The sequence below is a fragment of the Sinohyriopsis cumingii genome, chromosome 3, assembly GCF_028554795.1.
Source record: "Sinohyriopsis cumingii isolate HCF-2022 chromosome 3, ASM2855479v2, whole genome shotgun sequence".
In the NCBI taxonomy this organism is placed as follows: Eukaryota; Metazoa; Mollusca; class Bivalvia; order Unionida; family Unionidae; genus Sinohyriopsis; species Sinohyriopsis cumingii.
The window spans coordinates 33,487,103-33,775,460 of NC_142963.1; the positions used below are offsets into that span (position 1 = coordinate 33,487,103).

General features: G+C 37.5%; 3 protein-coding genes across 6 annotated transcripts; 1 reads left to right on the plus strand and 2 right to left on the minus strand.

The window, feature by feature from the left end:
* The first annotated feature begins 572 nt into the window (after positions 1 to 572).
* On the plus strand, positions 573 to 75,935 carry LOC149802659 (glutathione S-transferase 3-like). 2 transcript variants are annotated; one of them, XM_089952023.1, is made up of 6 exons: positions 573 to 715; positions 12,444 to 12,495; positions 36,369 to 36,501; positions 62,936 to 63,068; positions 71,437 to 71,571; positions 75,752 to 75,935. In XM_089952023.1, the coding sequence occupies exons 1-6, from the start codon at positions 623 to 625 to the stop codon at positions 75,872 to 75,874; spliced, it is 669 nt and encodes a 222-aa protein (XP_089808149.1). In that variant the 5' UTR covers positions 573 to 622; the 3' UTR covers positions 75,875 to 75,935. The 2 variants fall into 2 exon arrangements, with proteins under 2 accessions (XP_089808149.1, XP_089808150.1); XM_089952024.1 differs by lacking the exon at positions 573 to 715 and adding an exon at positions 10,116 to 10,269.
* Positions 75,936 to 96,439: 20,504 nt separating this feature from the next.
* Positions 96,440 to 182,493, minus strand: LOC149802660 (uncharacterized). 3 transcript variants are annotated; one of them, XM_089952028.1, is made up of 4 exons: positions 114,006 to 114,993; positions 107,735 to 109,250; positions 102,247 to 102,273; positions 98,432 to 98,565 (listed from the first exon to the last, which is right to left on the minus strand). In XM_089952028.1, exons 2-3 carry the CDS (start codon positions 109,201 to 109,203, stop codon positions 102,270 to 102,272), a joined length of 1,473 nt encoding a protein of 490 aa, XP_089808154.1. In that variant the 5' UTR covers positions 109,204 to 109,250; positions 114,006 to 114,993; the 3' UTR covers positions 98,432 to 98,565; positions 102,247 to 102,269. The 3 variants fall into 3 exon arrangements, with proteins under 3 accessions (XP_089808153.1, XP_089808152.1, XP_089808154.1); XM_089952027.1 differs by lacking the exons at positions 102,247 to 102,273; positions 114,006 to 114,993 and adding an exon at positions 182,346 to 182,493 and having other exon boundaries at positions 96,440 to 98,565; XM_089952026.1 differs by lacking the exon at positions 102,247 to 102,273 and having other exon boundaries at positions 96,440 to 98,565; positions 114,006 to 114,984.
* LOC149802661 (uncharacterized) lies at positions 142,093 to 239,102 on the minus strand. Its single transcript, XM_089952029.1, has 2 exons — positions 238,639 to 239,102; positions 142,093 to 146,400 (listed from the first exon to the last, which is right to left on the minus strand). The coding sequence occupies exon 2, from the start codon at positions 146,398 to 146,400 to the stop codon at positions 145,219 to 145,221; it is 1,182 nt and encodes a 393-aa protein (XP_089808155.1). The 5' UTR covers positions 238,639 to 239,102; the 3' UTR covers positions 142,093 to 145,218.
* Positions 239,103 to 288,358: the final 49,256 nt, after the last annotated feature.

The following is a 288,358-nucleotide window of genomic DNA, read 5'->3' on the forward strand; positions in this document are numbered from 1 at the left end:
GTTTTGTTTCCAGTTTGATGTCTTTTAAGATTACCCTCATCCTGAGCCTCAGTTTTGTCTTAGGTTTTTATACTGAGGATGATTATAGTATATAATAATTACTCATTCTTATCTCAACATCAGTCATCAGAAATCAATTTTAGTTCTGTTTTATTTAACATTTTAGACGATTTATTATTTAAAGTATTCATTTAAATTACAAAGTGCTTCTTGACTTCAGGACTAGATCAATATGTTTGGATTATTGCGAATTTATTCAAAGACATTTTCGATTATATCATTGTAAAACATTAAGACTGTTGGCACATTAGCATATTCGACCTTAGCAAAATCGGAACTTGATTTTGATTCTTTTTGGCGGGACCTCCTCTGAGCACGGCATTTGGAAATAAACTTTTAAACAAGTTTTATATGATATTGAACTAAAAAAATTCTTCCATCGCTTTAAAATTACTTTCTCTCGTATATAGTTTTAAAAATTACTAACGCGCGGGACGTAAGATACTTATTTGTGAACTAATAGTGTACAGTAACAGTTGATGCCCTGTGACAAAAGGGGAAACAACTCTTAAATGATCATTATTGTGCTTGGTAATCAAAATTTATTTATTGATAACATAAAATGTCGGGCGGCAATGAACCGGTTCTCTATTATTTCAATGGGAGAGGAAGAGGAGAGATAATTCGCCTGCTCCTAGCGACAACCGGGGTTAAGGTAACTAAATTATATAGACCGATTTATTATTGTGATAACATTTAATGTGTATGAACCACAGCATGGCTTTAGACGTACAATACTGTCGGGCATTTCTGCGCACTTAAGGTTTCCTTCCTCCAAGATTGAAACAAAACGCATACCGAATTCGACCGATTAACGAAAATAAAATACAGTAATGGGGAAAAATTACTAAAGAATTTAGAAATACACTTTACGCCGGTGAATTTCTTGAGAAGTTGTTGACACGTTGGGTAGCAGCACATGGGCTCGTCTCGTTGTTTAAAATTGACCCGTCACACATGTACTATATAATAACTTCAAGGGAGGACACTTCTCTCCTTTCTCACGTGACCCATTTAAGAATAAACGCTGTTATTTCAAGCCACATTTCGCGTAGCGTAATAAATGTGGTACCGATGTTTAGCTCAGGCATTCGGCTGTGTATCCCTATCAGAAGTTTGACATACTATCATACCTTTAAGGAATGCCATATCATTTTCCCACGGTACTGCCCGACATACATCTGATCGCGCCCGCTTAATATGCAAGAACAAAGTGCTGATTGGAATAATGTCCTCTCATTGGTTAAAAGAAAATGAAGTCCTGTATTTATTTATAACTTATTTTCAGTTTGCCAATGACAAGGTAGTCATCCATTCGGGACGTTGTTTTTGCATATTATGCGGGCGCGATCAGGTACATGCCGAGCGGTACACTGAGATATACACATCATGTTGACATTTAGAAATCACATTTTCGAGTCGAAATGCCGGATATTTTTGTACACTTTCTGAATATCATATTTCTTAATTAAATTGCGAGCATTCTTCCGTGATACAAAATGGATTTTTGACCCAAAATAACACGTGATCCAATGTTTACAGAAATGACGTATCGTTGCGCAGAATTCCCCGCCGACATAGTGGTACACACTAACGGAAGCTGTTCGTCGAAAACCATTCATTGCCATTGGTGTATGCGTCGCTTATTATTAGTGGCTGATATCGCCAGATTATTCGTATTGCGATATATTGTATTACAGGACTGTGTAGTGTGATAGATATTTTTTAAATATTGGGAAACTATATAGCAAGTGAAAACATTATTGAAAGAATAAAGAAAATATCAAGGTTTTATATAGCTTTACTTTGTTATGAATCTCTTTAAAGTGAACAGCGGAAAACAACCTTATATCTTCAAAAGTCTGAGTAACATGATCTTGGCTAATGTTCAGTTTGCATCGTTTCCACTCTGGCTGCATTGGTGACAGTGGTACGCATAAGATGAGCAAATGCTGGTGTATTGTCTTTTCATCAAAACGTACAATTCCAGTTTTTAAAAAAATACAAAAAAATACAAAACCTTAAATCTTAGGTTTTCTTCAATACAATGATTGCTGTGAGAGATTGTATCAAAAATTAGAAAAATCCAAGCTGTAAAATGACTAGGCACACCCGTTTCACGATACATGTATCAGGGAAAAAAACAAATAACACAGAGAAAAGATGAAGAATAAATTGAGCGGGTAGATATTTATAGATTTGAATCTATATTGGAATTCAGTTTTTAATAAGATGAAAATATTGGGTACTAAATCGTTTCCTGCTACACATATATGAAAACCTTATTTGAACACATCATGAATCGGTTGCAAATATGATATGTAACTGGCTGAATATCAATAATACCACTTATTTTGCACGTTTTTGGGTAATATCGCAGTTAATAACCCTTTTACGTTAATTTTACCCGTCGTTTTGTGAATTCCAGGGTTTCTGATCGATTAGTTAAACGTTATTGTTAGTTAAAAAATACATATTATAAAATTACGGCCTTAATAAAGGATGGGATCGATATCCTCGGCAACGAATGACCACGGAATAAGATACTCTGAACCACTGAGTTATACACGTGTCTTGAACATGTGCTTCAGAAACTTTTTTCACTCGTAATCATCTTTTTCCATGTTCTCTGTCCCTTTCTGTCATATTTGTATTGGAGAAATTGATGTGTTAGACTGCAACAGCATACCAATATTAAGTTATGTTATTGCTTTGAAGCAACCTGATTGAGGAGACGGTCTAAGAGCATTCACTGAAAGCCAAGTGATAATAGTAGATGGTGTAAACAACAATAACAAATATTAATAATAATAATAATAATAATAATAATAATAATACACTTATTTAGGTAGGGTCAGCATACAACACATTTAGTAATACATGGTAATCAAATTACGTTGACACGGCATATACACGAATGCATAAGAAATAGTTGTAATACAAACTTAAAAATACACGATCCGCAAAGCAAAGATGACCCATACATGTTTATAAAATCTTAAGGCCAATGGGGTCTTGAGGAATCAAGATTTTGTGGCGACTTACATTTTGAAAATTAAAATTAAGATAAGTGTTAAAACTTTAAAGACTGAACAGCCGCTTTCAAATGATCTTTATTAGAAATGTTCTTGAATAAAGTGTAATAGATTCCAGTCAGTTATGGTATTATAAAAGAAAGTCGATGTTGTTGTTGTGGGGTTTAACGCCATTTTTCAGCACACGATAGGCTATACATGGCGGCCAGTATTATTGGTGGAGGAAGAAACCGGGAAGACCCGAAAAGAACCACCGACCCACGATAAGCTACTGGCAAGCTTTCTCACATACCCACATTGGCTGAATCCGAGACTCGAACCGGCGCAGACAGAGGTGAGATGGCAGTGATCCGTGACGGAGAGCGCTTTAGACCACACGGCCACTCGGGGCCCCAAAGAAAGTCGTCAAAGCTCCACTACTAACTCATGGTTTAACAATATTACATGTACTGCTTCTAGTAAGAACATGGTCACGATCATTAACTGTATAATAACAAATCTTTGACTAAAGTAAGATGGATATTTCTCATAAAAATTATATGAGCATGATTTTGTCTTTACTGTTTTACTATATATTCCCACACATTCTGGTTCATACTGTCTGATGCTTTCTCTGAGCTGAAGGTTAATCCTAAATCATACAGTATTATTCTGATGTGTGTATATATTTTAGATATAGATTATTACGAATTCCAGGACAGCTCGAAGAATATGAATAATCATATTTGCATTGTATTAGAACAAAACAAAACGCGTTTGTCTTGTTTCCATTTATATACATTGATTTTAACTAAAGAGAAACTTTATACTGTAGTAAATACTGTCTATGCATTCGCCCGAAAGTGAGTATTTTATATGGAAACCTCATATTTAATATAGTTTTGAGAATTGGTTATGTGACCATTATAAGTTAGTTTGAATTTACGGCTCGTTTTCTTTTCATTCTTTACTTTTCTTTCCGAGACAGATAAGATGGATTCTGTCTTACCCAAATGTAATGATGGCTATATGTTTTTATGTCATTGAGCCAGAGATTGCAAGATTCTAGTTCTTTTCCATGTTTTATGTAAACACAATAGTACTGTCATTTACGTATACAATTAGCTCATAGTCAGCGCCTATGCTGGTTACCATATTATTCACATAACTCAAAAAGAACAGGTCCTAAAAATATACTCTGAGGTACACCACATGATACTGTCAAAGGTCTGGATTCAATGTTGTTAACTCCGACCATTTGTTATCTATATCATTGAATCCGTTGATATGATTAAAATCATTCGACAGAGTTAACTCACAGTCCTAAGAGTTTCTTTACATAATATATGTTTTAAAGTCGAGTAAGCGAGCATTCCAGTGAAGTAACATTTGAATGTTTGGAACTTGATAAGATCAAAAAGATGTATTACACATGTATCAGTGGAGTAGATTTCCCGTAAAACCCGACTGTAGTTCATAAAGTAAGTTATTTTCAGTTATGAAACAAAAACAATTCATGTTAAAAGTAAACTGAGAATCTTCGACATATTACTAAGTATACTAAAAAAACCTAATTGTTCGCGTCAGCTTTACCGCCCTTTTGTAGAGATGTCTAACTCTGAACTATTTTCAGTTCATCGGGGACAATACAGCTTGATAGAAACAAGTTAATAATTCAAGAAACTTGAATCTTCAAAACACTGGAACCAGTTTGTAAAAACCTTGCTGGGATACTGTCAAAGCTTGTACTTTTGCAGGAATTAAGATTACTCAGTTCTTTGTAAAGAAAATCCTGACGTACATGTTGAAGTCGGAGTGTATTATCATGAACATATCTTGCCCCATAAAACACTTTAACAATTGTCTAATCTGTTGTAAATGTAATTGAAGACTGGTAATTTCTCCATGGGGGCAGATGCTACATTATTTTCAGAGTATATAAATAATATCGTAACTGATATACAATCACTAAGACTATTTGCAGATGATACTACATTATATATATATATATATATATATATATATATATATATATATATATATATATATATATATATATATATATATATATATATATGTATATGTATATATGTATATATATATATATATGTATATATGTATATATATATATATATATATATATATATATATATATATATATATATATATATATATATATATATATATATATATATATATATATATATATATATATATATATATATATTATCGTTGAAATCCAAATGAGGTAGGACAGCAGATCCTAAATACGGATAATAAAAATTACAGGACTGGTCCCGTCATTTTTGCTAGTGGCTTTTAATCCAGACTAAACAACGTCAGTGCTCATGACATGAAAGCAAAATTCAAATAATCATACTAAAGTGCTGAAGTCCAGCAAATATATTCAAGATGTATTCAATCATAAACACTTAGGCATTATATTGCCGTGTGATGCTCCATAACAACTCATGTCAAGCATTGTAAAGGGTCTCTTCGTAGACTACCTTAGGTTGGGGTGGGGTGCGCCCAGTATTATCTTTAATTATTACAGAAGACCCACCCTGGCTCTTTTGTGTTAGAAATTGAAGTAGTGATAGAGATGCAAAGCTCCGAACCCCCAGTCAGCGATGCCGACAGTTAAATTACTGAATACACAAAGGTGAAGTTCAAATAAACAACAAATTTAATGCCATTCAGTTACAAATAGTCCTTCCCCAAATAAAATTCAATATTCAAAACCCTATCACTCGTCTTTCACTCGACCAAGTGACGGCTTATTTCATCATCTGACTTAGTATGATAGATTTTCCTCCTGTCCTGTGTTTCTACTCATCTGTAGTGTTTCTTGACTGGTACCCAGTACACCTTCAGTCCAACAACCACGTCCTTCACCCTTCCACTTCCCCCACTTCCGTTCTCTCCTTTTCTTGTCTCCCAGAGACTCGGGACCAACTGTACCAGGGTATTTCCCTTCTATGTCTCCTACAGCTCCTCCGGTCCCTAAAAGCTTCCTTTCCGAAGCTCCTTTGTAATTCCCAGAATAACAATGTTTCCCGCCAATTTCGAATGACGTCGGATTAGCTTATAACTTCTTTATGTAATTCTCGCAAGATGGTTTAGCGACTACTGACGTTTTGTTTCAAGACACTAGATTTAAACCTGCGATTCCAATGGTGGCCACGCCTTGCTCAATTCCGAGTGGATGTCGATTCACCCATGGTCTACATAATTAGCAGACATTGCCCCCTCCCCGGTAGTCTGTCAAGGGTGGATTTACGACCCCCACTTGATATTCTTTTGAGCCAACACCGGCAATTCATGCCACTTATCTGTGAATCGCACGCAGCAGAAAAGGCGCCAGTAACAAGTTCCTATGGCCATGTTATATACAACTGGCTTCCCACCCGTCTTTTTAATGTCGGCTTACACTCGCAACATTTATGAAGCGAATAATTAGCCTCAGGGTCTAGCATATATATGTTGCAATCTGGCTATTGTTCCTTACTTATAACGTGACAAGCATTTGTCTGAAAAGATCTGGGAGAAGTAAAAAGTTTTTAATTTTTTTCTTCTGACATACAGATTGGATCGCTTGTCCCTGGAAACAATGTATGCATCTTTTATACATCCCCTGTTTGACTATGCTGATTGTATTAGGGATAGTTGTAATAGTAACGAAAATGAATCACTGGGGGAAAAAGTTGGAGGCTATCAAGAATGTGGCGACGCATTATTATATGAGAAAACCGGGTGGGACGGCCTGAACCATTGACGTTATAAGAATAAATTCAGTTGTTTAAAAATGTAACATGGTTTTGCTCCGAGTTACTTACAAGATATAATTCAGCCTCATGTTAACAATGATACCAACACCACTCCGTCATCAAGTAGTATTCGATCTCCTTTGTGCGAAATGACACTATCAAAAATCATTTCTGCCCTCAACAGTTCATCTGTGGAACATGTTGCCGATTGAAATAATTAGTAACCCATCCCTTCAAAATTTAAAACTTCCCTGAATCGGGCCAAACAAAAAATTAATTCGCATTATTTTATTGGTGATAGGGTATATTAAGTTCAGAATACGCGATCGAGAACCGATAACAATTTCCTCCTAAATCATGTTTCTAACAATAGAGGTACTGCATAAGAGGGCGAGTGGAAACAGCTGAATACTTTCTGCTGGAATGTAAAATTTATACAACTTTTGAGACATGGCGTCCTCATCACATTACCTCGCGACTTACAATTAAGATATTATTCGGAAATCCGATATATTCCGATGAAATTATTATGCAAATATTTATAGCATTGCAAACCTTAATAGATTTATACCATATAATTTTATAGTTGGTACATGAACTGAATCCCAAATAGACTGTAATTTTATTTATGGTACATTAACATTTTTTCTCTCTCTATAATACTGTTTAAACAAGATGGTACATTAGTGAAGAAGGTATTATTTACAATACTGCATGGACTATGGCATTATTATTTACAATACCGCATGGAAAATGACATTATTTACAATACCACATGGAATATGGCATTAATAATTTCAATACCACATGGACTATGGCATTATTATTTACAATACCGCATGGACGATGTCATTATTATTTACAATACCGCATAGAATATGGCATTATTATTTACAATACCGCATGGACTATGGCATTATTGTTTACAATACCACATGTACTATGGCATTATTATTTACAATACCGCATAGGCAATGGCATTATTATTTACAATACCGCATGGACAGTGGCGTTATTATGTACAATACCGCATGGACTATGGCATTATTATTTACAATACCGCATGGCGTTATTATGTACAATACCGCATGGACTACGGCATTATTATTTACAATACCGCATAGACAATGTCATTATTATTTACAATACCGCATGGACAATGCCATTATTTACAATACCGCATGGACAATGGCATTATTATTTACAATACCGCATGGCGTTATTATGTACAATACCGCATGGACTACGGCATTATTATTTACAATACCGCATAGACAATGTCATTATTATTTACAATACCGCATGGACAATGCCATTATTTACAATACCGCATGGACAATGGCATTATTATTTACAATACTGCATAGACAATGTCATTATTATTACAATACCGCATGGACTATGGCATTATTATTTACAATACCGCATGGACTATGGCATTATTTACAATACCGCATGGACTATGACATTATTTACAATACCGCATGGAATATGGCATAATTTACAATACCGCATGGACTAAGGCATTATTTACAATACCGCATAGACAATGGCATTATTATTTACAATACCGCTACAGGGTAGTAAAGGTCAGATTGACGCTTCAGATCAGGGCAGCTAGATCGGTAAGTACAAAAGGTTATCAGGGCATTAAAGCCCCGGTGTTCGCTGGAAGGTGGACTTAACCGCGCCCGCCCCTCAAGTACTCGTTCATAGTTTGACCTTGTAAGAAGTGTCGCGGCCTATGCTTCGTCATGCTGCTGTGTTGATTGTGACCTAGCAAGTCTCGTCCTTAAAGACATGTTTCGCCCCAATAACCCCTCTATTTCCTTATATTTTCCCGCCCTTATCTAAAATGTATATTTTGCATCTTGGGACCCTAATAATTCTTTACATAAATTTTGTATTGAGATATGATGGGATTTTCTCCGTAGTTATCATAATAATTTCTCATATTGTTCGGGGTTGAATTCCTTTGATCGCTCGTGTTCCCATTTTCCTAGGAGATGGAGATTCTAGTGTCACCTTCTTTGTCTGTGTTAGAATCTATGGTAAGATAAATAATTTCATCATTAGCAAAAAAGGTCGAGTTCGGATTTTTGAAGGGTTAGGAAGTATATTAATATTGCCTGAAAATAACAGGCGTTAAACTGATTAAATCATCATTAATGTTTTCCCGGGCTGCTTTTTTTGAACGGGCTGATTTTGTTTCATATTTTTACTGAAATGAACGTCCGACATTCATACTTATTTCATGGAAACACTTCCTGTATTTATACTTATTTCACGGCAAACTTCATATATTTATACTTATTTCATGGAAAACATCCTATATTTATACTTATTGTATGGAAAAATATCTTGATCGGTTCCTAAGTCTGGGTAGGGTTTTGGTATTATGTATTAATGACAGCTAAATAATAAAGAACCACTCTATTTTCGTCTCATTTGGAGGAATTTCATCATTTGTTTTGCCGGTTTAGAGCAGTCATATTTTCAAGCAAGTCTTTATATAAAATGTTGACATTTCACGTACTTTTGATATTCTAAATATTTAGTGAAGCCAGGGAGATCAAAGTTCATTTGATCTAAACGTTACTATTTGACTGATGTTCAGAATTCTAACAGACTGCCTGTGTCTTTTTTAGCGAGGTTTGCAATAACAGATAGGAATTTGATATGCCGTTTATACAGATTTGGGACCAAGATATGTTCTTATCTCTTTTAAAGTTGTTCCCTTGCACCCACCGTTTTGAAAGGGTAATCAAGATGCTCCTATATTGTCCAATTTCTCCACCTTTCCTGCTTTAAAGAACTTATGTTCGTGGAATTCGATTTGTGATGTAAAAATTTCAGGTTTAAGGCAAGTTCAGAGAGAGAGAGAGAGAGAGAGATGAGTTCAAAGGGTATCAAATCGACATCACAATCATCAGAGATAACTGATTACATAATCCACTAGCAATGCAATCACTTAGAAATAAAAGAACCAGATATTGCCCAAGGTGCGGTTTTTAGGGCATTTATCAGTACAACTTACAAAATATAAAAGGAGCGACTTAGATTGGCAGCAAGGTCAAACGGAAATTGTCTCATCCTCAAGTATGAACAGGTTATATAAAAAAAAAATATCGATACTAACAAGATATCTTGCTTTCATTGGCTGTGCGAGTACAGGCAAGTTTGTTTTCATATTTGCACATATTCCAATTGCTATGGACGTTTGGTACCTATTTATGAACCGTTACTTGGCTGCTAACACCCTACGAGAGGAAGGGAAACAACTTTTAAATGAACATTGCTATACCTAACTTGGTATTGCTTGATGATAGTTGAAAATGTCGGATGGCAATGAACCAATTCTGTATTATTTCAATGGAAGAGGAGCAGGAGAGATAATTCGGCTGTTCCTAGCGACAGCCGGGGTTAAGGTAACTAAAATATGTAGACTGATTTATTATTTTCTTGTGAGAAAATTTAATGCGTATCAACCACAGCATGGCTGGCGACATACATACTTTGGGAATTCGTTCGTTGAAAATGTTTCATATGCGTATGCGTCAGTTTATAATTAGGTGTTGGTACTTTCTCCTCAGTTGGGACTTTTTGGACTTCCATTGCATGCATTTAGCACTAGGCAAGTTCCGCCGTAGTGTTATTTTCATTATCAGGTTCCTTCACAACATTATAGTGCGAATTTATTTCATTATTTTTGTTTGGCATTTAAACCTGTCACATGATTTTTATACATGGCAAGCCTTTTAAAATTTATTTGTGTTCTATCTTGTGTTTTATTTTTGTGTCTTGTTTTTTCTTTGTTTCAATTTTTTTCTTTGCTTTTGTTTGTTTTTTAATTATATTTATTTTGTTTATATTTTTTGTTTTTGTTTTAATTAATTTTTATGTGCAAAATATTCTTTAAAGAGCACAAACGGTTTATGAGATCGCTCGGACAAGGTACAGGTACTTTCGCAGTTTTCTATTTGGTTTGTTTGGAATTTAGAGAAAATTAGCGGAACAAAATCCATCCCTATGGTTAAAATGCTACTTACAATATTAGGTAACTCGCGCAAGCATAACCAACCGATTAAGATTAACCTCCCTTTACCATTCCAGATTTTTTACAGTTCACAGTGAGCTTCAAAGTTATTGTTTAAGCAGCTTGAAAGTGGTAGTGTGAGGTCATGTCGTCATCCATGTAAGATGATAGACTATTGTACATTCGCTGTCGGTGCGCAGCGCACACGTTTGCATTGGTTTGTAACAAGAACATTATATTTCTACCCTGTTTTGAATATCATTCTTTTTATTCTGATTTGGAATATATCCATCAATTGCTTTTTTTCATGTTATGTGCGCGTTTATTTTAGCATGCTGATTGAAATATTTATTTAATGGTCCAATCATGAATTTGTAATCATCAAATTATACAAAAATAAAAATACGTATTCGATCTTCCCCAACGATGTTGTTTTTCTTTTGGGGTTTAACGCCATTTCTCAGCTCATGATTAGCTATAAATGGCGACCTGTGTAACCCGGGCAAACCCCAGTAGGAACCACAGACCCACCAACGCCAATTTTCTCACATACCCACATTGGCCGAGCCCGAGACTCGAACCCACACAGACAGAGGTGAGATGGCAGTGATCGGTAAAGGCGAGCGCTTTAAACCACTCGGCCACCCAGGGCCCCGATCTTCCCCAGTGAATCAGTTTTACAAGTTAGCAGTTCATATTACGTTTGTAGAGAGCATTTCTCCGTTCCATTTTCTTGGCGATATTTCAGTACCGCAATTTTAGCGTTTTATAAACTTGATATTTTAGATTTGTACAGGTTCAAGAGCATAATGTGTTTCTGTAGTAAGTAAATTGTTCCGACTGTAAAGTCTATGAACATGATGTTCTTAGTTTATGCAGTGGTTGATAGTTGTATTAAGGTTTAAGCAGATTTTTTGTTTTATAGTATATAGTTCAGCTACGTTCTCGTGTCCAGTAGAGGGCTTAAGATAAGTATGGCATTTGAATTAATTAGTCAAATCATTGTTGTCGTATTGGTTGAGCGTTGGCAATAGCTCATGACAAAAAAATGACTTTACTATTTTATATTTAAGAAGTGTTTCAGAACAATTAATAGCCCGCTGATTAGTACTAATATCGACTCTTCCTTGAAATTTCAAGTTAATCAATAAGATCGAAGAATAATTTTATTTAGAATGACGTTTAACTTAAATGAGTAGAGATGTCTGGTCCAATGTTAAGTCCTCGACTGATAAGGAGGAGTGGTTCCAAGGTCATAATTTTCATAAATATTATGGTTTCTCTAACCTTCATTCCATTTCACAGATTGACGGAGGGGGATCACATTTTGGTGTGATACTTTACAAGGATGATTGATGACAGCGGACGTTTCAAGTCACGAATGCATTGCCTAGAATGTAAATACAATGGGTGGGTCTTTGGAATGTATGTGTTGGTGTTTACATAAAAATAATAAATAGTTGAAATCGTATATCTGTTTTTGCATTCCATCCAAGTTATGTTTATGTACCTCTTCTTTGCAAAAAGTTGAAACTACAAAAATGAATTCATATTTCTTTTCTTCAGTTTTCAGAGACATATCTTGAGGAGCCAGAGCAATTGGACAAACTTAGACGAGGTACATACACTACATAAATCAGTAAGGTATTTTGGTAACACGACTAATGGATATATACTTAATGAGGTATACAGAGGCCACTGCAAGAAACAGGGTACACATATATATCATGGTGTATTCTTGTAGTTAACATTTAGGGGGAAACTTTTCGGAATAAAATATTAATTTTTATGATGATAAAGTTATGGCTTAAGAAACTCTTGAAATAAAGTAGGATCAAATAAGGACATATAGGTAAGTCTGAAAATATGTTAAACACATTCAACGCATTTGAACGATTTTTAAGCGGGAATGTTGAGCAAGTAGTGTAAATCCTGCAAATTCTGCAATCTTGTTCTTAGAATTGTCATTCTCATTATAACAGAACCGATCTTGAAATACCACCTTTTTTGCGAGACAATCATGATCTCTGATAGGTCATAACACTAAGTGATTAACATAACCGTTAATTGAGAATCTGATCAGTTAAAACAGGTGGTCTTTCATAACAGTAGTCGTCCATGAGTGCTTTGCTCTGTTTAGTATTCGATTTACAAATGAAGAGTTTAATATTTAAACTGTATCTCTGTTATTTCATCGAATAATATTTAAAATATCTACTTCGACATCAAACTAATGGCAAAATAATTTATTTTTGCGTTAAAATATTGATGAGTCATTGCCGAATAATATAAATAATCTAGAAAGATCAAAATGGTGGCAGAACCCTAAGTTTACAGTTAAAGTTTCTCTTTTCAAATCAGTACACTGTATCCCACATTGTCTACAATCAGCACTGAGGTAAGAACGTTCTCGACTGTATATGCGTTGACTCTTGATGCTCTAAATCAAATTATAGCTGCTGATTTTATCTTTTGTATCTTTTATCTTTCAATATTTCTTTCCCATTGTTTCACCGATTACGATTCATGCTTTTATCACCTTTGCAAATACACGATATGTGTGATTAAGCTCTTGTTTTCTACGACGTAGTTCGTAGAAAGACAGGAGATGGGAAGGGTAGATTGTTCGTAAATCATCACAAAATCGTCCCAGATTAAGACATTTTTATTAATTGTGCAGAAACAGACTCCAGGACAGGAAGATGTATTTGTTTGATATTAAAAAATTATTAGGTTTGAGCACAAGTACAAATTAATTTTAACTTCTTCCTTGTACGGAGAGGCGTATACTACATTATTATATGTTCCAGAACAGGGCTTCATTATATTCTACTGGCAACATATAGCCATTATGACGTGTCATTCAATCCTCATAAAACACATCTCTCTCTCTCTCTCTCTCTCTCTCTCTCTCTCTCTATATATATATATATATATATATATATATATATATATATATATATATATATATATATATATATATATATATATATAAAGATAGATAGATAGATACAGATATGTATGTATCACAGGTTCAAAAATATAGTGTTCCGAATGGATTCCAATCTTGAAAAGTGTTGATGTGACAGTAGTCTTGAATGTGATAATGTGTTAAGTCTTGATGTTTCGATATATACTCATAATGTCTAAATGACTTCGCAATAATACCAAAAAAGAGATGGTATGCTAAAGTCAATGAACACTGTGTAAGTCCAATGAATAATTCGAATAAATCATCTTAAATAATAATTGAACACAATCAGAAGACTAATTCCAAGATACGTTAAGCTCAGAATAAATAATTCTATCCGTCACTAGCTTTGTATAAAAAAAACAGAAACACCATAAGAAAACCAGATTGAGGGTCATTTTCCCATCAACTTTGTTAACATGATCACTTCTAGAAACTTCCAAGGTCAGAAGGCCACATAAACATATTTACCCAAGTTTTCATAAAGTGAAACCTACAATCATGGAGTTTTATAATGTTATTTACAAAATGACTGCTGCAATCTACAAACATGACCAATAATTAAGCACACAATATAGATATAAATAATTATATAGTAAAAATATATCATTTAGCTTTCTAAAGTATTCCATGTTCTTGCTTCTTGCGATAATAGAGATGATTAATGAACTTAAAAACCTACAAACAGGTGACAGTTAAAATCCACATGAAAACAGGATTGCATGCTATGCTGCTTAGAAATAGCTATGTTCTCCCAAATAATTCCAATTTTTATAAATAGACTGTGTTTTCTACGCTTTGATTGGACATAAACGGTCACGTGATACTGATCTGGAATTTTTTACACTTCGATAAATTCTGCGGACTACTTTTGGTTCCCTATTACCAGATCATTTGATGTGACGTTTTATCTTTAACAACGTTTACACCCTAATAATAATAACAACAAGCTCCCACCCACCCACTCTTGTCATTTCCGGAAAAAAAATGATAAGCCACAGCTTAAAATCGACCATTAGAAGTTAAAACAATGTAATTGCACAGACCTTCCTGCACTCCAACACTGACCCCTTTTGCCGAAGAAGGCATATGGCAGGCTTTAGAGCCAATCTTCGGAAATTATTGCATTTCACCTCGACAACATGTTACAGCAGCGGTTATTAAAGGTCATATGTCAACCAAGGGATATTGCTAAAAATGGATACGATTTTGCTTTTCAAAGATCGAAATGCGTAGAAAGTAACAACGACGTTGCTATAACAACACGTGCCATACGCAAACGTAATTTTCAACAAAAAAAGAAGAAATATTCCTAGTTTAACCGCAATAACCATTTTTAATATATTAAAATATTGATCATAACAGTGTATCACTGGCATGACCCGCAATGACATTCTACCCCGTATCACTGTATAAAAGAATCGAGGAAACTCGGCTATCGAAGATAGGGCTATGTATTCTACCGCAGTTAAGAGGCTAATGAAAGAAAACGTCGATGTACATAAAAGTCAATGTTTTGTTGGTTAAATCTACTGATCTGATGTTAGAAAGGAAGTAAATTGGAATTATAAGGATTAAATGATCATGGTTGGGTATTTATCGATGTGTAAATTTTACCTAATCACTCACAAAGTTTACATAAAGTTCTTCGGACTTTATTTACTTTGTGAGTGATTAGGTAAAATTTACACATCGATAAATACCCAACCATGATCATTTAATCCTATATTATATTCTGTGAGATTTTGTATATATATCATTGACAAAGCCTATATCTGCTTAAGCAAGAGACCCATGTGGGCCTGATATGGTACACCTGGGTAATCAACACAAGTCAGATTGTGGATGCAAATTCACACACATATTGAAAGTCTAGATGAAAACAAAACTTGGAGTAGATCGTTGGTGTTTTGTCTATTAATGTTAGTGCCAATTAATCTTTATATACATATGTATTTCTCAAAATTAAAAGGATAGTCATTTGTCTCCGGACCACTTCCTGTCGCTGGGGACGTAGGCCTACTTTGTACCTTAGAAGCTATTCATGATCCCACCTTTAATGTATACTTACATGTCGTTTCAAGCGGAGTTAATACGACAAGCCATAAAATAATGCACGATCCTTATGATATCATATAAGCAGCACATGTTTCAGACATGGTGGTGCTCTCAACTGGCGAATTTAATGCAATGCTTTCCAAACTTACTTCAGTACATTCAAGAATTACAAATGTAGGAAAGTGTTTATGTATTTTTCATCAAATTAATAATAAACTTGGATACTTTGTACAAGAATTATGTTGTTGTTTTTTTCAAAGACAAAATCGTTGTTGCACTTTTATACGTATGTCAAGAAATTCTGATATTTCAGTATATTTGTTGGTTGTACATAAGAGACGCATTTATTGTCTTTATAAACTTTAATTAAATTCTAGCACGTCTTTTGTCATTAGTAATATCGGTATTGATGATCATTAGGATCGCACAAAACATTTCTGGTCGGACCTAGCCCGTTTTAAGGTACTTTCTTAATGGTTTTCATTCATTTTTGTTGGGAAAGGAGCATGTAGTGTCCTGTATAGATGCATAACACGTTAGCCGACTCAGTCTGTTCTGGGAATTAAACCCAATATGCTAATCAGTTGTCTATTGAAAAGTAGTCGTTCAAAATACAGTTATATATTGCCAAATTATTACCAGCTTAGATTGTTACTTGTTATATCATTATTTTATATTTTTCTTCAGTTTGCACTATAAATCATTTATCATAATCCCTAACGTTTGTTATTTTCTTCAGTCTATAACATTTTCATTTGAATGTATGTATCTTGTATTCAAAAAAAGAGCAAAACAACTTTATGTTCTCAACGTTTTCTGCAAGGGAAGAACTCTAAACCTGTGATTCAAAATAGCTAATTTTCTTGCATTGTTCTAACAAGAAGTCTGTGTCAGTAGGTTTTTTAATAATGAAATATCTTCAAATGCGGGTTGGTTGCATATGCGTCAAAATAGTGGATCCACTCTTCATCCATATTTGATAATAAAGCGGAATCATTTGTCCAATATTGAAATGCCAATGTACCAAGACGCTTTATTTCAATGTTGGTCAAATTGCTGCTCTCTGCTTTCTTTTTGATATAGTTGTGTAACATGATTGTCTTGTTTTACGAAACGGCAGCTACATTTGAGAAAGGAAACAGCATCATTTTATAAGTCTAAAACGCGCTCAGATTAGGATAATTTCAGTCAAATTTAATCAAATTCTCTTAAATGGTGTTGCAGATATTTGTAATATCTTTTCATTAACAACACCCATATTTGATGATAGATTGGCGTTATTTGTGTAAGAATGACAGCCCTTCATATCAGAATTCGTTATATAACATTCAGTCAAGTTTCCTTATTTAATAACATCAGTCATATTTTACTGCGAACGTGCATTGGTTTTAAATACATTTTAAAACTTCCTGTGACCAGAATTAATTGTCTTATTTGGCCAATTTCCGTTTATGATTTTGTCATAAGAAGCAGTTTCAAGTTTGGTCTATTTTTATTATTTATATTATTTCATATTTCTTGGTGGGTTGATATCATCGACACAGTTTTGAAATCCTTTGTCGCCGGCTGCTTTCTGTCACATACTCAAATTTTCTTGAGCGTTGTTTTGGGGAAAAGAATTCGTGTTTACTTGGGGTGACAGGGTGGGGGCGAATCGGCAGCACATGTTTACAATATAACGTATTATATGCTAATATGCTTTCTGTCTGTGTGTATGTGTGATTTAGATTTTTAACGTAGCCTTAATAATTTTCCAGTCACATCGCTACGATGTCTGCAGTGTGACAGTTTCTAGTGATGTCTAGCACTGGTGCATCATGCCGCAGACATGTATCATGATATTCTCCAGTCACATTATCCTGACACCAGGCCGACCAGTCCTAACACTAAACTCTTAATGCTGAGCGCCAAGCGAGGCAGCTGTTCGCACCATTTTTAGAAGTCTTTGGGATGACTCGGCCGGGGTTCGAACCCACGACCTCCAGCATCCGGGGCGGACGCTCTAACCGCTAGGCTACTGCTTTCTGTTAAACTGAATTGAATTCAGTTGTGCGTTGTGTGAGGAAAAAGTCGATTTAAGGTTTCTACTTTCAATTACGTCTTCCAAATTTGATGGCGGACCAGCGTCATTGGAACATGTCTTGAATATAATTGTTCCACGATACTTTCTTTCAGGTCAGGTTAAATTCCTTTGAGCGGTTTTTGATGAGAAGTCGTGTAAAGGTTTTGCTATATTAGGTATAGCCATATTTGATAATTGATCGGCATAACTTGAGCAAAACTTTATGTCAAATTGCTTTCTGTTAGCTATGGTAAAATGCTTTTGATCGGAAAGTTGTTTAAAGGTTTTTTTTTTAAGTAACGGTTGAGAAACGTGACGACTAATTGGCATCATCGCAGTCAGTTAGAAAAAGCCTCATGTTAGGATGCAGCAGCAGAGGGGGCGAATCCTACAAAATACTTTTCCGAGATAACCCTTCCACTGAAACTTTTCCCGATAGAGGGCTTATTTCGACGAAATAACACTTTTATTCAGAAAACGAGACAAAAAAAAAATGTCCCTGAAAATGCTTTGTATTTCCGCTGATATAACGCGAGTTACTTCAATAAATCCGACTCGTATCCGACATAATTTCCACGGTGAGGTATCATCGAAAAATCAGGTGTAGTTTGCCCCCCCCTCTGCTGCTCTACGAAGACGAAGATTTCCAAGAAAACATTTTTATGTCGCAAATAGTGTATCAAGGCCGACGCGGTATCGTGTACGCGGGTCGTGTAAATTTATTGTCACAAATCCGTGCTGGTTTCTTTGAGCGCGACTAAAGAAATTCTTAAACTTATTAATATCCATATCGCCGCTACACCAGGTTTGATGAATATTTCTCAGCGTGTGAACATCAACTCCATTAAACACCGCAAGAAGATTACAGTTATCCCTGATTACTTTTGGAATTTGTGTATAACGCTGAGTAACATAAATCACATCAGTGTTTTTATGACGACCTCGTGAAAATATTCTTGCAGGATTTTTTTGCTTGTCCAGCATCACATCATCATACACTACTAGGTTATTTATTTCCCCGTTAAGGTCTTCCACGGACGGAGCTTCTTCAATATCAGTTATAAATTCAACAACATCCTCGCCGTCTTCACTCAGCGCTTTTGCACTCTCATTAAAATCTTTTATAACATCATAACAACGTTGATCATCCACAGACGGAGCTATCAAGTATAGTTTGTCCCATTTCATCCACTTCATTATCATGTTCAGTAGCAGTTGCGTTTTACCTGATCCTGACGGTCCTATGATGATCATTCTGATAGAATTTGGTAGCGCGGAATTATGCTTGACTGGTTCTTTCCTTCGCGTCGCAGAAAAATCAGTGATCTCCATTTGTATATAAGGAATAATAATTATGGATCTATATTGTGTGAAGTGTAAGGCACAAACCCCTACGAATGATCTAACAACCATTACAACAAAAAATAACAGACAAGCACTTTCTGGTAAGTGTGCGCGATGTGGCACAAAAAAATTTAGATTTCAAAAAAAAAGCCTGACAAAGTCAGCGGAGGTGACATCGCAGCAACCCTCGGACGACTTCCAGGTACCCCTTGGGCTAAATATCCCGGAGAAAAACATCTCCCAGGATACAATTACTGCGGTCCAGGGACACGACTAGATATCAGACTTGATGAACAATCTAAACCAAAACCGGGAGAGTATCCGATAAACGCTATCGACGCAGCGTGTCACATGCATGATGTTGCTTATCGAAGTAAAGATCTGCAAGACAGGCATATCGCGGATGTGAAATTAATTCATGCACTAAGCGCCATAAAAAATAAATCATTTAAGGAGTCACTCGCTAATTGGTTAATAAGATCAGCGATGAAATCTAAATTAGCATTAGGCGCTGGATAATTAATAACAATGGAAGCGATTTATTATTCCCCGGCCGGATACTGGAGAGGTAATGCAGCAATTAATAAACTCGCCAACGCGGCATCAGTAACACGCGAGGTTGCCAAAAAATGGCTGTCAAAACAAGCAATATGGCAAATCTACTTACCACCACCTCGACAAATCAATTTTGCACATTTTGATGTTAGTACCCCCAATGAAGTTCATCAGGCTGACATACTATTCCTGCCTCATGATACTGTCCGTAGAAAAACATACAAATACGCGCTAACAGTAGTTGATGTTGCTAGTAGATACAAAGAAGCAGAACCGTTAGCGACTAAAACAGCCGCTGAAGTTGCTTCTGCGTTTAAACGAATTTATCAGCGAGGACCTCTAAGCTGGCCTCGATTATTACAAGTTGATCCTGGCAAGGAATTTCAGGGCGCGGTATCATCACTGACAAAGCAGCATAACGTTACCATACGACGAGGACATACTGAAATTCATCGGGATCAGGCAATTGTTGAGCGATTTAATAGAACACTCGCTGAGAGATTATTCGGATACCAGTACGCGAGGGAATTCATTTACGATACGAGATCTCGTGAATGGGTTGCAAGACTGCCAAACGTGATAGCCGCACTGAATAATGAAATTACCAGAACAACAAACATGAGACCTGTAAATGCAATCACAAAAAAATATATACCCCGCGTCAGTGAACGTGTTTCAACGCAGCCAACGACGCTAGCGTCCCCGTTGCTGGGTAATGTCACCGTTAGGTATTTATACGAACCAGGCGAACTAGAAGGAGGAAAAAAAAGAGCAACCGATCCCACATGGAGCGTTACAACACATAAGATATCCAGCATAACCAGATCAACTGGGAGAAACGCAATCTACAGATTAGATTCGACTGCTCCTCAGCGTGGATTCACACGCGAGCAACTTCAGGTGATTCCCACGGATACACAATTACCACCTCGATCACTTAAATAACTGCAGCAACACCTCTGCGTCGATTACACTCAAGACAGGTCAGCATTACATTTTCACGCGTATGACCGAGATTGCTGTCTATTCTATCCACGGTAAATTGTCTTGGGTCGTTTTTCGGATACTGCCACAGCAATAAACAATTACAACTCGCACAGTGATTATTCTGACGCTCACGTAACGACAACACAGCGTTGATATCCAGGTTAAACTCTCTATTATTTTTCTTGTCACTTTGTCGGTAACTGTCTAATTTTTTTCTTATTTGATCTTTTTGCGTTAACTCAACAACGGCTGACTTCGTTGACGTATCTAATACAATTCTTCGTAACTGAGCCATCTTTCTTACTCTGGACACGGCTAAATAAACTAAATTTGACCATTCGATGCGGTCATCAACGATCCAAACAGTTGTATCAGAAATAGTTAATCCTTGTGCTGAATGAATCGTCATAGCATATCCTAGTGTCCACGGTGATTTATTTATTGCTAATGCATCTTCGACCGCATCGACGTTAACTGTTACTATATCATTCAATACTAAATTTTGTTTCTCTGGTTTTCCGGGAATATCAACATCAATATTCTGCAATCGTGTATCATCTGGTCTATAACATAACGGCACTTCCAACGTTGGAAATTTCTGCCGCTGTAACTGAAATAGTCGCCGCTGAAGTGTATCTCTGACTGATTTTCTACTTGCAACAATTAAATCATCTGGTTTCCACGCCGTTAAAAAGTTATCAAATGAAGTCTCTGGAATTATTTCACGCATTATTTCACATTGGACTTTATTGGTTTGTAGCCTAATTAGTTTTTTAAACTCCTTTAATGTGTCATCAAGCGCTCTGATGTCATCACGCATTTCCTCGTAATAATCAACAAACCCTCGTAACCATTCGTGGGGAGATTCGCCGACAAATGGTGGTGGTTGACCATGATCGCCGCACATCACAACTGCGGTATTTTTCGTTAACAACCACGTCAGGAACCGTTGTAATGTATCCAGCGGCACAGTGTCTATTTCATCCCAGATGATTTTCTCCGGGATATACTTCGTTCCCATTCGCGTAGGAGTCCATGTACCGCCGCTGTATTTGAAAAAGCCGTGATAAGTGCAGGCCTTTACTCCGCGTTGTATCATTTCTCTGGCAAGTCTGTGTGTTGGTGTTAGCACGACCAAATCAGAACCGCGAAATAGTTCGATTGCACGAGTTGTCTTACCACAGCCTCCAGGTCCGTTCAAATAAACTGTTCTGTGTCTAGCAATTGGATCGTACACAGAAGGCAACGACAAAGTTGTCCACGACAAGGTTGTTGATTTACGATATTCATCTTTAATTTCAACATCAGCTGATTCACAGTACGCGTGCAACTCTTCCTTTTTTACTCGCCATGTTCCCCATTGATCATCCGATGTTGGTAAATCTAACGCTGTTAAATCGTCTTCGTTAATATAAAACGAATCTGTTGCAACCCTTACCGCGAAGGGAACTCTATTCACCATCGACAATAAATTTATAGAAACATAAGCCAGCATAGAGGATCTCAAATGAGTGTACTGAGCTGAATCACCGTCGATATAACTAACAACTGTTCCTAATCGTTTTCCAGGCATCCCCGGCAATGATATTATTATATCCTCGCGGCTACAAAATGTATCTTTCGCAGTAGTATCAGCGATAATGAAATTTAATTCTTCTTCATCCATAATTAATCGACTGTGATGTCGTTTATGATCATATGCTCCACCTTGAGTAAATTTACCTATCAATCTTCGGCCGAGATCTTTACAGTTGCGCTCATCATGTTTATACGCCAGTGTGCGTAATTCTTCTTCAGACGCTGTAGGATAATTTAATTTTAAGTCAGAATAACACGCAGTATCAGTTGGAGTTGGTAACCAAACTGAGGTTTGTTTTGAGTAACAAATAATCCCCTCACTGACAACAACAGATGTTAGTATTGTTTTGTCAACCATAAACCGCAACAACGGAAACGGCACCCACTTCCTTTCGTGGAAATGTCTGCCAAACCAAGCATAATTAATAGGATGTAACCGTGTTGCAAATTCGAACGATTCCACGCGAGCAAATCCAGTCAGGTCAAAATCAGGTAAAGGTCCGTTAATAGCTACTCTTGTCATTAAATTTGTGGGATGTCCAAATCGTTTAAAGTATTCAGCGCATTCGCCATAGCCAAGAAAACTTCCTGGATAGCACGCAATCATATCCACCGATACCATATTATCACTAACAAATACACTATTCCATAAACCGCCGTGTCCGTATTCGATGCAACTCTGCTGAACATTCTCGAGAAAACTCTTCATGGTTGGTTTCCAATTATTTTTTTGTCGTGCTATATGTGCGGCAACACTTGGAACAGTAAAACAATTAGTTAGTAATTGATCAACTTGCTCAGTTGAATATTTTTCTGTGAGCGCTTTCATTTCATTTTGTAACTCCGCAGTTCTATATATTTCTCCGTTCGGGGTCACGAACTGGTCATAATCACCAACTTCAGAACTTCTAAACAACCATACCGATACCGGATCGGTTTTACTCATTTGATAAATACAATCAAACATACCCGCGGAATAATACCTTATAACACGATCGCGTGGAAATATTTTAACTGATTCCGTCCAGGCGTGGCTGTTATGATCAATAATTGTTATTGAAGCTCCACTACGGTTGTATTTCGATTTATACAATTCCTCGCCTGTTAGTGATAATACCGTTATAGGAAATCTTAATAATTTTTCTAGCGCGGCAACATCCTTAATTGTGGCCCCTACATCTTTGACTCGATTAGCCCATGTTGTTATTTTATTTTTTCTGATCTCAGTTAGACCATTTCCACGTGCTGCGTTTTTAAAATGTTCCATTACTCGCTCAGCTACACAATTTAACACCACTGATGTTTTCATTGGCGTGAGTTTATCTACACTTGGTTTCTTTATCGGATATATTCCGTAAACGACTGCAGTTACTGGATACGATCTGGCGTAATACGGTATATCAACCCCCGTCAACATTCCTGGTCTAGAATTATTGCTCAACAAAATAGTTTTCCTTTTAATGTCAAGGATAGGATCATTTTTATCACGGATAATCCACGTGTCATCGTCGTTTTCGTTGACCACTTTGACAATAAATTTTATCTGTATGAAATATCTTCTATCGTCGAGATACCCAATTATGTTACGCGCGATTGTATCGTTCATGGTAGCATCAATGATAACGCTCGCGTCGGGGATAATTTTATATGTCGACCACACATGTGCGGCACCATCACGACGAAACTCTTCCTTGGCATTCTTGATAACACCAAGCAGTTCCTTTAACTCTCTTCGTCGACGATCAGTGGTTAACCGGTCAAGATCGAATCGACCGCCTGCGGGTTTTATTCTGGATAGTCTTTCAAAACTCATTATTATAATTAAGACAAGTATTTAAATAGACAAAAATATTATATATAATGAACGGAAACTCAAAGAGTTTCTCCGGCGATGCTAGCATCGCTCATGCAAAACATTTCTCATGCAAGTGGATCAAACTAAATTCATCAGAGCCGTGTAACAGACGTTGCAGAGGCGAATACTGTGGACAACATGCTCAACAGGTCCGCGGTGGGAGTCTAGGACCGATACCGTGTATCAGATGCGGCATTGGAGTACGAGGAAAAACGCAATTATGTTCAGCGTGTGGGGGAAAACGCTATCGAGAACTAAAACGGTATTATGATAAAAAAAATCCAGCCTCGAACACTCTCTCGGAGCGTGATTACATAAATAAGTTTTCAGGCAAATTATGAATTAGACAAATGATTTGCTTATAGTATAATGAATCAAGAATTCGTCCCCGAACAAGAATTTGTTCCACATCCAACTATTCCAAATTATGAGGCAAACCGAGATGGCATAGTGAGAAACTACAGGCTGAGGAAACAAGTTGGTACAGTTGATAATTCTGGTTATTTAAGATTTACTGCCACGTGCTCAAAGAGGTATTTATGTCATCGTTTTATTTACGAATGTTTCTTTGGAGTGATCCCTAAGGGTTTTGTCATTGATCACATTAACGGTAACATACTTGATAACTCTATAAACAATCTTCGCGTGGTCACTCAGAGCAAGAACTGCCTACTGGGTAACACAGGGCGTTGTAAAACAGTTGCAAGAAGAGCTATTAAATCTATAAACGCAATTACAGGTGAAGAAATTGTATTCCAGTCAATAAACGCCGCCGGTAGGTATTTCGGTATTTGTTCACCTGTTGTACAGCGTGTCGCAGATGGGATCTACAAAACAGCATTTTCAAAGAAGCTCAAACAGAAGATTTCATTCTGTTATATAACTCTTATCGCTGACACAAACGACGATAACTCCTCCGAGAGTGTGTAACGCTTTGCAGAGTTGTCGTTGGGTCAGAGGATTTGCTCCCCCTAAGAAAGCCACCTTGATAAAATATTTTATCGAGTTCATAACATGTAATCATTTATTTACCGTAGAATATATATTTTTTTACAAACAATATCCTCGTTTTACTGAATATATCCGACTGTTTTGCTCTTCTGTGCTTGTTATATGACCGCGCTTAAGAAAACATACAATTAAAATATTTTAAACAAGTCCCGCCCACTGCTAGAGCGAATTTCCAACTCGCAAGTAACAGTTGGGTTATATACGAAATCGCTCCCTAAGACCTTTGGGTCGATCGAAAGTCAGCAGCGCAAGCAAAACCATAAATTAAATCCGCCAATGGCGGGTGTCTTTTGTGCACCATCCAATGGTCGATTCAATGGATGGTTTTGCTCTGCTGCTGATCGTAGAAAATGACCCACCTGTGTATGTTTGTGTCGTCATAGGATAAGGTCTTAGGATAAGATTACATGTTCATTGTGCCTTTGCCTGCTATGACACTCGAATCAGAGGTTAAAGGTTGTTCTGTGTTGTATCGTCCCCCCCGAGCTTCTAGACCGTTATTTGACGATCTAGAAGTTCCTCATGGGGTGAGTGACCCCCAAAAATAAACAGATAGATGGATGCATAAAGCTCTACGTCACCTGGGTGCCCACCAATAGAAACATTCAGAAAGAGTGTTGGCCAAAAATAAACGGTAACATGAGGTGCCTAAGGGAAAAATCACAACACGAAGGTCTAATATAAGACAAAGAAAAAAAAATCCTAACAAAGGACTCATGAAAGAACCGTAGGCCGGTGAAGAGTACCCAGTAAGTGATAACCGCTCATCATCTATCTGTTTATTTTTGTTTTTGGTGATGCTAGCACGAGAAACTCTTCGAGTTTCCACGCTCATGCAAAGCATTTTTCATGCATTTAAAAATATAAAAATATATAATAATATGAATCACGAAAATATAAATACCATACTTGTTGAAATTAAAGAATTACAACAGCGAGGTTTTAATATTTTACTAGACACTGAAACAATTATGTCAGATTTTGAATCCTTGAATGAGCTATCACAATCGGGGAAGAACAATCTCCCTGCCAGATATAGGTTCATTAAGGGTTTGCAAGATCGCATTTACAGATCACTTGCCGGGATAACTGAAAATCAGGTATCTGAATTTATTCCACTGTGCCGTGCAGTTGAGAAGATTCGTCTTGTATTGTCAAGCGAGTATGAGACTCGAAAATTAATTAGCACCAGGGTGAGACGGTTAAAAGGTTATATAAAGAATCTAGACACGGAAATGCCTTGCATTTCTGACGAAAATACTAGTATTTGTGACTACGAGGCCGACAAGGAAGTATAAACCGCATAGCGTGTGACTCACAGCACAAAGTGAAAGTAGAACCTGAGAAACGCTAGCCCCCCGCTTGGAGTGTAAAGCACATTTCCACGGTAAAAAAAAAGTGTATTATTTTTTTTTGCCCGAGCGTGGAAACTCGAAGAGTTTCTCATGCTAGCATCGCCAGAAACTCAAAGCATTTCTCTGGAAGTCCAAAGGACTTCTCAAGGGCGTTTTCAGAGTGTGTGAAACGCATAGCGTTTTCCACACAAAGAGTTTTCGAAATGTTTTACATGAGAAGTCCTTAGACTTCCAGGATTTGCTTAAGCGTTTCAACATCAATACAACAATGAGAATAGTTCATAATCTGTTCTCGTTGACACCAAGCTGTGATCATATGATTTTGCTGTAGCTGTGTTAATTGTGACGACGTTAACAAGAAGTCTTCGTCACCATACACGTCAACGATTATTTTAACGGGGAAATACTGTCCCGAGAAACTCCTTGAGTTTCCAGAAACGCTAGCGTTTCCAAATGCGGTTTTTATTGCCTCGTGAAGAATTTGCTTATCATGAATATGAACTCGTGCGTGAATGTATTCACACATTATATACAACTGTTTTTTTTTAAATGCGTGAGCGATGCTAGCATCGCCAGAGAAACGCTATGCGTGGAAACTCTTCCAGAAATGCTTTGCATTTCCAATTTGGAAACTCGAAGAGTTTCAGGACTTCACCAGTAAGTTCACGGAGACAGTCTCGCCACGCAGGTCCAACAAATGCCCCCGTTGGTCGGTGAGTTTAAAATTTATCGTTGACAACCACGGATTATTACACCGCAGATAGACCACATTGATTGGTTCTTGCACAATCAGAAAACCGGGGGGGTCTTTTGGTGTGAACGTATACAGAATAAACCCCTGCGTCGCCGTCGTAGTATCTGATGCGCTGTAGCTACCGTCGATGACGTCACATACAAGATTGACCGCAATAACATCTGTGATATTTACGATCCCGGGTGAGATGTGTCTGCCATCGGATGCTGTACTGTTGTCGTGTCTTAAAATAACAGGTTGTGGTTTTGTTCGCGTGTACGTGGCAGAAATATCTTCGAAAGATTCCGCGATGAGATCCTGGACTGATTTTCGTAGCGCAGGTGCGTTATACCCAGGAAATTTAAAACTAGGAATATCCTTCACGGGAATACCATATCGGGTTGCAAATTCTAATCTAGTTTGCTGTCCATATTCCCCCAAGACATTCCGAGGATCCTCCTTAAACGCATCCGGATCCCCGAGATCCAACAACAACTGAATTATTTTTAGATTTATGATTTCCATCGCGGATGCGAGTTTGTTTAGTTTTTCTATGGTTGTGATAATTTTATCGCGAGAACTGCTTGCAGTTCCAGGACTTGTCGTATCGGAAATATAATCTTGAAAATATCCCCGCAACAATTGTAGCTGTTGCTGATGTTCGGTCTTGATCGGAATAAAAAATTTAGATTCTATATCATCAAATTTGTAATTATCTGCAATGGGAGTTCCATCATCACGTGAAACCGTGATCATCCAAAAATTAAATATATCATCTGGCGGCCTAAGAATTCCTTTTCTTTTTGATAGTAATCTATCTGCAAGGGAAAAATAATTGCTGTACGCGAGGTCGTGTATTTCTTCCTTGGTGGTCATAAAATCCGATTTTTTAGGTTTTGGTGGACCCGGTTCGACCTCGGGTCGTTTTTGTGGCCATCCTAATACGGTCCGAATTGAGCTGTTATAAATATCCACGGCGTATCCCGGTGTTGAGATTTCAATGACCGCAGACAGCGTTGGTTCATGAGCTGTTATAGATATTTTGGCGTCCTTGCCGGTGATTCGTTTTATTTGGCGTTGTATCTCATTGTTGATTTCTTCGATCTGATAACTCCCAGTGGGTAGCGTAATTGTATCCCAGTCGAATTCGTCAGAGTCGGCTTTGCTTTTCCACGAAAACACAAACGAATTATTTGGCTGCTGACCGCCAAATGATTCCGCTCTGACATTAGGCCAGCTGTGATACGCACTGAGCTTCGACAACGCGATTTCGTTCACGGCAATTGGAGTTCGAAAATTAATGCTGAATTCTGGTGTCGTCGAGGACACTGAGATCATTGTGGTCCTTACCGGTGTTGTGTTTGTGACTATTTGCTGAAGCAGTTCTTGTGGCGTTGCCATCAGTGATATTATTTATTTGTTTAGTTTTCAAATAGTCATTGTACGCATCTGACATTAGTTTGAATTCAGAATCTGATATCAACGCGGCGTCGCTGGATTGCGCGTCTAACGATGATGATATCAGCGATGATAATTTCTGATATGCGGTCGTGGCTGTATTTAATTTTGTCGTGTAATCGTGTAATTTTGTGACCGCGCACGAGGATATTTTTTTTGCTATGATGCCGAAAACTCCTGCCGTGGTTGTGGTCGCACAAACAGAGATCGTGGCGGCGACTGCAATTACCGGAGTGACCGCTGATAGTATTACTCCCGCGGATGCAACAACGGCAGATACTGAATAAACCGCGATGTCTAACACTGTTATGCGGCGCTTGTATTTTTTTACTTTTTGACTGGTTACTTCGATGACAGTTTTTAACTCAGATTGCCACTCACGGACTTGATTGTATCGATATTGTTGAGCATCTGGCGTCGTTGACATTTATTTAAAAATCGCTGCCGATTTTCAATTACGCGGTAACCAATTGAGGTGTTGAAGCGACGAATTCCAAACACCACCAGTAAGATGTTGCTGTTAAACTATCGTCCTCGGCTTCAAGCATAAATGTTTCCTCGGTTCCGCTGTTTAGTATTACGGTTACAACCCCGGAATACTTATCGGTGGAATGTCTCCAAGGATATGTTGTGAAGATTTCAAATTTAGCGGCTGAAAACACAGACAACCTGTAAACACCGGTGGCTGTTGCTGTATATTTGATAGTGCTATTTTGTCGTGACCATGTTGCGAATCCCGATGATACCGTGAATACGATGTTGGTGATATGCCCGGGAGTAACTCCAGTGGGGACTTTAATCAGACTGGTTTTGTTAACGATCTCAGGAATACCCGATACGATATTCTGCTGTGTTTGTTTGATCGTGTCAATGTTGGTTTTGATTTCAGAAAGCTTCATATCGACGACTGGAGGAGGCCCAAAGAACTTATCCACGGTTTCACTACTTTTTTGAAGGTTTCTTTGGAGTCTTTTAAACCCGTTCACGTGAACATCATACTCTGACCGCAACGTGGCTAGTTTATCATCAACGGTGTCTACGTATTGTTTATTTGCGGCATCTTCGAGACCTTCCGGATTTTTTAGAACGGTTATTTTGTTTCCATTCATGCTAAGTTCGCCTGTCATCGTGTCACCGGCTTTTTTCACACATTTATCAACACCTTTATCAATACTGTCTTTGATGCTTGCGATTGATATGTTCGAGTCCTTGATCCGGCCGCCATCACTAAATGCAACGAAGTTATCCTTGGTAGCTCCAAGAACTTTGCGAATTATATCATTCCACTTAATGTTGCTCGTTCTTAGTTTTCCCTGCTTGTCCTGAAAAATAGCAACTTCATCTGGGTCAACTCCAGCTATATTCAAAAGATTATCGACTTCATCTCGGGTCGCATATTTTGAGAGATCAGCATCTGTGCTTGGTTTGACTTTTCTTGTGAAAGGTCTTCCGTAAATATCCACCATTATTCTTATTGCTGTTTTTCAAATGCGAGCATGAAAATGCTAAGCATTTCTCGATGCGGTATATTCATACACTACTCGATGCGGAGACGTTGCTGGATTTCTTGAGATTGCATCAAGAACATTTAAAACCTCGTTTCCACAAATGGGCGGATCAACTAATGTTTGTGTTGGTAGCGTCGACTGCCACACTGGAATATTAAAAAATCTGCTGTTGAGAGTGCGAGGCACTCCGCGGACATACCTGAGAAACTCAGTTGGCGGTGCTAAACCGTACGAATCGAAATAGATAATTCCACGTGGATCGATCGCGTAAGCAACCCAGTGAGTTCCAGGACCATCTTTGTTGTCGAGATTGATAATGCCAGTTTCTGGATTATTCGGCCGCGTCGGTAATTGATCTCGCATAAATACTCCTCTGAAATGTTTTATACGCAATTTTTTAACAGCATCGAGTAAATCAAAATTGCTCAACGGCGTTAGAATTTTTTTGGATACCATGATGGTGGAGTTCCTGGTAGTCTTAGCCCTGATCCGCGAGCGGATCTCCCCTTTTTTTTCTTATACCCGTTTCCGGTTGCCTTCTTTAGTGCCATTCCAGCTGCGGTTCCAACTGCACCTAACGCTGCAGCTTTTGCCGCTGCGCCAAGTAATCCTGGAATTGCAGCAGCTAGTATTGGGATGAGGGGAAATATTCCACCGGTTTTAGTCATGTCCTTGATAGCTGCAGCAGAGAAATCAAGGCGGATACCGGTTTTTGCTGTTAGTGCCTTATTAAAATGTTTAATCTGAGTATTAGTCAACGACAGCTTGTTTGGACCACCAGTAATCTGATCTCGTTTTAGTGTTATTGATGTCCCGCACGTGCTTGCGTTCTTTGATTGCAATTTCTTCGTTTGACCGGAAGTCAAGGTGACATTAACATGACTGTATGACATTATATCCTAAGTTTGATTTTAATTGCGTTACATATTCTCGATTGGAGCGTCGATGACCCTCATTCGTCCGCCAACACCTTCAAGCAGCATTGCTTTATCGGAGAGTATGACAGCGATCGCTCTAAAACCAGCAGGCGGGCCGAGGGGAAACTCACCTACACGAGCTTTGAAGTGTATATCAACGACAGATTGTTTTGTTAGATCCAAATGTTCCAGCGAAAAGTAATAAATCGGATACAGCGTTGTAAAATCCAGTTGTGATATCTGCAACCCGGTATCAATATTTTGATCACGTCCCATAAATGTCATCAAACGATGATACGCCCGTGCAACTTCATTTCGCTCATAATCTATCAGTATATCCTCGGATGGTTCCTGATGCCCGTTTATTCGCAGCGAAACCTCAGAGACACCAAGTTTGTCAAATATCATATTACTCTGTAGTTGGGAAGACAACCTCGCATTTTGCTGGAGTGCAACAAAAATATGTCGCGGCGCTGATATTCCCTGTTGTGATGCTATGTGCCACGTGAACTGCCCAGCACCGGCACCTTGAATGGAATCTGTTGATGTTGTTAACCACGATATCAGTGATTTACCACCTGTGTCCATGAAAGAGAGTAATCGTTGCTCTTCAGTGATCGATGGGGACATCACTGGCATCCACAAAGCAAGCTTGAATAATATTACTTTACCGCCAGCAACACCGTCTTCTCGCCAGATAGCGTCAACGTCATCACTTTTTCGGTTAAGTACAACTGTATGATTGGCTCCAAAAATAACCTTTCTGACATGTCTGCAAAATCCAAAGATGTGAGACAGTGGAATTGCGCATGAAAATCTCCTACGTTCACCTTTTAACATTAATTTACGTGTAGCAAAACCTAAATTGTAATCTGGACTAGGCCTTAATATTGGAAATGCAGCACCTGGTCTGGCCGGAAATCCAGCCGGTTGCGGGTCCATAGCAGTGCCTTGTGCTGTTTGTACTTGAATAGTAGATCTGTGTTCAGGATGATCAGAATTATCCTTAGCGAACATCATAGTCGGACCAGCTGATCTAGTGTAATCATCTGAGTATCTCGCTAATCCCAGGATTGTTGTAGCAACGTCGACATTATCCTGAATTATTTCAATTTCTCTTCCGTCAATGCTGTATGAAGCACTTTTGAACAGCGCCATGATACCGTTATTAACAAAACCAACTCGAACATTAGCTCCGTATTCTGTATTAGCGTCAACATTTGTTACAAGTTCACCCGTGACTTCAAGAAATGCTTCAGCGGGCAGGAAATATCTACTTGTATCCTGGACTCGTAATTCAATTCGTCCGCGTTGATTAGGTACTGTTGCCTCATAAGAATAATACTGATAATCGCGCACGGACTCATCTTTTAGTGTTGGTGCATCCATGTCGAACGCTGGATCAGATATAGGTTTGAACATTATATAAAATTATTGTCTTCTAAAACGAAATCCGCTTCCTGATATCAGGCTTGTATTTATTTGTTCGGGTGTTTGGGTTACAAGCTCTGCAAGTTTTTGATTGGCAGCCTGATTTATTACTTTACTGACGTCCGCGGGCATAAGTTCAGTACTGGCCAGTTTCACCGGTGGCGGTTTTTTTGATCTACGAGTTAACCGTAACAGTCTATCCTTGATTGACGCGAATGCCTTCCCGGCGAGATCACCAACAGATCCAAGGGCTTTATCCTTGACAACATCAATAGCTTTCATCGACAATTGTTTTGCAATCGGTAACACCTTAGGGGCTATTCTTGAAAACAAACCAGTAACTGTATCACCGAGACCATCTCCGTAGGTTGCTCTGTAGACTGGTAATCGCGAGTTCACTACGCGGACTGGTAACACGCTAGTGTGTCTAGGTTGAGAATTGTGCACGATCATTTTATTTAATTATTGTTTCTCTAACTAAATTTGCTAGTCGCTGTGGTAACCGTCTGCGAGTTCATCAATGAGTCCCCGGTAAACGCCAATATCCATGATGCCACGCTGAAATAGTCTCTGACAGATATCTGCGGCTTCATTTATAATTTCCGGAGAGTTGTTTCCGGCGCGTCTTCCTCCTATGAGAACTTCTAACCGTGATACGTCATTGACGATATTGTCAGGACAGATGTGGTTGTTATATCCGCGACCGGTGTATCCTTTTCCCATTTTTTTCTTTAGTTTTGCTGATGTTTTAACAATTTCATCAGTTACAGATCTTTCCCTCTTTTCTATCTTTTCTACCTTAGAGTAGGTACCCTTTTTCGGTATTCCTTTTTGTAATTTTTCTTTTTCCTCCATTAAATTTTTTAATTCATTTTTTAATTCTTTTAGTTTCTCTTTCAGTATTTCCTCTTCTGATATATCGGGGGGGATGGGCGACGAAACAGGAGTGGTAAAATCATCATCAGGAGCGCTAGCCCCCATTTGTTCAGGTGATGAAATTTCAGGCACTGGATCAGGCAGTGTTATTGCGGGGTCTATTTTTAGAGCTGGTGGTTTCTTCTCCTGTAGTCTCGACTGTTTTTTCATTTCCTTTTCCTGTATTTTTTTCTTCTTTTCTTCCTCCCTTTCCTGCCTTTTCATTTCCATTTCCTGTATTTTTGCCTGCCTTTCCCTTTCCTTTGCCTTCATTTGTTGGTCTCTTAGTTCCTTATTAACCCCAATTACGCCAGTTTTTATAAAATTATAGGTATCATCAGTGCTAGATATTCGAGAAATACCTCGGTTTACTTTGTAAACATAATCCCTCCAATCAGCCTGGGTCATACCCGAGGCAGCTCCTGGTTTTAGAAAATCTTGCCGGTTAGGATAATTTAAGACAATCCAAGCAGAAAACTCCTTAAGTTCATCCACGCTAGTAAGCGGAATATTTTTTATTTCAGTAATACCATCTTCGGTAAATTTATTAATAAATGTTTCCTTAGCAACTGTCACTACTCCGGCGGAACCTGGATCAACTACAGCACCTTCATCTGCCTGTTGCTGTTTAAGTTCTTCTATTGCTTGAAGTAACCCTCGTTTTGTTTTGGTAGGGTCAGCAGGATCAGGTTTTCCTACAATTGCAGTTTTAACTTCACCAGTAGCTGCTGTAATAGGCTTAAATAATTCCTCCGCAGATGTTGCAAACTCAACTCGCGCTTCTTGTCTTGCTCGTAATTTTTCTTTAACGGAATCATGGACCGGAATAAATTTTTTAATCGCGGCTAGTCGTTGTCGTGCCAATCTAGTTGTGAGTGCTTCTCCGATATTTGCCATTATTTATTTATCAATGATTTAATTCCGTTAACATAAAAATGTTTCCTTGGAAATCTTCGTCTTCGTAGAGCAGCAGAGGGGGGGCAAACTACACCTGATTTTTCGATGATACCTCACCGTGGAAATTATGTCGGATACGAGTCGGATTTATTGAAGTAACTCGCGTTATATCAGCGGAAATACAAAGCATTTTCAGGGACATTTTTTTTTTGTCTCGTTTTCTGAATAAAAGTGTTATTTCGTCGAAATAAGCCCTCTATCGGGAAAAGTTTCAGTGGAAGGGTTATCTCGGAAAAGTATTTTGTAGGATTCGCCCCCTCTGCTGCTGATGCCTTCTGTTAAATTTTATAAATTATGCTGAGCTGTTTTGAAAAGTTTAAATGTTCTGTTTTTAGCGACGATGGCCAAATCTGATGGTGGATAGACTTCATTCGGACCGTTTGAAAGACCATCGTGTCAGAATGATATCCACCAGATTTCGTCAAATTCTAAATAACAGTTCTTGAGAAGTTATTTAAATTCTTTTCTATTTCAAGTAACGGTGACCATATTTTATAGTGGATAGGCATCAGTTGAACTCATTTTAAAGTTCGTGTTTTGGGTGCTTTCTGTCTAAATTTGAATAAGATCTGTTGAGCGGTTTTTTGAGATGTCGTTTAAAGGCCTTTCGCCCACCTACTAGCCCCTGGAATGTGAGATATTCAGTGGACAAATAGTGGTTGAGATAATGCATGATGTTTTATTGTTTTGTTGATTTTTGACAGATCTTAGATATGTGGTTCCTACAATTTAGTTAGGAATTAATATCTACTCCAATGAGTTTCACAGAGTTGTCACTTTCATGATTTTCTCAAGTGATACAGGTTACATTCTGCGCCTTATTTTGCAAACAATAATAGCTTGGAATTTCTGATGGTTTGCTTGCATATGTTTTGCTGCGAACCAGTCAGTCAATATCTTGCTTTCATTTTGTAAAACAGCTATAGGGATCTTTATGGATGTATGATATTGTGTTGTCATCAGCATAACTATACAGTGTTGTTGGTTTTGTGAAGTAGAATATGTTATTTATAAAGACATTAAATATCAGATGTCCTAGAATTGGGCCTTGCAGTATGCCTTTGGAGAGTATATCCCAGTTACTGTATGGGGATCCCAATTTAACACGTTGTTTTCCTTTATACAAATAGTTTTCAGTTAGTTTGATTGAATTTAGGTCAATTCTTTAGGCTTTAATTTTTTCGATGACGAGGCTGTGCAGAAGACTATTATAGGTCTTGGATAGGTCCATTAGTATTGTACCCACATTGGAGCCATTGCCCAATGCACCCAGTCCTCCACCAGTTTCAATTGTGTTGTTTGATATTCATACCTTTCTAAAGACAGATAGGAAGTAGAAAGCAGTGAAAAATATTATTGAGATGCAGTTGTATTTGATTACATAAAAGCCTTCCATAAATGTCGGAGGTGCAAAGTAAAATGTTTACTTGTCTGTAGTTGACCTTATCCATAGGATCTGATTGTTTGTAAATTGGAGTAACCTATGCGTCTTTGAGACAATCATGAAATGTCCCTTTGGCAGTACAGGTATTAAAAACCTTAGAAATCAATGGCAGATTGCTAGACATTTATTTCAAATGAGTCGAGACTATGCCACTTCATTTTCTTAAATGTTAAAGTTAGGGGGTTTGCTGCAACAACAAAAAAAAAAAACAATCATAAATTATAAGCACTACCCTTCCTGCTTGTATTATGGACAAGGGCTAGTTTCCACAATTGTCAGCTGGAAATATATAAACTATATCGACTTATATAATGATTATAATATTGACACATGTCTTCTTATTTTTCCACAGCCGGTGACTTGGTGTTCAACCAAGTCCCTATGTTGGACATTGATGGTCGCAAGCTTGTTCAGGGTGGGGCGATACTCCGTTACATAGCCAGAAAGTATGGTTTCTATGGCAAAACCAATGAAGAAAGTACAATGTGAGAAAAACAGAACTTTTATCTGTCTGTCTTTTACTCTTTTTCAACTGCACTTACATGTACCCATTTCACATATTTGTTACATTAGTACCATATATATATATATATATATATATATATATATATATATATATATATATATATATATATATATATATATATATATATATATATACATACATACATACATACATACATACATACAGCACTAATAAACAACATCAGTAGTAAATAGGGGCGATCTAGGGACAATGGGACTTACCATTAAAAACAGGGTCCCGGCACTCTGGGGACTATGTAAATTTAACATGGGAAATATTGTCGCGGCACTCTAGGGGCAAGGGGAATTTAACATGGGAATAGAGTGTGGGTCTGTCTAGGGACAAGGGGAATGGAACATGGAACTATAGTTTGGGTCTGTCTAGGGACAAGGGGAATTTAACATGGAATTTTTTTTTTTAAAAAATAAAAAAATAAAATAAAGGGTAGGCAATTGAAAGTCAATCTCTTTTCGAGACCTATGAGTGGCCCTGAAAAGGGCCTTTGGGTTTATGTTAATGTATCCATTAACATAAAGGGCACCGCATTGGTCTTCTTCTTGTCCTTAGGCTACGTCTCACTGTAGGACCGTAAATCAGGACTCTTTTGAGGCATCCTTGTCTTTCTACGTAGATCCTACGTATCCACAGACTGGTGTCTGTCCTGTTGACAACTGTCCACTTTGACCGGACATACATGGGTATGTCCGTCCGTAACATCATTGAAGACACAAGCGTAGAAGATTGCACATCGGTCCACATCTTGAGGTGCCGAGAACAGGTGAATCAATGCAGTGAACTGCGCTTATTTATAGGTAGAGGAAGGATTGAAACGGATTGAGTTCATTGACCAGTCCAAACACGCGTTACAAAATTCAGTCAGCCCACGTCCAATCGGAAGAGAGCAGTCTGTGACGTCACGTGGTCTATATAGATTCGCTAGCGCCTGTGTGTGGTCAATTCATGCGACAGTTTTTCAACATGACGGAAACTCAGAAAGCGATCCATTGGGGTGCACCAGTAGTGGAGACCACCCAAGGGAACCCGGACTTACTTTCAGAAGAGGTAAACTGGGATTTTGTGGATTTTCTTACCTCGCAAGAATTTGTTCCGGAACCTTCGTCTCCTTCTTCATTACCGCAAGTGGAGAATTTTAGACAGAGACAGAAAGAAGAATTGGAGAAATTTATACAACGACAAAAGGAAGCGGAACAAGCTTTTCTCCTACAGCAACAGCAGCAAGAAGAAGAGGTAAGAAAAAAACAACAACAAGAAGAAGTAGCAGCAAAGAAACAAGAGGGTGAAAGTCAAACCGTCACGGTACTGTTGGACATTTTAGCGGAGTTAAGAAGTCTGAAACAAATGTATCAGACTTCTTTATCACGACCGAAGAGAATACGACCTTCCCGAGCTAAACACGCCAACCCTGTGACTAAGCCTACCGTACCACCTTAGTGATTTCAACCAAATCATCATCATCAGAAGTAGGCCTCGGCCGTGGCAAAGGATTAAGACAGTTAAAGTTGATTGCTTAAACTCACCCCTACACCAAAAAAGACCCTTTTCAGGGCCACTCACGTCTCTCGAAAAGAGATACACTTTCAATTGCCAATAACTCAAAAAAAAAACATTTTACCCCTATATTACGTGTATATGAGTGCGTGAGTGTACGTTCTTATTTTAAAATCAAAACCCAAAGACACTTACCTTTTTTATACCTAATTTATTCTTTTCTCAATAGTTACAATCCAATTCACAATTCACAACAGAGCACTTTAAAAAGTACATTCACTTCTTCTGTTTCTTTTTTTTACTCTCTCTGTTTTTTAAATTTCTTCACCGTCACAGTCTGTTCCTCCTCCTCTTTCTCCTCACTTTCTTCCCTTCTTCGTTTCTTCTCCTGTTTCTTTTTCTTCACCTGGCTGCTTTCTTCATCTGAAGAATCCCTCTCTTCTTCTGAAGAATCCCTCTTTTCTTCTGACTCCTCTTGTTTCTTTTTTGGGCAATCTGGAGACCAATGTCCTTTTTCTTGACAATAATAACAGGTATCTTGACTTTTGTCTCTTTTAACCCCTGTTTTTCTTTTTTGACGGTCTGGACACTCTGAAGACCAATGCCCTTTCTTCTGACAGATATAGCAAGTATCTTGACTTTTATCTCGAAAGGAAGGAGAGTAGTCCGTCGGCTGGTCTGAAGAGAATTTTCTAATGACCCCTCGCAAAGCTCTGATGAAACGTTCGATCTGGGTAGTCTCTTCCATCGTTGTGCTCGCTTAGAGAGTGAAATGAATAGTGAAAGGACAAGACACACACCCTTTTATATACGCTGGTTTGCCATGACTATAAATTAGTCCATGCTGTTTAACCTTGAGTCATTTGACGTTTTTCACTCAAGATGAAACGATCCAATTCATTTGAGAAGAAAGAAGAAGAAAGTAAGAGGCAGAAACGTGATCTATCGCCTCGTACCAGGGCTGAAGTCTTGGCACAAATTCATGCCAGTGATTTTGAAGAGGACATGAGTGAATCAGAATCCGAACCCTCTAAACAAAGTTCACTACCCTTAGTCAACCCTGAAAAGTACTATTCCATTCGAGAGACGGAAAAGCGCTCCTCTAGAAAATTTAGAACCACGGCTTACAAGTACACGGTGAAGTTTAAAGATTTCAAGTCCGAAGTACCGTTAGAGAAAGCAGAAGAGTTCATCACTGGGGTGTGGGATTCTTTGCTCACCACACTCAAGCGACAATGTCAACCCAAAGAAGACGATCGCTTGAGACTCTCCATACAACACGACGGTTTGAAATCCCCTGTTTGGATCGAGTTTAGCAGACCCACAGAATTGACCACTTCCAAAGTCATGGACAAGATTCAACACGTGCAACAATCCAATGACCAGTTTGACATCACCGATGGAAAAGCCACACTCGACATGACCCACGTCTCTCCTCCTCAAGGGACCGGACAACGCAATAAGGTGTTATTGGTGAACGACCTTCGCAACACCAAAACGAGTCTCGTCCAAATTCACAATTCTCAAGACCAGATGTGTTTATCCCGAGCCATCGTGGTGGGACGAGCCTATGCCAAGAACGACACGGCAGAATGGAAAAGAGACTGGGAGAACATTTGAAAATCGAACCGAGCCAAACAACGAAGTGAAGCAGAACTCCTGTTGCAACAAGCCGGCCTGTCCAAAGACACACCCTGCGGCATTCCTGAATTGCAAAAATTGCAAGATGTCCTAGCTCCATTCTACACCTTGAAAGTGCACCCTCAAGAAGTGCGCGGACCTCAGTTGTTTCGAGGGAAAGACTTTAAGGACGGAAAATACATTCATGTCTATCATCACGATGACCATTTCGATACCATTACCACTATCACTGGGTTCCTGGGTTACAGTTATTACTGTGAGAAATGTCACTATGGCTATAACAATCGAGAGCAACACAAGCATTGCGGATGGAAATGCTCAGGATGTTTAGCCTCTCCACCCTGTCAGAGCGAAGGACAAAAACCAGTGCATTGTTTCACTTGTCTGCGCACGTTTGTCAGCCCTGCCTGTTACCAACAGCATTTGAAGACGCAAGGTTCACAGAAGAAATGCGCTTGTCAAATGCTGAGATTATGCCCCACGTGTGGACAAGGCTTATGTACCAATAGTGCCAAGGGACACGTATGTTCAGGAAAGAAAAAATGTCACATTTGTCACCACATCGTGGACTTGGAACACGAATGCTACGTGCAAAAATACCAACCCCCACCAGAGAAAGAGGATGGACACAAGAAGAAAGGCAATTTCATCTTATTCGATTTCGAATGCATGCAAGAGACCGGCATTCACATTCCTAATTTCTGCGTGGCTCATCGAGCGTGCGAGAAGTGCATTCAGGAACCTATCTTCAGTCATTGCCCTCACTGCAGCAAGATTCCTGGAGGGCGTGAAAAAATTTTTCGAGGACCGAACACGCTAGCCGATTTCGCCCAATGGGTCTTAGACCCCATCGACAAGACGTGGAGCCAAGAGGACATCGAACGTTACGGAGATTGTCATCGTTATGCCACGGTGATGGCTCACAATTTCTCCGGATACGATGGACAGTTTCTTTTGAGGTACTATACGGAACATGGCACCGAGCGTCCTAAAGTCACTTTGAACGGAGCCAAAATCATTTTCATGCAAGTGGGACAAGTACAGTTTAAAGATTCGATGAGTTACTTGGCCACGCCTTTGAGCCGAATGCCTAAAACGTTTGGAATGACAGAAATGGCTAAAGGGTACTTTCCACACTTTTTCAGTACGGAAGCCAATCAACACGCCGTTCTACCCCATTTACCTGAGGCTCACTATTACGACCCCGACAACATGCGTACCGAACAACGAGAAGCTTTCTACGATTGGTACCAGGCTCACGCCTCCGACCCTTTCGACTTTCAGGAAGAAATGTTAAAGTATTGTCGTTCCGACGTGGACATTTTACGGCGATGCTGTGGAAAATTTCGAGAACTGTTCATGGAACACGGAGGGGTCGATCCTTTGAAAGAAGCTTGCACCATTGCCAAAGCGTGTTCCTTAGTGTACAGGCAACGATTCATGCATGAAAACACCGTGGCTGTCATCAGTCCTCAAACGACCAACTATGTCAAACGTCAGTACTCGGTCAAAGCCCTACGCTGGTTACATTACTTGTGCGACAAGGAAGACAAGTGGATTCAGCATGCCCGCAACGGAGGAGGTGAAAAGACCATCGGAACGCATTCGGTCGATGGCTGGGACTTAGAAACCCCAAGATCGTGTACGAGTTTAACGGTTGCTTATTTCACGGATGTCCCGTCTGTTACCCTGACCGCGACACTAAAAATCAGTTTTTACAACGAACCATGGAAAACTTGTACCAGGCCACTTGTCAGCGACACCTAAAGTTAGAACAGGAAGGATACCAAGTGGTGGAAATGTGAGAACATGAGTACGATCACCGTTTGAAAACCGATCCCGAGTTTAAACGCCTCGTGGAAAGTTACCAGTTCATGGACCCGCTGAACCCGAGGGATAGTTTGTACGGAGGAAGAACCAATGCCACCTGTTTGCTGTACCAAGCCGACGAAGGGAAAGGAGAAGAAATGAAATACTTGGACGTGTGTTCGCTGTATCCCTACGTGTGCAAATATTGCCGCTTTCCTGTAGGGCACCCACAATTGTTGACGGAACACATCGACCTGAAAAACATTCGACAATACGAAGGTCTGATCAAGTGTAAAGTTTTGCCTCCCACGGACTTGTACCATCCCGTGTTACCTCACCATTGCCAAGGCAAACTGATGTTTCCATTGTACCGTACTTGTGCCGAAACGTGCAACCAAGACCAACCTTGTTAGCACACCCAGGAAGAACGGGCCTTGACGGGAACCTGGGTCAGCGTAGAATTATTCAAAGCTCTGGACATGGGATACCAACTGTTAGAAGTGTACGAAATTTGTCACTTTCCCAAGACACAACAATACCACAAGGGTGACCCAACGCAGAAAGGCATTTTCGCCGACTACGTGGATGCCTTTTTGAAACTGAAGCAAGAAGCCAGCGGCTATCCTTCCTGGTGTCACTCTCCCGAAGACGAAAAGACATTCAAAGAGAAATACTATGAACAAGAAGACATCACTTTAGATCACATCGAGAAAAACGAAGGCAGGCGATCGTTTGCCAAAGTGATGTTAAATTGCTTGTGGGGTAAAATGGCACAACGACCGTGTTTACCCAAGACGGAATATTTGACAGAACCTTCCCGCTACTTCCAGATGATTCACGACAAAACCAAATACATGAAACACGTGGACGTTGTTCGCGAGGATTTGATCTTGGTCAATTACGAAGAAGATCTGGACTTTGTACAAGACGACCCCTTTGGAAATGTCATCATTGCGGCTTACGTGACAGCCCATGCTCGCTTAAAATTGTACGAAGCTTTAGAACTGTTAGGGGAACGCGTCCTGTACTTTGACACGGACAGTTGCATTTACATCCATCACCTGAGTCAACAGCACCCTGACATCGAAGGAGACCGTTTAGGAGCCTGGACAGACGAGCATCCCTACGACAAGATTCTAAGTTTCGTCAGTGGTGGTCCTAAAAATTCCGGTTACGAATACCGGGACAAACAAGGAGAAGTGCACACGCAGTGCAAAGTGAAAGGATTGACTCTGAATTATCGTACCAGTCGAGTGGTCAACTTTGGGGTACTGAAAGAAGCCTTGCAGTCTGGAAAAAATCAACACTTTAAAGTGACCACCTATCAACCGAACAAGATTGTACGTTTACCCACTCACCACATCGTCAGTCGACCCTTGGAAAAAGTCTATCAAATCGTGTACCAGAAGCGAGTGCGACTTCCCAATCATTTCACCTTACCGTATGGACACGTCGGTATTGGTCTGTATATAAAAAGGAACCCTAGGCAAGATCGATAGTTCATTGTGACTACCAAGACCAAGCGAACAAGATGAATACTTTCAGAGAAACACAAAACAAGTTTAGAAAGGCACAATTCAAGTGTGGGGCTTCTGAAGTGGAATGCGATTGTGAGCCTTGCGATGGGTACGATGCTGTACGTTGTGACCTTAGCGATGCCGTAAAGCATCATGGGAACTTTGTTCTCACTACCCCTATCATGGAAAGTGATGCTGTGCGTGCCAAACCTGAAGGATGCGAAAGTGATGCCGCTCGTCCTCTTGGACATTTTACTGGGTTTCGTTTTAAAGGTGGATGTTCACCTTCACGTCTACCTCCCTACGGATGTCCTCCAGCCCTGAGCAAACTCCTGTCCATGTCACCCAACCCTCATCGAAACGAACCTGTGAAAGACGAATATTCGTTTCCTGTGCGTTTGTCGGAATACTGCGACTTTGAAAATCGTCTTCAATCGTTCAAAGGAAAATGGCCTAAGTATCTGGGAGGACCGACCCCCGAAGTATTAGCCAGAGCCGGATTGTTCTACTTGGGCGAAGGAGATAAAGTCAAGTGCTTCAGTTGCGGTGTGTCACTTCACCACTGGGAACCGCAAGATTCGGCCTACCTAGAACATGCTCGTTGGTCACCGAATTGTCATTACTTACCCTTAGTGGGATCGAGACATTGAAGTAACTTACCATGTCGTTGACGAAGAAGTAGAAACCAGATTGGCTAGGAGTCAAATGTTGGACATCACCGAGACCAGTATTTAAACTTCATTTCAAAAACGATATTGAATCATTACCTAAAGAACTGCAAGAGAAGATTTACAAAGAAGTTTGGCAGGGACTTGCCAGAGTGAAATCTCAATGGGTCACTGTAGAACTTTTGTGCCGAGAAATTCACAAGAGGAAAGTGAAAAAAGTCAACCAGTGTGTTCGATTTCTTTGGGTCAAGTGTGCATTCGTCCTATTATATTACTCTAGATCGTTTACATTAAAAGAGTTCAGTGGCATTCTTGGACGTTACCCTGAATGGCAGTGGTCAGAAATTACTCACTATGTGGATTACTTTATGCTCTAGGAGAAGATTGTGAATTGTACGGACTGACCTATTCATGGATACTTTACAAGAGAACATTCGTGCTTTGCCTGTGGAGTTGAGAGAACGCATTTACCGAGAGCTGGTCAAAATACAAGTCAAACGTAAGGAACAGTTGCATCCGTTACGTCACCGGTGTTTGAACCACTGGTACCTGAATGGTATAAGAGAACTGATTCGTCAGAAATTGTTTCAGTGGTCAGACCTTGTTCAATACTTCCAGGGCCCCGATGATCCACGTGTTGATCATTTTGGTTACTTCGAGATTCACCTAGTGCAACGCATTGAGGAAGACAAGTTAAAGGATTACCAACATATTTTACGTGGAATCTACTTAGTGGAAGAGGAAACTCCTAAACAAACTCAGAAGTTTAGGTTACAGTATGCAAGATTTAGATTCCCCACTGGAGAACGAAGATCTCTGGCTAGAAAGTACGTGTATTGTTTCCGAAACAAAGAGACTATAAAAACAGGCTGCCATGCCACGACTTATGTCGCATGTAATTGAACAGATTCCGTGGAAGGAACTCAATGACCATATTCAAACTGTGGATCATTACCATCGATTATTACAAGAACTGTATCCATTCAATTTGGGTCGACAAGTGGTGTGTGTCTTAGTGACTTGTTTTCTGGGATTTCGTTTACCAGCCGATTCCTTGTGGACTCTTTACGAACAGTATTTACGACCCCATTCAACATGAAAGTGGTGCCTTTAAATGTTCACGAGAGACTCCTTTTGCTCAAAGCCTTACGTTTTCATCTGGATACTTCTCGACCTCTACGGGAAAAAAAGATTCGTCAACTTTTAGCTACCGAAGACGTGTATGACGATGTGTGTGTAGCTTGTGACTTCCACCCCCATTGGACAGATGTCCGTGCCTGGAAAAAATGAAATTTTGAGACTTGGACCCAAGAAGTGGCCCAGTATGCACGAGTGTTGTTCAAGGAAAAAAGTCACGTTTCAACCTGTGTTAGTGACGGTGCCAGAAGAACCCGTCACCCAGGACAGGACTGTCCTAGACAGGCCTAAAAGACCCTTTCGGGAGGACACTTGTGTGACCTTACGCCCTATAGAACTGGTCAGAACATTACCCAAAACATGTTATACAGACACTTGTGCTTATTCCACGTTTATGATTTTCATGTGCCTTTTATTGTTGTACTTAGGCTTTTGGCTTTTATGTATTTTTGTCTTTCGTATTCATGTTTAAAACATTCAATAAACGTGTTCTGAAAAAAGTATATAAACTCTCGTCTTGTTTGTTTTCGTGTCACAAGTGACATTCCTGACACTATGGCTACTTCTGCTGTCTCTGCTCCCTCTTCCTCCACTGTCAAAGTCATCGACGAACACTTAGATCGTGCCAGTTGGGAGGCTTCGTATCTTCGCCATCCCTTTAACATGCTCATTGCTGGACCTAGCGGTTCAGGCAAAACCGAATTCGTCAAACGTTTGATCGAACATAAACATCATTTGATCGATCGACCACCTCAGCGGATCGTGCGGTGTTACAAAGAGTGGCAATCGGCGTACAGCCTCTTGCGAGAAAGTCAGGGCGATTCCATCGTGTTTGTGGAAGGCATTCCTAAAGAAGACGACGGCATCGTCTCAGACTCCCGTCAAACCCATTTGGTCATTTTTGACGACATGTTAGGAGAAGACGAAGAAGAAATTAAACTGTGGTTCACGCGCAAAGGGCATCACCGTAATGCCAGTGTCGTTTACATCACCCAAAATTTGTTTCAACAAAGTAAAGCCCATCGCACCATCAGTCTCAATGCGCATTACGTGGTCTTGTTTAAAAGCCCTCGAGATAAATCGCAAGTGCAAGTCTTAGCCAAACAGTTAGGAACGCCTTGGCTGACTCAGGCGTACGACGATGCCACTCAAACTCCACACGCCTATTTACTCGTCGATTTGAAACCTACGACCCCCGATGATTTGCGATTTCGTACCCACTTGTTTCATGACTGGTGCCAAGACGGAGGGCCTGTCCTGTACACGTCTCCGTCCTCGACTTAATTTCACTCCACAAAAAAATCTATAAAAACCTCAGACCCTTTTCGTCTGTCTCACACAACGTCAACATGACGTCCCTTCAGTCGCATCTTCCTGTCAAATTGATTCGTGCCTTGTATGGCATCAGTCGAGAAAAAAATCCACAAACACGAGCTCGTGTCTTAGAAGCTAGTCTCAAAGAAGTCTTACGATGGTTCACGGTGACAGCACGTCAATTACTCCAAGGGATCATTCAGATTCCTCATCAAACCAAACGCTTTTTTGATCGAAACAAAGTCGCTTTGACCCAACTGGCCGATCCCCGCATCGACACTCAAACCAAAAAACAAATCATTTTGAAACCTGGAGGGAGCGGTACTGTAGGAGGGATCATCATTCGCTCTCTCTTAAGATTGGATCCTAATGCCCCCAAACTTCTCCCCAAGAAAAAAGTCAAACGAAGCTCCAAGAAGAAGAAAAAGACCAGGTCCCCAAGGAGAACTTCTCCAGTGGCGGGACCCTCCTCTTACCAGACACCACCCCGGAAAAAGAAAAGAAGCACCCAGAAAAAGAAACAGAGAAAAAGTCCCCAGAAAAAGAAAAGTCCACAGAAGAAAACTAGTCGCAAGAGAGGCACTTCGGCCAGGACGCAACCTTACACTCGCAAACCACGACCTGCCACGAAGGTGACTGCGTTTCCGGCAGCCTCACGTTCATCCACTTCTCCGTTGATGACACCAAGAACTGAAGAGTACTTGGAGACGTTGATCACACCAAGAACTTCTCCGTTGATGACCCCAAGAACTTCCCCAGTGGCAGGACCCTCCAATTTAGTGGCAGTGGCTGCTGCTCACAAAGTACCTTCTCCCAAAATCAAAGTCCAAGAAAGATCGGGCATGTTACAAAGTTTACTGGATTTGTCCAAGCAAGAACTGGCTCGATTTGGTCCGTTGCGTACCCCTGCACGACGTGTCATGCCTGTCCTGAAGTTGATACGACGTAAAGACAATCAGTGGCGACGCGTTCCAGTATAAAAAAGGTCTGTGACCAAGTCGGGGTATCAGTGTTTTTGGTGCTGAAGACTCAAAGATGTCACCCTCCAGAAAACATCCCTCTTCTAAACAGCCCCAAGGAAAGAAAAGGAAAGGACTGCCTCCTCGTTTAGTCAAACATGGAGACATGTTATCTGTCATGTCCAAAGCTTCTCCACCTCTACGAAAAAAACTCATTCAATCAGCCTCCAAAGAGGTTATCGATACCGTGTGCGAATGTTGTTTGAACGTCTTGAAAGGCACGATCCCTTTGTCCAAACACCAGAAACAACGCTTAGGCAAACATCGTCACGTTCTTCGCCAAATGGTTCAAAAGAAAATTCCCATTCGTCAAAAGAAGAAGATGTTGGTCCAACGTGGAGGCATTTTACCCCTCTTGTTAGGCCCCTTACTGAAAGAAGTCTTGGGAACCATGTTGGGAGGACTGGTGGGAGCAAGATAGAAAGGCCCTCGAAAGTCCCAAGATCTCAGAATCGACCCCTGACAACCCCATGGAAGGACGAAAACTAGCTTTAGTGCCTTACAAACGATGGATGGAATACCATCGTTGGCAAGAACAACGCACCCAGCATTTACCTCCTAATCCCCATTTGAGCGAGATGTCCCAGTTACAACACGAATTGCAGTTCTTGATGGATCGCCAAGATTTGTCCGAAACAGAAAAATCGCAAAAGTACGGTCAACTCTTGCAACGACTGCAACTCTTTCACCAGAAAGCTCTACCCACTCTGAAAGATTTTAAGACCTTGATGAAAAGTCCAGCACCATCATCACTACCACCACCACCACTACTACCATCCCCAGGGGTCACCAGAGATGCTACCCCACGAAGACCTGAGGAAGAAGAGATACGAGAAGTGTTTCAAACACCGTCAGCAGCTCCCATTTCGAGTAAGATTGCAGCATCCTTGTTGACCCCGTCCCCCACACCCCAACGAGAAGAAATGAAAGCTTGGGTTAAAAAGATGATGTCCACTCCTCCTTCGACAGAAGTGAAAAAGAAAGAAGGGAAACCAGAAGTGAAAAAAGAAAAGAAGACCAAAGCCATTCCATTGCCACCTCCACCACCACTACCTTCGACTTCTACTCCCGTAGCCCATCGGACACGTAAATCCGTTTCTAAACCACCCTTTCGACCCACCCAAAGTAGCATCACCGAAGAGTGGGTGACTTATTAACACACAAACAAACACAAAAAAAATGGAAAAAGTCTTAGCCAGCATTTACTACGATCCCTCCCATCCTGCAGGTTACGCAGGAGTTCAAAAATTGTATCGTGCTGCCAAAACTCGACTGAAAAGTCTCCGTTTACCTCAAGTGCAACGATGGTTACAAGAACAAGCTACCTACACTTTACACAAACCCATTCGACGCAAGTTTTCCAGAAGTCACACCCGAGTGGAAGACATCGATCATCAATGGCAAGCCGATTTAGCCGATGTCTCTCATTTGGCCAGCTACAATCGTGGCTACAAATATTTGTTTTGTGTCATCGACGTCTTTTCCAAATTTGCCTGGATAGTGCCCTTGACTTCCAAATCCAGCAACGAATTAGTGCGAGCCCTGCAACGAGTGTTGAAACAAAGCGGTCGTCACCCTCTTCGATGGCAAACGGACAAAGGTACCGAATTTCTGAACCAAGCTTTCCAAAAAGAATTAAAGAAACGTGACATTCATTTTTTTACCACCGAGAATCCCGAAACCAAAGCTAGCATCGTGGAACGTTTTCAACGCACTTTGAAAGAACGCATGTGGAAATATTTTACGCATCACCACACTCTGAAGTACATCGACATCTTACCGCACCTGGTGCAAGCGTACAACCAATCTTACCATCGAAGCATTGGACGTGCCCCGCAAGAAGTGACTCCCGACAACGAAGTGCTGGTGTTTGAGCACCAGTTTGGTACGTCCCCGACGAGGGCTGTCCCCAAGAAAAGTGGAGAGTTGACCGTAGGAGATTGGGTGCGCATTAGCAAAACCAAACGCACTTTCGACAAAGGTTACTTACCTAACTGGACGACCGAATTGTTTCGTGTCACTGGACGAGTGCATGGCCGTCATCCTGCCGTCTATAAATTGGAAGACATGAACGGAGAAGTGCTCAAAGGAACGTTTTATTTGCCCGAGTTACAACGAGTCACCAAAAAAGAAGACGACGTGTACGACATCGAAAGCATTCTCGAACGCAGAACCCGTAAAGTGGGCAAACGACGTGTCAAAGAAGTCAAAGTACGTTGGAAAGGATATCCACCCAGTTTTGATTCTTGGATCGATGCTTCGCAAGTCATCGACTATAAAAAGAAGTGACCATCATGCCCTTTCACACAGATGCAGCTACGTCGACCACTCCTTCACCCAGTTCTTCTCTGCAAGATTTACAAAAACAACCTTTGTGGGTGTGGTGCGGAGAACGTGTGCCTAAAATGCAAATCGTCTTTTTCTGCCAAATCTTCGTGGTGTATTGTGTCATCGGGGCAGCAATTGCCAATTTGAGTTTGCAACAAGGAGACAAACAATTGTGGACCATTTTATTGAGCAGTTGCATCGGTTACCAGTTTCCTAATCCCTCCCTGAAATTCACCTCTAACGGGAACAACGGGAACCTTGTGTCCAGTGCCAGTGCCAGTCACCACTCCAACAACAACAACCCTATTTTGGGCGGAGACACGCCTCTGACGTCCAGCAACCCCTCAGACAGCCACAGAACTCTGGAATTATGAGTCACCAAAACCAATTTTACTTAACCTTACCCAGTGACAGTTCCATGGAGGTGTTTCCCAACAACACGTTGTGCTGTTACACGGCCAAATTACCTCAGGCCATCCCATTAGATCACGAAGCCCATTGGGAGGTGGCTTTAGTAGAAATCATTCACCCAACCCAAGTCCTCAATGTCCTTCCCAATCAAAATTTTTTTACGGTGGAAGTTCATGACGATTCATTGCAACAGTACTTGGATACCCATGTCAAATATGACAAGAAAACCCCTAGCACAAAAAATCAAAAGTGGACCACCTATCACTTGTTCATTCCCCCAGGCTATTATTTTAGTGGTCAACATTTGGTGAGCACCATAGCCTCCAGATTTAATGTCGTGTTTCTGAAAGCTTTGGAGAGTGTCAAAAAAAGTGTCACCCTGGAGTACCATAAAGTAGCTCGTCGCTTCCTCATGAAATTTCCTGAAGAGGGTAAAATCATGTCCATTTTATTTTGTCCTGAATTGTTTGCCATGTTGGGCGGGGACATGGAGCTGAGGAAGATAGTAGAACAAAAACCCGAATCAGCAGTCATTTACGACAACGATTCTTTTGCCAAGTTTTTTCATGCCCCGGTAGAACTGAACCAAGGACTGAATTTGATGTTTGTGTACTCCGATGTGGTAGAGTACAACGTGGTGGGATACACCTCCGTACCGTTACTGCGTGTCATTCCTTTCAAAGTGGATTCTGCCACGGTCGCTGACGAGGAAGGTGGAAACACTTACCACATCCACCGCGAATTTGTACATCCTCACTATTTGCCTGTCAGCAAGTCGTGTTTTGACACGGTCAACATTGCTATAAAAGGAGATCTGGGACAAAATATTCCATTCACCAAAGGAAAAGTCACGGTGAAACTCCATTTTCGAAAACGGTTCTCTCACGACTCGTAAGTCATGAATCCAGTGTACCGAGGCGTTGCTCGACAGCGAGGACACGGTTTAGGAGATATGCTAAAATCGGCTTTTCGTTCGGTGGCCCTGGTGTTGAAACCGATGGTGACACGCGGATTGCACGCCTTGAAAGATGCGGCATTGACACAAGGCAAAGAATTTCTCCAAAATGTCATCATCGACAAACAAAACCCCAAAGAAGCTTTCTTGAGGGCAGGCAAAAATGTCTTGCTGCAAACGGGCAAAGACCTTTTGGGTCGACGAGACACACCTATAAATGCCCTGCACGCTACCGAGTCAGGCATTCAGCAAGGACAAGGCAGAAAGAGACGACGAAGAAAACACCCTTTCACCAGACTTCACACGTCTAAAGCTAGAAAGACACAGAAAAGAAGAACCGTTCGAGACTTAGACGTTTTCGATTATTGAAAAACAGAAAAAAATGATGCACCGAGAGTCCTGTGCTTGTTCCAAGTCAGAACTGGAACTGTTTGCCATGCCCCTCACCATGATGACCATGCAAGAATCCCAGTGGGTGGAATTTCATCCCGTCTCCTCTTTGACGGATTCCGCTCCCATCGAGTTTGAAATCAAAGGACAGCCCGAAGATTACATCGATCTGAATAGCAGTTACCTGTACTTGAAAGTCAAAGTAACCGAAGCGAACAACGGTGCCATAGACAATGATGATGTAGTAGCTCCCGTCAACAATTTCATGCATTCCTTGTTTAGCGAAGTGGACTTGTACTTGAATAACAAACTTGTCAGCAGCAGCATGGATACTTACCCTTATCGGGCCTACCTGGAAAATCTCTTGACGTACGGAAAAGAAGCCAAGAACACTCATCTGGATGCTTGCGTGGTATGGAAACCTGACAAAGCGACTAAGTTCAACAGCCTTACAATTGCTGGGGATGCTCAAAATACAACGGGATTTGTAGAACGACGAACGAAAATTGCACAAAGTCGTAGTTTAGAACTGATGGATCGCTTGCATCTAGACATGTGGTTACAAGAAAAATATTTGTTGAAAGGGGTGGATATCCGCCTGAGACTGAATCGTAGCAGTGCCTCTTTCCATTTAATGGCTGCTGCTGATGCCACTTACAAAACTATCATTCAAGAAGCCAGACTCTACGTGCGTCGTGTGGAAGTGTTGCCTAAAGTGGGAAACGACATCAGTCAGACGTTGAGCAGAACGACCGCCAAGTATCCGATCCGACGAGTGGAAGTGAAAACGTTCACGATTCCCACTGGACAACGATCCATGGTCAAAGATCATCTGTTCCAAGGACAGTTACCCAAGCGTTTAATCGTTGGTATCGTCAAGAATTCAGCCTTCAACGGAGCCTATAACGAAAACCCTTTTGAGTTTCAACCCCACAATGTGTCCAAAATTGAAGTCAGTCGCGATGGCAAAACCTTGTGTACCCGACCTTTCGAACCTAACTTTGGTGCCGCGAAGAATTACTTGAGGTCGTACTTGTCTCTGTACGAAGCTACCGGTCAGTTAGGAACCAACACCAGTCACGGCATTACGTACGAGGATTACGCAGGAGGCTACGCTTTGTGGGCTTTCGATTTCACTCCAGACCAAGGCAGCGACGAGGGACATTTCCACCCTATAAAATCTGGCCAGATTCGTGTGGAAATTCAGTTTACTACAAATCTACCAGAGACGGTGAACGTCCTCCTGTATGCAGAATTCGATAATACCATAGAAATCAACAGTTTGAGAGAAGTCATTCTAGACTATTAGAAGCCATGGAAGACTGTTATCCCTCTTTACCTAGTGGAGAAACTTTGGAAATGGAATGTGAGGAGACCGTGGAAGAAGAAGAATCCCAAGACGAAGAAGTTATCATGATGAAGTCAAGATGGCCAGAACAAGAAGCCCATTTAGTCTCCTGTTTTGCTACATTCCTGACAGATGTAATGAAAGAATTGATCAAGGAAGAGTGCTATGGATGTCACAACGATCATCCCAGTCAAATTCAACACGACAAATGTCTGATGTTGAGCCAAGAAGAAAAATTGGACGAATATCTGGACAAAGCTTGGGGTGTCATCGAGATGGAATTCGTGTTGAACGAGTGGTATAAAGGCTTGGATAAACATTCTTCTCCTCCATTAACGTCTCTGGAGCGCCGTCGCATCGAATCTCTCTTTGACCAGAATAAGAAGTCGGAGCCAAACGCCTTTTACTTGTCAGACATTTTCAAGCAAAAGGTCAGGATCGAATTGATGACTTATCATTACCTGTGAAGAAGAAAAAAACATGGATACCTGGGAACTTTATTACCTTTTGAACCACAGTTCGTATACGGCTTCTTGGAATCCTGTCGTCTGTGCTAAAGATGAACTCCCTCATCGCAAACCTCAAGACCATCTAGCTTATGTGATCAACACGGACGACAGTCATCTCCCAGGAACCCACTGGGTAGCCGTCTACTTTCCTCAAGAAGGATGTGTGGAATATTTCGATTCGTACGGATTGCCCCCTTTGGAAGACCATATCATTGACTTTATGAGAAGAAATGCTCAGACCACCCGATTCAATAATGTGAAATTACAAGGCACAGATTCCTTGGTGTGTGGACAGTACTGTGTGTATTTTCTGCATCATCGCAGCCTGGGCTATTCCTTAGAACATTTAGTGACTCATTTTGATCCTCGTTCTTCTTCAAGAAACGATGTGAAAGTAGATCGATGGTTCTGTGACCATTATGTTTATCTTATGTCTCAAGCTAGGAAACGTAGTGTCCATTAATGGCCTAATGACTTCCAACAGTGGAAATCACAATTTCATTCACAACGTTGTCAGCCCTGTCCAAAAAAATGTGTAAATTGAAAAAAAAATGTTTGTGATTTGAAAAAAAAATGTTTGATGTTATATTGTTGGATTATTGTTAAAAATGTTAGAGTTGTTTGTTAGTGTTAAGTGATTTTGAATAAAAAAATGTTATGTTTTGAAAAAAATGCCTTTGTCTTTTGTTTGGCTATAAGAATGTTGATTCATGCTCTTTGACTTCTCTCTATCCCTCTCATGACACTCATTGAACGTTGCGGCTCGAAAACCGTAGAGGGATGTTTTCCTTCACGTCCGCGCTTTGACTTTAAGAACCGGGTTAGTTTCCAGTCTAACCATCCATTGTCGATTCATCCTACTACGAAGATGTGCTCCAAACTAGCTACGCTAAACGAAGCCTACGTGAATTTGCATAGGGTCAGACACAGTCTGATACCGAAGCTAGAAGAGATAGAGAATGTGAGAATGTTAAAAGTCACTGAAGACCTGATAGAAGAGCTCTTCAGAGAAGAAGTGAACAGGGAGAAAGAAGAATGGACAGAGAAGTACAGACTTCAGAGACAGCAGCAACAGCAACAACAACAGCAGCAGCAGCAGCAACCTGAACCTGACAGAGGTTTTGTCGATTGTCGTATCGACACCAAAGAGTTCTTCTTCTCTTTCCGAAGAAGCAGACCTATCGTCAGAAAGTCTATCCTCAGAAAACGTCGCATTCTTAGAAACTAAAAGATTGCCATAGCAAACAAAGAGGGAAGAGGAGGAAAAGAAAATAGGAGAGAGGATGGCTTACAAGATACCAGAGACAGAGGATTGGGGTGCTGAAGCCAATCATCCTCCCTCTGCGCTTTCAAGAAAAAAAGTAAAAGGAGACTGGGGAAGAAGATGTGTGTGTGGTGCCAGGCCTGGAAGGTGCCATCATTAACCAGGTGTCACTGGAGTTCAAAAACAAACAGCCCTTTTCAGGGCTACCCAATACTCTAGAAAAGAAATAGTAATCGATTTGCCAATGTGTGTATGTAGAGTAGTGTAAATATAAACACCGACTCTTTTTCCTAGTGTGAGTGTATAAGTTTATGTATATGATTGTGTGCTAATAAGCGCTAGCATAGGTTAGTGTGGATAGTAGATTATTGGGATTTGATTTTAATGATTTGGGTGTGTGGATGGTAGATTTTGGGTTAGTTTATTGTTGGTTAGCGTATGTGAATAGCAGATGATATGAAATGAGAAAAGTAGGGGATGTTTTCCTTCACGTCCGCGCGTTTTAAGTAATGATCTAGGTAAGATCAATTTTGTTTTAGGGGAATGTTTCCGTCACGTCCGCGCTTTCACTATAAGAACCCACAGTATTCGTCGTTCGCACCATTCTAAGGAATAAAAAAGAAGATGGAAGTGTCCCAACTGTTCAATGATTTAAGGCATGTTTATTTTTGGATGGTGGATGGTGAATATGAGTTGAAAGGATTGAAAGAGATTGGAGGTTAAGAACCAGTGTGCACTATGTGAACGAACTAAAATTAGCCAGGGAGATGATAGAAGGATTAATTGAAGAAGAAGTGAAGAGACTGAGAGGGCTAATAAATCCCCCTTATGTCAGAGTGGGGACATTAAAAGAGGCCCTGGAGAAGGTAGAAGAAGTAAGAAGGTTTTTGGAAGAGATAGAAAAAAGGTCAGAGTGGCCCTTTGTCAAAAGGAGTGTTCAAAGATTGAAAAAAGGGGAAGAAAAGATGAGAAAGGTGATAGATGAAGAAGTGGAGAAAATAAAGGACAGGTGGGCAAAAGATAGAAAAGAAGAAGAAAATAGAAAGAAAAAGGAAGAACTAGAGAAACTGAACGCTAACTGGATAAAAATCCAACAGAAGTTCCGAGCCATGGGTCACCCGGACTGGATACCGGAAAATGAAAAGAAGAAGAAGAAAGGAATGATGGAAAAAATAAGGGGATGGATAAAGAAGTGGAGGAGTTAGAAGAAGAAGAAGAAGAAGAAGAAGAAACCCAAAGGCCCTTTTCAGGGCCACCCACATTTCTCGAAAAGAGATTGACTTTCAATTGCCTACCCTTTTTTTATTTTTTTATTTTTTAAAATAAAATTCCTCGTTAAATTCCCCTTGTCCCTAGACAGACCCAAACTATAGTTCCATGTTCCATTCCCCTTGTCCCTAGACAGACCCACACTCTATTCCCATGTTAAATTCCCCTTGTCCCTAGAGTGCCGCGACAATATTTCCCATGTTAAATTCCCCTTGTCCCTAGAGTGCCGCGACAATATTTCCCATGTTAAATTTACATAGTCCCCAGAGTGCCGGGACCCTGTTTTTAATGGTAAGTCCCATTGTCCCTAGATCGCCCCTATTTACTACTAACATCACTAATAACAAGTCATCGCATGAAGCAGAAACGACGAAGATCATTTTCCTTTGGCCTTCCAAGACTATGACTGTTACCAAAGGTAACAACAATTGGTTCACATATATTGGCTTAGCTGCAGCCAAAAGCTAAACTGCTAAATGAAAAATCCTGATTATTTCATATGCACTGGAGAGAGAACTTAAGTGTATGATTTGTCCGTGCTGAAGATACAGCAGTGGATAACATTACTTTATCACCTTTTCTGTCCCGAGCGCAATTCCCGAAGCCGACATAAGCAATCGCCTGATGTTGCCAGTCCATTCTCTCTCTTTGGTTTCCCTAGGGTTTTCTCATCAGCTTCACCTGATAGACCACCACAAGCACCTGTCACAAAACTACTGGATAAAATTTGTTACAAGTTCTTGCCTAATTATAAAACTGTGGATTCATTTATTCTCAGTGGGCTGCAATTTTCGTAGTTCTGTGAAAAAATGACATTTTCATCACTATTTAAATTCAAGGGTTGGGAAAGAATCCTACTGTTTCTACATGGGAATCATTGTTCCATGTTTCTACAGCTTCCTGGTTTGTAACAGCACCCACTCCCATCCCCAATGATGCACCATGAAAAGTAGTGAATTCACAGTGAATAAAGTTTTATAATAATTGTATTTTCAGTCAGGTGTAATGGTAAAGGTTCAGAAATACAATACATGCCGCGAGGGAATGTAAATTAATATAACTCTTGACTCTTTTCCAAACCATGAAAGGAACTAACAACGTGTAAAAGAAACATACTTTAAAAGAACCAGGTGTGCCTCACTTGGCTTAGATTGAAATAGCAGTCTTAGAAAAAGGTCTGCATGTTAAATATGGTTAGAGATTTATCTTCTAGTTGCATTAAACTCATGGACTTACCATTTACTCTATTGAGGGGAGTGGCTGTAATATCTTAATACCAAAACTACAGATTTTTCAGACTTCTAGTAGCTTTTAAAAAGACCCATGCTAATTTGTGGAAAAAAGAACATATTATATCCAATTCTATTTTTTGAAAAGAAATAACTATCTTTAGGTATTTGAGTAAGAAAATTTATAACTTGAAAATAAATCCAATGTGTGCCCTCCCCTTATCCAAATATAATTGGTTGGTCCCTGAACAGATGGTTTCTTGTTGTCCATACATATAGCAAATGTAACAAATGTAAAAACAATATTTATTATATTTGTAAACTTGGACTTTAATTGTCATAATAGTTTTAAACTATTAAAGCAAGATTATACCTGGCTGATGTCAAAGATGCTGGGTTGCTGTGGGTGCTAAACAAAACAACATTAACTAAACATTGAACATTTCTTGAAGTGGTTTTGAAGAAGATGGGAAAATTATGTTATTCACCAGTCTGTCATTGAGACCAAGATACACACTATTTTTTAGATTATGAGTTTATGAAATAAAAAATATTTCCTCAAATACTTTGTTAAAATTCTACCAGAGTATTTTCTGGGAGATGACCAATAATCTTGGCCTTTGAACCTGACAGCTGTAACATAAAGTGTGGAACCAGATAAGATTTCATCAAAATTTATGAAGTTGTACAAAAATGACAGCTTAGATAAGGAAGCAGGCCATTGACTTCCTTTGTTTTTTACTTTACCTATTGGGCCCGATTATATGACTATGCCATGTGACAACATCAAATCATGATGTATAGTTATACCAAGTTTTATATGCGTATTACCTTATTTAAAAGTATGCCCCAAACAAAATATAGCAATGTCCACCTCTGACCTTCAAATGGGAACCATGAACATGGCAAATTTTGCACCCATGTCTTAGATATATATGAAAGCAATTTTCGTACCATTGCTTACATCAAATTAATAGTTACAAACAGCGCACTATATGTAAACGTTTCCTGTGACCTTAACCTTCAAGAACACACTCTCATAACCCAACACTCTTGTAACAGGATTTGACCTGAATGTATGCTTGGATTAAATGACAACACAACACAGCGTGATGAAAAACGGAAGTTTATGAAAGGAATTAATAAAAAAAATATGTATATACTCTACAAATACAGTGCTATAAATACAGTGTGATTCTTTCAAGCTCTAAACACATGACTCATTCAGTTACTTTACACAAACATTCACAAATTGGAAAATAAAAATGTGATTCATATATTGTCACGTAAAGAAAGTAAGATTCATATACGTTCATATAAAGAAAGTAAGATTCATATAATTTCATGTAAAGAAAGTAAGATTCATATATTGTCACGTAAAGAAAGTAAGATTCATATAATTTCGTGTAAAGAAAGTAAGATTCATATAATTTCATGTAAAGAAAGTAAGATTCATATAATTTCATGTAAAGAAAGTAAGATTCATATATTGTCACGTAAAGAAAGTAAGATTCATATAATTTCGTGTAAAGAAAGTAAGATTCATATAATTTCATGTAAAGAAAGTAAGATTCACATAATTTCGTGTAAAGAAAGTAAGATTCATATAATTTCATGTAAAGAAAGTAAGATTCATATAATTTCATGTAAAGAAAGTAAGATTCATGTAATTTCATGTAAAGAAAGTAAGATTCATATATTGTCACGTAAAGAAAGTAAGATTCACATAATTTCGTGTAAAGAAAGTAAGATTCATATAATTTCATGTAAAGAAAGTAAGATTCATATAATTTCATGTAAAGAAAGTAAGATTCATGTAATTTCACGTAAAGAAAGTAAGATTCATGTAATTTCACGTAAAGAAAGTAAGATTCATATATAATCTCATGTAATGAAGGTACCACAATTGTACTCAGTTGAAACAAACCATATGTTCCATGTACTCAACTGAAATAACATAAACAAATGAAACAAACATGATCAATTGTAATGGACAGAATAATTGTACCAAACATGTGACTCGTGACTCATAGTCATTCGTACAGACCGTAGGCTTCATAACAACGTACGACTCGTATGACATTTTGACCTGGTTCATATATTCAGTGTCAAACCACACAGTTTTCCTGAATTCTTGGGTTGGCTCACACTTGTTTTGGCCACACACACCCTTCATGGATCCACCATGTGCACAAGTTTAAAAATCAGCACTTTGTCCTTGTATGGCCATGATTATGTCAGTTAAAGGTATATATATATTTCTAGTACGTAGATTTTAACAATTTCCATTTCCATTTTATGAGCTATGGTCAGGTTCCCAAACACAGGGGGCACAACATCCTAGGGTCTGTACTGGACATATGTCTAATTTTGTTTACTCATGCCCTTCAAAGTTATATACAGTTATAGGCAAGGGACATCAACAGTTTCCAAGTGATGACCCAAGAGCAAATCACCTTCCTCAGGGTCTGTACTCGAAATTTGTATGTTTATGTCATGTCTTCAACCAATAGAAGGTGTAGATCTCAACTGTTTCCAAGTTATGACTCATGGGCAAGACCACAACCCAAAAGCCATGACCCACGGTCTATATTAGATATACCGGTATGTTAAATTCTGTCTCCTTCCATTCAGACCCATATATAGTTATTGACTGAAAATCTCAACAGTTGCCAAGCTGTGAGTATTATAAAGCATATCCCATATCCCAGGGAAATACCTGAGAGTGTAACCCAAAAACTCATTGCATATGTCATAGCCCTGGCCTTGTAGATGACACAAGCCAACTTACAGATTTCCATCTACAATACTTAAAATATTTAGATTGTAAAATAAATTCAACCGTCCATTTGAAATCACTGCGTACAACTAAAGACTACTCCAAGTCATATTCCAAGATTTAGTTCTTTGTCTTTCATGATATGGTAGATACACTACATTACTAACAGAAGACAGACATACAGACAGGAGGACATATTACCCAACTTTCTATAAGATGCCAAGGGATAAAAGTGACTGGTTTAACATTATTAGTCTCAGTGATAACTATGGAAAGATTTCAAACAATATCGAAACTTCGAGAAAAAACTCTGATTGTTTGACAAAATACACCTTTTATAAAACGGCTTTTCATAAATGAGAAACAAAATTCAAAAGTTGCATACATTTATATTTGACAATAATGATATAAATAAAAACCACACGCATTGCTAGAAGATAAAAACATTGTTTAAAGAGTTTAATGCTAAGTATACTTTTGTAACGACTTTAAATAACAAGCTCTAGCTAAAACATTATTTTCATTATCCCTTATTAAACATGACATTCCAATTGGCTTCCAATTTTTCATAAAATGTACATTTTCCACCAGTTGTCATATCTGTTGAAAGAACGATTATGTGGTATGTAAGTAGTGAATGAGACCAAGTATACCATGTGTAATTACCTATGCTCATTTCAGTTCAATATTGTTATTGTTATTATTATTATTATTAGTAGTAGTAGTAGTAGTAGTAGTATTTCCTCCATTGTTTTAAATTGAAAAGAAAGCTTTTAAAGTTTGTGGTTTTTGTGTGAAACAGTGATTAATGGTATTTGTGATTGCCGAGTTTCACGGATTACTAGGTTTTCAAAGTCTACCGATGTTTGCAAACAAGAAAATTTTGTTTCCTCCCTTCAGATGATAATTTTAAGATGCAAAATTATTATCTGTTTTATGGTATTGGACAGCAACACTGTTTTACATATAAATATTCATACAAAACATCATCTTCCTCTTTCCAAGAACACAAATTCAAATTTATTTTGTGAACAGAAACTTAACTCATTCATTATAAACATTGTCGGTAATGTAGAGATCTGACCAGGATAAAACTATACCATAACAGTTACACTTCTGTCAGTGTAAATTGGGTTCACAAAGGGAATAAACATACAAAATGGTTTTAGATTCTAATATACGAGAATCACTACCAGGCCTCTGCTAACCTGGATTGAATAATGCCTCTTACAATCTAGCTTCAATAATTCTGTTAATGATTTTGAAGGTCCTTTGTGTGATGTGATGCCTCAAAAAGATGATGAATAAGCAATATAAGCAAAAACAAATTCGTGACGGATGATGCCCTGCTGAATGCATCTACAGTCCATGAAATACATAGAAAAGAAATATTGAGTAAAGCAACTGACTTGTCGTTTGACAGTAGCAGTTCTCTAAATTGAGCAGTATTAATGACAGTAGTGTTACGACTATATGGTCTTGAGCTAAGTAAGCGAACACTAACAGGTTTCTAAGCTTCAAAAAATAGTTTATTTCCAAAGAATACAAAGTGAAATTTTAACAGGAACATACGGTATTGTGAATTAAATTCCAGATAGTCCTAAAACTTATATCTCAAGTCCAAAAGTATGGAGTATTCCGAATGAATTCCAGCGGCGTTCCGAATGAATTAGACATTTGTATGTGCTGAAGTGTCATTAGGCTCGAATGTGTTAATATACCAACTCTCTTGATGTATCATAATGATAAAGTCCAAAATATTCTTGAATGAACTCACAATGATCCCAAAATAGTAATTCAGTTAGAAAAGTCAAAGAGCACTTTGTAATTCAAGTAAATAATTTAAATAAATAAATCTTCACAAATATGAACTGAAATACAACTACAATTTATTCCCATAAAGATTGATGCTAAGATAAGAATGAGCACTTCTTAAGTAATTAATATTTATATAAAACGTTAAGACAAAATAACAGACACAGGATGAGGGTCATTTTCCCATCAAATTCGTAAACAGCTTGCTATTAGAACATTCTTAATTTCTAAATAAAGCTAGACCTTGAACTCAACATCTGTAAACATGTTTACTTTCAGGTAATAATGGTCTTAAAATATAATCTAAATCATTGACAAATATTAGCCATGTATTATGTTGTTTGCCTATGATAACCCCAAAAGATGTGAGTTGTTGGGTATGCGTCAACCCTCAATAACTGGTAAAGGTCAGCACGCAATAGAAATTAAATATACAAAAGATTTTTTAAAAAGTTTATATTTACGCTTTCACTCTCCGTGTTAATTTCCAGTACCGATATCTTTGTTCATTGTATTGAATGCAGATATATTCTTCCATCGTTAGTATAAAACATTTTGATTTAAATTTGCTAGAAACATCGACTGAAAATTATGCTGCCATCTATATCATTAATAATCCAGCGTTTGTATAATGGTTTTGGGACGCCCCTCGTTCTCTCATATCAACTTAAATTAAGTCATTCACTATATAGGTTGGATGCATCTAACTCCATTTTATCATTTGTACTGTCTTATATTTCTTCTTTCTTCACCTTCTTTATCAAACTAATCCTATTTGTACATGCGGATTTTCCACAAAATACATTCCTTCTGGGATGCGCTTTTCTTGAATCTAAAAGTTTACACTAAATCATCAGCTTCAATAGTAACAGCCGCAGTTCTAATATGTAACAATTATTCGTGTGTGCTTTTTATAGAACTCAAAGCCGTGATCGGGGCCTTTTTCAAATTTGAAAGTTTCACAAGTTATGTATGCAAATCCAAATGGTTAACATGTACTTTATCGGGCAGAAAGTTGTGTTTTTACAAGGACTCTTTTGGGGTTTACTGAAATTTTATATTTTGTGTATATTATGCAGTGGTGCTCTAATAATACTTATTATTCAATCCATAACTTCATCTTTTACATCTAGGCTAAAACTGCTTAAATGTTTTCAATGACGTCCGCGCGCTGACATACTTCAATGTACTGAATCACACTGTCATAAACTCCATCTTACTTTAATTGCAATTCACGCTGTGTAGGTAATGCTGTTTGGAAAGTGTTAAAAAATGGAAATGTAATGACTAAGAAACCGTAATCGTGTTTTGTTCCGTGTCGGGTGAAAGAACCAATGCTGGAAAAACAACTTGTACGATATGACGTGTGAAAACGTTTCGGCCAGACGGCCTTGGGGTAGCTCTATTCAATACGAAACAAGTTCTTTTCTTTTATACACGTGTATAAACAATCTTATGATGTTTAACTTTGTATTTCCCCAGGATTGATCTTTATTTTGAGGGGTCACGTGACTTCCAGAATGCTTTCATGCCAATCGGCTTCAATGACAAAGAAGTGGTTTTAAAGGCGGTAAAAGAAACTACACTTCCGAGATACCTTCCGATCTACGAAAAGGTAAAGAGTATCTTGCATATTCATCTTTCTTTGTGTGTTTCATATGCCTCTATTTAAATTCATGGAACAATGCAGATATCTGACTTTGTATGTGCAGCTTAGACTGGTTCTTTTCTTTAAATTGAAACTATATTATTTAACTGATCCAATTCTGACTATTTTCTTTAGGCTGTTACTACGAACTAGATTTGAGCCCTCACACACACATACATGAATAGTTGTACACACACACACACACACACACACACACACACACACACACACACACACTGATGGTTTTTTCCCGACCGTGAAAATGCCTTGAATTTTGCCAATATTGATAAATGTCTGGAAATGCCCGGGAATCTTTCGCCACAACTTGACAACATAAACAATTACGTAATTGAGCTGAGTAACTGAACTAACTGATCGTGAGTTAAATTTATTGAGTTCTGACCAGAATATATTAAAGGTTGGAGAACGGGTCATTTAGGTGCTTGCTACAAACATATTTTTATAGTCAATCCAAACTCGGTGACTCATCTAATAGACTGCTGATTTCACAGAGAGCTCGAGGGGCCCCGAGTGGCCGAGTGGTCTAAAGCGCTCTCCGTTACGGATCACTGCCATCTCACCTCTGTCTGCGTGGGTTCTAGTCTCGGATTCGGGCAATGTGGGTATGTGAGAAAGCTTGCCAGTAGCTTCTCGTGGGTCGGTGGTTCTTCCCGGGGTTTTCCCGGGTTCTTCCTCCACCATTAATACTGGCGGCCATACATAGCCTATCGTGTGCTGAAAAATGGCGTTAAACCCCACAACAACAACAACAAGAGAGCTCGACATCGGTATTGTTATTTAAGGTACTAGTATAAGGACCAGTCTTGCATCACACTAAGCCATCATGATGGGGGCATAGGTAGCCACTTACCAGATGGTCTAGCAAGCTTAAACGCAGTTACATTACATCAAGTCATACTTGCATGAAATCGATAAGAAAATTATTTGTTTTCTCAGAAATTGCAAGTGTTACGATCATTATATTCTTAATCCGCTGAAACTACAGCGTTAATGCAATTTGACCTGGTACTCGTCAGTTGTATTGTTAGTCATACAAATCTCGTAATTTGTATGTTCATGACATCATAGGTCCTGTAGTCACGCGGTATCAACAATAACCCGCTTAAAATGAAGAGAAAATATTAAATGAAAGTCGAATACCGTTTGCAATAATAATAACGAAAGAACACCTACCTGTGTAAGATTCATGAAACATTGAGCACGTGTCAAAAATGGTTTTGTTGGATCACGTGACTACCATGTTAACATATGCTCTCTTTTTGACGGTTCTGTCTAGGTTGCTGCGACAGCTACAGGTTTCTGGTCATTGTTCTTGGAATAAATATGTTTAGAATTATGTCATTTCGGGGTTTTGCAAAAGGTACATAACTTTCATCTCATATTTTTGAATTTTTGTACAACAACATTCACGTTACCTATATTAGCCATGATATTTAGGTAATGACCGAAAAAGATTTGGAACTACTGTCCCAATGAATGAATGAAGATACTTGGGTTATACTTGGCATACTCTAGAAGGAAACTTTACAACGTATCTCATAAACTTTTACATTTTACACATTATCAAGATTTTACTCTATGAAATTTAAACAATTTGACCTTAATTCGCTGTTAATGATATATTCTACGTTATAATATATGCTTATTACATTGTTTACCATTTGTTTGGTTTCACGACCATTTTACCTGATATAAAAGTGAGCGGGAATACCCATTTTTAGGTGTTGCTCTTGCTCGAGTCATACAGCTTGATAAGTAGAGCGTCTTTCTGTTACTATAACACGGTTTGATCCAAAACAAGATCAATCAGAAGGTACATCATAGCCTATACAGCAAGCCCTTTCTGTCCAGTGGAATGCGTCGTAGGGATAAATATGTTTATTCAAGGGAAATCGTTCCATATTAATCATTTTACATGGTATGGTGCGATAGATTTCCCTGAAAAACAATCGTGTATTCTGCAAGTGAATGCGTATAGGAATTAGAAGAGCTAAGTGAGAATTCATTTTAAAAATTCAGGATATGCAGTTAGCATTCAATTAAGGATACGCAGTTAGCATTCAATGAGGATATGTAGTTAGAATTCATTTAAGGATATGCAGTTAGCATTCAATTAAGGATATGCAGTTAGCATTCAATTAAGGATATGCAGTTATCAATCAATTAAGGATATACAGTTAGCATTCAATTAAGGATATGCAGTTAGCATTCAATTATGGATATGCAGTTAGAATCCAATTAAGGATATGCAGTTAGAATTCAATTAAGGATATGCAGTTAGCATTCAATTAAAGATATGCAGTTAGCATTCAATTAAGGATATGCAGTTAGCATTCAATTAAGGATAAGCAGTTAGCATTCAATTAAGGATATGCAGTTAGAATTCAATTAAGGATATGCAGTTAGATTCAATTAAGGATATGCAGTTAGCTTTCAATTAAAGATATGCAGTTAGCATTCAATTATGGATATGCAGTTAGCATTCAATTCAGGATATGCAGTTAGCATTCAATCAAGGATATGCAGTTAGCATTCAATTAAGGATATGCAGTTAGCATACATACACCTTATATTTTAATTTGTTTCTTTCTTTCCTTATGATTAATGTCTACAAGGGTCAGTTGAGATTAGCGTTTGTCCACAACAGGTCCTTACAAAATATTGCCACTCACAAAGATGATGATCGCGTTTCATATTCCTCCTATTTCATTGAGACAATCGCGTTTTCTTTCAAACAGTTTTTTTCTTTCTTATGCCTTATTTATTCCACATTGGTTATTGTATTTTCTGCATTACAGAATTGCTAGAAAATCCCAGTTTCTCGCAGCAAACGCCATTTAGTTTTCTTTAACCGTATTCTCATGTAATCGTTACGAAGTCAAACAGCCATTGAAAGTAGCATTAAGGAAATAATTTACGGTGTTTAACTAATGGCATTATCAAATTCTAAGGGTAATTACAAAAATAATTTAATTTTGTTCAGTCCAACTTTCTTGTCTGGTTGTTTCGAGCCGGTCGAGTTGTCTTAGAGATGGGACCGGGAGCATAACACCTAGCTATGAATTTATCGTCTGGCACCGTTTTTTATTTTTATTTTTCTTTAGATTTTAGGAGGTTTTTTTTCTCTGGCAGGACTATGAATGTCCAATAACAGCACTAGCGCGACTGTTATATTATTATTCAATAACAGCTCACTAAGGTGTTATATTCATTTTCAATAACAGCTAATTCGACTGTTATATTAAAATCCAAAAACAGCTAACTCGGGTGTTATATTAATTTTCAGCTGGCTCGATCGTTATATTAATATCCACAATCGTTGTCTTTAGTGTACACACATTAGCCACACTCCACAAGCCATCCTTTCCATAAGCAAGTGAATCCGATAATCCATCTTACCTTTCATTATTGGCGATCGTGAAATTCGTCTGTTATTTAGTGATGCGTAAACTGAGCTTCTAAAAGTGGTATTCGGTGCAAAGTTACTCAAAGCCTGTCATTAACACCTTGTAAAATCTGGCTTCTTACGAATGACAATGTTAATTAGTTCTAAAGCAGATTTTAAAAACTTAATAAAGAATAAAGAACCTTCTCTGGGTTTTATGTCTACTGGTCTTAGACTAGAAGAGTGTATAGGATGTCCCATACAAGTTTTTCTATCGCTTCTCCGCCTTAACTACTTTGAGGATTACCATGAGACTTTATACACATAATGATCTCAGGGTCTAGTTGGTAATTAATGAATATCGTTCCACTTGTATTTACAATATGGCAACCTCGATGGCCATTTTGAAAATCTTGTATCAGTACTTCTCCTGAACGGATGGTCACATAGAAATTGGATTTTCACTAAATGACTTCATATGATGTCTAATTGGCCTAAACGAAAATGGTACCGATCTAATATCCATCATGGCACCACGGTAGACACTTTGTAAGTATTAATATCTCTAATTCTCCAGATGGGGCCCAGGGTAGCAAAGTGGTTTAAGGCGCTGGCCTATACAGATTACTCACGCACCTTACCTCTGTCCTCGTGGGTTCGAGTCTTGGATTGGCCAACGTAACTATGTGAGAAATCTTGCTAGTAGCTTCCCGTGCGTCGGTGATTCTTCCCGGGTTTTTCTTCAGGTTTTTCCTACATCAAATATACTAGCCGCCACGTATAGCCTATCAAGAGCTGAAAAATGACGTTGAACAAAAAAACAAAACAAGCTTCTCCTGAATGGAAAATTATATTAACGTGGGTTTTCATAAGAAGATTTATTATGATGTTGAAGTAGTCCTAAATGAAAATGGTGATGAGCTGGAATGCAATATGGCCGCCACTGTGGTCATCTTAATACTTGTTATCGCTACGTCTCAGGGATGAAAGGTCATATCAAAATGAGGTTTTCACCGAAAGACTTATAATGATGTCTAGTTGGTTGTAACTGTAAATAGTTCCTCTCTTAGTGCCATCTTGAAAATCTTGTTATCGCTACTCCTGAATGGATGGTCAGATCGACATTACGATTTTACAAAAAGATTTAGTGCAGATCTTGCATCAAACATGGTTTTACGATGTTCATCTTGAAAATCTTGTCTAGTGCACATGAATATTAATATAGTTTCGATGTTTAGCAGATAAAAACGATCTCATCTTGGATTCCTGGAAATTCTTTTTGGCCACTACAGCGTCAGTACCTTTGAGGGACTCTTGTTATCAATTCTTTATTGTACTTTACATGTATATCATAACAAATAAATGTCATATACCGGCATGTGGTTTATGTTATATAGATGGAAATCTTGTTGCAATACGGTTAATGAGATTCATAGAGTTGCATAATAATGCGAATCGGAAAACACACTGACACATACATATACCCCCACCCCACCGCCCACACACATAAAATCACACCAACGCTAACTAATTATAGGTAAACTTGAACTATTTAAGTCACGTGGCAACATTCGTTTGACAAATATTACAATTTTGACTTGGTAGAACACAAAGGAATCTTATCTCGATCGGTCTCATGTTTATTAATTCATAATGGTAAACGTCAGTATTCTGACACAGTATGATTATTTCTGAATATCGACGGTAGAAATCGTCAGTATTTTGACACAGTATGATTATTTCTGAATATCGACGGTAGAAATCGTCAGCATTTTGACACAGTATGATTATTTCTGAATATCGACGGTAGAAATCCACGAATTAAATTCATCAGGATATCCATTCCATTTGACCAAAGATCGCTTATCGCGCTGTCGGATTACCCGCTCGATTCTGTAAACGTCCTGAGTGGTCTTTGCCAATTATTGTTCGTTAAACGATCTTAGTATAGGTTTTCCGCGCGAATCCATTTTTGAATAAGTCACCGGAATGGTATTCATTACTTTACTGACCAGAAAATATTCTTAGGTCCAGTTCAGGGTGTATCCTTTTTCAAATAATCGCTTTACTTTAGAAATTCTGACCTGATCATCAACTCGACATTTACTTTGATAATAAAGCGCATCATCCACCGCGCCATTGTTATTTTGTTCTCGTGCTTGAGTCGGTGTCATTTTAACGCTGTCGTGCTTGGTATTATTGTAATTCGATACGAGCTCGGGTAACGCGTCTGTGTATCTTGTTGTGCCACTCGCTGTAAAACCCTTCCACATTTAGTCTTTTCTTAACGTTCTGTTGAATCATTTGCCGACATAGGATGTACCCTTGTTATGCACATAATATTTTTATATTCCTATGGCGGATAACTAATCATTGAAAGTTTCATTACAAAATTCTCCACCATTATCAATCCAGAGTTTGCTCGATTTAACGATTTATCGCTTGCCGGTACTCGAGGAACCTTTTCTTCAAATCAGTTCGATCTTAGGTTGAAGTGACTTTGACAAACGGCATGATAAATTATACTACTATATCTTTACTTGACGTTAGTTCAAATTCATTATAGATCGGAAATGCAAAATTCATCAAAACTACGTCGGGACACCTCCACAGTCTCCTCAGCATCCCAATGAAAAACGAGAACATTCTGTATGGTCGAAGTCGCTTCGTAATAAGCCCGTTTAAATTCCGCAGCTGTTACTGATCTACAATGATCACGCGCGAAGGAATTTGTGTCGCGGAAGTCAAGCCCGGAGAAGAGTATGAAACAAGCCGTGTTTCGCCTGGTGTACTTGGGAACATAATGATACGACTGAGCGAGATAAGTTGCATTGCATGTTTTGTTGCTTGAGAGTGAAAAATACTCGCTCTTCCTATTCTTTTTTTAATGATCAATTTTAATATCATCACTAACCACACCTTGCTGAACCATCTTCTAGTCAGCTTACCTGAATGATCTCACCAGGCATTGTTATCGTAATTACATCCAGATCTGTATGAGATCTCCCGTATTTAAGAGCTTCGTTGAAATCTGATAACGTTCTGCATTTATCCTGGCCCTGGTTGAGAGTGTAAACCATGACCTTGTCGTATTTTAGACCATTGTTCATCAGCATGTTCATTAGCAGGTTCGTCTTTCCAAGCCCTGTTGGCCTTATCTTCATGTAATGTTAATCCGGTAACAAAAAAACTGTGTCGTGGTTTAGTCACGTTCTCCGAGTCAAAGTTCACGATACAAATATTAACCGGTTCATATTGTTGACCAAAGAAGGAGACTTATGTAGCGTTAAACTATATTGAGTTACGCAGCGTTTGGCTCACTCATTGGTGGAGAAAGCATTATCGAATCAAGTAAGCGGGGATGCCAGTAACAAAGTCGATAAAACCGGCGATACCATGACAGATCAACTTAACATGAGTGGACAACAAATCATTAACGTGTCAACGTCTGACAGCGTCGATGAAACATGCGACCACTCTAAGCCACGTTAATTAAGGTTATTTTTATCTGGTGGAACCATGGCGGGTGACATAACATGTCTGGTAAAAACATTATAAACCTCGGAAACGACAACATAGCTGATAACTCGGACCCATTTTGGTCCTGGGTAAAAACGTACGCCGACACCAAACTGAGCAATTGAATAGGAACATTGATAGAAAATATCTTACTTAGTGGAAATATCGTGTATGGATTGCCTATAACCCCGTTGGTTAATGGGATAATAGAATTTCAGGCGGTGAGTCATGGTCATGTTGATAACGCAGTGACCCTGAAATGCAACACCAGTGGTGGAACGAAAAGAAAAACGTCAGCATGTGTGAAAATTTGCCCGCCATTGATAATTTAACCACCATCGGCATTTTAATCCTGGATAGTACTTTAACCACTAGAACAAGTGCGTCGCCATCCATAAGACAAATCCGTGCTGCGTCGCATCTAGATCCGGACAGCATTCTCGTATTTGGATCGGCTATGATTCACCGTAATATTTCAATACACCGAGAAACGGTACCGGAAAACGACGTCAAGTATGAACTCATCACGGTCAATGTTCCAGAATGATTTCGGGTCAGTCTGCTAGAATCCGGAAAAGCCCATGGTGTTGATAAATATAACCTCAAGATGACGCAGCCATTGTACATGGAAAATAAAAAGATACGCTAACTCAACCAGGTTAATGATCCTATCGAGGATTATCAAGTGGTTAATTACAAACAGGTAAAATCCAGGGATGACATGGAGGGTAATCTCAATATGGACGGCCATTTGTTAGTCGGAGTCGGTAACAAGTTGGCGCTGATAAACGATTGAATCCCGACTTACAAGCACGTTACAGACTACGCGTTAAAAATGAGGAGGAGATACATTTTGAAGTGGACTATTCTGCATCTTTCGATGGTGAAGTCGACATGAAAAATATTTCTTTTCTCGGCCGGAGGACCTACAAGAACCTCGAATTGGTACCATATACTCATGTGATAAACTTTTTAAAACATAAAGGACTACGCGTTAGTAAAATCTGGTGCGGTGATGACAGGGGTGATCTGCATGGACTGCTACCAGATATGCATGGGCTGATACCATATAATGAGCCAGCAGTTCAGTGTGTATGTAGTTTGCTTGAAATTATTATTGAACAGTTTAAACTCACTGTTTTTTTTTTACGTACTGCACCAGCAATGACATTTGAATGAACAGTATGAACCCAAAGTTTTCTTCACGCACTGTACCAGCAACAAAATTATACGTGAACAGCATAAACCAAAGTTTCTATTAATAATATGCCATCAGATATGTGTCTGTGTGTCAGCTTGAAACTATGAGTGAACAATTTAGACCATGAGATTCTATGGAATGTTGCTACATCAGATCACGTGCATTATGAATGCGCAAGTTTCAGTGCTATTTTTCTCTCTATCTTGAAGGTTCTGAGCTGCAGCAACAGCGGATTTGTGTTTGGATCGTCCATGAGTCTTGCTGATGTGGGTCTTTTGGAAGCACTTCTTTCCACGGTGGAATACTTCCAGATAGATGTATTGAAGGATTATCCGCATCTTCAGGTAATAACGTATCAGCATCTTAATGAAACTAAAGATTCTGGTTAATCCAGAGATGTGTACTTACTAAATAAAAATATTTCAATTCTTGGTAAATAGTGCAAGTAACATTAACTTTGGGAGCAAAAAGGTACTAGGTACAAATGTGTTCAACAACCTAAGGAAGTCATTTCGTTTGTTAACACGAAACTAAATATTTAATATTTTAATGCTTTATGCCAATGTATATAAAAATCATTGTGCGGTTATCTTCATTTACCTTCAAAAATTTTAATCCTCATTGTCTCAAAATACAATGTTTGCGGAGAGAATCTTTATACGGTCAACCCTCTTCGTTATACGGTGCGACAATCTCTTTAGTGGTGACTACTTCCCAATATACCGTAGTACTCGCTTATAAGCCGAGTCCAGTTGCTAACTGCACACACTCGTATCTGACGTCACATTATGCAGACTTTTAAGATTAGGTTGTACAATAAACAATGATGACATCGATCGGTCGGTGCATTATAGCTCAGCGTATTTGTTGTTTGCAGTCGGAATCGACTTATAAACAATTAAAGACAGTACTGAAAAAGTTTTAAACTCTCATACTTCATGAGCTAGAGTAGAAATTAAAATGGATCAATGAAGATTTGGCAATATTGCAGTCCCTCGTTGAATTTAATTTGACTGTTGATCTTTCGGAAATGCAGTGGATTACCGATGCGTTTATTTACAAACACTCTAGGATGTTGCTGGGGATACAATACCAAGAACGTTCTTGACTCCTAGACGTGTCAACAACACATGATTTTACCATCAGGGAGCGGTCCAAAAAGTCCGTTAAAAAATTCAATGCAGATTTAAAATCAGACGTTTCTGAAAAAAATAGCATATAAAACTAACATTTAAAATACATTTGCTGAAAAATTCTTCGAAAAAGTCTTACAAAAGAACTATTACAAAAACGTAAGTAGTTTCAAAAACCTGGACGAAAAGGTTCCTTTAATTTAAAATCTACTAACGCTGACGATTACATTAAACCTTTCACTCTCAATGATGCATTGATGAAGCCAATAAAGCTTAAACAGGATTAGATAATATCACCTTTCGGCTTCTGAAACACTTACCTGATAAAGTTCTCAATACAGTACTAAAATTTTTAGAAACTGTCGACTTCCCCACGATCATTGCGAGAAGCAACAGTGTTACAAATGGCTAAGCCTAGAAGCGCCCTAAGGCACCTTCCATCTATCGTCTGATATCAGTAAGAAGCTGTTTCTGCAAAATCTAAGAACAATTCGCAAAACCATCAATCGAACCAAACATAATATGCTTATCTGTTCCAATCAACTACTATCAAACTTTCAGTATGGATTCCAACAACAGAGCAGTGTAAGCGACCATCTGGTCAGACTTTCAGTATGGATTCCAACAACAGAGCAGTGTAAGTGACCATCTGGTCAGACTTTTAGTATGGATTCCAACAACAGAGCAGTGTAAGTGACCATCTGGTCAGACTTTCAGTATGGATTCCAACAACAGAGTATTATAAGTGACCATCTGGTCAGACTTTCAGTATTGATTCCAACAATAGAGTAGTGTAAGCGACCATCTGGTCAGACTTTCAGTATGGATTCCAACAACAGAGCAGTGTAAGTGACCATCTGGTCAGACTTTTAGTATGGATTCCAACAACAGAGTATTATAAGTGACCATCTGGTCAGGCTTTAGATATTTATCAAAGAAGATTTCATAAAGAAAGAACATATAGTTGTCATTTTAGACTTCGACAAAGCTTATTACGCAAAATGGAAGTACAGCATAGGAGTTATTAACTCAACCTCAAAGGTCGCCTTACCATCTTTATATTTTTTGATAGACAGACATTTTATGGCTAATGTAGGTTCCACCTTTCTGAAAGGTGGCCTCAGGATTTTGGGTATATCTCAGAATAGCATACTGTCAATATAATGAAGTTCACCTAACTTCATTATATTGACAGTATGCTATTCTGCTCAGATCATTATATGTCGACCACTGTTTGATCTGCTGGAGGTGAAAGTGTTTGTATACTGCTGTTGGTCAAAGTGTATCTGTACTGCTGTAGGCAAAACCGTATCTATACTGTGTAGGTCAACGTGCATTTATACTGCTGTTGGTCAAAGTGTATCTATACTGCTGTGAGACAAAGTGTATCTGTACTGCTACAGGTCAAAGTGTATTCATGCTGCTGTAGGTGAAAATGTATCTATACTGCTGTATGTTAAATTGTATTTATACTGTTGTGGGTCAAAGTTTACCATTACTGATGTATGTCAAAGTGTATCTTTACAGCTGTAGGTCAAACTGTATCTGTACTGCTGTAGGCGAAAGTGTACATATACTGCTATAGGTCAGAGTTTATCTATACTGATGTAGGTCAGAGTGTATATATACTGCTGTAGGTCAAAGTGTATCTATACTGCTGTAGGTCAAAATTTATCAGTGATGCTGTATGTCAAAGTGTATCTATACAGCTGTAGGTCAAAGTGTATCTTACTGCTGTAAGTTAACTTTATCTATACTGCTATAGATCAAAGTGTATATATACAGCTGTAGATCAGAATGTATCTATACTGCTGTAGGTCGAAGTGTATCTATGCTGCTTTAAGTCAGAATGTATCAGTACTGCTTGTAGGCGAAAGTGTATCTTACTGCAGTAAGTCAAAGTTTATCTATACTGCTGTAGGTCAAAGTGTGTCTATACTGCTGTAGGTCAAAATTTATCTTTCCTACTGTAGGTCAAAGTGTATTTATACTGCTGTAGGTCAAAGATTATATATATATATATATATATATATATATATATATATATATATATATATATATATATATATATATATATATATATATATACTGATGTAGGTCAAAATGTATATGTACTACTTGTAGGAAAACGTGTGCCTATACTGATGCAAGTCAAAGTTTATCTCTACTGCCGTAGGTCAGAGTGTATCTATACTGGTGTAGGTCAAAGTGTATCTGTACTGCTGTAGGTCAAAGTGTATACAGCTGTTGGACAATGTGTATATATACTGATGTAGAGCAAAGTCTATCTGTACTGCTTGTAGGTGAAAGTGTACCTATACTGATGCAGGTCAAAGTTTATCTCTACTGCTGTAGGTCAGAGTGTATCCATACTGCTGTAGGTCAAAGTGTCTCTGTACTGCTGTAGGTCAAAGTGTATACAGCTGTTGGTCAATGTGCATCTATAATGATGTAGATCAAAGTCTGTCTGTACTGCTTGTAGGTGAAGGTGTACCTATACTGATGCAAGTCAAAGTTTATCTCTACTGCTCTAGGTCAGAGTGTATCTATACTGCTGTAGGTCAAAGTGTATCTATACTGCTGTTGGTCAAAGTTTATCTCTACTGCTATTGGTCAGAGTGTATCTATACTGCTGTAGGTCAAAGTGTATCTGTACTGCTGTAGGTCAAAGTGTATCTATACTGCTGTAGGTCAAAGTGTATCTCTACTGCTATTGGTCAGAGTTTATCTCTACTGCTGTAGGTCAAAGTGTATATATACTGCTGAAGGTCAAAGTGTATTTATACAATTGAACATTATCTTTAGATATGCTGAAACAAAGTTCAGATATGTCCAGATGAAAACAGGTTCAAAATAAAAACTGTCTGTATGCACTTCTCTTGATTACATAGAATATACGATTCCCCAAAACTTGTGGGCTGGTGGTTTTTTTGCCAAGTTGAAAATGTTTAACGTTTTATTTTAATTTTTTAATTTTGTCATAAACAAAGTATCCTTCCTCTTATAATTTTAGAGACAACTGTAAACACGCCATGTATTTAGTATGATCCATAATTAAACAGATTCTGATGTTAATCCAAAGGTTATGCTGGACTTTTTAAAGATCTCAACTGAAATCCTAAGAGAACATTTTTGTCAAAGCTTTTTCGTGCAAGCAATTTAGCTACTTACTATCACGTGCATTTTTAGATCTGTTTTATCTTTTTGAAAACAAAATTATAAAGGCACCTCTATTTTTTGCAGTAGAAAATGGCGGTATGCCACGCACTAATCTGCCCCCACATCATAATGTACTAGAAATCAATGAGCAGATAACAAAGAAAGAATTAAGTTTCTTCAAAGCCTTTTTACATGAAGATAGTCATTGGTATGGTTGTAAATTTTATTTCAGAAGTTTTACAACATGATGACAGAAACTCCAAATATAGCAGCTTTTTTGAGCGGACCTCAACGAAAACATCCCAACGATGAAACCTACGTCAAAACCGTCAGCAGAGTACTTTGGAATAAATAGCTTAAGAACGGACACAATACACTTCTTTTTATTAACTGAATAAAAGGAAAAGAACCACGGAGACAGCTACACGTTTTTATGATTTTTAAACTATGTTATTAAAGACACATGTTTGGTTGATATTAAAACTATCAGACACACTGAACATGTCATTACATACTTGTTCACACATAATCCCAGACAAGACTGATCGGAGGTTCATTCGAATTTCGAATAAACAACAAAACTGACTGACAGCAGATGGTAGGCAGATATAATTTTGGATTCATCAGTTCGGAGCAAAAAGTAATACATTTTGTCAATGTGTATTTTTTTCGCTTGTGTCTGAGGTATTGTTCCACTCCTTTCGATTTACCAAAATAAAAAATATTGCAACATGTATAACAACAGTTCATCGTTTGGGCTAGTTTACAAAATTATCCAACAGAGACCCCTGATCTGCCAATTCATTTCAAGGAGGAAACGGCTGGAGGCAATTATGAGAATTAAAAAATGAAAAGGTTCGAGACGTAATCAAGTTGTTGTTTTGGTATAACGCCATTTCTCAGCACAAGATACAGTATGGCGGACAGTATAACTGGTGGAGGAAGAACCCGAGAAATCCCCGGAAAGAACCACCGACCCACGTAAAGATACTGCCAAGCTTTTTCGCATTTGCATACTGGCAGAGCCCAAGCAGCAGAGGGGGTGAACAGACCACTTAACGCGTCACGTACGTTTTTTGGACAAAAAAAAAATAGTGACCCTTCACAGAGGTCAATACCACGTCTACGATTATTGTTTGTCCCAAACAGAATTGTAGATGAGCCCTCTCTGCTGCTCAATAATCCTGGGAATCTTCATCTGAATCCTGGGAATTTGTTCTATGTTTCAAGTAATATTCAAGTTCTGATGGTGGTTTTGGATTTATGTTCTTTCTTTTTCTGTAATATATCATTAAACTTCGATATCGATCTCCACCGCAATTTTTACAAATCTGATATAATCCTCATGCCGTTGTTTTCAACACAACTTCGTGAACCAGCATGAGGATTTTTCTTTAAAATATAATTATGTCTCCTGCAATATTCTCCACGGCACCTTTTGTTGCATTTATCTGTTGTTCCTTGAATTAACCACGCACAGTTGTTCATTATATTAGTGATATCTGTTTAATTAAATTTATTAATTTATCCAAATATTTTATCAAGACCCACACGATATCTTGTTCTAGGATCGTGCAAATTTATTGTTATAAATCCATGCGGAGTAGCTTGCGCTCGTGAGAAGAAATTTCTGAATTTAATTATATCCATGTCACCGCTGCACCAGGTTTGATGAATATTTCGCAGCGTGTGTGTGTGTCTACGCCATTAAACACAACTAAAATATTACAATTGTCCCTGATTACTTTTGGTATTTGTGTATATCGTTGAGTAACATAGATAACATCTGTATTTTTATGTCTGCCGCGAGAAAATATTCTGGCTGGATTTGATTGTTTATCCAGCATCACATCATCATACACAACAAAATTATGAATAAATCCGTCTAAAACATCAACGGACGGTGCTTCATCAATATCTGTTATAAACTCTATAACATCATTATCTTCGTCCAGTAATCTTGCATTTTCGTTAAAATCTTTTAATACTTCATAACATCGTTGATCATCAACGGATGGTGCTACTAAATATAATTTATCAAATTTCAACCATCTCATTATCAGATTAAGTAATAATTGCGTCTTACCCGATCCAGATGGTCCTATGATAATCATTCTGATGGAATTCGGTAGAACAGGATGATGTTTAACAGGTTCTCGCTGCCGAGTTGCTGAGAAATCAATTATATCCATATATATTATAACATGAATTTATATTGTTTACGCTGTAGAGTTAAAACTCCGACTACTGATTTAGCTACAGTTATAACAAAAAATAAAAAAAATAGCGTATGGTGGAAAATGTTCTGTGTGCGGTAGAAAGAAATTTTCATTTTTACCAAATAAGCGCGGTGGTGATGTTGCTAATTTGATGTCAAAGTTTCCAGGTGCTCCATGGGCTAAATACCCAGGAGAAAAACATCTACCAGGATATAATTATTGCGGTCCTGGTACCAGACTTGATATCAGGCTCGATAATCAGGATCAACCAAAACCAGGCGAGGAACCAGTAAACGCTATTGATCGAGCTTGTCATATTCATGATGTAGCTTATAAGAGTAAAAATCTACAGGATAGGCATATTGCAGATGTGAAATTAATTCATGCATTAAATTCTATAAAAAATAAAAATATTAGAGAATCATTAGCTAATTGGTTAGTAAGATCTGCGATGAAAGGTAAATTAGCATTTGAATCTGGTAATATATAACGGAATTAATTTATTATTCACCAAGAGGATATTGGAGAGGCAAAGCAGCAATTGGTAAACTCGCTGATGCAGCAGCGGTTAAACATTCTACTGCTAAAACGTGGTTATCCAAACAGGCAATATGGCAAATTTATCTACTACCACCGAAACGCATTCAGTATGCGTATTTCGATGTTAGTGTTCCTAATGAAGTTCATCAAGCAGATATTCTGTTTTTACCACATGATACTGTGCGTGGAAAAACGTACAAGTACGCGTTAACTGTAGTTGATGTTGCAAGTAGATATAAAGATGCAGAACCGCTATCAGCGAAAACAGCATCTGAAGTAGCCGATGCGTTTGAACGAATTTATCAACGAGGTGGTCTGCGATGGCCACAGCTGCTACAGGTTGATCCTTGTAAGGAATGTCTTGGTCCAGTATCATCGTTGATGAAACGACATAATACCAAAATACGACGAGGTCATACTGCGATTCACCGTGATCAGGCAATTGTTGAGCGATTTAATCGAACACTTGCTGAGCGGTTATTTGGATATCAATACGCGAGGGAATTTATTCAAGATAAAAGATCTCGCGAATGGGTTGCAAGATTACCAAGCGTGATAGCTGCATTAAATAATGAGATTACACGAACAACCAACATGAAACCCATTAGAGCAATTACAAAAAAAATATACCAACACAACGAAAAGATATTGAAAAACAAAAAATATTGGGTGATATTACAGTTAGATATTTATATGAACCGGGTGAACTTGAAGGTGGTAACGCGAGAGCGACTGATCCTATTTGGAGTGTTACCACACACAAAATATCCACCGTGACAAGATCCTCAGGTAGACCTGCAATCTACAGATTAGATTCGGCTGCTCCTCAACGTGGATTTGCACGTGAGCAACTACAAATAATTCCCACGGATACACAACTACCACCGCGATCACTTAACTAGCACCCCGACGTCGATTACACTCAAGGCAGGTCAACATTGTATTTTCTCGTGTATGACCGCGACTATTATCTTTTCTGTCTACGTTAAATTGTCTTGAATCATTACTCGAATACCTCCACAGCATTATACAATTGTAACTTGTGCAATGATTATTCTGCTGCTGTTTTAACTCAATAATAAATTCAGCATCAAGATCAAAGTCGCGTTTATTTTTTTTATCAGATTGTTTGTATCCGATTAATTTTTTTCTTATTATATCATCATCAATGACGTTAAGTTTATTAACGATTTCAGGAATTATAATTCTACGTAATTGAGATATTTTTCTGACCCTCGATACCGCTAAATAGACTAAATTTGACCACTCGATGTGATCGTCTACAATCCAGACTCGTGTGTCAGAAATAGTTAATCCCTGAGACGAGTGGATCGTCATAGCGTATCCCAACACCCATGGAGATTTGTCAGCGCATAATGCATCTTCGACCACACTGATATCAACAGCGACAATATCATTTAATACGAGATTTTGATTCTCAGTCTGTCCTGGAATATCAACATTAATATTCTGTTTTCTTGTATCTGATGGTCTATAACACAACGGTACAGGTAATTCTGAGTATTTTTCTTTATGCAGCTGAAATAATTGCTGTTGTAAATCGTCTCTGATTATTTTTCTGCTTGCTACTTTCAAATCGGTGGGTCTCCATAAATTTAAAAAATCACTCATTGAGGTCTCTGAGATCACTCCACGTATTATTTCACACTGAATTTTGTTTGATTGTAATCTGATTAATTTTTTAAATTCCTTTAAATTTTCATCGAGAGCTGTATGATCTTCATCTATTTCTTCGTAATAATCGACGAAATTTTTTAACCAATCATGTGGAGATGGTCCAACAAAAGGCGGCGGTTGACCATGATCGCCACACATTATTATAGCGGTATTTTTCGTCAACAACCAATCAAGAAACGTTTTTAATGTATCCAATGACACCGTATATATCTCGTCCCAAATAATTATTTTAGGTATATATTTTTCTCCCATTTGTTCAGGAGTCCATGTATCCCCGCGCCACCGAAAGAAACTATGATACGTGCACGATTGTACTTGCCGTTGTTTCGTCTCCCGTGCAAGTCTATGTGTGGGTGTCAGCACGATCATATCTGAATTTCTAAAAACATTAATCGCTCGAGTCGTTTTGCCGCATCCACCAGGTCCATTGAGATATACTGTCTTATATCTAGTTATTGGATCACTCAACGACGGCGCTTTCGACATTTCTGATATTTTATTACCCTTACGATAAAAATGTCTCATCGGAACATCTGCTGATTCTGTATAATTGTGTAATATTTCCTTTTTTATTCTCCACGAACTCCATCGTTCATCATTACTTGTAAATTTCATAACAGACTCTAAATATTTACTCGAAATATAAAACGAATCTGTTACGACTCTGACTGCGGTCTCAGGAAATCTATTAATCATCGATAATAAATTTATAGAAACATAAGCCAACATGGAAGATCTTAGATGAGTATACTGTGGGGAGATATCATTTATGTAACTAACGATCGTACCCAATTTTGTTCCGTCGGATAAATAAACACTTTCTCGATTTACAAATATATTTCTCGCTGTTGTATCAGCGATTATAAAATCGTACTCGGCATCATCTAAAATTAATCGTGCGTGATGTCTTTTATTATCATATGCACCACCCTGAGTAAATTTACCTATAATTTTTCTACCGAGATCTTTTGCGGTTTTAAGTTTAATCTCGAGAATTTTAGGAGCTTCTTTGATAATATCATCTTCGGAAACATCAGGACATTTTTCCTTAAATTCCTTAATAACTTCATCAAAACTGATAGAATCTGGCATGGGCAACCAAACTTCGGTCTGTGCGTGATATGATATAATTGCCTCACTGACAACCAACGATGTCAGTACAGCACAATCTAGCAAATATCGTAATAAAACTATAGGTGCCCAACGTTTGTCACAAAAATGTCTGCCAAACCAAACATAACAAATCTTGTGAAGATTTTCGTTAAACTCGAATGATTCAACACAAGCGAATCCAGTCAGATCAAAATCAGGTAATGATCCATTAATTGCCACTCGCGTCATCTCGTTTGTAGGGTGACCGAATCTTTTAAAGTATACAGAACAATCTCCGTATCCTAGAAAACTTCCCGGAATACATGCAACCATATCAACCGAAATAACATCATTGTAATTATATTTGGTATTCCACAATCCGCCGTGTCCGTATTCGACGCAACTTGCGCGTACGTCCTCGAGTAAATCAAATCGTGTTGGTTTCCATGAATTTCTTTCTCTAGCGAAATGAGCCGCAACAGATGGAACGGTAAAGCAATTAGTTAGTAATTTGTCAGTATTTTCCGCGTGTTTGCACTCTAAAAACTTCTCCGCAAAATTTTTCATCTCGTCATGGAGAGATTCTGTTCGATATATTTCACCGTTTGGTCTAACAAACTGATCAAATTCACCTTCCTCATTACTTTTAAATAACCATACCGATACAGGATCGTTTTTACTTATTTCGTTGATAAAATCAAACATATCTGCCCCCATATCTGGGGGGTAAAATCTAATAATTCGGTCACGTGGAAATATTGTTGCTACGCTGGTCCATGCGTGCGCGTTATGATCAATAATATTTATTGAAGCTCCTTTCGATTTATATTTCGATTCCCACAGTATTTCTCCCGTTATTGTCGCTACGGTTATTGGAAATTTTAATAGTTTTCCTAACTCAGCAACATCTTTTATTGTAGCACCGGTATCCTTAACTGAATCAGCCCACGAGTTTATTTTTTCACGTCTTAAATCAGTTAATCCGTTTCCACGCATCGCGTTTGTAAAGTGTTCTATTACTCTTTCGGCTACACAATTTAACCTTCAAAATTTCATGGGTGTCAGTTTATTAACGTTGGGTTTTTTATTTATCTCATAGATTCCATAAATAACCGCTGTTACAGGATACGCTCGCTCATAATACGGTTTGTCAATACCCGTCAATAGACCCGGTCTGGAATTTTTACTTAATATGACAGTTTTATTATTACCAAGGACAGGATCATATTTGTCACGGATAATCCAACTACCTGTTTCTGTTAATACAATAAATTTTACTCTGAAGAAATATTTTTGATTGCCATATACTCAGCGATGTAGTTAATGATAGTTTCCGCTCGTTTGTCATTCATTGTGGCGTCCTTGACAGTATTGCGTATAATCTTGAACGTTGACCATGTATGAGATGCACCATCCGTGTAAAATTCTTTCTTGGCGTCGTGAATTTTATTGATCAAACTTTTATTTTTCGGATCAACCAAATCTCGTACTGGTAAATCAGAAGATAGTCTGTCGAGGTTGAATTTATATTTAACAGGCCTAGTTTGGGATAATCTCTCAAACTCATTCATATAATTAAAACAAATATTTAAATAAAGAATATTATATATATATATATATATATATATATATATATATATATATATATATATATATATATATATATATATATATATATATATATATATATATATATATATATATATATACAATGTCTCAATGCAGATGGCTCATGATCGGGTTCAGTAAATCGATGCAACAAATCCTGCAGAAAGGAATTTTGTTGGATGCACTTACAAAATATACGGCGAGGAAGTCTAGGACCTATACCTTGTCTGCGATGTGGTGTTGGGGTGCGAGGAAAAACAGGATTATGTGGAAAGTGCGGTGGAAAACGGTTCAGAGAACTTAAAAGATATTATGACAAAAAAAATAATAATGGTGAAAACGCTATAAAATCCGTGGAGGATTATATATCAAGATTTCAGACAGACAATGATTTAAACAAATAATATTATTGCATATATGGAGCAAAATATATTTGTCCCACATCCCACAATAACAAACTATGAATCAGATCGTAATGGTGTCACCAGACACTGTAGGTTGAGGAGACCGGTTGGTTATTTTACTAATGCTGGTTATCTAATGTTTACTGCTGGAGGAAAGAAACATTATCATTGTCATCGTTTCATCTACGAATGTTTCTTCGGAGTGATCAAAGATGATCTTGTTATTGATCATATTGACGGGGATCCTCAGAACAACTCCTTATCCAACCTTCATGTTGTCACACAAAGCGAGAACTTAACACGTGGTAATACTGGAAGATGTAAGACAGTTTCTAGAAGGGCGGTAAATTCCACAAACACAGAAACTGACGAAGAAATTATATTTCGTTCGATATGTTCTGCTGCGAAATACTTTGATATTAATCCGTCTTCAGTACAAAAAGTAACAGAAAATATATATAAAACCGGTTTCTCAAAAAAATATAAGCAGAAAATCACCTTTCAGTACTGTTAACTATCATCACCACCTCGAATTAGATTTATTTTTATTTTGGTCAGAAATTGTCATTATTATACTACTTATTTTTTGACTCATGAAAGGGAGGTAATTTATGGTCATAATCATATACAACATCCAAGGTCTGTGATGCCTGGTGGAGCAAGTTGAACAGTATGCGTCACAGAATGGATTTATGATTTCTAACTTACAAAAATATACAGTTCGTGTATTTTTCTGCCCTATTCGTGAAACATTTAGAACAGCGCAACACATAAAATACATGCATATTTCATCTAACCTACAGAAAACCGAGCGCAGCATGACATGTATATTCCAGCCTACTGAGTGCAGAATCCAGCGTCTAGTCTGTATCGATCGTGGCGGGTTAATTTTAGATCCAATGCACAGCACATGGATCCTGCATGTACTGACTCGATTACAGAAATAGGTCCATGATAGTGTTTGGAATTAAAAATCAGTTGCATTTTCCTTGTTCAGTGCAGAAATATAATGCGAGATTGTGTATGTATGTGTGATTATTTATTTATCGAGTAAACTCCCTTTGACCAGTCATAGAGAGGATGGAAAAATCTAGCAGTTAGATGATCTTGACCGGATGTTCTATCATAGATGGCGTGGTATAGTAAATAGGAAATTCCTCAATTCAGCTTTGTTTGGTGAAAATATATTGTATAAACGTATTTCTTGAATTCAGAATTGTATTTTGAGCAAATATATTCGAAATTAGTTCCTTTTCAATGATTATTAGCTATATATTAACTTCCGAAACATATATCTGTAATAAGATTTGATAGCTCAATCGGTATCGTATTGGTCTGTGACGCTCGCGGTCCAGGATCGAATCCCATGGCTGACAACATGTCGGTGGTTTACGCATAATTGCGATTTTTATAATAATTGGGGGCTCCGCCAAACCCCCTCCCCCGCTCAGCAAAACTCAACCACCATATCAACCGGTGGTTGATACATATTTTCGTATCACCCACGGGCTTGATTATTGTGGGTGGGGTTTTGCTGAGCGTATATGTTTGCGCCGTCCTTTATTCAATTATTCATTGTATATATTTCATTTCATACTTAATGAACTTGCTAAAAAAAACTCGAATAGAAGTTCATTTCATAATATATGTGTGTGCCGTCCTTCATTCATAATCTAAGCTCGCTAAAGACTCGATAGGGGCTCTTCATTGAAACATCCCGACGAACTCGCTAAAGACTCGATAGGGATAAATTTTTTTATTTTAAAGATTTATATTATATAATGAACCATGAAAATATCAAAGACATTATTTCTGCTATTAAAAAACTAGAAGAAAACGGAATTAATATATCTGATGAACTAAATCCTGAAAAAATAATATCTGATTTTGAAACGTTAGAAGAACTTAAAAATGAAAATAAGTATGTTCTATCATCTCAATATAAGTTCATAAAGCGGATCCAGGCAGCTATGTTTCAGTCACTGGCTATGGTGAACGATGATCAAGTAAATGAATTTATTCCTCTTTCTGTTGCAGTAGAAAAGATCAGGTCGGGATTATCCAGCGAATACGAAACAAAAAAAAAACAATCAGTACCCGCATAAGATACTTAAGAAAAATTATGTCAGAGGGTAACGACCAAAGCAACCCTGAGTAGTAGTATAATTTCCCTCACTGTATATCACATCAGAATTAATTTACATAAAAAAATGAAATATTTCAGAATAATAATAAAATATATATTGGAAAACTGATTGATTTCTATACTTTTAAGTACCAACCACCCCATCAGAATTAGCAAACTGATTAATTTGTATAATTTTCAGTACCAATTACCCCATCAGAATTAATAAACTGATTAATTTGTATAATTTTCAGTACCAATTACCCCATCAGATTGATTCACAAAAAAATAAAATATTTCAGAATAATAATAAAAATATTTCAGAATAATAATACAATATTTTTTTTGTAGTATTTTTTGGAAAACTGATTAATTTGTATAATTTTCAGTACCAATTACCCCATCAGAATTAGCAAATGATTGATTTGTATAATTTTCAGTACCAATTACCCCATCAGAATTAGCAAACTGATTGATTTCTCTACTTTTAAGTACCAACCACCCCATCAGATTGATTCATTTCAGAATTATTTCAGATTGTACAAAATTGATTAATTTGTGTAATTTATCCCATCAGTGATTATATTTATTTATTCTGAAATATTTTATTTTTTTTAAGTTGATCGAGTTTAATACAGAAGTGTGTATAATTTAGAATTTGATCTCTGTTACAGATGATCTCAATAATATGTTCTCGGCGGAGCTCATCTAACTGTTGTTGTGTTAATAAGAAATCCTCGCTTCCGTATTCATCAATAACTAAATTAACGCTAAATTGCTCTGTGTCTTGTGAAAACACTGTTCTGATGGCGTTTTCAAGTGCTTCTTTGTCATGTATAAAAACAATCACGTGCTGGTACATTATATAACATTTACTGGATTAATTCAGATTTCACATACAGATTTATCACAAGCTCTTCTCCACACATGTCAATTAAGCGATTAAGGTGGTCTGTGAGCTTAAAATTTATTCGTGTTAACATATTGTGACACCGCAGATACACAGGATTTGTTGGTTCTTGCACGATTAAACTTCCAGGGGGAACTTGTGGTGTAAATGTATATAAAATATATCCCTGTTGAGCCTGATTTGATTTTCCGAGATCTATTTGATAGCTGCCATCGACTACGTCACAAACCAGATTGACCACAATCGTGCTGGTTATATTAACGATTCCCGGAGAAACGTGCCTGCCGCCGCCATGTCGATCATTATTATGTCTGAGAACAGTTGGAGGTGGTGTTAGTTTTTTCCACGCATCGAGTATTTTAGGAAAATATTCATCAATGACATCATTGACAGATTTTCTCCGAGCGTCCGGGTCATAATCGGGAAATTTGAGCGTCGGTATATCAGATTCCTTGATTTTATATTTATCAATTAAAAACTTTTTTGCAGCGGGAGATGATTTTAAAATTAGATCTATAATTTTGTTGTGATTGCGTTCTATAGCTTCGGCGATATATTTCAGAATTTCTATTTGTTTGATAATTTCCCCTCGTGTCTTGTGGGATGTTATATCGAAAAGATACTCAGTGAGGCGTTCACGCAGTTTATTTAGTTGATCTTTATGATCAAGATTGGAACTGTCAATAATTCTTTTAATTTCGTGTTCATAAATATCGCCACGGAGTTTATCTTCTGGTAAAGCTGAAACTATGTCACCACCATAACCAATTAAATCATCCAAACTAGCATCCCAAGTTCGAGGTCCACGCCACCAAAACCAAAGATCTGTCATTGTAACTTCGTGACGAGATCTATTTGTTGACGTAAAATCAGATTTTTTCGGTTCTGGTGGTCCTTCATACACCGGGGGAACATCCGGCCAACCTAGTACGGATCTTATCGTGGATTGATAGATATCAACGGCATAATCAGGAGAATGTATCTCAACCGTCGAGGACAGCGTCGGTTCATGAACGTTAATTGATATTTTTGCTTCTTTTCCGGTTATTGATTTTATTCTACGTTGAAATTCCTCATTGATTTGTTCGATCTCATAACTACCAGTGGGTATTCCAACATCTATCCAGTCAGGAGTACCATCTGGTTTGTTCTTGTTAGCAAATACAAGCAAATTATTTGCTGGTGTACCATTAAATGATTTTGATCTGATATTTGGCCAGCTGTAATATACCCGTAATTGAGCTAATGCTATTTCTTTTACTGGAATTGCAGTAGGAAAGTTAATACTAAATTCAGGATTAGTTGAACTTACCGAGATCATCGTTATCTTTGACGTAGTTGTATTTGTCACGATCTGCTGGAGTGATTCTGTCATTATTAGTATTTATGCCTTTAATACCGATACCTTCGTCATATATTTTAGTCATTATTGAAAACTCGAAATCAGATATAATTCCATCACTGAGACTCACTGAAAACAACGAGGACAATTTCGAGTATGCGACCGTCGCTGTATGTAATCTTATCATGTAATCGGATAATTTTTCATTCATGCATGTGCATATTTTTTTGTGATGATATTGAGCACACCTGCAATCGTTGTTGCTGCTGAAATACAAATAGTTACGGCTGCTGGTGCCATCATTGTCACCGCTGATAATATAACACCGGTTCCAGCAACAACAGCGGATACTGAATAAACAATCACATCAACGATAACTAATCGTCGTCGATATTTATTTACTTTTACTGTATATTGTTCGACTTGATCTTTTAACGCCGCCTGCCATTCACGCGCTTGATTGTATCTGTATTGTGCACCGTCCATATATTTTTATGCAGTAACCAATTCAGGTGTTTCAGCTACAAATTCCAAACACCACCAGTAAGATGTTGCGGTTAATTTCTTATCATCTGCTTCCAGGATAAATATTTCTTCGGTTCCGCTATTTAATATAACAGATACAACTCCGGAAAACCTATCCGTTGAATGACGCCATAGATACGTTGTAAATATTTCAAATTTTGCACCACTGAACATAGACAACCTGTACACACCAGTGACTGTTTCGGTATATTTGATGGTTTTATTTTGCTGCGACCATGTTGCGAATCCCGATGATACAGTGCATACGATGTTTGTGATATGCCCAGGAGTTATTCCGGCTGAAATTTTAATCAAATTGGTTTTATTAACGATCTCAGGAATCCCCGCTACGACGTTTTGCTGTGTTTGTTTGATCGTGTCTAGGTTACTTTTGATATTAGCGAGTTTTATGTCGATGACGGGGGGGGGGGGGTGCCGAAGAATTCTTCTGCGGTTCTTTGATGGCTTTTGCGAAATCTTCCAGAAGCGCCCACGTGAACGTCATACTCGACCCGCAACGTGGATAATTTACTATCTACGTTGTCGACGTATTTTTTTGTTGCTGCATCTTCGTCCGATGTTGGATCTCTTAAAACTACTATTTTATTTCCGCTCATGCTGAGTTCACCCGTCATTGTGTCACCGGTATTTTTCACGCGATTAGCAACGCTTCTTGCAATTTCATCTCTGATGGTTGTAAATGATACACTTGAATCTCTGATTTTGCCGCTGTCAGTAAACACGGGAATATTATCCGTAACTGCACCGAGTACTCGTCGAACTATATCATTCCATCTGATATTGCTCGTTTTTAGTTTACCATATCGATCTTGAAAAATAACGACCTCATCTGGATCAACTCCAGCAAGATTCATGATATCAGAAAGTTCATCTTTAGTCGCATACTTCGACGGATCAACATCGCCGGATTTTCTCTTAACGCGTGAAGATCTTCTTCCGTAAATATCAACCATTATATTTTAAGATCCAAGATCTGTTTAAAACGCTTTACGCGCAACGAATTGGTTGCTTGTATAATCATGCACGACTTTATGTGGCGGTTTGGATGATTTTGATATAGCGTCGACTACATTAGTTACCTCACGGCCACATATTGGCGGATCTGTCATTGTTTGTGTGGGTAGCGTTGAATACCAAACTTGCGCGTGAAGTGGTGCAACATACTTGATAAATTCAACAGGTGGGGCTAACCCGTACGAATCAAAATAAACGATTCCACGTGGATCAACCGCGTATGATACCCAATGAGTACCGGGTCCTGAATTTGAGTCGAGATTAATAATACCTGTTTCGAGTTTATTCGGTTGTTTTGGTAATTAATCTCGCATAAAAACACCTCTAAAGTTTTTTATTTTTAATCGTTTAGCAGCATCAAGTAAATCAAAATTTGATGCTGGAACATCTAACGTGGAAGCCTTAGACCTTTTCCCCAGCGAGATCCCGGTAATCTTAGACCGCGTCCCTTTTTTTGTATCCCTTTCCTACTGCTTTCTTTAGAGCCATTCTAGCAGCTGTTCCAACAGCACCTAACGGGGCTGCCTTTGCTACGGCTGGAGCGGCAGCAGCTATTAACGCTGGAATAGCCGCGAGAAGTGGAAATATGCCACCTATTTTAACCATGTCTTTGATGGCGCTCGGAGAAAGACGTAATTGAACTCCAGTTTTTGATTCTAGGGCTTTATTGAAATGTTTAATCTGATTATTTGTCAACGATAATTTGTTTGGACCACCACCCATCTGATCTCGTTTTAGTGATATTTTAGTTCCGCATTTGCTGGTGGTTTTTGATTGAAGCTTTTTGACCTGACCGGGAGTCAGAGTAACATTAACATGACTATACGACATTTTTATATAAATAATATTTTTCTGAATAATTAGAGATTTTCCACTGGTGCATCAAAGACTCTCATTCGACCACCACCACCTTCAAGTAACATGGCTTTATCGCTAAGTATGACCGCGATTGCTCTATAATTAACACCACCTGTATTCAATGTTGCTTTAAGATGTATATCAACGACAGATTGTTTTGATAGATCAAGATGTTCCAGTGAAAAATAATAAATCGGATACAAAGTTCTGAAATCATATTGTGATATTTGCAATCCAGTATCAACATTTTGATCACGTCCCATGAATGACATTAAACGATGATATGCACGTCCTATACGATTCTGTTCATAATTTAGTTGTATATTTTCTGTTGGTTCTTGTTGTCCGTTTATCCGTAAAGAAATATCTGTGATACCTAGTTTATCAAATATCATATGAGAGTGAACTTGTGAGCCTAATCGATTAGTTTCCTGAAACGCAATAAAAATATGTCGCGGTGCAGAAACACCCTGTTGTGATGCTGTGTGCCATGTAAACTGACCGTTAACGTTAGTTTGCATACTATCTGTGCTTGTTGTTAACCATGACAACAAGGATTTACCACCAGTGTCCATGAAAGAAATTAATTTTTGTTCTACTGCGATCGTTTGAGTCATTACCGGCATCCATAGTGAAAGTTTAGACAATATTACTTTACCAGCATCACCAACAGGTCTCCACAGAACATCGTTATCATCACCTTTTCGCACAAGAACAACCGTGTGTCTAGCTCCAAAAATAACCTTTCTAAAATTTCTACAAAATCCAAAAATATGCGATAGTGGAATTGCACATGAAAATCTTCTATTGTCTCCTAGTAACATATTTTTACGTGCTGCAAATCCCAAGTTGAAATTTTCGCTAGAACCATGAACCACTGGCCACACATCAGCATCAGCGTTATTGGCAAAATTTCTTGGTCGTCTTATATTATACGGATCGCTTTCAGGGTGATTGGAGTTATCTTTCACAAACATCATTGTAGGACCTGCTGATCTTGTATAATCATCAGAATATCTTGCTAATCCTATTATTGTTGTAGCAACGTCTACATCTTTCTGAATCGATTCAATATTTGTTCCATCGATCATATAAGTGGTGCTATCAAACAACGCCATAATCCCATTGTTGACAAAACCAACTTTTACTGCACCTCCGTGATTAGTATCAACCGTTTTTACAATTGTACCTTCTACCTCAAGAAAAGCCTCAGCGTGTAAAAAGTATCTACTTGTATCATGAACTTGTAGTTCAATTCTTCCACGTTGATCTGGTATTCGTGCCTCATAAGAATAAAACTGATAATCACGTACCGATTCATCTTTAAGGACAGGTGCCTCCATATCAAATGCTTCATCGGATTCACGTTTAAACATTTTATTATAATTATTTTCGTCTAACACGAAAACCGGGTTTGGAAACTCCACTTCCTGCTATCATGCTTGAAATATTATTTCCTGATTCACTGAGTCTTTGATCTGCTATCAAATTTGATGTTATATTTCTTTCTGCCTCTTCAGATAATTCCGCTATTTTTTTATTTGCAGCCTGATTTATTATTTTACTTACGTCTGCAGGCATAATTTCAGTACTTGCCAGTTTCACTGGTGGTTGTTGTTTTCGTCGCAATAATCGTTCTAGTCTTTCTTTGATTGCCGAAAACGCCTTACCAGCAACATTGACAATTGCTCCAGGAGCTTTATCACGAACAATATCAACAGCTTTCATCGATATTTGTTTTGCAATAGGTGCTGTTTTTGGAGCTATCCTTGTGAATAATCCCCGCACAACATCACTAAGTCCATCTCCGTAAGTAGCTCTGTAGATTGGTAATCGTGAGTTCACCGCTCTGACCTGTACAGATTTACGATGATTATTATGTATGATCATCTTATTTTATTTGTTATTTATCTAACAATTAGTCATCAACAAGTTCATCGATAAGTTCTCGGTAAACTCCGATATCCATAATACCGCCTTGAAATAATCGCCGACAAATATCAGCTGCTTCATTAATTATTTCTGGTGAATTATTTCCGGCACGTTTTCCTCCTGTGAGAACTTCTAACCGTGACACATCATTAATGATATTATCAGGACAAACAAAATCATCTCCCAGACCACTTCCCGTTGCTCCTTCTTCTGATTTCTTAGATGGTGTTGTTCTAAATAGTTCTTTAAATTTTGACAGCGGTGAAGAATATTGTTGTTGTTCTATTTGTTGCAGAGGTGGAGGAAGTTGATACTGGGAGACTTGTTCTTGTTCTAGTTGTTTCAGTCTCTCTCCATGAAGTTTTTTTATTTCTTTATTAAGATTTTTATATTCTTGACCTTTAGCTTGTTTTTTATTGTAATATACGCGATATATATTTAATAAGATTATCATCATTTACTTTTTCATGACGGGGTTTTAAAATACTAGATTTATTAAATAGTATATTTAATATTGCTTCGGGTAATTGTTCTTCTTTAGATTTCTAATTTCTTCAACAACTCCTTCTTTGAATTTTGCAATCAATTCTACGTTTTTTTCTACTAGTTCGGGTTCAGGTGCATGTTCTTTTTGCACGTCGGCGACTTCAGTACGAAGTTTTCCAATACTTTCAAGTATTTCCTCACCAACAGGTGGAGGTTGAGCCGCAGCTATATCAGTTGGAAGATCTCGTAAAATCTTCTTTGTCTGTTTAGTTCTTCTTGCTATTTTTTCAGTTTGTTCTGCTGTTTGTTTTGATACCGGAAGAAGATCTTCTTTGGTGACAGTTGCAACTTGTTCAGTAGGTGCAGTGACGGGTTTAAACAGTTTTTTAGTTTCTTCTTCGTACTCAGCTTGTGCTTCTTGCTGCGCTTGTAGATTTTTTCTAAATGAGTCTCTGACAGGAAGAAATTTTTTAATTGCTTCTAATGGTTCTCGTGCTATTCTTGCAGTATGAGATTCTGGATGTACCATTATTTTTAATATAACAATTTTTTAATTGATATCAGCAGAAGGGGTGTAAATTTAATTAAACAGATATGATTAATATAATGAACAACTGTGCGTGGTTAATTCAAGGAACAACAGATAAATGCAACAAAAGGTGCCGTGGAGAATATTGCAGGAGACATAATTATTTTTTAAAGAAATATCCTCACGCTGGTTCACGAAGTTGTGTTGAAAACAACGGCATGAGGATTATATCAGATTTGTAAAAATTGCGGTGGAGATCGATATCGAAGTTTAATGATATATTACAGAAAAAGAAAGAACATAAATCCAAAACCACCATCAGAACTTGAATATTACTTGAAACATAGAACAAATTCCCAGGATTCAGATGAAGATTCCCAGGATTATTAAGCAGCAGAGGGGGTTCGTCTACAATTCTGTTTGGGACAAACAATAATCGTAGACGTGGTATTGACCTCTGTGAAGGGTCACTATTTTTTTTTTGTCTAAAAAACGTACGTGACGCGTTAAGTGGTCTGTTCACCCCCTCTGCTGCTGCCCAAGACTCGAACCGATGAGGACAGAGGTGAGTAGGCAGTGATCGGTAACGGCAAGCGCTTTAAACCAAACAGCCACCTGGGGCCCCAGAAAAAGAGAACGTGACTAAAACAGCATCAGACTTCATTGTATCCGTGTGGTATTTTAACGGGAGAATCTTTTCAAAGTTGAAAAATAACAGATCGATCTGAGTAAGAATGAGGGACGACCTCTCAAAATTAAAAGACCTTTTGTAATCGCACTAAAAGCGTAAGTCGAGTTTAAATTCAGTCTGACCTTTCTCATGACCTTCAGTTTGTTTGTCCTATGATTACTGAATGATTTTTTTCGACTCTATGTATTTGATTTAAACACAGTTAACTAATAGTACATGTCATTGCACTCATACTTTTGTGGCTCACTTTCTCTTGGATTTGAGGGGTTTTGTTATTATTTATTTATTTATTTATTTATTTATTTATTTATTTATTTATTTATTTGATTTTGTAGTAAAGGGAGGATAATTCTTTGACTAATTGTTAATTCGAAATGATTCACCACTAATACTTCGGTGATACGTTTTCAATGGGACCAGACTTTATTTTTCGATTCATGCGAGTTTCGTTAATGTCTGATTACTATATTGCGGAGAAACCACGATCATCTCCAAGACTATGAATACATATAAGAGTACGCTCTACAGATATTATGAACTTAAGAGAGATTGACAGGTTGTTTACATTTGCAGCATGCATAATGGAGAGAATGTTTACACACCTCTACGTCACCTTTATGTACTCTGCATGAAAATTCTTGGGATATTGTACTTGTGGAAACTAGACACGATCTAAGCACACAGCTAACCAAAATGACTGATCCCATGTACTTGAAAAATCAGCCTGCAGTATAGTTATTAAAATAGGGAAAACAAACTTTGTCAGAATAGACAATACCAGCTTCTGAAAGTGCAATGAATGACCTACTAAATATGTAAAATGTATTTTAAAAAATAATCATCAGCTCTTTTTTTACAATGTACCTCTGAAGTTCAGTAAGTGAAAATGACCAAGTAGAGCTAGCAGTGTTTGATAGGTACACATCTAAGGCCGAGCTGTATACTCTATAAACAAAATTATACGCATCGATCATACACCAAAATAAAGGGAATTAAAAGTTCCTTGAACAGTATCCAAGATATACAAGATATTTTTAAATAGCCAGTATAACCAATTTCTTTAAAATATAACCCTATGCAAAATAACGAAACTTTAGAGCGCCACCTAAACTAAAAACGAATAGTTGTAGCTTCTAGTAAATATTTACACCCTCTCCTCAAGCCTCCCGGTTCGTTTTGAAACCCTCCTAGGTACATACAATGCTGAACATTGGAATAGGAGGAAGTATATCAACCATATAATATAATACAGAAAGCTACTTCAAACTGAAGTGGTTTGGGCTCTACCTATTTTCAAGCGAAATATTACATACGTCTTTTTATGTATTTACACGGTAGGCACTAGATGAGTTGTGTAGACTTTAAACTCTCTTTCAAAACATTATTATAGTGTATTTGTTTCTCAAAGCATTATGACCTTTGACAATATTTTCCCCTTACTATTGTTTTGTTACCTTTTATTTCATTATTGTGTTGTCTTTCCTTATTAATACAAGTTTTTTCTCCACTACACATTTGTACTCTTCCTTCTATCCTCCTTTCATTTGCCATCACATTTTACATTTTGTTTTATTCGGCTTCTTTTTACCCCACATTCCCTGCAGTTGTCAGTTACCTTCTTACCTTACTAATATATATATATATATATATATATATATATATATATATATATATATATATATGTGTGTGTGTGTGTGTGTGTGTGTGTGTGTGTGTGTGCAGAATAATTGACTTAGATACACAACAAAATCAGCAGATCAAATAACATCCACCATCAGGGTTTTCGCTGTAATGCTGTAATATATTGTCTACCCCTATAATTTATCAAGCAAAATGTGTTCCTGTTATTACATATATGACAACTTTAAGATTGGAACTATGAAATGTCAGGGATTAGGGGATCCAGTTAAGAGAAGGGATGTTCTGCACTATCTAAAACAAGTGAAATACTTGATTATTCTTTTTCAAGATACCCACTTTATTAATAAATGGGAAAATGACTTATTATCTCGGGGCTATGAATGTGTTTTCAGTTCCTTTTCATTAAACTCGATAATTCTATACTAGTTATAGTAATTTTAAATTTAGCCTACAGAACAAAATAAAAGACGTTACTAACAATAAAAGAAGTTAACATAAAAGTATAGATTTACTCTCATTAATGTATACTGTCCTAACCGTAAAAGTCCAAATTTCTACTCAGAAGTCAAGATCGATGTAACCTTCATCAGCACTGATAATTAATGTGATTATTCGGGGTGATTTTAACTTAGTCATTGATCTAGAGTTTGATATCTAGAATAATACTTGAAATAATCCAAGGGCAAGACAGGTGGTTCTGATGTACAGAACATAATTCGGTTGGCATTTTGGTAAGAGAGATAGATTTGTACAAAAAGATACACCTCGAGAAAAAGTAACCCAACTAAGCAAGCTAGGCTAGACTTTTAGTCTTATTTCTGGAAATCTTTACAATGCTGAATAAACTGTCATAAAACTCGGCTACAGAACTAACCATTCCTTTTTAAAAGAGACTTTGATTTTTATATAGAAAAATTGATAAACACAAAACTTGTTGGAAATTCAATAACTCATTATTAAAAGACCCATATTATATTTCTCTTGTTGAAGACATAATTCATCATTGTAAAGGTGAGTATATTTGCTCTAACTAAACATTTAAATTCGAGCAAATTCCAGCTTCTGGGGTAATTTTGCCACAAATGATCAACTTTTTCTAAAATGATAATGTTAGAAATGAGAAGGAATTATATATCTTACTCATCCTTAAAAAAATCAAGATCAACTTGGGGCACATCTCATTAATGAAATTATTTATTTGGAACAAACATATTAAAAATTAATGTTAAGTTTGGAGACCAAAATGAATGGGTTTAACTTCGTAGGAAAAAAAGTAAGTGTGAGGTCAAGTAGAAATTTGCTTTATTTATTGTATTATCTGTTATTATGCACCTGTAGGTAGAAAAACAAAATGAGTATATAAGAAGGTCACTGCATTTGTATTTTTCTGACCTATATGGCACTCATAATGTCATGCAGTATAGCTCATGACAATTTATAATGTCATGCAGTATAGCTCATGACAATTTATACTGTCATGCAGTATAGCTCAGGACAATGTATTCATATTTCCCATTCACATGCAGTAACCTAAAAATATTTCATTTACTATTTCTTATAAATGGTAAAATGATAAGGTGATCAAGATACTTGCACGAGTATAAGTTTAGTATAGTATACCCTACTGTGAAAAAAGTGCTCTCAAAATATTAAAATCTAATAAAATTTAAAAAGAACAAAATTCAAATATGTATGTAAAGTATGGACAATAAATTTTGATCAATACAATTCAAATGATGCACAATCAATTTTTATCAATGTAATTCAAATGAAAAGCTAATACATACTGGAATGTCAAAATACTGTTAAATTTTGAATTGTAATTTTTTTTGTCTATATTCACTGATCAAGTATAATTTCTTTCGGGAAAATAAAATCATGAAAAATGACACAATTAACAGTAACATTAAGGATTTTCGAAATATGATGTCGTATAAAAAAATACACTAACGGCTGGTATAACACTCTTAAATGTGATGCCGTACAAAAATAATCTTATAACAACGTTCTTTTCTCAAGAACGTTTAAAATATTAAAAATCTGAAAATTTTTAAAATGGACAAAAGTTTTGCAAAATTCGAAAAGATGCTCTAGTTGAAAACTTGGCACATTACCCTAGTTCATGCACGCACATATTCCAACATTTATTGAAATAACGGAACAATTAAATGAAATATGCTAAAGTTATCACAAAACTAAAACAAGAAGAAGAAAAAACAACATATAAGTTTTTATGTGTGTACAGATTTTAAAGGTACTTCAAAAGTGCTGATTAAGTTTATAAATAAAACATGCATACAAAAAATATATAGATAAAAATTGGTAAATCCTCAAAATACAATTAATTAGTTAATTTAATGTATAAACAAGACTCTTTAAACAAAATCTAAAATGTTCAGCTGTAACATCATCACAGGTGACATGCCAGGGGAAAAGGTCCCCTATGTTAGTCGTCTATCACAATATGTATGAGGATTAGAAGGCCCTTTTCTAAATCCCCGATCCAGCAGGGGTGAAGAAATGTCTCAAAGCAACAGTTTATACCAAAAACGTCAACGAATAACGCTATCAGTTTCCGTTCGTAAGTTCCAAAGAGTGTCGTAAGTTAGTACATACATACATGCATACATACATACATACATACATACATACATACATACATACATACATACATACATACATACATACATACGTAACATAACATAACATAACATACCGTGCAATGTAAGTAATGTTAGGAAACTATTGCAGTCAGATTCACTGGCGATAGTGAAAACAATATTCAGCTGATGTATTAAAAAGCTAATTACAAAACACAGAACTCTAGATTTCAACAAAAACAATATTAAATCTTTTCCAACATAAAACCAATGCAATTTTCTTTACATTTAACTTTAGTGGGTCAAGCACCAAGTTCGCGACCCGCACAGATGAAGCAGAAACTGAATTGTAAAAAAAAATACAGTTTGCAAAAACAAACAAAACATGAAATATGAAATATGTCTATACGAAGTGAAACTTGGCAGATCACCTATCATGACGTTGCGAAAGACAAGAAATACAATTAAAAACTTATAAAAGCGACATCAAGAGTCTTGAGCGTTGAGGACGGGTATGCGTCTGTCTACTTTACAATAAAGGGGAGATAACTTTCAAGTTGGCGTCATGTACTGAGCAAGCAATGAGTCCTGAGAAATGTTAGAAGTGGAGAGCTCCTTTTTCAGGCGTAGTTTCCTAAAATCTTGAACTGATTCTTCTTTTCCAGTATCCATTACTGGAGATGGAAACTGTTCTAATGACTCGTACGAGTGAATATTACTGTTTGGTACAGTCTCCAACTCCGTGATTTCCTGATCTCCGATTAAAATGGACTTTCTTTTTTTCTTCTTTTTGCGCAACTTGCGAACGGATCTGCAATGCAGGGAAAACGTTATTTTTGATACATCAAGAACATGTTTCAATTATTTTTAACACATTCGGTTGCTTCTGAAATATACCTACGATTCTCGAGGACGTTCTTACTTAAACCATCGACTCTGTTTTAGAAATTATAAGCATACGGACGGATTGCTGGTATCCGAACGTAAGCATATATCAATCGGAGCACCCTCAGCAACATCCAGGGTATACTACGATGGCTCCTTAAGATAACTAGTTGTTTGCTTTTTTTTTATCTTTTTTTTTTTGGGGGGGGGAGGGGGTTTCTTCTCGGAGAGATAGTTGGACTATGCAAATGACACAAGCATTATTTTGTTTTACTGACTTTGGTCCGGTTAAATAATACGATGATAAGAAAAATTAAGGAAGTAATCCATATGTGAAAATGAGAAAAAGGTCTGTTTTACATAACACATATTAACACCATTACATTAATTATATCGACGTTTTACAATGCTATAAGTCATATTTGCTGAACATTATTACACCTGTCATGAGAACTTTGTATGACTGAAGACAATTTATACGAAAGAGGAATGAGAAAATACTCTTATCTACAAAATTATAAAGCTGAACGACTACAAAAACTGATTTATAAAAACGCACATGATATGAAAAGAGACTAGGGAATAAATATTATGCATTTGCATGTAAACCATGAAAACCGTTCACCGTATAGTATACGCCCGCCCTTCGTTTAACAGTCATCTATGTAATCACTAGATGACCATGACTGAAGCTGCAAAATCATCCACACAATTTGGATAAAAGTTATTGTGCAAAAGAAAAACAGTTTACTTTGAACCACAATGACATTGACATTTGACCTTTATTCCCCAAAATAAAAAGCCTCTTACCTACCTTGAGTGCAAGCCTTCCACAAACATTGATCAATATACATGGTCTAGAACTAAAAATATTATCTGAAAGCCATGACCCCAGTTGCAACGACCTTGACTTTTTGGCTTTGTGAATCAATAATTCTCTTTCTTACCCAAATTTTAGACCATACACGATTTGGTGAAGGTACATGGTCGAAAACTGAGATGCGCAAAAACCATTTGTAATTATTTAGGCACTGTAATATCGATCTTGACCTTTTCAATGCAAGATCAATGGGTCTTATTACCTTACACCAGGTTGAAACCATCCGCAAAGGTTAGTCCAGATCTGTGATACAAACCTAATGAAAATGTGTAGAAATAATTTTTTCTTCCATCAGTCACAGGAACCTTGACGTTTAATCTTTTCATCACAGAATCAAAAAGCGTCATTCAAATTTCAAAATGCAAGCTAATTACCAAAACTTGGATGTAAACAGTTCTCCTGCATTCAGCTTCGGTGACCTTGACCTCAAACCTTTTGGATCCAAGATAAAGAAGTTCTTCCTTGCCGCAAGTGCAGGTTACGTACAAAGTTTAGTTACGGCAGACTGCGGAAAACATGAGTTATAATGCGGAACCAACAGAGAAGAAAGACTTGTGTAAGTACGAGCAGAAAGACATTCATACGGACAATGTCATAACATGACACGCTCCTCCTTATAGGGAGTGTATAATTATCATAGCTATGTTAGGCTAAGTATTGAACATTATAGACCTATATATAGTTTATTTAAACAAATGTAATTTTATCCATGATAACCATGGGGTCCTCCATTACTAGGATACCCGGGGGCACGTGCCCCCTGTGCCACCACTTTTTCCGGCTCTGAAAGGCACTAAATTACCTATTTGTGTTGCTGTGCCCCAAATCACCAAACCAGATCACACGAGTTCTTTCTCTGACGAGAAACAAAACACGAATGGGGTTTTGAATTTATTATATAACCCCTATTCAACGCTTTCCAAAAATGTTACGGTGAATGAAATTCACAATTAAATGCGATTTATAGAAAATGGCAACTTTTGATGCTTTAACCACGAGGATGTCAGCTCAGTTGCTGAGAGACTATAAAGAACGCCCTGGTGATGCCTGGCGTTACATGACGTACTTTTGTAAACAATGTGCATCCAATGGAAGCTTTAGTACTACCACGTGAGTCTGATGCTTTGTCAATAAAGTACGATGGAATCTCTGATAACACGAAATCACCTTATCGGTACTATAAATTAACACAAGAAGTGCAAACGTGACCCTAACCATCGCTCGATTCGACCTTTGTCACGCGTCTTTTATAGCTTCAGAATCGCAAAAAGACTGAAAAAGCTATACGTTTCCATTCAAAAAACAGTAACGAACCAGCGCCTAACTCTCTGACGACCATCGCATGAATATAATCCTGCGAATTAACTTTCATTTTCACCATTACGGTCACAAAGTCTTTCTACAAGACTCCATCAGGCGAATCGAGCGGATGGTTGGGGTCACGCTTGCACACATTGTGTTAATTTATACTGCCGATAAGGTGATTTCGTGTTTTCAGAGATTTCATCTTACTCTATTGATGAAACGTCAGACTCCTGTGGTACTACATCCAAAGTGTTTTCAGTCATTGGCGGAATGACCCGAGCGTTCTTATGACGTTGAAAATACTTGTAATAACAATTACTATTGACCTGTGACAAGGAATGCTGATATTGTTCAAGATGCGGTCATATTAACATTTTATTGTCGAGAAGTACACAACAACAGAGAAAATTGATAGACGCCAAAAGAAATATAGATTCCGGAGACGAATGGGTACATTTATATTGACACTAGGTAATCCATCTACTACCAGTTTTGAAGTATGTTCTGTTTTGCTTGTTTTCGTCAATGATCAGTCCCATCTTTACGAGTAAAGATATTGTAAGCATGACTAAGCACCTGTACAAACTAAATAAATAATTACATGTACCGTTATTCATCGTTAGAAACGGTCGTTTCCAATCATATCAGGACCAGACTTAACACATCAATGCTGTAAACTTTGATGTATTATTCATAACGAAGCAAACCGTACTTTGCATCTTCATCTACTGGGGTATAAAAACAGCTAAGTAGTGACAGGATGCAAGATAGATCTAAAGGTCAGGTAAAACTAACATGTACATGTAATGGGGATGAGGGGGCAAATTACGGCGGTCACAGGAGATTCGATTTTTTTTTTTTAATTGAATCATTACGAAAGCCGAAAGCCATAAATTGGTCTTTTTGTCAAAAGGGAAACAGCAAGAAATGCACATATGATTAAAGAGTATTCTTTGGAACTTGTCCCAGATTACCTATGTAGCTACAATCTGTAAACGCATATTATCCTTTTTCATTACTTCATTCAAACAGCGTGTTCGTTGTACTTAACAATCCACGCGATGACCTTGATGAAAACAGGAAATGAAAACGGATACTCGGAATGAAAAGAAATATGTAATGCCAACATCAAAAGAGTATGTGGAATTAAAATGAATATGCCACATATCAAACGAGTTCTGAGCTGGAATCGAAAGACTATTAAATCATAATGATCTAAATCCAAGTATCAGGTGCGAAATGCGTGCATTCTTTGTGCGCGTTCATGTGTGCTAGAGAACGAAAATAAAGAGTGAATGCGTAACTGAACTATACACGTATAAATTCAAATTAAGAACACACCATACATGCATAGATACGTGCGTGTGAGCTTCGTTTGCAATTCAAAAAAAGTTTAAAAAATACACCAAAAGTTTCACTTACAGTTGATGGTGAAAATAGTGAAATCACCTGAAATAAGGTGAATTAAAATTAAACATGAAATGAAAATTAACACTGAAATACGATCAATAAGGAATGCATGTGTTATGTGGCATGCAAAATCGTTTATTTCGAACTGCGGTGTTTCTATCAAAAATCCTTTGTATAGGCTTCTTTCACTTGGAACTTTAGCAGTTTTAAATGATTAACAGATATTGCCCCTACTCTTGAAATGACTGACATATCAGGCTTGTTCACGTTCAGGGCCACAGCGATGACGTGCCCTGGTGTAAGAAACACCCGAGCCACTCCTAGTTCCTTTTCAAACAAAAAAATTCTTTTATAAAATTAAAGTGTTGCTCGGCCATTGCCCCCTTATGGACTGCCCCCTCCCACCCCACCCCACCCCACCCCCACCCCCATGTCGGCCCTGTGTGTTACATGTTATCTAGACAGATAATTACAGTGGACGAAGATTTACTGCTTTACTGCAAACAAACGAAGCATTTCGTAATCAATCTATCAAAATACCGGCTGCTGACCGATTGCATCCGTTCAGCGTAGACCCGATATAGTCCGTTCTCAAAAATAATTATAACCGATTTCCGTCTATTTAAAGACTCGCTTTAACTTCTGGCATAGATTTTGAATGATTCAGTTGTGATGGATAAAATCTGTTTTCAGTACTACCATTCCAACTCTTCTAAATGCGGTATAATATTATTAATTTAAATTACGTCAACAGATCACGGGTACATTTATTTTAAAACGGACTATAAAAGAGACAATACCGTTTGTAAGCCGTCTGAGCAACTGTTAGATTTCAGCCAGGTTTGTGATATTATGATTACCCCTTGTTCGTAGTAAATCTCCGTTCGCTGTAAATTACACGCAAGGCCTGGTCTAATCAGTATCAAATATACCTATAGGATTTTTCCAATGTATGCCAAGTCACGTTTCCCTGAAAATGGGAGCTGTGTATGTAGAAAACTGCAGACTAAGTTCTAAAATCAGAGTTCACAAGAAGGAAACATATGTCAAAGATACAAGAACGCTCACTATATATAGCTTTGGACTGATTGTGAGCCAATTTGGACTGTTTAATGTATTCGTATGTTATAATTAAGGTAAGTATTAATCAAATCAATGACTTTCTAGGAAATAGAAACACCGCCAAAAAATCAAACCTTAAAACATCGTACTGAACTATGTACAGTCCTGCAACTCAAAACAGGCGCAAACCTCACACATAGTTCACCTTTTAGACGATATGCTCAAGTGGGATACCAGATATTCAGTGAGGCGATAGAAAAGGTGCTAGGGAAGAAATCGAATACTCCTCAGCAAAGAGGTGTCTATGACATTACCCTCTGAGTCCCACACCTTCGGATATATATGAGATAGCAAGAGGGAATATTGTATAATATGTTATTAGCTGCTTTTCCTGCATAGAAGTCGTGAAAAATATGATGTCAGGCGATATTTCACTTGTAGAGCAGACCTATGCATAGTGTTACAGTGTTACGAACATACATTTCACAATGGCGGCCTAATGTTAATTTCTCGTTTGAAGTTAGCATTTACATGTTTGAACTTGTTTCACATGAAGCTCTTGTTAGAGGCTATTTCGCTCTACTATATTGTTTACCTATTACGATGAATGTATCAAGCTATTTTCGACTTTTAATGTAATCAGACTCGTGCCTTTTCAAAATTATTAACATCTTCATGTATCCGAAAAGACAGCGATGTTATTTGAACAAGATGATTCTTCATTTTGTCATACGTTTGAGAAGATTTTTAAGGCCAGACGGAAAGTAAAAAAATCAACTATAGTTAAAGAATTTCTGGTACAGGTAAATCACCAACTTTCCGGCACCCTTGCTTTCAAAGCCTTGCCGGATTAACCGTTTTGCCGGACCAACCGACGTCACGAATCGCCAATATAATGCAGTTTCATCTGCATTATACACCTGCTCAGGACTGAGGTGCTCATCAGCTACAAGCTTCTAAGATTTTTCCACATACTCGGCAGCTCCTCTTCGTGGTCTGCAGACCGTTCTTCTCCACACACATGTATGAAAATTCCACGACGTTTCTTGAAACTTTGAAGCCATCCTTCACTATAGTCACACTCATGTTCTAATCTAAGTTCTTTATGAAACAACTGATCCTGGTCCATTACCATTCTGCCCTACAAGTCCTCTCCGTCACTCCGACGTCGTCGAAAGCATTCCATCATCACTCGGTCATACTCAGTACTCTTACCATCTTTCATATATTTTCTAATGTTCATTTGCTTCTTGGAATTACTGTCTGATTAGAATTTAAATATTTTGTCCCTCTGCTTCCTTATATCGTTAACAGTTGATGAACCAACACCATATTTGTCACATAGCTTTCGCACGAAAACATCACGGTCCAGTTTTTTTTAACAGTTCTACTTTATCTCGTTTACGCTTGACGCCACCATTGACACTTGCATCTTTCTTAAAAGCCATAGCTAGGGTTAAATGTAAGTAAAATAAGCTAAGAATAGCACAAAATACAAGTATCATCAACAACAAATGCAGGGTAAACAATCCAAGTGAGTGCACGACAAGTAAACTAATTTGGCGGTGTTGGGAATTTCAAGTGCCCTCTCGTAATTTTGTTCGGATTAAAAGAGGTGCCGGACCATCCGTTGCCGGAAAATCGGTGGTTTACCTGTATAGAAATGCACACTGTATAATAGGAAGGCTTTGGACAGTAAACTTGACTGCTTCTAAATAGCAGTTCGATGCTGAATGAAAAACTCATATTTTAAAGTGTACCAAAAAAAAATTTAATGTGCAAAATCGTTGCAAAATCCAACCAAACGTTACCTGGTAATATTACTTTAAAATATTGCCACAATTTTGTGCAACCAAACACATACGACTAGTTAAGACGGTTTCAAATGATACCCGCATGTTATCTGGTGCTGGATCTAACAATGTACTTAATTTTCAAAGAGCCTGAAACATTGGTAAGGATTGCTTCATTTATAGGGGCTTTAATTATTTTGTATCTTTCTTTTTGTGATAACAAGAACACCATGCATATAACCTCTAAAGTTCAAACGTTCTCGTAATGTAAATTTCCAGCACCCTCAAGGACTCACAGAATGAAAAAATAGGAACTAATCTAGAAATGGGTCAAGATAAAATAGAGTACATATGGCTTTGGCTCGCCATGATTAGTTGATAAGGAAAGTTAGCTTTTAGTAAAAAGATTCTTTTTTGAGAACCGCTCCGGTGGCCTAGTGGTTAGAGCGTCCGCCTCGGATGCGGGAGGTCGTGGGTTCGATCCCCGGCCGAGTCATACCATAGACTTACAAAAATGGTACTAACAGCTGCCTCGCTTGGCGCTCAGCATTAGGAGGTTAGTGTTAGGACTGGTCGGCCTGGTGTCAGGATAATGTGACTGGGTGGAACATCATGCTACATGTCTGCCACATGATGCTCCAGTGCTAGACATCACAATAAACTGCCACATTGCAGACATCGTAGCGATATGACTGAAAAATTGTTAAAAGTTACGTTTAAAATCAAAATCACAACACCACAACATAACTTTTTTGAGAGCTTATCCTAGGTGTAACTGAAAATAATAGACATTGTTTTATTGATGGAATTTCAGTCCTTTAACAGCCGTGAGCTTGGAACACCAATTACTGAAATTAGCACCTGACTCTCTGGTGCGGAATTGAAAGAATATGTTTAAAATACACGTAAATCCAGAAAATGTTGCGGCTCATACACTTTTCTCTACACAGAAGCTGTGATCCAGTATGCATCAATATATGTCTGATTATGAGCACTCAAAAATTTAAAGTTACTGAGCTTTTAATATCACGGTGTTTGCATAGGTTTACTATGGGATAGCAAGCAAAATTAATACCTTTTGTAAACCACAGACAGCCAGCCTAGAAATGGGTAAAGACAAAACTGGGTATATATGGGTTTAGCCGGCCAGGATGGATTAATAATGAAATTTAGATTTTAGTTAAAAGAGTGTTTTGACAAATTATCCTAGTTGTAACTGCAAAAAAATAGAGACATTGTTTTATTGATGGAATTTCAGTCCTTTAACAGACTCGAGTTTGGAACACTCCTCTACACAAAAGCTGTCGCTCAATATGCATCAATACTGATAAAATATAGGTTTGATCACGAGCACTCAGAAATTTAAAGTTATTGAATTTTTAATACCATAGTGTTTGCATTGGTTCACTGTGGGAACTGAATCAATGCCCTGACTCCTGAATGCATACTGTTGGCATTAACGGAGAAACGAATGACATTGGATTAATTAATAATACCGCGTAAAAGAAATTTTCTTCATACATTTTTTCAATTTGTTTGCATTACTACATTTTTAGATTCACAATTGGATGGTATCTGAGACACCAATGAAATTGATTTTAGTCAGCTTCCAACTCATCCTGACTTGTCCAGTCTATTAACCAGACACGACAATTGATTTCAAACAACACCATGCTACTTCCATGTAGACATACAATTTGCACAAATGCGGTCGCCAACGACAGGTTCATTACTAAGATCCATGCCTCATCTAAGTGCAACACGAATTCTGCATATCTTTGGAAAACACATACAATTCAAATAAAACAGAAACGAAACCACGGCGGCAAAATTCTATACATTATAAAATACATATTATTGTGGGACAATCAGTCAACAAATATGCAGCTTGATTAAAAGTCTATTTATCTTGTGCATTTTTGGTAAATTCATATTTCGGTTGTATTTAAAGTGTCAGCGCATGACAACATTTACAAAAAACTATTATTATTATTATTATTATTATTATTATTATTATTATTATTATTATTATTATCTGAAGGAACTATTAACATAATCAAGTGGGATCTAAATAAAAATTAAAATATTCAGGTAATTCAGTAAATGCTGAAATAAAAATCAACGACGAACACACGAAAAAACAACCATTATTTTCGCATAATGATTCATATTTTTAAAATACATTTTGAGGTAAAGACATTTAATAAGATTTTCAAATCAACAAATAATAATAATAATAATAATAATAATAATAACAATTACTTAATAAAGAAAAATTACCATTTTCATGTTACTTAATAAATAAATTCCCTTTCTCATACTACTTAATACATAAATTCCCTTTCTCATGCTACTTAATAAATAAATTCCCATTTTCATGTTTCTTAACAAATAAATTCCATTTTTCATGTTAATTTATATAATAAATATTATAAACATGATCTTGCGGAAAGCCATGACTAGAAATCTAACAAAGTTACTTGTATTTTAGTCTCAGCACTTTTGTTTACCAAAGGTTTCCAGTGACGGAACTGGAAATCAAAAGTGGTTACAAAAAGAAGTACCGCTTCTGTACAATGCGAGCACATTAAAAAGAAAAGAACCTATCCAACGTCCGTTGCTGATAAGGATGTTAAAATACTTACGATGTAGTTGCTTCGTCTGTCCGTAAATCTGCGGATTGGACCTGAGTATCTACTCTTCCGATCGTTTCTGTGTGGACTGTTCCTGTTGCTTCGATTGTCGTAGTGGCATGGTTAGAACCGAGTATTATCTCCTCTGAACTCATTGTGGACGAGTTTCTATGCCTTTTATGTTTTGTTTGACGTATACCTTCGCTATATAAAGACTTATCCTTACGGTTACTGCTGTCAGGATCACTTGCAAAGACTTCTTTCTCCGAGTACTCGTCTCTGCTTTTTCGTCTAGACGTCGGTCTCTCCCTACGATTGTCATGGCTTTCAGGAACATCCTCCGCAACGACTTCTTTCTCAAAATAGTCGTCTTTATTTTGTCGTCTAGACTTCTGTCTCTCCCTGCGCTCTTCGTGTTTTTCAGGTGCATCCTGCGCAAAGACTTCTTTCTCACGGCACTCGTCTTTACTTTGTCGGTTTGACTTCTGTCTCTCTCTCTGGCCTTCACGTTTTTCAGTATCTGCACTCTCAATTTCCTCTGCCTGTATAACACTGTCTTCCGTATCTACATCTCCTTCACTCGATGGACGTTTCTTTCGCCGTTTACCTGGTTGATTATGTAAAGAATTTTCCTTTTCTTTGAACACAGCATTACTTTGTTTGGAGTCAGATGGACTTTGATTGTCCCTCTTTTGAACAACAGGCTTCCCATTTTTGTCTATCGTGATAATAACACTTTCGTTAGCCTTTGAGATGGTCTCAGAGGATTGCTTTCGATTACTTTCTTTCGTGTTTCCTCTAGCCTTCAAGCGCGCATGTTCATTGCTATTGTCCTGATAATGATCTAGATTCGAATAAGGGCTTTCCATAAAATCTTCCGAATGTTCTACAGTACTGATACCTTTATATGAATCTTCCTCCTTGGATTTTGGTTGATTTGGGTGTTTTGAGGAAGTGTTATCTGATGACTCGCCGGAGCTTCTGCGTGCAGGAGAGCCGTGAACAAAAGCTTCAGCTTGTTTTGAATCCCTTCTTTTTCCTCTTGTACGTGAACTGTCTTGTCTCCCATCTGGACGGGGAGATGATGCTCTCCTTTGTTCGTGTTTATCACTGGGCGGGCCTTTATAAATGCCATTCATAGTTTCTATCATCCTTTCCTTGGAGGTGAAAGCTTGATTGTCTCGTCCGTAAACGGAATGTGCTGGAGTAAGGTGAGCTTCTATATCAGGAGTAATCTGAGGTTTGAATATACATCGAAGAATTATACCAATAATTAATAACACAACAGCAAATGACAAAATAACGATCCCTGCGATATGCCATCCTCCAAATTTTGGAAAGTTAGTATCATTACCATAAATGCCGATAAAAGTTAATGTCAAGCCTGGGATTAATATTGGTATGCTGAATGATATAAGACAGGGTCCAAATAGTGTCTTGTAATTATGATGTTCGATTATCCGGGTTTCCAGCGTTGTCATGATGAAGGTGACTGGACATACTCCAAAAAATGTCTGGTTTAATCAGCCTGTTAATAAATAAACCAAACAAATATGAAAATCATTGGCATGTCAAGAAGTAAATAAATACATAAATAAATAAATAAATAAATAAAGTAAAGCGAGGTGGATATTGGCTAACTTTGCATTTACTATTAAATAGGTGGCCCCGAGTGGCCGAGTGGTCTAAAGCGCTCACCGCTACGGATCACTGCCATCTCACCTCTTTCTGCGTCGGGTTGAGTCTCAGGCTCGGTTGACGTAAGTACGTGAGAAAGCTTGCCAGTAGCTCCTCGTGAGTCGGTAGTTCTTCCCAGGGTTTTCCAGGGTTCTTCCTCCACCACTTATACTGGCCGCCATTAATAGCCTATCTTGTGCTGAAAAATGGCGTTAAAGCCTACAACAACAACAACTATTAAATAATCCATGAAATGGCACCTTTTCATTTGTTTTAAACAATTTTGGCAGTCTGACCAAAATTTAATGCTGAGGCATCTGTTTCTGCTAATCGATTGATGGTCAATTCAACGTTAATTAATTTGCTCACTTCACCGCCAATTAAAATTGGGGCCTGAAGTCCAAAGCAACAAAAAAGCGCACATCTAAATTTGGACAACAAAGGTAATCCATTAAATAATCATTGCAGTGAAAGTGACCAACGTCCACGAAAAGTGACCAATCGGAACAGCACTACGTAAAGTAATAGTTTGAATCAATCAAAAAGGTTAGGCACATCCCCTTAAATAGTAATTGATTGTCCACACAATCTCTCACAAAAGTTGGACACACCACTAACATAGCTATTGATTGTCCATGCAGTCTTTTACAAAGGTTGGAAACATCCACTCACACTGTCATTGATTGTCCATACAACCTGTCAAAAAGGTTGGGCACATCACTGACATAGCTATTGATTGTTCATACAACCTGTCATAAAGGTTGGGCACATCACTGACATAGCTATTGATTGTTCATACAATCTCTCACAAAAGTTGGACACACCACTAACATAGCTATTGATTGTCCATGCAGTCTTTTACAAAGGTTGGAAACATCCACTCACACTGTCATTGATTGTCCATACAACCTGTCAAAAAGGTTGGGCACATGACTGACATAGCTATTGATTGTTCATACAACCTGTCATAAAGGTTGGGCACATCACTGACATAGCTATTGATTGTTCATACAACCTGTCATAAAGGTTGGGCACATCACTAACATAGCTATTGATTGTTCATACAACCGATCAAAAAAGTGCTCACATAGCCATTGATTACCCATACAAACTGTCAAAAAGGTGCTCACGTAGCCATTGATTATCCATACAACCTGTCAAAAAGGTGCTCACACAGCCATTGATTCTCCATACAAACTGTCAAAAAGGTGCTCACGTAGCCATTGATTATCCATACAACCTGTCAAAAAGGCGCTCACACATTGATTATCCATACAACTTGGCAAAAAGGTGCTCACATAGCCATTGATTATCCATACAACCTGTCAAAAAGGCGCTCACATAGCGATTGATTGTCCATGCAACTTTTCAAAAAGGTGCTCACATATCCATTGATTATCCATACAACCTGTCAAATAAGTTGGGAACTAGCACTCACATAGGTATTGATTGTCCACACAATGTGAGCTGCAAGGTATTTAAGTCACTTTGTTGTTCTAGCTTTATCACTGTACTGGTTTAATCCAAAGACCTGGAAAGTTTTTGCTGTCATGAATCTGTACTTTGTTTTCAATAAAACAGTAGACAACTTAACCCAATTGGACTATGAAGCCAGTCAAAACACAAACAACAAGGTATTATCCACACAATATAGTACTGAACACATAATAAACACGGGGCCGTACGGTGATTTTTTGGCTAAAGATTTTGTTGTTCTAGGGTTTAACGCCATTTTTCAACACAAGATAGGCTATACATGGCGGCCAGTATAACTGGTGGAGGAAGAACCCTGGAAAACCCAGGGAAGAACCAACGACCCATTATAAGCTACTGGCAGGCTTTCCCACGTACCCACGCTAGCCGAGCCTTGGACTCGAACCCACGCAGACAGAGGTGAAATGGCAGTGATCCGGAACGGTGAGCGCTTTAGACCACTCGGCCACTCGGGGCCCCTTTGGCTAAAGATCATAAATAAGAAGCAGGGGAAATAAACCTGCCCTAGGGATATGCCTCTGGTAGGAAGTACAACCCCCATAACCTCAACCTTTAGACTTCAGGAACGTTGAGGAACCTGACCGGGTACCCCGACAAGTACCAACAACGTTAAGGAAAATATCAACCTTAATTCTAAAATATATTTAAATAAATTTTATATGCTAATTCTTTTTGATCTTTTACGGAAAAACAACATTACAGACATATGGGGAGTACATAATCATATAAAATACTTTATCGACTTTTGGCCACATTGGAGGACACCTCAAAGGCTACCATATAACATAGGTGGGAGCTTGAGAAGGGCCCACATATAAAGAATCAGTGATATCATTAACATCTACATCAGGGTCGGCGATGTGAAACAATTGGATAGACAAATACAGACATTATCAACCAACTCACTCTTTGCCGAAGTTATGAGGTAAAAAGGTTCATTTTTCTGCAAATTCTAAAAGCAAGTCATGAATATGAAGTATGAAATATAATCACAGTGATCATATTTTGATAGGAAAATATTACACTTAGCATCACACACAAAATTATATAAAGTCTGCCGCCAAAAATGCGTGCCAAGCTGACTTGAAAGCATAACTCAGTGAGGTTTTGAAGGAGAAACGGAAGATAGGACGCACAACTAAGGATCACCATAAGCCATTTTCACCTTTGTAGGCGAGGCGACGACATTTTATGAAGGGGAAAACTATTTATACGTATATTTACATGCAACGGTAACATAGAGGGCACCAGGGTAGCTCTTTTAGTAGTTCGTTGGACTCACCTAAAAGGATGTTCGTCCTAACCCCTACCCATGCAACCCAGCTCGGTTGTCTCGTTGTATCCTAGGTAATGGCACTTAGTTTTCATTTCCTCTGCCAATAACGTATTTAATGTTCCCTTAATAACAATGAATATCCAACCAGCTGTAACACAGAAGTGACATCATAGCAAGTTTGTTTGTACACGTAACGCTGTCAATCCTATCAACACAGAAGTGACATCATATCAAGTTTGTTTATACACGTAACGCTGACAGTCATCTCAACACAGAAGTGACCTCATAGCAGGTTTGCTTGTAAACGTAACGCTGACAGTCATCTCAACACAAAAGTGACATCATTGCAAGTTTGATTGTACACGTAACGCTGACAGTCATCTCAACACAGAAGTGACCTCATAGCAGGTTTGCTTCTAAACGTAACGCTTAGTCATCTTAATAAAGAAGTGACCTCATAGCAAGATTGATTGTACACGTAACGCTGACAGTCATCTCAACACAGAAGCGACATCATTGCAAGTTTGATTGTACACGTAACGCTGACAGTCATCTCAACACAGAAGTGACATCATTGCAAGTTTGATTGTACACGTAACGCTGACAGTCATCTCAACACAGAAGTGACATCATAGCAAGTTTGATTGTACACGTAACGCTGACAGTCCTCTCAACACAGAAGTGACCTCATAGCAAGTTTGATTGTACACGTAACGCTGACAGTCATCTCAACACAGAAGTGACATCATAGCAAGTTTGATTGTACACGTAACGCTGACAGTCATCTTAACACAGAAGTAACCTCATAGCAAGTTCGTTTGTACACGTAACGCTGACAGTCCTCTACATATTAGTTGTAAGGTAATAAATTGTTTTGTACATCTAAAAACTAATCTCTGCATACATATGTGCAAAAAAGAAAAAGAAATTAACTAGATGCGACATCTGTGAACTATTTCGAGAACATTTTCAAAATTAGAACATAATCAACAGTAAAGAGCAAAATGAAATTTTATAATGCAAAGAAATATACACATAACAAGACTGATCATATCATTACTGCCCCTCCAAATTCCCATGGCATGACTTTATATAGGTTCCATTGACCCGTTTTATGTATTAGACTCGGATGTGATCTGGAGTTCAGGAGAACGTATTTTCGTTGCGTAATCAATAAAACACTAAAATCATGTACACACTATCTGAAATTTGATGCGTGATGTGAGAGTTCGAGAAATTTAATGGGGAATACAGGGTATTCATTGTGTTGGCTGTCTCTAAAGTACGGATGTAGTGCGGGGTGGGTGGGAGCAGACTTCAGAACAAACGACGATTAAAACAATCGATTTTTAAAAAAAAATTATTGAATAAAGAATGCTAATGTTGGACAAAAAAGTTAATGAAAAGTAAGTATAATTTTAAACAGTCCGTCCCAAGACCCAGTCGGAACACCTCGTGACTGATCAATCAAAATTCGTATCGGAAATACTCCCAAAGAGTGATATCAATACGAGCTATTCAGGTCCCGGAGTAAGTAGTTCACGAGCCGCACCCGTCATTTTCCTAAGTAATCGCTACTCAACTAAACTGTTTACATACAGGTACGACGGGTCTGTTTATATTGTTTTATCCGCATGGACCTAAGTGCATTCTATACGAAAATCATACATATTTCCTTCGTCTAACGGGCGCATATCGCCTTATATTATAACCGCTGACTAGTGACACAGCAGAGAAATGAAAATCCCGGTAAGAACTGGATCTATACATTTTCAATTACGAGTAATATAAATCATGTAAACACTTAACGTAGCAGGTAGCATGATGTGGTTTTACCTTTTATATCCATCCTACGTGAAAGTGTCCTAGGTTTTTGGATAGCCCCATGTGCGTCCCTTGACTGTGGCATGCTATGGAACTGTGTATTACAACGTTTCGCTTCAGTGAGTTCTACATGTATCCATTATGAAGACGGCTGAATGAATAGCGATGTTGCTACAGCAACGTATAAACACTACTGCGGTAGGTAGGGGGAGTAATCGGCGCAAGTGATGTTCTATAGCTGTTACCGCCACACCTGAGCTCACAATGCCAGGTAAAACGTTATACAGTGCTTCTGTATAACCCTAGTGGGGGTTATCGAGTGTAATTTATGCCTATAAACTTCTATAAACTTCCGTGATAAAAAACAAAACAAAAAACAAAAAAAATAACAAAAAAAAAAACCACATTAGACAAACAAATAATTCGTCCTAAAACTTCTTTCTATTAATTGAACACGAGGAGTAATATAAACTGACTCGAATGTGTTTGGCACAAGCAGTGGTTAATAAGTTAAGGTAGAAATTCTTTATTTCATATTGGATGATTCATCCTTCTTAATTAAACAGCAAATCTATTTTAAACAGTAAAGATCACATGTGTAGTATGTAGGAAATATAGAGACACACATACAACTACAGAATGTGTCATTGTTATGAGCAAAATTGTATAAGACATTTGAAGACTAATTTGTTCCATCTATCTAAACTCCGAAAATTAGAATGTATACCACTGTTTCACGGAAACTTCAAGATATAATTCTAACTGTTGATTATTCTTGTCCTCACTACGTACTTATTATTTCTACTTAACTTAATATAGTATTGTTTACAAATATGGTATCGTATTGCCCCCCGCCCCCCAGCAGTCTTCCTCCACATTTATAAAAACTTCAAGCCTCTGTGATCTAAAAAAACGCACGAAACTTAGTTATAAATTATGACTTCTAACCCGATTGTCTCAAATACTGTCCGGTTGTATGCGTTTCAAACAAAAAGGGAGGTTCTGTAATATCACGGCGTCCATATTGCGTGTGGGCAAATATTTTTTGTTCCACGCAACAGGAGTGATGTAGTTTATCATCTTTGATAAGCTTCCAATAATTCTGTGAATTTCCGTCACTTTGGTAACTTGTGTACATAAGAGTTAAACCGCTAGCCCTTTTTTATTTTGTTCATTATTTTTTACTGCAAATATTTGGATGCAGATGACAGTATATGCGTATTCCTTGAAACGTCAACCTCGTTACTGAAAATAGACTTTTCCAGAAACAGGAAAACTACAGCGAGCTTTCTTATTTATTTACACTGAAAACGTCCGTTTGGTTTAAAATACGAGGAAGATAACAATGTCCGAGTCGCCATGGCAATAAACAGGTTAGAAATTATAAATTAACAATTGAAATGAATAAGTTTGTGCTTGTTTGTTTAATCCTTGACGCTTTTCGTTTTTAAAATGGCAAAGGAGGTACAAATTGCCAGGGGTATTGATACCGGGTGGTGGGGTGGTGGTGTAGGAGAATAATATCGAGGCACTGTTCCTTCTTGGAATGGTTAATAGTAAAAGAAGGACGTTATTATAACCAATAATTAATATTTGATTATACATTTACTAACGTTGTACACAGAAGAGCTCCGTATGTTGTGCATCAATAATATATTATTAATTTTTATATTCAAAGAATAAAAATATACATACATTCGTGTTGTAGAAGTACACAGCATTCTGTATTGTGTCGTCATATCCTTATCGTCTGGCATACTGGGTTTTAAAATAAAACCAGAATAGGTATACCTTCTGATATATGCAAGAACATGGCCATTAAGATGCACTCAAGGATAGGGTGGTAATTTAAAAATGTTATCATTCTTTCTCAATTCGTAATGTTCACATATCTTTTTTAAATTCCTTCTGCCAGAAATAAAAGGACTTATCATTAACGTATCATCAACAAAACTAAAAGCGTTACAGCGGTGATGTAAAGTCCGATTTAGAAAAAGATAGCAACTCAGACTGGAAGAAATATATACCTTCAGATCGATTCGAAATTTGGAACTTTGGACAGAGCTTAATTAAAAAAGATGTGTTTGGAATTTGATGTGCAGAGTTTAAAAGATATAAAACTATCCCTACACGACCTGGCCAAATTGGAAAATGCCAATTATCATGTGACTGGTATAGCTGAGAGGACAGTAAGATGTGATAGTGCACCTCTAGAGGAGAGATTAGCTGAGGAAAACTTTATTCTATACCATTCCTTAACAGGAGATAACAACTTAGCTGAAGTGAAAATGCTTGCGTCGAGACAGAAGCCAAGCACGGGTATGCTTGATAACAATACATGTGTGAGCCAAGCATCTAAAAGAAAAGGATCTAACAAACAGTTATCAGAACACAATTCAGTACCATCTCTATCAAATTATAAAAAAAGACAGTTCAGTAACTATACCCAATACCTCCAATGAAGAACCATCATTAGTTAAAGATAACGGTGTACGTGGTTATCACCACGATCAGAATACTCAGCACAAGTACACACAAGGAACAACGACAGGGAGAGAAGGTCACCATTAGCAAACAATCCGGGCACCTCATCGAAGGATGTGGATAAAGGAAACAAAACAATCGATGTCATCACAACCAACAGAAACTGCAGACCACAAAAACTTGTGAGGAACTCTTACGAACGGCGGGTTCTAATGTCAAGGATACTGGTTGACAGAACGAGAGAGGAGATGAGAACTTGTATTTAAAAATCACGCTAAAATAAAAGGGGTAGAAGTAATAGGCTCATATCTTAAAGCATTGGTCAGTAAGAGGAGGAAAGGATACTTTTGCTGCTTTAGTCGCGGTAGACAAGTTAGACTTTGAGACGGTTTTAGAGGAAGACTTTTGGCCAAACTTTGTATGGGCAAGAGAATGGTATGAAGATTATGGTGATAAGGATATCAAGCAGTACTGGCGTAAATAAATAAAGGAGCAGTAAGTCTCGTACATATATTATGGTCAATTACTTTATGGTCTTTGCAATACTTGCGTTGAAAATCTATTTTTTGTTTAGTCAACAAATGTCTAGTCATACATTTGATGACATGGAACGTAAAAGGAGTCATGTATGGGTCACCTTACTTGTATTCTTTGCTAAATGAGGTAGATATTGTTGTGCTTACTAAGCAATGGCTTCTCCCGGAGCAGCTCAATTTCCTAGATAATATACATCCATAGTTTAAATCGTTCTTACGCTCTGAAAATAGTCTAACAGTGAATTTTGAAGAAAGGCTAAGGCATACATGGTTTGGGGGAATGGCAATCTTTTATAGGAAATCACTCCACGTTAATCCCTTGTCGAGCGCTGGCAGCAACAGAGTTTTAGGGATAGAGACAAAATGTAACGATAGACTTAAATATTTTATATTCGGGGCACTTTTGCCATCAACTAATTTTCCCATTGCAAGTTAATCTGAAACAATAGAACTGAAGGATCAGTTTGACATTTTCTGTAACCAAGGCATTCCCATACTATCCGGAGACTTCAGTGGTCAGTTAAGTTCACTGTTTAGCTCCAAAACAAATTGTCTAACATCAAACGCTAGAGGCACTATTCTAGAAAAGTTTCTGAGCGATAGGCATTTAGTATCTGTTAATAGTCAATCCATTTGTGAAGGGCCTGATTTTACTTTTTTCTCAACCGATGGCAAATCAAAATCTCTGATAGACCATATACTATTGCAAAAAAGTAAATTCGACTTAATGGTTAAGGCAGAAATAATAGATGTTCTCCCTTTTAACATTTCAGATCATTATCCTGTAAAAATAGAGTTGGTCACACCTTTTGTACATAATACAACAATGGCTGACGAGCATATAATTCATTCCATAAATTGGAAGAAAGCCTCGGCAGAACAAATAAATAGATATAAGGAAGCAACATACAATGAATTGTTAGCGCAACTGCACAAGGCCGAACTAGCGACGAATGTCGATATTGAAATTATTATTCAAGACACGGTAAAGATTCTACATGAAGCAGCGTCTAGGTTTCTCCCCATAAAGAGGTTTTGCCCGTATGCTAACCCCTATTGGAAACTACTAAACGTAAAAAAGTTTCACACGGAAATGCGGCTGAAACGTAGGGTATGGATTTCTAATGATAGGCCAAGAGGATGGGAATATATGTCATACGCGAACTATAAGAAAGCGAAGAAATTGTTTGCAAAAGAATTATTGAAAGCTAAAGAAATTTACCATAGAGAACAGTTCAGTGAGCTTGAAAAGGCTGCAGAGCTCGATATTTCTACTTTCTATAAGTTTATACGGAATAAAAGAAATAAACGTGATTACATTCACGAAATCGAATCAAACGGAAAAATTGAACGCGACCACGACTCTGTTAGAGAGTTATGGGCAAATCATTTTACCAGTTTGTTACTACCTGACAATACGTATCTGTACGATGAGAATCATTACTAGATGGTCTTAGCAGAGGTTAGAAAACAGAGTAAAGAAACCTATTCACACTTTGATAAGTTGTTGATAAAATTCCCACTAGAGAAGAAATCAGTAGTGCAATTAATTCTCTCAATAAAAATAAGGCATGTGGCCACGACGGTATTGTTGCTGAGCATTTACTGTTTGCGGACACTCCAAGCAGTGTACTATTACTTGAAATTATATTCACAAAAGTGTATGAGGCCGAGAAGTACCCGTGCCACTTTAAACAAGGTTTGGTAATACCAATATTTAAGGGAGGGGGAAAGAACAAATTAGTTATGAATAATTACCGTGATATAACTATAATTCCAGTACTTCAGAAAGTCCTAGAACAAATTATACATAGTAAACTACTTATATTTTCTAAGCAGATTTCTTTTCCAAATCAATTGCAACAGGGTTTAGAAATAATTGCGGCAGTATTACTGCAGCGTTATGTATTAAAGAATATATATGCTACTATATGGATACAGATACTGCTGTCTATGCTACATTTCTTGATAATGCTAAAGCCTTCAACACAATCTGGCACAACGGGTTATTCTACAAGTTATACAGACTTGGCATCAAAAGGAAGACCTGGCGCATCACGAAAGACTCGTTTGAGAGAGTAACAAGTTCTGCTTTATTTGCGGGCAAGCTGTCCAAACGCTTCGATATCAGGCAGGGTGTAGGACAGGGCCGTATCTTGTCTGCCTGTTTCTTTCTTGTAATGATAGATGATTTGATCACGGAATTAGATCACACTTTGCTAGGTCTAAAACTTGTCGATCTCCACCTGCCTTGTGTCGTATTAGCAGATGACACAACTGTAATGTCTAACTTGCACCATTCAATGCAACAGCTGCTTGATACAATGTCTAACTATGCGAAAAGGTGGAGATTGAAATATAATGCAGATAAAAGTTTCACCATCTTGTTTACTAACAAAAGAACGACTGGTATCCCTTCTTTTCTGTTCGGCAAATTTCCAATTCCGATAGTCAAAAGTAAGAAGTATGCCGGCATACCTCTAAAATACAACTTAAAACTAAACGACGCGATACAAGAAGCATGCGATAAAGGCAAACACTTGCTAAACTCTTTTATTTTATTGGTATCAGAGACGGAGGAATGAACCCTTTAACAAGTCTGAAGATTTGGAAAAGAATTATTCTACCCTCGGTCCTATATGGATGTGAACTATGGTCAGGTATCACAAGCTCCAATATAAAAGATCTTGAGTTATGCCAGAGATATGCAGCGCGACGTATGCAAGCTTTCGATAAATATTCGCCTACGGAGGCAACGCGTAGTACCTTAGGACTTTGGGCAATGGAAGCATACATAGATAGGATGAAATTGCTCTTTTCCAACCGACTGTATAAGGGCGATTGGACTTTTATCTGGAAAAAGATTTTTATTATGCGCTTATGTCAGTATCTGACAACCCGCTAAAACAGACGGGATTTATACCAGATATTGACATAATAACTAAGAAATATGATATGGGAAGTGTTATTTTAGACTATGCAGTAAGAGTATAAACAGAAGAAAAAATTGCTTGAAATCGACATATTATTGACATTATTCAAAACCATGAAGAAACTACCTGGAGAGCAAATATGGAACTAAGGGGTGATGTAATTCACTTCAGAAACATTCATTTGGACTTAAAACCAAGTAGTATATTGTTTCTTGGGCGTAAATTTCCATCCAAATGTCGAGAAGCAAATTTCAGGTGTTGAAGCAAACTGTTTTTCCTTAAAATTCCGTTGTCTAGGTCGATGTTTTAGATTTGATCTGTTGAACAGCGGCGGTTGGAAATTTTATTTCAAATGTCGATTATTTAGATTTCATCTGACGAATTACACAGCGTCGATTGAAACTTCGATTTGAGCTGTTGAAGTGTACAGCGGTGATTGAAATTTCAACACTGCACGTCTTGAATCACATTCATTGTGCTGAAAGTTCCATTTAGTATGTCGAGTTTGTAGATTGTATCTCCTGAATTACACAACAGTGGCTGGACGTTTTAGTTTGCTTTGTCAGAGTTGCTCTTTTATATAGTGAAATACTTGTTGGTCTTAATATACACAAATGATACACGATGAGAATATTTACTGTAACAATTAAAAATAATATAGAGTGTTAAGATGTATCATTTGTGTATTCAAATATAAAGCCCCATTACATTTTATGCATTTACAGTTTTAAACTTATCATTCATTGTTCGATAATTACTAGGAACTTCTTCGCTAGAGGTCGCTCTCGCTAAACGAACTGCGTTATTGTTAGATATGGAAGATTCCCGTTGATTGATTTTGATGAGCGACAATACAACGCAATATCTACTTTTATTGGTTATCTTCTGCTGTTTATTGAAGAAACTGTAACAGTGAACAGTGAGCTGCAGGACTACATCTAAGGATATATAGTGAATGATATTCTTATATTTTGCTTTATTATACCTATCCAAAAATATGGACCTTTTTGACCTCACTATGTATTTGTTTTAATTTTTCCATTAGTCAGGTGTAACATTAAATTTGTGCATAGAAACTGTCCCTTGCACTCATAGATAGTTCCCTAATGACGTCATCAGAAGCCATATTTGTGGTATGCTGGCAGATTTACCATTGAGTTTATATGGTGTTTGGAAGTTGAAATAAATTCATTGAATCTGACGATAATGTACCAAAACGTTCATACATAAATAGAACGCAAATCAGGCTTTCTGTTATTATCTATTTAGTCTGTTGAAGCTTTACTCTACTTTATAAGTTGATTTTGGTTCAAAATTGTCAGTTTTGTTGGTCGCATATAGGAGAAACTGCTAGGTTGGCCATCGTCCAGGAAAAACTGGCAGAATATCATCTGCTAGTGACCTTATCGGGAAGCATCTAAACACCAAACACTGTATGGGTGGACAGGGAAACACATACAAGACACATATATTTAGAAAAACAGGATGTCACTTCTAAGTCCATAATAACACGATATGGCGTGAAAGGGCTAAGTGGTGTCAACAAATATCGGGAAGCATCTATAGGAATGATTTTGGTTATACTCGGTTATAAACAGGGAAACTCACCTGCAGACATCTGAAATTTAGCTAATTACATTTAGATGAATGAGTTTACTGTGTATCAGTATCTTCGCAGGGAGAAATGTGGAGGGGGAGCGTCACTCACAAGAATACAAAACAAGTTTTTTAAAAAAATAATATTTTATAGCTTTTTTTAGCATTGACAAATATTCAAATTCTGATCGAATACTATTCTTCAAACAAAAGTTGCGTACACTTCAGAAGTTCAGTTGCAGCACGTGCGTGTATCCTTTACCTAACGAGACTCTTCACTTCGTCCTCAACTGTGGTGGGTCATGCGGCTGTGTATCTTGCAGACAACCGATCGAATCTGGTGATGCTTGATTCTACTGCCCTTCTGCCCTCAACTAACGAGTTAACAGCTGAATCCAATTCATTTGTGAGGGCTGCTATATTCGTTAGAATGTCACAGAACTTAAGGGTTCGAGCTTACCCGCCTTGTTTATCAGCGTAATGGCAAGAATTTTAATGTCATTAAAATTAGAATCAAGTCGTGCAGCACATTACTAATGTTTGTCAAAATAAGAGTAAGATCAATACTTTCAGCAGAGATGTACTCGTATTTACGACAACGACAAGCAGCCTTTTGCTTAAAAGTCATTTGCGCCGTTTTACAAGAGCGACATCTAGTGAGGAAATTCAACAAATGAAATATAAATACTCGACATATGAAATGGAACATTCAACAGAAACAGTTTAATTCAACACGGGAATTAAGAATTCTCGACATATGATATTGAAATTTCAACCAACGCTGTGTGACTCAACAAATGAAATATAAATACTCGACATATGAAATGGAACATTCAACACAAACAGTTTCATTCAACACGTGAATTAAGAATTCTCGACATATGATATTGAAATTTCAACTACCGCCGCGTAATTCAAACGACTCAATCTAAAACCTCGACAATGTAAATGGAATTATCAACCACTACTGTGTAATTCAGCATATACGATCTAAAATCTCCATCTGGAAAGAAATGGAACTTTAAGGACTCTAAGGACAAGCAATTGGATTAAACACGTGAAATTTAAATTCACATTAACATTTCAACAACCGCTGTGTAATTCAAAAGATACAATATAAAAACTGGACATTGGATATCGAAGTTTCAACAAATGCTGTGTAATTAACAAATGAGACCTCAATACTCGACACATAAAATGGAACTTTCAACACAAACGGTTTGGTTCAACGCCTGAATTAAGAATTCTCGACATATGACACTGAAATTTCAACCGCTGCTGTGTAATTCAAACAACACAATCTAAAACCTCGACCTGGAAAATGAAATAGAACTTTAAGGACATGTAATTTGATTCAACACATGACATTGGAATTCTCGACAACTGACATTAAAATTTAAACTGCAACGTTCTCATTGGACCAGCTTTTTTCCGCTACGGCGCCTCGTCCGCGAACAGAATTTGGAAACATGGAACTGTTTCTATCGGAACCATGTCAGGGTGGTCGATGCCTCACCGACACGGAGCTTTTCAAGTTTTTGTTATCTTTTCTTGAATGTTGCAACGCTGAATGTCAGTTGTTGTATAACTTATCGTCGTACCTTGTGTGTGCGATGTCGCATGAAAACATGTGTCCTAAATCCAACTCGAGTTCTGAATTTTAATGGCAGAACCGCTATTGCGAGAACTTGATAGCGGTGTGGGCAAAGAAGTTGACGTTTGTCACACGTTTTAGATCTGTCGGGCAAGGGTCTAAAATGACAAGCTGGCGTCGGTAATATAACTGCTAACAATGCTACAGGGGGTACCGTGGAGTAAATATTATGGCGAAAAGAATATCCCTGGATAAAAGTTACTGCGGGACTGGAAACCGGTTGAATATACGAATGGGCTCCAATAACCGACTAGCGCCATGAGAAGAACCTGTAAACCGCGTCGATGTTGCATGATATTAATCGATATCAGTGTGCATCAAGGTGCCAACGTGGCTCTCAAACATGACTTGAATGCAATTAATCCTACACTCGAAGAAAAAAATCGCCAGATGGATTATTAAAGGAGGTATGTATGCCAAGATTACACTTTGAGGTGGATCATGTTGATATAGCAAACATTATGGCCATCATATGCAACAGTTTCCGTGGTTACAGGAAGGGTGAAGCAGCCGTTGAAAAGTTGGTTAGTGCGGCAAAGGCTACCTCGAACGTCGCCAGCGCGTGGTTGACCAAACAAGAGTTGTGGCAGATTTACCGACCCACCAGGAACATTTCCCGTAGATGGTTTGATGTTTAGACCCCAACGACGTTCACCGCTGATTTCGTTTCTCCAACATGATTGGATACGTGCACGTACATACAAATATGCACACACCGATGAAGATGCTTTCAGCAGATACCGGCAACCGAACATTGACGTCTAAAGATTCAGTAAGTGTCGTAGGTTCGTTTAAATGCATCTTTGCACTTTCTTCTCTAATATGACAGAGGTTTTTGCTAGGATAGCTCCGTCCATCCCCCATCTCTTCCCCGACCCAAATCCATTCAGCAAATACAATACCCTCAGTAGTAGCAGGTCAGTTCATAAACAATATTAAATTTGTAATACCTAGAAAAGCACTGTGATTCCGTTATACTGTTATGCACGACCATCGCCCGACCAAAGCGCAATGTATGTATGATGTGTTTCAGGTTCAATTACCATAAGATTAATAATAAAAAAGAATCTTGATCATGTTGAATAAACGCCAAAAATTAGTATTTCTTTTCGAAGGCACCACCATCTCAGTTTTTGCAACAAAACTACTCGTAAAACAACTCATGAAACATAATGGAATTTCAAAAAGTGTTTATAAGTATGTATGAAGACTGACCAAGGTGCACGTCATTATGTGAGTGTACTGTTGAGTTCATATATGATCCGGAAAATTGTTAAACACGCGTATTATGGACGTAGGTATCGTATACAAAAGCTGTGATATGAGGCAAAAGAAGATACATTACTTACTGCTTTGATTTTGGACTCTAAGAATTTTACATTTCTGAACTGATTTTGTTTTGTTCTTTTGATATAGTAACTGATTTAATGGAAGGTTCTTTGGGGTGTTTTATCAAGTATAGCACCTTTGAAAATGCGACCAGCTGTGTTCTTTCATAAAAAAAAACCCACCTAAACCAGCAATATTACATTCTATCAAGTAATACATCCTCTTGTTTAAACTAATTTCTCTTTTTTCTTGTTCCATGTTAAGTCTCTCTGTGTTTGCTTTTTTATCTTTCGATCTTAATCCAGGCTGCCTTCCAGGTTCAACAATGCGTGAATCTTAATTCTTTTGTGAAATTGCCTTCTCTTGTGATTTCAGTCTTTGACCTTTCATAAAAAAAATTATTTTCTCCACCTTATATTTTTAAACGAAATTATATGGTGAATTCAACATAAAAATAATTCTAAGACTACTTTTTAAATAATCAACGCTTTATTGTTAGCAACCGTTTTATCTACTCTACACGTCGTACAATTATGTTGAATGTAAAAGTTGCAAAGGTTTAATAGTGTTACGACTTTGCGGTCTTAAACTAAGTAACAGAAACGAGCGAAATAAAACAAGTTTTGCAAAATTCAACAAATAACTTTCCTAGAAAGCAAAGCCAAAATTCAGAAAAAAAATACAGTATTGTGAATTAAATCCCAAAATAGTCCTATAAGTTATATTTCAGGTATAAACTTTCAACTTAATTCCAGTGCTATTCTAAATAAATTTCAATATTTAATGTGTTCCTGTGCCTGTAGTCTCAAATGTGCTAATGTGCCAGTTGCCTGGAGTGTGGCGATGTGCTAACAGTCTTTTGATGTATCACAATAATATAACCCAAAAATGCCCTTGTCAGAATTCAGTATCATTCCAAACAAATTTTTCTGTCCAAGAATATTATTAGTGAGCACTTTGTATTTCCAGTGAACAATAATTTGAATAAATATATCCACCTAGTCCACAAAATCCGTCTCCTCACATGTTCCAGCTCATCAACCTGCTCCTACTCTTCTAACAGCTCTTACTTCTCAGCACCCCCTGCCAACTCCAAATAAATCATTGTTGACATAATCAGAAAAGGTTTGACAAATATTGCCAATTCTCTGCTTGAAAATGTCAAGCAAGCAGCGGTCTTGCTTGGGGTTTTTTTCAGTGTAAATTGGATTGTTTATGAAAACAGCAGGGCATGTTGTTTCATTTTTAGCTGATCGTATTTGATTTGGTCTGCAATAGCTGACTTATTTGCAGTTTTAGTTAAGGCAACAAAACAAATTCATAACTGTATCGAAACGTTAAATTAAGCTAGCTCCTACAACCTTCGACACGAGTATGAACGGATTTTTCTTTGTTTCTTGGCTTTTGTAATTCATGTACACTTGCAGCGACAATGCTGTTACTACTTTTGTCGGTGTTGTCTACGTCGTTTTTGCTCAGCTTCCTTTCTTTACTTTCATTGTTTGTTTTAAATGAATTGTTTCTGATTTTTTTTATCAGCAGCTGAAATAACTATTCTTTTTACATTGTCGGTAGTTTTGGTAGTTTTCATATTAGAACTATTAGACAATTTTTAAAGTGATTATTGCATCCATCAACGCTATCCTTTTTCATAATCGTGTCACTAGGCAACAACAATATACCTCCGCAATAATTAGCGTATACTAAACTAACTTTGGAAATCTGAAATATTTTTCCTAACATATCATAACATTGCTTTCATCTTAATAATAGTCCTATTTGCCTAAAACTTACGTTGCAACTTCTTTTTAAATGAATTTTATACAGTTGAAACAAACTGTTTAAAATATATTGCATTTGAACTTGAGCACATAGTATATAAGTTGCATATAATCGAATGCTTTGGTTTGAAAAATATCGTATATATTAATCGTTTCTTACCTTGCCGAAACTGTATTTTAATTTTCATTAATTTTACAAAATGAAAATCCTTAACCAGTACTATGTTCATCAGTTACATCATTCCAAGGTTAACACTTATTACTATTAGCTATTTGATTGTTTCCCCATCGCGTAAATGCAATCATAATGAGCAGGTAAATTCAATCGTGTAAATGCGCCTGTACCGTTGACATGGGAAATGAAATACAATATGATTCGTTTAAGACATGCGATGCAGTAGCCAGTTAACAAGAGTAAAACAAATGGTTAAAGGCACTAAAGACATTAACATTTATTTTTTTTCTTTCTCACTTTTAAGCAAAATAAATGACAGAAACGACACACACACACACACACACAATGAGCCAGGAGCGAACGTTTGAGATTGGGAGCTAAAGCATTGGATCGAATATGTTTCCTGAGGAATCTATCAACAGTCAACACGTTAAACACGCGTATTAACATCACATGCATGGTTGTAATATATACTGCACATTGTAAAGTACATATTTAACACCCTTGGATACATATCCTTGAAGGTTAAAGCCAGAATAGACCACCTGCAAACTGTGAGTTTTATTTTAGACATACGTTACCTAACGTTTGCTGGCATTAGTGTCCGTTTTGGTTTATCTAAACAATAAATAACGTAACGTGATGTTGAAAATTGTGTCAAAAGATTCTTGTATTTTAAAGAAATATGAACATGGTATTAATATATCTGGCTTGGGGATCTGGAAAGAAATGTGCGTGTGTGTGTGTGTGTGTGTGTGTGTGATTTAGATTTTTAACGTAGCTTTAACAATTTTTCAGTCATATCGCTATGATGTCTGCAGTGTGGCACTTTATAGTGAAGTCTAACACTGGGGAATCATGTCGCAGACATGTAGCATGATGTCCCACCGAGTCACATTATCCTGACACTAGGCCAACCAGTCCTAACACTAACCTCTTAATGCTGAGCGCTAAGCGAGGCAGCTGTTAGTACCATTTTTGTAAGTCTTTGGTATGACTCGGCCGGGGATCGAACCCACGACCTCCCGCATCTGAGGCGGACGCTCTAACCACTAGGCCACCTAGCGGTTGAAAGAAATATAAAATACGTCTGTATTGATGACATATTTTATAATCAAAGTTATAGCAGCACAAGGTCTCTTTAAAATATGGAAAAATTATTTTAATTCAGTGCGTGCTTCTTCCTTCTACAGAATGATCGCATCTCATGAATTCACCGCTCCGGTGGCCTAGTGGTTATAGCGTCTGCAGACATCGTAGCGATATGGCTGACAAATTGTTAAAGCTATGTTAAAAATCCTAATCACACAAACACATACACACATACGCGTGCGCGCATCTCATGAAATATTATATTTACTGACGTGGCATGCGTTCAAAACACCCCATTCTTATTCACAGTTGACTGAAGCAACAAAAGCTCACAGCCGGTGTTAATGGGGTTTATAATCGCTCGAGATAATGACCTCTTGTAATCAAACAGTTTCATTATAAACATCGACCTTTACTGCAGCGCTCGATAAATAAAAAATGCCGAGATATGGAGATGGTGTGTTCGAGTCTTTGGAAGATTTCCCAAATCATTTAAAACAGGTAGGCGTTGGAAGAGGATAACCGATGCAATGTGAATCGGTTTTTCCCTTGACTGAAACTAATCTGTTTCTTTCTCTATCTCTCTTTCTCTCTCTCTCTCTCTCTCTCTCTCTCTCTCTCTCTCTCTGGATTTATCCGTAAGAAAGCTCATAATCAGGTACTGCAAGAAAATCGTAGGGTAGAGTTGGCTTGGAGGAATTGCAACTCATGACGAGTAGTTGTTGCTGTTGTTGTTGTTGTTGTTTCAGCGAGAAAATTTTAGTCTGAAAAGTCCCAAAAATTTTTTTTATAGACATGAGAAAAATTATTTAAAGAGTAATGTTTAAGGAAATATTGAGACAGACAAATGATTTCTATAAAATTTCCCTAAGACGTATGGCAAACGCTGAACAACGTAAAATATAAATCCTCCTTCATGCTTTGATTAATACATTATTACAGCAACACGCTTTATTTCTCAGACATGGGATCTGTAATATCAAACGGTTGAACCGCTAGAGTTGCCCCTCTTATATCAAGATTAGGTTCTCAGGCGGTGGTAAGGTAACTTCAATACTACCTATGGTTACCAAAGATTGTTTAACCAAAGCTTTAATTACTATGATAAAATACAGACATCTTTCCTATACGCACAACAGTTTTGAGAATCACATCTGATAATGCACACACAATTGTTTAACAACTGCTACTGCTTTTATATTCTAATTATAGAGGTGTACAAGTTTTTACGTACCGTTGCACTCACCTAAAAGTCGAGTCCTACTCCAAACAACATAAACGTATTATGCGACGGTCTACCAGGGTCCATTTGGTTTGTTCTACTAATTGCTACTAGCAAACAGCATGATTCAGATCTGCCGGGGCATTATTAGACGGTTAGTCTGGGTCTATGCAGTATGCAGTTGGACACGACTTATAAGCTAGTACCGGCAGAATGTGATTTGTTACGGATGCGGTTATCGGTACATATTTGTAGAGAGTATGATTTGAAACGGATGCAGATTCTAAAGAATGTGATATAGAAAGCATGCGGATGCCAATACGTATTTCTAGAGAATGTGATCCATCCGTCCGTCTGTCGGTCAATCTATCTATCTATCTTCCTCTCTATCTACTCATGTATTTATCATATCGTTCTACATGTATTTATGTATGTATTTATTTGTGTATGTATGTATTTATGTATAAATATCCAGTTAAGAGCGATAACATTTTGCTAGAATGGGCTTATACGTTGTTATAGCTCTGTTTATACGAGGTCAAAGTCAGTGTGTGAGCTAGGGTGTCAACGATTCGTTCACATCAATTTGCATTTTATAAATAAACATATCAATCATGTCTTTCTGTTAAACGTCTGCGCTAAATCCAATCGTGTTTCGTCTGGTACAATGGTGTCAGAAGTTGGATTGGATTACGCAGAGTGCTGACATTCGTTTACTTAAGTCTTAACTCCAGCGTTTTTCTTCTTCTTCTCATTACGATAAAGATAATGTGGACATCTATTTGCAAGATTTGAACAATATGACACTGTACAGAGGTGGATAAAGGAGGATTGGTCGCTCCATCTCACTGCATTACTAAGGGATAAAGAGCTAAATCTATCTTCGGTTCTCCCCGCGAAAGAAGCGTTAAATTATGACGCTCTAAGATAGGTACTTGTAAAATGGTGTAAGCTACGTGAGCAAGGATTCCGAAAGACGTTTAAATATAGTAAACGAGAGACAGACAGACAGAGAAGGACAAGCCTTGTTCGTATTGCTTATAACGACGGTTTGAATGTGGAAAGGTAGACCATACGTTCGATGGTATAACAAACCTTAAATTAGAGACCAGTTGTTAATCACTTTTAGTAGGGATTTGTGCCTATTTCTCATGGAAACATCCTTCGCGAATATCTTTAACATGTCTACGCAAGCATGCCATTTCGCCAAAAACCGTGGAGATATCCAGAACGTGGTCTCGAAAGAAAACAAGTTAGGTAATCAGTCTAAAGACCAGCGAACTTGAGAACCCGAATAAAACTGGTGCTATAAAGGTGGAAGTTGTAAATCTTGAAGGATGTTCGTCGTAGTGACAGACAGTGCTACGCGTAAAACGAATGGGGTCACATCTCGTCCGATTGTCTGAAAGGAAAGCAGTTGTTCAGAGAGTAGTGGTTGCTACTGAAAGCAGGGGTTAGTCAGGAGGAGACAGAGTGACGATTTACCGCCTGAAAACTCGGAAACGGTAAACGCGGGTAAGGTATACGAGTCCAGGACTTATGCACATGTCAGGTGGGATATGATTCACTTAATCAGCACTTGGGGGGGGGGGGGGGCAGTTCCGAAGGGAGGGTACCGTCACCTGGTGGTACCGCCATCGGTCAAGTCTTATGTTACGTGTTTAGGCTCTAATAAACAGTAACAAAAGAGTGAAAACAACAAGCTTTTAAAAAATTAACAAATAATTTATTTCCCTGGAAAATCTGTAAAAATGAAAAATAATAACTTAGGTTTTAATAATCAAATCCAAAAATAATCCAAGAATAATCCACGAATTAAATTTTCGAAGTCCTAGTAATGAAATATTCTAATGAATTCAAGTTCGAGTCCCGACGAAAAATCCAAAATGGAAAGCGAAGACTTATACTATAGTCAGTTTAGAGATGATGTGTTTACAGTTCTTTGTGAACCACTGACAATAATATTCCGGTGCTTGAATTTCCGAATAAAATTTAAATAAATGTCTTTTGGAGTTGAGGAAGCTGGAACTTCAGAAAGATAAAGAAAAACTAATGCAGTTGCAGTCGCAATTGGAGAAAGGAAAAGAACAACTGCATTTACAAGTGCAAGAAAAAAGAAAAGAGAAAGAAAGACGAATGCAGTTACAAGAAAAACAAATGCAGTTACAATTAGAAAAAGAGGAGAGAGAGAGGAAAGAGAAAGAAAAAACAAATGCATTTACAAGCGGAAGAAAGAGAGAAGAAAGACAAATGCAGTTACAAGTAAAACAAATGCAAATGCAATTTGATAAGGAAGGAAGAGAGAAAGAGAGGGAATATCAATTTAGAATAAAAGAAATGGAGCTGGCAAGTGGAAAGCACATCCCCACCTCACATACAAATTTAAGTTTTGATGTTGCAAAGAATAGGTTAATTCCCCCTTTCAGAGAAATAGAAGTAGAAAAATATTTTACTCGTTTCGAAAAATTTAAATGGCCAAGGGAGTATTGGACTCAATTATTACAATGTATACTCACTGGTAAGGCTAGTGATATTTACAATTCACTGTCAATTCACTGAAGTGGTGACTATGATGTGGTTAATGAATGCATCTTAAAGGTTATGAATTAGTCCCTGAAGCTTTTCGGCAAAAATTCAGAAACTAGAAAAAAGAATTTCCGAATAAAATTTAAATAAATGTCTTTGTCCAAGAATTATGTGTGAGCACTCAAATATTTCCAAAAAATAGAATTATCTTTTAGAATCCAAATAATTTGAATAAAAATTAAATTATAACTCAAAACTATCACAACACTTTCTAGTGTAAAGTAAAGGCCCAACTAAGAAATATCTCTATAGACATTGATATAAAACCTGAATCCTGCGCAATTTAGGAAAGCCCAGAACTGCGAAATTGAGGCTGTTTACATATAAAATTACGTATGACCTTGATAAAAACCAATCATTTTACTCCGAAAATAAAATAAAAATAAAATGTTGTTTACTTGTTTCTGTGATTTCTGAATCAATGTCGGGAACAAGTCAAAAATAGAAACAGCGTTTCTGTTATTAGGTATTTATGAAAAGATTCAGGTCAAACTGAATTTTCTGGAAAATATGAAATTCGTAGTAAACGAAATTACATTACATTGACATGTAATGAAAGTAAAAATAATAAAAATTTAAAACTTACAAACGGACAATTAAATTAAATCAAATATAAATTAAATGAAATATACATAACATAAGATATAAAGTTTTACGCGCATCGGATGTATAGGCGTTTAGTATAATGCCGTTCGTTGTGGATGACCTGCTGCTTTGTTAGAAATCCCAGTTTATATTATTGAACCAGACGCTTGATCGCGTTCCTGTCGGAGTAATATAAAATGAGACGCCTATCCTGACCGGAACCGTTGAAGCGCTGTGTATCGACAATCACGTATACAACTTAACAGTTGGTTTTCCATTGTACAAACGATCGAAATTAGGTAGTAAGCGCGAATGAGGAAACATCCGCTGAGCCAACTGAAAGTCACAGGAGCCGTGACCGATATCTCGCTAAATGAATTTATGAGGGAGTAAGGGCATGACACGTACATGAGCGTGACCGTGTGGAAAAGTGTATCCGATTCTGGGAAAAATGGTAAAGGCGTAGAAATATTGAAATTCTTACCCACAAAAATATTAATTTGCAGATAATTTATTACGGTCGATGATAGAAAATGCTTCTTAGTGGTTGCTCCCCTGCAAATAAAGTCCCATGTGCTTATAATGACACATGAGACCAGTATGACAAGTCACTTAGACATGGAGAAAAACAACTGATAAAGTGTTAGTCGAAATTTGTTGACTTGGCGCAAATAGCGACGTAACAAGATTATGTCCATCATGCGCTGTTTGCCAGAAGATGGTGTCGATGGTAAAAGGCCAGTGGAACAAATGCCTTTAACAGACACCAACTTTAAAATGTTGGCGGTTGATATTGCGTGACCTATCTTTCCTGTTACAGTTCTGAAACTCACCATTGTGGGTTATTCAACAAGATTCTCAGACACCATAACTACACTAAAAGCTCTCACATGCCCTGGTGTTATTAAGGAGGGTTGAGCATTGGGCTAGCAATCCCACCTTGTAAACAAAAGTTAACACTACCCAAGCCACATCAGTATTAACATGAAGACAGGAAGATGGATGTTTACATTCAATGGATCTCTGCAGCACAGACTATTGCAGACCAGGACTAAGTTTTCAACGGACGACGACACCACCGGTGATTGTGAAAACCCTTCAAGGCAGCAAACACTCTTAATATCCGCTTTTATTGTGTCAGGAGGTTGACAAACATCAGAACATTGAACATGATAACGATATACGACAGCGGAAGAATCCGCCAAGTTGTTCAAAAAATGAATCAGTACATCCTCGAAGTTCTGGGAGTCAGTGAGATGCAGTGAATTGGCAAAGACATCAAGGTATTTATAATATAATGGTTCTGTACATAGAAAGGGATGACGAAGCCAACCAGCATGGCCTCGGTATACTTCTTTCCAACAAAGTCGTTCAAGCACTCGTGAAGTGGAACGCAATTACTTACAGCCTCATTATGACAAGATTTCAGATCCCATCCATCCATCCTTTCATATGACCATCATCCAGTTTTGCGCACTGACAAATGAGAAACCGGATAGTGAACATCAGCAGCTATACGACTCGCTGCAGGCGACATTGATACCACACCAAAACAGCATATTCTGATGATGAGTATCGATTTAAATGTGAAGAATTGCTATACACAGCGGAGGACAAAATGGTATTTCGGACTGTTGACAGACTCGTTGACATGGCACTCTTGTACGACCTTACCTGGTGCAAATACAAGGACACCCACAAGATGATATGAGTGTCACTTCGTGGTCGACTTAAGAACCAGTTGGATTACATTCTCATCAGTAGTCCGAAAATCAACCCCACAAATCTGTGTTGATGCTGATGTACGATGTTGTGGGTATGATGTCACCTGTTCATTAAAATGTGCAATTTTGCTGCATGCAAATCATTCCGGAACAAACCCGCGTACACTTTAAACACATACCGGTAATTGGTAACAGCCATATCAAGCACGAAATTCAAAATGGCCATAAGACAGATGGTTGTGCTATTCCAGGTGGATTTGCAAGTCACCAAACATACTATTTGCTCAGGAAATATAATCTACATGTTACCAAAAGAACCCTTCAGCCGACGGTAGCTGCATAGACACGAGAAATACCGGTAAGTGTATAACATGTACACCGATATGTGCAGCCAAATTTGCATGCAGACAATTGCAGCTTTTAAAGAATAGGTGATATCAGTCCCTCACCCGAAAATCAATATCATCACGGGTGAAGGGCTGATTTATAAGACTATCTCATGAGCAGGGCATGAATTAGATCGCTAGAATATAGAGCTGAGATGCATCGTCGGTTCAGAAAGAAGGAACGCGAGTTGAGGAAGAAATCAGGAGAGACAGGAGAAGATGGTACAATGACAAGGCCACCAGAATGGGAGCAGTAGAGACAAGACTTGATCTGCAAGATGTCAACTCTGAAAAGTGACCAGTGGGAAGTCAGCATCATTGCCAGGATTATGGCTGGTGAATCGAAACATCGTTGTCCATTTATTATGAATATAAACCGGAATGTCATCAAGAGGAAGGAAGGAAGCAATAACACTGGGCTGAATAGTTTAGCGAGATCGTAATCTGATCTGAGCCGACGTTGGGTAACTTAGTTGAAAATGATCTGCAACATCAATATATTGACTGAAACTGTGATGGGGTAAAGCGGATAGGAAAGGTGGGGGATGACTTTGGCGATATCACTGCAGAGGTGCTGAAGACTGCAGCCTAAATGGTAGCATGTTTATTTAGCAGGAATAACCACGCCGTTATTTGTAGGTCCCTGCCAGTTGATTTGTCTCTGTATAATTATCTATGACTTCAACCGTATCGTAACGACAAAATCGAAATCTGTCCGTTGTCAAAGCCCATGGCTAAGCGAACATGCTTAAGCCTATCCGTTTTAACTTTTGAACCTCCAAGCAATATATTATGTACAATATACACAATCTGTCGTTGCATGGCTTGACAGCTTTCACACAGATATCTTTAATGCTACTCTGACCGATATCCTTCTTAGGATCAATAAGACATTTCAGTTATACTGATTATTTGGGATCATAACGGTTGCTTTTTTCTGTTGGAATCACACCACTAATTATTAACAGGTTACCTATATTGAAGTGTGAGCGCGCAGAGTGTTAGGACGATACCTGACTCCGTACATAATTGCCGAAGATCGGGCCTTTGGCTATACTATCAGTGTAACATGTTTCTTTTTCAATTTTCAGAGTTTCGAATCGTTTTTATTAAACTTCTGCCTATATTCTGTCTGTGAACGTATACGATTTTGATTGTGTATGTACCTAAAATTATCGTGACACTGATGATTAAGATAGACCTTTTATAAGTACTATGCTCCTGAAACATATATATCGAGAAAACGTCGCAAAGCACATACTTTTTATTGTTGAGAATATTTGCGTCTATTTAATAATGAAGCGCATGCATTCTTTACTGGGTCATCTAGTGAACGAAATACTTTTTTCCCTAAGACGTTGACACTGATGTCAACGTAAAATTATTAGTGGCATGAACTCTATTGAAAGTACCTGTTATCAATTACATCCCAGATAAGAAAAGGCACAACATCTGACAAACTCGTTAAAACTGTCTTTAAGGTCTGTTTGAATATAAACGTAAAAAATAAGTCGATTTGTTACCAAACGACGAAAATATATTTTTCAATGTGAAAGTCCACTCATCTTGGACATAAAACATATAAATGAAGACAAGCATCTGTTACGTATTGGGAAAAGTATTACTACAACGTTTTTGCCAGCGTTTGATCACATAAACGTAAGTAAAACATGAAATGAATGTTTTGTCATGAATATCTTTCCAAGAAAAATGTAAGTAAAGGGTTGAAAATGGTGCATTTTATGCCGAATTTCTACAAAGCAAAGTCGCGGTTTGAACTGTTTATGGAAAACTGGTGAATATATCAGAAATTCACGAAAATATCAAACAATGGTTAGCAATAATTACATGCTCAAAATACAAACGTCGTGTTATAACCTCATGCTAAATTTAAATAACATCTTTTGGAACTTATGCTACTCTTAGTAAGCTTTTGCATCTTTTCCATGTGATTAACAGTGGAGCAATTACCATGATGGCCTTGATGCTGATGCATATTGGATGCCCATTGTCCATTTGAGAAATAATTATAATTTAAATAATGGTCGTCTTAAGGTCCGAAAAGTTGCATAGCTTTGCGACTGGAGTTGTATTTGTCTCTCAGAGAGACAGAGAGAGACAGGCAGGCAGACAGACAGAGGAGAATAGTGGGTTTCAAGACTGATCTCCCTCTTGCTAACAGTTCACTACTCAAGCGTATATATGACACTCATGTACGGACTGCGTTAAACAATTGATTTTGCGCAGAGATCGATAGGGAAATCTTGTTTAATATGGTTGATTATCGTAGAATTCCAGCTTTTTTGGCATACAAATCATACCACTCATTATTAACTGAGCAGTGTACCAATCTGAAAGTGGGGGAACATTTGGTACCTTATTTAATACTTGGAAATCAAGCCACGGGCTTTAATATCAGGGCCGAATATTTCTTTTCAATTTTCCCGGAATTTAATCAGTGGGTTCAACTTCTAAATATGTTTTGTCTGTGCACGTACATGATTTTATTAGCTTGTGTCTCCCCGGCGCGAAAACTATGATTAAGTTAACTTTTATCGGTGCCGACCTTGACCGACATATATCTGGAGAAAATGCCTCGAAGAAGATTGTTTTGATTCTCCAGAATGTTTGCGCTTATTTTAATCCAGGCGTATATTTTGTTTACTGGGCCATCTTGTGTAAACAATGTTTTTATTTTATCAAGCTTTCACATGGATGTTCAAGAAAAATGAATTAATGTTATTGTCCCTCCATGAACAAGTTTAGCTAGGTTAACATTATAATATTCAGACCTCAAAATTCTTTTAAATTCTTTTACATTTTATGTTTTTTTATTGGACATTTATCTATTAGAACGTGCATTTCACTTTCGATGTGTCCATGTCCGAGTACCTGCATTGCCTGGTGTAATGTTATACAATTGTGGAATATGATATCTGACCCGGAATGGTTACGAGAGGATTGAAAGATGTGGAAACGAGAGAGTAGACCTAAAGTTGTAAAGGCCGCCATGTTATTCATCAGCACACGGTGTGTCTAGTGTACTAGCTACTGAAACGCTTCGTCATACTTGCTTTCATCGGAATTTTCTTTTTCTTTTGCTGCTGAAGGCTTTGTATCCATTGTACATATCCACGACATCAATAATGGTTTCCGCGCGAATTCGCAGTACAAGACTCTGTATTTGCTACTGTCTGCATCTGCCAACAATGGGTGCGTCGCTGAATGAGTTAAAATATGAGAAACTGTCTAATCACATTTGTAGTAGATTTTCTGGCAAATAATGCTTGTTTTCCAAATGTACCTAGACATCGGGAAATTTTACCTCATGTTTCCTGTGATGTTTTGGTTCTAAAATCTTATCTTACCCTACCTACGTTCAACATATGTTTTGCTGATATAATCCTCATAGTAGTTAAAGTGCCACTGTGCTGCGCTCTCTAATTCTAATACCTTAGAATTAGCCTTATGGAAAACCTCGTCAATCCGCAGCCTCGCCACCCACTGAAACATCTTAGTACATTGAACACCTGCCATAAATCTTTTTTGTTTCCTTTTCCCTGACAATTTATGCATTTTTTCAGTCTATTGACAATTTGGCTATTTTTGCATGTGGCAAGACGTGTTTGTGTCTACGCCAAGTTCCTATCTGTTTCTTGCACTAATGTTGTTGTTTTATGTATAACGCCATTTTCAGCACATGATACGGGCTACACATGGCGGCCACGAGACTTGGTCGAGGAAGAACCAGGGAAAAGCCCGATAAGCTCCATCGACCCAAGGGAAGCAATTTGCAAGTTTCAGCACATGCCCACATCGGCCGAGCCTTAGACTCGAACCGACGCAGAAAGAGGTGAGATGGCAGTGATCGGTAAAGGCGGGCGCTTTAGACCACTCGGCCACCCGCTGTCCAATATTTTCCGAAGACAATAACAGTTCAGCAAGAAACGCACAATGCACGCAACATTTCTATCTTTAGCAACCTCTCTCTCTCTCTCTCTCTCTCTCTCTCTCTCTCTCTCTCTCTCTCTCTCTCCACAGGCACACATATACATACACACGCAAGCATGGAAACTGAAAATAAATCTCCAGCCAAAAATGATTCTTTTGTAGATGTGATATTGAAAATCTTCAGTCTTCACTCAGCGTACTTGACTTCGCAAAACTGCCTCTGAGCCCCGGCTCGAATTTAACAAAGTCAGTTTAACCGCTACATGCCTTCAATGCACGTTTGATATGATTTACTGGTTCAAGTGGAGCTTGAAAAGTTGTAATTTTTATTGTATTCATTGAAATACGTATAGAAAGATATATGTACTTGTTTTAGTAACGATGTACGATGACTGCCATTTTGTTTGCTTTAATTTTAGCGGCCGCTTCCCAACTTTTAAAATATTTGTTCTCGTATTTTTAGGGTCAAACTTTCTTTTCAACTCGCGTATGCCAGTTTCTTTTGAATTTTCAATTTACTTTTTATTTGTGGATTCCCGCCGACATTTATCCTTCTTTGTGTCCAGACTGCCACACAAGTGGTCGCAAGGTCGAACTCGCGGCGGCATCCGAATTTTGTTTTTTATATTTTTTTAATATTTTTAGGTTCAAACATTCTTTTAAAACTCACTCCTCCCAATTTTTTTGTATTCCCGTCCCAGGAGGGGCAGTTAACCTAGTTGCAGTTATAATAATGCATACGTCATTTCCAGCAGCGCATTTAACGCTGATTCAACAAATACGTACATTCACACAAAATTTAAGCCCTCTGGACGTTTACTTTCCACTTCAGTTTTCACTGCGAACAAAACAAACGTTTATTGACGGTATTAACACATCTTCCCTAGCCATGGTTCCGATGTGATAAACCCTATCTACGCCTTGGAGGATCGAACAGATATAATGGTGCTTTGTTCTAGCGACATCTATTGGATTTCATGAGTTGCGTCCCTTAGTATGTAATACCAACTAACCATTAACATGGAGCATCGTACATCAGCCGAAAATGGTGGAGGCAATTGACCTAAAAAGGGTACTTTGTAAGTTTAATATTAAAAGAATGACTATGTACCAGATGGAAGCCATTACAAGTCTATTTGAGTGAAAGGTATTTGTGGAAGCACGGGCCGGCAGTGGAAATTGTTTATTTATCAGTCCATTCAAGTTGTGTGTTTCCCTTGTCTCGACCATGTAGGAATAGTGTTCAAATTTGAATAACTTACTTTTGACTGGATGCGGTGGCGTATGCAATGAAATTCACAGACATGTAGACATAAATATTTGCTCGATATGCCAACGTGTAGATAGGGCTATCATATCGTAACCTTGGCTAGCGAAGACGGGATCAACCCTGGAGATCTAAATTGAGGTCGTGACCTATATATTCCGCAAATCTGGCAAGCATTGTTTGCAAACAATGATAATAAAGCTTTAACTTATTTGCGCAGAACAGGTGCAAACTATTTAGTGCAAGCTGTCATTCCCATTCCCTGGTTACAGTTTATGTTTTTCACGGGTTAATTATTACATGTCGGAGTTAAATGAAAATCACTGCGAACAAAACAAACGTTTATTGACGGTATTAACACATCTTCCCTAGCCATGGTTCCGATGTGATAAACCCTATCTACGCCTTGGAGGATCGAACAGATATAATGGTGCTTTGTTCTAGCGACATCTATTGGATTTCATGAGTTGCGTCCCTTAGTATGTAATACCAACTAACCATTAACATGGAGCATCGTACATCAGCCGAAAATGGTGGAAAATACTGCCAGGTGGTGACTAAATGGCTAATATTATCAACTACATTAACTTGGCGTTTTTTTTTAATGATTAATCGTTTCGACTTTAAATGGCATAAGACAGGGTTGAATTAACTTGGATTCGGGAAGAAAGAAAAAGTCAGGTTGGAGGAAAGAAGATAAAGCTGCTAATACGTGCTTTCCTGAACCATATTTTATGAAAATTGTACACACATTCTGTAATGTAAATAGAAGTCTATTTCTTGGGAAAAGATTTTGTTCTAATATTTGAGAGTGATAATTTATCTTTACTTGATTTCGTGTTTTAAAATCAAGTAAAGATACGTTATCCCTCTCAAAAATTATGTTTTCCTCTGTAAATCAAATGTTTCTTAAAGTTACTTCTTGGGTGTTCTTTTCTCTTAATTGTAAACTGATGCGGCGATGACCGGATACCGCATCAGTTGACTTTTAAGACCGATATTCACATACATTGTGAATTGAGCAGATAACTTTAGATAATTGAAACTATAACCGGGCTTTTGTTCACAGCTTACAGCAGGAATAGCGGTGAAGAAAAAAAAAAAGTTCGACCTATGACAGGACTCGCGGTATTAATTGAGCTCCTATAGAAAACCTATGCACACACCGTATTAAAAATTCAATAAAAAAAATTATGAACGCTCATTTTCAAACCTGTATTTATCAGTATAAACATATCCTTGTCGAGAATTTGTTTTAAAAAAAATACATGTAAGTCGATGCATGTTCTGAACCGACACGTGTTTGAAACGTGTACTTTCAAGTCTGCACCGACGAGTCAGGTGCTAATTTCAATGAGTTTTCCAAATTCGAGACTGTAAAAGGACTGAAATTCCAACAGTAAAACAATATCTTATTTACATTTTTTTCACTTACAACCACGATAGGCTCTCAAAGATTCTTGATACTAAAACCTCACTTTCATTATCCACCAATCCTGGCTAGCCAAATCAGCATATACTCTATCTAATCTTCACCCATTCCTCCGTATCTTAAGTACCCATTTTCTTTAATGGCAAGTAAATGACTGGATTTAAAACAAAATGATACCAGCTAGTGACTGAGTGAACCTGTTGGCCATTTGGACGCACCGAATGCGACTTTTCTCATTCGGCAATTGCCGTCCTATTAGAGGAATGCAGGTCACAATGATTAATCATCTTGTTCTCTGAAGGAATGAACTATTTCAGCGCCTTATATTTATTGACTAAAACAAAACAAAAACTCTCCTAAAAAAGATATAGACGAATAAGAAAACTGTTCATGGGACACATATGCCCCACAGTACGCATGCGCGCGCGTGTGTGTGTCTGTGTGATTTGGATTTTTAACGTAGCTTTAACAATTTCAGTGGGGGCCCCGAGTGGCCGAGTGGTCTAAACCGCTCACCGTTACGGATCACTGCCATCTCACCTCTGTCTGCGTCGGTTCGAGTCTCGGATTCGGCTAATGTGGTTATGTGAGAAAGCTTGCCAGTAGCTTCTCGTGGGTCGGTGGTTCTTTCCGGGGGTTTTCCGGGTTCTTCCTCCACCATTAATACTGGCCGCCATGTATAGCCTATCTTGTGCTGAAAAATGGCGTTAAACCATACAACAACAACAATTTCAGTCATACTGCTACGATGTCTGCAGTGTGGCAGTTTATGTGACGTCTAGCACTGGGGCATCATGCTGCAGACACGAGGCATCACGTCCCACCCAGACACATGATCCTGACACCGGGTCGACCAATCCTAACACTAACGTTACTTTTAATGCTGAGCGCCATGGGGCCATCCATAAATGACGTCACGCGGTTTTGGCCGATTTTTGACCCCTACCCCCCTCGTCACACATTTTTTAAACAAATTCCTTTCCCTCGTCACACATCGTCACAAATGTGTGACCCCCTTCCCCCTCCCCCAGCTGCGTGACGTCATTTATGGACGGTCCCCAAGTGAAGCAGCTGCAAGTACCATTTTTATAAGTCTTTTGCTATGACTCGGCCAGGGTTCCAATCCGCGACCTCTCGCATCCGAGGCGGACACTAACCACTTAGGCCGCCAGAGCGGTACCCCACAGTGCTTGAAATAACCTAAACGTAAGATATAACTAATGCGAGACGAAATGAGGAACAGACAGACAGACGGCTGGAAAATGACTCCACCATATGCTCCTAGTACGATCGTGGTGGGCATACAAATATTTTCAGAAAGGAAAGAACAATGTATGATTCTGCATATTTAAAAACAAGTCCAAAATAATTTATATTGTATATTTTTTGCATTGTTGACAAAATAAATGTGAACAAAAGATGAAGCTTAAGTAACAAATATATAATTCTTTATAATTATAAAAATGAATGGAATTAAAACGATGTGTAATTTCAAACTTGACGTAACACGTTCTATCACGAGAACATGGAAGGTACTCGAAAGAAAGCTGTATTCGTATTGCTTGCCCGTTAGAGGCTTGACATTATGACAAGTAATTTAAAGTGAGACATTTGCAAATGAATTATTGTCCCTAATTTGATGAAATCTGCTTCATAGTTGTAAACAAGGTTAAATAACGACGACCATAAACTATCAAATATCTCAACAAAAATCAATCTAAGTAAATATCACATATACTGAACAACAAAAAATATATTTGGCAAATAAGGAAAAAATAAAAAAAAACAATGGAAATTCAAGTTTTCAAATATTACCATAGTAACTCGCCCAACTCGCTAATTCATCCTCCTGTTGCTGAACTGCATATTGAAAGGCACTTAATGAATTTTCTTCATTTTCTTTTCAAGTGCACATATTTTAATTATTATTTTGTCATGCAGAGATATAAAATATAAAGTAAAATCCTGAAAATTTTCGAAAGGAGATAACCCATAGATTTCTATTCAACAACCCCCACGCCCACCCCACCCCACGGGAACATGGGTATCAAAGTGGTCTAAGGCGCTCACCGTTACAGATCACTCAAACATCTCACTTCTGTCCGCGCGAGTTCCAGTCTCGTCTGGACCAAAGTGGGAATGGGAGAAGCTTGTCAGTAATTTCCCCATGGATCGGTGGTTCATCCCGGTGTCCTCCTGGGCTCTTCCTCGACCAAATATACTGACAGCCATGTATAGCTTATCATGTACTTAAAAAAAAAAAAACGACGTTAACCCTCACAAAACCGAGCAGACTAACCAAACACTTACTGCCCCCCCCCCAAAAAAAAATATATATATTGATAGGATTAGTATTAAGTAATCGGTCCTCTAAGTGTGTGGCATTATAAAATAAATACTGTCTGGCACGAGGCATTTAAAACCTTAGATTTTTAGTAAAGAATTCGGTTTATTACATTTTTTTACAAGGTATTCGACTTCTTCAACACGGAGTGGCCAGCAATTCAACTGACCCAATTAAGCAATTGTATATTATTATTTCCTTGAAATTCTGGCGAGATTTGGATGCCGTATGGTTAGGACGGATAATTCATTCATTGAAAGACTATAATTGATTGGCTCTTGGTTTGATTAGCGATTCGTGCCCTTTACATGCATATCGATATCGATACGTTTGCAAAACCCATGCTGTCTCAGAATCAAACCTAAGAATTACATAAAGCGATGATTTACAAGAACACTTCTTTTATCAGTAAAAGCAAAGTATGAATCTATTGCAAAGAAGTATTTTGATGTCTTTCTGGAGAGAACAATCTCAATAGATCGTTTATCAACAGAAAGCGCAGATAGTAAAACACTGTTTCAAAGCAAAACTCGTAATTTATATCAAGCAAGATAAAGTACAAGATATCTGTTTGACTACGTTTCTTTTCTGGCCCTCGCACAGGCAATTTACGGCTAAATGGGACTTTCAGATAGAATAGACCTACACAAGGCTAAGGGGTGGAATGTTCCTTATTAGTCTGACTAATCTGCAGTTTATTTTGTTGAGCGTGAAAAACTTCATTACGCCTGCTAGTCATGAAATATGGTACTATACTCACGAAAATGCATCGATACCAGCTTGCATCGATACCATCGCGATACACTTCCCATATCACTAAGCTACAATCGATAACAAATGCAACTTGCATCTTTACCACCGCGAGACACTTTCCCATATCAGTAAGCTACATACGATGACAAACTTAAATGCAACCTGTATCTATACCACCGTCATCTGGGCCAGATCACGTCAAGTTTGGAGGGAGTGGTGGTGGCCAAAAATGTCAAAAAGGGCCCTGGCTTTACTCGAAATAGTACCAAAGCGAACGTCTGTCTATGTGTCTATTTACCCGGTGTGCATAATACCCAATAAACGTGTACAAGAATAAAACGATCGTCAATTTTCAAGTGACTGTACTTTTGCAAGGGTGGGGTGGGGGTGAGTAAAAACCACCGAACATTCTTCTCCTTTGCGCTGATAATTCTGAACCTTCAAACTTTCCTTACACATTAATAATTTGTGTGTGTGTGTGTGTGTGTGTGTGTGTGTGTGGCGGACTAACCACTAGGCCACCGGAGTGGTTTAAGGATTTGTACCTGTGCATATCGATTTTATCGATATTAAATACGTTTGCTTTGATCAGCACAAACCAAATTTAATTCATGGTTCTCATGGCAACCCCTCAGTTTCAACGATTAAGCAAGGCTGCACAAACTATGGATCAGTTTGCTGACAGTTTAAAAATTACCTGATTTGTAGAAGTCATGTTACGAAGTCAAGTTAAAAATGTCAGCGTGGCTGATAATATAAAACAATTCACTGGATGTAAGAAATACAATAGTGCATTTGCCTAGTAAACTTCACGCGAACCCAAATATCGAAATGCCATATAACGGGGAGGAGTTTTCCAATCTCTGCTCATGTACAAGTCCCTGCACATTCATATATTATTGCATTGAAATATTTCCACACAAAATGTTCGAAAACAATTGTTCCTAAAAAAAAACGGTGCGCTGATATTTCTCTCAGCTATATCTGATTGTGCGATGCTACGGTGTGTGTGTGTGTGTGTGTGTGTGTGTGTGTGTGTGTGTGTGTGTGTGTGATTTGGATTTTCAAAGTAGCTTTAACAATTTTTCAGTCATGTCGCTACGATGTCTGCAGTGTGGCAGCTTATAATGATATCTAGCACTGGGGCATCATGCCGTAGACATGTAGCATGATGTCCCACCCAGTCAAATTATCCTGACACCAGGCCGACCAGTCCTAACACTAACCTCTTAATGCTGAGCGCCAAGCGAGGCAGCTGTAGGTATCATTTTTATAAATTTTTTGGAAACAACTGTTCCTAAAAAACGATGCGCTGACATTTGTCTCAGCTATATCTGATTGTGCGATGCTACGAAAGTAAGTACAATGAAAGCTACTTTCAAGACACTCCTAATACTAGATTAGGGACAAAGTATCCGAATGCGGTGTTTGCACCTGAAAACCTGAATCTTCCTGACCCCAAGAAGGAATCTTCAGTCGGTTTACCGGGTCTTCTATCAATGAAGCATCGTTTTCATTACTCCCTAAATATGGGTTTTTGGTTAATGGCGCCCAAGAATCATCTAAATTATCTCTGCTATGAGAATCACCCAAGTCGCCAACACCAGATGTCACCGTAACATGCTGACTTAACGGAGGTGTTACTATACCCGTACGTCCCTGATTAAAGATTAATTTATTAGCGGATGAAGTATGTACATTAGTAGCTCTAGTATCGTCTTCGAAAGCCTCATTTTGGAAACTCACTGTATTTGTCCCTTGCCTATTTTGGACACCATTCAACCTATGGTTACTCTGACTAGAATTATTTGTTCTCAAAGCTTTGTTATCAGCGGCCCTTGAGGCGGGTAAATCCTTCTCAATCATTTGAGAATTAAAGCTGTCTTCGAAAGTGCTTGCACTATCTAAACTTTGTCTGCTTTGCATATTGCTCCTATTATGTAAATTTGGCAAATAATCTTTACGAGGCCTTCTGTCGTCTGCTGTCATTGCACTAGACATGGACCCACTTCTTGATCTTTCATTAGATACACTGTATTCGTCTGCTTCATGTGTTGAGTCTTCTGCTGCCTTCCTCGATACAGAATCGGCTTCCTGAATTCCTGCAAGTTTACCAACGAAATTCCCTCTAGGTCTCAAATGTCGTTTCTTCTTCTTTGTTTTTGGTCTCTGGCTTATAGTGGCAGAGCCGGGAACATCTGTGACGTGTTGAGGTTTAGCCTTCGACGCTGACGGCAGACGTGAAGGGTCTGGAGTACTAACTTTCCTGGTGGTACTGGGTGCTTGTGAAATATTATCGGGTGCCACTCTTGAATTTGACTTTGTTTTGCTGCAGAGGTAAATGATGCTGACGAGAATACTGATGGCCATGCATACCGCTCCAAAGCAAGTGAGAGCGATGCCTACGATCCTTTTATCTTCTTCGCTTTGTACAGTCGGTAGAAGAATGGCCCTACTTACTCCATAGTTCAAGATAAGACTGATCCCCGTTGCCAGCATGAGAACTCCTCCAAGGAACAGGAAGACCCCAACAAAGCACAGACAACACTGCGCAGACTCTCCATGCATGTTTGGCATCTGAAAATAAATTACAAGTGTTTGTCAGAAGTTAAGGTGTAGAGCCATTAACTGAGGAAAAACAAATCAGAAAAGACGTTTAAATACCCCAAAATCAAGAAAACAGCGCATATAGATCTATTTCCTTTAATACACATATAAGCTGTTCGGCCTACAAAAAATCTGTTTCGAAGTATATAAAAAATCATTGTCAAGTCCTTTTTTTTAGCTCTAAGGTCAAGGTATTACAGATTTCAAGTCGATTCTATTTACATGCTCTTGCGTACACCAGGGATAGTTACCCGCAAATAATGAGTAAACCCATTTTAATGCTTTTGCATTTGATCGCAAATTCAATTCTTCCCCAGAAAGAAACTAACTCTGTATCTAAGTGGATACATAGAGTCATCCCCTTGGCCTATAACTTCGCTATCGTTATATAGTCGACTAGTACCGCACCATGTTGTATACCAGCACTTTCGGACAAAAATACAATAAAATGTTGATTGTACAACTGACAAATTTTGTGTCCTAATAAGTGTTAATCATGTAAAAAAAATTAAATCAATAATACAGGAAACACTTTCGGTATTATCAAAATATTTAAGCATCCTAAACTGCGTAACACACCCGCCCCGTCTTTAATAGTCCTCTAAATAAATAAATAAAATTTGAGTGTAAAAACTATTTTATCTTTAAGTCAAAGTGAATAATGACCTTTGAACTTTTAACACCCAAATTCATATGCTTATTTTTTTACCCAAATTATAGGCCGTACACAAAGTTTGGTCCATACAGAATTAAATGTTATTGTGCGTAAACCACTTTTTCTTTTTCAGTCACCGTCACCTTGACCTTGGACCACTTCACCTCAAAATTGATAGACTTCTTTGTTATTCCAAGTGTATCAGCCATTCACAAAGTTAGGTTCGTGTGTGTTAAATAGAACTGCTGTTATTGCTCTAAAATGCGGAAACCATTTAAATTCTTTCAATGACAGTGCCCTTGAGTTGTACTTTTTTGGACACTGAAATTAACAAGGTTCTTCCTAAACCCATGTGCAAGCCATCTCCAGAGTCTGGTTACCATAGAAAATGGATAACTTAAACTGTTGGGTGGAAACTATGTATCTCTTATCAGTCAGTGACAATGAACTTTGACCTTTTGACCCCATGTTCAACCCATCCCCAAAGTTAGGTAACTCTCGATCTTGGACAACTGATTTATTGTGCAGAAATTAAATTGGTAACAGGCAGATGGACGGACGCACAGACAGCATCATAGCGTAATACCTTATGGCAAGTGTATATAAAGTCCAAGATTTTCGAGGTTGGAACATAATCCTGTGACGCAACACACACTAAACAGACTGTCTCCATTTTAGTCGCCTATTACGATATGCAAGAAGGCAAACTGTTGCAAGTACCGGTATGTGTATCGTTTACTGAGGTGTTCTCTACCCTATGCGCAAATGGGCCAGAAAGACCAAAGCATATTTACACAGGTAATTTTAACTCAGCAATACACATATTTACAGCGCAGATGTGTAAAAAGTAAGATTATTTTAATTTTGATTCTTTTCGAGAAAGAAGATTCAGTAAACACGATGCAAAGAAGTATTATAAAGTAATATATATGACCTTGAAACTCGCTATCACTTTGTCCTTGAACAACACTTGTGTGGGGGGGGGGGGGCCGAATACTACGATGTAATACAAACAAGATAATTCAACATTCAGCACACAAATACAAATACACAAATATATGCATACACATTGTCCTTAAACATGATTTCAAAGTAGTTAAATCATTCAGTGTGAATGCATTTCGAACTGCATAACATATTTAGACAAATCACTTTTAAACATTTTTTCTCAAAATAAACTGAGAAATAAAACTAAAATATCCTTAAGACTACATTATTCATTCGTGCAAGATATCCTCAAGTGACTTCTCGTGATAAGAACACGCTTTTGTACAGTCATCACTTATCAAATCCACCTAAAAGGATCCAAATTAGGCGCCTTTCACATCTTCAACAAACTTAACCGCCATGCTCTGCTTTATAAGCTGGTATTACAGATAAACGACCTGATTTAACTATTGCTGGGGACATGTAGAATAATTGTCAGACTCGGATAAATACTAAGGTTTTTTACTTTACGAAGGAGGTCGACCAGGCTTCAGTGGTTCACGTTCAGAACTCACGACCAAAAGGAGGTACGGGTTGAATCCTACCATCAGATCGGCCCAAGGCAGCTATCGCGGCGTGTCTATGAACAGGGTACCTTATCTTAAGTGTCCTAGGCACTAAATAGTATGCTTGTTTTGATGAGCAACAAATCAAACTCCTCTATATACGAAAAAAGACTTGGTATATATTAACAGATGTTAGTTATAAAACAAATATGAAGTGGTCAAACAGTCGTCCAAGTGCTTATTCTTAAAAACTTTAATGAAGGTGTTTTTGCATGTCAATGTGGTTGTTTCATGCATTTTTATGTGTAAAATTGTCCAAAAAAATTTCCTCCACTACTTCAGACACAGAATTTTCGAACTCTTCAGTACCAGTGATCTCTGTAATTTTGCATAACGGTCTATAAAAATTGATGGATCCACCACTGATACGAGCACCTTAATTTTTAAAATCGTCGATCGGACTAATATCATTAGCAACAGAATTCCTCAGATGAGTCATGTGCATGTTGGGATGCAACGTTCGCACCTGTAAACTGCTCAGTTTAGTTAACTGCCTGTAAACGCTTATGACGTTGGTTATAGCATGCACGTAAACTGTCAGTGACGGAGGTCTCGTACATTCCAGTCAAATTAATTATTTCCACGTCTCTCTAAAGCAGATTTTGATGTTAATTCTTTCTCCAAGTATGGATGATTTTCACATCTCGAGGAAAATCCAAAGTCAACGAGAATTGATTGTAGCACACATTTCATAATATTATATATCAAATTGGTTAATTGATAATGATGACAACGTTTTATTTAAACAATAGTGTTTACCTATCAAAAAACATGCATGTTAACAAAACCTTTGGTTAGTAACATATCATTTTTGTATGAAAAAAATAAATGCCAAAAACACCGCTTCATCTTTTAAAACCACCGTACGACTCTTTTGTTGCCGGTCCCAAGCCCGTATGAAAACCTAGGAAGGTTGTGTGTGGAACTATAGCACTCCACCACAAAAATGCCACGCTACAGAAACTAAAACAGCAGAAAATTAATAGGATCAACGCAAACGACCATGAGTAATGCGTAATAAGCAGACCAGCCAAACCTGAAAGGGAGCTGATGCCGACAAATCTTCTCCCCACTAAAACTGTTAAAAAGATTGGGATATGGAATGTGAGAACACACACACACACACACACACACACACACACAAGATACGGAAAACAGTAAAAGTTTCCAGGGAGATGGGCAGATACAAGCTGGATGGAGATCTTAGGACTGGGCGAGGTCCGATGAACAGTATCAGGCCAAACCATCGTGGCATGACAACATCTCTTCCACTACTCACGATCGCCCAATAGGGAAGACGACCACAATAATGAGGTGGGAATGATGTTGAGCAAGAGAGCAGAAACAAGTCTGGTGGAGTAATAACCAGACAGCGAGAGGATTCTAACAGCCCGCTTCCGGTTCAAAATTCCAAATGATAACCAATATGAAGAGCTACAATCCAACAAACGAGGAAGCCAAAGAGGCTTTTATATGGTTGAATGCGGAGCTTCTTTGACAAAGTACCAAAAGAGAGATGACACACTAAAGATGAGCGACATGAATACAAAAATGGGCGGCGACAACATAGGACGAGAACTCATCATGGGTAAAGCAGGGCTAGGAGAGATGAATAAAAACGGAAACGTCGTACGATCACAAGGTTACATGGAAATCCCCAGTTTCAACATTTGTGAATCAGATCGACTACCTTGCTGTCTCCGCAGATAAAGGTCTCTGGAGGATGCAAGCGCCTGAAGAGGAGCAGATGTTGGCACATGCCGTGAGCTGGTAATCGCAAAACTGAAGACCAGAATCAGCAGCCTTAAAGATAAAATCAGTAACATATGTCTTGATTGTAATGTGTGCTAATTTAAATTCTTTCTGTTAAGTTTAATGTGATAAACATATGACATTGGAGCACTTCCTTTCTCAAATCGTCAGTTTCGGAGGTACGTCGTTTTTGCTCGCTGTTATCTCTTCAGTCTCGGAGGTCAGTAAATCTTGTAAGTAGTCAGTGATAATGCCTAAATAAAAGTGAGCGATTTTGAAAAACATCGAATTTATGAATTTTGCATCATCATCGTGAAAAGCGTGAACAAACATAATGTACCTCCAAACTGCTGACATGTAGTGTACCCTTACGAAATCTCCATAATAAATAAACAGTGATCAACGATACACGCATGTCCATCTGGTTGTACACTGTTTGAGAGAATTTTCAAACACTGGCTGAGTATATTAGCATCATGTAGGCCATAAGTACTGACATGTAGTGCATACTAATGACAGGACTAAATCCCCAATTAAAGAAATAGTTATAAATAGTAAATAACTGTCACGCGTGTATACTGTTTGAACAACTTACATAGTATCGTAAGTACTTAACGTTCTCAAAAGCTTGAAGGCCCCGCTATATTCTATTCATTGTGTGGTCTTTTAAGTAAAGAATGTTCTTACAAATTCATTTTTGCTGGGAGAAGTATGTCAATTAAGCTATACGAAGCAGAAATACTCACTAAATTCTGAGCTGGTATTGGGTAATTTTACGCAGTTTTTTTAATGCCATGTTATTGCTGAGTATAACTGTAACTCTGGGACAAAGCAAGTCGCTGTATCGCCTAACCCTAGTTATATGCATGTCATATAATTCAACACGGTTTCTTGGCGACCCTAAAAACAAAGTTTTTGCTTTGGAGGAGAGAGGGAGTTGTTGTTGTTGTCGTTGTTGTTGTTGTTGTTGTAGGGTTTAACGCCATTTTTCAGCACACGACAGGCTATACATGGCGGCCAGTATTAATGGTGGAAGAAGAACCCGGGAAAACCCCGGAAAGAACCATCGACCCACGAGAAGCTACTGGCAAGCTTTCTCACATACCTACATTGGCTGACTCCGAGATTCGAACCCACGCAGACAGAGGTGAGATGGCAGTGATCCGTAACGGAGAGCGCTTCAGACCACTCGGCCACTCGGGGCCCCCAAAGAGAGAGGGAGTAAGCGTGCCACAAAAACTAGATATGGTGCAAGGTGGTATCAAAACTTTGCTTTATACACTTCCATATATTAATCCTAAGGCACTTTATTGTAGCACTGGTACCTTACAGGCTTAAAAATAATGGATGTAAGGTGTTTTTCTTTCAAAGTGAAATGTTAAAAAGCACTTATGGTACCATGCATGAATGAATGTTTTGATGGAATCCGTTTTAAGATATACAGTTTCATATAATTATTGAAAACATTTTTGTCTTTTGTCATATTATGTGTCTGGGTCTTATGTCACGTGTTTAGGCTCGAATAAACAGTAACACAAGAAAGAGTGAAAACAACAAGCTTTGAAAAATACAATAATTTATTACCCTAGAAAAATTATGTAAAAATGAAAAATATGAACTTACGGTTTTATAGAATCAAATCCAAAAATAATCCAATAATTATCCACGAATAAAATTTTGAAGTCCTAATAACAAAATGTTCAGCTGATTTTCAGTTCGAATCCCGACGAAGAATCCATGATGGAAGATGATGACGTATAATGCAATCTGTAGTGTTGAAGTCTACAAGTCCTTGTAGAAACAAGAATTCTCACTCAGGTTTCTTATAGCTGAATACATTTTTTTAAAAACTCTCCTTGTTCCAAAATATAACACGAGCACACGTATTTTCCAGAAAAATAACAGAATTAATCCCTTTGAATCCAAGTGATCTGAAATAACTCCAAAACCAAGTAATTTGAAATAAATCCAAAAAGCCCAACCTACTACTAACTGTTTAACAGCCCAGCTTCTACTTCTACTGAGAATAATTTTCCTATATGGTCTTCACAAACGTAAACAAGATGTCATGTGATCATCTTCTGGAAGGTTATAGAAACTACGTACGTGTTAGAGATCACGTTTACCCAGTCTGAGCCTGACGAAAACCAATCATTTTACTCTAAGAAATAAAAAAAATTGTTTACATTAGATCAACACCTGGTGTTTATAAACTAACAGTCAAGGTCAAACTATTTTCTGAAAAAAAGTATCATCTCTAATGAATAATTTTACATTACAACATCATGTAATGAAAAATATAAAAAATTTAAACTGACAAACAATTAAATTGAAATATACTTTAAATCAGATACAATTAAATCAAACATATGTAACACCGGGAAAAGTATGCAAATTAAGGTACATATAGTTTTTTAAAGTTTTTATTCTTTTCGTTTGAAATACTGTATATGAAACAACATATTAGTATAGTTATGTGAGACCTAAAAATGGAGAGGTTAGTGTTGTCATAAATTTGCTGTCTTAACACATCCACTGAACATCACATGCAAATTGTTTTGCAGTTAAGGTCATTGCCAAAGTCTTTTATTCTAATTGTATAGATAATCATGACACATAAAGCTTTGTAAAATTTTCCTTTGTAACGTACAATGACATCACACGTTCTTGTAAATATCCATGTTAGCAAAAGAGCCTTCCTGCTCATCGCTCGACCATTTCCGTTAAGCCGTGGAGTAACTTCAAAAGTATTTGTAGGAATACACATCAGTTACATGTAATTGGTGATTCGCCTCTGGCTGAGTACACCACATTTGTTATAACAGCAAAGCCGAGATTGTTCCGATTGTGACTTTGTCTCCTTCCGCCGATATATGGCTTCATATGAACGAAAGCAGTTAAGCATATAGTTCTCAATGGCGACAAATTGCGTCCGAGTTTTCACTCTCTACTTACTGATAAAAACCGAGGATGTTCCAATTGGTCTTACTTGTGTGTGCAAAATTACATAGATAGTAATTTGATTCTGCACCGGTCTTCGATTTACGCCTTCTTTGCCAACTCAGACTGCCATTACAAATCAGGTCACGACTGAATTCTAGTCTATTTTTCGAACATTTTTTCCTCTCTCATTTTGGTGGTGACAGAAGAGTTAGATTTATGCATTTTTGGTTGGGATTTAAAGGTAATTGTTTTATTCTTCAGAATATGAGCTCAGAGTGTGGTTGTCCTTGAGCATTTCGGCGACAGTGCACAGTGAGCAATAAGGCCTTGGCGATGATCGGAAGTGAAATCTGTGTTCTGTTTACATGCTGCTCTGTTTACAGTCCAGCCTCTCAAAAACATCCAGGTGAACCTTTGAGAAAAACTTCACCGTGAAGTCATCTTTGAAGGTATTTTAGATCAATATGTGATTTGTATTGATTGTCACACAGTGGAAAGGTCAGTACGGAGAACCAGATGTAGAGAATATATAGTAAAATTGTGTTCTCTGTCCTGTCAGCGCAGTGTTTGAGTAAAGTTTAAATTGGTATAAACTCTTTATTATTAATGACAGGCACATGAAATTTGAATATGTTATGTATATTGACTTTGAAAATATAAAAATGAAATTAAAAATAACAAATTAATTATTGTAAAAATTTAAAAACAATATAAAAAAATGTTTTCCCCCAAAATGCACATATATACTACTATTTTGAATGATATTAAATGATACCAGCATGTATATATTCCTACACCATATACAAGTTCCAATGATGGATATTTGTCAAATTTTGTCAGAGAAAATATCTTTGTGAGTCAAATACAAACAACACTCCTAAAAATACACTATAAATGTTAAAACATATCATTTGAATTATGTTTGCACATTTGATATTAACAAATACATTGTATATGTCCAGCATATGCAACTTTCCATCCTTGTTTACAACTTTTGGGGATTAGAATTTCACCTTTAGTGGATGATGTAGGATTTATTGGTACCTATAGTTGATCTGTGTATCCATATTTGGCTGCATTCACTTGCAATATCCAAAATTGTTATTTCACTCATGAATAAGATTGCTTACAGTAATATATTTTAATTAGTACATTGTCGCTTGACTTTCCTGTATAATGTTATGTACTAATGTTTGCACCAATGACCAAACCTCACCGCCCCAACATTGCCTTAAACGTTATGATAAATAATCTACCTTATTAGTTATTTAACCTGTAAATGGCTAAACATGCTTCTAGAAACCTCATTTATTTTTCAGATGAATTTATCAATTTAATACATGGCCTTTGCTTCACATTTATGGGTGTCGCTCTATCAAGTTTAATATTTTTTCCCATGCTTGTAACCTTAATGCTATTTTGAAATCACCATATCTAACACATTTTAACTTCATTTACCTGCATCTTACTGTTTTCTAGAACTAAGTGAAAAATGTTATATCTTTTCAGGTCTTGCCTGGTATCTGGAACAAAGTGTTAGAGTTTGATCAGCTTGGAAGCTCTCCAGTAGCCCGGTGGTGATAGCAAGGTTTCATAAGGACATGTGCAGTGTACTGTCATAAGTGACCGTGATTAGTTCATATCACCATACTGATATATAGCACCTCAAAGACATGGCTTAGGTCTTTATGAGAGAGATCAGCACCATTGTTCAGTAACGTAGAGCCTCCCTAGAAACTGTCCTTTCCTATCCCATTGTCGCCTTTTGCATTTGTCGACATTGAAATGGAATGCAGTTTTACTATAAAACATGGTAGTGGTCCCATCAGAACTTTAAATCTGAGTAGGCTATTAGTTATACAATCTATCTTAGTACCTGACACAATAAATGTGGAACATAGCACCTGTCATTGCTTTTTTAGTGTGTACACCTATACGCATCTGGACAGGCATATTGCAGTTTGCTGCCAAAATCACTATAAGCAACACAGACCCGAACTACCATTTGTTTTAAATACCATTCACTAGTCAACTTTGCTGTCTAAAATTTGTCAAACTAAGTTTTAAAACTTAAATGAAAATTTATTTTCTCAATAAAATATAGTTTATAAAAAAAGACTTTTACAAATGGTACTAACAGTTGCCTCGCTTGGCGCTCAGCATTAAGAGGTTAGTGTTAGGACTGGTCGGCCTGGTGTCAGGATAATGTGACTGGGTGGGACATCATGCTACATGTCTGCGGCATGATGCTCCAGTGCTAGACATCACTATAAACTGCCACAATACAGACATCGTAGCGATATGACTGAATTTTTTTTAAAGCTACGTTAAAAATCCGAATCACACACACACACACACACACACACACACACGCACCCTGTGGAACACCAGCAATACACACTGTCTGACAGGTGTCACGTGTCTTGTTTGCAGTGAAATTCAGAAAGACTTCCCGTATAAAGTTGAATTGGTGTGGCATGCAAATATAAAAGCTTGACTAAAATTGGCCATAAAATATTGGACCGGTCAGGAATGAGGTCACAATTAATAGTTCCAGTTCAGTATCCACGAATGTAGTTCTAGTCTATATCTCTCATTTTGGTGGTAATAGAAGAGTTAGATTTATGCATTTTTGGTTGGGATTTAAAGCTAATTGTTTATTCTTGAGAATACAAGCTCAGTGTGTGGTTGTCCCTATGTGTTTTGGCGATAGTGCACAGTGAGTAATAAGGCCTTGGTGATGATTCGGAAGTTAATTATGTGTTCTGTTTACATGCTGCTCTGTTTGCAGTCCAACCTCTCAAAAAATGCAGGCGAACCTTTGACAAGAACTTCACCGTGAAGTCATCTTTAAAGGTATTTTAGATTAACATATGTTTTATATTGATTGTCACACAGTGGAAAGGTCAGTACTGAGAAACAAATGTAGAGAATATATAGTAAAATCAATTGTGTTATATGTCCTATTAAGAGAAACGGCTTATCAGCTGTCTATTTCTCATATGCATTTTGGGTACATATACAGCATGCTGGCTTTAATAACACAATAAATTAATATACAAAAACGGACGGAAATAAACAAATAGAAAGAAGACAGCTACCTAGTGAGATAGAAATAAGTCGAGCTGACGTCATCCTAGCGATGATTTAGCATGAAAACAAAAGGAAGCACTGGTTCTTACGATACAGCATGTATGCAAGTTTTATGTATGCAGTACAACCCTGGTTCTATAGTGCTGAGTAAGTTTATGTATGCAGTACAACCCTGGCTCTATAGTGCCGAGTAAGTTTATGTATGCAGTACAACCCTGGCTCTATAGTGCCGAGTAAGTTTATGTATGCAGTACAACCCTGGCTCTATACTGCCGAGTAAGTTTATGTATGCAGTACAACCCTGGCTCTATAGTGCCGAGTAAGTTTATGTATGCAGTACAACCCTGGCTCTATAGTGCCGAGTAAGTTTATGTATGCAGTACAACCCTGGCTCTATAGTGCCGAGTAAGTTTATGTATGCAGTACAACCCTGGCTCTATAGTGCCGAGTAAGTTTATGTATGCAGTACAACCCTGGCTCTATAGTGCCGAGTAAGTTTATGTATGCATTACAACCCTGGCTCTATAGTGCCGAGTAAGTTTATATATGCAGTACGACCCTGGCTCTATAGTGCCGAGTAAGTTTATGTATGCAGTACAACCCTGGCTCTATAGTGCCGAGTAAGTTTATGCATGCAGTACAACCCTGGCTCTATAGTGCCGAGTAAGTTTATGCATGCAGTACAACCCTGGCTCTATAGTGCCGAGTAAGTTTATGTATTCCACAAAGTGAAGAAGAAAAAAAACGATAAGAGCAAAAATGAGTGATTTAGATTTTTAAAGTAGCTTTAACAATTTTTCAGTCATATCGATATGATGTCTGCAGTGTGGCAGTTTAAAGTGATGTTTAGCAAGGGAGCATCATGCCGCGGACATGTAGCATGACGTCCCACTCAGTTACATTATTTTGACACCAGGCCGACCAGTCCTAACACTAACCTCTTAATGCTGAGCGACTAGCGAGGCAGCTATTAGCACCATTTTTGTAACTCGGCCGGGGTCTGAACCTGCGACCTCCCGCATCCGAGGCGGACTCTCTAACCACTAGGCCACCGCAGAGCAAAAATGTGAAACCCCACAAAATACAAATTAACTTTTTGAAGAAAAAGTATAAACCTCACTCTTTTACAGTGCAATACCTTCATAGCTAGAAAACCATCGGGTGAAACGTCGCAGGTTAAAGAGTTATGTTGCATTTGTGTCGATCTGTCTGGTCATATTAAGACATGTTGTATAGTATCATATAAAAAGGCATTCCTTGAAAATATCATTTCCCCCAATGATACTTCAAAAGCTGATGAGCTCGTTCTAAATAACAGGGAGTAAGTATACTGATGTTTTAAGCTTGACAAGTGACCTGCGAAATGAGATGTACGCCTCTGAAAGGGAAGCTGGATGTGGCATTTGTCTAATTTAACCATTCGTGGCATTTGTCCTACTTAACCTGGTATGATACCTATTTACCCCCTCGACCATGCATACATCCCCCAAAACGGATGGAATATAGTCAATGGTATAAGCATTCGTGCGCAACAGACACTCTTATGACGACCCAGCAACTGGCTCTAATCCTATAATATATTCACTCCGGACTCCTATTATAGAAATCAAGACATATAAAACTTCATATAAATAGGTACATATATATACACCAGACAGAGGGGAAAGTGTTATACCTGGATCCTAAGGCGATTGCTGTCATAACTCGCATACCTGGGTTCGGGTCTCGGTACTGAAAGAATTAAAAATGTTCTCTAACCTGCATGATAATATTCTTTCTCAATATATAATAATTTCATATTATTTTAGGTTAGGATCCAGGGACTGCACTATCCGCTCCGTCTGTCTTGATCTCTTGTCATGTACTCCATTTACACATGAATACCAAGCACGTCGATGGCACACTTGTTGTTGTCGAACATTTTTGTCTGAGAGCTAACCAACAAACAAATGTATAACAAACAACACCGCTGGAACATACATGTAGATCTACAGTTCTGCAGTTCTCGTCCTGAGCGGCTTCTCTGATTAGAAGGTAGTGCCCTTTTGATCGATTTGCAATATGAAATAACGGTTAGCTCTCAGACAATGGTGTACCCAGCACGCACAATGTTTAAGTATTGGAAAAAGACACATTTGCACATTTTTACGAAGAATGCTACTTAGTGCAAATCAAAATCAAGACACATGCATTAGCCTGACTTTAAGAAGTCATCACAACAAGTTGCATAAAAGGTCTAATCTGTTGGTAACTCATTTGTTAGACCCATACCGTACATATATGTTCGCTGAGATGGTCAACATAGGGATAATACCAAAACTTGGCTAGTGTATATATATATATATATATATATATATATATATATATATATATATATATATATATATATAAAGAGAGCAGAGGCGCGTACTTAGCGATGATGGTGCTGAGTGACTAAACTGGCTATACCAAGTTTTGGGATTAGGGACCGACCATTCAGTACTTGGGAAGAGGTTGGTACATAATATCTTTTAGAAAAGAATTCAAATAACTTAAAAAATATTACTGCTCTGATTCGTAGAAAAGGATTCTAATTATATTCATCGTACTAGTGGAAATATTATCAAGCGCTGAAATAAAAAAAAATCCGAATTTTATAGAAAATCCCTGCCTACAGCCGCCTACCCATCCCCGCTAAGTAATGTTCGTTCCCTTGTGTAGCAGCGAAACGCTTGCGATTACGCTCTTGTTAAAGTTCGTATATTTGCATCTATATTTCAAGAAAGCCAGAATTATTCCAGCTTCTACTAACCGTAATATAGGAATAAATGTTCCTGACCGAGTACATATATATATATATATATATATATATATATATATATATATATATATATATATATATATATATATATATATATATATATATATATATATATATATATATAAGTCTAACTTTAACATAATCACCTTCAGAGTAAAATAAAGATAGAAATACCCAACTATACTAACTTCCTTTTGTTCGTGAAATCAGCATATTCCATTAACAAATAAAATAAAATGATTTACATAAAACGTAGTAGGTTTTTTTTAATAGTCGCATGACGCCAGGATTACCTAACCCGTATGGAATCAGAACACAAGGCTTGACGAGGGATACAATAACGTTTATTGCGCAATTTCGTACTTTACATGGCCTTTCTCAACATCTTAATCTTTCTGGAATTTTCGCTCAACCTTTAGCAATAACTGATTAACTGAGCAAGGTCTGTGTCGAAACAAAACTGCGGTAATTGTGTGTGTGTGTGTGTGTGTTTGATTTTTAAAGTAGCTTTAACAATTTTTTCCGTCATATCGCTACCATGTCTGCAGTGTGGCAGTTTATAGTGATGTCTAGCACTGGGTCATGATGCTGCAGACATATGGCATACGTACAAGCCAGTCACATTATTCTGACACCAGGCCGACCTGTCCTAACACTAACATCTTAATGCTGAGCGCTAAGCGAGGCAACTGTTAGTACCATTTTTGTAAGTCTTTGGTATGACTCGGAGGGGTTCGAACCCGCGAACTCCCGCGTCTGAGGCGGACGCTCTAACCACTAGGCCATCGGAGCGGTATAACTGCAGTAATTAATGAAAGTTACTCACAAAACTTGCCATATCCTTTGTTTGGTTGCATAGTTGAGTTTTGAAGTGCAAGAAGGACTGTGTGATCAAACATGTTATCTGGGGTTGCAACTTTTAACCTGAAGTAACTGGGAGAGAGGTGGAATTTATAAGGAGTCTATACTGACATAGCTTGACCAAAGGTACACTTGAAACCGGATTGGGTACCGAAAGTAGTTCCAAGAATTTACCAATGTGCAAACAAAATCCAGATCTGTATCTTTGACCGTTTACAACCAATGACATAGCTTGAAATGGTGTCCTAAAAACTGGAACTATAAGTATGCCATATCAGAAAGAATCTATAATCTTCAATCTCCACAAATTCAATAATTACGATGGCTTTTAGATGATCATGCAGCTACGTTAGGGGCAATTAGTGACTGGATAGTTTTCCGTCTTTAACTTATGTAAATGATCCTTACTTGTGAATATATTCAACCAAGACTAACAGAAAATACGCATACAAGACACACACACACACACACACACACACACTCTCTACAAATTTGTTCATGTTTCGGTTTAAAAAATGATGCGTTTGTTGCTCATAGTATCAGACGGACACTAAGTGAAATGATAATCGGTAAATGTGAAAATGACTGACAAAATATATAAATCTCATCAAAGGTGATGATCCACTAAGTCGACTGCAACAATGCCAAACAAAGCACTACAACTCAGAATTTTTGTTGGAATATATATATATATATATATATATATATATATATATATATATATATATATATATATATATATATATATATATATATAAAATGAAATATTCCGGAAACCTTTATAGCGAATTGGGACACATTTTCACAATGAATCGTTTTCGACGGATGTTTCAGTTCATCATCTGCCTTTCATGGTTTTTGAAACTGTCATTGATGATACAAGGAATTTATGGATTAGTTTTTCGTACTACATAATTTGAACAAGACATAACCAAATAAATAAATTAAAACGAGAAAATGTGTCCAATATTTGTATATTTGCACTGTTAATGTTCTGCTTGATATTTCTTAAATATTTTATTTTATATTTTAGTAAATATATTACAACTGAAGTTTAAAAATGTTACTGTTTGTTTCATTTACTTTATATGCATTTTCTAGTGAAGGTTGGAGAAAATACAATCTTTTGTTCCAATGCATCTCTCTCTCTCTCTCTCTCTCTCTCAACTAATTTAACATTGCTTTGGAACGTACTGCATTATTCGGATCTTCGAGGTCAAACCTAGGATAATACCTCGAATGCAGTCTGATTAAAAGTAGGTCTCCATTGTGGAGATACTATTTTAAGCAGTCTGACCTCGAATGTATGCTGACAGTTGCATTGGACCACTTCGGCTGTTTACGAAACGATGATTGGTCGAGATGTTGCAAGTTCAAAACACTATTTTATAAGCTGTAACTTCTCGTTGAATCATAAAATCAATCCAACCATATAAACAGCAGAGGGGTTGGAAGATACTGAGGTTTTTCTTCTTTTAATGACAAATATCCGGCAACAAAATGCATGATTTTTCTGTAAATTACTCCTCAAACATAATCTGAAGCATGTTTTCGTCTCGTAGGAAAAGCCCAGGGCTTCCGATTGATAGCTGGATGTATTCAAGACCAATGTCAGCGGATTCTGGGTAAATGTTCAATAATTTCTCCTCTTTTCGAGAGATCTCCATTCAGTAAAATCAACATGTTCTACTTTCAAATTAATAAAATCATGAAGACTAACCTACAGGAAAATAATATATATAGTAAATTATTTAGCTCCAACACCCCGCCTCCGCCCCCAACCGCAAGCCCGTAAGTCAGAACATACTATTTCCAGCTGTATCGGGATTTAAGGAGCCTCCGATTATAAAGGCGGATTTTGCAGAGCTATGATACAATGAATACAGTAAGGTGACCATTTTGCCAACTGAACTTTTTAGTACGACTTCCAGTTAACAATATCAACAGAACGTAGGAAAAGTGGCCTGGATAGAAAGGTGCTATCATTACAGAGGATACATTTGCTCTTAAAGAAAATGAAAAAGAAAACATAAATGAGGTCGCAAACAAATTTGCTAGGTTAACTACCGGTATTTCAAATATTCAACCCATTCATGTATATTGTATTCATATATTAAAATCACGTTCTTAAATAGTCCAAATACTTTCAAGTAAAACAATACATTTTCCCCAGTCGTTTATTGAATGCCTTTCATTGTATTCTTTTTATGCAGTGAAACAATTCAACAACGGAACAAAGAGTCGTCACTTTTGTTGAGAATGTGTGTTCTGATAGCAGCGTGCTTAAGTGGCAATATATGGGGTCATTTCTCCAAGGCACAGGTGTCAAACTCAAGGCCCGCGGGCCACATCAGGCCCGGCGTACAATTATATCCGTCCCGAGAGAATTTTAGGCAAAAATATTTTTTAATGGCCCTGCGATATAAAGTGCAAATCAAATTCCCTAATTAGCAGCCTTGCCAAACATCCAGCTCTGACAAATTGGCATAAGAGCGAAAATGGGTATGCCAATGATTTTTAATTATTAAAACTTTTTTCTGTTTTAATTTATATTAATGCTTAAAAAAGGTTTAATTTTCCGCTTATTGAATGTTTATCCTGTTCCGCCCGCAACCTTACGTGTGATTTGAGTTTTGGCCCACTGAGCGATTGAGTTTGACACTCCTGCTCCAAGGGAACACTCAGTAGGTAAACTCTAGTACTAATATTAGTACCCTTACTCGTACCTCGTGGATAGGGTACTAACATGAGCAAATACGTGTTAATGGAGCAAGCCGGGTGTGATTCACACCCGGCGCACTTTTAGCCTAATAATAACACTTTAAACATATTTCTTGCTGATAATCCAATCAATTGAGTAGTCCTCTTATTTAATACCGGAAGTATCGAAAATCTTTGTAGAAATAGTTGTAAAATCTCGTTTACTTTTTTGGGCCGATATTTTCGTTCAGATCGTCCGCCATATTATTTCAAATAATGATTACTTCCATTCTCAGCCTCGCGTGTTTGTGTGCCATATAAGGACATTGTCGCCTTATTTGGAAACGTAAACAAATCGTAGTAAAAATTTGGCTCCGTTTGGGTCAGAAATTCTGCGCATTAAAAGTAAATACGGTTTATCAGCAACTTTGAAATTCCACTAAGAAGTGATTATTCGCCACTTGATTGATAATAATATAGCGTAGAATATCCAAGTTTGGTCTGGCAAGCCTTACGTAGAAAAGGGGTCACGGCGAGAGTCTCGCGTTATCTGTCATGGCGGACAGGATGAGGTTAGAGTAACCATGCCAATTGATTTTATCGTGTAAGCGCTTAATAAATTCAAAATAAGCCAAACTTCTTTCACATCATGATTATACTTCTGTAGCTGATTTTTACACTGTTTGTTTTTCTGACTTTAGCGATGATTTTTTTGCTCCATTACATGATATGGGATCAGTTCGTAGCCTCAACCACAACAAATCAAGTTGAGGCTACGACATCGTAGCTAGGTAAACTCGTGTCCACAAAATCTTAGCGAGACTAACAGCGTTATTCACAAGGTAAAAGAAAGAGTGATAAAGCACGCTGACTGTCAGTGGAAAGCATATGGCAACTTGCCTTGCTGGACAGCTGTAGTACGAGCACAGTGCCAAGTCCAAGTTAAACAGTTAACTTGATCCACAGGACTACTTCTGTCACTTAAGTATTTGTCTAATACGCTGTTTGAGATTTACAGAAAATAAATTTTAAAAAGCTTTGTCGTGTTCTGTTATTTTCTGTAACTTGCACTACTAACACAGCGATTCGCACAGAGTGTGACTGGTGGATAGGTGAGCCCCCTGAATCCCTCCCCCCTACCACTTTTCCTTCCAACTTTTTAATAGGAAACCGCCAGGCTTCACGGTGGGGCCAGTCCCACTGTTTCTGAGGTAATATGGCCTCTTTAAATAAAGTGGATATGACAGGCACATATTATGTTTTATGTTTTTTAAAATTTATTTTAGGCTCTCAAAATTAAACTTAGCCGAAGCTGCAGTTTGTTCAGTAGTTAGCGTGCCGGACCCCCGACCGAAAGGATGCGGGTTCGAATTATCGGACCAACCTAGGTCCTACGGGTGCGTTCTTGGGCAAGATACTTTATCCCACTGCCTCGGCATTATAAAACCTACTTGTGTTGCTGTGCAGTAAAGAGCCAAACCGATTAAACTGAGCGAAGCTATAGCTTGCATCATGTTAAATTAAATCTCAAAATATCAAACTTGGACCAATAGATTACAAGATACTGGAAAGTAAAGGTGCAATATAATTTAACTCTTTCAACTAAACGGTCCAATCTGTACTACCTAGTTAAGGCTTATTGTATTGGTCGATCACTGATCTAATTTTTCATATCAATGTAATTTACACGTGGCCGGAAAGCAGAACGATCAACAGACCAAATGATAAATTACCGACTAATCAAGGTAACACTGGTTATCGCATCATCTCAGTAATCGAAATCGAAGCTTTGTCGAATAGCTCTTGCCAGTAAACCAAAGAGTGCTGGACTATAATAGCCAGACAGCCTATTAAAATCGGTTATGGAAAACAAATTGTTCTAAATCTGGAAACCCGTTAAAAATAACAAATAAAATAACGATAAAGCAAACGGAATCTTTATAATAAATACGTTGTAATAGTTAGATATACTCTTAATCTCAGTCCAAAGTTAAAATGCAACAATTCAATCATTTTGCATCTTCGAGGTCGATCCTACGGAAACGTACCCTGAATGCATGCCGACAGCTGCCATTCGGACAACCTACGCTATTTATGAAACAATGATATATCAGCAAGTTGAGAATGCATTCAATTGCATCTGCTCGGTCAATTATACGACCAATCAGATCCAATTATAGAAAAATCAGTGGCGGTTCAATAGATTACAGGGTTTGTTTTCTTCAGATTTTTGGGGGGTTGCAAATTAATGAACCGACATATTATGGGCATATCTCTTTCTCATAGAATTGTCCGAGGTGGTCCGAATGCACATCAAAAGGTTTAGCTAAGGTTTATTATAATAGCTAAGATATCAAAAAAAACACAAAACCATATAGATTTTTAAAACATAACGACCTATTATAACATTTATCTTAGTGGGCCCTGAGTGGCCGAGTGGTCTAAAGCGCTCTCCGTTACGGATCACTGCCATCTCACCTCTGTCTGCGTGGGTTTGAGTCTCGGATTCAGCCAATGTGGGTATGTGAAAAAGCTTGCCAGTAGCTTCTCGAGGGTCGGTGGTTCTTTCCGGGGTTTTCCCGGGTTCTCCATCCATCATTAATACTGGCCGCCATGTATAGCCTATCGTGTGCTGAAAAATGGCCTTAAACCCTACAACAACATTTATCTTACGATGGTAGATACTTACATAATCAGCATAAATTGTTTCCTTATTCTAACTTTTATCAGCTGTTAAATGTTTAATGGTGAGGTCCCAAGAATATGATTGATTTAAAAAAAAATCAATGCATTTTGTTCCGATATACTGACACTATACTCCTCTAATACGTATGGAATGAAGATGGGATACGTAAATAACGTTTTATGAAAGGAAAATTTGCCCCCATAAAGCACGAGAAATAAAAAGCGATGATCAAAGTTTATGCGACTTGCAATAATATTGTGTGCAAAACTGTTTTTGGACGAACCTACCATTAGACTGACTGTCGCATAAAGTAATTCTATGCATAATAGCTCATAAAACGAGCAAATTATACAATGTCTACACTAAATACATATCCATATTTTTTATAAAAAATCGCCATTAGAATAAATAATCGAATACGATTTTTTTTTAAAAAAACACACAAGAGAGGGTATGAGAGATACAAAAGTTTGATATACAGATGAGATTTATCAACGAACATTTTTATTAAAAGGAGACAATATAAACTGAACTCATTAGACTAAATGGATAATTATTTGATGTTTATTGTTTCAAATAGTCAGAATAGCCTATAATATGTTACCACATTACTTGCGTCGCACTGTTGTCAAGCAATGGTTTTACACCTTTGGATTCGTTTATCAATTTGGTCCCAGTATGAAGGACAACTCTTACACACGACTGAAAGGGGCCTTACACAAGGCTGAAAAGGGTCTCACACAGGAATGATAAGAGTCTTACACAGGACCGAAAATGGTCTTACAAGGGCTGAAAAGGGTATTACACAGGATTGAAAAAAGAGTCTATTACTGTGAAATATTAAATTATCTATAAAACAATATGACATGCAACGATGGATGTGCATACAGGCGTAGAAAATCCATTAGCGCACATATGGGAAAACTAAAAAAAATGATTGAATGAATGAATGATCGAAAGAAGAGGAGACTCTTGTTCTATTAGCAGCTTACACACTGATTTATCATATCTGAGTGGGGTAGGTGAGCTGGATGATGTGCGAGTGGTCTAAGGCGCTCTCCTTTACAGATCACAGACATCCCACCTCTGTCCATATGGGTTCGAGTCTCGGCTCGGCCAACGTGCGTATCTGAGAATATTTGCCAGTAGGTTCCCGTGGGTAGGTGGTACTTCCTATTGTCTCTGATTCTTCCTCCACTAAATATACTGGCTGTCAGGTATAGTTTCTCATGCGCTGAAAAATGGTGTTAAATCAACACAACAACAAAAAACAGTGGCAATCAACTGAATTTCTTTAACTGAAGAGTGGGGCCCGAGTGGCCGAGTGGTCTAAAGCGTTTTCCGTTACGGATCACTGACATCTCACCTCTGTCTGCGTGGGTTCCAGTCTCGGATTCGGTCAATGTGGGTATGTGAGAAAGCTTGCCTGTAGCTTCTCGTGGGTCGGTGGTTCTTTCCGGGGATTTAATGGGTTCTTCCTCCACCATTAATACTGGTCGCCATGTATAGCCTATCGTGTGCTGAAAAATGGCGGTAAACAACACAACAACAAAATAACTGAAGCGTATCACGCCACGGAAAAGGGAGATAAGTGTCTTTCCCACGGATACATCGAGCCAACTTTTGCGGATCATAGGTTCTGAATATCATCTTGTTTTCAGTCATACTTCATATATTAGCAGAAAGAGGTATAATTAAAACTGTTCACTCCGAAATCAGATCAATAAACACTGAGCAAATGATGGATGGTTAGATCCTGTAGTGCCCAGGGCGAGGATGTCTATTTCAGACCATTAATCAATTTTCCCGTAAAAGCGATCTCATAATCTCTCACAATCTTGCCAGTGATTCTATAAATACTAACTCCTTAACAGTTGCATATCAATCAAATCTAAAACAGGTTCTGCGGAATTTGCAACAGGCCGGCAAAGGTATATCAGAAAATATCCGGTCAGATCTACCCTCGGTTCAAGGCATATAAAGTGGAATCTTGTTATCCAAACTCATAAGGAGTGTAATGTATGGAAACAGTCGAGTGGAAAATAGGCACATTTGGTGGACATGCGCGTACAAGCGGCGGTGCAAATAAACCAAAAACAAAGTCGGATAAACCAGGTGCTAGTTTATATGTAGAAAGAGCATGATGCGCTTTTAACTTCTGTTTGATTTAGATGTTAAGAGTAGCTTTAAAAAAAATTCAGTCACATCGCTATGACGTGTGCAGTGTGACAGTTTAGAGTGAGGTCTAGCAGTGGGGCATCATGCCGCAGACACGTAGCATGATGTTCCACCCAGTCACATTGTCCTGACACCAGGCCGACCAGTCCTAACACTAACCTCTTAATGCTGAGCATCAAGCGAGGAAGCTGCTAGGACCATTTTTATAAGTCTATGGTATGACTCGGCTGGGGTTCGAACCTACGAAACCCGCATTTGAGACGAATCGCTAACCACTTATACCATCGGAGCGGTCGATTTTAACTTCTAAGAAGCAGGAAAATATAACATGCAGAAGACATCAAAATCAATCCACAATTTTCTTTTTTTTGCACAACATCTCGAGTTTAAATCGAATTACAGGATTCCTTTTTCCAAAAGCTGATCGTTCAGAAAATCTTTCAAACCAAGTTAATTCCAAAATGAGGAAAACAAATTACTAAACCATTACTGACCTGATTTGTAGAAATTTCAACCCTCCAAAATAAAGCAGTCTCAGTGTTTGCTAATCACATATTTCTTCGAAGCTTCTTCTTTCCTGAAAGGGCCACAGTAGAACTGTGACTCCATTTTCAGTAAATGACTATTTTGATTTTCTTTAAAAACTGTACAGATTGAGATTTAAAATAGTTTGTTTTTTATACTAATACAAATATCTGAATTTTAGTCACAGGCAGAGGTACTATAGAGGACCAGATATAACTGTAGCTTCTAATGTGTCCACATGAGAAACTGTTTAGTTTTCAGAAGAGTTCCGGACTCGCTTAAGCTTCAGGAGATCCTCTAATTTGTCTGCGTAATGTACAAGGTTTATTTAATGTGAAATCCGGATATTATGATTGAATCTTACTGTAAAATCCACATATTGTGATTGGATCTTATTACTATCTGCCATGTTGAGCGAAATAAATCATTGTTGTAAACCAAATAATAATAAAGGTATTCCAACATTTCTGTTTGATGTTGTTGTTGTTGTTGTTCTAGGGTTTAACGCCATTTTTCAGCACCAGATAGGCTATACATGGCGGCCAGTATAATTGGTGGAGGAAGAACCCTGGAAAACCCAGTAAAGAACCACCGACCCACGAGAAGCTACTGGCAGGCTTTCCCACGTACCCACGCTAGCCGAGCCTTGGACTCGAACCCACGCAGACAGAGGTGAGATGGCAGTGATCCGGAACGGTGAGCGCTTTAGTTCACTCGACCACTCCATTTCTGTTTGAGGATGAAAATGTGAAATATATGGTGAAAATGGGGTTTGCATCCAAGACTGGCCAAATGAATTGAAAATGCGATTCCCGCAGACAACTTATCCTTCAAAAGCATCTAGCTTGAACTCGCCAAGGTGATATAACCGGCAGAGAACTTTTATGACAGCGTGAAACACACGTCATCTCCACGTCACTAGGACAATAAGTTTTCATCCCAACAGAGTGACAGCCCGGGTTAGCTGCTTTAGGGTGTCCTTGATGAAAGGGACATAGCACAGCACAAGCTTCAATGGCAATGTTATATCCATTATTGCGTTGAAACTGCTGTTAAAATCAATCCAACCATTCCATGCTCAAGATGGGTACTGTCTGCAACTGAAAAACGTTACACAAATCTCGCTTGACCAAAAATCTAATGACAAACACCCACACGCACGCACGCACCTACCTACCTACTTATACATGCATGTGTTAAATCAACTCGCCTGTCCTTTTCCTTATTTTGCTGTTCTTTTCTATATTTCTTCCCTACCTGGTTTGATGATGCAAGAATCATCTGCATTTAGTTTTCATCTTTCTCTGACAGTCAGACATACAGATAGATATAAACAGACATCGGAACTTCAAACGTTTTACCACTGTAGTAATCCTCGTTAAATTCTAATCTATTGTGCCAAAATTTAGCACAGTAATAATCCTCGTACCAATTTATCACTAATAATCCTCATACCAAGTTATCACAGTAATAACCCTCGTACTAAGTTATCACAGTAATAACCCTCGTTAAATTCTAAGCTGTTGTGCCAAATTTTATTAGTATCATAATCCGCGTCAAATTCTAAACCATTGGCCAATTTATCACTGTAATTATCCTCGTTAAATTTTAATCTATTGTGCCAATTTAACACTAATAATCCTCGTCAAACTGTAAACTTTTGTACAAATTTATCACTGTAATAATCCCACCGTGTAACATTTTTTTGTTTTGTTTCTGGGTAGTAATTGTTATTTCCTAATTGCTTATGTCTCAAAAGTATAGAAAATGACTATTATTCCCCACAAACTTTGATTTTGTGAGAATGACAGTGATATTTTGAAATTTACCTATTTTCCAGAACATTCCAGACATATTAAACTTAGACTAACTTCTAAAACTTTCCAGTAATATAAATTCAGTTTAGTTCCAGCTGCCTAATTGAATACATATCTGCATTTTTCTGAGATGGCATCAAGAGGATGCGGATGCAAGCATCCGGCAGATGCATTTTGCTATGCCTGCGGCCAATTTATCAAAACAAGAGCGAAAAGTACTCCGTGGAAGCATCTGCTAAGATGTGTGAGGCCTACAAAGCATATTTCGGCATGCCTGTCGGGGATCAAGACAAACCCTGGGCACCTCATTTCACCTGCGAGCACAGCAACAAAACAAAAACTCGGGAATGTGACATGGAAAATTCTTGCTCGGAATTTTGTGTTATAAAATTTGTTAACAATTTTAAAATGGTAAAAGATTTTAATTTTAAAATGTTTTACAATCTACAACGTTATTGATAAAATATATCATATATGAAAAATGTTGAGAGAATCTCTTACACATTAGTCATGTGTGAACTAAATGTATTTTTGTAGGATGGTACAGAGGGGAAAAGAAAGCCATGAAGTCGGCTATCCCAAGAATTTGCTACTTCTGCTTGGTGGACCCTTCCAAACGTCGGACTGACAAGAACACACCTGCTATCACGTTTCCAGACCTTCCTTCATCCATCGCCCCGGTGTCATACGTCCCTGAGCTCGCTTAATATACAAAAACAACGCAATGGATGGTGGAATACTACATTCTCATTGGGCAACTGAAAATAAGTTATAAATAAATACAGGACGTCATTTTCTTTTAACCAGTGAGAAGACAGTATTCCAATCAGCGGGATCTCACTTGCATGTTACGCGGGCGCGACCTCGGCCATGTCGAGCAGTAGCGTGGGAAAATGATTGGGCATTCCTTAAAGGTTTGATATTAAGTCAAACGTTTGATAGGGATACACAGTCAAATCCCTGAGCTGAATGTCGGTAACCAAATGTATTAAGCTATGCAAAGTAGCTTGAAATATCAGCGTTTATTCTTAAATAGGTCGCGCGAGCAAGGAAGCAAATGTCCTCCCTTGTAGTTATTATATAGTACATGTACGACAGGTCAGTTGTAAGCAACGAAACAAGCCCCTGTGTTTTTGACTAAAAAAGTTGGCGAACCCCCTTATCAATCATTAGCTATCAAAAGTGAAAACCTATCAATCACCTCAATAGAAATTTAATGTCAATTTTTAAAAGAAATAGTATTTTCAATGAAATGCATTTAACTGGAAATAGAGGTATGCAATATTAATCAAAGATGCGGCATTGGGGTGGGTGGAAAATAAATCAACACACTTACATAGCAACATATGTACAAGTGTGATGCATTCCTAGAGATTTCCCCAAATGTTTGCTTTTAAAAATTAGCTGGAGAATGACCCCCATATAGGTCGGTTCAGCATGATTCCAGTCTACCCACCACACAAGAAGATTGTTGTTGTTGTTGGGTTTAACGCCATTTTTCAGCACACGATAGGCTATACATGGCGGCCAGTATTAATGGTGGAGGAAGAACCCGGGAAATCCCCGGAAAGAACCACCGACCCTCGAGAAGCTACTGGCAAGCTTTCTCACATAACCACATTGGCCGATTCCGAGACTCGAACCCACGCAGACAGAGGTGAGATGGCAGTGATCCGTAACGGAGAGCGCTTTAGACCACTTGGCCACGGCCCCCCCCCCCCCCGAACCAGAAGAGAACTGTCTGTAATGATTAACAACAGGTGCCATCATCAGAGGATGCAACACAACTTGTATGTCAAAATATGTTTAGATGTGAAATTGAAAATACCCCTATGTGCGGACACCCATGGTCTCTACATATATACAGATGTGCACTGCAAACGTATCAACTGACACCACGAAATGAGTTTAAAACAAATAAATGAAGTAAGTTGAGTTTAAAACTCAACAGGATGCACATTGTGTCTCAAGAAACCTGAATCGTCTATTTTCCCTCCAATCATCCATTTTGGAGTGAAACATGAGACATAACGGACAGACTGGATATGCCCAATTGTTCCTGTACAGACTAACGGAAATGTAGATTCCTCGATGTCTGGATAACGTTTCGGACGTACAACACATGTCAATCCTACTTCCGGCATTGAAGTGCCAAAACAGCAATTTGCACAATCGGAGTAACTCGCTTTTGCTGATAGGACCTACGCAGAATAGCTAGCTATATGTGCATGCAAACTTGAAGTGCTCGGTAAATAACTTGTAAGATTTTCCATTTATTGAGATAGCAGTTATATAGCGTTGCACCTAATGTTGCAAATTATTTTTAGATTATTAGTTTTGGAGATCAAGGAATAAGCCAATCCGATGAGTGTCACGGCAATATGCAGGTTACATATAAGACATACATAATTTTAAAAACAAAACAAAATAGATATACAGATTGCATTCAGTTGTCCTTCTTGTGATGTCCTCAAATAAAATTTAGATTGCACACCGTACCTCTTACGAGTATGTTGACTACAACTAGAAAGAAAGACCTAAAGGAATAATTCACACTTAATGAACTCATGATGTTGTTGCTTTTAAGAAATAACTCCTGGATACATAACTTGAAGAGTTCTCAAAACTAAGAACTGTCAGTCAAACCTTTGCTCTGTGTTCTAAACCAAGACGGGGATTAAACCAAGGCACTTGACTGTCTATGCTCAACAAATGAAACAAGGATTTGAGCGATCCTACTCTCATATGAAGAGTAATTTATTTACACCATGTTTTTTTTCTTCTTGTAGTATGGCTGACACAAATGAAGAAATTCGCAGGAAGGTACATATACGTAGGTGAAGATTTTTCTACCGAACCCGTCACTTATCACAGCAACAACAAAATACGTGTCATAATGCGTATATTAATTGCCATGGCAACACTAGATAAACAATGCAAAGAAAAAATATAACCAGACTGTATGTAGTCACCGATTACAGAGCTCACCTTTTCAAAGTTTGTCGTGATCTCCAGTGTCCACGGTGAACATTAATTATCATCCAGAAAGTAAATTCAGACTAAAGTGATTGCAAAAACGAAATGTTATTCCCTTTTCTAATTAAAATATTATTTTAATTTTTCGGCAATTGTACCTCTTTACAATTAAGCCTTTAATGTGTTAACTTTTTACTGCCACACTGTATAACCAGTATTGTGCTGACGTGTCGTGAAACCATCTATCTATATACAAACGTAACGTGACAGGGGGTAAAATACGTAAAACAACGGAATTAATTTTTCTTTCCTGTGATGTCAAAGTTGAGATACTATAAAGAGTTAATAAAAACGAGAAATTAAGTTTGATTTAGTATTACGTGTTTTTAAATCAATGAAACTGAATATCTGCTACCGAAGTTGTTATCAGTCCATCGTCCTAGGAGGCAGATTTTACCGAGTAAAAATAACACAGGCTTTGAGTAACATTGACGTGACAGCCAACACGCACGAGTACGATTCATGCATCAATAATTTTCTTGATAGCTACAATTGATCAAGTCGACAAGCATAGAGCATGCAGTCCACAACATCCAATTCATATATTCATTTACACATGCAATACATAGTTAACTTATTCATCTTTATCTATTACAGGTATACCGTATATGTCATCAATATGGAATGTTTACCACCGAATGAACATACTTAACCCATGTTAGTAAGTGAAGCATGAAATATAGGTCACAGAGACTTCTTTTTACAATAAGTATGTAGACCTTGTAATTCTAGATAGGATATTACGCATTTTCATGCCAAAAAGTAGTGTGATCACGAGTCACCACTTTCACTGAGGTCCAAACTGATAACATAAAAAGTCTTCACGTGGAAACTCCACGAACTACTTTTTGTAAAAGTCATCAGGTGGAAACTCCATGAAGTACTTTTTGTAAAAGTCTTCAGGTGGAAACTCCATGAACTACTTTTTGTAAAAGTCTTCAGGTGGAAACTCCACGAACTACTTTTTATTCAGGATGAGTAGTGATAATAATATTTGTAAGATGTGCAAGCGGCACCCTTATTAGAACCATATCGACATGATATTTGGTGACAACCCCATGCTTTTATGGCGATCTGTTCTATAGCGATAAAAAGACTTTCATCGTGGCTACCACAGTCATCAGATCGGATCCATTTTTATTGAGGACCAGCTAAGCATTACAAGAATTCTTCGGCTGAACTCGATCTCTATATGACTTTTCGTTCGGAAGGAATAGCGATCAAAATATTTCCAAGATGACAGATGTGGAGGTTATACTGGACGCCAGATCGCACCTCTTACATTTAGAACCAACAAGACATAATAAAAAGTCTTTTCGTGAAACCTCGTATTAATATTATCACACCTTCAAGGGACGCTGCGATAAGAAGAGTTTCAAGATGGCAACTGGGGCGGCCATATTGGATTTTCGAGCAGTATCATTTTCATGGCGATCCTCCAAGTAGTTTATGAGGAGTGGCGATAACAAAGGTGGCGCTCTAGAATTTTAAAGAAAAATAATTTCCCCGGCTTTCCTCACTGGTTATACTGGCTATTTAGAAAAGACCCAGCATACCTAAGGTATAATTCAAAGAACCCTTAAAATTCCCTTTATTTTGGTGTATGATTGATGGGTGTAATATGGGATATAGAGTATACAGCTTGGCCTTACTCCAGATGTGCACCTTTCAAAAAAGTGCTAGCTCCACTTGGTCATTTTCACTTCCTGAACTTAAGAGGAAAATTGTAATAAAAAAAAGCCGATAACTTTTTTCTACATTTTATATATTTGATAATTCATTCATTGCACTTTCAGAAGCTGGTATTGTCTAGTCTAGCACAATTCATTTCCCCTATTTTAATAGCTGCTATGGATAGTGTACTTTAGACTAATTCAGGCTGATTTTTTAGCACGAGGGATCAGTCATTTTAGTTAGCAGTGTGTTTAGATCATGTACAATTTTCAGAAGTACAATATCCAAAGAAATATCATCCACATTACATTAATGTAGCATAGGTGTATGCCAATATTCTCTCCATTGTGCATGTTTTAAATGCAAACAACTTCACCTTACATACGTCACTCTCAAAAGTACATAATAACTGGTGAGCGCCCCCAAACTTGTGTTAACGAACAGACAGACGGCGGACGATAGACAACATACCATCCCATAGGCTCTCCTGGTCTATTCCTATAGAGCTAAACAAAAAAATTTTTAAGTTATTTTTTTTAAAAAAATCTATCCCCCATTGTCGACTGTGTATCTAACTAACAGTTTAGGAAAAGGAAAACATTTTAACTAACGTGCTCACCTTAGCATGCGCGAGCGAGATCACGTCACTCCGCCTTATGCTAAAATAGGTCGAAAACTAGTAACACTGTCATGCATAAAATATCTTTACCAGGAACTAGAAGGCAATAAATAAACCGCAATTACTCAGGGCGTAGAATAGAATGCCAAACTGATCACCTAGCTACGGAAAAATATATAATTCTTTTTCTTTTTTAAAATTTAAGGTTTATTTCTTAATGGGTAAGAAGGTTAAAAGGAAATCTGAATGAACTTCACCAGGCCTCTTGAAAGCACTAACTTCACCAGGCCTCTCGAAAGCATTAACTTCACCAGGCCTCTCGAAAGCATTAACTTAATCAGGCCTCTTGAAGGCATTAATTTCAGCAGGCCTCTCAAAAGCATTAACTTCACCAGGCCTCTCGAAAGCACTAACTTCACCAGGCCTCTCGAAAGCATTAACTACCCTGTCGATCTAGGAAAACCGATGCGTGCAGTCGAAACTTTCGAACGAGATGGCTTAAGTCTCTAACAAAGTAACAATGATATATATGTATCGTTTCTAAAGGTGAATTGAATGCATCTTTTGGTCGTGACATATACATAATACGCATTATATTAATATATATATATATATATATATATATATATATATATATATATATATATATATATATATATATATATATAATTTTTTGGTGAAATCAACATACATCAATAAACATCTACATCATTATTGGGCACCGACAATTTCATTCAGGCGGCGGGGCGAGGATGTCTGGAGCTTTCTTACTTTCCATTGGGGATATTTTTATATTATTTACTTATTTATGGGGGAGGGTAAATAAACATTTCCATATCATAATTTACTGATAATTATAGTTTACAGATAAATTCACAACATTAAACAGTTTATATTATTATGTAGAATCCAATAAAAATTCACAACATGTTTGCCGTTAAACTGCCGAGGATTCATTAAATCACACAATGTGCCCTTGATATAAAATTTCCTAGGTTCCTGACAGCATGCGTATACTGACAATTTAATAATGCATTGAATTTGTACAACCTTGGTCTAGACAAAACTACCATCTATATATCTAACTGAAAGTAGAAAATGACTTAAGATTCAATGATAAAAGTGATACTCAACTTATATTACAGCGGTTCACAACCTGTAGGTCGCGTGGTTATTCCAAGGGGTATGTCGTACCTCATTTTTTAACATGTGGGTGTCATATACATATTTTTTTTTTAAATTTGAGAACGGGGTCCCCATATTAGAAAAGGTTGGAAACCACTATTTTTGTAGATTCAAGAAAAAAAGATGCAATCTCTATCTATAAACAACATGAATAGGAATGAGTCTCTTCCATATACCAGTTCAAAGTGCAAATTATTTGATAATGTTCTTTATTCTGATGTAGCAGTTTAAATTTTTGAATCATAACTAAGTTTTAATATTCTTTGTTTTCGAAACCCAAGGATAATTTTACATGTTGTTTCCTTTAGTCCGAGATTTGAACAAATTTGCTAAATGTTTTTTAAATAAGTAATAAAAATATCATTGTACTGATTGGTTGATTGAAGCTTCTGTAGGTCCAAGATCATTTCTTAATTCTCGTATCAAACGTGCCCAAATAATACTCACGGATCAGTTAACATTGACGACATAAATATATTTCCTGTTTTTGCCCATCCCCCCTCAACCCCACGAACATTTTGGTACAGTAATTCAAAGAAGTGTAGTTACAATTTGTCCGTAGATACATTCTCTCCATTCACCATAAACAAACTTATTTTGGGCGCATTTCTTCGATTTAAAATGCATTTTTTGTATATTTAAGTGTACTCTGTCTGATTGGTGAAAGAATCATTTTTTATTTTATTTGGTGCTCAGGAAATTATATCACCAAAAAAAGTTTAATCTGCAGTATATTTGTTCACTTTAGCAGAGACCAACACTTTCAACACTTTTCTGAAACAATCGCTAGTGTGTCACTTTTCTAGAATCGTTTGATAGTTACACTGCAAACAATGTAGTAATGATGATAATTCAATAATGTCCATTAATCAATGTGGACTTTCCGAAATATCTGCAAAACGGAATGAACTAATTACTTAAAAGCTTCAGAGATAAGATAACATTTGTTTTCACATCCTAAGTGTCAATATTCCAGGTAGCGTGCATCAAGAACAAATCCATTATCCGCATACATTACTCCAATGTTTCTGAGCACTAATTTGCAACCCATGCACATTAATGAAACATGTACAACTTTGACGATATTCAATCAATTACAAATATCAATTTACGCAGCCGCAGTATCTCGTCATCGCAAATTCCACGTACTTTTGTACTTCAAATTCCCCCACCCACCGTCCATTCCCCTCATTCCTGGCAGCAGAGAAAGTATAAAAGATCTGAACGACTTGTGTTACACAGCATAAAACATTATTCTATGTCGGGCAGTTTTTGAAGAAAAACAAAATGGAAATTGTTGTCTCTGCAGTGCTAATTCGATGTCCTGCAATCTGAATGCCTCGACGGTTGTTGATTTCTTGTCAGTCTTTACAAAAGTTTCATCTGCGATGCTTTTCAAGTTAAGAGGGCCCCTGGTGGCCGAGTGGTCTGAAGCGCTCGCCTTTACCAGTCACTCCTCTTTCACCTCTGTCCGCGTTGCTTCAAGTCTCAGGCTCAGCGTATGAGGGTATGTGAGAAAGCTTGTTGGTAGCTTCCTTTGGGTCGGTTGTTCTTCAATAGGTTTTCCAGGGTTCTTCCTCCATCAGTTATTCTGGCTGCCATGTATATCAAGTACAATAACTTTTGGAGTTGCTTCTCTGGATTTGTTTCATACGTAATTGCAACCAAAATGTTATGAAAATGAATTTAGTTTATCTATGCTGTTGTGATTTTATTCACATGACTTCCACTCTCTTGAAGTGTCGGGACAATAATGGCATCATGTAAACAAAAAAGATCAAAAGTGACCGACTAAACTAATTTCTAATATCAGACACAATTGTGTGCCACTGTGTGCGTTTATGCTTAACTCCCTGACTAGTTACAAAAGCAAAAGCCCAAGGGCAAACTAATTACTAATATCAGACACAACTGTGTGCCACTGTGTGCGTTTATGCTTAACTCCTTGACTAGTTACAAAAGCCCAAGGGCAAGCTAATTACATAGTTGCTAGAATTTTCATCCAGCGAGGAGCTTTGGTGAAGGACGATGGGTGGTCACAAAAGGTATATCAGGACACCTCTCACTAACTCCTGAAAAATACTTAAAATTCTAATTGCAAATAAAGACTGTTGGCTTTCCTGCTATGGACGAAACCATAAGATGTAAGGTGGCAAGGCTGGCAATCTTTACTCACGTAGGGATGTAAGAAAAATGTACGATAACAAAATCATGTTCTTATGCTTCACCGATAACGCCACATGAATAATATATCATGACGTCACGTGCCTAATAATAACTCATGATCCTGTACTGTCGTGAAGTCGTAACGATTTTAATTTTCTATAGTCACGCACTTCATATGGCGTTTTCAGTATACTGTCAGCCAGAACGTTCCGATGGATGCGCTTGTGTGTTGTCTAGTTCGTAATTGGCAATAATACCTAAACACCGCCCTAAAACTCATAATGAATTGACGAGTGTGACGTAAACTTGAATATTTTCACAAACTTTCATATGAAGTCATGACTTTTCTTAGCCGAATGGATGGACGGACGGACGGACAGACGGATGTTGTAGCGTTTAACGCCATTTTTCAGCACAAGATAGGCTATACATGACGGCCAGTATAAATGGTGGAAGAAGAACCATGGAAAACCACATTGGCCCAAACTGAGACTCGCACCAACGCAGACAGAAGTGAGATGGCAATAGTCCGTAACGGCGAGCACTTTAGACCACTTGGGGAACCATGTATGTATGTATGTATGTATGTATGTATGAATGTATGTGTATATGTATGTATGTCCGATGTGATTCGTGGTGCTATTATGATCTCTAAAAAAGTTTAGTCCTTCTCAAGACAGAGAAGATGAAGAAGTTTCGAATATATCGACTACTCCTTCACATTCAATTCCATACGCAACTAGCTGGATACAATTAAACTACGGAGTTGACGTTACCCCCCCCCCCCGCAATACAATCGGGAATTTGAAACTAATACTATCCGTGTAACCACACTGTTAATAAAATATAATGCGACCAGCCCATATATATTTTCACGTTTACTGCAATTAAACGATATAGTCCAACCAACTTTCAACTTCAACAAAACAGAAAGTAAAATAAAACTGAAATAACGAGTGCCTGAAACTTTGATATCCATGTATGTAAAACTATAGGTCATGACAATAACTGATAGTAATTTAACATACGTTGGGGTCGTGATATCAGATAAACACCGAAGATCGATTTTAAGTATGAAACGGTATCGTGCAACACTTTTTATTGCAGGCTGGAGTTTGCGGAATGCTTCAATTGACTGTATTTAAGGCTACAAGTACATAAGTGAATTACGCGATCGATACTAATGCGAATTTCCGGGTACCTAGCAAATGCAAAGATCTTAAGGAAATAAAACAAACAGTTCTCACGTGTGATCTTGAAAGTCTCTATTATCATTGCAAATCCATTGTTTTAAATCCATATAGCGTCCGATGCGAGCTCAATCTGATCTCCATACTTTACGTCTTTTTACGAGATCATCACTCTATCAAACATTCAAGCCAGTTTCAACGTGTCGCAATTATTTGTGTATCTTAATTAAATTGTATAATACTATATATTTCTCCCTTTTTTTAAGTATGTAAAGAGTATATATATATATATATATATATATATATATATATATATATATATATATATATATATATATATATATATATATATATATATATATATATATGTGTGTGTGTGTGTGTGTGTGTGTGTGTATGCCTGTATGGATGGATGGAGAGAGAGAGAGAGAGAGCGGGATAGAGTGGGGGGAGCAAGACTGAAAACAGAAAATAGTGCGTCTGGATGGTAGCATTCATATCGTCACAAATGATCCCATGTTAACAAAGGGTAGCCGTCCCATAATTTATTCTATTATTTTGAGTGGAACTGACTTGACCAGGCCTAAGGTTGTGTTTGCAACGCGGTTTGGAAAAGAAATCTAGCCAAGTTGATCCTGCGATAGCCAAAATGTGCAAATGAGAAAAGTGCAATCGCAAGACCAGGACTTTCATGTCCAAATATGAAAAAAATCATCGGAGTATAAGATCTATAATCAAAAGAAAGAGGCTATTGCCAAACATTAACGCAAATATTTTATGAATGTGACCTTGATTCAAAGTTCAAGAAGGCACACACGTCACAGACAAAATTCCCTAAGCTTCATAATAATTCATCCCAAATAGAAAAAAGGCCATAAAGGTGTTAAGAAAATATAAGCTAATAAAAAAAACTTATCGCTAATCTTCTTCATCTGTAATCGGTACCCCTGTTAAAATTCCCGTGACTACAGCGTCGTCAACGGTTCGAAAGTACGCGTAGTGTCATGAATTGTCGTAGCTTCAAAATGGTTCATTCTGAGTATTACAAAATTAGTCAAGGTTTGAGAAATGGAAGCAACTGAAAAACGTTTACCCAAAACTATAAAGAAAATGTTACATGACTGTGACCTTAACTCTAAGGCCGAAATGGGTAAGCTTGTCACAATATAATTTGTCTTAGCCAACGTTCGTCGAGTCACTTCGCTCCACATCACTCATGTGGAACACAGTGGATCGTTTACCCATTGATGCGTAACGATGTGGATCGACAACCATTATAAAAAGAACATGTTTTTCTCCAACTGTACCGGTTGTTGTTGTTGTAGGGTTTAACACCATTTTTCAGCACACGATAGGCTATATATTTGCGGCCAGTATTAATGGTGGAGGAAGAACCCGGGAAAACCCCGGAAACAACCACCGACCCACCAGAAGCCCAACTGTACCGGTAATAAACAGTGTAATAAATAATGTGGAACTGTAAGGAACGTAAGGGAACATGTATGGCATTTACCACGTGTCAAATGTATTTAGTTATTATAAACGCATTTTTATAGCAGTTTCCCTGAGGAAAAAAAAAATTATCTAGCAAAGGCAACAAGGAAGTCAGCAAAGTAATTTACAAGATGTGTAAAGATTGCTTCACTTCGCAATCACTGTAGAACAACACTCTAAAAAGGCTAGAGTTCATCTCAGATTTTTCGATTTTGGACATGAAAATCCATCTCGAAAAGCAATATACTTCTATATATTTCGAAAAACAAGTTCTATCCTGGCATGACCCGCTTACTTCTAAGAGCGTTAATCAACAGCATTTACAAAAAGACTGGTTACTGACAAAAAATTCCGCATGCTGCTTTTCATTTGGATGTTAGTATATTATTAAATCTAAAGTAATACATAATATTTGGTTAAGAAGCGATTTTGTATAAAAATGTTATTAACGTTTATTTAAAAAAGAAGTAACAATGTGCTTTTATATTTGAGAGAGAGAGAGAGAGAGAGAGAGAGAGAGAGAGTACGCTATGAAATTACTTGAATGAGGGCCATACAATACAGACTACTGGTCAAACCAGCAGTATGTACACGTGTACATGTGTATTTATCCACTGTGCTTGAGTATACCTTTACACCCAGGTATGTGGAACACTTGTTAGAATTCCAGTTCACCCGTTTCACCTGTCTAGTCGATAGGTAGCACATACCAAGGAATACATGTACTAGTTGCATGACTATGCTTCTTGTTTCTTTCTTTCTTTCTTTTTCACCGACAATACACTAAGGATGCAAACTATCAAACATATATCGGTCAGAAAATAAACAGAAATCAACTTGCCCATTTGCCACTTCCAAGAATTAATTTTACTAGGAAACTCGTTCGTCAATTATGTCGCATACAATTACAATCAACCTGTCGACCAAGCTATTATCTGCTTTTTGCACCATATAAATTGTCTCAATTTATGAAATAAAGTGAACTAACCTGTATTTTCGCAAAATTACATTTCCTCTTCCCCTCCACATGAAGTAAGTAAAAATGGTTAAATCCTGCTTGAGTAGTCACATCTACTTAAACGTGCGTCATGGGTCACTCGTGTTTCGTTTTGTGTACATGATCACACAAGGAAGACTTGCCACTTGAGCTAAAAATAACCTACCGATTGGCAAGAGGAGTTAACTCTTGCACATAGATACAACATAACGACCGTAAACAAAGAAAGATATACAGCCGTGAATGATTTGAGTATACTTTTTTAAGGGTAGGTGCGGGGGTGGGTGGGGGTGGTTTTATCTTTATTATCTTATCGCCTAAGAAAGCGTTAAAAAGAAATGAAAATGTATAATTTTGCTAAAATTAGCCTCTCTCTTTGCCGTATTATGAGATGAAAGGTCTGATATATTAAGGACGTATGAAGTATATATAACATAGCTGGTGTGTATTAAAAATGAACGTATGGAAACTCAGGTATTCGCCCTAGCTTTTGCTACCACAACATGTATAAAATCTGGAATTTCGCAATGCATTCATATCATATCATATCATATCACTGAACCTCAAATCTAACTCTAAACAAGTATGGGATAAAATAAAATCTATCCGGGGGAAAGCTATCAACTTAACACATTAGCTGAAAAATGCTACAACCAACCACGACAAAGCTAACCTACTTGCTAACCATTTCTTGGCCATTAGCAGTAATACCAGTCACACTTCCTAACCTCATTAAAGACCTAGGGTTCAAGAATTCACATTCAAATTCCGAAATCACCCTATACGAATGGAAAATAGCGCTAGGGTCTAAAAAAGAAACCTCACCTTAGAAAAGATCAAATTGGATATATCATATACAAAAATCTTCCAAACAATATTACAATAACCATTATAAAACTGCTCAATCAAATTTGGCGAAGTGGAAAACTACCACTCATCTGGAAACAAGCAGTTGTCATCCCCATCCCTAAACCAGGTAAAGACCCTAATAATATTAACTCGTATCGTCCCATCTTCCTCACTAATAACATATGTAAAATGATGGAAACAATCCTAGCCAACAGATTAAAACACCACCTAGAAAGTGACAAACTCCTATCAGAAAACCAATGTGGCTTCCGTAACAGGCGCTCTACCACAGATCAACTTTTAAGACTAAAATCGGATATCAAACTTGTTTTCAACTCCAAAAGAAAATCAGACAGACAACTTATAGCTGACTTCCTTGACCTTGAAAAACGTTTAATCTTGTCTGGACCAAAGGATCGATTGCAAAACTCAGCCACTTCGGAATTACTGGATGCATGTTTAACTGGATCGAAAACTTCCTAACAGGTCGCAGAATAATCACCAGAGTCGGAAACACCACCTCAAAAGAAAAGCCCCTTGAAAACGGTACCCCACAAGGGAGTGTACTCAGTCCTACGCTATTTAACATCATGATTAACAACCTTGACCTCAACCTAGCGAAAAACGGGTTAACATTTCCCAGTTCGCTGATGACAGCGATATATGGAGGGCAGGAAACCCTGCTAGCAATCAAGTAGTCAAAGAAATCCAGAAAAGCCTAGATAACATAGGGAGATGGGCGGATCAATGTGGTTTTAAGATCTCACATGAAAAAACGATGGCAATAAACGTCTCCCCTAAACGCAATAACCAGATAATTTACCGCAACTTCTATATTCAAAACCAGTTAATCAAATATACTAAGGCAGTAAAATTCCTAGGTATATTCTTCTATAAGCATCTCTCTTGGAAACACCAGATTGAACAACTAATTCAAAATTGCAATAAAGATATTAATCTATTAAGAAATCTTAAAGGGACAACCTGGGGATCCAATCAAGAAACCCTATTAACCATCTATAGATCATTTATAAGGTCGAACTTAGATTATGGATGCCAAGTTTACAACTCAGCGAAACAAACATTACAGAACAAACTGGATACTATCCAAAGGAAAGCATTATCTGTTTGCAATGGCACTCTACCATCGACATCATTGCACGAACTTCAAGTCCTCACCGGTGAACTGCCATTAAAAATAAGAAGACAGGAAATGCTCCTCCGATACTCCAATCGATTAACAAATCACCCCGACTCGCATGCTACAAAAGTAACCATTAGCAAATGCAACAAACCGTTTCGCTCTAAACTAGTTCCTTACCCACCCAGTGGCAAACAAATCCTAGAAGTCAGGGAAAACCTGCCAACACTTGCTCTACAAGAAGAGTACACCCACTGCCCTGACCCCGTCCCTTGGACAAACCCTATCCCTAGGATAACACTAGAGTCACCAATTATGGAAACAAATTGGAACAAGAATCTAAACTCAAAACCATAGTAGCAATGAAAATACAAGACCCCTACTCTGGCTTCGTAAAAATCTTCACTGACGGATCCAAAACAACCGAATCCCCCAGAACAGCAGCTGCTGTGGTTATTCCCGAATTCAACATACAAACGGGATCCAGATTACCAGACCAGTGCTTTACTTTCACCACAGAGTTCTGGGCAATACTACAGTCATTAAAATGGATTAAAGACCAAAAAGTTATAAAAGCAATTATCATCAGTGACTCACTTAGTGTAATATAATCCATTAAATCTCACAGCACCAAATCAAGAGAACAATTCTTGGCAAGAGTTTTCTATATGCTTAAGGAATTATCCACAGCGGATCAGATATCTGAATTCATGTGGATACCCTCGCATATAGGAATCCCTGGTAATGAGCTAGCCGACAAAGTCGCAAAAAACATGTTAGGAAACCCTAACCCTGCCCCACTTAGATATAGCATAACAGAAGTCCAAAGCATAACAAGAAACTATATTAACCAGAAATGGCAGGAGCACTGGAACTCCACTACCAAAGGCAGGACACTCTACTCCACTATAAAAGAAACCAATAGGTCAATCCAACCACCCAAAGTGAACAGCCTGGACCAAAAAAGTATCAATCGCATCGTAACCAGAAAAACAAAATTAGCAGGAAGTTTTGGCAAACATCTAGGACCTAAGCCTGCTAATATCAATTGCTATCAGTGAAAAACCATTGAAGACCTGCCACACATATTCAATAGCTGCTCAAAATATCATGAAGCTAGAATGGAATTTCAAAAAGCTCTAAATAAAATTGGATCCCCTACCACTTACTCAGATTTCCTTAAAAATTGCAACCCCAACATAAATATGACCTACCAAAACATAATTAAATTCCTAGACACACCCAAGCTAAAAGAACAAATATAAAACACCCTAAAATCATAAATAAACAAACCGACCTCACTTAAAAATAAATTTCCACAAGCAGATGGGCACCTTTGACAGGTCCTGGGGGACTGAGTACTCAGCAAGGGTGTCCCTCTAGCTTAAAAATAACAACCTGTAAAACATACATAACCCACCCAAATACTCTCTAAAACCAGATAAATATACATAGACAGACGGGCGCTTTTTATACGTCCCTAGGGACCTCAGTACTCAGCAAAGGTTCCCGTGTTCTTAAATCCCAAATATATCCTTAAAAAATAAACAAAAATAATATTTTTTATTTAAAAAAATCTTTTTCTCTGCTCTCTTCCTAGCCCTAACATGAAAGGCAGCAAAAGTAATACTGCGGCCTACTTCTGTGATACAGACCATACTAACACAAAAGCAGCACATAGTTTTTCATCCAATCCAACCTAACTCATCTTTAGAACAATTTCAGACACAAGAACCAAAACTCAAAATTCGTGCAAGTACATCCAGTTAGACCAGTACCCTGGAATGAGCGGACTCCTGCCTGCAGATGGTCGCCTGCCTTCCTGGTCACTACCTCCCTTGCCTCAGTCGGACACAAATAAGCGTGCAACGCACGCATGAAACACCTAACATAAATAAAAGCAAAAATAAATGAATAAGCGAGTGGCACTATGGTGTCAGAATCCTTACACAATTCTATCAAGAGGCCTGCAAGAACTACCCAGTCCAGCAGCTAGTAGAAGCAGCTAACTACCATTTTACGCTACACAGCTACCATTTCCCCAAAATTACATGAGAGAAAAAGGACTGCGGAGAAATGTAAAGAAGCAGAAGAAGAACGGGGAACTTCTGCTAAAAAAAATCCCTTCTAAGGGCTACCAATAATGCCCGTTATCCAGGGAACCATTTTGGTTTGGTATCCCGTTTCGATAAAACTATTATGTACACTAACTTGATCCGTCAATCCACCGGTTCAAAATTCAAACCGTTTATGACCTAACAGAGACCTAACTTTTCATATGTCGCTCAGACATATTAGTTATTAAAAATTTGTAGGGCATCTGCAACGTACACTATGTACTATAATTTTTACGATTGTTAGGACGTAGGAAAATTTTACAACTTGTTTTGATTTGACCCAATTGCACAGGTGGCTAACACATTATTGGCATTTTTTATTGTCCATTAGTACAACTAGACTAAATTTGACTAAGGACGTGCTGGCGTTCTTGGAAGTGCACGACATCATTGGCTGGCTTGCCGAGTTCCTTGCCCTCTTGCCTCTTTCTGACATGGAATAACGGTGGAGATGTGGAACAAATTCCACCCGCTTAAAGCTAGGTGTCCCCATGTCACGTCATCGTTGCGACCAATCGCAACGGGCGTTAAATGCTGCTTGGGTCGACACCTAGTACAGAAAATACGGACTGAAATGAACTTCTGGGTGCACGCGACGTAAATCCAATCAATCAATCAATCAATCAATCAATCAAGGTTTACGTTAATGCTCAACCAATCAAACAATTGAACTTTTTACAACTAATTTCTTTATGAAGTGAAACACACTGATACTTTTAAAAAATCACGAAAATAATATGAGACTATTCTCTCACACACACACACACACACACACACACACACACACACACACACTAATTGTATTTATTTATTAGTGTTTCAGTAATAAATAATACAATTACTGTTTACTATTCACCATGGTGTGTCAAACATTGCAAAACTGAATCATATCATATCATTTGATATGCAGTATTAAAATTATATAAAGTTTCAATTCATATTCGTTATTTCCTATTCATATGTTATGTATGTGTGCGATATTTAACATTCATTTCCGATGTTCTCTAGTTACATCCGGTAGCATCTTTTACCAGTGAGATGAACTTGGATAACTCGTGCAAATTATCCAATATGACTAAAATGTACTACTGCACACAAGCGATAAGCATCGGATATAAATGCAAATCATCCAATATGAATAAAATGTACTACTGCACACAAGCGGTAAGCATCGGATATAAATGCAAATCATCCAACATGAATAAAATGTACTACTGCACATGAATGGTAGACATCAGATATAAATGCAAACTATAATGAAAATGTATTGGATATGAATTACATTGAATATGAATGATGGTGTTGTTGTTGTTGTAGGGTTTAACGCCATTTTTCAGTACACGATATTTAATATGAATGTAAAATATGAATGCAGCTCTTTCGGACATGAATGCGAACTTTGTATATGTAACTATCGCATACGACATCAACATATAGAATATTTCATAAAAACATGAAGTTTATTTAAATATTACTGATTATTATTTGATTTTTTATGTTTACTTTACAAGATTTGACACGCCATTATTCTCAAGTAAAGCGTATAGATGCAAAGTTTGGTGCTGCCAAAACAGCGTTCGATAATCTCAGTCAGATTTTACAATGGCAATCGGTCGCCATTTTTCCAGCGTACATTCTTAGCACACTAGTTCGACCACTCGGGTAGCCTAAGTGGTTAGAGCGTCTGCCGCGGATGCAGGATGTCGCGGGGTGGAACACCGGCTGAGTCATACCAAAGATTTATAAAGACAGTAATAGCAGCTGCCTCGCGTGGCGCTCAGCATTAAGAAGTTAGTGTTAGACTGGTCGGCCGGGTGTCAGGATAATATGACCCGGTTGGACATGATGCTAAATGCCTGCAGCATGATGCCCCAGTGCTAGACATCACTATAAACTGCCACACTGCAGACATCTTAGCGATATGACTAAAACAAATGTAAAGCTACGTTCAAAATCCCAAAAGCACACACACACACACACGCGTACACTGGTTCCATACAATTTTTTTTAATTTTATAATGAAGTTAGGGAACATAAAATAAACAAGTATGTTACAAAAGCAATAATATCGACTGAATGTCACTGTAAACGTATCTACAAATTGAAACCTCGTGAAAAAAGGCAATCTATATAACTGATAAATGTATTTCTTAATACTTAATATTAGCAAATCAATGAAAATTATCTCAGAAAAACGCCGGAATTAGCTATTCTCAATCGTAGTTCAGTGTTAAATGGTATGTCCATCTTTAATCCTCGTGCATGGTAGAGATTAAATACGTATAATAAATTATAAAGGTATAATTTGTGGTTTAACACTCTCACATTTCATAGACGACGGAAGTAACTGTCAATCAATCATCTTCTTCAATTTGCTTGCTCGCTATATATAAACATTAATGCACCTGAGAGGCGTATGACTCACGGGAAAACTAAATTTACCTAGCATCTATTGGGCAAAATGCGCTTGTAGTCGAATACTTTCATTGAATGCTACAAAAACTGTTAGAAATAAGTTTATATAACTTCAAGATACGTACACTTTTGTGGTGTTTTTGCTGTTCATACCAACATTTTCACAGTGTTCTCAAACATTCGAGAACAGCTTGCATGTTCAGTCGAACACTGCATCTGCTGTTCAAAAACTGATCATTGGTTTTGTTTTATTTATTTAAAAAAAAAGACAATTTGCGTTGTTGATTATAGTAAGACAGTAAATCTAAGGTTGTTAAAAATACATTTCATGATTGTTGGGCATAAATGTGTTAAGATAAAAATTACGTCACCATTTTTTTAAGGAATGCAGGTGGAAAAGAATCTTACGTAAATCAATGGAGGAAAAAGATTTTTTTTTGTAATTCCTTAACAAAGGGAAAGTGCATTACCGTTTTAGCCAACTGAGTCATCAATTCATTTTTTGAGTAAGTTATACATGCATAAAACAATTTCGCATCCATTATCATTTGGAGGTATTCGGTGGATCGGTGACATCTCTCATGCATAACCACACGAATTGAAATTTTCCAATATTCTGCATGTAGAGGCAGCTGTTTTTACTCAGAAAAAAATATCTAGTACTTAGGAGAGCTTCCATCTCAAAGCGGGAAAGTACAAGAGAAGTGTCAGCAATCTGCATCAAGAATTAAACAAAGTTAATTCTTGTTCCTCAAAAGCATAAAAAAGTAATTCGGAGCCATTAGTCATCTGAAAGATCTCAGTGTGCAAGACACCGTCGAAGTTCAGGATGTCCATACCCAGGTAATGTCCAGTGCAGTCACCTTACTCTAACAATAATGGATGGGACTGGATATCACGGACTGATATTCACACGTGCTTCCTTTAATGTAAAATACGGAGATCAGTCTTCAAATTGAATATCTTGTTTTCCTAAACATGGTAAGGAACACAAATGCCATTTAGATATTTTGACTCAACTGCACGTTTGGAAAGCTTTTATTGTTTTATTATAAAGGCGTAAAATATAAACTTTACGGTTATGTTGAAATGTCAAATTAAAATTCAAAAAACGATGCAACAAAGTCAAGAACTTGGACTGTAAGTCATTGCTGTGTGAAATCAACCTACATTTATTCTTATAGCTTACGGATTTATTGCTATAAACGCCGAACGCCTCGATTTTGATTTGTCAAAGGACATATCTTATCCTACCGCTTAATTAACCGACAAAATATCGATACTGAGGCCAGGTAAGGAAGAACAAATCGTACGGCAATATGTGTTCTTGTTAGTAAATCCCATTTACATGATTGGGCATTCTGATTGTCTTTCACACATGAATATGTTCATAATAAATAATTCAGGATGTATTATTGTCAAGTTATTTGAATTAAACAATGGGTGAAGAAATGATGATTAGAACATTTGTCTTGACATTGGAGTGTTCATATGACGATTAGTAATATAAGGCATTGATAAGCTGGATATAAGGGTATCTCGTTTTCTAACTAGTGCATAAATAAGTATATTAATTTAAATTTACTTTGGCACTCGATGGGGTACCTTTTCTTGGAAAACTGACTGTGCACCCTACCCAAAATACTACTAAGTTCACAACCCCACTCTGTCTCCAGGGCTTTATGTTGCAGGCGTGCTCGAAGTTCATATATTCTGAGGTCACCCCATTTCTACAAGTTCAGAATAGATCTTAACGAGACTCATGTGCTTAAGAAAGAAAAAGAAAACTTCCTCAAGATGAATAGTTTCCAAGTTAAATTCATTAATTTAAAATATGCCGACAGTTTGTTTTTCTTATTAATTTTCAGTTAAAATATTATTAAAACAACTTGCAGATTTTATATGTTTAATTTTGAATAAAGTATATCTTTGAGGTTTAATAGTTTAACACAGTACTATGCATAAGGCCCGAGTAAATCGAATGTCCTCACTTACCGAGATCAGGTCTGTAATTCATATGGTAAAATTCCAGTTATAGACGAAATTAGGAGTCATTGTTCGTTGTTTTTGTTTCGGGAGGTGGCGGCGGTGGGGATTCAGACTGAAGTGCCAACTTTCGTTGTTATAGCACCTTCAGTATTTAAAGGTAACTGATTTTGCTCGATATCAATAAATTATTTTCTTATTTTTGTATTATTTCAAACCATCTACCGATTTTTTAAGTTTAGGATTCTTGAAATAAAGCAGGGATTAGAACCAAGCGAATGGAAAAGTTTTACTTACCAAAATTATAGCATTCTATCGGAATGAACGATGGAAGAAAATGGAAATAGAGCTATGACCAATATTTTCAAGTTGTAGATGTTGTACACTCTTTGGTCGCCATGGAGTATCCTTGGACATGACGTTTTTCTCCAGTTCATTTCTACACAGTATAAACTTGCATTCAATCAATTAGTATAAAGCCACATATTTAAGCGTGTCTTATTTTATGTAAATATCATAAAACTAATTAACTATTTCAAGATTTAAACTTTTAATTTCACTTAAAGTATTTACGCAGCCCATGAGGCTATCAATATAATGGAGACAAAAGGATGGTACGGTATACACAAAAATAAATAAAATATAGAAATGAGAGTATAAATGATTGATACAACAAAAACATTAATAACTTAAACGTATACGTAGCATTATACAAGACCAAACTATACATATTAAGTAAAAATAAAGCATTAATGCTTTATGCAATAAAACTATGAGAAAATAAGAAATTTGATGGAAGAAAAGAATAGAAAAACAGAACGAAAACAAATTAAATACAATCAAGTCATCTACACCCTAACTGATATGAAACTTGCTAATATTTAAGATATAAACACCGATTGTAAATTTTTTTAAAAGAGCTATAGAGAAACTGAAAAGTTACACAAAAGAATACAAGTTCATAGATCTGATTGGATGACAAAGAAGCTGTACAGAAGTCTAATTATAGGACACTTTCCTTCCCGTGGCCACACTTTTAGTGATGTAACACTTACTGCAATTGCTTACAGCCTAGACTGGAGTTTCGAAACCAGTAAATTAAGGAATCTTACAGGATACGCCGCCTTAGAACATTTAAAGTAGGCGGTTAAAAATTAAAAAAAAAAAAAATTGAAAAAAGAGAGCCACGTACAAATTAAATCACCATCTTTTTGCAGCCGGCATATTTTTGTTTGAATAATTATTTCAGTTTCCTTATTAGTCACCCAAAAACCATTAAATACTACTAACACAATGAAATATCTGGGATATAATTTGCGGTTACGCAAATTTACATTAAAGAAAAGATACCGATACGGTTCATCGATTTGTAGGTCAGTATAAAATACTTTTCAGCGTCAGCATCAAGTTGAAACCAACTAGTTGCAACATCAAAACTTTCTAGCTTTTATTCCTGTAGAAAATGTTATGACAAACCTCAACGCATTTCTGTGGTTTTATTTATTTTGCCTGTTTTGTATTTGCCTTTAAAAAAGATTTCGTTTTGACTCGAAAGCTCTTAGGCTAGTTAGAAAATATATATATATATATGGTACACGCTGTCATCATGCGCTATCGTCAAAATCGACCTTGGACAAACAAACAAAAAACTACCTGAGTGATTGAATGGTAGTAATTGAAGCTGCGGGGGTTGAATTGAAATTCAAGTTTGTTCTATAGAAATCAAGGACTGACATTGTGTACATGGATCTCCGCTTGACATAAACCTCCATATACATTGGGCTAATTGCGATAATAGGTATATAAATATTGCCCAAGGTATGGACAACCATGGACACGGTTTCCTTGTTGATTTACGTTTACCATAGGAAAAAAAACAAACATTTGCTCTACTCCTATATAATTTGTAGATAGCTGACAGTGAGATAAATGTATAGTGAGATTTTAAACTTGCTTAAACAAGATGTTTAACGATTAGTATAAAATATTCAATGTATGGGGTTACATATGGCTTGATGTGTACAAACCTGTGCCGGAGTAAAAAATAATGACTAAACGTTTTCGTGTGAAGACTCAGTCTTCAACGTCTTTCCTGAATTTTCCGGTAATTTCTTTTGCATACAGCATATCGTGTATTGATCTATATTCTTACACGATCTATGACTAAATAAATAAAGTATACAAAGCAAATACCTATAAATGGATGTTTTAAGCACGAAGAACTCGTGAACTCTGAGTTAAGAAACTGGGCACAATATCCGAACTAACGTTGCAGTTTTAAAAGAATAATACTTCGTTACGAGAGAATTTAGAATCAAATACACTCTGAGATTATCTTATCTTTTTTATCTATATGGTTATAAACCTAGCGTACGTACAACGTGTATTTACATTTCCGTTTTTATCTGTATGGTTATAAACTAGCTTACGTATAACGTGTATTTATATTTCCATTTTTATCTATATGGTTATAAACCTAGCGTACGTCCAATGTGTATTTACATTTCCGTTTTTATATTTGTTAGATTTTAGTAATTATTTATTAATTACAGTGAGTCGTTATGCTAAGATATTTTCAAACTAAGTAACAGGCCTATTTACAGGAGCATACGTTATAATGTACAGACTGGTAACATGGATTAGTTTCCTAAATGGACCTTCCTTAATTTCTTATCAGAAAGAATTATTCGGGTATTCGAATGTGTAAGTATTTAGAAATATGAGATAGGAATATTTTTTGTACCATGTGTTTGGGTCATGTTTCGTATTACGTGGCGTAAAGTGCCAATCTTCATCTTGGAAATCTTACTGATGGTCGTATCACAAGTTTATGCTGATGTCTGATTTTAAAATATAATGTTCATTACGGTTGGGTACTATTTCTTGGTGACCATGTTCTGGTCTACCCAGCCAGGGAAACGGAACTGAGTTTCAGTAAATACAGGTAGAGTTACTGTTCTTAACATAATGTAATTGGTGCCAGTCATAAGGATTCACGGTACTAATTCAGAAAATAGACGTTCGTTTCTGACATATATCTTCACTGCCTGTCAGATTGCTTGTCATCTTACCAATTATATTTAAAGTTCAAGCTTTACCAAATTTTAGGAATTAATGTTTGCAATGAAACACCGTTAGTAACCTCTTATTAAACACATCCAAATTGTCAACTGGTTTAGTAAATGACAAACAGACTTATTACAATTTTGAATACCGTCGGCCTACTCAGCAAGGGAAACGTAACTGAGTTTTAGTAACACATTTGGAGTTACTGTTCTTAGCATGACGTAATTGGTCTTAAGCAATTACCACTGCTTGAAGTGGATTGTAATAATGTACTTGAATGGCAACCTGGTTTCAGGGCATCAGTTGTATAACTTTGGTCAAACATAGCAATGGAAGATTTGAAATTTGGATTTTTTTTAACCATAACTTTAACAATGTTTCACTCATATCGCTACGATGACTGTAGTGTGACAGTTTATAATGATGTCTAGCACTTGGGTATGATGTCCCACCTAATCACATGGTCCTGACACCAGGTGTCCTGACACCAGGCCGGCCAGTCCTAGCACTAAACTCTTAATGCTGGTACCATTTTTATAAGTCTTAAGTATGGCGCGGCCAGGGTTGGAACCGCGACCTCTTGCATCCGAGGCGGACGCTCTAACTTCTAGGCCACCGGAGCAGTCTAACCTAGCAATGGAATACTTATATTATTGAATGAGAGCGTGATTTCAAGACATTAGATGTATAACTTGCTGAAACTTAGTAATGAAATAATTGTGTGTGAGTGTATGTTTGCCTGTGTGTGATTTGGAATTTTAACGTAGCTTTAACATATTCAGTCACATCGCTACGATGTCTCAGTAGCAGTTTATCGTGATGTCTAGCACTGGGGTATCATGCCGCAGACATGTAGCATCATGCCCCACAAAGTCACATTAGCCTGACACCAGTCTGACCAATCCTAACACTAACCTCTTAATGCTGACACCACGCGAGACAGCTTGCTAGTACCATTTTTATAAGTCTTTGGTATGGCTTGACTGGGGTTCGAACCCGTGACCTTTCGTATCCGAGGCGGACGCTCTAACCATTTAAGCCACCTGAACGGTTTGGAATAATTGCATTATTGAATGGCAGCCTGCTTTCGGGACATCAGTTGTATAACTTGGGCAAAAGTAGCAATGGAATAATTACAGTATACAACACTTTTTTTTTACCAACCCAAACATTCATAAACCGGGAAGGAGGAAATATACAGATTTCTTGGAATGCATAAGTGAAAACGTCTAAATGAACAAAAAAATAAGGCATGTAAGAAGTGTGTTTTTGAAGAACAGTTCAGGAAACAGAAAAATATTTCATATTTCAAAAAGTAAATCAATACAGTCTATATTACTTCCGCAGAAGGCACATATTTGAGAGACGTCTCAAGACATATAGCAGGTATATTGCTTAAAATAATTCATTATTTTATTATTATGAGGCTCGTACTTATTGGTTGATTTTAAATGGGTTAGAATGAGACTTGCTGTACATGTCCAACAAAAGGGTTTAATTCCTATATATCAATAAATTATTTGATAACTACCAAACTACATCCATATAGTAATGTCAGAAATTGGGTTAGTCTGAATAAGCGGTGTTACCTAAATAAACGGTTCTACAATGCTATCACTTTTCAGTTGCTTGATTAAGTTCAGAATGACATTAGCCCAAATTACTTTACCTGGATGTACATACATTACACTGTAAATACAGGTTTGCGGATCGATGAACCGTAAAGAGAAGCGAGACCTAGTTCCGAGATTACGTGTCGTTAGTAGCATAGGCTTCGCTTAGTGTCTGTTTACCCTCTTATTTTGTTGACGAATATATGTGTGCATCAGTGCTCGAGACGGGGGGCAGGGGGGGGGGGGGGATATGGTTAAGTGGGGTGGGGTAACTGTGGTGTATGACACACTTCTTTCAGCTGGAGTAGTTTCTACCGTCAAATAAAAATAATAATTACTTAAAATTTCGACTTGTGAAAACTAAGGAAAGGAAAGTAAAAATAATTAACTTAGTATAAAAAAAGGAAAGTGGAAACCAATTTAACAATGGCAGGTCACTTGGCAACTGAAAGGTAGTCAATATGAGCTTCATTAGACATTTGTAGTTAAATGCAGAATGGAAGACTACTGGGTCTGTGCGGAGGAAGGTAACAAGGGGTTGGGAGAGGGGACAAATGTTTTTTTAGGGGTATGGGATGTTTCCATCGATGTCTTTGTAGCTGGAGCACCGCGAGTTTAACTAAAATAGTGTATCTGGATATCATGTGTTTTGTTTTGTGGGTTTCACGCCATTTTTTAAAGCATAGACTATACACGTCGGCTAGTATATCTGGTGGAGGATGTCCCCAGAAAGCACCACCGACTCACCGGAAGTAATTGGCAAGCTTTCTCACGTACCCACGCTGACCGAGCCGTGATTCGAAACCACTTGGGCAGAGGTCAGATGTGTATGATCTGCAAAGGCAATCGCATTAGACCACTCGCCCAACCCATCCCACCTCCACGAGATCACACACAAGCGAGCGCACACATGCAACTAGACACGTCAACTTTTATGTATTCGTAAATTTCCAGTAGCTTAGATTCATACCTTTGACTGGAGAACATTTTATTTGAGTTTGCTATTTCTATTGATTTGACTTTGTTATTCACTTTCGTACTTTTTGGTAGGATACTTGACTTCGAGTTTAGATTACCATAACGTTTAATTTGATTTGTTTTTAAATAGGAAGTTATTGTAAGTTATTTTGAGTGAAATTGCCGTTATAATTCACTTTGCTGTAAAATACGTTTAATATTAACTATTTTCTATCCTTCTATATGTCACCTAAATCTCGCCTAAATCTAATCAAGACACTAATCTGTACGACTTCTCTTCATGGCGTGGAGGAAACAAAAACACTTGGCTCCATAATTCATGATTTAAAACCCTATTTCAACCTAGTATATTTCGTCGTAAAAAATGATTTCGTTGAAAATTATTTAATTATAGAGATATATATATCCAATCACGCAGTGCCTCATCTGAAAAACAAATGAACCGTACTTTTTCAGTATCTCTACAAGTTTGTTCCCGTGCATGGGTAAAAGCAGAAATAACGTTTAAGGGCTATTGTAATGCACAAAACACAGGTGGGTGGGGATGCTACTCTGATTATTATGAAATAAGGTATTTGACAGCATTTAACAGTGAGTGTGTGATGGAATAACTTGTAATGAAAAATTCCATACCTATTTATCCACACAATTTGGTTCAATGTACATTATTATGGAGTCTGTATTTGCTGAAAATGAAATTCCACTGACAATTAGGAATAATCCATTTAGTGGCAAGGAGTAGTAGATTTTGTATCAAACTTGGAATAATTGAACATTAAAGTCAGTCTTGAACAACAGTAGAAAAGAAGGAAGGCCTGTATTGGCCATAATCAGCATTTAATGATGAAGACAATCACACAATTCTCTATGTATTTTTGGTACTACGACTACTACTACTACTATTAATAATAATGATAATAATAACGACACAAACTTTTAGTCTCAAACAGTTTGATGATCCTCAAAATGAACCGTCTGGATTATTTTCAAATTCTCTGCTCACATGTCTTTCTGTACATGATATCCATCCGTCCGTCCGTCCATCCATCCATTTGACCGCTCCGGTGGCCGAAGTGGTTAAAAAAGTCCGCATCCGATTCGGGAGATCGCGGGTTCGAGCCCCGGCATAGTCTTACCAAAAAATTATAAAAAGAGACTATATATTCTATTCTACTACAATTGTTTTCTATACTTTATTATTTAATAATATCATTTTCACCGTCACTAAGCTATACTTTGTTTAAAATTAAAAATTGTGACATCCAACAGAACCTAACAAACTTTGAAATAGCCAATGGAAATGCAGCTTCAGAAATCTTAAAATGAATAAAATCATTCGACATACATCGATGCTGTCTAACCATGCTGTTTAGTCTCCCAAATGCAAAGATCTAAGACATCGTCTGACTGGCTGATAAAATTAGCGATTACGGTAATAACACAGGTCAACAGAACATAACCCTTAAGTGGTCGCAGTCAGATCTTCACGTAGGACAGTGGAGATTTGATTTTAATCAGATTGTACAGGACGACGAACAGAAAAGACATTCAGTACTGAAAGAGTTTTGAGTAAGTCTATCTGATCATGGTTTCAAACTTTATTATACATCAATCAATTTTATCGTCATTTCATATAATTCAGTAAACGATGCTCTCCTCACTTTCTGATCCAATATCACCATCCTTTGAAGCGAGACTGGAGCTACGTTTTCCTCGACGTTTTCTTGGCAAGCGTGAACAATTATGTCGTAGCCTCACTTGGTATGCAACACGAAATGAGTAGCATTCCATGCTAGAGACATGTCTCACCAAGTTCCAACACTTTCTCCAATCCTGTTTAAAAAAATTGTAAATCTGATTAAAATCAGATCTCCGCTGTCATACATGAAGATCTGACAGCGACCGCTTAGGGGTATAAAGGTCATCATTTATTTTTTAGCGACTACAAAATCTGACTACATAAAAGGGAATAGTAGTTATATGGTAAGAGATGTTATACAGTCGGATAGCCTAGAATCACGAGCCACGGTAGCTCAGTAATTAGAACGTCAGACTCGTAATCCAAGAGTCGCAGGGTGGATATCCACCCAAGTAAGCTTAGGTCGGCTGCACTCCGTGTGTCCTCGGGAAAGGCACCTATTTTAATGGCATGTTATAGCTCTTTATATACTGAAAGTAAAGTTGCAAGCTAACCAATCCAACGCCTTCTTTAGTCATATAAAACCCCGAATTATACTAAAAATTCATTGTGCTTCATCTGAAAGAGTACTCATAGGTAGGCTGTAGCCAAGAATGCAACTGAAAAAAGAAAAAAAAAAAAAAACAAATCCACAGACCTGAACCACAGCTGCCGTTTAGATCCGTTCTTTAATAAATTGTTTCCAGTTTGTACAAGTCGAATTGAATTTTTAACCCAACTCTTTTGATGTAAAGAATATTGCAGTCCATAAATTGTATATACTTTATACCAGTTAGTTACCAGATAAAGCTGAAAACGCGTTTTCTTTATCTATCATGGAGACTCAGGTTGAATAAACACTATCGCGTTGATTTGAGGAATCAGTCAAGAGTATTATTAGGAAAACGTGGTTGAAGAATTGAAGTTCTTTTACATCATTCATGAAGCTTAAAAATAGATTAGACACTGCATAAATGGCCGCCGTAATGAAGCTAAGGCAATTTATGCGTAGTGTGTAATCGATTTACAAACTTAATGAGTTTTGTTTTAAACGTTTTAAATTTTATTTAATTATTATTTTGTGGACAGGTTTACATACAGAGCCTCCACATTTCCACCTGACCCTGAATAAATAACTTTTTTCGTTCATGACAAGACGTTTTGGAACGATGGTCTACTCATGGTATATAATAATAAGTATAAATAAGTTTTGTGGCTTCATTAGTCCAGTAAAGTATAAAGTCCCAGTTTAATAACTAGAAATAATTATTAAAAAAATAACGGTTTTCGAGAAATAAATAAAATAATTATATTTTAACCATTGTATATAATGAACACAAGAAGGCCACTTGAATACATAGTTAGCTCTTTTATGGTGTTGTTAAGTAAGAACTACTTGTTTCTGCGTCACGTGGTGCCATTTTAACCAATCTAAACACTTGTAACAAAGGCTTGGTATCGATGGTAAGTATAATCTAACAATGGCTGTAAAAGTATGGAATGAAAAACGATTGGAGCAAAGTAAGAACGATGAAGGAAAACTAAATGAGTGAGAACGAATATTAAAAATAGATTAGAAAACTTATATTATTACATGATATTAACTTATTATCACGAATGAGTAAAATAACTTATTCTGGATCAGGTAGAGATGTGGAGGCTCTGTAATTAAACGTGGCCAGAAAATAATAATTAAATAAAGTTTAATACGAACAAACTGAGCTTGTAAATCGATCACACACTATGCATACATTGCCGTTTATGCAGTTTCTGATCTATTATTAAGTCACATAATCTATGAATCACCTATAACTTAGCAGCAATTTATCTTACCAACATTTATTTATATAAATATTTTGATTTGTTTAACTTTCAACGTCTTCAACCAACTCATGACTTACACATATTTTTATATCCCTTTTGCAACTACCATTCACTTCTGCGTGGTTTGTGGGTGAAAGTCATTGTTTCCGTGAATTTCGCTGAGCTAATCAGCAAAATGCAAAATAAATTACCGTAATAATAAAAATGTTTAATAGGACAAACTCGATGTCTTTAGTAAATACACATGAAAGTAATACTGATAGGTACTATGACTGAAGCGGTTAGTAAGAAATCAAATTTTTCATCTGCTACTTTGCGATCAAAATGATACATTCAACTGGTCATCAAAGAGAAAAAATGCATTCACTTTTTAGTTTTGAACTGAGGCAAATACAGTTTTATCTAACTCCAGTTATACGAGCAGGTTTGACAATAATCATCTCATGTTCCATTAGACTTATCACAAAGAAAAATTTGCAACGAATGTTTTTGTCATTATCGTCCCTCTTACTTTATTTACTAGGAAAGTTTGACCATGTTGCCTTCATTTTTACGAATCAGTATAATTATTACCCTATTGTTGTATCAGTATAATTATTACCCTATTGTTGTATCAGTATAATTATTACCCTACTGTTGTATCAGTATAATTATTACCTATTGTTGTATCAGTATAATTATTACCCTATTATTGTATCAGTATAATTATTACCATATTGTTGTATCAGTATAATTATTACCCTATTGTTGTATCAGTATACTTAAAACCCTGTACCTTAAGATTCTTCTTGCAACTTTTTTCTTTTAAAAGATTATTAATTACATTGCCATTAATAATTGCATTCAGTTTTTGATTCAACGGATTGGTCTTTAAATGAAAGAGAAGGCACAAAAAGACGAACAAGGTGCATATACGTGTGTAATTAAAAGAGTAGGCAATGAATGAATGAATGAATGAATGAAACGATATACAAATAGGAAAATTACGAAATGCTCGAATTTACACACGAATGGGAATCAATAACTGAACATATAAATGAACATTACAAGCATGACTATCGGCTGGAATAGAAAGCTAATTCGTTTTATTTATAAAACGACTTTTCATTTGATAAATTACAAGAATAATCGGATGTTAGATTTCAATGGGTGTTTTATTTAGTATTTTTACTGGATCGAGCATCTTTTCCATACAGGGATCTTAGAAGCAAAAAAACAAGACATTTATGTTATTTAATCTTGTAAACCTGGTGTTAATCGCTATTTTAATTTTATCAGCCAATCAGACGATTGCGAGACTGAGAAATTTGGCTGAAGAGCATAAATGTCTGCCAAACGATTTAATTCACTTTCAATCTTCTGAAAGCTGCATTTCGATTAGCTAATTCAAAGATTACCGGAACATGACCCCTAAGCCGTTTCTGTCAAATCTTCACGTGGGACAGTGAAAATCTGATTGTAATATATTGATTACGTTTTCCCCTAGAGCGAAACGTCTCGCGAGATTTACCATTGCTTCAAGGACCCTGAGCATGCGATCAGTCGGTGTGAATGTCCTGGTGTTTAAACGTGCAGCAACGAGTAATAAAGTGCTCGTGACGTATAGTGTTGAGACTGTTATCTCTCAAGCACCTCTCATGTCATATTGCGACTAAATTGATCCATGTTGTGATTTTATCTATTGATGTGTCTGTCTGACATATTTATTTGTGTGGGTTTTTTGTAATTTGTTTAGTGCGTCTGTGCGTCGGTGTCCCTTTCACTGTACGTCTATCGTTTGTGTTAATATGTCTCTTAAATCAATCTTTGTATCAATCTTTGTCTTTCTTATGTTTTAAAATCAATGTCGCTTTACATTACAGTAATAATTGCAAATAAATGAAATATCATTTCATTAATTGACCAAAATAACTTTTATTTACGTGGAGTTTGCGGGGATTAACGGAGCTCTTTGAAAACTGATCGAGTGAGTGTTGTTTGAGATAGACGGACTAGCAGACATCTACGACCTGTTTCCTATAGCTAAATGATATGAATGTCAGGGAACAAAGCATATGTACAAGAGAAAGTAATAGATAAGAACAAAATGCCTGGTGAAAAGTATACATGCATGTATATATAGGGATAAACGAATATAATCACGATCCTGGTCAAACAGTACCGAGTAAGTTTCGTTATCTCAAAAGGGTACACAAAACAAAGTCAAAATAAGAGGGGCAAAATCCATAAAATACATGTACAATTTGGATAAAACTGTACGCTTTAAAAAGTCCAAGACTCAACTGGAATATTGTCATGGAACGCATCCGAGGGTAACCAGGGGGCCTTTATTTCTCGCCTTTTTATTAGTTAAGACATACAGTCGGTTGTATGGTGCCTATTCTGTACATTGAGCCCTCTGAGTGTGACCAAAGCAGATATCGAAAACGTTGTCATTGATTCGGGCATGCTGACAAAAATAGAGTGGCATGCTTTTGTTTAAGGCCGTTTTTGCCCTATATTTGAAGGTTTTCATATTCTTTTTTACCTTTATCTTTCATTTTTCATGCGTGTTATAGAATTTCGACATGTTTAGCTTGTATCTTTCATCAATTAACACTCCATATTTATGATTATTTTGGTAGTGATTATCTTCCAAAAAATGTGTATGGTTCTTTATGCTTATATTTTGAGAACTTTACTTTTAATGGATGATCAGTTAGACACTAATCCTTTATATACATACGCTTTGACTGCAGAATGACTGACGTAACCTAGTTGTATCTAATACTGAAAAAGGTACAATGTGTCTTTGTATTCGAATAAGCAAAAAAATAACAACGATATTTTCTTGCCCGTTTTAAATACATAACCTTTACACTACCTTGTACCAGAGCAGAGTGGTTGTTGCGGAATTTAACGCTATTTCAGCACATACTAGGCTATACATGGCGGTTAGTATAATAAGTGGATGAAGAACCCAGGAAAACCAAGGGAAGAACCACCTCCCATCCGGAAGCTGCTGGCAAGCTTTTTCACATACCCACATTGGCTGAGGCCGAGGCTCGAACCCACTCGGACAGAGGTGAGATGGCGGTGATCTGTAAAGGTGAGCGCTTTAGACCACTTGCCCACTTGGGGCCCTCGAGATCAGAGTGGTAAATGTTTAAGATCTTCATTTTAATGATAATAATGGCGTGAATGAAAGAATAAAGAAAAAAAATGTATATTACGACCAAAAAGCACATACACTTATTCTGTACGTACTAGATTTACATGTAGAGAACAAATCAACTCTGAGAAAAGTTGAGAGATATGAAGTATGTATTTTTGACCCAGCCATTTATTGGAATATAAAATGTTTTAGGAATTTCATCTTGAATGAAATCGCTTTTCGTTTATCTGACGTTCCTCTCCATTAAATAGTAATATGTTCATTAATTTAAACATACTTGTTTTATTAAAATGGGAACGAATTTAATTCAGAAAAAAACCCAACAAATTCACCTCAGCTTTTTCACCTAAGCTGAATAGAATTTCGCTTGAATTAAATCGCTTATAATTTCGTTGATTTTTGTTATTAACGTGAAAACATAAACGTGTAATTCAGTGGCGTGAAGCATAGATAACTCCTGTTTCAGTAGATTGTGCGTGCAAGACTCGAGCAACTACTCCGATTGTTGTTTGTTATTGAGAGATTCAGCTGTTTTTACATTGAATAAAAATTCTAAAAAGCATGTCCCCATTTCATATCTGGGACGGATCACAAAATAAAACACAAGAGGGTAAATTTTGCACCTGAAGCTTAATCCAAGTTAAAAGTAGGCCAATATAGGAGAGTATCTATTTGAAGTACAAAATTTAGTAATACCATGCCAGCGACCAAATATTTGCAGTTGGATATCAGATCACGATATGGAGCATAGCTTCAAAAAGATTCTGGTAGTCAGAACTAAGAGACAAGGAAGTTTACGTCTATTAGCAAGATATTGTAGTTTATATGTACCATCGTCGATATCAAGTGACACTGAATTGATGGGCCTACCGTAGGTACCGGTATATAGTACTCACGTAACTGCGAACACCGTAGACCAAGTAGCTTTCCGCAAAAAATGTCGCGGCAAATCAGTATATACGCTGTTTATTTTGAATAAGAGAACGAAGTACGCTGATTCTAAACTATCGGTGTATTATAAAAGGGCACAACTGGGGTCGATGCTGTTCGCAGTTGGGTGTGCTACAAACGAGGAGATATAATCAAACTATAAGATTTCGAGTCAACAAGATTACCGCTAACATCACATGATGCATCCACTCGGTGTTTAACTGTGTTCTATATGGAGGCACTAGTAGGGCTTGTCAAATAAATCAGCCTCCAAATATCTATTAAAACGTTGGTAGTTTCGGATCTGATCTCACCTATTCAGAAAACATTGCAATTATTGCATACAAATTTAACCGAAACACATCAGTTGAAAGGCGCATATGGAATACGCCTTTCAACGACATGTATTACCGATTAAAAAATCCGATGTTTGATAGTTTGTAAATCCGCGTAGAATCATATAACTCTGTCTCCTGTCAGTATTTCGAATTATTTTTAGTCTGGTTCCATGCTTAGTATGCTCTCTGCGTTGCACTAGCGGAGTGCAACGCAGGGAGCATACTAAGCAGGGAACCAGACTATCATTCACTCGACTGTATGATGAAATTTGTTTTATTGGTATAACAGAACGGATAATTGCATTTCTTGTTATTGGCGTGTGCCAGAAACACATTCTAAATAACTTCCTTAGAGACAAAATAGCCTGGTCATTTCTATTTACCTGCTCTTTATATATAATCAGTAGATTGAGAGTTTGCTTTGAAAACGAAATGTAACAGCTGACCATCACAAACATTACCGGCTACGTAATATATATCATAATCAAGCATGCTGACGCAATGCTAATTTTGTCTATACTCTATACCGTCTGGACCCGGTTACCTGACAAAGCCTAAATTTTGCTGCAGAAATTACAGCCATATTCAAAGCTTTGTACTACCTTGAAACCTCTCAAAACAAAAGCAATCGTCATTTCGGATTCCATTTCTACATTGGAAGCCTTACAGAATCCTAAACCTGACAACCCGTTAATATTCCAGATATTACAGAAACACTGAGTACATATGCCGTCTGTGGGGATAGTATTTTGTAATGTTGGCTTCATAGTCACATAAGCGTGAAGGATACTGAATGGTCAGACAAAGCTGCTAAAATCTGCCATGAAGTCACCCCTTCCGAATGGAAGATTCCATATACAAGCTTCAAAAACTGTATATATCAGCGTGCTCGACATACTTGGCAAAACTATGCGGAATGAAAACGACACCAACTAATTTTATGAATATTAAACACACTACTGGACAATGGCAACCCTTGTATAGGACATAACGCAGAGACGAAGTGCACTGTGCCGATCGCGTGTCGGGCACACACACCTGACCTGTACATACTTTCCAAATAGTGACTGTGCCTATTGCGTGTCGGACATACATACCTGACCCTTGCATACTTTCTGAACAGTGAATGTGCCTATCGCGTGTCGGACACACACACCTGACCCGTGCATACTTTCTAAATGGTGACTGTGCTTATCTCGTGTCGGACATGCATACCTAACACGTCCGAAGAAAGCATCTCGACCAAAGCATGCCAGTATTCATTGACAGTGGAACACATCCTAGTTGGGTGTCAGTGTTCATTGACAGTGAAACACGTTCTAGTTGGGTGTCAGTGTTCCTTGACAGTGGAACACATTCTAGTTGAATGCCAATGTTCGTTGACAGTAGAACACATTCTAGTTGGGTGCCAGTGTTCATCGGCAGTGAAAGACATTCTAGTTGGGTGTCAGTGTTCATTGACATTGGAACACCTTCTAGTTGGGTGTCAGTGTTCATTGACAGTGGAATACATTCTAGTTGGGTGTTTCGACTTTCACCCTGTGAGATAGAAGTAATTTGACGCGAACTGCACGAAGAAACTCTATGGTGATGTACCACCCGAATAATCATGGATTTAGGAGGGAATGCGGTTCATAAATCAAATTTGATCGTATGTTTGAACGATTTCATATTTGTCATCTCTGTCTTTTATTTGACTTACATTTTACAAACTTTCAACAATTTTACGTTTTATACTGTATCTTGCATTTCATGTTTACATTTATTTGGGAGGGTTTATCTTCCCAAATTTGACTGTTCCGGTGGCCTAGTAGTTAGAGCGTCCGCCTCAGAAGCGGGAGGTCGTGGGTTCGATCCCCGGCCGAGTCATACCAAAGACTTACAAAAAAGGTACTAACAGCTGCCTCGCTACGTGCTCAGTATTAAGAGGTTAGTGTTAGGACTGGTCGGCCTGGTGTCAGGATAATTTGACTGGGTGGGACATCATGCTACATGTCTACGGCATGATGCCCCAGTGCTAGACATCCCTATAAACTGCCACACTGCAGACATCGTAGCGATATGAATGAACTTTTCTTAAAGCTACGTTAAAAATCCTCAACACACACACACACACACACACACACACACACACACACACACACCTCTTCCCAAATTTGTGTGCAATCTAATTTTACAGTTTTGTCACCATAGAGCTACCATTATGCTGATGTGTCGTCAATCGTTACTACATGCATAAATACTTAAAGGTAAAAATACCACATCATATTCAGTTGAAAGTGGTGGCCCCGGGTGGCAGAGTTGTTTAAAGTGCTCTCTTTACAGATCACTGGCACATCACCTCTGACCGCAGGAGTTCGATTCTCATCACGGCCAACGTGGGTATGTGAGAAAGCATGCCATTAACTTACCGTGTGTAGGTGAATATTCCTGGGGATGTTCATGTTTTGTTTCCTCCACCAAATATACCATGAATGGCTTATCATGTGCTCAAATTTAGCGTTAAACCTATAACAAAAATAGTCAATTGAAAGCGCCTATTGCAGATCGAAGAACACACTGATGCCAATGAATAGATTGATTAACACTGACATGTATATTTGTTATGAAAGGAACACGCGACTAAAACGACTTTGAAAACTTGAAACACGAGATATGTCTTTACTGCAATGTAACTCATTATAAAAGGCGTAGGTAATATTACAATGCGATAGTCTGACCCTTGCTAAAGATTCCTGGTAAGATACCTTGCATGAGTAATTCCATTCAACGACAGGACTAGCCCGTTCTGAGACCTACTATTGATAATATCATTCAAGTCAGTGCGTGCGTGCGTGATTTGGATTTTTAACGTAGCTTTAACAATTTGCCAGTCAAAATGCTACGATGTCTGCAGTGTGGCAGTTTAAAGTGATGTCTAGCACTGGGGCATCATGTCGCAGACATGTAGCGTGATGTCCCACTCAGTCACATTATCCTGACACCAGGCCGACCAGTCCTAACACCAACCTGAGCGCCAAGCGAGGAAGCTCTTAGTACCAATTTTGTAAGTCTTTGGTATGACTCGGCCGGGGATCGAACCCACGACCTCCCGCATCCGAGGCGGACGCTCTAACCACTAGGCCACCGGAAAGGTTCAAGTCAGGGGGTGACAATCTGTTCAATCGTACGAAAATCATGTTGATTATCATAGTTTGTTCAATATTTAAATATTGATTTGAGATCGGCAATTATCTCAATCATTTTCCTGAAAAATGCATTATGTAATAGGCGGACAATACTTATATAATGCTGTATACAGCGTAGTAAATCACGGCTGTACTGTAACATGAGGAATTAAAACGTTTTTTGTTTTTGTTGTTGTTTGATTGTTTCCTTGTTATACCACCATGTTCCTGTCAGATGTTTGAAATACTTTATTTGATTTTTTATAAGATCTCGAAACGATCATGGAAGTCATAATTAACAGGTCTTACGTATCTGTTTACCTGTGTATCTACGATCACATTTACCCAGATCTACATGCTATCAGAAGGAGTTTCTTCTGACCTTTCCCACCCCATTTTAAACATTTTGTTGAGGCTTGGGGTCAGAGCATAGTGCCCATTGAAAAATTGGTATTCGCCAAAACTGTGCGGTATCGGAATATGGTAGCTTGCTACGTCCGGACCTTGAAAACGTAAACGACCTCACATAGAACCATACATAAAATCTGAATGTATGATTATTACTACTACCTCGTTCATAGCTGATATTATCACAGTTCATATAAATAGCTTTGTATGTATCTTTGCATTACTTTATTACACGATCCCTGCGAAACTCAAAACTGCAATCATCCAAGACAGATAGATGATACTACAATATATAATTGATACTACAGTATATAGTTTATATTACAACGCTGTCATGCACATTTATGCAAATATCTAATATCCTTATACACCGATCACAACTTAAAGGAATGAAAGATCTTTACCTAGGCATTGGATTCTTTTTCATTGTTATTTTTATTTTGCATCTTTTGTTTTCCAATATTTTATCGATCAAACGCGAGAGTGTAATCGATATTGATTTTTACACTGCTTAACTACATCTAACTTTAAAGTACCAACAATGTCATGCTTCATAAATTAGTCACGTGACATTGGATTTTAATTATATGTCTTGCTAAGGTAGAGGAACATAATTATATCAGACAGAGCTTACATGAAAGAATGTTACAAGAAAGTCCTACAGAAACTATTTTCTCGCACCCAAAAAGTAAACTGGTGACAATGTTGGCTATAGTCAGCCATACTAAGTTCCTTCATCAATGTCAGACCATTTGTGCATACGTGTCTTTGTATGTGTATGCGTCACTGTGTACATGTGTGTACGTGTATATGTGTGTACATTGTCTTTGGGATAAAAACTATATATGAAAGTATTAAATTTAAGTAAAAATTTAAACTGTGTTGCTCAGAAACTGATTTTATACTGAAAAGCAAATAAACTATTGTTTATTCGAGGTAAACCGTCGCTCATACACGGTGATTAGGTAGGATACAGAGCTCTCTCTTTGAATTGAATTCATCAGTTGTATTTATGTTACACGCAGTAAGTACTGTACTTATCCTACATATACAAAATGAAACAAAAAATAATACACATGTACAGTGGAAACAAACTGTAATGCTGCTGTTATGCACTCGCTTGATGTTGTAGGTTCCGAGTTCGATATCCGGTTTCGATCGATGGGTACCAATCCAAAGTTTGTTTACTCCGGTTTCCGCCACCACCAAGATCATATGACACAACATCCAGGTCGCGGGTTGCGCTTCATCAACATCTTTTTATCTGGATCATTGCTGGATTAAGTTGGCAGAACTCACTGTGCAATTGACGGCAAAATAAATAAGTTTCAATAAGAACCAAACTTAATATTTTACGGGATACGTGGATGAATGAAGTTTAAAAGTCTATTACACACCAATCATTATCAAAGAACACAAGAAAGGAGCATTAATTCCTAAATACATGTAGGTTCTTTCTGATGTTATGAGTGGATAACTTTATGTTGTTGTTTTTTTTTGTGTAGCGTGATGCGACTTTCACCTAGCTAAACTCTTGGTACAAATTGTGGTTACGTTAATTTAAATGTCTTTGTAAATATTAAACTACAATAGTCATTTAAAATTATTGATGGGCTGATAGACATTTAGTCAGAAGGCAGCGGCGATGGACCGAACATTGTCAGTAGGAATAAAACTTACTGGCTGGTTGGTTTTAACGGCCCATTCGACACTATTATCATGCCGTGAAAATATGATATGTGCCTTTTCCAAAGGTATGCGGAGGCAGCCAACCCAGCTGACCTTGGGGAAGGGGTGGGGTCTCTGTGTGTGTGTGTGGGGGGGTATTCGAACCCGCGACCATTTGGTTACTAGTTTGACGCTCGATCAACTTGGCTACATCGGTTTCTGGCATTAGGAATCAAGAATGGAATAGATATACTGAAGTTACACAGGGCATATTTCATACCTATGGTATACTACCCCTGAAGAGTCCATTTTGGGGGACCGTCATAAGATATTGTATTGATATATGCACAAATGAATAGGAGAGACTGTTTTGGGGGCTGTCATAAGATATTTTATTGATATATGCACTAATGATTACGAGAGTCTGTTTTGGGGGCTGTCATATGCTAATTGTGCAGAAGTACCGATTCATCATCGTCATCTAATATTGTGATATTTACTTATTTCATACGCACTGATTCTAGTCTATTAAAATAAAACGATACATTTAATGTATATACGATACGTCTTGCAATGATGATAGCAATTAATTATTATAAATTCTGTTGATTTTGCTTCGATTGCTCTTACAACTTTACAAAAATTGCCCCAAACAGCATGCTCCCATATTTTTCTCATTTATTTCCACCAACACTACCCTAGACTCCGTACTGTGTTGAATTTCCAATGTTATGTTTACATCAAACGATGAACTCAAATCAGTGTCCCCGACCACAAGTTTCAAGTATCTATCTGATACGGTAATGGAGGAGATGCGTGAAGTTTCACACGCACACATACTAAGGAATACATGTATCTACCCTTGAATGAGCAGTGTAATATTTACCATAAGATTCATCCTAAAGATTGGGTGTTTTTTTCTTCTGAGGGTGAATCAGTATGTACATAATAGACGGCTAACAACCAGCCCTTCCACATGTAACACCAAGTATGGGAATATGTTCATTGGAGCTTTATGAGTTAGTGACTGGTAAGAACTTGTATACGACAAATACAAGAAGAAAATAACAATAACATGAATAAAATGTTTAAACCAGGATGGTAAAGTCCAAAATTAGAATTCCAATTCACCGGAGATTTATTTCCTCACCTTGCTTAACACCATGTACACAGAAAAAAAGTGGAAATATTTACCTCGTGTCCACAGAGACATAAAAGGCAAACATGTATTGATAGGTCGTCAAAAGTCATACAGGTGCAGGTGCCAGATCGAGCTAAAGCTTGACATAACTTTTAGAAGTCTTCAAAAGAAACAAGGTATACTCGAATATCAAGTACTCGCTATTGTAGTCTTGAAAAAAAAAGGTATACTCGAATATCAAGTACTCGCTGTTGATCGTAAGTAATTAGTACTCACGCTCCAGCTCATTAGGTATGTATGACGTATCTATGTAATATACTAACCTTGAAAGGCCGATATCTGGAACTTTTCAAACTAAAACTACATTATCCAGCTGAGTGCCCGATTCATCGTTGCTAGGAGGTCGCTTGACCACAAGGCAGTGTTAAATTTGAAATTGTAACAACATATAAGCATGGTTAGCGCTTTTTGTCTGTTTTCAGGTTTGCCATGTACTATCGCATATGAATTTCAGACCAGATGCAATTCAAGTGATGATCACGATTTGGCTTGCGTAACACTATTTACACCATGAGTGACTGTATTAGGGCCCAAACACTCAAAAAGAAGATTTTTTTATTATAGAAAAATACCTTGAAAATATTCTTGCTTTGATTTATAGCAGCAGAAAAAAAAACCTCCCAAGAAATTTTAAACAAAAATATCCATTATATCAGTTGAAAAAAACAAAACAACACTAATTTGAGGTATTGAAAAAATTATCCAGGCCGCCCCCACCCCAAGACATTGTGGTATTTTTGCGGTCTGTTTAGTACTATTATTGACTTGAGTATCAATTTATATCGTAAATGCATCCCAGATTTAATATTAATGAAAAATCGGAAAGCTGAAATTAAAGAAAAGCAATGATGTCGAAACACATGGCCCGTGTAATTTTATATTACCGCGGTTTCTAGAGAATAAAGTTGGATTCATAAGTCCCAATGCGTTTCCTTGTATGCGCTCAATGACGTAATTGTAAGCAATTCCCCAGTTCTTTTTATTTTTATTTTTATAAATATACATTACTTTAAAGTTACAAGCTTGAAACAGGTAAAAAGACAGTTCGACAGAGAGGAAACAAGATCGGAAGTGGTCAGTTCTGAGCAGATGTCTTCGGCGTCATTCAATAATTTAAACAAAAAATAAAATAAAACTTATAATTTAAACCTAAAGCCCGACCAGTTTATCTTCAGGGGGTGCATGTGATTTTCTTCGCAGCCTGGATATTTGTTTTCTTCTTTTATCTGAAGATAATTAGCTGTAACTAATATAACAGACATAATTTTGTTTGAAGTTTTTGAGAAATATAAATCAGAGCAAGAACTATTTTTGAAGATATTATGTCCTTCATGAAGCACCGATTTATCTCCAGACATATCAGGATACTCGATTGAACCGCATTCTGGACTGAAATACACATGTGATAGTACATGGAAAATCAAACTTCACAAGTTTCGTTTTGTTTTAAAACCGATCACTTCTAATAGGCATTATGGGGTTGCGAACTGCAGGCAAGATTTAATTTTCTCCGAAATCGAGGAGCTTTGCAAGGTGCAAAACCACTCACCTCCGAAAATGAAGATTTGACAACGGAAGTGCTCCACTAAGCATCGGCAATTTTGCATTTTGCCAAAAAAAAAAATTTCATTTGACACTTCTTTTGAAAGAATCGTGCTTAGTTTAAAATCAAATCCAACAGTCGTTTCAGAATGACTTCAGTTAGCCATGAAAATTAAAACGTGTTTGGAACTAATTCGTTGCTCTTTACATACAGACGTGAGCACACAGGGATAATATCCAATAAGTGGATAGTATATCACAAAATAGCAGAGTCGCTTATCTAGGGACTATGGCGCAGTGCTGGCAAATTTACATACAGACATAAAGCGATAACCATTGCGTTTGTAAATAATTATGGTAAAGCCTGCTTTTAGTGTACATTTGTTTGTTTGGACCATCTCTTTTTAAAGACTTATATCGTATGTCTTATTTCTCTGGGTGGTGTGTACTCGGAAACTTAGGAGAACAAAATAATTATGGTACCCAAATCGCTTTAAAAAAAATATTCTTACTCTGATTTGTAGGAAGAAAGATATTAATTGTATTCTTGTATTCTCCTGAAATAAAAGAAAAATGTTATCTCGGTTTGAAAGGAACTCTCGGCCATCTACCTCCCGACAATTCTATGGTCGGTCTCTTATGTTGAACATCTATCTTACTAACTGTAAAAAGCTATGTAAAGCAGGGTTATTTCACGGTGATTATCTGTCGAGAGGAAATCAAGATTTAAAAATGTAGTATTCCTGAAAGGTACTTTCCATCACACGACATTTCATGTAGGGCTCTTTTTTGATATGACCGATACAGTTTACAAGATCTAATATACTGCATAACCCTTCAAACGTCATGTTCAGTACACTGCTAATGTAACATAAATCAAAAGCATAGTCACATGTAGTCTTAGATAGCTTTTGTTCTGCAGTAGAAAAAGGCCAATAGGTTCGATACGACGTTGGTCTCATTCAACAGACGTAATAGTCTTCAAAGCGAAATGTGACCCTTGAATACATACCGTGATACAAAACGAAAAATGACTGAACAATGCAAATATACCTGTTGTAACGTGCATTCGAGATTCGACGATGAGTCGTTTGTGCAGTATTTTACCTTGTACTGAGGTGAAAAAGATCGTACATAACAACCAGAAGACTGAAATTGAAAGTATGAAATGATTTGTGTATATCAGAAACGCAATTTCCTGATTTGGCTGGGTTGAGTCCATTGTAAGGCATCTTGTTCAGTGACATTGGTTCGTTTTTTTCTTTGGGGGGGGGGGCAAAGAGAGTAATATAGCTTGTTCTAACGACATAATTTGGCAATTGACCCGGCCTTGTCGGAATTTATCATTTTGATTGTAATTAGGATTTTCTCATCTTCGCTAGCCAAGGTTCCGATATGTTAGCCCTTTCTATACCTTGGCGGATCGAGCAGATATTTTTGTGCTTCGGGTCTGTGAATTTCATTCAGTCAAAATTAAGTTGTTAACTTGTTTGTGTCTGTGTGTGTGATTTTGATTTTTTAACGTAGCTTTAAAAAAATTCAGTCATATCGCTACGATGTCTGCAGTGTGGCAATTTATACTGATGTCTAGCAGTCGGGCATCATGCTCCTAATACTAGGCCACCGGAGCGGTCATTAGGTTGTTCAACTTTAAACACTGTTCCTACAAGATCTAGACAAGGGTTGCATGCAACTCAGATGGACTCATAAATAAGCAATTTTGCAATTTTCCACTGCCGGTCTGAGTTTGTACAAATACCTTTCACTCAAATACACATGTAATATTTTTCTATGGTACGTAGTCATACTTTCGATGTTAAACTTATAAAGTTACCTTTTGAAGTCAATAGCCACCACTATTTTGGGGCGATGTACAATGCACCGCTGTTACACGCTATTGGTTAGTTGGCTTTACATACTAAGGGAAATCCAATAGTCTCCTCACTTAACGACCAGGGGCCCCGAGTGGCCGAGTGATCTAAAGCGCTCTCCGTTACGGATCACTGCCATCTCACCTCTGTCTGCTTGGGTTCGAGTCTCGGATTTGGCTAATGTGGGTTTGTGAGAAAGCTTGCCAGTAGCTTCTCGTGGGTAGGTGGTTCTTTCCGGGGTTTTTCCGGGTTTTTTCCGGGTTCTTCTTCCACCATCAATACTGGCCGCTATCTATAGCCTGTCGTGTGCTGAAAATGGCGTTAACCCCTACAACAACAACAACAACACTTAACGACCTTAACGTTCTCGCAGTCAGTCAGTACATATACATATCAGTACATGTATATGTATTCATTACACGAAGCGTTCGCTATTTCCAAGACTTCATATTTTGTTTATAAATTTGTACTTTATTGTGCACTCCATAGTACAAGATGTCGGCGAAAAGGAAGAGCATGACTTTACCGGGAGGAAGCGCTAAAAATCGAAGGAAGGCTATCAATCTTGAGATGAAAATGAAGATCATAAACCCCTGTGAAGCTGGTAAAAGTGAAAGCGATAGCACGTGACTTGAAGCTGGCGCATTCGACCGTTTCGATGATCTTGAAGGCTAAAGATAGAGAGAAAGAGGCAGTGAAAGCATCAACACGATTTAAAGCCATAATAACCAGTCAGCGGAAAGGCCTCGTTCATGAAATGGAGAAATTTCTGGCGATCTGGTTTGACGAACAGATGCAAAAAAGAATACCGATGAGCCTTTTAATAAATCAAGCCAAGGCACGCAGTATCTTTGAGACTTTGAAGGCGCGCGAAGGCAAAGAATCGACGGAAACATTTACGGCAAGCCATGGATGGTTTCAACGGTTTCGTCGGAGATTCAACCTGCAAGATCGGAGTATCAGCGGTGAGGCGGTAACTGCGAACGTAGAGGCAGCGGGAAAATGTGTTGACCAATTTGATGAAATTATCGAGAAAGGCAGCTACCGCCCGGAACAGATCTTCAATGTGGATGAAACCGGACTTTTTTTGGAAACAAATGCCCGAAAGGTTCTGCATACTCAAAGAAGCTAAAACAATGCCCGGTTTCAAAGCTTTTAAGGACAGGGTCACGTTGTTGTTGGGAAGAAATGTCGCTAGGTTCAAGTTAAAGCCTTTTCTCATCTATCGCTCCGATAACCCCGGTGCATTGATGCAGCTTAGTAAGGACACGAAGTCCGTTTATTGTCGTACGAATGAGAAGACATGGATGACGCAAGCTTTATTTGAGGATTGGTTCATCAACTGCTTAATACCCTCGATCAAGCATTATTGTCTGGAAAAGGTCGTTCCCTTTAAAATTATCCTTCTGCTTGATAATGCGCCACCCGGATGTAAAGGAAGTGTATCTGCCTAAAAACACGACGGCTATCCTACAGCCAGTGGACCAGGGGGCTATAGCTACGTTCAAAGCTGTAGCAGCAACAGAAAGTCATGAAGTAACCCTTCATGATATTTGGAAATCATACAACATTTTACATTGCATAAAGAACATTGAATCAGCTTGGGAGGGAGTGACAGAAAAGTGTATGCAAGGGATATGGAAAAAATGCCTAAAACGTTTCTTGAATAATTTCGAAGGGTTTGACAAAGACAAGCATATTGATGTCATACATAAAACAATCGTGAAACTTGCTAATGTGCCTTATTTAGATGTTGAAGTGGAAGATATTGAAGAATTAATGGAATATGCCGAGTGAGAGCTAACTAACGAAGCTTTAACAGGGTTGGAAGCGCATCAGCACTTGGAAGAAGAGGAAGAGAAAAGAATGAAAGAAGTACAAATGTACACTGTAATGGGGTTAGCTGGTGTGTGAATGCGGCTATATTAGAACTAGAGGGTATGGATCTGAACGTTAAACCGTTGACGAAAGTGGAACGGCAAATAAACGAACTTTTACATGCTATCGCGAAATTTATCAAGAAAATGAAGGAGAAAATAAACTTACAAAGCAAACCACATTAACGAGATTCTTCTCGAATACTACACCCAGGACCCTTACCCCTACAGGTACTTCCATTTCCTTGCCGTCATGTCCCTTACCCGGGCCCTCTACAGCTCCTGATAACCCTGCTGACAATTCCGATGATGACACTGATGACCTCAAACCACTACCACACTTTGAAAGATTCGATGACTAAAATGTTAATTTGAATGTCTTTTTTTTAATGAATAAACTTTAATCTATTTTGGTATATCGTTTCTACAGTTTTTGCTGATTGTATTTTTATCTTCTGTAATATATAAGAGATGCAAATGAAAACAAAGTTATCAAGTTGGAATTTCCTTTAGACATTTTTTTATTCAGTATAAATAAAAACGATTAAGCTCCTCGCTTATCGACCAGTTCGCTTAACGACCTAGTCTTTAGAAGGAAACTCGGTCGTTAAGTGAGGAGACACTGTAGATGTCGCTAGGACAAACCACTAAAATATCGGCTGGATCCGCCAAGATGTAGATATGCTTAACATATCGGAACTATAGCTAGCAAAGATGCGCTTTTCTACGAAATAACAAACATGTGATACACTAAAACATCGCAGTATATGGTAGGCTTCCCTTTGTAGTTGTTGTCTGCAGTAATAGGTATCACTACTCTGTTTAAGTTTCTTATATATTTTTCTAATGAGTCTGCATTTTTTCATGACATTGATTGGACAATTTATAAGCTCAGATAAACAAAGGCTATCTTATATATGGACACAACCTATCTAAAATGCTACTTAGGTTATATTGCATATTTTGGAAACATTTCTATTTGAATTAAACTAGCATACATTTTAGTGCAAATTTAGCTCGAGAATCGCACGGTAGTTTTAAAAACATTGTAACACTGACTTGTAAGATGTGGTTTTGAGAAAGGTGCCTTTAGCAATTATATGCACAACAGTTCTATACATTTTGTGAGATAGCTTGCACACAACTGAAGAATGTTGTTTCATCTGGAACATTATTAATCATTAAAGTTAGCAGTATCTCTTTATGTCGACCATTGTGGAAGAAATTACTTTACGGCATTGTTCTATAACGAGAATAATATTATGGTTATTGCATTTTTCTTTGCTTAGACTTTGATCTCCCCCAGGTAGAACCAATAAACGTGAACAATCTTAAGTCTAAAAGGAAAGAAAAACATTGCATAGTCTAAGATTATCGTTTCTCATTCAAATGCATTAAAGTTAAAATCTTCATGATTTCTCGATAATGTCCAGTTAATGCCAATGCATTTAACTGTGAATATATTTCCAGCAGTAAGGTGTTTAAAACTGCTTTGAAATTTATGACTGAAAATGTTTTTGTTATTATGGGGTTTAACGAATTTTTTTTAGCACAATATAGACCATACATGGCGGTCAGTATAACACGTGGAAGAAGAACCCGTGAAAATTCCGGAAAAATACCACTGACAAAGCTACTGGCAAGCTATGTACCCACACTGGCCAAGCCCGACACTCGGAACCACAGAGACAGAGGTGAGACGCCAGTGATCCGTAACGTAGAGAGCTTTAGACAACTCGGCCACTCGATGATTGAAAATAACTTATACGCACTATTTTAACACTGACGAGCATAAGCAAGAAAAGGACAACACGATTAATCGAATTTAAAGGTTAACCAACTCATATACAGTAAAAATTGCCTTATCCGACACCTCGCGATAATGACAACTGTCGATATCTGTTATGTCTGCAATAATTATGACCTCTATATGCAGGAGACTTGCCCATATACAATACGTTTTTAGTGTTTTTTCGACTGCCTTTAAGATCGGTTTTACTGTCGTCTGTCAGAATTATTCCAATGGCTAGTCCTCCCACCTCTCCCCATTACGGGCTGGGAATGTAGAGTAGGCCCTATGAGCCCTCCTGTATGAAGACGAATAATGGACTATTTGCTCAAAGATGCATTCTTTGACGATGTTCGCGATGGAAACGTTCTACGATTTTTAATAACATAATGCGGTTAACACATTAACCCCTGGTGACGAGTTTACGTGGCAGGAGGTAGTAGCCCACTGCCGAGCTCTGTAGCGCCAAGGTCATGTATGATACACTAAAGTGGGTGGTATTATGGAAAGGTAGACAGATGTAGCCCTACAATGATACCAAATAATCTGGAAGTTCCAGTTGCACTACAAAATAGAGAGGAAAAAACCTCATATTTTGGACCCGATTTTTTCCACCCAAAATTCGTCCGTGGTCGGAATTCGATTTTGTGTCCGAATTTTAGACTTTTTGGTCTCAGATCTAAGGCAGACTGGTATGAACTGCAAACAGACAGATATACCTTTGCAAAAAGTAGGATAAGATGAGCATTTGGAATAAAGGGTGGTCTCGAAATGAAAATAATGGGTCCGTTAAGCAAAAATAAACCTCCAACTTTTACCCTTCTGCTCATGCGCGAGCCAAATAGCCAATGAAAAGCGATGTTTCTAACACAACTTGGCATTATATTATTGGAAAATCACCTGGAAGTTAATTTATCAGGATTTATTCAGAAATAGCTTTCAAAATGTGTTTCCTACTCGAATTTCAGGCGAAAACGACAAAAACCTCCAGGGGTTAATGTGTTAATAAAACAAACATTGACTTTACATCATCTTTAATACGCATCTTTTAGAATACCTAAGTTTAATAGGCCTTATATAGCCAGGATTGTGGTGATGTATGCCATACATACATACATACTGCATTTGGTGCAGTTAAAACCAGCATCACAAAAATGGCATCTATTTGATATACATGTACAAAATTTCTTTGTAACACCATGTCAATGACCGACTACTTGAAATAAATTAATATACAATGCAATACTAGTGCCAAGTTTAAATTTTAGCTTCACCTGTGATTATAATAATACCTATAGAGTGAATCTCTTGATCTTCGAGTATTGTCTCGGTTTAATTCAATAACAATATTATTGAGAATTTAAAAAAACCCACAACAACAAACAAACTAGCACTGATGGTAACGAGAAGGAAGGTTTAAGCTAGCAACGTTTTCCTGCCGCCATAATAATTAATTATTAACTTATTAAGAAAATAAACGGGCATATTTAATGCTCGTGCAAATATTTTCATTCTATTATGATTTGTCTATAACTTGTTAATATGTTTTCCAGTATTCAATAAGAAATTGTGTTCAATGTTCAAATGTTTCTTGTTTCTTTCTTTTAATACTAGAGGCAATATTTTACGGTGGATGGGCATCGCGGCATCGTTAAAACTTTCTCTGAAACGTCTAGATTAAAATATACTCTAAGACGAATCTTGTATAAATCTAACAAACCCACTCTCGAAAAGAATGATCAAATGTTAGCGACAAGGACGCACAACGAAAGAGGGGACATAACATAGACTGTCTCGATCATAGGGTCAGACCCCGCATCAAACGTTTTAATACGAAACTCGAAGTCAGAAAACTTATACATGCTCTGACTTTAATTTGAATGAGGTCAGAGCAATACAACTTTTCAAGACGCTCATTTGTTATATATATATATATATATATATATATATATATATATATATATATATATATATATATGTGTGTGTATAAAGGAGATCAGTAATAGGCGTCCGTTGCATCAACGAGTATGTATTTATTCAGAAATTATCGCTGCAGCGCAGAGCAGTTTCAATACATATAGTAAACTGTACTCGGTGACCACATACGATAAAATCATTCCAAAGGCGGAGTTCGAGTCGGTGTTTACTGAATGTGAACCTTCCTATGACTCTACGCGGAGATACGAAACTGCGGGGTAGAACCAAAACAGATAATTGATTTAAATGCTGTGAAAATAGAGTAAACGGTCGCATATGGTGCTGGATTACCGGCATTATTTTTCGCATGTATTCTTTATTTGTATATGCTGTGTATTCTATTCTGTATTATTTTGTTTTGCATTTTCTATGTGTGTAAGACGTACATTCAGGGTTGCATCTTTACATCTGCCATTAGTTCTATTTAAATTTGACATGGACGATATTGGAATACCGCAATTTCATATCTTCAAATACCATGTGCATATTTTCAATATTGCACAATTCAACATTCTGGATTGCATCATTCCATTTCTAAGTCTCCTCGCTGCATTATAACAGCTGATTTGATAACATCGTAGAAGTAATAACGTAGCACAGTTAAAGTTACAGATAAGATACTAGCATTATGCAGGTTGGACTATCGTAATCAATTCCCAGCATATTGCAGATTCCAAGCATTGATGACATAGTTACGAATTCCTATTCTACCAAACAAAATTGGTTAACTTGCAATTTCTGGCACGGGCACGCGCGCGCGAGAGTTCATCGAGAATGTAATATTTAAAATAAATGCTTTTCTTAATATAAAACGTTAATAAAGTGTGAATGATTATCGTATCACCGAGTAAAAGAAAGCTTATATTTTCTCCAAATTTTTATTGCCGTGAACAAAGAATGAAAATTATAGGAACAGATTTGTGTCATGCATATTTTCGAAATGTTCTTTTGAAAAAACGAAAAAAGTCTATCACGTGATGCCCTTTTGTGGAGTTAGGTTAAAAGCCAGGTAGATTCATCAATCGGAGGATTGTGGAGAGCGTTGAACTTTTAAAACTGAAGATTATGCATGAACCACTGATGAAAGGTAAAGGCGAAGAGTTGTTACTTCTGAATTCTTCACCCGTAGAATGTGCATTTATTAAAAAGTAAAACTCTGATAGGATGAAGCATTTACATTCTCTTATTATTCAACAGATACTAGGTTGCTGTCGAGACACGTACTGCAGGTTGAGTCCTTTCCTCCATAATCAGGCTTTGCATATACCTGATCCGCCTTACTATCACGGTGCTCTAAGTTGTCACAATGAAACATTAATCTATTGCATCTTGCGTAATGTTTACAGCCAATTTGTAACTAAATTGTAACTTTCAGTATGTGAACGTCTTACCTGTGTTAATATGTCAATAGTGACAAGAAAATTTAGAGTTAGAAAGAAAGATGTGTCGTCGACTACACTCGAGTGTACGAAGATGGCAAGGTCATCGGAAGAATATGTCAACCCATATCGGTAACAGAAATCTTAATCCCCCATTTGACCTCTACTCTTTGTTTACGACAGAAATGATCACCAATATGTATTCACAAAATCACTATACTTCTAGACAGAAAGAAAATACTTGGCATCTATGTGAAAGAGTCAGTCGCTGGCATTACCAGTCGCATTGACGTTAACGCTGAGACGTAATGTAGTTATAATGGGATGAGTCACAATCGTTTGCTTTTAATAATTGAAGATATGACATCCATTTTCGTTACAGTACATCTAATTATCACATAAGAAATAAAATACGTTTTTAAAAATACGTTCTATTGCTTTAACTCTTTGAATCATTGATGCTGTTGGACTGATTCCTGGAAGACATGTACTTGTTTGCACCTGTTTCTGGAAGTTGATTGACCTGAAACACAAATTACATGCTTCATTCTAGAGTTTTTCTAATATATTCCTAAACATGTGCTGCCCATTGGTAGGTTATGTTTCCAACTTATTCTGACAATCGAAAATTAACCATGTGTTCCTCTTTGACAATTACACATATATAAGCGATAGCGAGTGACTACAAAAGGGCGATGCTGATTTTAAAAGCACGCAATTCATTTGAATCAACAAGATTAATTTTCACTGGATGAGTGGAAAAGAATTCGAATGTGCCTTTCGAATAACAACTATGAAAACAAGAATCTACTTCATGTATATATTGCCCAGGACTTTATTACATATTTGTTATTGAACTGTCCACTTATTACCGTCCATCTAGTTATCAATCATGTCCAAGCATCAAGTGAGTCAAAATAATCCACATCACTTGATATTTCATTTCATATTGGTCTCTTTTATTAGCAAAACATGTACTGTGATTCAAAAATACATGCAGTTTCTTAAATTCAAGAGGTAGCGAGCATCAGTGAATATATTTACAAGGAAGCGGTGTTATCTAAAAAGCACATTATTGATGAAACCGACCCCAAAATAAACTTGTTATTCCTAACGTAAACTCATACCAGCCATCAATCAATACTACTGACATTTTGCATGTATGTACTGTAGAGATCCATAAAATGAGACAGGCACAAAATTTTTGAACTTCTGACTTCACTCAGCGCACACTTATACCACATATCAGTTTTATAATATGTTTGAAAATAATTGTGTGCACAGGATACAAACTGAAGAGCTCTGCCTACATAGCAAAACATTATTTACACACACACACACACACACACACACACCGTTTTTTATTTTATTTCTTACTCTACTCTACAACCAAGAATATAGGAAACATCTAAAATTGGGCCAACTATCTGGTACTACTAAATTACAAAGACCTGTAGATATCGAGTAAACTTGCCTTTACTAATTATATTACTAATGACAGTAACTGACACCTGTGCTACAGACTACACATTCAGTCAATTGGGTTTGTTAAGTAATTATAATACCTTTTATTATATATTTCATATGAGATATTGAATTATCGGAGATAAATGATAATGCCACACTTTTGAAACTACTTTTTTCGCATTTCGGAAATATATCTGCCTTAGGTACGCTATTCAAATCTGTATTTCTATATTTAAGCCTATTTACTTTTTCTTCTCTCTCTCTCTCTCTCTCTCTCTCTCTCTCTCTCTCTCTCTCTCTCTCTCAGAGTACGTTTACATTCTACGACAAAGGGAAACAGTTTTAAGAAAAACGTTTAAACTTGTAAAAGCAGCGACTCTAACTCTCAGCACAATCACCATCATGCCAGAAAACGACGGAGGAATCTGACATTGATGATTGTTGACTGCAATCTGAAATTAAGTGACAATCGAACTTTGTGTGTAACGTCCGTTGCCGAATTAGAGTCCAGGGTTGTCAAGGCAAACATAATCATGTTTGAGTGCAGAAAAAAAAATAAAGAACCGGAATCCATACAAGTAAACTGACAACTATTAAAATAGACTGTTTAAAAATGTTACACCAAAAACTCTGTCGGATGTGACCGCTCAGTAATATTTTCTAAAATATTTCAGTTCCATCGGTGTATGCTGTTTTGATAAGCGCAAGAAATGTGTTAAGATTAAAAATCTATTAATCTTCGTTTGAAAACAGTCATTATTTTGACAATATACACAATCTGAAGCATTATTTGTACAAAATAAATTTGTAAAAGACCGCTCTCCTCAAATTATTTCAGAACTTTTGGAATTTATTTTTACTGATGCAGTAATACAACCGATTTTCGCATTGACACAGAATGGAGAAGAAACAAAACATCCATGCAAATCGCGAAGTAGAAACATTCATTCGTGAAATATTTTCTTCTATCTACTCAAAAATGAAGATATCCTCTTTTTAGTTTGCTTGGCACTACTTTCTTTCACCACATCACTGATCGAATATTTTGATTGAACACGAGTATGAACACAATCGGAGCATTCTTGGCCTTTTTTCTTCAAAAAACCTCACATATGTGGCACGAGAGTCCAGTCTGAATTTCGTACAGAAGGCTCTCTACAGTTCTTATGAACTCCTAAGAAAGTGGCGGGTGAAAGGTAATGTTGTTTACCTGTGTACGGTGAAGTTGTTAACATTTTGCAACATGGACAGTGGAGAGAGTGTTGATGATATAGGCCTACCTCCATGTTACTTTCATGTATTGTGGCTGAAATTTCTTTGGATATAATACTTATGAAAAATGTACTTGATCTAAGCGCACAGCTAACTAAAATGATTGCTCCATCCTCCTAGTCTAAAGTACACTAGGTTTAGCAGTTATTAAAATAGGGAAATGCTACATTAACTTATTAATGTATTTCGTAGCAGAAAGTTACATTTCAAAGCTACATTCAGTTAACGATGTATTTCTTTGCCAAAAGTTGCATTTCAAAGAAACATTCAGTTAACAATGTATTTCTTTGCAAAAAGTTGCATTTCAAAGAAACATTCAGTTAACAATGTATTTCTTTGCCAAAAGTTACATTTCAAAGCTATATTCAGTAAACGATGTATTTCTTTGCCAAAAGTTACATTTCAAAGGTATATTCAGTTAACAATGTATTTCTTTGCCAAAAGTTACATTTCAAAGCTATATTCAGTTAACAATGCATTTCTTTGCCAAAAGTTACATTTCAAAGCTATATTCAGTTAACAATGCATTTCTTTGCCAAAAGTTACATTTCAAAGCTATATTCAGTTAACAATGCATTTCTTTGCCAAAAGTTACATTTCAAAGCTATATTCAGTTAACAATGTATTTCTTTGCCAAAAGTTACATTTCAAAGCTATATTCAGTTAACAATGCATTTCTTTGCCAAAAGTTACATTTCAAAGCTATATTCAGTTAACAATGCATTTCTTTGCCAAAAGTTACATTTCAAAGCTATATTCAGTTAACAATGCATTTCTTTGCCAAAAGTTACATTTCAAAGCTACATTCAGTTAACAATGCATTTCTTTGCCAAAAGTTACATTTCAAAGCTACATTCAGTTAACAATGCATTTCTTTGCCAAAAGTTACATTTCAAAGCTACATTCAGTTAACAATGTATTTCTTTGCCAAAAGTTACATTTCAAAGCTATATTAGTTAACAATATATATCTGAACAAAAAGTTACATTTCGTAACAATATATTTCTTAGTTTAGCTATGCTAAATGACCTGCTATTTAGTATATATACGTTGAGGAAAATGATCGCGTACAACTTTGTTACACAATAATATTTGCTTTCAGTAAAAATGAGGAACCTATTTGCCCCATACGTCTAGACTCGGATCATAATTATTAATTCTGGACACGAATGTAGTCCTAATCTATTTTTAGGATTGATATTCCGATCTTGGCTTGGTAGTAATTCTTGGCTTTAATGTGGGGTTTCTTGGAACTGATTTAAATTAAATTATCTATTGTTTAGAGTAAGAAGACTATGGTGTGATTGTCTGTGTGTATTTTGGCGGCAGTGCATGGTGAGTAATCAGGCACTGATGATATCTTAGAAATGAAATCCACGATCCATGTCACGTTGCTGTGTTCGGTCTTTCCAAAAGGTGCTGGATAACCTATGAAAAGAACTTAATTGTAAGTTTGTTTAGGAAAGTGATTTTGATTAAAATATGGTTCTTTTGGATTTTAACACTGAAAAGTTCAGTAATGGAAAGCAAACGCAGCGAATGTTAAGGAAAATTCGCGTAAGAGTCTATCTGATGTATCTTCTGGCTTGACACAAAAGGCCGGGTTGGCTCCAAGAGAGTATCAAACAGTCACAAAAATGAATTATCCCAACTAGTACCACCGAGATACACCAACAACATTGCACACGTGACATTTAAGTAAATCATGGTTGTTCTTCAAATAATATTGTGAATTTTCTGTTTGCTTATCACATCTGTCCACTGCCACGTCACCATTTGAGTATTTTGTACTGTATTAACCGATTGGATCTTTCTAATTCCTTCGTAAGATATAATGATGGAGAGAAAAAAACAATCACCAGGACTAGAAGCGAACTGTAAAGTTAACCTCCATAAAGTTTAAGTTTGTTTATAAGATTTGCAGCATAGCTCTAGGCAAACGCGTCTCAAACTTAAGCTTTTCTATGGAATTATGCCTGCCATAACACCAGATTAATTGAGTGAGAGGTGTTTAAAGGAACATGAACATATCAAAGGCTTTTAATACCATGGTCACTGAAGTAAAGTGTCTTGCCCAGACACACTTCTGCAGCCACCTCAGGTAGAAGTACCCTGAACCAACTGATTATGAATCTAGCACGCTAACCGTCCGAAATATACATCTGAATACAAGTTTATAATTAGTAATATCGCTGATGATGCAATTACTGTTTCGAAAACAATAGTAAAGTACTTGTAACAATAGGCTGTGCACACCTGAAAGGTAAAATTTGATTACAAGTACATTTACTTACATAAAGAAGAAAGCAGCATGTCAGATCACTAGTACAGTAATATAAATACACATGTCTAATGTCGTGTGAGATATCTGGATTTTGACATTTGCAGAGTAAGAAGCACCGAGTGACATTCGTTCCGTTTTTTTATAAGCCACAATTTATAAACATTTAAACAATGATACATTATTGCTTAAAATAAGCAATGCCACCAAATACATTTTTTACACTAAGTTGCGACTTATAGTAGTACATTGTCGTATAGGGTTTGATTACAAGTTTCGTAAATCTCTACCATTATTGTGTTAGCATGCCTGTATGAATGATATATTCACAAAGAGTATGTTATATTTCCCACGTTCGTTCTGAAAATGTTTGCTTTTCTTCGATTTAATATCGTTTATTTTGTATGCTTAGTTGAGGCTGGAATTTCGATATGGCCTCTTTGGGTATCGAAGTATCTGAGATCATGTTCTTCAAACATTTTAAAATTAGAAATGTCTAAAGTATATTTTTAATTAATACTGATGGTGCGGACATTCATAGTTAATGTTTGGAACTAACCACCATTTCTCAGTCGATTACACATGACTGTAAATTTATCGGATGTCAAATTATAATCATATGGATGGGAGATAACACATTAGATGTCACATTATAATCATATGGATGGGAGATAACACATTAGATGTCAAATTATAATCATATGGATGGGAGATAACACATTAGATGTCACATTATAATCATATGGATGGGAGATAACACATTAGAAAAAGCGCAACCTAAAATGACTATTATTATGTCGTGCCAACATTTTTGTTTCTGAAACATCTAAATGAAATTAATGGTTGAAGACTCACTGTCCAAGCTACAGAGACCCCGTCCTCAACCAAATTCACGATTCTTTCAACAATGCTTTTATACAAGGGGATTTATTCTTCTAGTCTTGAATTTTACTTCCCAAGACAACTCATCGATAGTACGTGTTTGAAAAGTTCATTACCCTTGATACTGGACCAACAAAAAAAACGTGTAGTATTGAAGCTACCCCATTGGGACAGAATCTGGTCTTTCTAGTTAAGCTCTTATTCGAAGAATAAACGATATTAAAAAAACTACCACTCAAGGGACATTGGTCGCTTAATCATCATCAGTACAGTAGCTAATTCAAACTCGTTAATTTGTTTTGAATATAAGAGATTTAATATATACAAACTAATTTCCATCAATATTAAGATCCTTAAATATACACGCGTGATATACTGTCCACGACTCATCGCTAAACAACGGCTGCTCTTGTTCGTTCGAGAGCTCCATAATTTCGAAATTCATATTAAATGCTTCCCTAGAATTGATGAGCCAGTTTCTGGGAATTTTATTGTCACTAAAATTTACAAATTCCAACTATTGACGATGAACTGTCCCTGGTAGTGCAAAAGAACTAATGATTCATCACCATGTCAAAAATCTATGAATGTCATGCTGACACGCGGTGTTGAAAAAAAAATGTAACAGAGGGAAATCCCCAAGTATTTTTGAAGTATACGTCTGGGTTATTGTCTATAGTATGAATTATTGACTATACGATCACGATGCACACAGTTAACGGAGTCTAGCTGTATTTCCAGCCAGAAGAACACAATTATTATTATTATCTAATTATATTATAGAAATTACAATTGCCATTAAAAAGTGGCATATATGGTCAAAGAAACATTTACGCAGAGAATAAACAAGCGGCATTCACTCTTTCCCAGTAACTACTACAGGCATTGAATTCTGGGCACATACAAACTCCTGAACACGCCTGGCTCATTGACAATACCACAAATGTTACGCCAACCAACACACACACACACACACACACAAACACACACACATCATTTGGGTTGTCGGAATGCTAATTATTTGCAATATATTTAATTCAGAGTTACAAGGTAGACACATTACAAGATCCAAGGAAACAAACTTTAAATTGCATTTTGTTAATCCACCCTGCATTGCATAGTTATAAATCAAGTTTGTTTTTCTTAGGTGTGCACAAGCACCTGGACTTAAAAAGTGCAAGATTATTGTGTAAACATGAATTAAATCCAATATCGTTTCGTACAGTTCAGGTACTGAATTGTTTATATATGAGGACTGACTTAAATTTACTGCAAAGTGAAGATGGCTGTTGTCAAATAAGCATTAAGTAAAAGTGGCACACCAAGTTGCTTCCTTTGTTTTCCAGACACCATTTCTGGAACCATCTTACATGTCCAGAATGTGAAATAGTAATTATTGTTCATACTCCACGAAACTACCATACTGGAACACCAGTACGCCATGCTCTGTTAGTAAATTCGCTAATGTGGTGAGAGGCTATTATATTTATAAATAATCAACCACCATTTAGACCCCCAACAAGAAACAAATAAAAAAAACTCTTCAAGAACCAGTTGCATAAGTCAATATATCTATAAATATAAACATCCAATGAAAACATCGAATGGTGTCACAAAGCTAAATAGCTTAAATAAAATAGATCAGCCACACTTTAGGCTAAAGCAGAATGAATGTTGTTGTTTTATCCGGCATTTTTAACACATTATTTGTTATATTAAAAATAAGTTCCTTGATCAAGGACACACCGAGGCAATCGACCCCAAGCTGGCCTGTCTGATTGTAACCGATCTACCCCACATGAATTACCGCGGCTTGCAGAATGAAATAGAACCGACTCGTTAATTATGAAAAGACAATAAGCACTCATATTACATTTTTTGCCTTCACTGGTCTTTATTTGGGACTTTAAAAAACTCGATAAGATTTGCCTTTTCGAGAAACTGCCACATGGTTATCCAACAGATTGTATATACGAGTGAGCAAATATGTACATGTCACTGTTGGTAGTTTACTGAAAACATAGGTGGACAAGGGATGCATCCTATGATAAACAAACTTTATTTGAATGTGATTTCTGTATAAATAATTACAAACAGAAGTGTTCTACAACATTAGGCTATCTAGTTTCTTTGGAACAAAAGCATAAAGTATTAAATCACTGAAATTCCAATCTAACATTCTCGTATTCATATTTAATATTTTACATTTGTACAGAAAATATTAGCCCTTATACTTCCTCTTCATTTATTGATATTAAATCCGAGACAGGTGGGGCTTTTTAGAAGCAAAAAATGTTAAGTTGGAAGAAGAAAAAAATGGTGTCCACTTGTTTTTTCTTCTCATTTTTAACTATGTCTCTTTGGGTTTAGCATAAGATTCTTTCAATATTTGTCCCTACTTGATGATGGATCCGGTTGCAGTGCTGAACTGTATTCATCTATTGCCATATCTGGAGACACAGTGATTATTAAGAAAGACTATTTGGCGACCGGGAACATAATGGTGACAGTAAGTTGAGGCGGCTGACGATCAGTGAAGTCCGATGGACAGGTGTATGATGGCATGGCAAAAATGTCAAACTCATGTAAAGAGGTAATCTACAATGTCGCTATGGGTAGATATGCTGTGAAACAGCCCCAAATCTTGCGAGAGCGGGGGTGGTGGGGTGATTTATAAAATGGCTAGATCATGGGTACAAAAACATCTGGTCAACAGACAGCGAACCAGAATACGTGTATATCTGGAGTCTGAAGTTATAAACGAGAACTGCTTAAAATTTAACGTATCTAGATGGGGTGTTCTCCTATCCTGAATATAGTCCAACGCGCACGACATCCTGGTGAGACGGAGCAGAATATCGACCAGGATACACACCACAAGGTCCAGCACCGTCAAGTTCTTGAAGATGAAAACGAGTTCAGCACTTAGGTAGAAAACATAAATGCTTCGATGAATTGGAGCGGGAGACAGGAGTTGGATATCCAAGGAAGCGCTGCAACGGTAAGCGAGAGTGCATGTCAACAGCAGCTAAGAGTGAAATTATTTGCGAGTTAAAATAAGACTGCATGGAGACAGTCCGATGAGCATGTAGAGAAAATCAGCATGGAGTCAGTCTCATGAGGATATAGAGAAACCATTGGAAGGAACTTTGACAGGAAATGTTAACGGAAAAGTAGAAGCCGTGGCCACCATCATCTACAGTGTGGGAAAAGATCGGCTTCGGAGAGAAGAAACCAATCCAAAGAGAAATTCATAGACTTCGGGAGATGCAAACATAACAGCAGATTTAGTGCACCTCATATGTTGCAACAGAAAATGCTGACAATATTCGGACTGTTTCTTCTTCTGCCGCCATGTTGTGCCATTTAAACAAGAGTATTTCTGAATGTAGTTCTCAATGGCTGCGAATTATATTTTTCATTCCGAGGAAGCTACGATTATATATATGTGTGACAATGTGCATGACTTTACCAGTCTCAGTCGGAAATATTAGAAGTAACACAATTTATATGTTGATGTTATTGAAGTATATGCACGTAAAGTATTTCCTTTGTGGCCCATACATTTTCCTCATTTTTGTCTGATAAAAAGGCATGTTAATGCCACTACGTCAGCCATTGTATACTTACATTAAGCATATGCATAAATGAGAAAATTATAGCTGAAAATTTTTTTAGAAATTTAAGTCCGAGTTTCTTCTAAAATGACAAGCCTGGAACATTTCAAACATTTTCCTGGATTTGCCTTTGCGCGATGTTAATTAAGGACGATCGCTTGTGAAACAATGGCGTATGTAACTTTTTTTAAAAGAATTTTTATTTTTATATAGCGAATAATCAATGCAATTCAAAATGACTTTGACATACATCGGATGGTGTCAATCGTCTTGCGATACTCCTAACTTAACCTCTGTCTCCAAGTATAATTCGGTACATAGAAACTATAGGGAAAAGTATCAAGTCACTATTTACCCATAAAACAATGGACGAATGATTTCTTAAAAATGCATAAAATTGTCAGAGACTAAAGACAATGAAAAAGGTATATTGCTGAGTTAATGTGTTCAGTATGACACAATGATCTGGATCATATTGGCTTATTTTTAACAGAAAGCCTGTGTGCCAGGTTTAAGACAGGTCACAAATCGCTAAAAAGGTCCCAATGTATCGTATACTTTCAGTTGAAAATATCTTTTTTTCTTATATTTGTGTGTGTTTTGGACTTTTAACGTTGTTTTAACATTTTTTCAGTCATATTGCAATGATATGTGGAGTTTATAGTGATGTCGAGCACTGGGGGTGGGGGACATCATGCCGCAAACACGTAGCATAATGTCCCACCCAGTCACATTTCCTGACACCAGGCCAACCACTCCTAGCACTAACCTCTTAAAACTGAGCGCCAAACGAGGCAGCTGCTTGTACCATTTTTATAATCACTAGGTCACCTGAGCGGTCTCTTTTTTCTCATAGCTGTTATTGCGATTAATACAGTTATATAAAAAAATCTGTTTAATTGCTAATATGATACAGATTTCACAACTAGGTTATTTTACGGCCGGTCTATCCCAAATGTCATGACCCTTTGGTACCGGCACACAAAGGTAACGGGCATCATCTTAACAATGTTTTCATAGTGATCACGTGATTTCGCTGATTCACAAACATGTGGAATACCTTTAAGCTATCTAGTGTAACCTTTTATTAATAATCTGTTGAAGAAACCGGACATTCTATATATAACGGCACGTGCTTCTATTTTCGTGTCTGATAAATAAGCTTTACAGTATGACATGAGTGAACCGCATGCACCACAAAACTACATTTTACTCACACAAAAGATTTACCGTATATATAATAAAACAATAACATACATCAGATCAAAAGTGGTATACAGTTGCTGTTGGTTCTTTCCTGATCCACTTCAGTAATAACACCGCTTTACGCACAAGTCTAAAACAGTTTAACATATACAGTGTGCAAATATGCACAAGAATGTGTCATTACAGGCATTACGAGTCAACGTAGCTGTTTCTTGTCAAGCCTTGGGCTAAGCGTCATAAAGAACAGAAAACATAAATTGTGCACTACAAATATAAAATTGTGTGTGTGTGTGTATGTGTGATTAAACAAACCGTTTCAGACTTATCTAAAGGTATAATTATTTGCAAGCAGGAATCCTACGCGCGTCCTGATCAAAGGCGTCTATTGATTAACTCACATTTACCTGCACACTACTTCACTCGGAAATGCCATCATACTGTCTTCTCTCCAACAACAAAAGAGCATGGTCGAAATAAAGGAATCGATGTGCACGAGAAGCAGCCAACTCGCTATGCAAGCATAAATTAAATTAACATTCAGTTCAGATTATTTTAATACCTCGATATGATTACAATACAATACCACAATTTAAATCCATTTCTACAATGATTGGTAAGATTTTGATTTCCTAGTTTAAATCATCAAATCATCGCTGAGGAAGGAACTGTGCTTACAAAGATTTTATTCTTCTTGCATTGTAAAGAAAAGTCGATTCCTGGCTGGATATATGGCCTTTTGAGTTCTTTTCCTTCTATCTAGATCTCGTAGGTATCGGTCTGTTCACTTCCAGGCGATACTGACTTTGGAAATACTGAATTAAGCATGTGGAGATGGCCCGTACATACGGTCGAAAACACTCCTTCAGAACCCCTCATAATCCGGTTTTACCATAGGCAAATTTTCATCTTCCTGCACAAATGTCAAAGCATCATTTTCCTCTGTAAGGGTTGTTGTCTTTACAGCAAATTATCCGATAAAACACAGTACAGATTATCTGGGTACATTTAATGGCTAAAAGCACACACACACACACACAAACACACACATACACACACACATGCACAACAACGCTCGAGCGGAAACAGTATTTTCTTTCTCTTAGAAAGAATAAATTATATATGATATGAAACAAACTTTATCTGTCCTTTAGAAAATACATTTATCAAAATTTGCTTCTTTGCAATTCCAAGAGAAATTTTTATATTTTCCCTTCTAAAATGTTTTCTTCAGAAAGTTCTCTCTTTGCAAATACCGTTACGAATACTAGTAATTCGGCGAGGAAGCAACTAGTTTACTGTTTCCCTATAATAATAATAATAATAATAATAATAATGAGGACTTTGTATAGCGCCTAATCTTTAGAGGCTCTAAGCGCTTTACAACATTAAACAACACCTATAAGATAAAAATATATATATATTTATATGATTTCAAAAACAAACATCATGAAATTATAAAACATAAAAAACATGCTGAAAATATTTAAGGTAGGAAACATTATTAGGTCTTTAACTTTGTTCTTGCAGTCGAAATAAGTGAGTTTTGAGAGCATTCTTGAATGGGATCACTGTGTCTTTGTGTCTAAGTTCAGTGGGCAATTCATTCCACGTTGCTGGGCCCAGGTATGCAAAAGAACGCTGTCCATATGACTGTTTTCATAGTGGGAATAATGAGTATACGATTGTCAAAAGAGGAGCGCAAATATCTTGCTGGTGTGTACACATGGGTGAGGTCGGATAGGTATGTTGGACTAGAGTCCGACAGTGAAACGTAGCACAGAGAACAAATTTTGTGTTTGATTCTGGATCGAATGGAAAGCCAGTGTAGGGTACAGAGCAGCTGGGAGGTGTGCTCTGACCGTGGTACTCTAAGTATGATCCGAGCAGCTGTGTTTTGAACTTTTTGAAGTTTCTGGAGTAGATATTGAGATGAACCAGACATAATTGAGTTACAATAGTCCAGTCTTGAAAGTACTGATGAACACACAAGTGTTTTAGTGGCCTCAGCTGAAAGATATTTGCAAATTGAGCTGATGCGTCTCAGCTCAAAATATGCAGCCTTGCATATGTTCATGACATGTTGGTGCAATGTGAGAGTACTGTTCAGAGTAACACCTAGGTTTCGTACTGATTGTGTGAATTTAATGTTGGTGTTGCTGATATTTATTGTTTGAGGTAAAGGATGTGAATGAGAAAGTCTTTGTGTTGTGATCAGAATGGCCTCAGTTTTATCATCATTCATCTGCAGCTTGTTACATGTCATCCATGATTTCACATCAGAAATGCACCTCTCTACACCTTGGATGGTAGCATCAACTTCAGTTGGGTGGCTAGATTTGTATATTTGGGTGTCATCAGCGTACAATTGGTGAGACACTGGATGATGATCTATGACACCTGAAAGCGGCTGAGTGTATAGAATGAAGAGAACAGGTCCAAGAACAGACCCCTGTGGAACACCACAACATTAATCAACTGGGCTGGAGTGTATTCCATTTGCAGACACAATTTGTGTCCTGTTGACCAAGTAGGACTTGAAAAACAGTAGGGCTGTATCATGAATGCCAAATACGTGCTGGAGACGGTGAAGTAATATATCATGGTCTATTGTGTCAAATGCTGCAGACAAATCAAGCAGGGTGAGGGCTCTAATCTTTCCGCTATCCAAAGCAGAGAGATTGTCATTACCTACTTTTAGAATATATATATATATATATATATATATATATATATATATATATATATATATATATATATATATATATATATATATATATATATATATATATATATATATATATTACAATACTTTTTGGGCATTCAACCAGGAGCGGTAAAAGAAAGTAAATATTTGCTTTAAAGAGTCCATGATCTTATATTGCTGTCTTAAACACTGACGTATTATGGTCAAACAAACAAAGAAACACACAAATCCCAACAACCCCAACAGGAATACAGCAAAAGGGGTCTAATTTTTTTCACAAACTATATTGGTTTGGTAAATATTACGACAGTTTAATAAAATTTTGCACTGAAAGAAATATTTGGTTTTTATGATCTTCTGAAAACAATGGACATCACTTAATAATGTTTCAATGGTTAGGAACTATTATTTTATCGGGTCTAATTTCTGTATATCTAGCAACCTCAGGTATTTTTATTCTGTTCATTGTCGTATATCTAGACAGGTATCAAATAGACTGGGAATGACTTGATCATTGCATAACAAAGAGTATTATTTTCGAAACGGCTAATCATTGTTTTAAAATGTTCTTTGAATATCTTATGTCGGCGCATACAGGTAGGATAATCGACAGCCTTGCACTGCTTTAAGTGCACGAAAAAGGTAATTCTTTAGTGACTAAGCAGTTTTGGTTTATTAAAATCAGAGCCAGCATTTCAAACACTGTTATTGATAGGATTTTAACGTCATTGAAATTATAGCCAATTCAGCATATTTGAAGCAAGCACTTTTTTTACATTTAAGTAATCGCCAACATTGTTGATTGCATACTTCGAAAAAATTTGTATTCGAATATCAGACCACGCACAAGTAGCATGTGAGGAAAACGTACTTTTTCAAGTGGTGACTTGTGTTGAACATGTAACACATTTTGGATGCACACTGAAAACGTGTACACGTGGTATATGGAAACTGAAAACGTGTACACGTAGTAAATGGAAATTGGAAACGTGTACATGTAGTATATGGAAACTGAAAACGAGTAGGCGTAGTAAATGGAAATTGAAAACGGGTACACGTAGTAAATGGAAAATGAAAACGTGTAGTATACGGAAAGAAAAATTTACTTGTGTTGATTATGTAACACATTTTGGGTGCAAACTGAAAACGTGTACAAGTGGTATATGGAAACTGAAAATGTGCACACGTAGTAAATGGAAATTGGAAACGTGTACATGTAGTATATGGAAATTGAAAACGTGTACAGGTGGGTAAACGGAAATTGAAAACGTGTAGTATACGGAAAGAAAAATTGACAGAAACGCATCTTCCAAATCGACAATAAAAATTGTACGCTTAACAGTCTTATAATGAATTACAATGCCAGAGTTGAATAAATTAATAATGAAGAAAAATACAATCATATATAATCATAAAAGCACAATGTAGTTTCTTAATCAATGGGATTGCCTTTATCCTCCAGTATTTTCAAACACAGAGTTTTTGTCTTCCCTATAATGTAGGCCCCATTTTAGAATGATGTCATAGGTGGACATTTTGGACTACCATTAAGCTATTTGACTGTTGATTAAATATGGAGAATGAGTATCGATCACATCGTTTGAATGGCAATACAATGACAAAAATATTTTGAAACACATGTCAACAGTAACAAATAGAAACATGCTTTCTTTTCATTTAGCCAATACGCTCTTCTCTCTCTCGTCTCAGATTTCTCTCTAAGGTTCTTTTCTCACTAAGTTTAAGTATTTGTTGCAATTGATACATTTTGATTATGCGACACAGCAACACATTCAAGTTACTTTGTGTCCAGATAAAGTGCCCTGCCCAAAGATACTGATGTAGCCTACCCAGGCTGATCCAGTGGTAGATTCGAACCCGCACCATTTGAATTGAGAGCTTGGCGCGTTAACCAATGAGTTATTGTGGCTCCTATCTTCATTAGTTGCCTCGCACGACGTACACGTAGGTGAGCACATCTATCCTATTCTATAGCCCAAACAAACCTGATAAACATTGGCGATTATAGTAAAAAAATAGGACACCAGAACATGTCCCTAACCGGTCACTGTCAGATCTTCGCGTAGGACAGACTAAGTAGAGATCGGATTTTAATCAGATTGTATCCCAAGCCCGCAGGTGTGTAATTATTCATTATGTGTGCTCTGTAAGATGCTTTTCTAATTTGATTAGTGCGATTTTGCATGTAGCGACAGAAATTTATTAATCACCTCACGTACTGCATACTTACATTACTGCCGTCTTAGAATCAATTGTTAATACCGTCTAAACTCATATATATATATATATATATATATATATATATATATATATATATATATATATATAGAGAGAGAGAGAGAGAGAGAGAGAGAGAGAGAGAGAGAGAGATAGATATATATATGAATGTATATGTGTGTGTTTGTGTCTGTGTGTGTGTGTTAATTTTTAACGTAGCTTTACTAATTTTCCAGTCATATCGCTACGATGTCTGCAGTATGGCAGTTTATAGTAGCATAATGTCCCACCCAGTCACATTATCCTGACACCACGCCAACCAATCCTAACATTAACCTCTTAATGCTGAGCGCCAAGCAAGGCAGTTGCTAGTATCATTTTCATAAGTCTCTGGTATGACTCGGCCGAGGTTTGACCCCGCGACCTCCCGCATCCGAGACGGACGATCTAACCACTAGATCCTTCAGAGAAACTCGCTTATAAAATAAGTCTAGCTGCAAACTGCACTGATCCAGACCTGCCATCGCATAATGCGAAGGTAGATTCGGTTCTGTGGATTTTTTTTTTTTTATAAGTAGTCTGTAGAACAAACAACATAGACCATAATCTGCACGCGCATTATGCTAGGGCAGATTGGGAACTTTCCAGTTTGCATTTTGACAAGACTTATAAGTGATCTTTTATCTTCAGTACATTGTTCTATCTTTAAAGAAGCAAACGTTCGTTGTACACGACTAGTACAAGTTTTTACTCCAATATATTAATTTATAAATTTATCATAGCTGAGGTTTCAAATCATGAGACAGTGCTCTATCCGAATAAAAATGGTCTATGGTTTAACATATGTTGAAAAAGTTTATGCTACGAAAGGTTTATTTTTTGTCGGTACCTTTCAAAGACTTGAAATAGCAAATTATCAGTAAAGACAGCTTACTTAGATTTTGTTTTCGTTTTAGGAACAGAAACGTGAAATTCCTACATAACATATTTTAAAAATCTTTTCGTTATTGTTTCATTGACTAGATCAAATAAGTCAAAACTAAGCGACACAGTTTAATTGGTATTAATTTGTGACGTATGCTGCTATTTGTTCGCAGCAAATCAGTCAATTTATGTGAATACATTTATTTTAAATGTTCTTTACGTTTCTGTTATACAAGATTCTTGTTTCCACTTCTAATTCTAATCAACATCGATAATTTGCTTGAAATCTTCTGGTTTGCTCCTCTGGGTTATTTTGAATGCATCGACAACTATCCACGTGTTAACATCCTTGTGTCTGTAGACAGAGAAATTGACTACTGAACATTTTCAGGACATTAGACTAGATTTACACGTAACCTATTATGTCACTGAATGATTTCATCGAGGTCGTTCTGTGTTACATCCTTTTTTATTTGCATTTCCCATCTCAGCGTAATTGAAAGAAATGCAGGGCAGTGTTTCATATGCGGATAAGTGAAGGATGGAAAGATTTTTGAGGTTTCACTGAACTTATTGTGTATGTGATAGGCTGGACACGTGGAAAGGTAATCTGGGTTTAATGAGAGGCTGGATTGTATGTTTGAACGTTCAACAAGAGGCATACAATTGCAGAGATTCAGCTTGGCTAATTCCAATAAAAGGTGGAAAAATATGAAAAACCTTACCTTCTTCGCTATGTTTTAGTTTATTCCTTGTAAAGTATTTCCATTACTCATATTCCTGGAATCAGCTGACAGTATTTGGCAAATATGAACCGAATGACATTTTGAGCCTGTCACACACAAAGTATTCCCAGGTGGTCAGTATGGCGTGCATGTACACGAAGTTAAATGTACACATTATCTGGCAACCAAACGGGACGTATATTGAGTAAGTAATGGTACCTGACCTAACACGTCTACATATCACCAGGAGCCATTGTCTGGTAGCTAAATCCGTAAATGTATGCTTTTTTTATACTGTGTCATGACTCGCACATTGATATATCCGGTTGTACCTATTACCGGAACGCATCTGATATTGTCAAGACGTGGTGTCGGTAGTAAATAGTTGTGTATGTACTTACGTGTACTTATATGCTGTACCGTGAATCAAAATTCAGCATGATCTTTTTATGATGTCATTTTCTCATTACCGTAGTACCTTGAATAGTATTATGATATGCGGTTTAAACGCATACACGCGATGCACGGACACACACACACACGTAAAGTCTGTTTTTGGTGCATTACGGTACAACACATTAAGTCGATTATTTAGTGTTGAGGCAATTGCAGTAAAGTGTCATGTTCAAAGACACACCATGTTATAAAACTCTAATCTGACGGTAGGATTCGACACGGCACCTTTCGGTCGTGAGTGAGGCACGCGAACCAACATAACAGGAGAGCGTATTTTCTACATCTCAGTGAGTGCGGGGGTTAGGTTTTAAGGAGAGAAAAGATCACTCAAGTAACAAACCCATACATTTTACCAATATCCAAGTACAGTACCATTTCCAACTCAGCTAAATTATTGAAGCTGACATTGCTTCCTGTTCTTACAAGTCTGCTCTGAAGATTAAGGTTGTAATTTCATCACAGTGCAATGTTCAAAACTTCCTGTCGTATCTGCTACTGATTCCGTCTGAAATATTAAACAAGATCAAAGTAACTACTTTTTTCATTTGGTCAAATATTGTCAAAATATAAAATGAAAAGTATTATTTTCAATCTATTCCTGGAACTTCAAACGAGTTCCCGTCAATATTTCGTCAATACGACTTCTTGGCTCGGTTTATTTTTTCATTCTGTGTTTGCGTTAGCAACGTATAAATACCCAGGTAAATACCAAAAGTGACGTTGAACAGGACTGAACATAACTTCGATTAAATAAAATCGAGTCAGGCCAGAAGCAGAGAGAACACGGAGGAATGAATTAACAATAATGCATGTGGATAGTAGTGTAATGCATAGCAAACACAGACTGAAATTCAACACATATACTCGTATCCAATAAAAAAGTTATGTTAATTGTCTCATAGACACTAACATATTTTAATACACAGTCATCGTGTAAACAGTAAGTATGAAAAGGACCAGTCTGAATAACATTGGCATAATCTTGTAGACAGGATGGGGTATGTCCAGTTACTATCAACTGGAGAAACTTGGCTTTCTCTCTCAAGCCAGAAATAGACATCGGCTGTATATATCGGATCGATTTCCCTATTATGGGTAAAAAGAAAAAGAAAGAGAAAAAAAAAAAAAAAAAAAAAAAATAGCATGACATTTTCACGCATTCTTTTTTCGAAATGTATTTAGACAAATGCGCTCAAAGTTATGCGGAAGAGGAACGACACCAGTTTAATGCTACGAATGTTACTTCTTAGCGGAAATTGGCAAGAAACTACCCATACATACTAAATACAGAAGCAGTATTGTCGGCAAATAGACTGCGTTCTAGGTAGATATGGTTATTTTAGTGGCAAAGGGAACTGCATAAAACCTTGCTTTAGTCTGACTCAACAACACTTGATTAAAAGAATATAATGCCGGAACTATACATATTTATTGCAGGAATGAAGAAGTTCACGACCATTGCGCCTGCGTAATAGGTCCGTTAAAGATATAATAGCTAAACAAACTATGTTCTCAACTGAAAGTGTGTTGGAATTATTTTGTTTCAAAGATCAACGTTTGTCTTTTCATCAGTGGTGTCACTAAGGGGGTGAGGGGGTGCGGACAGCACCGGATGACACCATCAGAGAGGATGACAGAAAAATGACTGTCTATAAATTTTGTGAATTTTTGTGCAGGAGGGAGGTCCATGGGGGTGACGCCATGAGTTACGTACGTCCCACCACCAACACTAGTGACGCCACTGCTTTTGATCGAGAAAGTGACTTACTATTATACGATTTCGTGACGTTATATATTCGTTCTCGTGACTGAAATTCAAAATGGCTGCCTTTGAGATACATCAGAAGTCTTTTCATGGTAAAGTTAATTATGCTCCGATTGCAGCTACAATCTCACAGCTCTATGTCACAAACACGGGTCAATTCGGATTTTTCTGAGTCAGGTAATTTTAGGCGACAGGCAAATTTGGCCGAAATGTTTGTCAGAACCGTCCAGACAAGATAATTAGCGAGGACAAAAAGATGCCTCTTTATTGCCTTTAGTGCGTTTAATCGCTTTCACAACAATTTGCCTATAGAGTAATTAGAGGCCCACTAAGTTTTTCCCCTTGTTTTATTATAAGTAATGTTTCTCAAAAATGATTTACATTGGCTGTTTTTTTTTTGGTTTTGTTTGTTGTTGTTGTTTTCTGTGTGTGTATGTGTGTGTGTGTGTGTGGTCTTGACCGCTTTTTTTTCTTCAAACACTTAGATCAATTTTGGTGATTGACTGACACACAAAGCCAGAGACAAAACATCTGAAGTATTTCATATGTTCGTGTTGTAGTACGGTGGGACGGGTAATTTACGGTTTGAATGGACAACAGTAGAGACAATACATATCTCTAATAAAACTACAAAACCTAATATGAACTATGGCTATTAATCAATATTTACTGTGAACCATCGCCACCTGTCTATTTATAAATTCCCTGTGAACCATCGCCACTTGTCTACTTATAAATTCCCTGTGAACCATCGCCACCTGCCTATTTATAAATTCCCTGTGAACCATCCCCACTTGTCTATTTATACATTCCCTGTGAACCATCGCCACCTGTCTATTTATAAATTCCCTGTGAACCATCGCCACCTGTCTATTTATAAATTCCCTGTGAACCATCGCCACTTGTCTATTTATACATCCCCTGTGAACCATCGCCACTTGTCTATTTATACATCCCCTGTGAACCATCGCCACCTGTCTATTTATACATTCCCGGTGAACCATCGCCACCTGTCTATTTATACATTCCCTGTGAACCATTGCCGCGAGTCTATTCAGTTTTCTGTGAATCGTTACCACTAGGCGATTCGAAAGATTTTGTGAACCATGGTCACGAGTCTATTTCATAAAGTGTATGTGAACCATGGTTAAGAGTCTATTCCATCGATATTTTGTTCACCAAGGTCACGAGTCTATTCCATAAATATTTTGCACTGTGATTTGTTTGCTGTATATGTTCTTATGATGAATAATTGTGATGTCAAATATATAGTAGTTATACATAATATACCAGTTGTCAAAAAACTCTTAGTTCATTATATACACTGTCACGAGTCGTTCTAATTAAAAAGGTTAATGCATTATGAAGTTGACGTTTGTGCACATATATCCACCGTAGGACATTTTGTTATGCAAATGGTGTCAGATTCAATCAATATTCATATGCATTAGAATATGAATCTAATTCACGTAATTGTGTTAAGTATACGACTATATTTACTACAACAACAATAACAACAACAACAACTACCACTATTTCTTCTAACTTGGGATTTAAAAGGGTGCTGGTCCAAATCATGCCCAGGTAGGTTACTGTAGGGTGTCTTTTTGCAATGTACTTTACTCCAGTTTCCTCGCCACTAAATAACCTATTTTTCTTGCTGTCCCGGAAAGCACAAAACCAAGATTGATTTCGATCGCTCGGGATTTCTTTTCTAGACAACCGTGCAACTCGTTGTTTATCTATATGAACAATACGCGGACTGGTGTTTTGAAATATTTACCGGATCATAGGAAAGAGTTTGAGCCCTATGTTGATTTTTTTTCTTCAAAGTAAACCGGCAAATGCTTGAACACTTAAAACTGTGTATTATCGGTATTCTGGCATGATCTCGTTAGTTACATAAATTATTATCAAATATGCAAAAAAACAACATGGAAGCTCAATGTACTCAATCAGCAGGTGAAATCCTGATTTTGAGTACAGATAACGTAACAAAGGTACATGCCGTCAAAAAATCCAGCAACGTGATCGTGCATGAATATCATGTAAAGTATATCGATGGAATTTTTATTCTTTGCGACCAGTCTATCATATAACGATATTCATAAGAAAATAACATTATCTTTAGACCTGAAAACGAAAACTGCGCAGACCTAGGTCTTCCGTTGTTTAATTCACTGGCAGGTATGGGCGTATGCATTTTGTAGGAGTAACCAGTTGGACAAACACAATAAACCCTGATTCGCCGGCACATTATGTGACGGCAGATCAGGGTTTATGTTGTTTGCAGTTGGACTTAACTTACACACGATTATATACGGTATTTCGTTGTTTGTTTTTTTAATGTACATAAATATGCGCGGTGTGAATCGTGCAACCACACTGTAATACTATATCTTCGATCCGATTGGAGAGCGCTTGAACGGGCTCTCTGATTGGCGTGTTGATTGACATGTTGATTTGGATGAATTTTAGTCGAAACGTTTCGTCGATAATTGCATTAGCAATATATTCACGAGGTTCTTATACTTTGACCAGTCAAGTATTTAAGCAAGTTTACAGTATTAAAATTGCCGATTTAAATTATCTTTTGAAGTGTATATTTTTCTAAAAACATAAATCAAGTGCTGTATATCAGCTTGTTTACATTAGTGTACCTGAGATGAATTTAGATGGAAAAGTTTACTTTAATGAATCTATCAGTAAAATTGGTCTTGAAATCTATTCATTTAAATTGGCTATTGACTCATATTAGATTCTACAAGAGTGTATTGTCTTGTCTCATCGTGACTTGAGTCTGTTACGCACCACATCGAGTCTGTTACGTACCACTCGTTATTTAGAATCATTAAACTAATACTACAGTAAACATAAATAAAATATGAAACTTAAATAGATTATAGTGTAACCATACAAATATTGTTAGCAATGTTCTTATAATTCTATTCCCTTTTTCCCTGGTTTTAACTAAATCCAAACTCCACCCCAACCATAATAGTCCAAATATCTACGCAGGGTGGGAAAGGTTAGTGGAATCTCGGACTAATAATACATTTTTATCAATTGATCATGTTTGTAACTATACTACACTTTTTTTTATTATCTAGCTCTTCAAAAACGGATTTCTTTGATGAATCACTGATATAGATATTTAAATTTGAAAAGTGTATTATTGTCTCACCCATTTTGATTCTAAAAAAATAGAAATGTCGTGTATGAGAAGTTCTGTAATTCTGTTACCTATCTAAACCAACTAAAAGAGTACAAGGGAAATAACCCTACAGTGTTTCTTGTTGTCATATTAGAGTATTACTTCCCATGTTACGGAGAAAGACTGCACCTTTTCTTCGAAGTAAAGAGTACGCATGGTCAAAACATTATTGTCACCCCAGAACTAAAAAGTTACGGAGAAAGGAATATTTTAACCATCGTGTACTAGTAGTTATTTCGGTTATGTAGTTCTTTGCTTTGTTTATTTTCAGAGGACCTTTGCCTTTTATATCTGGAAAAGGTTTCGATTCTTGTTTATGTATAATTAACAACGGAAGAGTTGCTTCTTGTTTACACGCGTAACAAATTGATGCAGACACGTTTCTCAAAAGCTCCAGGCCTGTCTTAGTTTCATTTTTGTAAAGTACATGCTTGCAGAAGGTAAAATTCAGTGTGTGTGTCTGTATGTGTGTGTTTCTTTTAATAAATAATATTTGCTTATTTTGAATCCCGTTCTCATTATCTCCCTATACCAACCAGTAGGTTACCTTATTCTTTTTTGCTGTGTGCACTATATAAACAAAACCGTGACTCGTACTAGAAAACTTCAACTAGTGGCCCGTACCATAAAATCAAGTCAGAAAATTTAAATGGATATTTGTTCTGTAAAACAATCTTTAAGTTTCGGATTTGCATGTCCTGTTTGACAAATTCAAGATGTTCGTCCACCCGTTTAAAACCCTCGAGTAAATGAATATCTTTCTTGACTTCAACATGATGCTCGTCTAGTTCGAAAGCTTCTGACGGTCGCTCAACTGACCATTTCATAACTGTGCATATAATACAAAAGAAATTTTTAGAATTCAGACTATTCTTTTCCTTATATATCTGTTTTATTTGTGATCGAGAGCTTGTGCAAAAACAGTTATAAGTCATTTAAAAAATAAAAGCATTGGACTGGAAATGCCAAAACGGGTTCAACATATAAAGTAATTTTCTTGTGCAATTCGCGTTATCCTCAGGAAGTGCTTGATTTTGTAACTATTGCAATGTCAGAGAAATAAGACAGAAAAAAGCACATCTTGCCTTAAAGCCCTAATGCGTCCGTTTTTCATAAATTCACCATTTTTCCAATCTAAATAATGTTCGGAGGGAAGGAAATTATTTGTCAAAACAGCTATAGTTCTTTGAAATAATCAAAATGTTAGGTTTAAACGACATTCAAATATTCAGTTTAGAATTTAGAGGTGCTATCCATTACTTCAGCCACCGAAGTCGCTCGTAATTCCATTCTTTTTCGGGAGTGCTCCAAAAGTAGTGATGTGACGTAATACATTTCACAAATCCATTAGTGACTAATGTAATAACAACATTCGCACTCGGCAGACAAACTGAAACTAGAGAACGAATGAAAAGAGACAGACCCGCTTTTTTTTTCTAAAGCGGATCTGAGAAGAAAAAGGTTTAATATTGGTGATTAGCTGGGGCACTGGAATACTTTTAGAAACGAACTTGGGACGAAGACAAACCTAGCTGTTCCTGATTTCCATATTAAATGATAAGCACGCGACACGGACTTGTAAAAAATAACGCTTTTCAGTTGTGCCTTTAACGAAAATATTATCGTAAATGCTAGGCCGATTACTGCATCATATCGAACACAAAATGAGAATTAAATATCACGTACGGATCATTTACCATATACAACATAGCTTACTGTTGGCTTCTTATGTTTACAAATGAGGTCATCATATCTTGTGTTCCAGCTTTCGACTGAACATCGGTTAAACCACGGATGTCGCAAATCAACATCGGATTAATTTATGAGCATGTGAAAAATGGCCGGGTTCCTCAGGTCGAGTGAGAAGTTACACGACTCATAATGGGATAAAACGTCTATATTATCCGGTTTTAACTGAACCCAAAGAACTTTAGGACCAGTATCTTTCAAAATTCAGTATTATTCAGATGATTTGGAATATATGACTTCTTGCACGTAACGGAAGCATTGGGGCTTTCATTAAGAAGTGATATAACTGTGGACATTCATAAAAATGATACATAAATGATTTCTTGTTCAGAATATTTATATTACAGTTTGAACAAATACAATCAACTCATCGATACCAGTAAAGGTTGCAGTATAAGGTAGATAACTCTTTAAATTGCTTGGTGTCTACATAAAGTTGTCTCATTATTACCGTGACATTAAGGTACAACAGCATATCCTGTATTCACTGAATTAACCATGTACATTCAACATGTATATCCAATTTTTTTGTGTGTATTTTTACCTGTTTAGTCTTTCACGAACATTGGTTTTGTCTGTTTTACGTATTCAAAACAACGTGGGTCTTCGTCCATTCATATTACTTTGAAAAGAGCACTTAGAATGAGCGACTGTGATGGCTCGCTTCTACCAGTAAAATTGGCAGTCTGTCGGTAGAACACTGTATGGAGTCATCACGACTATATTAATCCAGATCGTATTTCAGCCATTATGATATGAATGTATCCGAAATTAACGCATACGGGAAAGCACACTTGAATGACTGATGTGGCACACTGGTGCAGTACAATTACACTTTCATATATGGATGTGGGCGAAATATGCTTGTTACAGAAGTTCCAGTTGGTTAAGATGTCAGTCGCAGATTAGTGTAGAATTAAATGCTTGCATTTGTAATGCTCCAATATGGCTTATAATCAGGCACGAGTCAGTGTAATGTCACAGCCTAGGTTTGGTCCGGAAGAGTCAGTGTGATGTAACAGTTAAGGCTACGTTCAAAAGAGTCATAGTGATGTCACGTTCAAGGCTACGTTCAGAAAAAGTCAATGCGATGTCACAGTCAAGGCTACATTCATAACAGTGAAAAAGATTTTACGTTGCATGAGTTCTAGTGAGGTATATTCACGGTGTTTTACCGAGAGGTTTATTCTGATACATAGTCATATAAGATCTACTTCAAATTGTATACCAGTCTGATTAAAATCAGACCTCCGCTGGCCTACGTGAAGATCTGACGACGACCGCTTAAGGGTCATATTCTCGTGACCTTTGAATTAGAGTTTAATAAATAGTACAGAACGCCTGCTGCAGTTATTCTTCAGTAACAAATAACATTACATGGTGGCAGTGCTAAAAACACAGGACTGAAATTATCAGAGTTGAAAATGGCTTAATTTCAATTTACAAATCAGGACAAATTTGACTTTTCGAGACCTGCAACTCGGGAAACGTGGTTTCAGCTCTTTGAACGCTTTCGTCAAGCGTCTGGACTTAGTGAAAAAGAGGAAGTATTTCAAGAATATACCTTGATTTATTCCATGGGAAGTGAGGCTGATGACATTTTGTCTTCGTTCAACCTGACAGAGGAAGATCAAAAGAAGTGGAAGCCCGTGAATGAGAGATTCGTGCGCTATTTCATTCCAAACAGGAATGTAATTTTTGAAAGGGCAAAATTTAAGCAAAGAGAACAGGAAGAGGGAGAAACAGTGGACAGTTTTGTTACAGCTATCTCTGTGTTAGCAGATAATTGTATTTCGGGCCACTACATGATGAAATGATCAGAGATCGACTTGTAGTTGGGCTGCGATATTCAAAACTGTCGGAAAAATTGAAGTTAGATGTAAATATAACTCTAGAGTCTGTAGTTAGTCAAGCTCGACAAAATGAGGCTGTGAAAAAGCAACAATCAACTATACGAGCAACTGGAGAACGAATGACTGCAATGGATGTAGTAAAATCGTCTTCACTGAAATATTGGACACAGAAACATAAAATCCCAAAAGTTCAACAAAATAATGTCAATAGAAAAGTATGCGTGATATGTGGAAAGAAAGTCAATCATTCTCGAGACCAATGTCCAGCAAGAGAAGCAGAATACAACAAGTGTAAGAAAAGAAGACAATATACAAAATGCTGTATGTCAAAATCAGCAGTTCGCACAACAGAATCGAGAGCGGAACCTGGATTTCTAGGGACTATTAGTACAAAGAAGGGTCAGCCGTGGATAACGCGTGTGAGATTGAACAACGCTTCACTTTTATTCAAGATTAATACTGGAGCTGATGTGACTGTAATTCCTGAGAGGGATTTACGAAAAATCAGAGACCAAAAACTATCAAAGTCTGATTGAAAACTGTATGGACCTGGAAACTCTGAACTTAAAGTGATGGGAAAATTTACATGTGGACTGGAATCAAACAATGCGTTCAGTGTACAAGACATATTTGTTGTAAAGGGACTGAATCAGGCACTTTTGGACAGGCCCGCGGTTCAGGCTCTCAAGATTATTGAAAAGTTAAATATGTCCTCAGTAAATGCCTCATATAAAAATTCATAAAATGCAAGCAAAATTCACGATAAAGGTCTAGGGAAAACAAAATTGTTCTATAACATAACTCTGGACATAAATGACAAACCTTATGCCTTATCTACACCAAAGAAAGGATACTATCCCTTTATTGAATAAAGTTCAAGAGGAGTTGGATAGAATGAAAAATGGGTGTTATTTCGAAAGTAGATGAACCCACTGAGTGGTGCGCGGCAATGGTTGTTGTTCCAAAACCAAACGGTACGGTAAGAATTTGCGTTTCTCTAACTAAAAAGAGTGAATCAGTTAAAAGAGAGAACCACCCACTACCATCAGTTGAAGAATCCCTTGCAAAACTAGCAGGTGCAACGTTTTTCACTAAACTTGATGCAAACTCAGGCTTTTGGCAGATAAACATGTTAGAAGATTAACACAGCCTTACAGCTTTCATTGTCCTTTTGGTAGGTTTTATTTTAATTGCCTTCCCTTCGGAATCAGGTCCGCGCCTGTATTTTTTTCAGAAAAGAATGTCAGAAGCTCTGGAGCGACATGGCGGAACACTCTCTCTCATGGACGATGTTCTTGTTTGGGGGAAACGCAGAAACAGCATGACGAAAGACTAGAAATGGTCATGAAGTCAATTCAATAGGCCGGCGTCACTTTAAACGATGAAAAGTGTGAATTTTCGAGACCATCCATTAAGTTTCTTGGGCATGTTTTTGACGAAAATGGTTGCCGACCTGATCCGGAAAAAGTCAAAACTATAACTGAAACGGAAACTCCGAAATGCGACGATTTCTTGGTTTGACAAATCAGCTTGGCAAATTTAGTCCCAATTCGGCAGAAAAAGCAAAACCATAACGTGAGCTTTTGAAAGGTAAAAACTCATGGACTTGGGGTCCAGATCAAGAAGAAGCTTTTAGAGATATCAAGCAAGAAATGATATCTTCGCGAACTTTAGCACATTATGATCCAAACAGAGAAATAGTTGCACTCTGAGACCGGTGGCGTTCGCATCGCGAGGTATGTCAGAAACTGAGCAATGTTATACTCAAATAAAAAAAGAGGCCTTTGTAATCACCTGGGCTTGTGAACGCTTGAGTAGCTATTTAATTGGGTCACAGTTCAAAACTTGAAACTGTCCATAAGCCATTAGTACCACTAATGAGCACAAAAATCTTGGGAGATTTACCCCCTATAATTGAACGCTTTAGAATGCATTTGATGAGATTCAACTTTTGTATAGTTCATGTTGCTGGCAAAAATATATTAACTTCTGATACGCTATCCAGAGAACGTTTAACTTGTCACTCTGAGAGTGATAAAGAATTTTAGACAGAAACTAATGACTATGCTGATTTCTTAGTCAGTAATTTGGTAAGGACCAAGTACTTAGCTAGAACACTTGGTAAAGTCTTGCCAAAACTGCATCGAAAATTCAAGAGATCATGGAAGGTCTAGACTGTATCCCAGAATGTTTTCTAAGAGACCATGAATTTTAAGAGGATGTAGAAAATACAGAAGACTCAAGAAAACCTAGTCTACATACTAAAATGGTTATCCCTGGAGAAAGTTCATCAATTTTACCTCCAACATGATATCTGACCCATAAGCATAAGTTTTATTTATGTATCCTAATATTGCCGAGAAAAAGAAATAAATGCATTAACGAGGACTGGTACTAATTTTTCGATCATACAGGCAATAATGAATATTCGTCGTTAATATGATTTACACCTTTTAATTAGTAGAAATTACGAACTTTGAAAGTGATATACATTATGAAGAATCATCAATATTTACCTAGGTCAGGTTTTTATATCAATATATAGTTCAACGAGTATTACTCATTTAGAAATAAACAAATGTGTGGTTAAGGCGTACAGGCAAATGTTAGATGGACAAGTGGAAATTACTTCACGTGTTCGAGTCCAGAAAAATGCGATAGACATTGAAAAAGACGAGATACACTTGCATGGGTAATTCTAAAATTATTTATAAAAAAAAACAAATTTCTAGGTGAAACTCGCCTGGCACCTCCGAACATCAAAGCACACGGGGTTCGCTTAGGTGGTTTATTTTATTACAAACTATCACGCTTAACGATCCAACAATTGCAAAATTGAAAATCAGCCTGGACAGCCCTCTAAATCTCTAAAATTTCATTTCGCACTTAGCGATTTACCAGGGGATATGTTAACGCGCAATGGAAAATCAAATATAACAATTACCCAAGATGAGAGATATCCACCGTCATTCAACATGGTAGTCAGGTATCCCCTTTTGCCATTTTTTATAGTATGGTGGCTCGTACTATGATTTATATTTGACACAAAATTTACTGATTATCATTTTTCTTATTTTGCAACTCTGTTCGGTATCATATCTACGAGCAAATCGTCTTCGATTCGCAATTCCTGTATCAGATCTAACATAATAAACATTTAACCTCTGAGATAAACTCGAAGTTGATTAAGAATTTTATTATAGGTTGCTATTGCTATTTTTCATGAAGTATTTTTGTTCTAATATTTTGGCTCGATCTTTTTATTTATTGTTGATATTGCAATACCTGTCCCCGATACTATTAACAATAATGGGTTTGCGGTTTCGCCGGCTGTAGAAATTCCAGCTGTTGTTAGTGATATTGGAATATAATTCAGCGCGTTTATTATTCTGCTGTAATATTTTCTGGCGAGTCTGATAGAGTAGTTTTTTTTAATGGTTATATTTATAGCATTTGATCAGCTCGTCTCTATCGTTGTCTTGGAAACCAGATGAAATATGATTCAAGTCTATTTTTTTCGTCATTATGAAACTTTGCTAACTCCAAAAAGTAACCAATTCACTAAATTTACTATTAACAGGATCAGCAAGAACATTTTATATTCATAATATACCTCAGATGATGTATCTTCATACTTAACATCATAAAAAAAAATCAAAGATCACAGTAAGTGGAGGAACAAAAATCGTTGGCATCATTCACGTTAATTTGGTTAAAAAAATATTTTACATGATTAATATAACCTAACACGAATCTTAAATTATCAATTTTAGTATTATTATGTACCATATGTTGTGCAATTATTGCATATGTTGTTGCAAAACACAAAAGTCCAAGTTTATTGTCCAAGTCGATGTCATCTGCGGGTAAGTTTACCAGACAATCAAATCTTTCATATTTTTATATTTTGTTTCTGTCAGCAGCTTTTCAGCTTCCTTTTCATAGTCTTTTACTAAAGTTTAAAAAAATCATAATCAAATATATCGTAAGCAATAAGTTTTATAGTATTACCAATTCTTGTTATGTCATTGTGTGTTTGATAAAGTAGATCTCGTTCAGCATCGCTGTAAAACTCAATGTATGACTCAGTTGTGTTTACTGTTATCAGTGCCGCATTTATTTGTTCAGTAGAATATTTTTTATAATCGCTGTTTGTCAGAGAATCTACTAATATCAGATATGCAGTCTCTAATGGATTGGCGTCATTATGATTATCTGCTACCTCGAATAACGTTTTCATATCAGGGTAGACTATACCCAACTCACGAAATATTCTGCGTTTAGCAAAATTATCTCTGCCATTTTTTGTGAGTCGAATTTTTAGTTCTGCTAGTTCATCACGTTTAACTATTTTTATTCGATCGTGTTCTTGTTTCTTACTATCATACTTTTGTAAGGTCTGTTGATTGTAGTAGGATTTTCCTTGTTAATCTCCAGCAACGTTTTTGTCAACAGTGACTTAACTGGTAATCGCTGTTCCTCGCAATAGTTTGGGTGACAGTATTTGATAATAATATCAAAGTTTCGGAAAGCTTTTTTTTTAGCTGTGGACATCGCATTCCAGCAATTCTAACAAAATTGTCATCGTTTTCTTGTTGATCAGGTGATTCGAGTGTTAAACTTTTTATTCTAGCGATTCCATTAACTGCTTGAGCTTCTCTAGCGCTTTCACAGTCTAGCTGATCAACGTCAGCTATTTTTGTTTTTGTTTCAAGATCAAATACGTTGTCGTAAAACTCTTTTGGTACTCTGATCGACGGAAGATCAACAGACATTTATATATAATTTCACATTAAAGTGGATCGCATAGCGATCTATGTTAACACACTAAACTACAATAAATCATCAGTCATGTACAGCTGAAACATTGTTAAACCCGTGTAAGGACTTTCTGCGTTGACAACATATATCCGAATGTATATGTACTTGTTAACTGTGTTAACATCAGCGATAGTAAACTGTTTACTCATTGAAATATAAACACCCATTGCGCTGTGTAGTGTTGTCCATGTGGTATTATCTGTCGATCCCTCTGATCTCCAGTTGTTTATGCGGCCGACACCAGCATTTGATCGTCCTTGTAAATGAAACTTCCAAATTTCAGCAGCATCAGAGCATTGAATTTTGATCCGAAAGTTGCTTGTTTCTCCATATGTTGCCAACTCGGGACCTCAAGCTATGACGCTGTTAAACTAAAAAGCGAAATTTGGATTATTTCCAGGATAGTGTTGACGCCGTTGCAACAAAACCCCCAAATTATCTGTCGAATCACCAAGATGTGGAATATAACCTACGTTACTGCCAGCTCGTTTGGTGTTGCCAACAACACTATCAACATAAAGTTTATTTACAATATCTGAAACAGCAACAGGAACGTATGTTGTTGTTATTTTATTTGCTAACATGTCGACGGCTCCTGTGATTGTACCTCCGGTTCGTTTAACATAAAGAGCATCAGCTGATGTACTTGCAACAGCAATATAATTATTTGCTGCCAAGTCGACGTAATATTTATTTGTCAGATCAAATGGAGATACTGGATAATATGTTGTTATTGTTTTATTTGATCACATTTTTAGCGCGCCTGTCATTGTGTCTCCGGAATTTGCTACTCGTAGTGCAGTATAACTGGTTATCATATCATTAACGTAATTCTTGTTTGTCAGATCTGATGTTGTTGTTGGAAACGAAGTAGATGTTATCTTGTTGACGCCCATGTCTAACGTACCTTTCATTGATCCTCCGACAAGTTTTAATTATTATGTCAATGATCATAAGATACTGCATCTGATTCTTCACTCAGAAGAAGGTCTGTTGATAGTCATGTCATCTTATCACTGTCGACAAATAAAACAATGACTGGTACAAAATCATCAGATTATTTATTTTTAAATGTGCTACCATAATTTACTTGATTATGACTTACCGCTTGTGTGATATTAGCGTTGTGTAGCGGACATGATGTGCTGATATTTGTTATCCTATTAATGCTCATGTTGATGTTGCCGGCCATTGTTCCGCCCGCAAGTGAACGTTTTTCAGATACATCTGTGGTTAGTTGATTATAACTTACCGCTTGTGTGTCATTGGCGTTGACAGGAGAATATGTTGTTTCTAGATCTAACACTCGTTGCCCTGACACGTTAAGGTTGTCGGTCATTATGTCACCGGATTGCTTGAGATAATTTGTTAGATCAACATCTGCTGTGGTTGCAGTTGTTTCAGCAGATGGTTCATCATTGAAGTGGTTCACTTTAATGTACCAAACTTTGTTTAGTAGCTCATTTCATTGTAATTGGTGAAATTTTGTGCATATGTTATATGATGAGCATAATAAACTTTGACACGGAATGAGTAATAAAAAATAAACACAACTTTGAGTTACCGGATTGTCATTATCTGATAGTCTGGTTGTTCTAGGGTTTAAGGCCATTTTTCAGCACACGATAGGCTATACATGGCGGCCAGTATTAATTGGTGGAGGAAGAACCCGGGAAAACCCCAAAAAGAACCACCGACCCACGAGAAGCTACTGGCAAGCTTTCTCACATAACCACATTGGCTGAATCAGAGACTCGAATCTACGCAGACAGAGGTGAGATGGCAGTGATCCGTAACGGACAGCGCTTTAGACCACTCGGCCACTCGGGGCCCCCATCTGATAGTCTGGCGTGCTGGATCTGGCAAAACAAACTTTCTAATGAACTTGCTACTCATCGACATATTCAACTACGATCGGGTTTATATTTATATGATCAATCCCCAGGAGGACTAATATTATTGCTGAACGAGTACAACGAAAGACTAAAGAATGAACATGGTGTTGGCGAAGATGTATTTGTCATAACGACACCTGAAGATCTTGTTCCTGTTGCCGAGCTAGACTCGGACGAATATAAGATTATTGTATTTCATGGATAAGATCAACTCTCACTGTTCATTGTCGAGAAATCGAAGATGTAATGCAATTTATATTGCTCAGACTTTTTATAACGTCGATCGTTTTATCAGAAGAAATATGAGCAGTTTTATACTGTTTAACGGACTTGACAACATTGACGTGATAATATAGCACGGGAACAATGCAGTGATGTTCCCAGCTGTATCATGAGGCCGCTCATGGAAATCACAGTTTTTTCTTATTCAATAAACTTGCCAGAGATACCAAAAATATGTTTCTATGTGGAATTGAAAAGTTCTTGGACTTCAAATAAGTATAGAATTAATGTGTGTTAATAACAAATAATGGACAAGGCGCGGATAAGTCTTCTAAAGAAATATGTGGCAACAAGAGCTGCGTTTAAGAAAAAAGCTGAGCAAGAATGTGCTGGACAATAACATACAGCAGAAGAAACTGCAAGACTCTTCAACCGGTTACCGATTCTGTACTTGGCAAACAACCTGGCATCGACAAAGTATCACCGGAAGATCTACAATAACTAAAAGAACAAGGTTTACGAGGACTACTCGAGGAATGACAACGAAAAGTTGCTGACAGTATTGCTGAGCGAATTGATGATCCTGATGCACGACAAACTGTGGATTTACGAAACATGAGAGAAAAAGATGCTTCATTTAACAGGAGGATCAGAGAACAACAAGAAAAACAAAAGATACCTGAGGAAGTAAACAAAAGAAATAGTTGAAAATTATAGAAACACCATCTAAAAAATTGATTTTTTGGATTATCTTACCTTCGATTCTAACAAAAGATATGTTAGATCTTCTTTACAAGCGCACGAGATCAACTTGCTAATCAAATCGTATTTTAAATAATACCACCATCAAAAATCGAACATTCAACGAAGGTTAAGCTAAACGTGAATCGTTTTCTAACGGAACAAAAAAAAATCACGATGATGTTACCGCTTAGCACAATATTCGGGTTTTTCTGCGAATATAACAACGTATTTCGTGGTATCAAACATACGCCTATACTTGACCGAGCTGATAAAAAGCGATTGTTTGACGATAACTGCTGCTGCTGGTGGTGATCGTGGTAAAAATTTCGGTTTGTGATTTCACGACTGGCGTTCTGGATGCCACGAGTTGTTGTATCCATCTTAAAACCAATAGAACTTGAAACAATGTTAGCCGCGTACAGCAGGAAAATACATTTTGCACAGAACAAATTTTATCAAATAGCTGTACTAAATTCGACTGATAACACATATATTTGTTGTATGTCAGCGACAAGAACGACGTAATAATCAACTACAAAATATACAAAATAGCTATATTTTTCATAACGCTGACGTTAGACGAATATTTGTCAGAATAAACTCTAAGCAATCTCCTGAACGAGATGATACTGATAAAAAATTATCTCGTGCTTTTATGTACTTGATAGAGGCGATGCAAAAGTATCATGACGCTGACAGTGTATCTCAGATATCAGTCGAAGAATTTCAATTTCTTTGCCAGATATTTGATTTTGATGCTAGTAAGCACAACAAACAAGCTGTTGGATCAACTGCTCACATTAAGGTAACGTGGACGCTAGGAGAAGCTCCATCTGATGCAGCAGCAGAGAGACTGAGCCCACCAACTATTTCGTCAAACAGAACCTTCTATCGAAAACACTCTTGATAGAAGATTTGTCTTCACAAAATAAACCCTTCTGGTCAGAAAACACTGATAAATAGGCTTTCTTCGCTGACCAGAAGGGTTATCTCATGAAAAATATCTACCTATATAACTCCTTCTCGATAAAAGGGTCTACTAGACGAAACATTCGGTGGCTCAGTCTCTCTGCTGCTCAAAATGCAAGCATTTCTAATTCTATAATTTTTAATGCTAGCATTTCTGGAAAATCCTTTAGGATTTCTAACTAAAAATTGTATCTAACCCAACTCGATACCGTGTCCGAGGATCATGTAAATTTATCGTTACAAATCCGTGTGGTTTTGCCTGAGCACGACTAAAGAAATTTCTGAATTTATTTATGTCCATGTCACCGCTGCACCAGGTCTGATGAATATTTCGTAACGTGTGTGCGTCAACGCCGTTAAATACCGCGAGAACGTTACAGTTATCTCTGATCACTTTTGGTATTTGTGTATACCGTTGAGTTACATAAATCACATCTACGTTTTTGTGTCGTCCACGTGAAAATATCCTGGCAGGGTTTGATTGTTTGTCCAACATCACATCGTCGTACACGACTAAATTATCAATACTCCCATCAATATCATCGATACTCGGTGCTTCATCAATATCAGTTATAAAATCAATAACATCTTCTTCACTTATCGATTTTGCACTTTCGTTAAAATCTTTTAACACGCTGTAGCATCGCTGATCGTCCACAGATGGGGCTATCAAATATAATTTATCCCACTTCATCCACTTCATTATTAAATTAAGTAACAACTGTGTCTTACCCGACCCAGATGGACCTATAATAATCATTTGAACAGAATTTGGTAGCACTGGGTTATGTTTAATTGGCTCTCGTCGCTTTGATGCAGAAAAGTCAGTAATCTCCATTTGAAATGTCTTTGACATTTTTATATATCATAAAAATAATATGGATTTATATTGTGTGAAATGCCGAGCACGTACCCCAACTGCGCATATGACAACAATTACAACAAAAAATAATCGACAAGCGCTTACAGGCAAGTGTGAACGATGTGGCACAAAAAAGTTTAAATTTATTATATATAAAAAAGGAGGTGATATCGCAGCCAAGTTAGCCAAGTTACCAGGAACACCGTGGGCTAAATACCCAGGAGAAAAACATCTTCCAGGATATAATTACTGTGGTCCTGGAACCCGACTTGATATCAGACTTGATGCTCAGGATCAGCCCAATCCAGGTGAGTATCCGATAAATGCTATTGATAAGGCGTGTCATGCTCATGATGTAGCTTACCGAAGTAAGGATTTGCAACAGCGCCATCTCGCGGACGTGAAATTAATTCATGCGTTAAATGCCATCACTGATAAATCTTTCAAAGAAAAGTTAGAATCCTGGTTAATAAAATCCGCAATGAAATCTAAGCTTGTATTAGGCGCTGGTAATTAATTATAACAAGATCTAACATAACAAGATCCACTGGTAGACCAGCAATCTACAGGTTGGATTCAACTGCTCCTCAACGCGGATTCACACGTGAGCAATTACAAGTAATTCCCGAGGACACACAATTACCACCGCGATCACTTAACTAGCGCCTCTACGTCGATTGCACTCAAGACAGGTCAACATGATATTATCACGTGTATGACCGCGATTGTTATCTTTTCTGTCTAATGTAAATTGTCTTGAATTTTTATTCGAATACTGCCATAGCATTATACAATTACAGCTCGCGCAGTGATTATTCTGCTGTTGTTTTAACTCAATAATAAATTCAACATCAATGTCGAAATCGCGATTATTTTTTTTTGTCACTCTGTTTGTAACCGGCGAGTTTTCTTTTTATTATGTCGCTGTTGTTTTCATTATTAATTTTATCAGCTATTGAATCTTCCAATACAATCCTTCGCAGTTGAGATATTCTTCTGACTCTGGACACCGCTAGGTAGACTAAATTTGACCATTCGATTCGATCATCAGCGATCCAGACATTTGTATCACTGATAGTTAGTCCTTGAGATGAATGAATTGTCATTGCGTATCCTAGCGTCCACGGGGATTTATTCATTTTTAGTGCATCTTTGACAGCATTAATATCAACTAACGCAATATCATTCAATACTAAATTCTGTTTCCCTGACTCTGTCCCTAGTATATCAACATCTATATTTTGTAACCGCGTATCAGCTGGTCTATAACATAACGGCACTGGCAGCATTAGAAACTTTTCTTGTTGTAACTGAAATAACTGCTGTTGAAGTGTGTCTCTGACTATCTTTCTACTTGCGACTATCAACTCGTCTGGTTTCCACGAGCTCCAAAAGTCGCTCATCGAAGTTTCAGGAATCATCTCGCGCATAATTTCACATTGAATTTTATTCGGTTGTAATCTGATTAATGTTTTAAATTCTTTCAACGTTGCATCAAGTGCTCTATGATCATCAGACACTTCTTCGTAATAATCAACAAAATCTTTTAACCAATCATGAGGAGATGCGCCGACAAACGGAGATGGTTGACCGTGATCGCCGCACATAATCACTGCAGTATTTTTCGTTAGCAGCCAATCAAGAAATGTTTTTAATGTTTCCAAGGGCACCGTACATATCTCATCCCAAATTATTTTCTCGGGAATATATTTTGTTCCCATTCGATCTGACGTCCACACACCGCCGCTGTATTTGAAAAAGCTGTGATAAGTACAAGAATTGACTCCTCGTTGTTTCATCTCCCTGGCAAGCCTGTGTGTAGGTGTTAGCACAATCATATCCGATTTTCCAAATAATTCAATCGCTCGAGTTGTCTTACCAGACCCACCCGTTTAAATAAACAGTTTTGTGTCTAGTGATTTGATCATGCACAGATGGCAACATTGACTTTGTCGTCGACATTTCTGATAATTTACAATAATCATCCTTAATTGCAACATCAGCGGATTCACAATATTCATGTAACATCTCCGCTTTTATTCTCCACGAACTCCATTCATCGCAAAAGTCTTCGACTTTCCTTGTAAAAGCCAGTAATTCTGAATATCTTTTATTGATACAAAATAAATCCGTTGCAACTCTAACTGCGGTGTGAGGAAATCGATTTATCATTGATAGCAAATTTATAGAAACATAAGCCAGCATTGAAGATCTTAGATGTGTGTATTGAGGCGATTCTCCGTCGATATAACTTACAATTGTGCCCAACTTTTTCCCGTCTGACAAGAACACATCCTCCCGATTACAAAATATATTTCTCGTAACAGCGTCAGCAATTAGAAAATCTAGTTCAGCATCATCGATAATCAGTCGCGAGTGATGTAGTTTGTGATCATATGCAGCACCTTGAGTAAATTTACCAATTATTCTTTGTCCAAGATCTTTTGCTATTTTTTCGCTATTGCTATGTTTGATCTTGAGAACTTTAGGAGCTTCTTTAATAATGACATCCATCGGGGTATTTGGACTCTCTCGTGCATACTCGCTAATAACTTCATCTACACTGACACGCTCCGGTGTTGGCAACCAAACTGAGGTCTGCGGTCGATTTGATATGATTGCTTCACTGACAGTCAACGATACCAGTATTCGGCTGTCAAGCATATATCGCAATAACACTATTGGTACCCAGCGCTTTTCACTGAAGTGTCTGCCAAACCAAACATAACAGCACGGATGAAGTCCCACGGCGAATTCAAACGAAGTCACACGAGCAAATCCTGTCAAATCAAAATCGGGTAAAGGACCGTTTATAGCAACTCGTGTCATTGAGTTCGTGGGATGTCCAAATCGCTTAAAGTATTCGCGACACTCGCTCATCCCGAGAAAGCTTCCTGGGTAGCAAGCAATCATATCCACGGAGATCATATCCCGGTAGTCATACCGGGTATTCCACAATCCGCCATGCCCATACTCGACACAACTTAATTGTATATCCGAAAGAAACTGACTTCGGGTTGGTCTCCACGAATTTCTTTCTCTTGCGGCGTGAGCGGCAACACTTGGAACTGTTAAACAATTCACCAATAATTGCTCAGTGTGTTCTTTCACATATTTCTCTGCGAGTTTTTTCATTTGTTGTTGCAACGACTCTGTCCGGTATAATTCACCGTTGGGTTTTACAAATTGATCATATTCGCCATCTTCGGAACTCTTAAATAACCACACTAACACAGGGTTGGTTTTACTCATCGTGTAAATAACATCAAATATGTTTTCCGAGTAAAGTTTTACAACACGATCTCGTGGAAATATTGTAACTGCATCAGTCCATGCATGAGAGTTATGATCAATAATTTCAATCGGTGATCCTGACTTTTTATAATGCTTCGAATTATATAATATTTCCCCGGGTAGTGTTTTTACTGTTATTGAGAATTTTAATTTACTTGATAGCACAGCAACATCATTTATTGATGCTCCAGTATCCTTGACTTGCTCAGCCCATGCTGTTATTTTTTCACGTCGCAGATCGGTTAAACCGTTTCCTCATTTTGCGTTTTTAAAATGTTCCATTACTCGCTCGGCTACACAATTCAGCCCCGACATTGACTTTGTCAATGTTGACGAAGTCGTCAACGACGAAGTCATTTTCATCGGGGTGAGTTTATCAATTTTTGTTTTTTTTACCGGATAGATTCCATAAACGACTAAGGTCACAGGATACGCTCGAGCGTAATATGGTTTATCAATCCCGGTCAGCATTCCTGGTTTGGAATCTCTACTTAACAGAATGGTCTTTCCGTTAGCAAGAACAGGGTCGAGTTTGTCACGGATAATCAACGTATCGGAATCTGTTTGCACAATAAATTTTATTCTGAAAAAATATTTCTTACCGCGTTGATGTTTATCAAGGGGAAGATAATCAATAATTGTTTTTGCTCGGGCATCAGTCATTGTAGCATCGATGACTTCGCCAACATCGATGCTGTCATCGATGATTTCGTCAATATCGCGGATAATTTTAAATGACGACCATACATGAGAAGCGCCGTCGTCGCGGAATTCTTTTTTGGCATCCCTGATAATATTAAATAGATCAGTTAGATTCCGTCGTCGTGAGTCTCTGTTTAGTCTGTCAAGATCGAATCTCCCGGCGCCAAATAACTCCTTCATATTATATTTAAGACAAATATTTAAATAAGAAATATTATATATACAAATGAATAACTGCAAGTGGTTAAAAGTTGAATCTGTAACAGTCTGTAATAAGCCCTGCAGGAAGGAATTCTGCGGTGAACACATACAAAGCATCAAACGAGGAAAAACAGGACCTATACCGTGTCTTCGATATGGCATTGGGGTCAGGGGTAAAACGCAGTTATGTGCGGGATGCGGAGGAAAGCGATACCGTGAACTCAAGCGATATTACAATGAAAAGAATAATGGAGATGCGCTGAAATCCGAGAGCGATTATATAACTAAGTTTTCAGACAAATTATAAATTAGAGAAATATATTATTATATAAATGAATCAAGAATTTGTCCCACATCCAACCATTAAGAATTATGAAGCATCTCGCGAGGGAATAGTGAGACATCGTAAATTGAAAAAACCAGTTGGTGTTGTTAATAATACTGGTTATCTAAGATTTAGGGTTTCTGGAGGCAAAAGCTATTATAATCACAGGGGGGTGTACGAGTGTTTCCATGGAGAGATCAAAGATGGTCTTGTAATTGATCACATTGATGGACAGAAACTTAATAATAATTTATCCAATCTGAAATCTATGACGCAGAGCGAAAATTGTAGGGCTGGTAATACTGGCCGTAACAATAATAGCGCCAAGAAAGTTGTATCCATAAATTTAAATACAAATGAAGAAATAATATTTCAATCGATATATGGAGCTGGCAAGCATTTTTGTATTTGTAGTGCTTCAGTACGAAGAGTCGCAGAAAAAATATATAAATCCGCGTTGTCAAAAAAATATAATAAGCAGAAAATTATTTTTCATTATTGTTAGGTAATTTACTATAATCCGAGGATTTTCCAAACGGAGATAACTCTACAGCGACTGCGTGAAAGTCAATGATACAATTATTTCCCCCTTGTCACCTTGACAGCGTCAAGGATGACAGCGCGTTATAACACTTTACAGGTAACATCAGACGGTTTTCTGCACAAGGAAGTAAATAACTTCCCTTTATTTTATCACCCTTGATTTTATCAAGGTGATAAAATCAAGAATGATTTTATCCCTGACAAAATCAGGGACAAACGCGTATTTATCTTTTTTTTTCCTTGACGAAATCAAGGATGAAATCTTTATTTTATTACACTTGTTCGGGGTTATGGTTCATCTGTATTTTCCACACAATCATATTTAAGAAAAGATATTTTAAACAAATCACGCTGAGCTATTTTTGAGCTTCCAGGTATCAGTCGGTTTATATACAATATCGTCCGAATAATATACGGGGTTTCGAAACCCAACGAAGTTGCACAACTTTCTCCGTTATCGCCCCGTCAGGGGTGGTCTTTTACCACCCAACGGGATTGATTTTGGGGAGGGGGTGCACTTTGTTGGACGTAGAATATAACCCCGCATCTGTCTGTGTTGCCTATATGTTTGTAGTGTCCTAGGATAAGTTAGAATTAAGTCCCTAGGATAAGTTATATGTTATGTGTTGTCCCTATATGAACCTTGCTAGCATATCAAATGGTAAGCTAGGGGTTCACAAATGGGGAATGTCTCGACGTTCGCAAACACACCCTCTGGGCTCTCTAGACTGTTATTTGACAGGTTAGGAGCTCATTGGGGGTCGTGTTTCCTCTCCTGAGTTTGGTAGGATGTCATATGACACCCTAGAGACTCAAAGGAGATGTGATGTTTTTTTATTTTAAATATATAAAAATATATATAAATATGAATCACGAAAATATCAATAATGTGATTGATGCTATTAAAAAATTAGAAAAAACAAGGATTTAATATATCACTAAATCCTGAAACAATTCTGTCTGATTTTGAATCGTTAAATGAAGCTAAATGCGCAGGGCGTTATATTCTTCCTGCTCAATATCGATTCATAAAGATGATCCAAAATAATTTGTATAAATCACTGGCCAGCGTAGAAGAAGCACAAATAAATGAATTTGTTCCATTGTCTCGTGCAATTGAAAAGATCAGGCTGGCACTGGCAGCCGAGTATGAAACAAAAAAGATAATAAATAATCGCGTTAGAAAATTGAAACATTCTATGTCCCTTGACTTCGTCAAGGATGACAGCGTCAAGGATGAAATCAACGACGAAATCACTGACGAGGAAGTAAATACCTCACCTTGATTTCGTCATTAACTTCGTCAACTTGACGAAGTCAAGTACTTGGAAGTGAAATCGAAAGTAAAAAAAATATTACTTTTTTTACCGTCCGATTTACTAGTAAATACCCCAGAATAAAGTATTTTTACTGCAATATCTTATCAAGATGATCCCGTGAAATACACGAGTGAGCATAATTCATGATTTGGTCTGGAAAACACATGATCATTGTGGTATGATTCTCTTGTAGTTGTTTCAACTGTGATTCTGTCAGTAAAAAATCATCATTACCGTATTTATCAATAACTATTTTAACTTCACCTATCAACGACGTTCCGCTGAATACTTTCTTGATATATTCTTCAAGTACTTGTTTGTCGTGGATGGAACATTTTACGTGCTGATACATGCTATATTTTTTTTATCATTTAATATAATTTATTGTGACAGTGACATTGTCACTGACGGTGATGGCACTGTTATTGTTGCCGACATCACTGTCGTCACTGTCAGAGAGATCACTGTCACTAACAATAAAATCACTGTCGTCACTGTCAGAGAGATCACTGTCACTAACAATAAAATCACTGTCGGTGTCACTGTCGGTGGAAATGTCAGAGACATTTTCATCATCATCATATTTTTTATTGGAAGTATTTGACTTGAAAATCGAAGATTTTTTGGACATTATTATAATATGATATTATTAATTGAAAATCGTTTCACGATTTGAAAATCCTTGGAGTGTAAACCACTCTAGGATTAAAAGTCCTTAGGACTTGAAAATCGTTTCACGATTTCACCAGCAAATTAATACTAATAGTTTTATTTCTCAGGTCCAAAAGTCTACCCTGTTGGTCAGTGACTTTAAAATTCATCCTTGTCAGCGTTGGACTTAAACACTGCAGAAATACTGGATTGATTGGCTCTTGTACAATCAAAAACCAAGGTGGTTCTTTAGGAGTAAATGAGAATAGTATAAACCCTTGCTGGGCTTGATTTGATACTGTTGTGTCTATGTTGTAATTTCCATCAATTGCGTCACACACAAGATTGACCGCGACCACTTCAGTGATATTTACGATTTCCGGAGAAATATGTCTGCCATCACTGGCTGTGGAATTGTCATGTCTGAGGAGAGTTGGCGGTGGTAGTATTTTTTTGTGTTGATCAAGTATGTCATCGAAGTAATCATCGACGATATCAGTGACAATTTTTTTCAAGATGACCGGGGAAACGTATCCTGGAAATTTATAATTCGGTAGCTCAGCTTCTTTCAGCGAGTGATCAGTTAGAAATTTTTGTTTATTGATGGGGTTACTGTCAATTACTACCTGAATCATTCGCTGGTTATAATAATCCATATCCGCGGCAATCTCATTTAATATCTCAATTTGTTTAATAATTTCGCTGCGTGAACTTATATCAAAAAGATGTTCTTGGAAGCGTTGCCGTAGATGCGCTAGTTGCGCTCTATGCGACACATTAACAATTTTAAGATGTTCAATAATTTCTCTTAGACTAACACGAAGTCCAACTTCCCCCGCCCCCTTAAGTGTCATAAGAGTAAAACGCCACTCAGTATCGCTGCCATCATCTATGGAGGGGGGAATCCAGCTACCCACCGGTGCACCTTTTATATTATCCAGATGGTCTTTGTATGACGGGGTAATTCCGTGATATGACTGCGCGTCAGTGATATAATCAGATCTTTTTGGTTCTGGTGGTATCGGTGGTGTCGGTGGTGGATTTTCAGGCCATCCTAATACTGTTCTGATTGAACTGTTATAAATGTCTACGGCGTAACCCGGTGAAGCGACTTCGATGATCGTTGACAACGTTGGCTCGTGAGCACTTATTGATATTTTTGCTTCTTTTCCGGTGATACGCTTCATCTGACGCTGTATTTCTTTGTTGATTTCTTCTATCTGATAAGACCCTGTTTGTAAATGAATGACGTCCCAATCTGGAGTATCGTCGGGTTTATTCTTATACGAAAATACAAATGAATTATCTGGCAACTGTTCGAGAAATGATGTCGACCTGATGTTGGGCCAACTGTGATATACTCGTAATTGTGCCAGTGCGATTTCTTTTACTGGAATTGCAGTTGGAAAATTAATATTAAACTCTGGTTGCGTCGAAGATTGTTATCATTGATGTTTTTACCGGAGCTGTATTTGCGACTATCTGCTGAAGTAATTCCGTCATTATTTATCTTCATCGTTTTCAAATCAAAGTTCTTTGTGTTTTCGTAATCGTTGTATGCGCTGGACATCAACGTGAATTCGGAATCGGATATAACTGTATCGTCAAGGCTGAATGATATCAACGAGGACAATTTCGAGTAGGAACTTGTGGCCGCGCTGTTTAACTTTTCATATTCGTGTAATTTTGTTAGCGCGCACGAGGATTTTTTTTCTCGCAATTATATTAGCAACTCCTGCAATTGTCGTTGATGTTGAAACTGTAATTGTAATCACAACTGCAGTTGTAATTGCAGATGTCACTGGTGTCAACGCTGATAATAGCACCCCAGTAGATGCAACTACCACGGATACCGAATACACTATTGTGTCTAATACAGTTACACGCCGTTTGTATTTTTTTATCTTTGTTGCGCATTTGTCAATAGTGTTTTTTAACTCTGACTGCCATTCGCGTACTTGAGCATTTAATGACTCTGTCATTAGTGTTGTCGTTGATGCCATTTTATTATTTTACGCGGTAACCAATTGAGGCGTTTCAGCTACAAATTCCAAACACCACCAGTAAGATGTTGCGGTTAATTTCTTGTCTGCGGCTTCCAGTATAAATGTTTCTTCGGTTTCCTTGTTTAATATGATAGTCACAACCCCGGAATATTTATCGGTGGAATGTCTCCAGGGATATGTTGTGAAGATCTCAAACTTAGCGGCACTGAACACAGACAGTCTATACACGCCAGTGGCTGTTGCTGTATATTTGATAGTATTATTTTGTTTGGACCATGTTGCGAATCCCGATGATACCGTGTATACGATGTTGTGATATGCCCGGGGGTAACTCCAGTGGGGACTTTAATCAGACTGGTTTTGCTAACGATCTCAGGAATACCCGATACGATATCCTGCTGTGTTTGTTTGATCGTGTCAATGCTATTTTGTATCAACGCGATTTGATCTGAAAAACTTCTATCTGTTCTGACTACACCTAACCGGGTATTAATCTTGTTGATATCGTTGGCGTTATTAGTAAGATTTGGTATGATTTCAGAAAGTTTCATGTCGATGACTGGAGGAACCCCAAAGAACTTATCCACGGCCTCATCAGTTTTTGCGAAGTTTCTTCGAAGTCTTGTAAACGCGCCCACGTGAACATCATACTCTGCCCGCAACGTGGTTAGTTTACTGTCAACGGCGCTAGTGCTTGTGTGGACACTCGTGTCTACATATTGTTTGTTTGCGGCATCTTCCGGGGATGTTGGATCTCTTAAAACGGTTATTTTGTTACCGTTCATGCTGAGTTCACCTGTCATTGTATCACCGGACTTCGCTACACGTTCCCCTGCGGATTTTAGTGCATCATCTCGCAGCATCGCAATTGATATCGACGAATCTCTGATTCTGCAGCTGTCACTGAATACAACGATGTTGTCCGTGGTAGCTCCAAGGACCCTGCGAATTATGTCATTCCACTTAATGTTACTGGTTTTTAGCTTGCCATGTCGATCTTGAAAAATTACAATCTCATCTGGATCTATTCCGGTCAGATTTAAAAGATCAATTTCATCTTTGGTCGCATACTTCGATAAATCGATATCTTTTTTTTCTTCCTTTGTTCTGCTTGATCTTCCGTAAATATCAACCATTATTAGTTATGGGATTGTTTAAATTTGGAAATCACATCTGTGATTTCAACGTGTATTCATGCACGACTTTGTGAGGAGAAATCTTTGATTTCGAGATTGCATCAAGAACATTTAATACTTCACGGCCACATATCGGAGGATCGGTCAGTGTTTGTGTTGGTAACGTTGAATACCAAACCTTACCTGTCTTTGACCCTGACTTTGTCAGGGGGATGTTTTTTGTATATCGAAGAAACTCAATTGGCGGTGCTAGCCCGTACGAATCAAAATAGATAATTCCACGTGGATCGATCGCGTAAGCAACCCAGTGAGTTCCTGGACCGTTGCTGTTATCGAGATTAATAAGTCCAGTTTCTGGATTATTTGGTTGTTGTGGTAATTGATCTCGCATAAAGACGCCTCTGAAGTTCTTTATATTTAATTGTTTAACAGCATCAAGCAAATCAAAATTTGACATCGGTGTAAAAATGCTAGCATTTTTCAAACCCGTTTTGGGTACCATGATGGCGGAGTTCCTGGGAGTCTTAGCCCGGATCCGCGGGCGGATCGTCCCTTTCTTTTGTATCCTTTTCCTGTGGCTTTCTTTAGTGCCATTCCAGCAGCGGTTCCAACAGCTCCTAACGCTGCAGCTTTTGCTACTGCTGGTGCTGCTGCGGCAATCAATGCTGGTATCGCTGCAAGTAACGGAAATATTCCACCGGATTTAGTCATATTCGCTATAGCTTTCGGAGAGAGATCAAGTTGAACTCCAGTCTTTGCCTGTTTTGCTTTATTAAGATGATTAAGTTGTGTTTTGGTCAGCGATAGATTATTCGGTCCACCCGCTAGTTGATTATGTTTAAGTGTTATTGTTGTTCCACATTTGCTTGTATTTTTTTATTGCAATTTCTTGATCTGACCAGGAGTCAGAGTAACACTAACTTGATTGTATGACATTATTTTGTTAGTGATTGATCTAATTGCATTGCTAGCAGCGATGTTACATATTTTTGAAAATTACATATTTTCCACCGGGGCATCGATGACTCTCATTCGTCCACCAACACCTTCAAGTAGCATTGCTTTATCGGAGAGTATGACAGCAATCGCTCTGAAACCAGCAGGAACTACAGGTGGACCTGCAGCACCAACGGGAAACTCACCCACGGTAGCCTTGAAGTGTATATCAACGACAGATTGTTTGGTTAAATCAAGATGTTCCAGCGAAAAGTAATAAATCGGATACAGCGTTGTGAAATCCAACTGTGATATCTGCAACCCGGTATCAATATTTTGATCACGTCCCATAAATGTCATCAGACGATGATACGCACGTGTGACTTGATTGTTTTCAAAATTTATAAATATGTCTTCGGATGGTTCTTGATGCCCGTTTATTCGCAGCGAAACTTCAGAGACATTAAGTTTGTCAAATATCATATGACTTTGTAATTGTGAATTTACTCTCGCATTAGCCTGGAGTGCAACGAAAATATGTCGTGGTGCTGACACTCCTTGCTGTGATGCTATGTGCCACGTGAATTGCCCGGCACCGGCGCCCTGAATGGAATCTGTGGATGTTGTTAACCATGATATCAGTGATTTACCACCTGTGTCCATGAAAGAGAGTAGCCGTTGCTCTTCAGTGATCGATGGGGACATTACTGGCATCCACAACGCAATCTTGAATAATATGACTTTACCGGCAGCAACGCCGTCTTCTCGCCAGATAGCGTCGTTATCATCACCTTTTCGTTGAAGTACAAGTGTATGCTTGGCTCCAAAAATAACCTTCCGAACACCTCTGCAAAATCCGAAGATGTGAGACAGTGGAATTACACATGAAAATTTTCTACGATTACCCGATAACATTAATTTACGTGTAGCAAAACCAAGATTGTAATTAGGGTTGGGAAATGCTAAATCTTCTACTGTATTAATAGCAACGGGAGGAGTATCACGGTTTGTTGGTTGTCTCACAATGATAGATCTACCATCCGGATGATTAGAATTATCCTTAGCAAACATCATAGTCGGACCAGCTGATCTAGTGTAATCATCTGAGTATCGTGCTAACCCGATAATTGTTGTAGCAACATCAACATTATCCTGAATTATCTCAATTTCTTTTCCATCGATGTTGTATGAAGCACTTTTGAATAGCGCCATGATGCCATTATTAACAAAACCAACTCTGACATTAGCTCCGTATTCTGTATTAGCGACAACATCTGTTACAAGTTCCCCCGTGACTTCAAGGAATGCTTCAGCGGGTAAGAAATATCTACTTGTATCATGAACTCGTAATTCAATTCGTCCGCGTTGAATGGGTGTTGTTGCTTCATAAGAATAATACTGATAATCGCGCACAGACTCATCTTTGAGTACTGGTGCATCCGTATCGAACGCTGGATCTGATACACGTCTAAACATTTTATATAAATTATCGTCGTCTAAAACGAAGACCACTTCCTGATATCAGACTCGTATTTATTTGCTCGGGTATTCCGTGGTTTACCAAGTCTGCTAGTTTTTGATTTGCGGCTTGATTTATTACTTTACTGACATCCGCGGGCATAAGTTCTGTGCTTGGTAATTTTACTGGTTGGACCGCTTTCGGCGAACCTCTTTGAGGTTTACGTATTAACCGCGCCAGTCTGTCCTTGATTACTGTGAATGCTTTACCCGCAAGATTACCAATTGCTCCAGAGGTTTTATCCTTGACAACATCAATAGCTTTCATCGATAATTGTTTTGCGATTGGTAACGCCTTAGGACCCATTCTTCTAAACAAACCCTGAATAACATCACCAAGACCATCTCCGTAAGTTACTTGATAGACTGGTAATCGTGAGTTTACTACTCTGACCGGGTTAGGTTGTGCATTGTGTATGATCATGTTATCTAATTAATATTTCTCTAATCGTCGATGAGCTCATCAATAAATTCCCGATAAATATGAGAGTCTATAATTTAATTTGAAACAATCTTTGGCAGATACTCGCGGCCTCATTAATTACTTCTGGTGAGTTATTCCCGGCACGTTTCCCTCCGATAAGAACTTCCAGCCGTGATACGTCATTGATAATATTATCAGGACAAATAGCTAGACCAGATCCGGTTTTAGGTTCAAACAACTCAAATTCTTCAAAAATATCTTCTTCTGGAGTCGGAGGAGAAGCATCTTGGATATCTTGGTGTGGCATTGTAATTGCACTAGTTAGTGTTTTTGGTGGTCTTCCTCGTTTTTTTTAGGTTCTTGCGCTTTCTGTTCCAGAGCTCGCTTTCGCTCTTCCTTCGCTTGTATTTTCGCTTCTTTTTCTTCTTGTTTTTCTTTTTTTCTTTTATCTCTCAATTGTTTATTATACCCAATTACACCTGTTTTTATAAAATTATAAGTATCGTCAGTTTTAGTTATTCGGAGGATATCTTGATTTATTTTATACACATAATCAGTCCACTCAGCTTGAGTTATACCTTTTTCAATAGTTTCTGGTTTTAGAAATTCATTTTTACGATGAAAATTATCAACAATCCAAACAGGAAACTGTCTAAGTTCCTCTGGGCTACTCAGAGGAATATTTTTTATTTCTTCGATACCATCATCAGTAAATTTGTCTATAAATGATGCTTTGACAGTTGCAAGTGGACCTGCTGTTTGATCAGTTACAGCTTGTTGTTTACTAAGTTGTTCTATTGCTTGAAGCAAACCTCGCTGTGGTTTTTCACCCTCTCTTGCAACATCCTCGGGAGTTCCTGTGATTGCAGTTAAAACTTTTCCAGTGACTGCAGTGACAGGTTTGAATAATTCCTCTGTAGACTCTACGAAACCTTCTCGCGATTGCTGTCTCGCTTGCAATGTTTCTCTGACACTATCACGAACAGGAAGAAATTGTTTGATTGCTTGAAGTCGTTCTCGAGCTAATCTAGTTGTGAGAGCTTCTCCGATATTTGCCATTATTTGATAACTGATAATTTAATTTACAGCAGCAGAGTGAGGCGACACTTGCAAAAATTCCCGAAATTATTTCAGCAGAAATGCTAGCATTAAAAATTCTAGAATTAGAAATGCTTGCATTTTGAGCAGCAGAGAGACTGAGCCACCGAATATTTCGTCTAGTAGACCCTTGTATCGAGAAGTAGTTATATAGGTAGATATTTTTCATGAGATAACCCTTCTGGTCAGCGAAGAAAGCCTATTTATCAGTGTTTTCTGACCAGAAGGGTTTATTTTGTGAAGACAAATCTTCTATCAAGAGTGTTTTCGATAGAAGGTTCTGTTTGACGAAATAGTTGGTGGGCTTAGTCTCTCTGCTGCTGATGCATATTACGCTTGTAACGTCTGACATACACAACACTTCACGCCGTAGAATGACTGTACAGGTTTAGTGATAAAAAATATTTTATCTGTCAAAATTAATACTGAAATATATTTTTTATGCTATTAATCTGTCACAAGGACAAATACAAAAAATAGCACGAGCGTTAGCTAAACGGAAAGCAGTTTCATGAAAAATAGAATTCAAAACTCGCGTTCCGTGAATATTAACAAAATTACTTCTAACACAACGCCAAATAAACAAAATGTTAAAAGGTAGGCCTTCTATATTTGATCTGTCAGTGTCACAAATAACAGAATTTGACAGATCGAAAGCGATACTTGATGGATCAATATGAACAAGGATAGTTACTTTAGCACGAACATTATTGCCAAAGATATTACCCGTGTTATGAATTTTAGGCGTAGCAGCAGTGTCAGAAGTGTCAGATGCAATATCAGGAGCAACAAAAAAAGGTGTATTAGGAGATGTAGTCACCGGTGACGTGATAAAACAGTTTCTGTAACAGGGGCCGCTATAAAATCTAAATTTTATCTGATCGATAATTATAACAATGCCTACAATATGAGCACGAAAAACTATAACAAAATAAGAAGAACCACAATAACGAATCGCAACCCGGTCAGGGGCTGGTTCTTAGACCCACTGCTAGCAGGGATAGCAGAAGTCTATTACTAAACCTGTTATGGATAGGACGCGGAATGCAGGTATACCCAGAGCAAAGACGGACTCGTGGAAATCGTGGTCGAGGACTGATGCTACTGTGATCCAAAAGATGAAATCGTCGACGAGTTCTGGAAGTTGAAAGATGAAATCATCCGCGTTAAACTACTTTGAAATTGCTGATAAACTTAAAGTATTTTCAAAAGACGAGCTAGCAAATAGATCACCAACTGCTGATCAAAGTTGTATCATCAATATCCAAGATTTCAGTGATGGATCTGGAACACACTGGGTAGCGCTTTACAACAGCAACTACTTTGACTCGCTTAGTCTTCCTCTGAGATATGTTATCAAGCAATACATCCTTAAAAAATAAAATAAACTATATCTCAAATCAGCTTCATCTTGCAGATGCAGATGTCTGGGACGCAGGCGTCCAAATCTGTTGACGAGCCAGGTAACTTGTTTAAGTTTATTTTGCAATTTGACCCGTTTCCTAATGTCAGCAACGATCATAAAGCGGTACTTAGCTCGTAAATGATCGTAACATTAGTTTTGTCTGACATAAAGTATAAAAATGACAACATACTGTCTCAAATGCAGAACCAAAACCAATAACATCAATGAAAAACAGAAACAACCGCTAATAACAGAAAAATGCTTAAAAGTAATGGTGATGTATGTGGTAAGAGAAAGAGTATGTTTCTTAAGCAAGATAAATCGGGTGATACAATCACTGGTGGATATGCAATGCAAACCCAGAATGCTAGCATTTTGACAATAAGGTCGACGAAAAAGGTTATTTTGGTAGCGATGATATCAGATTATAATAACACTAAATACAGTACAACAGGTATGTCACCGAACGATGCTATACAAATTCCTGTTCTTCCGAACGATAACATGTATCACAGACACACCACAAATTTAACGTTGGTGATCGTGTTAGAATTTCATGAACGAAAAAGACATATGTAAAACGTTTTGCCCCGAACTGGTCTGAAGAAGTGTTTGTCATCAACAAGAATTTAACAACAATACCGGTAACATACAAGCTCAAAGATCTTGCCATATGATGTTTCTACGAGTAAGAACTTCAACTAACAACACAAAATATATTTGTTATCGAACAAGTGATAAAAAACGTGGCAATCGAAGTTGTTAAAATGGCGCGGTTACCGTGATAGTTTGAACAGTTGGATACCAACCAGTGAAATCAAATATCTTTGACCAGATCGCTAGCGATCTGATTTAGCGATCTGATTAGACCGCCGTAGATCTTTTCATATTTTAACATATCAGACTTGCATTTAACGGGTCTTCACAACGATATCAGATATCGTTTTCGATCTGCTGTTAAATCTGTCAACAGGTTTTAAATCTTTACAAAAATAAAATCAAATTTTATATTTTTTGACGACCATAAACTTCTAGTTGTCCAATACGCATAAACAGTTTAAGTATCTCCCAAAATATCTGAGTTTCTGTGACAGTAAAATCAATTTGTTTTAAAATCTTTTTTTGCAAGATGATATTTGACATTATATAGCGATTGCGCTGCGACATAAATTTGTTCGTGCTGATGTTTAATACCTTGTTGATCGGCAAGTTGATCATCAGGTACAGGAAACAAATATGTTTCTAGATCAAACTTTGAACTGCAAGCACTTGTGTGATGCTCTGCAATCAGGTGTTGTTATTGTCGGTCGATTACAATCTTCAATTTTATTTAGATCAGATCAAAGATTAGATAATCGTTGAAACATATCATATTTTATCAGCGACATTATTCATAAAACTTTTATCTAATTAGAGTAATACAAAATGTCAGACGAAATACAATGTATTGTTAGAGCTAAAATATTGAATATGAACCGGCTGTTTGACGCGGTTAAAGGTTTTATGAGCAATAAAAAACAGAACAAAAATATGTTAATATTATTGTTGGATATGATCCTTACTCAGCGTTTGATGTGCTATTAACAGATTCTGAGGTACTGGAACTTGAGAAAGATAAATATATATACTGGAAAATATGGTCTACGGTCTACAATTATCCGTTAAAAAGTTTACGCTACTAAATGTATATTTTTTGACAGTGCCTCTCAACCACTAGAAATAGGAAGTTGATTTTGTAAGACAACTTACTTAGACCTTTTTTTAAACAAAAATTAGAAACCTGAAATCAATGCTAGACATATTTTAAAATTATTTTAGACATTGTTGCACTGACGGGATCAAATAAACCAACAGTAAACGATATAGTTTCATGGGATATAATATTTGTGACTTATGCTATCATTTTGTCCGCAGCAAACGAATCAACTTGTGTGAATACAATTTCTTGTAAATACCTTTACGTTGCTATTATCCAATTCTAGCTTTTACATATGATGCCAAGCAACATGGATAATTAGCCTTAAATCTTTTGGTTTTCTCCTTTAGATGTTCTGCATACCGCGACAACTATCCATGTGTCGACAACCTTGCGTCAGTTGCCCAAGTAATATACTACTGACCTTTTTAAGGTCATTGGTATAGATCAGGCATTGAGAACCTATTTTACATAGGGTGCCACACAAAATCTTGACCTACCACCTTGTGGCACGCGTGCCGTTGGTTGCCAATCCCTGGCATAGATTGAGACGTAACCTTATATTACTGATTGATTCCTCAGCGTCGTTTTGTGTGGTTATTACACCTTTTTATGATATGCATTCCCTCCTCAGTGTAATCGAAACAGCACGCCCCCGCCCCTCCGGCCCATTTTTCACTATTTTGCCCTCTCCATGTTTAGCGTAGATTAAAAGAAGTAATATGTTTTATAACTTTTTTTTTTAAAATTTCAAAATACAGGACATATGCGCTGAATGGATGATGGAAAGAATATTGCGATTTCATTGCATTTGTCTTGGATGTGGTAGGCATATACGACGCTTGGAACATAAGAAGCTGCCTGGACATGAGGATAGGAAAGGTAGGCGTTATCTGAGGCTTGACTGTGTATTTGAATGTTCAAACGGACGCATAAAAAGGTGGGCGTAACCCAAAGCTGGACCGTGTATTTGAATGTTCAACCTGATGCATACCGTTTTAGAGACTGAACTCAGCTGATTCCAATAAAAGGTTACAAATATGAACTGCTTACATATATTAGGTAGGAAAGTGTGTAACCAGTAGCAATTCATTTTTTTAGTTTACAAACCGATATAAAACACAGAAATGATGTATCGTATGATGTAAACCACATAAACAGTATATAGTGAAGAAGAATATTTGTAACATATTACACTTACAGATACATGTACGTATACCTACAGCCATATGTGTACGCACACCTATAGTCATATGTGTACGTATGCCTACAACCATACGTGTACGCACACCTACGGCCATACGTGTACGCATGCCTACAGCCATACGTGTACGTATCCCTACAGTCATACGTGTACGCATGCCTACAGCCATACGTGGACACATGCCTACAGCCATACGAGTACGTATGCCTACAGCCATACGTGTACGCATATCTACAGCCATATGTGGACATACACCGACAGCCATATGTGTACGTATACCTACAGCCCTAAGTGTACGTAAACCTACAGCCATATGTGTACGTATACCTACAATCATATGTATACGTATACCTACAACCATATGCTTACGTATACCTACAGCAATATGTATACATACACACACGCAAATACGTACATATACAAGTGTACATCTAGTCGACGATGCAAGTTGTATGTTTCTGGCAGTCAGATTTTTTGTTGTTGTTGTTCTAGGGTTTAATGCCATTTTTCAGCACAAGATAGTCTATACATGGCGGCCAGTATAACTGGTGGAGGAAGAACCCGGCAGTTAGATAATTTGTTTTTGAAAATTATGTAAACAAATTTGGAAAGACTTGTTAATACTGAGCAATTTTTGGAGGAAAAGAATTTACCAAACTTAATTACATTATGACTAATGTAGTACAACGATTGTACGAATTTACATCTTTCTCTTCAGGAAAAAGGTCAGACAAATAAATAGTAGAATTCATCACATATGTCATCCTATCGCACACAGTTCATTTTCTGTCTTGTCTTGTCTTGGTATGTTTTCCTCACGCCCTGACTTTACCGGAAGTTTGCGGTTGCTAGTTTTAAATTTTAGCAAAGGTAAATAAACATTTCATTTCTTAGAGATATGAAATACGTCTCAAAGTTTAAATATTTGTGTCTCTACTTATTTGTACTGTGAATCAAGATTTAACATGGTCTTTTTATGGTGTCATCATCTCATTAAATTAGTACCTTGAAAGGTATTATGAAATATGGTTTAAACGCACACACGCGACGGACGGTCGCACGTAAAAAAAACAAGTTTGTTTTTGGTGCATTACGGCACAGCAAAACAAGTCGATTATTTAGCACTGAGTCAATTGCATTCAAGTGACATACTCAACATCTTTGCCTGCCAAGGTTCCAATATGATAACCCTATCTACACCTTGGTGAATCGAACAGTTATATTAGTGCTTTGTCCTAGCGACATCTATTGAATTTCGTGAGTTGCCTCCCTTAGTATGTAATGCCAGCTAACCAATAGCGTGGTGCATTATACATCGGCCAAAACTTGGTGGGGGCAATTGACCTAAAAAGGATACTTTGGAAGTTTAACACCAAAAGTATGACTATGTATCAGAGGGAAGCCAATACAGGTGCATTTGAGTGGAAGGTATTTGTGCAAACACGGAAGAATGCTTATTTATCAGTCCATTCAAGGTGTGTGCTCCCTTTGTCTCGATCATTTAGGAACCATGTTCAAATTAGAACAACTTAATTTTGATTGGATGCGGTGGCAATACAATTCACAGACCCGAAGTACATAAATATCTGTTCGATACACAAAGATTTAGATGCGGTTATCACATCGGGACCTATGCTAGCGAAGATGCATAGATGCATACTCAAAGACACACCACGTTACAAAACTCCGATACGATAGTAGGGTTCAAAACCGTACCCTTTCTGTAGCGAGTTGGGCCCGCTCACCACCGAGCCACTGCGGCTCCAGGTTCCATTAATCACTTCTTAGAACATTCAGTAGAACGCTTCGCGCGTATTCTAAATCACAGAGTAGGCAGAGGTTCGATTCTCAGGAGAAGAAAAAAAAAACGACAACCTGGCTACCAACCCATAAATTTTACTAACTAAATTTTCAAGTACGATATTATTTCCAATTCAGTTAAATTATTTAAAATAGCATTGCTTCCTGTTTTGGAATATTAGGTCCAAACATTACGATTGCAATTTCACCACAATGCCATGAGCAAACCTTCAAGAAATATTCTCTGCCTGAAAAACTAAACAAGATCAAAAGTAGCTACTTTGTTCATTCGGTCAAATATTATCAAAAAATAAAATGAGAAGTATCCTCGACTTCTTGGTTTGGTTTCCTTTTCATTCAACGTTGCGTTTGCCACGTATAAAACCCAGGTAAATGCCAAAAGTTACTTTGAACTGGACGAAACAGAACTTGGATTAAATAAAATCGTTTCAGATCACAAGCAAATTGAACACAGAAGAAAGAATTAACAATAATGCATGTGGATACGATCATCATGCATATCAAACATATACTGAAGTTCAACACATGTACTCGTATCCAATATTTTAAAAAATGTTATGTTAATGGTCTCATAGACACTAACACATTTTGATACACAGTCATCGTGCAAACAGTAAGCATGAAAAGGACCAGTCTGAATAACATTGGCATAATCTTGTAGATGGGTGGGGCATGTCCAGTTACATTTAGTTGGAGAAAACTTGGCTTTCTCTGTCAAGCCAGAAATAAACATAGACTACGTATAACGGATTGACTTTTACAATTTTGGTAAAGCACCAAACCCACGCCCCCAAAACCCCCACACACATAAAAAGCAAACAGCATAACATTCTTGTTCAGCAAAGCAGTACGCAGCCTACGATCTGTTTCTTAAATAATATCTATAAATAACCAAACGTACCAAAAGTGGTGCGAAAGAGGAAAGACACCAATTTAGTACTGGTCCGAAGTTTACTGTTTAGAGGGAATTGGCAGGAAATCGCCCATAGGTACTTAATAGGTAGTAGCATAAATTGGGAGGAAACTACCCATCGATACTAAATTTTGGTGATTGACTGATACAAAAGCCAGTGACAAAACGTCTGAAGTATTTCATATCTTCGTGCTGTAGTATGGTGAGACCGAATTAGTTGGATAGAAGGATGGACAAATATATGGGTAATTAACGGATTGCGTGGGCAAAAGTAAAGACAATGATTATCTATAATAAAAAATCTAACATGAACTTTGTCCATTAATATTTAATGTGAATCATTGACACCTGTCTATTTATACATTTCCTGTGAACTATTGGTACGAGTCGATTCCATGCTTTTTCCGTGAAACATTGCCACGAGTCTTTCCCATGTTTTGTTTAAAACCATTGACAAACGTCTGTTTCATAATTTTGTTTTAACTATTGCCATGGGTCTATTCCATAGATTTTATGTGAACCATAGTCAGGAGTCTATTCCATTGATTTTCTGTGAACTATTGGTACGAGTATATTCCATAGATTGTATGTGAATGATGGTCACGAGTTTCTTCAATATACTGCTTATGAATAATTCTCATGTTTACGCACAGTGAAATACATACGAGTTAAACACAACATTCCAGTTGTTCAAAATATTAATTTATATATAATGTCACGAGTCGTTCATATGAAATAATTTAATGCATTAAGAATTTGAGTTTTGTGAGCAGCATTTCCTTATGTCCACCGTTGGACTATTTGTGCATTATACAATGTCAGCTTCAATCGTTATTCAAATGCATTAAACGTATAAATCTAACTTACTTAATTGTGTTAAATGTACTTCTGCTTCTACTACTAGTTCTCCTATCCTGGGGTGTAAGCGGGTGCTGGTTCGAATCCTCAAATGGGATCAGCCCCCGGACGATTACGATGGGGTGTATTTGGGCAAGTTACTTTACTTCAGTTTCCTGGGCAGCAGCAAGGAGGGCGAATCCTACAAGAAAAAAAAGGTTCCAAATGTCGAAATAAGATCTCCACAAGGAGGGTTTTTCAACCGGAAATAACGTCGACTACATTTCAAGAGGAACTCTCATAGTGATGAGCCTCTTGGGAGGTCCTCCTGAGTTAGCCCAAATACGGTTTCTGCTTGAAAAACCCATTAATGGCGCTTCGATTACAAAAAATGAACTAATTCGTTGTCGTCGCCCTCCCTGCTGCTATGAATTAAAAATTGCTATAACAAATAATGGCCAACATTGGAGAAGCGTATACTGCCAGATTAGCTCGAGAGAGGTTAGAAGCAATTAAAAAATTTCTTCCTGTGAGGGATTCTGTCAAAGAAAAACTTCGAGCAAGACAAGAAGCGCAAGTTGAGTTTACAGAAGGTGCAGAACAGTTATTTAAACTCATTACAAAAGATACTAGTAAAATTGTGACGGGTATTATAGGTGATATCGAGGCTGAGAAGGAGGGTCTTCTTCAATTATCAAAAAAAAAAAAAAACCGCGGAGGCTACAGTGGCATCGCAAGAGGCTGCTAATAAAATACGCGCCGAAATCGATGATGTTAAAAATATTGTCGATAAACTACCTAAACCAGAAATAAAAACAAGATATTTTACTCAGGAAGGTCACATGGAAATAGAGAATGATCATGTTAGGGTCGCAGCGATGGGATATCAACAAAAAGGTCAGTTACTGAAGCCACAATTTCATAATACTCCAGAACACAAGTGGAACGCAAAAGTATTTCGTGAGTTTAGAGATATTCAGAAAATCAGTAAAAAACATAAGCAAGATTATGATGATTTTGTTCGTCAAGTTAATCAACTAAAAGGTGTTTCAACACCGCCAGCGCGGAAACCTCGGTTACGGAGACGACAAGCATCGCCCAACCCGGGTGAAAAATCTGGTGATGGGTTTTCAGGAAGTGGTCTTGTTGCTTGTCCTAACAGTATCCTCAATGATGCGCAACGGCTAAAAGTTCTCATAGGAGGAAAGCGAGCTGGGAATAACTCACCGGAAATAATTAATGAGGCGGCTGATATTTGTCAGCGATTGTTTCAAGGTGGTATCATGGATATAGATATTTACCGATGGTTTATTAATGAACTCGTTGATGACTACCACAGTGACTAGTTGTTAGATAAATGAATAATTATATAAAATGATCATACACACTTCTCATCGTGGGCCCGTACCGGTCTACGTGGTAAACTCGCGATTACCAACCTATAAAGCAACTTACGGAGACGGACTTGGTGATGTTGTTCAGGATTTATTCAGAAGGATAGCTCCTAAAGCAGTACCAATCGCAAAACAATTATCAATGAAAGCTATTGACGTTGTTCGTGATAAAGCTACTGGCGCTATTGGTAACGTTGCCACTAAAGCGTTCTTGGCAATCAAAGACAGACTAGCACGATTAGTACGCAGACCAAAGGTGGTCCAACCGCAACCAGTCAAATTACCAAGCACCGAAGTGATGCCTGCAGATGTCAGCAAAGTAATAAATCAAGCCGCAAATCAAAAACTAGCAGAGTTGATAAATCAAGGGGTTGAACAAAATACAAGTTTTATATCAGGAAGCGGTCTTCGTTTTAGAAGATAACAAATTATAATAAAATGTTTAAACGTGTATCTGACCCAGCGTTTGACATGGACGCACCAGTACTCAGTGATGAATCTGTGCGTGATTATCAGTATTATTCTTATGAGGCAGAATCGCCAAATCAACGTGGACGAATTGAATTACGATTTCAGGATACAAGTAGGTATTTCTTGCCGGCTGAAGCGTTTATTGAGATCGTAGGTGAACTTGTAACAAATGTTAATGATAATACACCATACGCAGCTGATGTCATCATTGGATTTGTTAATAATGGTATTATGGCGTTATTTAAAAGTGCCACCTATATGATTGATGGAAGGGAAATTGAGACAATCCAGGATAATGTTGACGTTGCTACAACGATTATAGGTCTAGCAAGATATTCAGATGATTACATTAGATCAGCTGGTCCGACTATGATGTTCGCTAAGGATAATTCTAACTATCCTAATCCCAACCCTATGACCATAGCTAATGTCAGAAACGCAGCTGGTACCGGGGAGACACCTGCAGTAACGGGGCTAAATCCAGAATACAACTTAGATTTTACTACACGTAAATTAATGTTAAGAGGTGAACGTAGAAAATGTTCGTGCGCAATTCCATTATCTCACATCTTTGGATTTTGCAGAAATGTCAGAAAGGTTATTTTTGGAGCCAAACACACAGTTGTTCTTTATCGAAAAGAGGATAATGATGCTATCTGGCGGACACATGGCGTTGCTGAGGGTAAAGTAGTACTATCTAAACTCGCGTTGTGGATGCCGGTAATGTCACCATCAATCACTGAGGAACAACGTCTACTTTCTTTTATGGATCAAGGTGGTAAATCATTATTGTCGTGGTTAACAACAACTACCGTCAGTAATCAAAATCCTGTCAATGGTTTATTCACCTGGCATGTATCATCACAGCAAGGTGTTTCTGCACCAAGACATGTCTTTGTTGCTTTTCAACTGGCTGACCGATTAAACAATCAAGAACAAAATCCAATAGTATTTGACCCTCTTGGTGTCACTGAAGTATCTTTAAGAATAAACGGGCATCAAGAACCATCCGAGGATATAACGTTAAATTTTGGAAATAATCAAGTAGCACGTGCATATCATCGTTTGATGACATTCATGGGACGCGATCAAAACATAGACACTGGTTTGCAAATATCACAGTTAGATTTTACTAACCTGTATCCGATTTATTACTTTTCGTTGGAACAACTTGATTTAGTTAAGCAATCTGTCGTTGATATACACTTTAGAGCTATGGTAAATTCAGCTGAAAATTACAGAGCAATTGCTGTTATACTCAGTGACAAATCCATGATACTTGAAGGTGTTGGTGGCCGAATGAGAGTTATTGATGCGCCAGTGGAAAATATGTAGTTTTCAAAAACATGTAGACAATTAGATCAATCGCGTTTATTATAAAATGTCATACAGTCACGTTAATGTCACTCTGACTCCTGGTCAGGCAAAGAAATTACAATCAAAGAACGCGAGTGTATGTGGGGTAACGATAACACTAAAACAAGATCAAATTGCTAGCGGCGGTCCAAACAAGTTATCGCTGACTAAAACCCAACTAAAACATTTCAATAAAGCAAAGCAAGCAAAAACTGGAACCCAACTTGATTTTGCTCCAAAAGCCATCAAGGACATGGTTAAAACTGGTGGTATATTTCCACTCCTCGCAGCAATACCAGCATTAATTGCTGCTGCTGCTCCAGCTGTCGCAAAAGCAGCCGCGTTAGAAGCTGTTGGAACAGCTGCTGAAATTGCATTGAAAAAGGCAACAGGGCAAGGGATTTTATATAAGGAGAACTTAAAAAAAAAGATCATCACGGACACAAAAACCAACAAGGCGTCCAAAAAAGTCCAATATGCCTCAGCCGGGTCGTCTAAAATTACCAGTGGAACAATACGGACTCGGTCTAAGACTTCCAGGAACTCCGCCTTCATGGTACCCAAAACGGTTTTAACAGACGCAAAGCGTCTCGCACTGATGTCAAATTTTGATTTGGTGGATGCTGCTAAACAACTTAAAATAAAAAATTTCAGAGGTGTTTTTATGCGAGATCAGTTACCGAGACAAACGAATAATCCAGAAACTGGAATTATTAATCTCGATAACAGCGATGGTCCAGGAACTCACTGGGTTTCTTACGCGATACATCTACGTGGAATTATCTATTTCGATTCGTATGGGTTAGCACCGCCAGTTGAATTTCTAAAATACGCACAAAGTGTTCCCATTCCAGTCTGGTACTCAACGCTACCAACACAAACACTAACCGATCCACCAATATGCGGCCGTGAAGTAATTAATGTTCTTGACGTGATATCAAAATCAACCAAACCACCTCACAAAGTCGTGCACGAGTATACCGCGGGTCGATTTAAATAATCCCTAAAGAATAATGGTTGATATTTACGGAAGATCTCTCATCGAAACAAAGACAAAAAAACGCGATATAGATTTATCAAAATATGCGACCAAAGATGAAATTGACAATCTTTTAACGCTATCTGGGATAGACCCAGAAGAGGTTGTTCTATTTCAGGACCCATACGGAAAATTAAAAACCAGTAATATCAAATGGAATGACATAGTTCGCAAGGTTCTTGGAGCTGTTTCGGACAACATTCCTGTGTTCACTGACAGCGGAAAAATCAGGGATTCAAGTGTATCAGTTGCAAGTCTCATTTCCAAGTAACGAAATTACCTAACTTTCGTTTTCGATCGCTTCACGATCTGACATAATTTTTTTCAACTGTCTTACACAAGTATGAATTACCTTCCTGGCTTCGTATTCTTCAGATAATGCTGATCTAATTTTTTCGATTGCACGGCACAGAGAGACAAATTCATCCAGTCGCTGTTCTTCTATTGCAGCCAGTGATTTATATAACTCCGTCTCAATTTTCTTTATAAATTTATACTGAGCAGGCAAAATATACCGCCCTTCGCATTTAGCCTCATACAGTGTTTCAAAATCAGACATGACTTTTTCAGGATTTAATTCATCAGATATAATAATTCCGTTTTCTTCTAATTTTTTAATAGCAGAAATTACATCATTGATATTTTCGTAATTCATTATTTATATAATTATATATTCAAAAGAAAAATATTTTAGACCAAAAATAAACAGTAGCCATGATGAGCGGTTATCAATCATGGGTCTTGCAGTGGCCTATGTGTACTCCACGAGGTCCTTTCAGACTTTTATCACGAAGATTTTATCTCAGTTGAGACTTTTGTCTTACAGATCTTTTCTGATAGATTCTCGGCATCCTCGTGATCGTTTCTTTCCTTGACTCTGTCAAGGGCCACATTCTTTCTGAATGTTTTGTTTTTGTGGGACCCATGTGACGTAGAGCTTTATGCATCCAAGGCTACTGTTTATTTTGGGGGCGCGTCACAAACATACCCCCAGCGAATTCTCTAAGCGAAAGTGAAATGAAATGTTAGAGTATTCAGAAGGCTCTCTGTGTATTGCATTCATGTACATACCCCCCCCCCCCGAGATCAAATCCCAGGGGTGAAAAACGTCACCCCCACGGTTTGACGTGGGAGAGATATGTACATGAACGGCTTCGGCTGCCGCCCCAATTATTATAAAACCCTATAAATCGGGACCGTCGACAGTATGTCCATTACGAGACTCGAACCACTGGCATTGACAGAGTCGGGGACGAGAGTCAGCCGATCCACCATTGCACCATAGTCTAATCTAATGATATAGGATTTAAAAATTATCATATAGGTAACTATTGACAGACAGTTAACAGTCTGCAGCTGAATTTAAATTCTGAACTGGATTCTAAACATTACTGTGAAAATAACACTTACCTATACTGACAATTTTTTATTTCATCAAACGCGGAAGTGTTAATGCGAAAATAGACTGCGGCGCAGTGTGTATACAATAAGACGGTTATAATTGTCTGTAAAAAAAAAACTGGTCACAGTTCTGCCCCGCTGGATAATAATACCTGCAAGGTAATGTGTTGCGCAATTACCTTGACAAAGTCACCTTGACGAAGTCAAGGGGGAGATAATTTCATCATTGACTTTAACACAGTTACTGTAGAGTTATCTCCGTTATCTGTATCTACATAACGAAATAAAATCCAGCTATCAAACCGGTATGAAAACGTTGATTTAATTACATTTTCTGCAACACGTTTGACCGAACGCGAGTGAATACCAAAATATTTGCCAGCCGCGCCCATTGACTGAAAAATTCTCAATTCACCGGTGTTTATGTCGAGAGATCTGACAACTCTCCTAGTAACACTCTTAAATTTACCGGTACATCCTCGTGCAGAATTTTCACTCAGCGTGATAGCTTGTAAATTTTGAGGAGAGTTATTAAGTTTATTTTTATCTATATGATTGATCACAAAACCATCTTTGATCTCTCCAAAGAAACACTCGAACACAAATCGATGATTATAATAGGTTTTACCCCCAGCACCAATCATTAGATAACCAGCATTATTAACAACACCAACTGGTTTTTTCAGCCTACAATGCCTAACTATTCCATTGCGAGACGCTTCGTAATTCTTGATGATAGGATGTGGGGCAAATTCTTGATTCATTTATACAATAATGTCATTTGTCTAATTTATAATTTGTCTGAAAAACTTAGTTATATAATCGCGCTCACATTTCAGCGCATCATTTTTTTTTATCATAATATCTTTTGAGTTCTCTGTATCGCTTACCGCCGCAGCTTGCGCATAACTGTGTTTTACCCCTGACTCCAATACCACATCGCAGACATGGTATTGGTCCCAAACTCCCTTTTCGAATGCTTTGTGAATGTTCCCCGCAGAATTCTTTTCTGCAGGATTTGTTACAAGGTGTTACAGATCCCACTTTAAACCACTTGCACTGATTGGTTTGAGGCATTATATATATATATATATATATATATATATATATATATATATATATATATATATATATATATATATATATATATATATATATATATATATATATATATATCTTAAATATAATATGAAGGAGTTTGAGAGATTATCTGCAATCAAGTCCCGGAAAGCTTTTAGATTCGATCTTGACAGACTAACCCCTGACTTGCGAAGGCAAGCCCTGACTGGTCTGTTTGATATTATCAGAGATGCTAAAGAAGAATTTCGTAATGATGGAGCATCTCACGTGTGGTCTACATTCAAAATTATACACGACGACGATGTCAAGGACGCTACAATGAGCGATGCACGAACGAAAACGATTATCGATTACCCTTTTGATATTCATCAAAGTGATCAAAAATACTTTTTCAGAGTAAAGTTTATTATGTGTTCGGTTGATGACAGGTGGATTATCCGTGACAAACGTGACCCTGTCCTTGCTAATGGAAAAACTGGTCTGTTAAGTAAAGATTCCAAACCAGGAATGTTAACTGGGATTGATAAACCATATTACGCTCGAACGTATCCTGTAACAGGGGTCATTTATGGAATGCATCCTATAAAAATCCTCAACATTATTGATCTTGCCCCAATGAAATTTTCATCACTGAATTGTGTAGCTCAACGAGTAACAGAACATTTTACAAATGCGATGCGCGGAAACGGTCTAACGGCGTTACGACGTGAAAAAATAAACAAATGGGCTGAACGGGTCAAGGATACAGGAGCTACAATAAACGATGTTGCCGAGTTAGAAAAAACATTAAGATTCCCCATAACCGTAGCAACAATAACAGGGGAAGTATTATACAAATCGAAATATAATCGGAACGGAGCTCCAATAAATATCATTGATCATAACGCTCATGCTTGGACCAGTGCAGTCACAATATTCCCATGAGATCGAACTGTAAGATTTTACCCATCCTCGGAAAATTCCGAGGGGAGGAACTCTGAGAGAAACATATATGATTTTATTAAACAGATAGGTGAAAACGATCCTGTGTCAGTGTGGTTATTTTCGAGTTCAGATAATGAAATATATGATCAGTTTGTACGCGTTAACGGTGAAATATACTGTAAAGAATCTCTTCATGAAACAATGAGAAAACTTGCTCAGAGATATTCAAAAGATACTGACCGATTACTAACTAATTGTTTCACTGTTCCATCAGTTGCAGCCCATGCTGCCAGAGAAAAAGTTCCTGGAAGCCAACCCGAAGTGAGTTTCTTGAAGACGTACAATTAAGTTGTTGCGAATACGGACACGGCGGATTGTGGAATACCAAGTATAATTACAAGGAAATTATATCAGTTGATATGGTTGCGTGTTATCCAGGAAGTTTTCTTGGGATGGGAGAATGTTCTGGATACTTTAAAAGATTTGGACACCCCACGAACTCGATGACGCGGGTGGCTATTAATGGGCCATTACCCGATTTTGACCTAACAGGATTCGCTCGTGTAGTGTCATTTGAATTCGCTAAGGGTCTTCACGTTATTTGTTATGTTTGGTTTGGTCGGCACTTTAGTGAAAAGCGCTGGGCACCAATAGTGTTGTTACGATATATGCTTGATTGTAAAATACTGGTATCGTTGACGGTCAGTGAGGCAATTATATCATATCGGGCACAGACTGAAGTTTGGTTACCAACACCTGAACTGGTTGATTGCGAAAGTGATGATTACGATACATTAATCGCCAACCTCGAAGAGGAAATAAACGCAAAGGATCTTGTTAGAAGAATAATTGGCAAGTTTACTCAAGGTGGTGCATATGATCATAAACGACATTGTGCACGACTAATTATGGACGATGCTGAACGCGATTTTATAATCGATGATGCAACTGCGAGAGATATATTAGTAAGTCGAGAAAACGCAAATTTATCTGACGGAACTCAGCTGGGTACAATTGTAAGTTACATCGATGGAGAATCTGCTCAGTATACTCATTTAAGATCTTCGATGCTAGCTTATGTTTCTATAAATTTGCTATCGATGATAGATTCCCTGACACTGCAGTTAGAGTTGCAACGGATTCGTTTTACATCAACAAGAAATACCTGAATTCGTTAACTCGTTTTACAACTGATGATGCATCATGGGGTTCGTGGAGAATAAAAGAAGAAATGGTATATGATTATTGTGAGTCCGCAGATGTTGAGATCAAATATAGTTATTATAAATCAGAATTATTAGAAATGTCGAGCGCACCATTTGTGTACGATTCAGTATCCAGACACAAGACTGTTTATCTCATTGGGCCGGGAGGGTCTGGTAAGACGTCTCGAACGATCGAATTATTTCGGAATTCAGATATGATCGTGTTAACACCTACACACAGACTCGCGCGAGAGATGAAATAACGAGGGGT

Excerpts from the sequence above, each read along its gene's own strand:
- LOC149802659 (XM_089952023.1), top strand. The coding sequence starts at position 623 with ATGTCGGGCGGCAATGAACCGGTTCTCTATTATTTCAATGGGAGAGGA. Across the intron at positions 12,496-36,368 it reads ATTGGACAAACTTAGACGAG|CCGGTGACTTGGTGTTCAAC; the intron begins GTACATACACTA and ends ATTTTTCCACAG. Across the intron at positions 71,572-75,751 it reads AGGATTATCCGCATCTTCAG|AAGTTTTACAACATGATGAC; the intron begins GTAATAACGTAT and ends ATTTTATTTCAG.
- LOC149802660 (XM_089952027.1), bottom strand. The coding sequence starts at position 109,203 with ATGACAACGCTGGAAACCCGGATAATCGAACATCATAATTACAAGACA. Across the intron at positions 98,566-107,734 it reads ACAGACGAAGCAACTACATC|ATCCGTTCGCAAGTTGCGCA; the intron begins GTAAGTATTTTA and ends CCTGCATTGCAG.
- LOC149802661 (XM_089952029.1), bottom strand. The coding sequence starts at position 146,400 with ATGCCAAACATGCATGGAGAGTCTGCGCAGTGTTGTCTGTGCTTTGTT.